The sequence below is a fragment of the Vigna unguiculata genome, chromosome 2 (assembly GCF_037176805.1).
Source record: "Vigna unguiculata cultivar grain cowpea cultivar isolate G323 ecotype 2 chromosome 2, ASM3717680v1, whole genome shotgun sequence".
In the NCBI taxonomy this organism is placed as follows: domain Eukaryota; kingdom Viridiplantae; phylum Streptophyta; class Magnoliopsida; order Fabales; family Fabaceae; genus Vigna; species Vigna unguiculata.
The window spans coordinates 33,708,538-33,945,654 of record NC_140793.1 but is presented as its reverse complement, the minus strand read 5'-3'; the positions used below and the strand labels follow the sequence as shown (position 1 = coordinate 33,945,654).

At 32.5% G+C, this 237,117-nt stretch overlaps 36 protein-coding genes, 3 long non-coding RNA genes and 4 other non-coding genes across 66 annotated transcripts; 27 read left to right on the top strand and 16 right to left on the bottom strand.

Moving 5' to 3' along the window:
* Positions 1–5,095: 5,095 nt before the first annotated feature.
* Positions 5,096–6,127, bottom strand: LOC114174208 (Cytochrome c oxidase, subunit Vib family protein). The gene is made up of 4 exons (XM_028058997.2): positions 5,877–6,127; positions 5,662–5,753; positions 5,466–5,547; positions 5,096–5,332 (listed from the first exon to the last, which is right to left on the bottom strand). Exons 1-4 carry the CDS (start codon positions 6,042–6,044, stop codon positions 5,294–5,296), a joined length of 381 nt encoding a protein of 126 aa, XP_027914798.1. The 5' UTR covers positions 6,045–6,127; the 3' UTR covers positions 5,096–5,293.
* A 3,510-nt stretch (positions 6,128–9,637) lies between these two features.
* LOC114170535 (ras-related protein RABH1b) lies at positions 9,638–13,917 on the top strand. Its single transcript, XM_028056033.2, has 6 exons — positions 9,638–9,940; positions 10,842–10,912; positions 11,684–11,772; positions 12,169–12,280; positions 13,115–13,205; positions 13,496–13,917. Exons 1-6 carry the CDS (start codon positions 9,824–9,826, stop codon positions 13,637–13,639), a joined length of 624 nt encoding a protein of 207 aa, XP_027911834.1. The 5' UTR covers positions 9,638–9,823; the 3' UTR covers positions 13,640–13,917.
* Positions 13,918–15,279: 1,362 nt separating this feature from the next.
* Positions 15,280–15,352, top strand: TRNAK-CUU (transfer RNA lysine (anticodon CUU)). Its single transcript has one exon. It is a non-coding gene; the product is annotated as a tRNA-Lys (tRNA).
* Positions 15,353–15,866: 514 nt separating this feature from the next.
* Positions 15,867–19,853, bottom strand: DRT101 (phosphoglucosamine mutase-like protein). Of its 2 annotated transcripts, none has more exons than XM_028056017.2 (9): positions 19,696–19,853; positions 19,335–19,597; positions 19,118–19,237; positions 18,618–18,760; positions 18,242–18,493; positions 17,312–17,724; positions 17,048–17,223; positions 16,472–16,568; positions 15,867–16,213 (listed from the first exon to the last, which is right to left on the bottom strand). In XM_028056017.2, exons 1-9 carry the CDS (start codon positions 19,754–19,756, stop codon positions 16,059–16,061), a joined length of 1,680 nt encoding a protein of 559 aa, XP_027911818.1. In that variant the 5' UTR covers positions 19,757–19,853; the 3' UTR covers positions 15,867–16,058. The 2 variants fall into 2 exon arrangements, with proteins under 2 accessions (XP_027911818.1, XP_027911824.1); XM_028056023.2 differs by having other exon boundaries at positions 17,048–17,217.
* A 1,973-nt stretch (positions 19,854–21,826) lies between these two features.
* LOC114174039 (uncharacterized) lies at positions 21,827–22,386 on the top strand. Its single transcript, XM_028058779.2, has one exon. The coding sequence runs from the start codon at positions 21,883–21,885 to the stop codon at positions 22,204–22,206; it is 324 nt and encodes a 107-aa protein (XP_027914580.2). The 5' UTR covers positions 21,827–21,882; the 3' UTR covers positions 22,207–22,386.
* A 1,967-nt stretch (positions 22,387–24,353) lies between these two features.
* On the top strand, positions 24,354–26,398 carry LOC114174250 (ras-related protein RABH1b-like). 2 transcript variants are annotated; one of them, XM_028059049.2, is made up of 6 exons: positions 24,354–24,736; positions 25,069–25,139; positions 25,329–25,417; positions 25,541–25,652; positions 25,771–25,861; positions 26,005–26,397. In XM_028059049.2, the coding sequence occupies exons 1-6, from the start codon at positions 24,620–24,622 to the stop codon at positions 26,143–26,145; spliced, it is 621 nt and encodes a 206-aa protein (XP_027914850.1). In that variant the 5' UTR covers positions 24,354–24,619; the 3' UTR covers positions 26,146–26,397. The 2 variants fall into 2 exon arrangements, with proteins under 2 accessions (XP_027914850.1, XP_085525715.1); XM_085669589.1 differs by lacking the exon at positions 24,354–24,736 and adding an exon at positions 24,775–24,954 and having other exon boundaries at positions 26,005–26,398.
* A 2,842-nt stretch (positions 26,399–29,240) lies between these two features.
* On the top strand, positions 29,241–31,885 carry LOC114172388 (GTP-binding protein Obg/CgtA). Of its 5 annotated transcripts, none has more exons than XM_028056878.2 (6): positions 29,241–29,392; positions 29,600–29,820; positions 29,915–30,005; positions 30,247–30,329; positions 30,421–30,483; positions 30,610–31,885. In XM_028056878.2, the coding sequence occupies exons 2-6, from the start codon at positions 29,683–29,685 to the stop codon at positions 31,750–31,752; spliced, it is 1,518 nt and encodes a 505-aa protein (XP_027912679.1). In that variant the 5' UTR covers positions 29,241–29,392; positions 29,600–29,682; the 3' UTR covers positions 31,753–31,885. The 5 variants fall into 5 exon arrangements, with proteins under 5 accessions (XP_027912679.1, XP_027912684.1, XP_027912689.1 ...); XM_028056883.2 differs by having other exon boundaries at positions 29,247–29,392; positions 29,610–29,820; XM_028056888.2 differs by having other exon boundaries at positions 29,265–29,397.
* Positions 31,886–34,163: 2,278 nt separating this feature from the next.
* On the top strand, positions 34,164–34,952 carry LOC114173189 (BON1-associated protein 2-like). The gene has a single exon (XM_028057445.2). It carries the CDS (start codon positions 34,271–34,273, stop codon positions 34,808–34,810), a length of 540 nt encoding a protein of 179 aa, XP_027913246.1. The 5' UTR covers positions 34,164–34,270; the 3' UTR covers positions 34,811–34,952.
* A 716-nt stretch (positions 34,953–35,668) lies between these two features.
* Positions 35,669–35,793, bottom strand: LOC114174774 (U6atac minor spliceosomal RNA). The gene has a single exon (XR_003602736.1). It is a non-coding gene; the product is annotated as a U6atac minor spliceosomal RNA (small nuclear RNA).
* Positions 35,794–36,814: 1,021 nt separating this feature from the next.
* LOC114166415 (expansin-like B1) lies at positions 36,815–38,384 on the bottom strand. The gene is made up of 5 exons (XM_028051151.2): positions 38,207–38,384; positions 38,018–38,124; positions 37,729–37,910; positions 37,519–37,651; positions 36,815–37,170 (listed from the first exon to the last, which is right to left on the bottom strand). The coding sequence occupies exons 1-5, from the start codon at positions 38,343–38,345 to the stop codon at positions 36,964–36,966; spliced, it is 768 nt and encodes a 255-aa protein (XP_027906952.1). The 5' UTR covers positions 38,346–38,384; the 3' UTR covers positions 36,815–36,963.
* Positions 38,385–40,544: 2,160 nt separating this feature from the next.
* LOC114172095 (haloacid dehalogenase-like hydrolase domain-containing protein Sgpp) lies at positions 40,545–43,229 on the top strand. Of its 2 annotated transcripts, none has more exons than XM_028056798.2 (5): positions 40,545–40,757; positions 42,005–42,119; positions 42,282–42,433; positions 42,539–42,800; positions 42,886–43,229. In XM_028056798.2, exons 1-5 carry the CDS (start codon positions 40,726–40,728, stop codon positions 43,069–43,071), a joined length of 747 nt encoding a protein of 248 aa, XP_027912599.1. In that variant the 5' UTR covers positions 40,545–40,725; the 3' UTR covers positions 43,072–43,229. The 2 variants fall into 2 exon arrangements, with proteins under 2 accessions (XP_027912599.1, XP_027912597.1); XM_028056796.2 differs by having other exon boundaries at positions 40,571–40,757; positions 42,002–42,119.
* Positions 43,230–43,948: 719 nt separating this feature from the next.
* On the top strand, positions 43,949–46,865 carry LOC114172651 (haloacid dehalogenase-like hydrolase domain-containing protein Sgpp). 5 transcript variants are annotated; one of them, XM_028056995.2, is made up of 5 exons: positions 43,949–44,053; positions 45,368–45,485; positions 45,650–45,801; positions 46,108–46,369; positions 46,450–46,865. In XM_028056995.2, exons 1-5 carry the CDS (start codon positions 44,037–44,039, stop codon positions 46,663–46,665), a joined length of 765 nt encoding a protein of 254 aa, XP_027912796.1. In that variant the 5' UTR covers positions 43,949–44,036; the 3' UTR covers positions 46,666–46,865. The 5 variants fall into 5 exon arrangements, with proteins under 5 accessions (XP_027912796.1, XP_027912790.1, XP_027912786.1 ...); XM_028056989.2 differs by having other exon boundaries at positions 44,033–44,260; XM_028056985.2 differs by lacking the exon at positions 43,949–44,053 and adding an exon at positions 44,071–44,260 and having other exon boundaries at positions 45,365–45,485.
* A 992-nt stretch (positions 46,866–47,857) lies between these two features.
* On the bottom strand, positions 47,858–50,304 carry LOC114173064 (pentatricopeptide (PPR) repeat-containing protein). The gene has a single exon (XM_028057281.2). The coding sequence runs from the start codon at positions 50,221–50,223 to the stop codon at positions 48,064–48,066; it is 2,160 nt and encodes a 719-aa protein (XP_027913082.1). The 5' UTR covers positions 50,224–50,304; the 3' UTR covers positions 47,858–48,063.
* Positions 50,305–50,705: 401 nt separating this feature from the next.
* Positions 50,706–54,906, top strand: LOC114173176 (uncharacterized). Its single transcript, XM_085669696.1, has 5 exons — positions 50,706–51,150; positions 51,374–53,195; positions 53,288–53,511; positions 53,580–53,837; positions 53,925–54,906. Exons 2-5 carry the CDS (start codon positions 51,381–51,383, stop codon positions 54,703–54,705), a joined length of 3,078 nt encoding a protein of 1,025 aa, XP_085525822.1. The 5' UTR covers positions 50,706–51,150; positions 51,374–51,380; the 3' UTR covers positions 54,706–54,906.
* Positions 54,907–56,701: 1,795 nt separating this feature from the next.
* LOC114173037 (uncharacterized) lies at positions 56,702–57,480 on the top strand. Its single transcript, XM_028057233.2, has one exon. It carries the CDS (start codon positions 56,786–56,788, stop codon positions 57,101–57,103), a length of 318 nt encoding a protein of 105 aa, XP_027913034.1. The 5' UTR covers positions 56,702–56,785; the 3' UTR covers positions 57,104–57,480.
* A 598-nt stretch (positions 57,481–58,078) lies between these two features.
* LOC114174146 (Vacuolar protein sorting 55 (VPS55) family protein) lies at positions 58,079–60,130 on the bottom strand. Of its 4 annotated transcripts, none has more exons than XM_028058918.2 (5): positions 59,998–60,130; positions 58,912–59,021; positions 58,772–58,811; positions 58,587–58,668; positions 58,079–58,436 (listed from the first exon to the last, which is right to left on the bottom strand). In XM_028058918.2, exons 2-5 carry the CDS (start codon positions 59,008–59,010, stop codon positions 58,244–58,246), a joined length of 414 nt encoding a protein of 137 aa, XP_027914719.1. In that variant the 5' UTR covers positions 59,011–59,021; positions 59,998–60,130; the 3' UTR covers positions 58,079–58,243. The 4 variants fall into 4 exon arrangements, with proteins under 4 accessions (XP_027914719.1, XP_027914721.1, XP_027914718.1 ...); XM_028058920.2 differs by having other exon boundaries at positions 58,912–59,024; positions 59,998–60,114; XM_028058917.2 differs by having other exon boundaries at positions 58,912–59,066; positions 59,998–60,102.
* A 2,469-nt stretch (positions 60,131–62,599) lies between these two features.
* Positions 62,600–66,819, top strand: LOC114169735 (Man1-Src1p-carboxy-terminal domain protein). The gene is made up of 10 exons (XM_028055009.2): positions 62,600–62,930; positions 63,690–63,817; positions 63,942–64,013; positions 64,152–64,291; positions 64,405–64,519; positions 64,603–64,683; positions 65,231–65,368; positions 65,834–65,921; positions 66,097–66,207; positions 66,283–66,819. The coding sequence occupies exons 1-10, from the start codon at positions 62,675–62,677 to the stop codon at positions 66,303–66,305; spliced, it is 1,152 nt and encodes a 383-aa protein (XP_027910810.1). The 5' UTR covers positions 62,600–62,674; the 3' UTR covers positions 66,306–66,819.
* An 823-nt stretch (positions 66,820–67,642) lies between these two features.
* TRNAK-CUU (transfer RNA lysine (anticodon CUU)) lies at positions 67,643–67,715 on the top strand. Its single transcript has one exon. It is a non-coding gene; the product is annotated as a tRNA-Lys (tRNA).
* Positions 67,716–73,066: 5,351 nt separating this feature from the next.
* Positions 73,067–79,207, top strand: LOC114173738 (two-component response regulator-like APRR2). 4 transcript variants are annotated; one of them, XM_028058318.2, is made up of 12 exons: positions 73,067–73,288; positions 73,958–74,161; positions 74,800–74,879; positions 75,231–75,297; positions 75,726–75,772; positions 75,894–75,971; positions 76,059–76,610; positions 77,260–77,400; positions 77,534–77,803; positions 77,911–77,979; positions 78,123–78,200; positions 78,378–79,207. In XM_028058318.2, the coding sequence occupies exons 2-12, from the start codon at positions 74,032–74,034 to the stop codon at positions 78,582–78,584; spliced, it is 1,719 nt and encodes a 572-aa protein (XP_027914119.2). In that variant the 5' UTR covers positions 73,067–73,288; positions 73,958–74,031; the 3' UTR covers positions 78,585–79,207. The 4 variants fall into 4 exon arrangements, with proteins under 4 accessions (XP_027914119.2, XP_027914116.2, XP_027914117.2 ...); XM_028058315.2 differs by lacking the exon at positions 73,067–73,288 and adding an exon at positions 73,409–73,648; XM_028058316.2 differs by lacking the exon at positions 73,067–73,288 and adding an exon at positions 73,412–73,648 and having other exon boundaries at positions 78,411–79,207.
* Positions 79,208–82,097: 2,890 nt separating this feature from the next.
* On the top strand, positions 82,098–86,932 carry LOC114173649 (tobamovirus multiplication protein 2A-like). 2 transcript variants are annotated; one of them, XM_028058151.2, is made up of 7 exons: positions 82,098–82,259; positions 82,800–83,088; positions 83,959–84,058; positions 84,249–84,329; positions 84,404–84,508; positions 85,582–85,794; positions 86,662–86,932. In XM_028058151.2, the coding sequence occupies exons 2-7, from the start codon at positions 82,847–82,849 to the stop codon at positions 86,767–86,769; spliced, it is 849 nt and encodes a 282-aa protein (XP_027913952.1). In that variant the 5' UTR covers positions 82,098–82,259; positions 82,800–82,846; the 3' UTR covers positions 86,770–86,932. The 2 variants fall into 2 exon arrangements, with proteins under 2 accessions (XP_027913952.1, XP_027913953.1); XM_028058152.2 differs by lacking the exon at positions 82,098–82,259 and having other exon boundaries at positions 82,781–83,088.
* Positions 86,933–88,369: 1,437 nt separating this feature from the next.
* On the top strand, positions 88,370–93,166 carry LOC114173650 (tobamovirus multiplication protein 2A-like). Of its 2 annotated transcripts, XM_028058153.2 has the most exons (7): positions 88,370–88,521; positions 89,200–89,516; positions 90,293–90,392; positions 90,561–90,641; positions 90,719–90,823; positions 91,716–91,928; positions 92,770–93,166. In XM_028058153.2, the coding sequence occupies exons 2-7, from the start codon at positions 89,275–89,277 to the stop codon at positions 92,875–92,877; spliced, it is 849 nt and encodes a 282-aa protein (XP_027913954.2). In that variant the 5' UTR covers positions 88,370–88,521; positions 89,200–89,274; the 3' UTR covers positions 92,878–93,166. The 2 variants fall into 2 exon arrangements, with proteins under 2 accessions (XP_027913954.2, XP_085525644.1); XM_085669518.1 differs by lacking the exon at positions 88,370–88,521 and having other exon boundaries at positions 89,188–89,516.
* A 1,298-nt stretch (positions 93,167–94,464) lies between these two features.
* LOC114173651 (tobamovirus multiplication protein 2A-like) lies at positions 94,465–98,675 on the top strand. Of its 3 annotated transcripts, XM_028058155.2 has the most exons (8): positions 94,556–94,643; positions 94,890–94,939; positions 95,175–95,510; positions 96,365–96,464; positions 96,648–96,728; positions 96,802–96,906; positions 97,776–97,976; positions 98,326–98,675. In XM_028058155.2, exons 3-8 carry the CDS (start codon positions 95,269–95,271, stop codon positions 98,431–98,433), a joined length of 837 nt encoding a protein of 278 aa, XP_027913956.1. In that variant the 5' UTR covers positions 94,556–94,643; positions 94,890–94,939; positions 95,175–95,268; the 3' UTR covers positions 98,434–98,675. The 3 variants fall into 3 exon arrangements, with proteins under 3 accessions (XP_027913955.1, XP_027913956.1, XP_027913957.1); XM_028058154.2 differs by lacking the exon at positions 94,890–94,939 and having other exon boundaries at positions 94,465–94,643; XM_028058156.2 differs by lacking the exon at positions 94,556–94,643 and having other exon boundaries at positions 94,883–94,939.
* Positions 98,676–105,066: 6,391 nt separating this feature from the next.
* Positions 105,067–110,056, top strand: LOC114169790 (type I inositol polyphosphate 5-phosphatase 2-like). Its single transcript, XM_028055098.2, is given in 13 exon segments — positions 105,067–105,431; positions 105,883–106,208; positions 106,296–106,401; positions 106,478–106,567; positions 106,986–107,073; positions 107,169–107,273; positions 107,453–108,251; positions 108,451–108,507; positions 108,509–108,636; positions 108,741–108,849; positions 108,951–109,099; positions 109,220–109,474; positions 109,711–110,056. Coding segments are annotated over 11 exon segments (1,869 nt in total). The 5' UTR covers positions 105,067–105,431; positions 105,883–106,178; the 3' UTR covers positions 109,428–109,474; positions 109,711–110,056.
* Positions 110,057–110,881: 825 nt separating this feature from the next.
* Positions 110,882–113,239, top strand: LOC114169807 (Peroxidase superfamily protein). Its single transcript, XM_028055134.2, has 4 exons — positions 110,882–111,710; positions 111,818–112,009; positions 112,093–112,258; positions 112,357–113,239. Exons 1-4 carry the CDS (start codon positions 111,498–111,500, stop codon positions 112,782–112,784), a joined length of 999 nt encoding a protein of 332 aa, XP_027910935.2. The 5' UTR covers positions 110,882–111,497; the 3' UTR covers positions 112,785–113,239.
* On the bottom strand, positions 113,079–113,174 carry LOC114174773 (small nucleolar RNA Z101). The gene has a single exon (XR_003602735.1). It is a non-coding gene; the product is annotated as a small nucleolar RNA Z101 (small nucleolar RNA).
* Positions 113,240–114,532: 1,293 nt separating the features above from the next.
* Positions 114,533–115,921, bottom strand: LOC114166972 (uncharacterized). The gene has a single exon (XM_028051855.2). The coding sequence runs from the start codon at positions 115,818–115,820 to the stop codon at positions 114,753–114,755; it is 1,068 nt and encodes a 355-aa protein (XP_027907656.1). The 5' UTR covers positions 115,821–115,921; the 3' UTR covers positions 114,533–114,752.
* An 8,476-nt stretch (positions 115,922–124,397) lies between these two features.
* On the top strand, positions 124,398–124,779 carry LOC146888522 (uncharacterized). The gene is made up of 2 exons (XR_014992427.1): positions 124,398–124,598; positions 124,710–124,779. It is a non-coding gene; the product is annotated as an uncharacterized LOC146888522 (long non-coding RNA).
* A 1,616-nt stretch (positions 124,780–126,395) lies between these two features.
* On the top strand, positions 126,396–136,352 carry PKP3 (plastidial pyruvate kinase 3). Its single transcript, XM_028057458.2, has 12 exons — positions 126,396–126,769; positions 126,849–127,130; positions 128,151–128,316; positions 128,571–128,705; positions 128,843–128,953; positions 129,841–129,929; positions 131,116–131,178; positions 133,923–134,098; positions 134,724–134,823; positions 134,957–135,105; positions 135,865–135,973; positions 136,061–136,352. The coding sequence occupies exons 1-12, from the start codon at positions 126,605–126,607 to the stop codon at positions 136,172–136,174; spliced, it is 1,659 nt and encodes a 552-aa protein (XP_027913259.1). The 5' UTR covers positions 126,396–126,604; the 3' UTR covers positions 136,175–136,352.
* An 894-nt stretch (positions 136,353–137,246) lies between these two features.
* On the bottom strand, positions 137,247–142,993 carry LOC114166398 (protein NRT1/ PTR FAMILY 7.3-like). The gene is made up of 5 exons (XM_028051129.2): positions 142,821–142,993; positions 142,464–142,578; positions 139,320–139,537; positions 138,648–139,210; positions 137,247–138,456 (listed from the first exon to the last, which is right to left on the bottom strand). The coding sequence occupies exons 1-5, from the start codon at positions 142,851–142,853 to the stop codon at positions 137,595–137,597; spliced, it is 1,791 nt and encodes a 596-aa protein (XP_027906930.2). The 5' UTR covers positions 142,854–142,993; the 3' UTR covers positions 137,247–137,594.
* Positions 142,994–152,566: 9,573 nt separating this feature from the next.
* LOC146888521 (uncharacterized) lies at positions 152,567–153,356 on the top strand. The gene is made up of 2 exons (XR_014987329.1): positions 152,567–152,657; positions 153,014–153,356. It is a non-coding gene; the product is annotated as an uncharacterized LOC146888521 (long non-coding RNA).
* Positions 153,357–159,899: 6,543 nt separating this feature from the next.
* On the top strand, positions 159,900–162,135 carry LOC114168370 (uncharacterized). Its single transcript, XR_003600666.2, has 2 exons — positions 159,900–160,036; positions 161,780–162,135. It is a non-coding gene; the product is annotated as an uncharacterized LOC114168370 (long non-coding RNA).
* Positions 162,136–164,415: 2,280 nt separating this feature from the next.
* On the top strand, positions 164,416–167,619 carry LOC114174667 (7,8-epoxymelianol synthase CYP88A154-like). The gene is made up of 8 exons (XM_028059494.2): positions 164,416–164,669; positions 164,832–165,315; positions 165,456–165,716; positions 165,834–165,923; positions 166,000–166,078; positions 166,178–166,284; positions 166,401–166,522; positions 166,659–167,619. The coding sequence occupies exons 1-8, from the start codon at positions 164,431–164,433 to the stop codon at positions 166,750–166,752; spliced, it is 1,476 nt and encodes a 491-aa protein (XP_027915295.1). The 5' UTR covers positions 164,416–164,430; the 3' UTR covers positions 166,753–167,619.
* A 917-nt stretch (positions 167,620–168,536) lies between these two features.
* Positions 168,537–169,751, bottom strand: LOC114173111 (Single hybrid motif superfamily protein). Its single transcript, XM_028057335.2, has 4 exons — positions 169,469–169,751; positions 169,297–169,385; positions 168,885–169,055; positions 168,537–168,762 (listed from the first exon to the last, which is right to left on the bottom strand). Exons 1-4 carry the CDS (start codon positions 169,575–169,577, stop codon positions 168,634–168,636), a joined length of 498 nt encoding a protein of 165 aa, XP_027913136.1. The 5' UTR covers positions 169,578–169,751; the 3' UTR covers positions 168,537–168,633.
* Positions 169,752–180,700: 10,949 nt separating this feature from the next.
* Positions 180,701–186,146, top strand: LOC114174702 (protein phosphatase 2C 29-like). Of its 2 annotated transcripts, none has more exons than XM_085667568.1 (4): positions 180,701–182,653; positions 183,221–183,330; positions 183,932–184,196; positions 185,520–186,146. In XM_085667568.1, the coding sequence occupies exons 1-4, from the start codon at positions 180,883–180,885 to the stop codon at positions 185,642–185,644; spliced, it is 2,271 nt and encodes a 756-aa protein (XP_085523694.1). In that variant the 5' UTR covers positions 180,701–180,882; the 3' UTR covers positions 185,645–186,146. The 2 variants fall into 2 exon arrangements, with proteins under 2 accessions (XP_085523694.1, XP_027915330.1); XM_028059529.2 differs by having other exon boundaries at positions 180,702–182,649; positions 183,217–183,330.
* Positions 186,147–187,701: 1,555 nt separating this feature from the next.
* Positions 187,702–189,669, bottom strand: ABCI7 (non-intrinsic ABC protein 6). The gene is made up of 3 exons (XM_028058998.2): positions 188,790–189,669; positions 188,436–188,695; positions 187,702–188,079 (listed from the first exon to the last, which is right to left on the bottom strand). The coding sequence occupies exons 1-3, from the start codon at positions 189,606–189,608 to the stop codon at positions 187,770–187,772; spliced, it is 1,389 nt and encodes a 462-aa protein (XP_027914799.1). The 5' UTR covers positions 189,609–189,669; the 3' UTR covers positions 187,702–187,769.
* A 1,096-nt stretch (positions 189,670–190,765) lies between these two features.
* LOC114173215 (aluminum-activated malate transporter 12-like) lies at positions 190,766–193,549 on the bottom strand. The gene is made up of 6 exons (XM_028057475.2): positions 193,042–193,549; positions 192,759–192,899; positions 192,309–192,581; positions 191,848–191,969; positions 191,604–191,747; positions 190,766–191,508 (listed from the first exon to the last, which is right to left on the bottom strand). The coding sequence occupies exons 1-6, from the start codon at positions 193,349–193,351 to the stop codon at positions 190,894–190,896; spliced, it is 1,605 nt and encodes a 534-aa protein (XP_027913276.1). The 5' UTR covers positions 193,352–193,549; the 3' UTR covers positions 190,766–190,893.
* Positions 193,550–195,207: 1,658 nt separating this feature from the next.
* On the bottom strand, positions 195,208–198,663 carry LOC114169258 (MND1-interacting protein 1-like). The gene is made up of 3 exons (XM_028054326.2): positions 198,509–198,663; positions 196,889–198,398; positions 195,208–195,915 (listed from the first exon to the last, which is right to left on the bottom strand). The coding sequence occupies exons 1-3, from the start codon at positions 198,544–198,546 to the stop codon at positions 195,412–195,414; spliced, it is 2,052 nt and encodes a 683-aa protein (XP_027910127.1). The 5' UTR covers positions 198,547–198,663; the 3' UTR covers positions 195,208–195,411.
* A 3,910-nt stretch (positions 198,664–202,573) lies between these two features.
* On the top strand, positions 202,574–204,540 carry LOC114174628 (protein LOL1-like). The gene is made up of 6 exons (XM_085669662.1): positions 202,574–202,805; positions 202,892–203,037; positions 203,437–203,550; positions 203,670–203,777; positions 203,894–204,003; positions 204,184–204,540. Exons 2-6 carry the CDS (start codon positions 202,980–202,982, stop codon positions 204,220–204,222), a joined length of 429 nt encoding a protein of 142 aa, XP_085525788.1. The 5' UTR covers positions 202,574–202,805; positions 202,892–202,979; the 3' UTR covers positions 204,223–204,540.
* A 1,576-nt stretch (positions 204,541–206,116) lies between these two features.
* LOC114166617 (uncharacterized) lies at positions 206,117–208,642 on the bottom strand. Its single transcript, XM_028051371.2, has 2 exons — positions 208,223–208,642; positions 206,117–206,574 (listed from the first exon to the last, which is right to left on the bottom strand). The coding sequence occupies exons 1-2, from the start codon at positions 208,451–208,453 to the stop codon at positions 206,344–206,346; spliced, it is 462 nt and encodes a 153-aa protein (XP_027907172.1). The 5' UTR covers positions 208,454–208,642; the 3' UTR covers positions 206,117–206,343.
* Positions 208,643–209,069: 427 nt separating this feature from the next.
* LOC114166596 (AP-2 complex subunit mu) lies at positions 209,070–215,504 on the bottom strand. Of its 2 annotated transcripts, none has more exons than XR_003599972.2 (13): positions 215,187–215,504; positions 214,549–214,726; positions 214,227–214,317; positions 212,768–212,862; positions 212,303–212,392; positions 212,178–212,226; positions 211,967–212,105; positions 211,625–211,741; positions 210,704–210,794; positions 210,393–210,617; positions 210,087–210,201; positions 209,608–209,652; positions 209,070–209,494 (listed from the first exon to the last, which is right to left on the bottom strand). XR_003599972.2 is itself a non-coding variant. In XM_028051346.2 (13 exons), exons 1-13 carry the CDS (start codon positions 215,267–215,269, stop codon positions 209,414–209,416), a joined length of 1,317 nt encoding a protein of 438 aa, XP_027907147.1. In that variant the 5' UTR covers positions 215,270–215,501; the 3' UTR covers positions 209,186–209,413. The 2 variants fall into 2 exon arrangements, 1 of the variants encoding a protein (XP_027907147.1); XM_028051346.2 differs by having other exon boundaries at positions 209,186–209,494; positions 210,475–210,617; positions 215,187–215,501.
* A 3,563-nt stretch (positions 215,505–219,067) lies between these two features.
* On the top strand, positions 219,068–223,073 carry LOC114166607 (AT-hook motif nuclear-localized protein 8-like). The gene is made up of 5 exons (XM_028051361.2): positions 219,068–219,700; positions 219,782–219,834; positions 219,946–220,089; positions 222,147–222,308; positions 222,447–223,073. Exons 1-5 carry the CDS (start codon positions 219,304–219,306, stop codon positions 222,738–222,740), a joined length of 1,050 nt encoding a protein of 349 aa, XP_027907162.1. The 5' UTR covers positions 219,068–219,303; the 3' UTR covers positions 222,741–223,073.
* Positions 223,074–226,405: 3,332 nt separating this feature from the next.
* LOC114174064 (uncharacterized) lies at positions 226,406–227,051 on the top strand. Its single transcript, XM_028058806.2, has one exon. It carries the CDS (start codon positions 226,521–226,523, stop codon positions 226,911–226,913), a length of 393 nt encoding a protein of 130 aa, XP_027914607.1. The 5' UTR covers positions 226,406–226,520; the 3' UTR covers positions 226,914–227,051.
* Positions 227,052–233,178: 6,127 nt separating this feature from the next.
* On the bottom strand, positions 233,179–234,720 carry LOC114171258 (AT-hook motif nuclear-localized protein 23-like). Its single transcript, XM_028056400.2, has one exon. The coding sequence runs from the start codon at positions 234,347–234,349 to the stop codon at positions 233,537–233,539; it is 813 nt and encodes a 270-aa protein (XP_027912201.1). The 5' UTR covers positions 234,350–234,720; the 3' UTR covers positions 233,179–233,536.
* Positions 234,721–237,117: the final 2,397 nt, after the last annotated feature.

Here is a 237,117-nt window from a genome sequence, read left to right as displayed (position 1 = left end):
ATATCAAATAAGAAATAAGAGAAATGAGATGTAAGACGTGAGACGTGAGACGTGAGATATGAGATAGGAGATAAGAGATAGGAGATAAGAGATATTAGATAAATGATAAGAGATAAGAGATAAGAGATAAGAGATAAGAGATAAGAGATAAGAGATAAGAGATAAGAGATAGGAGATAAGAAATAAGAAATAAGAAATAAGAGAGATAAGAGATAAGTTATAAGAGATAAGTTATAAAAGACAAGAGATATTAGATAAAGGATAAGAGATAAGAGATAAGAGAAAAGAGATAAGAGATAAGAGATAAAATATAATAGAATAAGAGATAAGAGATAAGAGATAAGAGATAAGAGATAAGAGATAAGAGATAAGAGATAAGAGATAAGAGATAAGAGATAAGAGATAAGAGATAAGAGATAAGAGATAAGAGATAAGAGATAAGAGATAAGAGATAAGAGATAAGAGATAAGAGATAAGAGATAAGAGATAAGAGATAAGAGATAAGAGATAAGAGAAAAGAGAAAAGAGAAAAGAGAAAAGAGAAAAGAGAAAAGAGAAAAGAGAAAAGAGAAAAGAGAAAAGAGAAAAGAGATAAGAGATAAAATATAAGAGAATAAAAGATAAGATATAAGAGATATGAGATAAATGATAAGAGATAAGAGATAAGAGGTAAAAAATTAAAAATAAGAGATAAGAGATAAGAGATAAGAGATAAGAGATAAGAGATAAGAGATAAGAGATAAGAGATAAAGGATGAGAGAATAAAAGATAATATATAGGAAAATAAAAGATAAGATACAAGAGATATGAGATATGGAATAAAAAATAAGAGAAATGAGATGTAAAACGTGAGACGTGAGACGTGAGATATGAGATATGAGATATGAGATAGGAGATAAGAGATAAAAGATAAGAGATATTAGATAAATGATAAGAGATAAAATATAAGAGATAAGAGATAAGAGATAAGAGATAGGAGTTAAAAAATAAGAAATAAGAGAGATAAGAGATAAGTTATAAGAGATAAGTTATAAAAGATAAGAGATATTAGATAAAGGATAAGAGATAAGAGATAAGAGATAAGAGATAAGAGATAAGAGATAAGAGATAAGAGATAAGAGATAAGAGATAAGAGATAAGAGATAAGAGATAAGAGATAAGAGATAAGAGAAAAGAGAAAAGAGATAAGAGATAAGAGATAAGAGATAAGAGATACGAGATAAAATATAAGAGAATAAAAGATAAGATATAAGAGATAAGAGATAAGAGATAAGAGATAAGAGATAAGAGATAAGAGATAAGAAATAAGAGATAAGAGATAAGACATAAGAGATAAGAGATAAGAGATAAGAGATAAGAGATAAGAGATAAGAGATAAGAGATAAGAGATAAGAGATAAGAGATAAGAGATAAGAGATAAGAGATAAGAGATAAGAGATAAGAGATAAGAGATAAGAGATAAGAGATAAGAGATAAGAGATAAGAGATAAGAGATAAGAAATAAGAGAAAAGAGAAAAGAGAAAAGAGAAAAGAGAAAAGAGATAAGAGATAAGAGATAAGAGATAAAATATAAGAGAATAAAAGATAAGATATAAGAGATATGAGATAAATGATAAGAGATAAGAGATAAGAGGTAAAAAATTAAAAATAAGAGATAAGAGATAAGAGATAAGAGATAAGAGATAAGAGATAAGAGATAAGAGATAAGAGATAAGAGATAAAGGATGAGAGAATAAAAGATAATATATAGGAAAATAAAAGATAAGATACAAGAGATATGAGATATCGAATAAAAAATAAGAGAAATGAGATGTAAAACGTGAGACGTGAGACGTGAGATATGAGATATGAGATAGGAGATAAGAGATAAAAGATAAGAGATATTAGATAAATGATAAGAGATAAGATATAAGAGATAAGAGATAAGAGATAAGAGATAGGAGTTAAAAAATAAGAAATAAGAGAGATAAGAGATAAGTTATAAGAGATAAGTTATAAAAGATAAGAGATATTAGATAAAGGATAAGAGATAAGAGATAAGAGATAAGAGATAAGAGATAAGAGATAAGAGATAAGAGATAAGAGATAAGAGATAAGAGAAAAGAGAAAAGAGAAAAGAGAAAAGAGAAAAGAGAAAAGAGATAAGAGATAAGAGATAAGAGATACGAGATAAAATATAAGAGAATAAAAGATAAGATATAAGAGATAAGAGATAAGAGATAAGAGATAAGAGATAAGAGATAAGAGATAAGAGATAAGAGATAAGAGATAAGAGATAAGACATAAGACATAAGAGATAAGAGATAAGAGATAAGAGATAAGAGATAAGAGATAAGAGATAAGAGATAAGAGATAAGAGATAAGAAATAAGAGATAAGAGATAAGAGATAAGACATAAGACATAAGACATAAGAGATAAGAGATAAGAGATAAGAGATAAGAGATAAGAGATAAGAGATAAGAGATAAGAGATAAGAGATAAGAGATAAGAGATAAGAAATAAGAGATAAGAGATAAGAGATAAGAGATAAGACATAAGACATAAGAGATAAGAGATAAGAGATAAGAGATAAGAGATAAGAGATAAGAGATAAGAGATAAAACATAAGAGATAAGAGATAAGAGATAAGAGATAAGAAAATAAGAGAATAAAAGATAAGATATAAGAGATATGAGATATGAGATATGAGATATGAAATAAGAAATATGAGAAATGAGATATAAGACGTGGAACATGAGACGTGAGACGTGAGATGTAAGATATGAGATATGAGATTAGAGATAAGAGATAAGAGATAAAGAAAAGAAAAGAGAAAAGAGATAAGAGATATTAGATAAATGATAAGAGATAAAAGATAAGAGATATTAGATAAATTATAAGAGATAAGATATAAGATATAAGATATAAGAGATAAGAGATGAGAGATAAGAAATAAGAGATAAGAGATAAGTTATAAGTTATAAGATATAAGTTATAAAAGATAAGATATATTAGATAAAGGATATGAGATAAGAGATAAGAGATAAGAGATAAGAATTAACAGATCATATATAAGAGATAAAAGATAAGAGATCAGAGATCAGAGATCAGAGATAAGATAAGAGGTAAAAAATAAGATATAAGAGATAAGAGATAAGAGATAAGAGATAAGAGATAAGAGATAAGAGATAAGAGATAAGAGATAAGAGATAAGAGATAAGAGATAAGAGATAAGAGATAAGAGATAAGAGATAAGAGATAAGAGATAAGAGATAAGAGATAAGAGATAAGAGATAAGAGATAAGAGATAAGAGATAAGAGATAAGAGATAAGAGATAAGAGATAAGAGATAAAAGATAAGAGATAAGAGATAAGAAATAAGAGATAAGAGATAAGAGATAAGAGATAAGAGATAAGAGACAAGAGATAGGAGATAACAGGTAAAAGGTAGACAAGAGACAAGAGATAAGAGATAAGAGATAAGAGATAAGAGATAAGAGATAAGAGATAAGAGATAAGAGATAAGAGATAAGAGATAAGAGATAAGAGATAAGAGATAATAGATAAGAGATAAGAGATAAGAGATAAGAGATAAGAGATAAGAGATAAGAGATAAGAGATAAGAGATAAGAGATAAGAGATAGGAGATAGGAGATAAGAGATAAGAGATAAGAGATGTGAGATAAGAGATGTGAGATAAGAAATAAAAGATAAGAAATAAGAGATAAGAAATAAGAGATAAGAGATAAGAGATAAGAAATAAGAGATAGGAGATGAGAAATGAATAAGTGAAAATTTGTAGTCACTCAATATTTTTAAGAATCTCTATCAAACATAAATATTAATATCAAAATAATAAATATATAATCAAATTTAAATTTAAATTTATTGTATAAATATTTTCAAGAGTTTAAATTAAAGACTAACAGACAACTTGTCAAAATTAAACTTAAACATAAAACATAAATATTTGATTCACGTGTAGAATAGTTCATTTAAATACTACTACTAGACAATATTATATTAAAATATATAACATAATATATATATATATATATATATATATAAAATTAAAAATTACAATAAGTTACAAAAATACTAAAGTATATGTTCTTATATGTATTAAAACTAAAATTTAAATAATGGTAAACTGTTTTAATCTGATCAATATTTTTATAATACAATACAGTTACGATTTGTTGCTCATATTCTTTTACATTTTGATAATAAATTCTAAAAATTGCAACTTACTCATCACAACACACAACAATACAAATCATTTTTGTACATTTTAATTTATATCTTCAATATATTGTGATTTTTATTTATTTGCACATTTGTATTATTATGTCTTACTAGCAAAAATACACATTTTAATTTATTTCTTCAATATATTATGATTTTTATTTGCACATTTGTATTATTATGTCTTACTAGCAAAAATACAGAAACTATCACGTATAAGTGTTTTGTATTTTTTAATTTTGTTTATGTTTTTTAATTTTTAATTTTGTTTATATTTTTAACTTTTAATTTCTATAAAAAATCGAATTAAAATAATAATATTTATGTCAAAAGTAAAATAATTATTAAAAGAAAAAATTTAAAAAATTTATAAAATAATTAATTTTTAAAATAATAATTAAAGATAAAATTAAAAAATATTGAAATATAGATACAAGAATGTATTGTTATAGATAAAGATAATCATGTTATCATTTTCTTTTATCTAATTAAAACTATTAAAACTATTAAACCACGTCATACCCTAATACTTTATATATAGAAGCGAAGTACATATATGATTGATTAAGTCGTCTTATATATCACATTGGGTTCAAGTAAATTAAATATTCATATTTAATGGTGATTTTATTTTGCATTTATGTAATTTGTTTTCTTAAATTATCATACTTTAATAATAGTCAAACACACCATTTAACAAGATGTAACAATTTCCCTATTGCACTTAAAAAGTATCAGATGATTTTCTACTACACTGTGGACACAGATTCTCAGATTCACCAACATTTTTTAGGAGGTCATATAAAATTAGAAAGGGTTAAAATTTCTGGGGTGACCCTAAACATTTGTAAGATATAAAGCCTAAGATATAAGATAATTTTATCTTAAATTTAAAAACATAAATTAGTGTAGTTTGGTATCAGTGTATTACTGTACTGACATATTATTCTGAGAGAAGAGAAACCAAAAACACATAATACAGAACGAAGATGCATTGTTATTTCACTTATTTGCCAAAGGTGAAGTAGCAACTTTTTCCCTAACAAAAGAGAGAGATATGTTCATGGCTAGTTTCCCTCTTCTCTCTCTTTATCCCATTCTGTTATCTGCAAAACAACAAAAAGAAAAAGTTGATGATCCACACCAGAGATTCTCACCACAACGATCATGATCAAACCAAAACTATTTCCATTAATCATTAAAGTTTTGGATTTCAAATTATTGCTCAGAAGAACTCACCCATTCAGTTGGACAGAAGGACCTAAAATACGTGCCTAGTTTCTGGCATTCGGGTGCCTTTTCGCCTTTTTGTTGAACGCATCTGATTAAACCACACAAACTGCTGAATTAGATATCTGAATATAGTTTGCATTTATGACAAAATGGTTCTTTCTGAATTATGATTCTATGGCCATACAAAAACATTTTGACTTACCTGTGATACTCCACATATTTTACATAACAAGTTTTATAATCATTGCTCTCTGTTAACTCGGCACCGTTTTCTGCTATCCCTGACTTTTCCCCCTGTTTTTGCACAGTAAAAGAACCCAACTCAAAAAATTGAAGAAAAAAATGTTTATATTGTCCGAGTTTTTGTTTTTCAAATTTTTGTGAAAAAGTTAAAGAAGAAATGCGCATAGGTTTTACCTTGTTCTTGTTCTTGGTATCGTCGATAGTGTGGGTTGAAGAAGGAGGTGGAGGAGGAGAAACGGTGCCGTATTCATGAGCGGGTCTTGGAGCTTGCTCTCCTCGCGCAACTTTGTTGACATCCCTCGCTCTCATCTTGTCGTGAGGATCAACCTGCGCTGCAGACATGGTAGCTTCTTCTCTGTGTAAGACTCGGTTTTGATCTTCTTCTTCGAAAAACGTAGCATACGCATATGTTGAATGCACGGAGTAGTGTTTGATTTCTATACATTACATTATGCTGTAATCTTGTAATGACACGTTGCGGTGTAATGACACGTAGCTTTTTGGTTGTCCACTCGTGTCAGCACTGTGAGGAATTTGGCACTAAACTTCTTATGGTAGCTTCTAGTATTAAGTGAGTGCTTTATAAATGGTTTAGGGAATAATTTGTGCTGATTTTCCTCTACAAAACACCGTGATAATTCCCATAAGGGTTAACTTTTCAACTTTGAGCTTATGTTGGGTGGGTTTGTTTAGGTTCGTTTTAAGGAAAAAATACTTGTTTTAAGTGGAAGAAAAAATTGCATTTAGTATATTTTTACTTTTTAAAAAGTTAGAAGTTAAAGAGATAAAAACAGTTTATTTTGAAATGTTATACCGTAAAAATGTTATCAAAATTAGTTGACATGTAAACGATGGGGAGAATACGAAATACAGTTATATGATGTTACTCGTAGATTATATTAATATATCCTTTAAAACATTATAATGTCATTCACATAATTCTTTTATGATGAAACACATGGGAATCTGAATCTTATATTATATAAAAATAAGAATAAAAATTTATAAATTTATTATTTTAAAATTTTGAATTAAAAGTAATATTAATTTTTTATACATAAATTAAATTCATATTCATAATGTTATATCTCTTCGTTGTTTTTCTAGCTAAAGACCCAAAACTTAGTGGTTGAGAAAACTTACACTTTTTTTGGGAAATATTCGTTGAGTAGATAGAGGGTGGATTGTTCTACCAACACATCATTAAAAATAATGTGGAAGAACTGTGAGAAAAGTTTTCTAAGAGGAAACATTTTGTGCTTGTGATAAGTTTTAAGAATTCATTGAAAACTATTTAAAGACAAATTCTGGTTGGAATCATTCGTGACAGCTGAAACATGATGGGTTGCAAGAATGATTACTATATTGTTTCACCCTGCAACTACTTTTGGAATTTTATTTTGTTTCATTCAGAATATATTTAATTTATTTATTATATGAAAATTCAGATTTCTTGAAATGAAAACGTGGCGACCTAAATTCTTAGATTTGATGGAAAAACATTTCTAAGGGCAAAATAGCTGATGAATAAAAATATATGGCGTGCAGGTATGATTGATTGATGTGACGCTAATTTTTTTTTCACTGCACGTAAAATGAAGATTTTTACTACGTTAACTGTTGGATCGAGCTGAAATTTTAACAGCTGATCCTTAACATATAATTATTGACTTTGACCGGTCGGATCTTGAATTGGAGCTCTGTAGTGAGAGCATATCGCAAGGTCACTAAATTTGTGTTGTTGACAGCACTGCACACTTTTCATAAAATGAAATTTACTACTTCGTTAACCGTTGGATCGAGCTGATATTTTAACACATAGCTTTTGACTTTGACCGATCCAATGTTGAATCAGAGCTCTGTAGTGAGAGCAGTTTTTATCGCAAGATTGTTGTAGTTTAGTTGTTTCTCTGATCTTGAATGGTTATTACTGGCTTGAATCTAATTGTTATATTAAAAGCATGCGATAAATGATTATGCATGAGTGATGTGATTCATGGATTGTGGATGATGTGTTTGATATGAACTTGGCATGTGATTTAAATGAGATGGTTGGTATCAAAGAGACATGGTATTGATGTGAAATACAAATATATATTCACTGTTTGGGAAGGATGAGTTGGTATGGATTCAACATTTGGTTATGAATGAGAATGGGTTGTAAAGCTTGGCATGAGATATTGTGTAGGGTAAACATTACTTGATTGACTGAACATGATTGGTCTGTGATCAATGCGTAATTCCTTGAAATTTCTAGGTGAGATTTCAAGGTCGTGCTTCAGTGGTCGGGACGTAATTCTATGGCCCCTGCTAGTGGATGTCCATAGTGGTGCCCCATCTACATAATTTGGTAAGGATTCAAGGTAAAGATTGCATCCTGACACTCTAAGGAGTCAGTTAGTCTCACTTAGAGCGGATTGACTTATGTGGTGAGAGTAGCAGATGTCTGAAATTCATTAAGGGTTAACTTTGTGTGAGGGAATTGATTCATTGTAACACTTGTAACACATAGCTCGGGGGTGAGCAGATGTATCCACACAAGTGCGAGCATCCGCTGAATCCGACCAAATTATATGTATCCGGATGAGTCGAGTCGAGTCTTAGTGTATTGATTGGGAGGTCATAACATGCCTGGATGATGTATGTATATTGGACTGTGAAAGTATATCTGATTGCATGATAAAATCTTTTTGGCTCTAAGTTACCCTTTTGCTTGTTTGATTGCCTTGTATGTTGTTCTTGTACCGTTGCGATGATCATCAATTTTATTGATGGGAGTAGATGTGAGAGGTGCTCGAGGTCAATAGAGAAGGGATGTTTCCGCTGCACAATCTACTCTATGCTGGACTTCATGTCTCTTTGGGTTTTTCTTTAGGGCGAATGCCCGTGTATTGTATTGTCCCTAAGGCTTTATTTCGAATACTGGCTATCTCTTACTCCTTTTGGGTCGTAGGCATTGTAGTGAGCTTTAGTATTTCCTTTAAAGTACCTTGAATGACTTTATACTCTGCAACTTACTCTCTATATTATTCGGTGTAAGATTTTATTTAATTATATTATTTTTAAATAATATGTTACACCGCAAGTCATGGAAAATGGCAAAAGTCAACTAAACATACATGGGAAAAAAAATAGTACATCAGATCAATTTGCTATAAAAGTGCACCATTAGTTTTTTGAATAACTTTGGAATTTTATTTTCTACAATTTGCTTCCATAAATAATTTCGGTGAAAAACAAATATTTTGATATTTGATTTTCTGAATTAGTAGAACAATTTAAAAGTGAACTTAAAACAATTTTAACAAAATGTTTTCCTTTCTCTTTAAAGAGAAGTAAAAATAAAAGGTTCTTTGTGATTCCAAACGAGAATTTGACCTAACCGTACATGTTTTTCCTTAACTTGTCAGAATGTTTAAATTTACTTTTGTTTTACCGACACATAATTTTAATTCATATAAAATTTAATTAAATATCAATTTATCAATTTTTTAATACTTAACAAATTTAGTTATCGTTCATATATCATTCAATTAATAAGAAGAAATGTTGACACATTATCAGTAACAGTAAAGTAAACGGAAACTCTGTTACGCGTCTGACCATTGTTTTTTGTATAAGTAGCTGAATATTTTACCATCAGCTGAAATTTCTTGAAAGAGAATTGAAATTTATAAATTTTGAAAAACTGAAAAATTAAATATATAGTTATTTTTTTTAAATAACTTTTCTTTCTATCGAGTTATCTTAATTCTGCAAAATATATAGTTATCTTATTTGTCAACAAAGGTGATCCAACTGAGTTTTCAAAACAAACAAGCGCATTATTTTTATTATTATTTAATCTAGGAGGCTAAAATTAATAAAGTAGATGCAATTTCTTTTATTTTATTTTAAAAAAATTGCCAAGCCGGGGTTGAAATTTATTTTATTTAAATTTTGGGGTTCCGTCCTTCATCTCATGCGATCCCATTAAATAACATTTTCACAGCAATAGCCAACTCTCTCCGCGTCTTATTGTTTGTTCCTTTTCCTCTAGTCCGAGATCAACCCCGACGAACCTCCGGGGTTTTTCTCGGCTTCTTCCGATTCTTCTTTTTGCTTTCGTTTTCGATTTTGCAATGGCGCCTGTTTCAGCTTTAGCTAAGTACAAGTTGGTGTTCTTGGGTGACCAATCCGTGGGCAAAACCAGCATCATCACTCGCTTCATGTACGATAAATTCGATAACACCTACCAGGTTTGTCTCTAAACCCTCAGATCCAATCCAAAACCGCATAAGAAACTCCTTACTTAGTTCGTCAAGGCTAAAACCACTTCTAAACCTTCGCTGTTTGCTGTTTCATTTGATTTGTTGTTTTTTATGTATACTAGTAAAACTAATCCTAGGCTCCTAACTTTGTTCGATTCAGATTTATCTTTGCTTTTGAATTTGATTTGCCTTTCCGTGCAGTTTAATTTATCTAGTAAACTGTTGTGCTGAACGATTATCATATTATTATTATTACTATTATTTTATTTAAAAGAACAAGGAAGAATTCAAATAAATGATCTAGATTTGATTATAAATCCTACTGTTGATTCAGCTTGTGCACTTTGACTTTTCGTATGTTCCCCTCTGCCTTTTAGATTTTGGACTACTTTTTGATAAATACGAGCTTGAACATGCTGAGAAATTATTCAAACCTAATGAGAATAAACAAACAACCTATTTACTAAGAATATCTCTGAATACAAATCTAGAAGAACTTTTGAGATCTCTTCTATCGAAGAAAGGTTTATATTTCCAGTAGAGGAACTATTAAAAACATTACCAACTTGTATCCAAATAGGCCTTGACTCACTAACTATGGCTGCTAAGTATATATTTGATTGCTTCATTTGATAATTATGGCTATATTATTGACTTGTGCCTAATTTTTTCTTGAGAATCACATTTTGCATCTTCATATAGTGTATGCATAGTTGTGTTTCAAATCAACTATATGTTTGATTAATAATCCGTTCACTTCAAGCTTTAGTTTCTTTCTAAACATGATAGCCATGCAGCTACTATCGTTGTGTGTACTTTCATTTCGTAGCTTGATCATACTATCATACTTTTGTTGAATTTTATTTTGAACTTTTTTTTCTTCGTGCAGGCTACAATTGGTATTGATTTTCTATCGAAAACAATGTATCTTGAAGATCGAACAGTTCGATTGCAGTTGTGGTAAGATTTGGAGTAGCATCTCATATATAAAATGGTCAGGAAATGAAAGGGTGTTTAGGAAAGGAAAGGATTGGAATAGGTTGGAAAGCCTGGGTGGGATAGTTTCCTACCATTTTATTCTAACGACATGCGATGATAGGACGAGAGAAAGTATATAATGACATTTTAATTGTATTTTGCCTGAATGTGAGGGTTCACTTTCTAGTCGGTCTCAATGATTGCATTTTGCTTGTGCTGACGTGAACTAAGTTTAATTTTGTTCAATCCCAAATAGGAGAAAAAGGATTTGTGTTTCAAATTTTTGGGTAGGTTAAATAGTCAGCCCGCAGTTTTTTCTTTCCCTGGAATTTATAAATGATTAATGCAGGGTTTACTTGTCTTTTTAGATTACTGGATTTATACAGGTGAAATCTTGATACTTTGACTTCAATGATTCATATCATGTGCTGAGTTTTAAACTTCGTATCTTATATCCTTTTGTATTTTACATTTTGTTTTTTTGAACCATTGTTGTTTTTAAGCTTTCACTATATTTATATTTACAGAAATAAATATTTTTTTAGCTGGATAAATTCTATTCTAAACTTTAAATTTCTATACATACTTCATGCTTCTAGCATTTGCACTATGTTAGTGTTTCCTCAGTATTCAAGTTTTTTATTGGTTGAAAATATATTTGTAATGGTATTGGACGTGTAGCGTTGGTTTTAGTTTATGTGAATTTGTTTTTGCTGTATTCCAAATGTTCATCTTTTTCATGTGTTCTGGCAGGGATACAGCTGGCCAGGAAAGGTTTAGAAGTCTTATTCCAAGCTACATTAGGGACTCATCCGTAGCTGTTATTGTATATGATGTTGCAAGTATGTTATCTGGGATTTCCTTTCTTTTCATCTTTTACTTTTGCCGCTATTTTATGCCATCTTACACAACTTTTGCCTCTTAAAAATATTTGGTATCATTGAAGTTGTTTTTTATTGTTAACACACTGAAGCACTTTGACTTTGATTGTAAACTTATTATGAGCTTCACATTATTTTAAATATTATGTGCTGTGATAGCAGGGTGCTATGCCTTTTCTCGTGGAACCACGAAAGTAGCATAATGATATAGTGATTATGCACTAGTCCCGTAACCTTCTATAGCAAACCATTGCATCCAAATCTCTTTACATGATTTGAATAAGGGGTTGACTTAAATTTCTGTTAAGAGCTTTGTCTGGAACATTTTCTAATAAATTTGATATTTTTGCTGTACAGGCCGACAGACTTTCCTAAATACAGCCAAGTGGATTGAAGAGGTGCGAACAGAGAGAGGCAGTGATGTCATTATTGTTCTTGTTGGGAACAAAACTGATCTTGTTGAAAAAAGGTAATGAGTAGTAAAGAAGAGAAGAATGTTGGAATGAGTCTAAGGATAGGAACTATTTGACAAATCACATATATTGACTTAAACCAACCACTTGTTACCAACTTTTCTTAGACTGAAAATCATTTTACCAAGAATTATTAAACAGTAAATATGTAATCAGAATCTCTCTGGGTATTATCAAACTGGTTACAGTGGTGTACTTTTGTCTCGGATCCTTCCTTTTATCCTTCATTTGCATCCAATATAATATTTTGTCACCCATCTGTTTCCATATCCTCTTTTCATCCAAAATATTATCTGTCACCCATTTTATATTCAAATTAAGTGTTTACCACTGCAAACATGAAGTTGTAGGAAGGAAATAAATTATTGGTATGGAACAGTAAGATCACATAATGTGGGAATTAGATGTAGGAATGGTTACAATTAGTCCCTTTGCTTTCTCTAGTAGTTTGTTGGAATTCTTACAACGTATATCCCAGTGTGTAGACAACCCATCTCTTGCTCTGCTCTTGGTTAAACACTTGTAGCAGTTGTTGGCCTATATTATAGATCACACCAAGGAATTAAGGGGTTGCTTATCAGTTAAAAGTCTTATGCATGCAAGTTAACCTACCATAGAAGATCACCCTTGACATTAGTGATCAGCTTTGTCTAGGTAGTTTTGGATGGACAGAAGAGTTCAATTTTCCAGACTTTAGCTGGCATGAGTTAAGTTGACCTTAAAGAGGTTTCATGGGAATTGCATGTTCTTGCTGTATAGTTCTGGATACTGGCTAGTGTTACACTCTGAAATTTACTTTGTTTTGTTTTACCAATTTTGTGAGTCTGCAGACAAGTCTCTATAGAGGAAGGGGAAGCAAAAGCACGCGAGCTCAATGTCATGTTCATTGAAACTAGCGCAAAGGCTGGGTTTAATATAAAAGTAACCTATCTAACACCCATCTTTTTTCTTTTGCATACATTCTTATTAAATGCTTTGTTTCTGGCCACAGTGAAATGAATCATGCTATATGATTGAACTTTAAATGCTTGTGTTTGAACACTATTTCTGAGAGATCTACTTTAACTTCCTTACATATCATGAACTTTTACTTGTTATTCTTCAGTCCTAAATCCTAATCATTTGCCTTAAGTTTCTTGCATTTGAAAGTTTTGTTTTAAATTGTGATTTTTCCTGTTTCTAACTTGCATTATGTTACGGGACATCTACAGGCCCTCTTTCGAAAAATTGCTGCAGCATTACCAGGAATGGAAACACTATCCTCTGCCAAGCAAGAAGACATGGTCGATGTAAACTTGAAGTCTACAACTGGCAACGCACAATCTCAACCCCAGTCAAGTGGATGTGCATGTTAATTGTAGTTTGTCATGTGTTGTCCACCTTTTGTTGTGTTTTTGATTTTATGCAGGTTTTTTCTCTAGTTTTCTACAGCATTATATGAAAAAAGATGAAAGAATATATATAAGCAGTGCAGGGTAGGGGTTGGATATAAGTTCTGTCCAAAAGAATTATTGTTGTTAATTGGATATGTTTGCTATAATGTATTAAAGTAGTTAAGCTCCCCAACCCAAAATTGGATTTTATTCGTTGTACTTTATAAATGGTGTGATAAGTTTAAAAATTAACTTTTTTATTTGGTTTGCCTTAAGTTTGTATTTAATTTTGGATTAACTTGAATACAATTTATAATTTTTTTTATCATGCAAGCAGCTTACAGTATAAATTTTTCTCTTGGTAAGATAAGGTTGTTTGGAAAGATTCTGTTGGCAATAAGATAGATGAAAGTTAAATTAACATAGTTTAAATATAAATTATGACTAGAAATTTCTGTTGATAGTTGGCGATGCTGTCAATAATATATTAAACTTTTAATGTCATAAGTTTAAAATTATAATTTTTTGATTTGGTTTGATACACTGGACCAACGTATTTGTTGATCATCATTCATTATTCAAACTTAGCTTACTAGTAATACATTGTTGCATATTTGTTGTTCATTATTCGTTATTCAAACTTGGCGGACTAATAACATAACATCGCGTTTCACATCAAACTTGATTAACTAATAGTAACACATTGTTGCATTTTACATAAATTAAAAGTGTAAGTTACTTGATGGACCATATGCTCTACAGATGACAATTGACTATTAGATAAAACTTTTATATTTTGTAAAAGATGATATAACATAATTTTTAATATTACTTTCTTAATTTTGTAACGGTTGAATGAAGGTGGTTTTTCATATTTAATGGTAGTTTTTTAGTATAATATATTTAGAAAATTGTTTTAATAAATCTAAATTTTAAAATTTATATTATATGTTATTTAAAAAATATCATTTTGTTGATGAATGAAAAAAAATCAATTCATAGTTATTCGTTCAAATATTGACAAATCGGTCTTTAATAAAATATTAAATACATCATCTAATTTTTTTCTTCTGTCGGTTCTAGTTTTATATGTAATCTTCATGCAATTTGTATTTTCATGCAATGTAAACCTTACAAAGTCTGAGCCAGTTACTTGAGATGATTTTGTTGTGGGCATGTATTAGTTCTTTTTTGTTATAAAACATTGTCATTGCCTTCACTCTTTTGTTATACATCACTAATAAGACAATTTTCTATTAACTACATTATTCTTCTACACTTTTTGTCATTTTTCAAAACAACAAAACAAAACTTAAAGTTTTATTATTGTTTTAAAGTAATATTAAAGAAGTACTGGATTGAGAATACGTATGTAATGAAACGTGTATTTTAAAGTAACTAAAATATAATTAATTTTAAGCTAAGCTTGTTTTTTCAGCATAAGAACTAGTGTGCTTCTTTACAACAATACTAATGGCAGATGCAAAATTCGCAAAGTAAAGAATTTAAGCAAACAATGGTTTTTGAGTATAACATTTCATTCAGATTTTTCACATTCCAGGAATTAATGCTTGACCAAGAGTTATAAATCTAAATCCAAAATATAGATAATAAAAATAAAAGCCCGTCTAGCTCAGTTGGTAGAGCGCAAGGCTCTTAACCTTGTGGTCGTGGGTTCGAGTCCCACGGTGGGCGAATTTTTTTACTAGCTCCACAAGTTACTTGGTGGTTTATTATACAGTGAATATTAAAGATAAAACTAATTTTAAACAAATTTGCCTTTTCTTTCCCCCCAAACTTAACAATTTTGTTACCTCTTGTTTTACTAAAGAATTTTTCATCTTCTTTATCGAACAACAACAAATAATGCCCTAATAATATTAAAGTGTAATGTACTTTTTCCTAAAATTATACCAATTTAATTATATTAAAAATAATTGAGCACAATTCTTATTCTTAGTTAAAAATACTATTTAATCAAATTTTATTTTCTTTCCCATTGAGTCAAATTAATTTAAAATGAAACTTTGAAAAGTATAAATCATGTCCCCAAACAGAAAAAAGAATTATTATATTATAAATTCTAAGTCATTACTTAGTAATTCATACATCTACACATTTAATCTGTTAACAAATTTTTCTACATTATTAAGGAATTGTTTGCAGAAACTTTATTAAAAGAAACTCAAGTCACGTATGGAATAAAAGATAGTCACCACATAATACATAACTTTATTAATTAGTTTTTCAATAAGATGTAAACCACCATGACAGAGATGTTAATATGCAGAAGTAACAGAAATCCATGGTTAGACAACCTTAAAAGCTAAAGGGTACATTTGATGTAATATGAAATGAAAAATAAAAGGAAGACATGGAAGGGAAAGGAGTTGCTGTGGTGTTAGGAGCTGCCGAGTCCCAAGAATTGGTCCACAAGCTTAGCCACAGAGTTGGATAGTGTATCAGCTGCTTCCTGCGTGGATGCCTCAGCATATACACGAACAACATCCTCAGTACCAGATGGTCGCACAAAGCATCGACCTTGGTGGTACTTCCCTGTAAACCCAGATAAGAAAAGAACCAATCTGCAATATTAGCATACTCAAATTCTACATCTTAATCTTCTCCCTGAAAGGCTTCAAGGGATGAAAGTGCAAATGTGAGGGTAGAGGAGCTTTATTTCAAACAAATATGTCATGACACATTTCTACATCTTTCTTTTCATCAATGTCAAAGTTGGTAAAACATATGTAATTCAAACACACATGTCATGTCAAGAAATTGAAAAGGAAAAAGAAAAGCCAAAAAAGATACCAGTTTCCGCATTGATGGCTTCTTGTAAACCAGGGGGGCTAACAACCACAGTTTCTGCATTTGCTGTAATCACAGCATTTCTGTCGGCAACTTTAACCTGAGAGATAACGGCCAAAGCAAGCATTCATTTCACAATTTCTATGCTAATATAGTGACAGTAGAGTGATAATCACATATAACATTACCAAAAATTAAACAGAAACTTCACAACCAAGGTGAAATGTGAAGTTTCGGGTTTAAAGCATAGTCACTGCATTGCAAATGTAAGCGATTGAGAAAGAAGATGGTAAATAGTGTGAATCGAACCTGATCCATGTTAAAACAAAGACTTTCAAGCAAACTGAGTTTGAACGTTTAAATTAACATAATTGAAATTATGATTAACATTTCAATTATATTAACTTCACTATGTAAAAATTATTATCCTAAATAGGAGAATATCAGGAGCATATATGTATGTGCGTGTGTGTGATCCAAATTAAACTTCTGATACTTTAAAAAAAGAAAAAAAGATTCAAGTTCTGATAGCAGTGCAAAAATCTCCAGCTTCAGAAAAGATAAATTATAAAGGTTAACCTTGAGCTGCCTGCTCGGTAAATCGTGATAAAGTTCATTCCATCTATGTATGGACCATCCCATGTGCTGTAAAATGACTTCGACCAAGAGCAATCCACTCAAAGCATCTCCAACAGCTTGGTTGATCAACTTACTGACTGCCAATAACCTCAAAGCAGCCTTTTCCCCTTCTGAACCTCAAATAAACAATCAAAAGATTTCTATTTCTTTCAGCACTTCAATCTTGCAAATAAAGTGAGAATAATCACAAACCACCGAACAAACCTTTGGATCCTGAAGAAATCTCCTTAGTTCTGGCCTCTAACCACCCCACGAAGGATTCTGAAAATAAGACAGTTCCATGGCCATTTGCCTCAAAGTAGATACCAATATCAAATTCAGCAGCTTTTTCATGTAGGTATTTAACTCCAGTTGGAGTAAAATTAACTTCTAGTCCTAACTGTTTAAGATAATTAGTAGATGCCCCATTTGCATAGGCAGTCTGTACAACACCAAGACGAGCCTGGTGGGAATTTTTTATGCCTTCATTCTCATTAAGAAAGCTCAGTTGCTCCCTAATAAATATGGCAAACAGGGATAGTATCTTGTCCCCATCAACAAGATCAATTCTACCACTGCTTTCAGGTGGTACAATAAAATAAACAAGCCGATCAGCATCTCCATCCAAACTAGCGCACCTACAAACTAGAACTAGCTCCATTAGTAAAGACCTTAATAAATAACACCAACATAGCAGCACTAGAAGAATGCATCTATTGAATCAAATGGTAGATCTATGTTATCCAGCATCAAATAAGAACTTCCTGCAACTTTCCTGAAAACATCCACATCACAGACACCCTCTATCACAAATTATATGAAAGAAAGATGACATGCAGGCCATAAACATAATCCTTTTAGGTTGAATGATTTTTGCTCATTATTTTTAAAAGTGAAATTATCTCAAGATTGTGCTAACAACTATCAATTCATGGTTACAGATTTCTAAGTTTCAATGGATGACAAATCCTCCATTTCTACTATTACCATTGGAATTACTTGCAGTAATTATGCAGAATGATTAAACATTTCAACTGCTTTTGCTATAAAGATAACCACAAACTATTGGAGAATTACTCGGACACATACTAGTAATTTCAAACAGCATGTTTTGCATGAACTTCATTTCTAGGACAAGATGATGAGCAGACTAACCTTATCCCTGCATCTTTAGAATCAAAGCCGTGAGGAACAACCTTCTCTTTCTGCACATAATCAGCACCCACTCCGTCATTCAGTACACCTCCATCTTCACTGCTGTTCCGAACCTCAACAACCAAAGCATTCAACAAACTCCTTAAAACTTTAAGTTTTACTCCACCGACTCCATTGGATCCATCCACAACCACTTTATTGTTCACCCCATCAAGCTTACTTTTTTCAGCTGGGATCAAATCCTCCAAGCACCTGATTCAATCACACGACAATCCTAGAAGGATGTGTTCAGCAATGACTTAAACATCAACAAAATAATGGAACAACATGAAGCAATGTCCATTTACTACCATAGCAATGTCTGCATTGGTCTGACCTGAATGAGCTTGAAAGCTGTTCAAAGTAATCCTGCTCTGAAGCTTGCACACCCTTATTTCGGGCCCGAACCATCCAGTGCAATTGTGGAGTTGTCAAGACCCCCATGTCCGTCGCAACAGCTCCGACAATTGAAGTGACCCCCTTCATTTTCATCCAAGTATATGCAAGTAAAATCAGCCAAATAAAATAAAATCTGGTACAAAATCCCATCATTTATGATTCTTGTACCCCCAATTGTGTTATTGACATAGTGGAAAATTGCAAACAAAATCCAGCCACGATGGCAATTGCAGGTAATTCAAAAACCTTAACATTGCGGCCGAAATCTCAGTTGCAGACAGTTTCTTAAAACCATGATGACTCTTGCACGCCCAAGGTTTTAAAAAACAATCTATGAGCATGCTTTCAGCAACATCGTCAAGGATTTTATCATGTCCACGAAAACTGCATCGGCCGCACTTGTCCCCGTGAAACTGCAATTTAAAACCTTGTACATACCTGTCTAGCTGCTTCAAGCAAAGCATCTCCACTAGGCCTAGTGTCTCTCCCCAAAAGCACTTCGGCATGGCTGACCCCATCCATCAAGATCCCTTCTTTCGCCACGAATTCATTTATCAACTGCAGGTGATACATACACACGAACATAACCACATTCACCGAACACAATTTATAAAAAATGGTAATGTGGGAATAAATAATTTGAGCCATTACTAACCACAAGAAGATGTTGGGGAGAAGGGGCATTGGCGAGAGCGTCGGCGAAGGGTTCCCAATGCTGCGAGAGCATTCCACCGTTAGGGTCAGCGATTTTGACTCCATTATCAGAAACTTTGTTGTGTGAGGCAGTGATCATGAGACCGATGATGGAACCGGTCTTGAGCGATCTAAGGGCTGCGAGGATTCCCACTCTGTAGACCGTCGATGGGAGAAGCGACGCATCGGCCCTGAAGCCGGCGGTGCCGTACGATAGCTTCACTCCTGACACGACCAAACGTAAGTGGGAAAAAACAACATAAAAGAAAAAGATTGTTCTGTCGCTATGAAGAGAAATGGAATACGTGAAAGAAATAACGAACCCTGAGGAGGCGAGAAGCGAGAAGAAGAGTTGAGAAGCAGAGACTGTTGTTCGTCGTTCATGGCGGAAGAGTTACAGATTGCTTCTCAGATTTGCCCGAAGTCATAAAAATTGTCAAAGTAAAGTGATATTCTTTTTTTATTTTTTTATATTCACGAATAAATAATATAGAATTTAATCTAGATCATAAGTACAATGTGTTCCATCAATGAGATAACTTTGGAACCACACATGTTATTAATTGTTGTTAGTTGTTTTTAATCATATTAAGCTATATTTAAATGAATAAATATGAATTCGTTTGAGCATTGAAATTTTCATAATTTAGAACAATAAATTTAAATTATAGAAATTTAAACAAATATTTTTCATTTATATTTTTCTCTTAAAATTTAATTGGGCTAAAATCAAAATACTATTAAATAAATCTCGATTTAGGCATTGTTGACTTACATAATTTTTTTTATTGTAATTTCTATCCTTCAATCTGGTAATTTTTTTTTAATAACCAAAGCTTATTTCTTAAGCTAAAATCAACCATTAACTTTTAGTTTTGATAGAAGAAACCTTTTGCACCATCTTATTTAAAATTGTTTTAAATAATTTTAGTGGAGAATTTTCTTTTATCGCATCAATAAAGAAAGTTAGACAAAAAAATTAATAGTAGCACTTAATAGTCCAATAAAAAAATGTTGATTAATACCGATTTATAGTCAATTTAAAATTTATAATCGAATGATCATTGTTAATTTCTTTTACGTTAAGTGATTAACATAATTATTATTTTGTCACTTTGTAATTATCATCACATATATTTTATTATTTTATAAATTATAATTTATGATTTTATAATTTTATAAATATAATAATACGATGATATGACAATATAACTAGACGTGATGACAATATAATAATATGACGATATAATGATAACACACTATAACAATAAAACAAGATGAAGATTTAACAATATGACAATATAATGATATTATCATACGATGATATAATAATGATATGAATATATGAGGATATAACAATATAACGACATAAGGATGTGATATAATAGTAAGAGAATATAAAATATGACGATATAAAAAAATGATGGTATAACAATACAATAATATGATGATAGGATGATATAAACGATATGACGATATGACAATATAACGATACAATTATATAACGTTATATCATAACAATATACATTATAACGATATAACATGTGATAATGTGACAATATAGAGATATGACAATATAAATACATAAGACGTGACGATATAATAATATAACCATATAAATATGATGATATAATAATAAAATTATAAATTATAATTAATAAAATTTTAAAAATAATAAATTAATATAAAAAGTTAATAATAAAAATTCAATTAAAAATTTTTAAATGGTTAAGTACTTGATAAAAGATAAAAATTTATTAAATACTCAATTAAAAAAGTTATCAAACTTATCGTAAACTTAAAATATAATTAAACATTTTTTTGTAGTTTTTTGTCAATAATGACCGAGAAAAAACTTTATTGAATCTAGCTAGAAAGAGTATAGCAATATTTGGTTAAAAATGATTGACATGGAGTAATATTTTCAATTATTAACTATTACTTACTATTATTATTTTTTTATGTATAGTAATTAAAATAGTTTATTTGATAAATAATTAAATATGAATAAATTTGAATTATCTTATCAGAATAATATTAATAAATATAAATTTATAAAAATAATTTTTTTACTTTTATTATATTTTAAATTAAATTAAATTTTATTTTTTATTTAATATTTAACAATTTTATATTTTTCTACCATTTCAGATTACGTTTTTATCGTTGAAGCGAATTATATATATATATATATATATATATATATATATATATTATAAATTTTCAATTAATATTATTTTGTGTTAATAACATAATTTCATAAATGATAAATGTAGGATATTTTATATTTTATATTAATCGTGAAATTTCATATTCTTAATAAAAATAAATAAAATATAAATATATAAAGTAAATAAAAATAACAAATACATCATCTAATAAAAATTAAACCGTTTCAATTAAAAAATAAAAAATATTTAATAAAAGAAAAAGGTTAGGTTCGGAGGAGGCATTACATTACACATAACACAGCACATAGAGAGAAGACAACTTTAGCCAAAAACAAAAGCATGGGTTTACTATGGTGGCGAAAGGGGAATAAACCCCAAATCCAAGAAAATTCCCAACCAAACCCATCCTCCTCGATTCCCAAATCCAATGCCGCAGATACAACAAAACTCCTCGCTGAGGCCACAGGCATGAACGGCGCCGTCGAAGTTCCCCGACCACCCAACGCCGCCGTGTCGATTTTCGAGTTCGGCTCCGTCGCCGCCTCCAACGACAAGGTCACGCTAGCCGGCTACTGCCCCGTATCAGAAGACTTCGAGCCCTGCCGCTGGGAGATCCTCCCAGCAACTCAGTCCAACGCGCCTCAGTTTCGCGTAGTTTTTTGATCTCATCTCTCTCTTCTACTTCTTCTGCTTATGCTTACGGGATTCAATTTTATCTACTTTTTTCTATAAAATCACCTAAATTCTCCTATCTCTTGTACCTTTTTCCATCTTTCTTTTCCTTTCGTCTTATTTGCTAACATTGATGGATGCATGAATGCCATATATTCTGAGATTCATGAATTCTCCCTTCTCATTTTGGGTTAACTGTTTGTAATAAAAAAATTCCAATGGAGTTAGGGTCCCATCATACATATGTCATAGGTTCAAATTACTCTTACCTACTCGTGAGAAAGAAATCACACAGAATAACATGCTTGTCTTGGTTCACTGCTAGTCCTGTGTGGGTTATACTAACTTTTTCCCAAATCTGGCTTTAGGATCATTAGGATCGATGATATTGGTAATTGTTTCTATGTGTAGAAAAAAAAAACGGATTAGGCTTTTAAATGATTTATCGAAGATGCTTTTTCTTTGGGAGGATATTGCAGTGACCATGTTCCTCTGATGGGTCATTCTTTCTTTCATAGACACCAGATTCATCAGAACTTATTATTATGTTGTCCTCGTAAGTCATAACTTATTCCGCCAGTAACTCATTCTCTAAATTTTAGTTTACTCATTTTCTGCTGTGTTTGGTTTGTTGAATATACCAAACTGCGGTGGCAAAATAAGAAAATAAGTTCTTTGTATTATTTGGTGCAGTAATCGATGCATAAGAAAATAATTTTATCTTTACTTCCAAATTCTCGAGGACAGAGATTAAGCATAATCAATTTTGTAAACTTTCATCAAACACACCTTCAAAAGTTTGTTTTCATGGCATTATTCACATTCAAACTCAAACTCAATAACAAGCAAGTCAAGCAGCGGTAAAAAAGATCATCCCCTATTTAGGAATCTAATGCTCCTTTTACATGTTCTTACAAGCCCAGCCATATCCCAAATTTAGAAACGATAAGTTGACCTAAAAGCCCTGCCACTGATAGAAGGATCTGGTTTCTCATATTTTCTTCCCTTTCTCGGTTATGTTTTACTTTTTTAATATGATAACAATACTTTGGAATTTTTAAAAAATGTATATTGAATTTATAAGAACTAAAATGTTTGTTAGTGCTAAAAGCATTTATACATGTTTTTTTAAAACTAAATAGTAAATTATGGTTTTTATCTAAAAAGTTAAATGTTTGTCTGAAAATATTATTATTATATTTCAAAATAATTAAAAGACACCCGCAAGACAGTCATTTGTTTTTGATAGTATGTTTTAATTAGTGATAAAGATAAAGTAAAATATAATAGAATGAGATGGATTGTAGGAAATATAGTAAATAATTCATTTGAAATAAAGATTAAACATAATTGAATATATTTTCTTTACTTTCATCTAACTTTTGTTCTTAATTATATAGAAGATTTGTTCTATAACACGCATATTCGTTAAGATGAAGACAAAATAGAATCGGTCACGCGTCATATTTTTTCCATTTTATTTTTCATTGTTAATGTTATAGATTGAATAAGTGGATAACTTTTATTTTGACTTCATTCTTCTCCACTCCACAACCTACCACCAATTCAAACGTAAAGCAGCATTGAAGTAATGAAATTTTATAAATTTTTCATGAAAGTTATTTACATAAAAAACAACATCTCAACAACTTCAAAGTTTTTTAATTTTTATTTTTAAAACTAATATTTTCGTTAATTTTTCTTCTTTAATAATCATTGGTGCAAATACTTTCTCTTTAATGAACAAGAGTTAGTTGTTAATAGAATTTTAACACAAAACCAACCTTATATAATATTATTAGATGTTTTTTCTTTCTTTCTGGCAAGCAGTGATTGTTTTATTTTTGGAGACTTTGACCAGATTGAATCTAAAGACACCATAACAATTCAGTTTAACTGAATTCAATCAGTATTTGTTTTTGGTGGATTTTTTTTTTTTTTCAAAACAAATGCACTGAAGTTAAACATCTGAACTTATATATGCTACTTACAAGTCCTATCTAAAAATGCTGGATTATCAAAAGTCTTAAAATTTCAAGGTGATATATAATTTCTCTTGTCATTATGGTAACAAATACTATACTATTGATAGTCTATTTTTCACAGCATTAATCCAAACAAAATTCGATATATATAGTTGCTTAACTACTAACTATTTAAAGTTTTGCAAAATTAACTATTTAAAGTAAAGTCTAAGTTTTTTTTTTATCTGTGGATGATTTATGTGAGAAAGCAATGAAATTATTATTATTATTATGAAGGCATTGAAAAAAAATTAGATTTGTGTTTAAATTACAGTAACACAAATATGTTGAGCATGGTTGAGAGAGAAAGGAGGAAATCTGAATGAGGAGAGACATATCGTTAAGGTGTGTTGTGTTGTGTTGTATGAGGGGCTGTGAAAATGGCGCCAGTATCAGCTCTTGCAAAGTACAAACTGGTGTTTTTGGGTGACCAGTCTGTGGGAAAAACCAGCATCATCACACGTTTCATGTATGACAAATTTGACAACACTTATCAGGTCATCAATCAGATCCACTTTCTCAGCCACTTTTAACTTTCCATGTCTTTTACCTTCAATTACCCTCTTCATCATCATCATCATTGATCTGAATATATCATATATGTTTTAGGTATTCAAATGTAGGTTTAATAGATCAGGTTGGGGGATCACGGGTTTCAATTTGTGATGGTTGATCATATAGGGCAATGCAAGTGTTAAAGGAATTTTGTGTTCTTGTACGTAAGGTTATCAGAAAGTTGTGTTATAACCATAATGCGCTTGAAAATTTGGCACAGTATAGATTTTATGATTTTCTTTTGCTTGTACTTATTATTATTTTTTCCAAACAGGCCACGATTGGTATTGATTTTTTATCAAAAACTATGTATCTTGAAGATCGAACTGTTCGACTGCAGCTGTGGTAAGATGTTGCATGTTGGAAATTCTATCAGGAACGAAAATAAGGGAAGTAGTGTAAAAAAAAATAAAAAATGCTAGTTATTGGTTAATCAGTGTGAGGTTCATGAAGCTTGCTTAAAGGATTCCTTCATTTAATATTCTGTTTTTAATTTTCTTCCCCACAAAGCCTTTCTTGTTTTTATGATGACAGGGATACAGCTGGTCAAGAAAGATTTAGAAGTCTTATTCCAAGCTACATTCGGGACTCATCTGTTGCTGTCATTGCTTATGATGTTGCAAGTATGCAATTTATTTAGGGTTTTTTCCCTTCACCTATTCCTTTCTCTTTTTTTTTTCTGATTTTTAACAACAACAATAATAATAAAAGCAGATACATTTTTATTCGATTTTGTTATGAAATAGGCCGTCAGACATTCCTAAACACATCAAAGTGGATTGAAGAGGTTCGCAGTGAGAGAGGCAATGATGTTATTATTGTACTTGTTGGGAACAAAACTGATCTTGTGGATAAGAGGTAAGAGATGTTGCATGTTTGATTTACGTTGTTGTTTTGATGTCTTGTAAAAGTGTTGTTTTAAATTTTCTGATGCCACCTTTTACTTATGAGCAATATAATTTGCACGAGTCTTTAGGCAAGTCTCTACAGAGGAAGGGGAAGCCAAGTCTCGTGAACTAAACGTGATGTTTATTGAAGCTAGTGCCAAAGCTGGTTTTAATATAAAGGTAATCCTCTTCTACTTTTGCAATATTTGTGTAAGATGAAATTAACCACATTTCATATTGTGGGTAGAGTGTTGCAGGCCAAGTGTTTGAGATTTTGCCTATTTACTGGTTTTGAGTTATTGACATGTGAAACCTATACTTAGGCCCTGTTCAGAAAAATTGCTGCTGCATTGCCTGGAATGGAAACACTATCTTCCACAAAACAAGATGACATGGTTGACGTGAACCTGAGATCTTCTGGTGGCCATGACTCTCAACCTGATTCAGGGGGATGTGCTTGCTGAATGTGCCTAATCTTGAAGTTCTGTAACTTTTTGCTCTGTTCTACTTCTTTTCAAATGTAAAGGTTCATTTGTGTTTTAGACTTTTTACACCATTTTATAACAGAAACTACAGATGACAGATAGAACAACTAATATTGTTACACTTGGTTGTTTAGTTGTTGGCTATTCATTGTTACTTTATCATTTTTGAAATCTGAAATGTAAACATTCACAATTCACTTTCTTCTTCATGATTGCTTAAAGAGATCCAGAGATGCCCACACATGCATTTGTAGATGCAACACAACGCAATCAATAGTGATTAAAGAAACCATCTGAGTTAAATAATCTTAAATGAGATAACTACTACAATGAAGTTTGGTAACATGCATATTACATAAACAAATATGTTAATTGTGTGACTTTTTACATTTTGAAAAGCTTTCCATCGTTGAAAGTATTAAAATATAAGGTTAATTTTGTAAGACCCTAGAAAATGGCGTTTTAAAAGTGATAGTGGTTTAAAAATAGTGAGACTCGATTATTTTAATATTAAAAGGTTTTAGTATAAATAGAATTGTTATAAACGAGTTTCATTATTTTAAAACACACTATCTCTCTAGAAACCACTTTTCTAGAGTTCTCTGACTTCTCTCTAGAGGTTCTGTCTCTCTGGTCATCTGATTGAAGAACCGAGACCGTAGGATTGATCCTCTCGGCAAGCTCTTCAAATTGGACCGATCAGTTTCTCCGTTCGCGTAAGTTGAATTTCCGCTCTCTTTTTAGTCTTTTTCTGTTTTCTGTTGCATGCAAGCCCTCTTCCGCTTGCATGCGACATTTTAATCATCAGTATGAGTCTCTGTTGATCAGTGATCATAACGGTATGTCTTGATCGTTCTTGTGATGTTTCTATGTGTAGATAGAGCATTCTGTGGAGTTAGAGGTGTTGACGTTTTTAAGGCGTTGACGTTTATAAAGCTGTCTAAACATGATAACAGGTAAGGGAAGCTAACCACTCTTCTTAATTTGAATAGAAAATTAGTAGATGAGCTTGAATTATGTGTTTGATAGATGAATTAGTGTTTGAATTGCATGATTTGGTGAATAATTGCTTTGTGCTTGAGGCAAACTGATCCACTGCATGTGGGAACAGGTTCGTGACCTGGTATTTTCGCCTAGGCGAGTGACGCTCGCCTGAGCGAAAACACCAGGAGACGCACTTTTGTTCCTGCGCGAAGTCTCGCCTAGGCGAGCTGGGGTCGCCTGAGCGAGAGACGGTCTCGCCTAGGCGAACCAGCCTAGCCTGAGCGAGAGTTCGCCCAGGTTTTCTCTTTTTGCCACTGTTAGTGTCTCGCCTAGGCGAGACTGGCTCGCCTGAGCGAGATGACCTATCGCCTAGGCTAGACTTTTTAGCCTGAGCGAGAGCTAATATAGTAGTAGTGCTCTAATTCTGTTTTCTTTGGTGGAAATGTATGTTTTTATGTATCCTTGTGCAACTTAGGCCTTGTATGGTTGGAATGCTACCATTGATGTATCGTATGATTAAATTGGACGAATACAAATTACGAGAAGATGTGGTTGAATTAGGATTTCAAGGGAAATTCTAAGAGGAATGTTTTAGCGTATGTAAGGACATAAGGACTCCGTATGGGTTGGTATTCTGAAACTCCAATAATCATTCAAGCTCATATAGAGCAGAATGGATTATGTCGTGAGGAGTAGCAGGAGGTCCTAGTCTTTGGACTTGATCAAGTCTTAGACGCGAAGGGGACTTACCCTGTGAGCGGTCGGGTGATAACTCCGTGTGTCCAACTCTGCAGAGTTTGGGAACCGTCACAGGTGCAAGCCACCCAGAGATCCAATGTCGCTTACATAATCCGGATATCGAGTCTAGAGTAATATATCTGCGTTGTGGTTGTGGTGGTCTATGTGATTCTAGTGAAAATGACAAAGATTGCATGATTTCTGTTTATAATTGAACTGTATGATTCTTTTAATCAGATTAGCTTACCCTTGCTTGTTGTGTGTCTGTCTCGTGTTGTATGTTTTCCCTTTTGCGATGATCACCTATTCGGTGGGAGTAGATGTGGTTGCAGTGTCAAAGGCACTTCTGGAGGATAAAGAGCCATCGTGTTAGTGTTGAAGAGGAGGTTTCCAGTGGGAGCTTTAGCAGTGGTCAGTAGTACAGAGTTTATTAGTTTAGTTTAAGTGTATAAGTGATATATTTTTATAGTCATACCTTTTGTAAGACTGTATTAATATATTGTGTATCCTGAATGATCTGTTTTGGAACTATGATGAAACTCTCTATTTTTATTAGTTGTAAGCTGCTAAAATTGGGATGTTACAAATTTACAGTATTTGACTTTATAATTTAATTTTGTGAAGTTAAATTAAATTTAAAATTCATTTGTTAACATCCTGGAGTTTATCATGTTTTTTACTTATGTATAATTAAAAATAAAATGTTTAGTTTTTGTTGTTCAAATCAAGTTTTTAAACTTTTAAAATTCATAAAACTTATTCCAATTCTTAATTTTCCCTTAAATTTGTAAGATTTAGTTTATATGAAACTAATATATTGTAGGACTAAAATCAAACTTTTAGTGACATATAAAGAAAAACTATCACGTAAAATATAAATAATTATTTCAACAACTAAAATATCAAAACGAAAAAACGATAAAGAAACAGCATAGCTTTACAAAAGGAAAAAGTTGTTTAATATAACGTCATAAATTATAATAAAAATATTATTAAAAGTATAATTTAGTATTTATTTGTTTTTAAAATATTATACTATTTATTTACTACTAGTTAATATATGTGCATTTCTTTGTTTTTCATACATCTAAATTATGTATAATATTATATATACACACACTATATTAATTAGTGTTCTGATGATGATACTGCACTTAATACTAAAGTGTGTTATTTTGGTTTGAAATCAGGGTTTCAAAAACCCCATTTATAAACTACAAGAAGTTTATGTTCTATCGAATAATTAAAACTGCAACTGGTTTTGCAATTTAAATTTGAGCCGTTCATTTCTGGATATCCACGTGTCAGTCTGAGGTGAAAGGAAATGGAGATGTACAGTAAGGTCCTGAGAGGATCCACACACCCCACTAATTTTCTCTCCTTCCCAGAATCTCATTTTCATTTTCGTGTCATTTCATTTACCCTTCTTTGCATGCCAACGTCTCGAGCAAAGTTTCAAATCGAAGGTTCTGCTTCTGCACTTCATCATGCTGAATTAACCAAGGTTAGGTGATACCTCTCACCTCAAATTTTACATTTCTAAAATAAAATCGTCATGTTGTTAGTAGTGGCACAAGATTGTATAACACTCTGTCATGCGCGAAATCTGTTTGAGAAAATTCCGCAACCAGAAATCCCATAAAGTTAATTAATTGAACTAATTTTCTTCACTGAAGACCACTGTCTCAGTCTAACATTAATCTTGCATTAGCTTTGCACAGTTTTTGAAGGTGCCAAACTTCCACACATAGAGGACCAACCTGGTTCGCTCTTGCAAGTTACTAGTTTGCGCATATGATGTTTCTCTTTCAAGCAAAATGCATTAAACAAATGGAAGCTTTGACTCGAAGGTGTATATCTAGATGGTCTATTACACCTTATGCTCGTTACTCCGATACTTCTCAGAAGAAGTCTAAGCTTGCTCCTTTGCAGGTTGATCCTCAACTTTTTTTTGCACATGAAAAGGACATGCTGTCATTTATTTTAAGTTTTTGACCACTTCTTTGGGGTATGGGTGGTTTTGTAGGAGAGACGAATGATAGACCAGTGTAAGATATTTGCAAAAGCAGGTGATGGAGGTAGTGGTTGCTCCAGCTTGCGCAAGGGAAGACCCGATGGTGTGTATGTCTCTTTATTATGATTTATAGCCAAGGTTTTGATTCACAGATTTAGTTGCGTTGTGATTGCAGAAATTGCGTTCCAATGCAACTGCAGTTGTGGTTGCAATTAGGTAGTAGATACCTTCAACAAAACTGTAATATTGTAGCTGTAATAGCAGTTGCAAACCGCAATTTAAGAAATGTGGATGGTGTGCAATGGAGCTGATGACAGTGCTACTTTGATTTCTTTTTGACGTAGGTGGCAATGGGGGGAGAGGCGGTGATGTGATTCTGGAATGCTCTCCCAGAGTTTGGGACTTCAGTGGTTTGCAGCGTCATCTGGTATGCGTTCGTATCTTCTGTCAAAATGTTTTTTGAAATGATGAAACTTTTCCTGTCTTAAAAGATTGGTGACATTAATTGTTTCTCATAGATAGCCGAGAAAGGAGGACCTGGGTCATCAAAAAAGTTGATAGGTAGCAGGGGTGCTGATAAGGTAATTGATGTTTTACCTGTCATTTTGGCTTTTAAAACAATTTCATAGTTTTATTTTCTCTTATTTAGCCTTGTTCGCAATACAGAACTTTAAGTTCATTCCAAAATCGTATGCTTTATTTAACAGGTTGCCCGAGTACCCATTGGCACTGTACTTCATCTTGTCAATGGCGATATTCCGTCCGTTGTCAAAACTCAATCCTCGACTGATGTAGACCCTTGGGATATTCCTGGGGCACTTGTTGATGATTCTCCTGACACTGGCTATGGTTCTACCTCCAGTGATACACTAGGGGAAGTAAAAGCAACACATTCTATTGGCTGTTCCTCAACACAAGCTGAAGAAACAAATGCTAAGAAATGTGACAAATCAAGAGATGTTGCATCAACAGATGCATTCTCTCAACTCTCCACCTCTAATGGAGCTCCTGAATTTTGTACAGAGGATATTGAAGAGAACCAAGAGATAATATACAATGTTGCTGAGTTAACAGAAGAAGGTCAACAAATTGTCATTGCTCGTGGTGGAGAGGGCGGTCTGGGCAATGTGTCTAGTTCCAAAGATTCAAGGAAATCTATGGTTATGAAGGCAGAGGCTTGTCAACACATAGCTAATCTTCGGGATCCTAACAGTATCCACTCCTATCTGCTTGCAGGTTCACCTGGTGTTGAGACGGTTCTTATATTAGAACTGAAGAGTATTGCTCATGTAAGCTTTGTTGGAATGCCTAATGCTGGTAAAAGCACTTTACTCGGGGCAATATCAAGGGCTAAGCCTGCTGTTGGTGACTATGCGTTTACTACTCTTAGGCCAAATTTGGGGAATCTAAACTACGATGATCTCTCAATAACCGTGGCTGATATTCCCGGGCTTATAAAAGGTGCACACCAAAATCGTGGACTCGGGCATGCATTTCTGCGCCACATAGAGCGCACAAAGGTTCTTGCTTATGTGGTAGACTTGGCTGCTGCTTTAAATGGAAGGAAGGGAATTCCGCCATGGGAACAGCTCAGAGAGTTAATTCTAGAGCTAGAGTACCATCAGGACGGTTTGTCCAATCGGCCATCCTTGATTGTTGCAAATAAGATTGACGAGGAGGGTGCAGATGAAGTATACAACGAGTTAAAGAAAAGGGTACAGGGTGTTCCCATCTTTCCTGTATGTGCTGTTTTGGGGGATGGCATACCAGATCTTAAAGCTGGCCTTAAAATGCTTGTCAATGCTGAAACGTCATATAAACTCTGCCTAGATCAAATATTGGTTGCTTAGATAACTATTGAAAACTACTCTTGCTTGTAATGGAAAGTCTTTCTTGTTTTTTTCAAGAATTCTTGAAATTGTAAGTCAAGAAGTTGGAAAATGTGATTCATACATGAAGTCAGAAAATGTGATTCATACATGATATGATGAGGCCCCTCGGTCCGAGCAATCGGACCCTTTCTCCTTTTTAGTTTTATACCCTTAGCAATGCAAAGTTAGGATTAATTATTGCATTTTAGGTATTATTTGCTTTGAAATTATGAGTTTCGTCTTAATATTTGTTCGTAGAAGGTGTTTAGGATGATTAAGAGACGAAGATACGTTTAAATTGTTTTTTATCTCGAGTCTCAAATGAGATTATTTGAGTATCAAAACAAGTCATCCAATCAAAATATAAGGAGAACTAGAAAATGTAAAAGTAGTTCTAAAGATGAATTTTCATTTTTTTAGAGATGACAAATAAATTTATTTTTGAGTATTTTTCGAATGTGTATTAATATTATCGAGAAGTTTCCGTTGACCGAATATGTATATACGTAATATTTGATTTTTTAAATTTATATGGAATGAGATAAATATGTATCCATGTGTATTGTTGTCTTCATATCCCGTTTTATATTATTGAAATGTATTTAATTTATTAGATAATTTAATAAGTTTATATTAACTTATTTTATTCTTAATTTTTAAACTTTAATACGTACATTTAATAATTTTTCATAATTATTTGACATTTATTCAATTGTTATTTGATATTTGTATAATTATAATTTATTTTTATAATTTTTTAATCCAACTTGAATGTTTAATAATATTATGTTCTTTTTATTATAATTTTTAGTTTTAGTAAAAGAAAATTATCTCATTAATATTTGGAGCACAAAATGGACAAATTCCTCAAATATGCACTTGCACAACTTTTTAAATTCCTGATTGGTGGATCCAATTTAAATAAATAATAAAATGAGAAAAATAGAATGAATTTAATAAAAAGAAAAATATAATGAATTTATGCTTTGAAGGAGAACTTGAGGTATCTCTTGACGGGGAAAACAACACAGTAATAAAAAAGAGAACATTAAAATTTTTAAGGTGAAAAGTGAAAATCTACAACATAAATCAATCAATTAAGCTCCAAAAGAGTAGGATAAAAATCATTTGCCGATACATTTAAAACAATAACGTTTTCAAATTTATAAATCAAAACTAAGAAAAATCTATAATAGAAGAGTAGTACAAAACTAATTGTTTTAACTTCAGATCTCCTATTCTAGATATCCTCTTCTGAAAATTATATTCTAGAAAGCATGTTCTAAAAAATTCCAAAATAGAGAGTCCAAAAATTACTTTTACGTAGGATAAATTATTATTTTGAAAATCGGAACCGGAAAAAAACCCAAATTTAATGACATTAATTCTCTTGTTCCAGCTGCGTTACTAAATGCCCAAACCCAGAACAATAAATTAAGGGAAAATATGTAATTTAAAATATATGAATAAAACATTTATTTTTAAAGTAATTGAATTTAATCTTTTTATATTTAAGCTTATCATTTATCATTTATGTTTAAAGAAAATACTAAATTTACATGTCTTGACTTTTAAATTTAAAGAACAACTCATCCATTTGAAAAATATAAAAAACAAAATACGGTTTAAAAGAGAAATTATAATAATAAAAAAACATTATTTTTTCCTAAGAAGAACACGTGCGGCAGCATTCTCCAAATTCCAAAATCTAGTAACCTTCCCGGTGTCTCTCCACTTGTTTCTTCCTCAATTTATTGTTGTCAACAAAGTCAGTAGTTGACTTGGTCTGCAGAAAACCCTTGTTTTAATCAAATCATAAAACTCTTGGAATTTACTCAACAAAGAGACAAATCAAACATTTCATTCTCAAGGGTGTTTTCGACTTTTCGCAAAAATATTCCAACTAAAAAAAAAATCACTAAAAACAAGTAGTATATGAGTACAACGAACTATACAAATTTTCTTCACTATAATACATAAAAAAAATGTTTTCTTTTATTTGAGAGTACCATAATCAATAAAAATCATAATACGGAAATTACATAATCATACACCCAGTTGTTTACATTAAAATATCAATTAATAGATTTCAATAAAGTCTTGGTCGTTATAATTTTTCTTTAATACACTTTTATTTATTCTTTATATAAATATGTTAAATACAGGGAATAAAGCAGTGTTGAACGTGTAATATTATAATTGTATAAAAGGATTGAAAATTCTTTCCAACAGGACTGAAACTTCCTCGTAACACACACGTTCCTTACTCCGTCAACTTTCAAAACCACGTATGTTGTAATAACGGCTCATATTCAAAGCCACAGGAAAGTGCTTCACCATTAAAAAGAAGCAACCTCTTTCTTTCTCTCTTCTTTCTCTCACGTTTCCCAAACCTCATAATATTTAACTCTTCTTCTTCCTTCTCTTCAGCCCAAAATTTCAGCGCATCACACACAAATCTTGTACATACATTCTTTTTTAATCGTCATAAATCACGATGTCAAGAACAGTGGAACTAACAGTTTTATCCGCAGAGAATCTCCAAATGAATAAAAAACCCGTAAGAGGAAACACATTTGTGACGGTTCACTCCGACGCAAGCAGCGATGGAGGTGCCGTCACGAAAGTGGATTCCGAGGGTGGAAGCTACCCTTCGTGGAATGAGAAGGTTGTGGTGAACGTGCCGTTGCATGCAAGGTTCATAACCGTCGAGGTGAGGTCCAAAACGTCGTCGTCGTCGTCGTTGACGGGGTCTAACAGTGTTGGTGTTGCACGAATACCGGTTTCTGATTTCATCGGAGGGTATGTGCCAGAAAATCAGCTGCATTTCTTGAGCTATAGGTTGTGGGACGGTAACGTTAGGAGAAACGGGGTTATAAATATTTCGGTGAGGGTGAAAGTGCCGGAACGTTCTTCTTGTAGTTCCAATTCTATGCCGTTTGCGGCGGTGACTGGGGTGCCGGTGGCCGGTAATGGCTCCACCGGAGTTGTCACAGGGATTCCAGCTCTTTGGTTAAACTACCAAAGAAATGTCTGAAAATGTAAATTTGATTATTTGATATTAAATTGCTCCAATTTAATACGCAAGTATATTAGTTGGAACAGAATTTTATAGTCCATAGTCACTTGTGTATCTTCGACTTGATTAAAAACAAATCTTTGAGGGGTTTAGTTTGTTATTCATTGTTTTTCATATTTAATTATAATAAAAACTCAACTATTAAATTGATGAATATATATGAACTTAATTTTATTAATATTTTAGATGTACACACAAAAAGGAAGACAAGTATGTCTTTTATGGTGCTTCCCTTCATTTATTAACTTTTATTTTGTGCTTCTGATCATAGTGATATGGGACCAAAACATCTTTATTTTGGACAAAAGAAAAATACTCATTTTCCACTTCCCAGGAAGCATAATTCCTCTTCTGGTTTTGTCTGAGTATATGATAAAGTGAGAGAATAAAAACACTCCTAAAACCTTTAGAACAGGACATGTTTAGAATCTGGAGTTAGCTGTGTCAATTAACAGAAACATTGTGAAGAGACAGAACTAAAATTAACCTTGTCTAACAGCTGCAGCATGTTGTCGGAAGTCACTTTGGTTTTGAATTTTGTTTATTGACATATAAAATCTCTGTTGGAGCCTTCTTTCAAAACATCACTGCTGCAGTACCTGCAATTGGAACACTATCTTCCACTGAAATAGAAACATGGTTGCCATGAATCTCAACATCAGGAGCTGAGGATGAAGTTATCAATTATTTGAACCATTAGTAATGCCAAGAGAGGTAAAGCCATAAAGAAAATGTCAATGTCAGTGGAAGGAAAAAAAAAAAAAAACTTCTTTCACTTGTACACTAATGAGAGTGGAACGAATCTATGAAGAAAAAAAAAAAATTGGGTTATAGATCCACCGAAAGGTGGGTAGCCTTAACCGGATGTGTATAGGAAAGCCCGAAGGCTGTTCCCGTCCCTGTCAGGGGAGATGCCAACCATCTCTCCTTTTAACGAACACAGTATTCAAAGGCCAGATATCCTATATAAAGCACGATAATCGTAAGTAACTATTCGATGTGGGACTTACAGATTGGCAGATTGATATATATATTTTTTTGAAAATTAACATAAGCTTAGGGACGGAAATAAAAATGAATTGTTAATTTTGTTAATTTCATGGCATTAATTCTCTTGTTGGAGCGTAACTTACTAATTTGTAGCTTGCTCCAGTAGTTAAGATCGTAGAGTAACAGAGAAAATGCCTCTGTCATTACCAATAACCCAAACCCAAAACAATAAATTTAAGGAAAAATGTGTTTTTAATTGCTGTAATTTCAAATATATGAATCAGACTTTTACTTACAAAAACAATTGAATTAATATTTAACGTTTAAACTTATGATTGAAAATTTTTCACTGCCATAATACTAAAGAAAAGACTAAACTTACATGTTTTTATTTTTAAATTTAAAAAATCAATCAATTAAAAAAATTAAAGAAAAGACTAACCTTTTTCCTCACAAAACCTTTGTGTTTTCTTCTGTCTGTTGCCTGTGGTGACAGGGATACACAGTTGTTTAGAATCTTATTTGTTGCTGTCGTTATTTACGAAGATGTAAAAGAAGATTTATAAATTTATTATTATTAGAAATAACGTCTATTTCTTAGAATAATTTGGGTCTTCTCTCATAGTCGTTTCTCCTTCCATAAACTACGTATAGCAACCTTCATTTTGCTATCATGATTTTACATATTTGTTCGGAAATCTAGGTTTGGTTGTTTGGTTAGCAATTCATAATTATTATTTTTATTTGAATTACAAACATTAGAAAATCCACTTTTGTTTTTCATCGTGAATTAAATAACCTAATATCTAATCAATTATAGCATATTACATATATTCACTCCACAATCATTATTTATTAAAGCATTGCTCTTGTTATTTACTTGAGCTTCCGATATTTGAAACTCTTGACGACTTAAGGTATTCAGATCAAAACCTTTATTTAATTGTTTCAATACAATGGAAAGGGGTGATTTGTATAGTATATGATACACAAAGTATGCCATCACTACTTATTAAGAGAAAAAACAACGTCAAAATTCATAAAGGAGGGGACAATAAATCATCTAAACATGATATGATATTTTTCTGATTACATAATATGAATTAGTTTTGTCAGATTCTCTATTGGTTCACTTGTACCCCTGAATCGTATGTTTCTCCAGCTTTCCAATCTCCGGGTATGTTATTTGCTGGAACAACCCAAGTTTCTTCTCCCTCTTCTTCATCACTAAACAACATTCTCAAAGACAAAGGTCCACTTGGTGGAGAGGTACTAGTCCACACAGCTCCATGGCTTCGGTCAAGTAATTTACACTCAAAGTTTTGAGTCTGCATGAGATATGATCGTTATTTACCTATCACAAACAATTATGATCCTACATAGTGTATTTAGAGAGAGGATTACGGAGAGATACAACACTAGTCAAATATACGTCCAACTCACAGGTAAGAAACGGACACTATTCTTAATTACAAACCTCAACTTTCTCATTTTTACTCAATATAAAACTTAGACTCATACTTAGATTTCTAAGAGACGTATGAATATCCTTCGCAGATGAGAAATATTATCTCTAGTATTCACACTTTACCTACTAACGAAAATTATCTGAAAAGAAAAATTAGTATTCACATTTCACATATCACAAATGGAGTTCATTGGGAGATAGATAGTACCTCACAGAGCTGCACAGCAGTTATGTCTCTCCTTCCTTGTTGATACCAAATAACAAAAGCCAAATAATAAGGGTTGTTGCTGCTCTCGTCTATCTTGATCGTTATATTTTTATCTGGGTAGCTGCATGAAACACTGCAGAGACAGAGAAAGATATATAGAATACCCAGTTAAGTAGAAAAATATTGAAAAAAGAGTTTTAGTCATGTTACCGTCTATATTCAATATCAACCACGCCAATGGCTAGTAGAGAAGCAGCTGCATCAGTGGTTTGAGCCATTCTGCTAAATGCATGTTTGCTGAGAATGAAATCTGTGTTATCACTTGAACCTTGGTCAGTTATGACTGCAGTCACACCATTGTTTGAGCAATAGCCACTGTTCGTACACCTCACCTGTTCATTATTTACACAACATATCAGTTTCACTTTTCAAGATCATGCGTACAAGTTTAAGGCATAGAAATCATAAACTAGACACACATTTTTTAATGGTAACTCACCTGGTAACAGGCGCCACAACCAACACCATTTCGGTAAAGAGAAGATGCAGCAGATACATCCCCGCCATTGATCGTGGCACCAAAGGAACCAAACCCGCATGCACCGGCTGCAATGAATTTCACAAGAACATTTTAGGTAACACTTTTAGTTTGATTTTTCAGCATTGTCACATCAGTTTCACTTCATACCATCTGTTCCTTGTTCTTCAGAATTTGGATAATATGCTGCTCGAGAATGAGTGAAACAATCGGTGCACGAAGTATCAGCCAGAGTTTGCATGAAAATCAAGTTGGTAACAAGAAAAGTACAGAAAAGATAAAGCGCCATGCGTGAAAGTGAAAGAAACAAGTTCACAAATGGAGATTAATTAAGAACACTCAGGTGATGCATGGAACAAACCACAATTCTACTATTTATACAGAATTTGGTCAATTTACCAACTTTGACTATACAGAATGCTAAGAAAAAAATTCACACTCTGAAATCTGAATGCGAAACGCAATTGTTTCTCAGCTACCTACTTAATTAGACTACAAGATACATATACTCGAGTATATGATGTTGAAAAACCACCTTGTGTTGTGACCTTTCAAAACTGCCATGCTTTATGTTTATTTATTTTTAGTTGACAAATAGAAATGCTTTCTTAAGGTGAAATCTTGGTATGGACACTAACAAAAGATGATGATTCTGATGGCTTATTTTAAAATTTGACAGGAAAATGCTTTTAAGCAACTCTGATGCTATATTCAAAGGTGTTAGCCAAAAAGGAAGAGACGTTTGACTATGAGAGGTGGTTGACCTTTGAGCACCTAACAGTTGGATATAACCAAAGACTCAATTGTTCATTCTGAATGTGCTATGTGAAGTAATATAGGAGAAAAAGTTAGGTTCTTCTGCACTTTGATACAATTAATGTAGGTATCTTCTTCAGTTCTCACTTGGGTTGGCGATGAACAATATTAAGTTTTGATAATATGTTTCAAGGTGTATTACCTTGGGTGTTAGGAACAAGGCATTGAAGAAAAGAATAAGATGTAATAGAGAGGGGTTTCACTGGACAGATACAGTATTAACGAGACCTGAATTCATTTACATAAAATATTAATATTACTGTTAATTCAAAATTTTAAGACATTGAATTTATGATTTTATCTTTATATAATGTTCTATTTTTTATTTTTAACGGGAGACTTAAATTCCTAATACAGGAAGCATCAATGCAGAAGAAGCAGTTGCAGGCTCACTTATAACAGAGAAGGTATGAAAGTAAATAGGTTGTGATGTGACGAAGAGAAACAGAAAATGTGAAGTAAAAAATAATAGTATTATTTATAAACTGTGGGCACACAAAGATTAGTGCCATAATATTGTTGACCCACCTCCATGACTATTATGATCAATTTTTGTCTTTTGTTAAGATATGCATCTTAATTTAGTAGTATAACATTTTAACTTAATAATACCATTTTAAATATTAAATAAATTATACTAAAAGGGAAATAATGTTAAAGTAATTATATGATAAATATTTAAATGAAAAAGAAATCGAGAGGATACTATGATTTAAAGTAAGTTCTCTAAAATTCAAGATGAATAAATTAACTTTGGTTAATTGAAATTTTTTTGTTAATATACGAAATATATTTATAGATCTTTATAGAAAACAAATATATATGTATATATATATATTATTAACATTAATTTGTATTATTCAAGTTTCATCAGTGGTTTTGTTTTGGGCCATTTGAGAACTTCTCCACTAATAAGAGTGGACATGGAATTTTGCAGAAATTTGTTCATTTCTTTTTACACCTACCCTCATAGATTTCATGTACACCCTATGGTAGCGGGATAAAAGACCATGCTACATTAAAAGTTATATTTCTTAGTTAAGCATAAAACACATTAAAAGTATATTTATTTATTACATAATAAAATATAAAACATAACAGGGGCATGTGACGCATGAAACTGACAGGCTATCATTGACCTCACAAAATTAGTTCCATGCCTAAATAAAAGCTTAGCCACTCACTTTTGACTCCAACAACAAGACGAAGCAAATTTTTTCTTCGCTTTCCCAGAAATTGGGGTTTTCATCAAATTTTTTTTCTTCAAAGCACTTATTATAAAAAATTATCTTCCTTCCTTCATTTTCTAAAAATTAGGCATAAAATATTTCTTATTATAAAATTATCTTCAAATTTATTTCATTAAAAATAATATTTTATGTAAATTTGATAAAATTTATATTTTATTACAATAATTTGAGAGAAAAAATAACGTATTTAACTCATTTATGTGTAAATATTATTTTAAAATGCATTTATTATGATTTTTAATTTATTGACATTAAGTGTGTAAATTTTTATATTGTTTACTAAATATTATTATCAACATACTTTTATTTAAGATAATTATTGTAAAAAGTAATAAGTTTATGGTCTGGAAGTCATTGTATAAAAAATTATGAAAAGTGATTAAGTGTATAAAAAATTATGAAAAGTGATTAAGTAAGTATTATCAGCTATTTTAAAAAGTACACTGTCAGGTATAGCATATGGCATATCCCATATTTACTATTTTTTTTATGCTTTTATGCAGATTCCATTGGACTCCATTAACATGCTATTGCCATTGAAATTGTTCACGTAACTCTTTCTGTTCTCTCTCTACTCCTCTTCTTTCTCTGCATTCAGTAACAATGACTGCTTCTTCAGAGAATTGCAATTCAAGGTAGGTATCCATTTTTTTTATAATACTGAGCAATTTCAATTCTCAGGGACACTAGGTTTTCTACCTTTTCTTTACACGTATCTGCAATATCTGCAATGGTTGATAAAATTTTTCCATTTTCTATGTTTCTGTATGCCAATGGCACGTTTCAGAAACCTAGCCTTTGGTTTTTGGGTCACTCATCATTCTGTCACAAGTATTTGTTATTCGAACTTCAGTGGTGTTTCACATGGATCAATCGTTTCTTACAAATAAAGAGTATTTTATGAATGGATGGGTGGATGGATTTGTTTTTTTTTTTTTTTTTTGGTTGAGATCAAGATTAATGGAGAAGGAAGGGGAGAGTAGGAGATTGAATTGCCTCCATATTAGATTTCCTGTTAGATTTACCTTTCTCAACTTGAAAGTTACAACAAGAGTCTTTTCTCCGATTAATTTTGAGCCTTTTGAGTGAAGAACATGAATCTTGGATTTATCATACACGTGCCAACTGCCCCAAGTAGTCTTCTGATATTAGGTGGTGCTAAGGTACCTCTGTCTGCGCTGAATTGGTGGCCTTGTTTGTTAGTTATTCATGTGACTGTGTGGATGGTGGATACCCATCTCAGGTGAAAAGGTCACAGGTTATTAAATTGACAAAGTCCAAGTTGTTTGATGCATATCCTATTGTATCTTAAGTTTGTTGTCAAAGAAATATCCAATTATCAGTTGCTGTATTGTCTATTGCATCGGTTTCAACATTGCCTTTACTGCTGCAGCTATGTGAATTAACATCCAAATCCAATACCCAAACCATTGAATGCATGGCGTGTGATTTGTCGATTTCTTAGTCATTACAATATTGTTTTCTTGTTTAACTGACCAGCTGTTGAGGGGCTTGGATACTTATAAATGAGATATATTTTGTATTGTTAAGACATAAAAAACGTTTAATATCTTGGCATTAAAGCCTCTATAATTGTGTCCTAGTTCCAAAACTCGAGTTTTGTTATCTTGATTCTTCTAAATAGAAGTTAAGTTTCTACAGAATGGAAGGACATCTGTGTATTATCTATATTTTAATTCAAAAGGACTCTTGCAGGAACACGTTAGATATATAAACCAGTTATACGCCACACCCAATAGCTTATGCTTTTGGTGTAGTTGGTTACTGGGTATTTGTCATACTTTACAGTAGAAATTTTAGTATATGATTATATTCTTGGCTGTACTTGTCACTGATTATTACTATCTTGTTGTGCCAGCAGCCAGAGTTCTCTCACCAAACTTGCTCCTCTTGAAGCAGTGCTCTTTGATATAGATGGAACTCTCTGTGATTCCGATCCTCTCCACTACCTTGCCTTCAGTGAAATGCTTCAACAGGTCGTGTGTCTTTTCTTAGTAGAAAAGTTTTTTAAGTTCAAAGTATTGAAAAAAGAGTTTTTTTTTTTTTTTCAATATTCCTTTCATTCTTTACAAATCAGCATAACTAAGCCCATGATCTATAGCTATTAGAAAACTAATAGAATCTTCTGTGGTTGTCAGATTGGTTTCAATGGTGGTGCTCCCATAACCGAGGAATTCTTTATTGAGATTGTTGCTGGCAAACACAATGATGATATAGCACGGTCTCTCTTTCCTGATGATCTGCCACGAGGTTTAAAGTTTGTGGATGATAAGGAAGCCATGTTCCGGAGGTAAGAAATGCTTACTTTCTGTTACATTCCTCTCTCCACCATTCCCCCATGTGGTCCATTTGAAGCTTTAGAAGATAATTCATGATTCTCTGATGGATTGTCCAGATTGGCAGCTGATCAACTGAAGCCTTTGAATGGCCTTGATAAAGTGAGGAAATGGATCGAAGCTCGTGGGTTGAAGAGAGCTGCAGTTACCAATGCTCCAAGAGCAAATGCAGAGCTCATGATATCCTTACTTGGCCTCTCAGATTTCTTTGATGCTGTTATTATCGGTAGTGAATGTGAACATGCCAAGCCTCATCCAGACCCCTACCTTAAAGGTCTTGAAGCTCTGAAGGCATCAAGGGATCACTCATTTGTATTTGAGGTCTGCACTTTTCTAATGCCTTGTTGAAGAATAAATTGTCTGGATATGCTCTTGACTCATTGTTTTATCTTATTTTTTCTGGTAGGATTCTTTTTCTGGGATCAAAGCTGGAGTTGCAGCTGGGATGCCTGTTGTTGGATTGGCTACTAGAAACCCAGAAAATCTTTTGATGGAAGCAAAACCTGCATTTCTGATTAAGGATTATGATGATCCAAAATTGTGGGCTGCTTTGGAAGAACTTGACAAGGCTAGCAGTGCTCCTTCAGTTTGAATTACTAGTGAAACTGGCAGAATTTATTTCTCTTTCTTAGCAATAATTTCATTGCTAGCTAGCTATGAACCCGTGGGTCAAGCCAAGGACATTGTAGTGCTAAAGTGTACCGTAGTTTTTGCTCAACATAATCAAATCCTTCAAATAATTCATAATTACAGTAAGATGAAGAATAAATATTAGTTTATTGTAAATTTAGATATTTTTATTAAAAAAATTATTCTTTTAAAAATTCAAAAAGTTTATATTTTTTAATTGAATTTTGTCATTATTGAATATTATCTTGCATCTGTCTTCATCTAAAAAAAACAGTGTAATTACATTATAAATCTATTGTGAATTTGGATATAAAACACTAGTTCATTTCGCGATTCTGATTTAAAAATTTCTTCAATTTTTATAAGAATTTCCATCTCACCCTTTATTTTTAATTTCGGATGGAAGGAGTTAAAAGAAATTAAAATATACAAATTATTTTCAAAAGCTAATTTAGAGATATTCTTTACCTTGACACAATCTTTCTTGAATCATAATAAATTGATAGATCTGATTCTTAACCTACGTTATCATAATAAACAAAATGATAGATATAAACATATAAGTTGAGATAAAAAAACAGTACAATCAACATTTACAATTAGACATCAATTTGTTATCTTATTATTTACTATCGAAATAAATTGATTGATAGTTTATAATATTAAGAAATACTTTTTATTTTATTTACTTTAGAACTGGACTTGATTGCTCATTCTTATTTGAAAGATTATATTTATTGATGAGAGATAAGCTGAAGATAAGTTCTGTTATTTAATTGATTCGAGAGAATAATTTCACCGACACAGTTTCATGACATATTGTAAGAAAAAAATAAATTAAGTGATCTATCTCTACCTTTTGAAAGACGTGAAACAACATACTACAGTGTTTACCTCTGACGGTCTTTGGCAGAGTCGACATGTACCATGCTTCTTATCGCGAAGTAACAATCTTTTCTTTTTCTGCATACCACACACCTTTGGATTTCGTTATCCATGACCTGTTTGTACTTGATAATCCCATGCTTCCCTAATTACGTTTCACCTTCGCTGGTAAAATTTTTTCCATCTACAAAACTTCACCTTGCCTGCACCAAAACAAGTCTCACACAAACCTTCACCAAGCCTTCTTCTTTGCATTGCCTCCCAAGGTGCTTCCTTCCATCACTTGCAACGTAGTTCGTGTTGTTCTAACAGCTAGGATTCATTTCGAATTCCAAGGACACCGTTGTTTTCTTCATGTGTGTTCGTTTTCATGCATGTTGTAGTACCACCCATTATTCACAAACCTTGTTTCAGTTTGAGAAGTTTGTTTCTGTTTGACGCGTTTTTGTTATTACTTAGTGTCTTTTTAAATTATAATAAATTGTTTCATGGTTTAGTACCTGTAATAGTTTAGTAACTATTGAATAAATGTGGGCACAAAAGCAAGTCTTGGTTCATTTTTTGTACTGGGTGAATTTTTGTGTGATAATACAATAGCTTCTCTAATTCAATCTTGTCCCATCAATTTATTCCGCATTTAATCTATTAATCTCTTCCATTGGTAACACTTTAACAAACCTTCATTGATGTGGTGTTCATTAGACATTGAACCTTTATCTACTTTTTCCAACACCTTGAGAACTGAGGTTATATGACCCTTTCTTATTCTGTGGACTCCACTATCCACACCCTTTTTGTTTTCAAGCAAAATTGTGGATTTTTATTATATTTTATTATATTTTCTGTTGAGATTAAAATCATGTAGGAGAAGGGAAGATGAAGTTGGATTTTGCACTCTAAAGATTTATGATATGTCAAATTCTTTGTCCTCATTTTCACATTGCTGTCATCTGGTTTAACCGGCCAGCTCTGCAGAGGAACCTGCATACATGTAAATGAGATGTGCTCTGCACTGTAAAATATAAAATCCATTATGTGCTTTCACTCATTAATTTAAGCTTTGAAATATCGGAGCTATTATAACCATTTGGTTTAATGTTGGATACTTGTTATCATTATTCTTCCAAATAGAAGCTAAATTTCAAAAAAAGGGGGGTCTGCAATATATTTTCTATGTTCTAAGTCAAAAGGGATCAAGCATGAGGGGGCATGTCAAATATATATAAGCCATTCAGGTGGCTGTATGCAAAAGTCCAAGCTTTGGAATAGTTAGTTTGTGGTTTGCTTTGTGATAGAAAAGAAAATTTAGCACACAGCCAATTTCTGATCATTTGCTGAACTTGTCTGTCATTATTACCTTCATGTTGTAGCAGCAGCATGAGTTCTCTCACTGGACTTGCTCCACTTGAAGCTGTGCTCTTCGATGTAGATGGAACACTCTGTGATTCTGATCCACTCCACTACGAAGCTTTGCGTGAAATGCTCCTGAAGGTACTGCTTCTTTTCTTAGTATAAAAGTCTCAATGGAAAACATTTAGAAAATAACTTTTAGTTATTTTGTTGCAATATTCCTTTTGTGGTATTTGCAAACCACCATCACCAAGCACAAGATCAATTGCTATTAGTGAACTAACACGAACCTTGGTGGCTGTCAGATTGGTTTTAATGGAGGTGTTCCTATAACGGAGGAATTTTTTGTTGAAAAATTTTCTGGCAAGAACAACATCGATGCTGCCTCAGTTCCCTTTCCTGATGATCCGGAACAAGGTTTGAAGTTTGTAGAAGATAAGGAAGCCATGTTCCAGAGGTAAACCCTGCTCTCTCTCTATATCTATCTAGCTATGTGTACACCCTTCAGGAGCTACAAAGTTAATTAGTGGTAAAGTTAGAAGAAAGGGTGAGAGAGGTCGTAGGTTTAACTCCTTCGCTAATTATTTGAAGATATAAAATTGGTTTTGTGAGTTTGAAAATGAAGGTGGGAGAGTTTTTGGATTCAACTTTTCCTACTAACAAATACTAACAATTAACATTGCCTATAAAAAAAATGTGTATACTCTTTCTCCATGTGATTCATTTGAAGCTTCAGAAGATAATTCTCTTATGGACTATCCAGATTGGCGAGAGAGCAACTGAAGCCTGTGAAAGGCCTTGAAAAAGTGACGGCATGGGTTGAAAAGCGTGGTCTGAAGAGAGCTGCAGTTACCAATTCTCCAAGAGTAAATGCAGAACTCATGATCTCAAAACTTGGTCTCTCGGACTTCTTTGATGTTCTTATTATTGGTGATGAATGTGAACGTGGTAAACCTCATCCCGACCCCTACTTGAAAGCTCTTGAAGTTCTGAAGGCATCGAAGGATCACACATTTGTATTTGAGGTCTGCATTTTTGTGTGTCTTACTAAAGAAGAACTTGTTCTAGACTTGCTTTTGACATGCTTTCTATTTTTCTGTAATAGGATTCGTTTTCAGGAATTACTGCTGGAGTGGCTGCTGGGATGCCTGTTATTGGCATAGCTATACGAAACCCAGAGGATTTACTGATGAAAGCAAAACCTGATTTTCTGATTAAGGATTATGAGGATCCAAAGTTGTGGGCAGCTTTAGAAGAACTTGACAAGCCTGGTGCCGAGAAATTGGAAATTCTGGATAAAAACATTCAGCAAGGAGCTTGATGGGCCAAATTCTGATGAGCCTTCATGTCAGAAAAAATAAAAGGCAATTATAATTTATGTGCGGGAAGGTTATGTTTTGTATGTGGCAATAAAATGTTGTTTCTACATGTATCAGTTATTATTTAATCTAGGAAGAATGTGGTTATGGTTGGCTAGACAGCCATGTTATTAGACAATAAAAGGTGTTTTATTGGGATTAATTCTGCTGTCCACTTTGGTTGTCCAGAATAACGAATCTCGGTAGGTCTTTAGATGAATACAAGAAGTTGATAATGTATTTTTTTAATGAATAATCTTTTTGTTATTAAAGTTATTGAAGTACTAGATAAACCATAAGTTGTTACAGTCAAGGGTAGTCTCAGTCCTTGAGTAATTCTGACTGGGAGTTGCTTAAAGATGGATAATTTGGATGTGGATATATTAAGTTATATGTTGTAATTAATAATTGGTTAAATTTTTCCGCATTCCTGTATAAAATTTTATCATGGAGCTGAGGACAATCTAACACTACGGTTTAGATCATATTATAATGTTGAGTCCAGTACATCATTTCTATATAACGTTTTTACATAGGACAATGATATTTTGACTACTAAATTTTGACAACTTTCTCTTACAACATAAAGTGTCATCTTCTAAGTGGTTTTGAAATATTGAGAATAAGAAAATGAAAAAATGGAAAACCACTTAGAAGATGTCACCTAAGACTATAAGAGTAAGTTGTCAAAATTTAGTAGTCAAAAAATCATTTTCCTTTTACATAATACCTGTCTTGAAATGCTTAGTATATTATAGGCACAGCTTTTACACTTTTATTTTCTGTCCTGATTGTGTTCCCTGCACTGCACTAATGTCATTTGAAAATTTGCAGACTGGTATGGAATGGTACAAATACAGGTTCCTGTAAAAAATTATGCTGCATTGAACCCTTTCTGTTTTTAATGTTTTAAATCCATTTCATTGATCTTTGCACTGTTTTAGAATAGATTTAATATATTCCCCCATTGTTTGTTTCATTTCTAAGGTGATAATCGGGCACATTTGAGCTACAAAATTAGACAGTTTCTTGGATTAGACAGTTTCTAGGTTGTTTCCTATATATAGGAAATTAGAGAAAGAACTGAGATTATTGCTAGAGTTCTATGCTACAATAGTCTCTAACAAGGATCCAAGGAAAATATTGGAAAGTGGGGACTCTGAAATAGGCTGTGGTGGCGTTTTACCTATCATAGCATAATTAAATAATAAGTCTTGAATGCCTAACTTTTTACGTTAAACTATCCTATCGCTGAATCCTATCATCCTCGACGAGGATAAGGCTACAAATATTTTACATTCTCAAAATTCTATGATAGTGGAAGCCAGGGGCACTATCCAGATAATAGCAAATAACATCTCTTAAAGACACGCATGCAATTTATCGTCCGAGAAGAAAATATGAACTGTCCCCTTCACCAGTATCCAACTACATCCGGGTGCCTTCCTCACACCCTTCAACCTCATTTCTTTTCTTAATCTCATCTCCTCGGTGTGCCTATCATTTGCGGCATATATGTTACAAAGGGCCACATGGCCAGGCGCATTTAAAGGATCCAATTCAAACAATCGTTTGGCTGCATGCGTAGCAACATCTGTATCAGTTTTATTCAACCCACACACTCCAATCAGAGCCCCCCAAACGGCATGATTTGGTTCAACAGGAAGCTTCAAAACAAACTCCTCTGCATCCTTCACCTTTCCTGCTCGACCCAGAAGATTGATAATACTGATGCAATGCTCTAAACTAGGTTGAATAGCAAAAGCATTGACCATGGCAATAAAAAACTCCCGCCCCTTGTCAACAAGACCCGCATGAGCACATGCTGTCAGGACACCCAGGAATGTAAGGCCATCTGGGTAAATTCCAAGTTCAAGCATAGTTTCATACACTTTTATAGCTTCACTGGCCCTGCCATGATCTGAAAGACCCATGATCATGGTGTTCCAAGAAATTTTGTCCCGGCAAGTCATGTTAGAGAATACCCTATATGCATCATCTATCTCCCCACATTTTGCATACATTGCAATTAGAGAGTTCTCAAGAATCAAATCATCTTCATTCACAGTCTTGAACTGCATACCATGTAATTGCCGCCCCTGATCTAGATATGCAACTGAACCCATAGCTCCGAATAGAACAGCATATGTAGAACTCATAGGAGAAACACCATGATCCATCATCTCAGAAAATAAGCAGAAGGCTTCAGCAATAAGCTCATTCTGCACATACCCGTAAATCATCTCAGTCCACGCAATGGAATCCCTATCAGGCATGTCATTAAACAAATTCCAAGCCTCCAGTACTCGCCCAACGCTAAGATAGCCAGCAATCATGCAAGTGGACGCAACCTTGTTCCGAGTGGGTACCATGTCAAACAACTCTTGAGCTCTTGCCAACTGACCGGCCCGAACATAACCATTTATCATGGAATTGAAACACTGATCATCAGAGTCTTTCAGATTACCTTCAAACACATTGCGAGCAGAATCCATCATACCAAGCCCAGAGTACATCCTAACAAGACCTCTATGCAACCTACCATCATAATCATCAATCCGCCAGCTGTTAACAATCAACTGAGCATGCACCTGCTTGCCAAGGCAACAGAAACCCAAACCACCACATGCATAAACAAGAGAAACAAAGGTCTCTCCGTTGGGTTGGGCATCAGAAACTCTCACCATCTCAATAAAAAGCAGCAATGCCTTTTCATACAAGCCATTCCAAGCAAACCCACCAATCATAGCAGTCCAAGAAACAATATTTTTCTCCGGCATAGCCCGGAACAAACACCAAGCACCTTCAACATCCCCCTCACGGCAATAACCAGATATCATGCTAGTCCAAGTAATCACATTCCTAAACTCCATCTTCTCAAACAATTCTCTAGCCTCGTCCATTCTACCACTCTCAACATACCCCGCAATCATAGCATTCCACGAAACCACATTCTTGCAAGGAGTCTCCTCAAAAACCATCCTCGCATCCTCCAAATCCCCACTCCTAAGCAACGCCACCACCATCGCGTTCCACGAAACAACATTCCTCTCAGGCATTACATCGAACACCTTCCTCGCATCGTCGATCCTCCCCGCGTCTGAAAACCCACACAGCATGGCAGTCCAAGAAACAACGTTCTTCTCCAGCATGGTCTCGAAGAACCGGGAAGCCTCCTCGAGCATGCCGGAGCGGATGTACGCAGTCAACATGGCATTGCTAGTGACGAGGTTTCTGTGAGGCATAATGTCGAACAGTGTGCGAGCTTCGGCCACGTAACCGTGGCGGGAGAAGTTGGAGAGTAGCTTGGTCCAGCGAACCACGCGCGCGTGAAGGTCACCGCCGGAGGAATTTTGAAGGAGGTTTCGCGCTTCGTGGTGGCAGCCATTGGATAGGTAGTGGAGGAGCAGAGGCTCGTCGCATTCGCATTGGGAATGGTTGGTGCCATCATAGACATAACGCACACTGCGAAATGAACATGTCAAAATCCGCACCAAGGTTGATGAATGGTGACGCAGCATGGCCCAGAAACCATTGGGTTTTCATGCTTACTTCACCACTGTCTAAAAACAAATCTCTCCTTTTTTTTTCAAACAAAGTAACAAAGCAGGATTTTCAAAATTCTCCACAAGCTTAGTAAATAAAAAATAAAAAATTTAGTATAAAATGCAAAGATAGAAAACAAATAATAATAACACTAATTGATCAACCGGTATAAAATTTGTTTCAACATAATCAATCATTTTAAATTTTAAATATGTCATTATGAAAAATAAATAAAATTTTATCATTAAAACTGCTATAAAAAAATAGAAATTGTTATATTCTACAAAAAACAAATATTAAAATAGTGTATTTGAAGCATGGTTTTAAAAGAAATTAAAAACCATTATTTCCAAATACATACTTTATTTTTATTAATATAAAGTCATGTTTAAAATATATTTAGGTTATAGAGATTACCTCTCATAACATATTAAAAAACAGGCTTAATTAGACTTTTCATCCTCTACTTTATATCCGAGGTTCATTTTGGTCCTCTTTTTTTTTCGGGGTTCAATTTAGTCCCTTAGTTTGTGTAGGAGGTTCAATTCAGTCCTGTGTGTTAACAACGTTAAAAAAATTAACGGCAGAGTGATCTGATGTGATACTGTGGCAATTTTACATGATGTGTCACGTAGGGAAATCAGCTTATGTGGACAGTTCAGAAAGAGAAATTAAAGTCAGTGGTAAATTGAAGAAGCGAAATTAGGGTTCGTGGAAGAGGCGAAAATCTGGTGCAAAGAGGAAAGTTATATATATATTCGAGGAAGAATTTGGGGATTAGTATTGAACAAATTAGGGTTCGAGGAGGAAGCGAAAATCATTGAATCAATGTATTAGGGTTCGCGGTCTCCTTCGGTGCGACAAAGGTTCGTCGCTGTGTTCGTAGTGGGACGAAATCGAAGGTAAGTTTTCTGGTTTTTTTATGGATTGAATGTCCTATTTTACTTATATAGTGTTGTCTTTGTCGGCGTTGGTATTATTTTGTGTTATTCTGTCTGTGTGTGTTTGTAATGGTGTGTGACTTGTGGTCCCGTTTTAACTTTTTTGGGGTATGGGATGTAATATGTATTGTATATGTGGGCATTGGTTGTGCGTCGAGTAACTTGGAATATGTATTTTTTATAGGTTTGGGATGTGTGACGATAGATTTGAGGTGGTGGTCCACCATGGGGGATACTTTGAAAGGAATGAAGGTAGGTGGAGTTATAGTAATGGGTTAACGTCCACGTTGGCGTGTGACCCAGATAGGTGGAGCTTTTTTGAAATAATGGGAATACTTAGGGAAATGGGTTATGTAAACATTAAAGATTTGTGGTATAATGTTAGTAGCTCAGAGGTATTGGAGAACAACTTGAAAATTTTGAATGATGACATGGGTGCAATGCAAATGGTTAGAATTGCTAGAAGGAATGGGCAGGTTCATATGTATGTTAATCACTCAATTTGTGAAGCTGAAATGCAACAGGATATGGAATATGAATTGGAAGATGACGCAGATAGTCACCATAACATTAGGGTGGAGCCACAAACTGAATTTGAGGAAACTGGAGTTGATGTAGTAGTTGAAGGTGATGAAACTGGAGCTGATGGACTAGGTGTAGATAAGGAAACGGGAGTTGATGCAGAAGTTGAAGGTGATGAAGCTGGAGATGATGGAGTAGGTGTAGATAAGGAAACTGGAGTTGGTGCAGAAGGTGATGAAGCTGGAGGTGATGGAGTAGGTGTAAATAACGAAACTGGAGTTGGTGCAGAAGGTGATGAAGCTGGAGGTGATGGAGTAGGTGTAAATAACGAAACTGGAGTTGGTGCAGAAGGTGATGAAGCTGGAGGTGATGGAGTAGGTGAAGGTGATGAAGCTGAAGGTGATGAAGATGAAACTGGATCTGATCTAGTTGATGTTAGTGTCCATTATGAGGACAATTTATGGGAAGGAAATGGGGAAGAAGATAGTGAGGATGATGATTTAGAATTTGATTGCAGTGACCATGTTGATATGCGAGATAGGGGGTTATTTGATGATGGGTGGGAATCAGATGAAATGTACAGCGATGATCCAAGCAGTGATGACTCATTGGCAAGTCGCACCCAATGTAAGGCAAACTTTGGGACCTTTAAAATGCCCAAAAGTATGGCCCAATACCAGTGGGAAGTTGGAACATATTTTCCAGATAAAGAGGCATTTATAGAGGCAATAAGGACATATGGAGTGCAATCTGGAAGAAGGCTTAAACTTCAAAAAAATGATAAACGTAGATGTAGAGTGATATGTTTGGGTGGGAAAGGGAAGTGTTCTTGGTTTGCATATTGTGCTTATATGGCTGAAACACACATATGGCAGTTAAGGAGAATTAATGACAAGCACAAGTGCAGCAGAGAATTCAATGTGAAAATGCTTAATGCTAAGTGGTTAAGTGGTAGGTTGGAAAACACATTAAGAGACAACCCAAGTTTGAGGGCCATTGATATTCGCAATAAAGTTACTAGGAAGTGGAATATTGCTGTGACAAAGTCCATGGCTCGTAGAGCAAAAACACTAGCTGTTGAGCAAGTTGATGGGTCATTTGTAGAACAGTTTAGTAGAATCTATGATTATGCACATGAGATTCTTCGTTCTAATCCTGGTTCTACAGCAAAGGTCAAAGTGGAAGGAAATGAAGGCGAAAAATATTTCAGCAGGTTCTACATGTGTTTAAAGGCTTGTAAAGATAGTATGATTTCATGTCGCCCTTTCATTGGTTTAGATGGATGTTTTCTGAAACATAAGTATGGGGGTGAACTTCTTACTGCTGTTGGAAGGGATGCCAATGACCAAATGCTACCAATTGCCTGTGCCGTGGTTGAAGTGGAAAATAAGGACACATGGACATGGTTTTTGGAGTTGTTAATTGATGATCTTGGGGGACCAGATATCTGTGCAGCCTACACATTCATGTCAGACCAGCAAAAGGTATGGATACTATTTTTGCACAGTTTTGTTATGTCCATTTACTGCTGATATAATTGGTGGTCTGCCTTAATTGATTTAATTGTATTATGCAGGGTTTGTTACCAGCCATTCAATCTCTTTTGCCTGGGGCTGACCAAAGGTTCTGCATGAGGCATTTATATGCAAACTTCAGGAAGAAATTCCCGGGAAAGAATCTGAAAGCTTTAATGTGGGAAGCAGCTCACAGCACATATCCACAACAATGGGAGAAAGTCATGAAGAGGATGAAAGAAGTTAACAACGATGCTTTCAAACATCTGTTAGGAATACCCCCTAGGTAACTTTACTCAACTATGCTGAAACTAATTGTGAAGCATTAATGATTTCTGTGTGGCACTTCTACAGGTATTGGTCAAAGTCAAGGTTCATCCCCAGACCTTTGTGTGACACACTCATCAATAACATGAGCGAGGCATTCAACAGCGTAATTGTACAAGCAAGGAGCAAGCCAATAGTGTCCATGATGGAGGAAATACGTCTTTATATGATGCAAAGATGGGCTGAGAATCGATCAAAGGCAAAATCATTCAAAAACTCAATATGTCCAAGAATCAAGACAAGATTGGACATTGAAACAAAAAATTCCACGAATTGGATTCCCAGGTACATTTAATTTGTTGCACACTCATTTTGATTTAGCCACCATTGCCTCATTTCTGATTTAAACCTGTATTGAATTGTCATACACAGCTGGTCAGCAAATCAGATGTTTGAGGTTAGGCACAAATCATTTACTGGGGAGAAATTTGTGGTGAACATAGACAGCAAGCACTGCACCTGCAGGAAGTGGAGTCTAACAGGGATACCTTGCTGTCATGCAGTGGCTGCAATTAAGTTTTTGAACTTAAGTGAAGAAGATTTTCTCCCTCATTGGTTCAGAATCTCAACCTATGAAGAGACCTACAATTCCATCATATACCCTTGTAATGGGCAGCAAATGTGGACTGAAACAGAATTTCCAGATGTATTGCCCCCTCCTAAACGAATTCTACCTGGAAGACCCAAAAAGAAAAGAAGACTTGAAGCTTGGGATATGAACAAGAATGGGAAGCAGATTACAAAACATGGCATGACTAAAAAATGTAGCATATGCAAAGAAGTTGGTCATAATCGAAAAATTTGTCCCCAACAACCTCAACCAGCACCACCAAGTCAGCCAACACCATCAACTCAGCCAACACCATCAACTGAAACAACACCACCAACTGCAACAGCAGCAGGAAGTCAGCCAACACCACCAACTGAACCAACACCACCAACTCAGCCACCACCACCAACACCTATGACTCAACCAACTCAGTCATCACAACAGCCACCACCAACACTTATGACTGAACCAACTCAGTCATCACAGCAGCCACCACAGTCATCACAGCACCCACACCCATGCCACCTTCCAATTCCTCGTCCAACCATACCTAATAGAAGGCAGAAACTGCAGCATAGGAGAGGACGTGTGTGGAAGCCATGAGGATTACTTATGCTTTTTTTTATGCTGCACGATTTGTTTTGGAGCTTTGATGTATTATGCAGCTTTTACATTTCTAAGTCAAGAATATTATGCAGCTTTTAGATTTCTAAGACAAGTATGTTTTGTCCACTTTTAATTTACATGTTTTACATTGTAAGTTCAAAAGTCCAAAACACTATTGGATGTCTTTTGTGTTGTAACAGCAAGTACAATTATGTGTTTCTATAATATTGGCTTATGATTGAAAAATTGTCGTTATTGAATTGTCGTTATTGAATGTTTGTAATGCTTGTAAGTAGGATACCAAACTCAGATTTCTTTAACAGCAATTTTTCATTAATTAACTAAGTCATACAACAATTGAGCTTTCCAATTACATATTTCAACACAGTAAAAAGAAAAACACTAACTGATACCCCCAATACACAAACTGATACACCCAATACAGATTTCAACACCACCGAATACAGATTTAATCACACACTTTTCATCAATCGTGACAACACAATGATGTTCACTACAACTAATAAACCCACTATCCCTAGTAAAACATTAACAAACATTCTGGATCCCTTAAGTTCTTTTTCCAGAATAAATATCTTCCTTCTTTGCCTTATAATAGTGTTATCCCTTTCATCAGCAGCATCTTCCGAACACCATTTAAAGTAATTACAACCAATGAAAGCTTCACTTCCCCTCTGTTATTGACAACATCCACAACACGAAACAACCTTCATGTTAGTTGCAAACAATTATTGATCATCGAATCACAGAAAAAGGGTGATGGATCTAACCTTGTAATTAGGACAACCCCAAAATTGCTTTCCACCATTTTTAGTAGTTCGAGCTGTTCGTAACACGGCAACTTCTCCACAGTTGCATATGGGCGCTCCACCGTGAGACAAAACACCACCACCATGATTAGATAACCTTGGATTTTGCATACCCCACGAGTTACAAGAGCAAGATGAAGAAGAATGGCCCCTAGACATCACTCGCAATTAGGGCAGATGCTTGCCAAATGAAGCTGAACTTCAGCACGACGAAGAAGACAACTAAATTAGGGCAAATGAACACTTCTATCTCCATAAATAACCTTCTTTGCCACCTCATTACACCACATTGATGACAAGGTTCTCAAAACTTGCCACGTCCCTGTTCCAAATAGACACAATGGCACTATTCTGACGCCGTTTAAGTAAAACTAACGGAAGGGGCCATTTTAAACTGTTTTAACAAATTAGGGGACTAAATTGAACCCCGAAAAAAAAAGAGGACCAAAATGAACCTCGCATATAAAGTAGAGGACGAAAAGTCTAATTAAGCCTAAAAAACACAAACAAAATCAAGAAAATAAATACACTTCAAATTGTGGTATAACATAAATATGTAGCAATAAATTCAACCCAAAAATTTGAATTAGTTTGTCCCTAGTTAGCCTTAGGTCCATGTTTCATATGAGCTTAACACAAAAGAACATCTTAAGAAAATATCTAATAATAATAAAGGATTAAATATGTTTTTAGTCCCTCAACTTTTAGTAAAAATTGAAATTAATTCATTTTTGAAACATTGGTCCAATTTAGTTTTCCAACTTTAAAACTGAATGAATTTTGTCATTTTAAGCAAATTTTATTAAGTTTGGTTAAGGTTTCAAATACATTTTAGGATAGCATTTGAGTTGTTTACACTGTTTGACATATTTTTGCTTAAATGTTAGTTAAAAAATTATAATAAAACACATTTGAAACGCCAAATAAACTTAACAAAATTCGTTTAAAATGACTAAATTCACACAATTTTAAAGTTAAGAAACTAAATTGGATCAAAATTTTAAACAGAGACTAATTCCAATTTTTACGGAACAAAAAATTATTTAACCCAAAAATAATTTATATTTTTAAGATTGCTCAGCAGAATGTTAATGAAAGGACAATTAAGTAATTTGAGTGAGGTAAAAGGAGACGTATGCGTTACATAATGAAACGGTGCAATCCCTAGTAAGGTTGCGAGAGCAAGAGAAGGCATAACATAAGACAGCAGAAGAGGAAAAGAAGACAACCTTAGCCAAAAACAAAGCATGGGTTTACTGTGGTGGCGGAAGGAGAATAAACCCCAAGACAATTCCCAACCAAAACCATCCTCCTCAATTTCCAAATCCAACGCCGCAGACACAACAAAACCCCTCGCTGAGGCCCCAGGCATGAACGGCGCCGTTGAGGTTCCCCGACCACCCAACGCCACCCTGTCGGTTTTCGAGTTCGGCTCCGTCGCCGCTTCCAACGACAAGGTCACACTCGCCGGCTACTGCCCCGTATCCGAAGACCTCGAGCCCTGCCGCTGGGAGATCCTCCCGGCGATTCAGTCCAACGCGCCTCAGTTTCGCGTAGTTTTCTGATTTCATCTCTATCTTCTACTTGTGCCATGGATTCAATTTTATCTATTTTTTGCTCTAAAAACACGTTCGAGTTACTTTAAGCGAAATTCTCCCCATTTTATCTCTCTTTTCTTTTCGTTTTGTCAATTTGGTAACATTGATGATGGATGCATGTTATGTTCTGAGGTTCGTGAATTATTCGTCCCCATTTTTGTAATCAAAAAGTCCCAATGGAGTTAGGTCGTGTTATGTGGAAGATGCTTTTTGTGGGAGGATATTGCAGTGACCACGTTCCTCTGATAGGTCATGGCGTTCATAGACACCAGTTTCCTCAGAACTTGTTATGCAGTGATTCATTCACTAAATTTTAATTTACTCATTTTCTGCTGCGTTTGAAACACTGCTTTTGTGCTTGTTGAATATTACCATTCGCCAACGACTTCTGGAGACTGACAGACTAAAATTATATGATAAGCAAACGTTAATACGAATGTCATCGACGTTGTATTTGTAATCACAAACACGATTTTGAATGATATTGCATATTTCGGTTTTGTTTAAGGTTACGAGAATTCGATGTAAATTGAAATGCGGATATTGTAAGCGCTGCGAATCTCTTTTCCTCTATATTTTGATGGAAATGACTAAGAATGTAAAGATAAGAACTTATTTACGTTCAGAAATGATTTTGAGAGTATCTTAGAAAAATAACTTTTACGAAGTAATATATCGAAAAAAAAATGATATTTGAACTCATCTTTTTTTACCTATTTTTTAACGTAGTATTATAATTACCGTTAGATCATTTATTTTGATTCTTTTTAGTGTTTTAACGTAGTATTATAATTACCGTTAGATCATTTATTTTGATTCTTTTTAGTGATGTGATGATTTAATAGTAATTGAAGTAGTAAATTAAAAGTGGGTCAAAAAAAAGTGGATTAAAGTATCACTGTTCTATAATGAAAACCACACATAGTTAACACAATAAGAAAATAGACCAAAGCAGTCTCATTTCTTAACAGACAATAAACACTCATTGGGGGAGTCAACAAATCATGGTTGAAAGCAAATATACTGTAGTGAAAGTCACAGATGCGAGAAAGCAATAGCGCATGAAAGGAACAAATTCATTTTTACAATGATGAAGCAAATCTGGTATCAGAGGATACTGTATTCATCTTCATCACTCATCCAAAGGTAACATATTACAGTCATTCCAAAGACGAAGTAGGAAGAAAGTTCCATTGCAAAGGCTCCCCAACCAATAACCCCTGCATGCTTCAATATGCTTGGAATGGCAATGCCTCCCACGGTTGAGGCTCCGGTCAAGAACTTGGTAAAATTCACCCAGCTGCTTCATCATTCACAAAACAAAAAATTAAATGATTAATCCACCATCTTGAGTTTCTTTTTGGATAAAAAATTCTAATCAACTTCAATCAGTTAACAAGTTGTACAATAAAAGTTTAATGATTAATTTTACTCAAACACAAGAGTTCACCTATTATCAGATTCCGAGAATATAGAGTCATTAGACCCCGCAAAGAACAGCAAAGGCATTGGTAGAAGCACATATGTTAACACTGCAAGAAAAAACAACCATGGTCACATAACAAATTCAATCAGTAAAAAGAATGAACATATACTACAGTGAAATCAAATTTCAAATTTGCTTTTTTATCTCACCACTTAGCATCGGCCACCAATTATTATACAAGACACATGCCTGACACAAAACACAAATCACAAACATAAGTAAAAGTGGCATTTTTATCAATAAGTCTATTTCTGCACGTATAAATAAAAATTGAAAAGGTAATACTAACCAAAATTTGCAAGACGATTCCCCCAGAGACCAATATTGCCAATGAAAGAAGCTTCCCTGTGTTCAAACAGGTACGCAAATATCCTGGTATGTCTGACATCTCCAAGTCACCTCCTCATGTTATAGGGAAAGAAAAAATAAATCATTAGCACCAGGCTACAAGAGCATTAGATCAAAACAAAGTATTAATGAATGAGCAACTTCAATCAATACATGATAAATGAGATGGAGTTAAACAAAAAGTGACAATCTATATTCAGCGCATGTATGAATTCGCTTTCAAACATTCAAAATCCATTGAAATACTACTAGCTTTTTGTGTTGACAGAGTTTTACTTCAAGCTGGTTTATAGAATAAAAGCATCCAAACATAAACTACTTCACATCAAAATCAGTTTTAACCGTAATCAATTTTTAAACTTTCACCAAACACACACTCAAGAGTTTGTCTTTACAGCATCACAATAAATTCACATGTTGCAATCCCAATTTGTATAAGAAACACAATTTATTCTACCACAATCTATATCCCAAGAGATCACCCCCTATTTAAAAATCCAATACCCTTTCGACATACTTTTACAATCCTAACCATATCTTAGAAATTCAGACCTAAAATAAAATGATCAATTGACCTAAAAGGCTCGAACTAAAGCGTACACAATATTGCATATGTTTCCAGTTGCCATCATGGCAGTGTTTCCATAATCAATTCAAAACAATTCAAAACACCACTATCCCCAATTTGATTAATCGGATGAAGTAAGGGAATAAATGTATTTACTACACATTCATACAATACTCCAGTAAACCACAGACATCAACAACTAAAAACCCAGCAGAAACTCTCGCCATGTCATAAAAAGAAATGATAAATTTAATCGAACGAGCAAATGAATTGGACAAAAATCAAGAACAAAAAGCTCGTCCCAAAGATTAAGTGTTAAAAAAATGGTAATTTTCCTGATAATATACGATATGAGATGGAAAAATTCGATTAGAGCAACGAATAGTGTGGGTAGATAGGGTCCGAAACAAACACGGACAAAGTTTAAATTGACGCAAGAATTGCAAAGAAAATTGGTACCTGTGATTTCGATTGTGTCCTGGAACGCTGTCGCTGAACCTCAATCTTAATCGGATTTTAATTTTGCATTTTGAAACTACCAGAAACCCACACCATCTCGGGTATGTAGGAATCAACGGTCCAATCATAATAGAAAAAAAATAATTAAAATAATTAAATTAAAGGCTTAAATATCTTTTTGTCCTCATTTTCATTTGGGGGTTTGTTGTGGATGATCCTCATTCTCACATAATGTTTAAAATGGTCCTCATCCTCATTCTTATATCGAATGTTTATAATGGTGTATTAGGATGTGTTATGTGTACTGTACAGGTGGCTTAATTAGATATTTGAGGATAAATAAGTGAGATAGGGTTTTGGTAGGAAATGTTTGGGCAGTTGGTGAGTTTTGACAATTTTGTTCCTCCATTCCCAATTGGTATTGCTGCAATCTTCTTCTTCCTGCAATCCCATTATATAGGTATGTAAGTCTGGAATAAGTTAAATTCATAATGGGATTGCAGGAAGAAGAAGATTGCAGCAATACCAATTAGAAATGGAGGAACAAGATCGCCAAAACTCATCAACTGTCCAAACATTCCCTACCAAAATCCTAACTCACTTATTTATCCCCAAATATCTAATTAAGCCACCTGTACCAGTACACGTAATACACCCTAATACAGATCGTGCTACATGTACAGTACTCCGTTAATGATTTAAACAGCGTTAAGAAAAGGACCAAATAAAACATGAATTGCAATTGCGAAAATGAAGACCATTTTAAACATTCGGTAGAAATGAAGAACATTTTAAACATTCTGTGAAAATAAAGATCATTCGCAACAAACACTACGAAAATGAGGACAAAAAGGTATTTAAGCCTAAATTAAAAAACAAAACAGCCACTAAAAGGTTAAATTGTTAAAATAATTATTTTGGTTTTAAAAAAAAAATGAAAAAAAAATGCACACTGAAACACTGAATTCTTTGTATATAATAGTATTTTTCATTAACAAAATTAATTGTTAAAAGTTTAATAAGCTTTTAAAGAGTTTGGTATAGTTATTGATATTTAAGAAAAATCAAAATATTTAACTAAACATGTTTTCTTACAAATTTCCAAGTATTATATTATTGTTGATGAAACCAAAATATTAATGTGGTAACATATATAGTTTTCTAAACTTTATTTACTTATACCAAATAATTTAGTAGTTTGTAAAATAGTTTGCCTTAACCTCTAACTAATTCTTGTAGTAGTTTTTCAAAGACCATCACACTTAAAAAAGAAAAAAACTTGACCCAAGTTATAATTTCAAATGAGATAATAATTCTACTCGAAAGTTTAATAGAAGAAAAGAAGAGAGAATCTACTTTTACATGTGATATGAATACTTTTTGTATTAATACAATTGAAAGTATTTTAAAATAAATTGTTACATTTCCTTTTTTCCCTAGGTATATAATAGATGCAAATAAATTTATAACAACTCATGTACCAATTCAACTAATTACGTTAGGCTCATTTACTTGGAAAATTTAAAGTAATATAGAATAACATGACCATAAACTTGAATTTTTGGATAATACAATTATGTAATAAAGATATATACTTTTATTTTCATAATAAATACAAATATATTTCAGACTCATCATCTGAATATTATAATCCATCACTTTTAAACTATTAATGAAATGTTATTTGGAACAATGTGAAAACATGACAACCCGTGATTTAACAACATAGAGTAGTAAATCTTACTAATCATATGTTTGTGAGAGAAAAAAAATGTCATGCTAATCATAAACTTGAAAAAGACAATAAAGTGAAGAAGACAATACATAAGAAAAAAATATATATGTTAATGATTTATGTATAATTTAACTAAAATCTTTAAAATACTTACATATAAGAAAACATAATAAAATTTAAAAAACAAAATAATCATTTCCAGCGTGCTATTGTAAGAAATTAGTCTCTCTTAATATAATTTAATTCACATTTAAGATCACGCAAGAAATATCAAACATTTAACCACTTGAATAAAAATATAATAAAATACATTTAACCTAACTAAAACAATAAATAAAGGGACATTCTCCTTAATTTTAAAACTTTTGTCCTGTATTTCTCATTTTTAGAGACTTACACACGAAAAAAAAAAATCTTATTATTTTAACAGCAATAAACTACATTAGGCTTACTTCTCTTAATTGTTTGAGATATATTTGTGTACAAGTAAATGTTATATAAAAATATTGAGTCGAAATGACTATTTTAATTTTAAAAAATATAATTTAGTAAATTTATTATATATATATATATATATATATATATATATATATATGTTTACGTTAAAGTTAAACAGTTTATAATTTTTAAGACAAAAATCTCATTTACTTTTTAAATAAGTAATTTTTAAAATTAGTCTTTTAGAACACTTATTAAGTTTGAACGAATTATTTTATTACTACCATTGTAATTATCGTAAATAACTATTTGAAATTTGATACTTTTGTTAATATGAGAACGAAAACATTTGTGTATACTAAAGTTTAGATTAAGACTAATACAGTATTTAAGGTTTAACACTCAATATTTTAGGAGTTTTTTTTTTTTTTTGTTTTCCTTGTGGAAAGAAAGAGTGAAGAAGGAGTAGAAAGTTTTCTTTTGAGTTATGATGTGTTTGAAAATATGAAGCAGAATCGGCGAAGGGAGTGTTTGTCTGATTCGATTCCAGATAGTTTAGGAATTGATGCGAAATCGTTGATGGGAAGAGACCCCCCTCAGAATTTGTTACCATCCAAACACGACTTACCGAGATTGGTTCTCGTGCTCGCACTCGCGTCGCTAGTTGCATGGACCTGCAATCTACTATTTACTTCTCTCCTTCATCCCCCTTCCAAACCCTTTTGCGACACAAATTTTGACTCCCCCGATTACTCTCCCGGTTTCTCCCTCTCTCTCTCTCTCTCTTTCATTTTTTTTTATGTGCCGTGGTTTTCATGCATTTCATATGATTCTGTTCTGTGTGTTGAGTTATTCATTTGGTGGTTAATTTAATGTTGGACCTTATGTTTTGTTCATCTTCTTCAACTAACGTTGCAATTCAACAAGCCACTGGTTTTTGGTGGTTGAATTTAACTCTGATTTTGTAGATTTCCTGTGCTACTGAATGATGAATTTACACATGCCTTGTCTTCGTGTATTTTCTGGATGATTTTATTTTATTTCTTTTTCCCTATTTTGTTTATTTGAATTGTGCGGTTTTTCTTTTCTCTGATAAAGAAGAATGCGTATTAGAGAGAGGGAATGAATGCCGCTAAAAAGGAAAAGGAAAATTAGAGTAGGACAGCCTTCTTCTCAGGGCTGAATACTATAAGGATAGTGCAGTTGATAGTTGTTGCTAACAATAATGAACATATTCGTCTGATTTCCGTTTTTCGCATGGGTGTTCAGTTGTTATGTGAATTTGATTCTTGTTGTTATACATTGTTTTGTTCTTTTATTTATTTTTGGTAGGATGCAGATTACTTTCTAATTCAAGCTTTCATCAATGTTTGTCTGCTTCATATTACCTCTAATTATTTTTTTGGGAGTTCATTCTCTGGGGCCTTGTATTATCAATCAAATTTTGTAGTCTCAATGTGTAGGATTTTGCAAGCTATATGGATCTCGTGAGGTTTCTACTAACCGGGAATTGTTTCAGATGTTTGTGAACCTTGTCCCAGTAATGGAGAATGCAACGATGGAAAGTTGGAATGTCTTCAGGGTTACCAAAGACATGGGAACTTGTGTCTAGAGGATGGAGATATTAGCGAATCGGCTCGAAAGATTGTATGTCTCTTTATTTTGATTTAAGTAGTGGCTTACTGTTTCATGGAACTATATACAGTCTATTATATTTTTCCTTGTTCTTTTGCATTTTGTTTATATCTTTCTGATTGGCCCTTGACCACAGGTGGAGAGAGTGGAACATCACCTGTGTGAGGGATATGCTCAATTTTTGTGCAGTGGAACCGGACCAATTTGGGTTTGTTATCTCATTTTTATTTTAACCTTTTGATTTTGCAGTTTACTTGTATTTATTTATGTTTGGCTGTATACATTACTGTTCGAGCTGTTCTTAATGCTTCTGATTTCAACTTCCCTTTTGTATTCCCCATCTCAGGTTCGTGAGGATGTTTTGTGGAATTATTTTGAGCCCGTGGAAAATGTCAAAGTGGACAACGCTCTTCATAATTATACAAAACAAAGGGCAGTTGAAACAATGGAGAAATTATTGGAGACGAGATTGAACAACTCTCATGGGTATATCATCTCCGTTCCATTTTAATCAAGTCAACAGTGGCTGTTAGTTGCGTATTTCCTTATATGTTAAAACTTCTGCTTAGGATGTCACATACGGGTTATGTCTCATACAGGATGAAGGAGTTTAAGTGTCCAGATCTGCAGGCAGTGCATTACAAGCCATATACTTGCTGTATTCGTCAGTGGATCTCCCAGCATATTTTAGTTGTTTTGCCCATTTGTGCCATGGTATCGATTTCCTAAAGACATACTTTAATGCATATATTTCTGCATGCATAAGTAAACATGTTGATTGTGTTGAGATTTAACAGCTTGTTGGATGCACAGCTTTGTTCTGGAGTGTTCAACGGAAACTATCCATGTCAAGAAGAGTTGAAGAGCTTTATGATAAGGTATAGTGGGACACACAAAAAAGGGATTATTACATGTTTCATTGATTATTTCACCCGTTAGTTCATCAAGTGTGATTTTAAGTAACGATTGGTGATGCCTTTGATTAAGAGTGAGTATACATATACATTCATACACACACAGCTCACAAATATATGTGATAGAATGCTTATGTTAGTTGAGTTCATAAAATAATACATATGTTTAGAAGGTAGTTCTGTGTACAGCGATCATAAGGTTCAAATGCCCCAATTTGATATATTATAGTTCTGTAGGTAAAGATGAGTGCCGAAATATTCATACTCCCTAGTTTTTGTAGAGGAGTTTGGATAAACTGAGGTTCTGATCAATGCAGTAGACTGATACTCAGATGGTTAAATCAATTGAATGTGTTTTTCAAATAAATATATAAAAAATGTGACTCTTGGCTCCCGTTAACTACAATTACATCTATATCTGTTGTGCACAGGTTTTTTTGACTGAATGACTAATTGCATCATTATTCTAATTCTATATCAGTTTAAAATTTCTTTGTTACTGATGTTTTAGGTCTGCGAAATACTTGAAGAGAATGCATTGACGTCAAAGAATGCAAATGGTGAATGTGAACCCTGGTTTGTTGCTTCTAGGTTACGTGATCACCTGCTTTTGCCAAGAGAACGGAAGAACCCTTTATTATGGAGAAAGGTAGTTCGGAGCTATCTTGAAAGCCATTCCACTTGATTACCCTATTTTAAAGTAATACCCAAGCAGAACAAGCTAATCCATTTTGTCTGGATTAGCTGACTGCATCATAATTTATTAGAATCTTATTACTCACGATTCAAACCTTACGATTTGATACAATTCAGATGCCTATTGATTTGTAACATAAGATGAATTTTAAATGACTTTGTATATATGCCATTCTTGAAGATTTCATAAAAACAAATCATACTTTCTTAGGACATGTCCTTGTAAATCAGCAAAATTTGTTATCCTTTCTTTTTTTCTTTCATCCGACTTACTGATTGATGAATCTTTCACCCCAACTATTTTTGAGAGTGCTGTTGATGAAATCACTTTTGTCCTGTAATTAAAGTTAAATGTCAATGGGTTTTTAAATTAACTAAACGAATGATTGATCTTGTAATAACTTTGTTGGGATCACAGGTAGAAGAATTGGTTCAAGAAGATTCGCGAATAGATTGCTATCCAAAGTTGGTGAAGGGTGAATCAAAAGTGGTATGGGAATGGCAAGGTACACGGGTGTGCTGGCAATATCATGAAATATATTCCGTTCAGTAACGCAAACAATTTATAAACTGATAAAATTCTGATGAATTGCTGCCAGTCAAGCTTTTCAGCCAACATTCTTGTTCCTTGTATCAAGTATTTCAAGTGGTTTATACTTTTTTTTACCTCATATTCTACAGTTGAAGGCTCTTTGAGCGTCTCAAAGATGAAAAGAAGAAGAGACGCAAGCAAAACAAGGGTCAACGAAAGCATGGATCTGAATCACCAGCAACACTCTGAAGTGAAAACAGGTCAGTGGTTGTCTTACTAATATCTGACTCAGAATCATGCTTGTTTCCTGATGAAGTAAAATTGATTTGTTGTAGAGCCTGTGGAACCACTCTTTTGATTTGAAGACACCTCGTAACAGTGACTAGTACTTTCCCTTGTAGTAAATTATGATGGCCTAAACTCGAGTTTTCCCTGAAGTCTTGTGTTACCTTCTTCATACAAAGAAAGCTGGGTAAAGCTTATCTTGTCTATGTTTACAGCAGCAGAGGGCAATATATGCCGCATCGGTTGTTAGTGTGACCTGCATTTCTTATCAAGCATTTACCAAAACAAGTGTTGATTCATGCATGCTTATTATGAAACGTGCTTATAGCTTAGGTAGGAACATGGAGTCCTTCAAACTCCTTTATATATCCAGTTGACGGCTAACAAACTACTAATGTAGCTATGCTAACTAGATTTTAGAACGCATTTTTGTTTTTTTTTTTTGGAAAGACAATTCAATATATTAAAGCATATAACTAGAGGGATGATATGATATTGTTGTAGGGTTAAGGCATATGAATCTGCTACTATGTGACTAGAGATTGCATATACCATCTGCGTCTTAATTTTGAATTTGGCTTCTTTAATGGTTTTTCTGTCATTCAAGTTACTCTGATTTTGATATTTTAAAGTATTTTTTTTTATGTATCTTAAAACATTAAAATTAGTGTAACTTAGATGTACATCACGGACTCATTAAATTTATATAAGCCCAATCATTCATTTTATTATCTACATATATTTTTTTTATTTAACTTATTACAGAAATACAATCAATACTATTTAAGATGTTTTGTTATTATACTTTTAACAAATTTTGCACTCCTTTCAGGCTACTCTAACTTAATAATTTTAAGTCTTCTATCATTAAAAATGAGATAACCTTGGAATATTTGTACCCTCCTTTCCACTCTTATTCTTATATTTGTTTCTCTGTAATCAACTAGTAATTCAAAGAGGTTTTCTCTCTTAATTTTTAACCACGGTTAGTTTCAAAAAAGAGATTAAAAATACTATAATATTTGTACAACACCAATAAAACAGTCTACTATTAACTACATTATTCTTCTACACGTTTTACTATTCTACCAAAAAATGTTAACTGGGTATTTTAAACACCTTTCACTTTTCTTTCGTTTGTTATTGTTTAAATATTATAGAGTAATATTAAAGAAGTGTTGCATTAAGTATACTTATGTAATGAAACGTGTATATTAAATTAAATAAAGTATAATTTTTTTTAAGCCAAGCCTATTTTTTCAACAAAGAATTGGTATGCTTCTTTACAATACTAATGACTGACGCAAAAGTTTCTTAAAGAATTTAAGCAAACGGTTTTTGAGTATAATATAATAAATTGTGAAAGGTTAAGCTAGAACGAATAAAAGACTACAAATAAAATAAACATAAGTCCGTCTAGCTCAGTTGGTAGAGCGCAAGGCTCTTAACCTTGTGGTCGTGGGTTCGAGCCCCACGGTGGGCGATTTTTTTTTCTTTTGCTTTTCCTTTTTGTGTTTATTAATTTTGCCACGCACCTCAACCTTTTGATTCATTAAGTCCATTCACACTACTACCACTCTCCGGTCACGTTTTTTCTTTGAGCTCTTTATTACTGTCACTCTCAAATTTAACTATTTTGAATAGTCCCAAAATTAAGGTGTCTTTCAACATTATACATAAAAATATGTTCTGCAAATTAAATCAGCAACAAAAATCATTAATGCCATATATAGCAACTAAGAGATAAGATAATAAAATATAAAGCAAACAACTCATGAAAATCCCACATTAAATAAAAAATAAAAATGTTCAATAGTAATAAAAACTTCACAAGTTCTAATGCTAAAGTGTAATTTGGCTAGTTATTATTTATTATTAGATTAGATACAAGTGATCATGTATTGACTTTTGGCACTTCTTTCATCATTTTATCAGTGCCGTGGATGAAAGTAAATTAATTAAATGAAATTTTTATTTTGGTATTTCTTTCTCTTGATAAAAAATGATTTACTATTATTTCTAAAAAAACTGTAATAAAAAGTTAAAAATGTTTTATGTCGTGACCATTTCATTTCCACTGGATATTGAATCTAACTTTAAGGGTTCAAAATCATACTATGCATATTATGTGTTATACTTGTATCACTTCCATTCACAGAAACATCTTAATTGTATCTGTTATGAATCATCAATTCAATACCCAAACTAGACTGATTTTATATGATTTTTCTAACATCATCGACATGATGAGTATTGTGCCAATAATGAAAGGTTTGATCCGTGCGATTATTTCCTAATAGAAACAAACAAATTTGGAACCAAACACAAGATTAAAAAAAATCTGAGGTTGGAAATGACAAATGAAATGAGGTTCTCAAGCAAAGTGGCAAAAAGAAGATGGAAATTATGAGCACAATGAAAAGCAGGAAGGTAATGATGTGACAGTAAAATCAACCAAACAAAAAAGGTTCTTTTACTCAATTACACAAGTTGAATATGTGATTAAGCATAACACGTTCACACACGGTATAATTCACTCATCGACTAAGACTCATAAATTTATTATCTTAAAATTATAAGTTAAAAATGATATTAATATCTTATGTGATTATATTTTTTATTCCTCAACATATTGTCCTACTAATTTAGAGTCTTCAATCCGCGTCACTGATAACACCGACAGACCTACGTGTATATTGTTAGGAATTTACATGTGTGACAGAATCCCACATTAGATAAAAATAAAAAAGAAAAACATTATAAAGATTAAGACACATAAACTGATTGTTTTAAATTTTTAAATTGAAAATAATGTCAATGTCTAATGTCTTATATGATTGTATTTTGACTCCTAAGTATATCGTTTCCACTGACTTAGAGTCTTAAATCCGTCATTGTTGACATCGAACCAAATATATGTGATAGGACAAGTACCTTAATTAGGCATTATTTTGAATTGTGGGTGTCTTGCAAATGCTCCTTGAACATCTGGGATTTGAAAACAGTGAAAATGATTGAGGCATTGACAATGTTGAAGAGTGAGAAGAGGATGTGGAGACAAAGATCTAAGGTATGATTTAGTTTTGTAGGACTTCCACTACCTACAAGATAAAAAGAAAACCAACGACTACAGAACAATCCAAGCACTTTGTTTTCATGCACCCTTACAAACTGTGGGCGATGGTTTTGTTTGCTGAATAAAACACTTTCTAACAAAGTGTTTTTGCTGTCATGGTATTGTCTTCAAAAGTATATATTTTGAGAATTCAGAAAACTGTTCACCAGAAGTAACATATTTTGAAATACCCTAAGTAATTTTTCACCATTTATGAATCTTTTTTCTTCTGGTTTTCTTGTAGGTAGTTGTGACACTGACAAGTGCATGTGACTAAATTGTCATGACTTTGTAACATGAATCATGAACACGTTGCAACTTTTCTCAACTCTCACCAAAAAATTATCGTACAATCAAATGTTACTTCACACAACGAAAAAAAAAATGACAATATTTGTCATGATATAATAATTCACACACAAAGTTAAAAAAAATTGTTAATGATAGAAGAAGGCTTTAAGCCCAATTCAATTCCATAAAATCGACTTATAAGGTGAGATTTGTATTAGAGCTGTCAAAACGGGTAATTCGGTCCCATCTGGCTCGACCACTACGAGTTGATCACTTAGTGAGTCAACCTAACCCGACTCATTTATTAGTGAGCCAAAAAACTTCCAACCCGACTCACCGCAGGTTGGTGGGTTAAACGGGTTGGCTCATGGGCTCACTTAATTAAAAAAATACAATTTTTTTTTGAGTCAAAACTAAATTATAATTCTAATTAAAATCTAAATAAACTTTAATACAATCCAAATAGAAACCAACTCACAAAAATACAAAATATCTATGTTTTGGCTAAAAAAAGACAACCTAACATGATTCAAATTCAAAGTCCAACTTAACAAAAAATACTTGTGTGACCCTTTATCTGCGGGTTGGTGAGTCAATCCGACTCACCATGTGTTCAACCCGGTTGAACCGAGTTCTTGATGAGCCGGGTCAAAAATCAACCCGTATTAAAATTTGTAAAAAAATTTCAACCCAACCCGAACTCGTGATGAGCCTGGTTGGATTGCGGATTTCCACCTATTTTGACAGCTCTAGTTTGCACCTCACTTATATATTATAAAATTGTTTTATCTCTAGTCAATGTGAGACTTCCAAGAATTCAAACCAGTTTTGAACATTGATTTTGAGTTAGAGATATTAAAAAATGTTAAATGGGATTTCAGTTAATTTAATTAAACGAGTTTAATATTAAAATATTTAAACTAACATTGCTACAATATTTTGTTTTATAAAACTTGATTTACAATACAATTAAAAAGTTGTGAGTGGTTGCTATAATAATAAGTGGAGTGGAATCCAGTGCATTTGATTACTACCTACAACTACCTTACAATGTAATTAACAATCTAACTTCATACACATGTTTAAGCAACTTAGCAAGTACCAATTATTCAATTACTAAAATGTCCTTTTTCTAAAATTTCATTACCAAGATTGTAAACACAGCAATTTACATAAAATATTCCATAAAAGAAGATTTTATATTTACTTACCCCACTTCTTAATTATTGAAAAAGATGGATAGATATATACCCTAAATACTAAATAATACTCAAACCATATCTAACTAAAGATTTTACCAATGTTATGATATAATGGTATGAAAAGAAATATACAAAAGGACACAAATTGATTCGATGACTAGAAATAATCGATTTGGATGTATCATTTTTTATAGCATGAATTATATATATATTTGTATTGTTCAAACATCCAATTTCCAATTTAAATATATGCATGCATCTTTATTCTTTATAATTGCTTATTTACTTTTGGTTCTCCTAAATTTAAGTTGCTTTATTTTCTTACTATTTTTTAATCTTTTAATGGTGCATTTCTTTTTTCTTAAACACTAGCAATTTTGTTTTATTTAGTCAAATTGAGAAAACACATTCAGTTTTCTTACCTTAACTGGTTAGAACAATTTAAATTGTTATATTCTTAGAGAAAAAAAAGACACAATTACAAATTTTAAAAATGATAAATATACCCTAGAAAAATAAGTTATCAAACTTTATTATTTAAAATATTATATGAATTATTAATCCAAAAAACTTATCTTATTGTACCAACTTCAAAATTTCTTACATGTTTGGTGGTATTTTTGCAAAGGAAACTCACTCTAAAATTGTACATCATGCATGAATCACATGGACAAAAATGATAGCAAAACACTATTAAGGAAGGTCAAAAGTCATGTCAATTTTGTTTTTGCAATTATTGTTTCATTGATTTAGTAAAAAGTAATTAGCTATTATTGTCTTTTAGGAGACACTTTGCGCAGGCAAAAATATTCTCTTTTGCACCTTTTTGGAGTTGGTAATCAACACACTTTAGATCAATGTGATTGCAAATTAAATGTTGTGTAATCCTCATAATTAATAGTACCCTTTTGGACTTTTAACCCAAAAAATAAAAAAATCAAATCAAATGATCTTACATCCAACATAATTATCTTTCAACTAATATATATATATATATATATATATTATGTGAACAAAAATATATAATTTTGAATTTGTTCAAAAGTTCTTCATCGATATTACCTGAAACGGTGTACATTATAGATGTTGTACTTCAATTGAAAATAAAAAGCCTTCAATATTTTATTTGAATTAATATTTTTTACAACTAAATGCCATTTCCATATATGGACTAGAAAACATTTTACTTAAATATTATTGAGTTAACTTATTTTCGTAATAATTGTGGATTAGTTTTGCATAAAAATTTGGAAAAAAATGTCAAATAAAAGAAAATGAAAAACATATCTTTAATGCAAATCAATAACTTAATAAGAAACTTGCATACTAAATTCACCTAACTTTGAAGTTTCACAAAGGAAGATGATAGATTCAGAATTAAACAACAACAAATTTTTATGGACAAAACTTGACTTCTACATTTTGCATTTTTGAGTTTTTTTTTTTTCTTTCTATCCATAACCTATGAAATTTGACATTTTACCGTATTGTCATTTGGTTAACATATCTACCAAGATTTTTAACTTAGAGTAATCTATGTGTTGTTTTTCTCTATGCAATAAATTTTGATACCATTTGACTTAAAAGCTCTTTTGTCAGTGCCAGAAAAATTAACATTCTTATCCACCTCCCTGTTTAGCATTGTTACCAGATAAGGAACATTGCCCTTTCGTATATTTTTCAGCAATTTCTAATTGTAGGTGCACATTAATAATGATAAACTGTGGTACATACCAATTGCAGTGTATCCTGAAAGTGCTTTATTTATCGATTTATGAACTTATACCATAGTTTGGTATTTCTTTTTATGTTTTAAGGTAAATATGTATTGAAACCGCAAGAAAAAAAATGATCATTCAATTTAAGTAGAATTTTCAACGATTTTTATCTGTCAGTAAAATCTGTTGCACCAATAGCTGAAACAAGAAAATGAAGAAATGTATGATTATGATTATGTCATAATGGTTCAAGACAGAAAGAAAGAAGTAAACAGACAAAAAATCATGGTACAGGAACACAGTGTTTTTGCTTCTGAGATAAATAAAAACACTGAGATCCATGGTAAAGTAAAAAAAGTTTCAAACTTTACACAGTGGAAGACAATGTATTTATTTGGAACTCAAATTATAGAAAATTGAAGGTAAGATTTTGACGTAAGAAGTGGCAAAAAAATTGAGGGTAGATTTGGAATACGAGCCTTGAAATTGTGGCAGAATAGTTGATGGACTTTTTTTCTGCATATTATGTGGTTGTTAAGGATCGATGGCAACTGTTCAGTATTCACACAGACACCCTTCAACGACCGTAGTTAAACCTCCTTACTCACTTCTCTTCTCTTCCCTCAACTTGTCCTCTTTCTATTTGCTTTCTTTGTCTTCGATGAAATAGGAGGAGAAAGAACACAACTTTGGATAGAGGAGTTGGTGGGGCATTTTCCTTTCAGCCAAGGTAGTAGAAAAAAAAGGAAAAGCCTTGGAAAAGAACCACTTTCACTGTGCATGTTGATTCTCCCTTGGTTCATGTGTTCATTATTGGAGAATTCAGCTGTTTTGGTTTGGTTTGGTTTGGTTTTGTTTTTCTTTCTCTTTGCCTTTTTAGATTATAATATGTGCATGGCATGGCATGTTTTCCACTTTAGGTTGTTTTGTTTACTTCTTTTCTGGGTTGGTTCACGGTTTTGTGTTGCTGTCTGGCCCGGTTTCTTGTCATGTTCTGCTATGATAGTTGGAGATCTTGCCTGTGTCTTTGTCCGTTTGCTGTTCTGTGAAGGTTTCATTTCATTTGCAAATGAGATCTTTACAGTTTATGGTATGAAGTAAATCTTTTTATTTTCTTTCTTTTCTGGAGGAAATGTGCTGGAGAATGAGTACGAATCTTCTGTTTTTTTAATTAAGAGTTGTTTCACGAGCGATCAGAGCTTGTGATTCTCAAACTGAACTCTCTGATATGGTTTTACTTCTGACTTTAGTTTAGATGTGTTGTTAGCATTCCACATTTTGAAAGCTTTTTACCATTTGAGCAAATTCAAGCTTGTGTGGAGTTTTTGCTTCTCTTTTTTCTTTGCTTCTCTGTGCTCTGTGAAACAAATTCAAGCTTGTGATCTCATGGATCTTGCAGAAGGGATTCTATGTTCGAAGTCAACATTGATCTATTACATCAGTAGGGAGCCGAGTGATGGTGCCAAACCAGCTATGGTTTGCACTGCCAATGATTTACAAGGATGGAAAGATTTTCCAAAGGGACTCAGGGTTCTTGTACTTGACGGAGATAGAAGTTCTGCTGCTGAGATAGGAGAACAACTTGAGGCCATGGAGTATAATGGTGAGACTTTTTGGATCCCTTTATTTTTTATTTTTTGGTATGTTTCACTTCTCATCTTCTTGAAACTTTGGCATAGCTAATCTCACTTTCCTTAATTAGTGGGTAAAGTTGGTCCCCCATTTTGTATAGAATGGCATCTTGTAAAGTGGCACTGCTTTAGAGATAACCCTTATTTGGTTCTTTGGGAAATTGTGGAATGGGATTTTATTTCATTGAAGGTTTGAAATGTGTCTAGATTTTGCCCTTCTTTTTTTATGCTTGCTGTTAGCATATGTGGTACTGCTCTAGATGGTTTATTAAGGTGCAAAAGTTTTCATTTGCGCTTTAGGCTATATGCTCCTAAGCGTTTTGAAAGCTGGAAGTGGTCCAAATTCTAAAGGTATTTTGGATAAAGGAATGCTCTGTTATCTGACTTTATGGACTAATGAATCTATTCTATTTTTGGTGGTGCATTTGGATTTTGATGGGCTTCTAATTTCTGAGAATATGAATCAGTTGACACCAACCTAATTATACTTTGACTGGCATATAATTAAATTCAAACCATTCTTTTCATCCACTACCACACCCTTCCTTGTCTCCTGTACATTATTGTTATTCCTTCAATTTGTTAAGTAAACCTCAGAATTTCTGTGCAGTTTCTACCTTCTATGACGAGAATGAAGCTTTGTCAGCAATCTCAACTAGTCCTCAAGGCTTCCATGTTGCCATAGTGGAGGTAATAAACTTTTAGTTTCAGTATAAGCGATAAATCACTATGCTATAGTTTTGAAATTTGAACAAAAAGTAAACAAAAGAAGGATGCTGTCTAGTGTGCTAGTTTATAATGAGGTGAATATGGAAAAGTTGGTAGTTCTCTTGCATAAGGTTAGGTGATTCAAAACATAATTTATCACCTTGTGAAATGCAGATAATAGATGAACATTTTATCACCTTGTACATTTTTCTCTAATAATATCTTGGCACTGTTTATCTCACTTTTGCAATGTCTACATCTTAAACTTGTAATTGATCTTTTTTACATTGTTATGTGGTGACCTGTAACCACCGGCATCAATTTGAATTGTAGGTGAGTACAAGCAGCAGCCTTGGAGGTTTCAAATTTCTTGAAAATGCAAAGGACTTGCCTACCATTAGTAAGCACAAATACAAGCCTGAATTAATTTCTTGTATTTTTTATCATCAACAATTTCATTATCATGGTGTTTACAGTCAACTGTCTAGTCTGCAGGTCAACTCAAATTTAATTCCTAAAAGAACGAAAATTATTGTTTCTTGCAAAACCTATTTTAATTGTCACTTATTAGAGTAATAGAAATTAGTAGTACTTGTATTTTCTTTTTATGTAATCTCTATTTCCTCTTTTGTTTGTGTTGTGATTGTTGCTTGCTTTGGTTTTATAAAATGACTACTTTTTTTCATGCTTTTAACAATTTAATGGATGAAGGATCTACAAGGAAGCATGACATGGGAAATATGAGAACAAAGTTTTCTTTAGGGCTATCTTGTGCTTGTTATAAATTTTCTAACCAGTGATACTTATTACTTACAATTTTCAATGCAGTGGTTTCAAAGAACCAGTGCCTGAACACCACGATGAAGTGCATTGCGGTAAGATTTTGGTTTATTTATCCTTAGTAAAGTATATGTGGATTAATATTTGATTATATTGTACACTCATGATTGTTGATGCGTACCGCTTTGATCTGTGATATATTTTCTTCTTTTGAAGCTTGGTGCCGTTGAGTTTCTCAATAAACCACTCTCTGAGGACAAGCTCAAAAATATTTGGCAGCATGTTGTTCACAAGGTTTGTCGGTATTGGCAACATTACGATGACATCTTTGTGACAATAAAATGAATGATGTAGTTTTTAATGCAGTTGAATTTCATGCAGGCCTTTAATTCTGGGGCGAATGGTCTGTCTGAATCACTAAAACCTGTGAAAGAATCTGTAGAATCAGTGCTGCAGCTTCAAACAGGCAATGATGAACAAGATAAAACTCATAAAAGGACAATGTCGATTGATTTAGAGAATGTGTCCAGGTTTGATGATGATAACAATGAGCAATCTGTTTGTGATAAATATCCGGCTCCTTCAACCCCACAATTGAAACATGGAACACGGTCATTGGATGATGGAGATTGCCATGAGCAGACTAATTTTTCAACAGAAAAAGAAAGTGGAGAACATGATGGGGAATGCAAATCAGTCGAAACTTCATGTGAAAATTTGAATGCTGAAAGTTCTCCTCAACCAACTGAACCTGAGGAGACTCTGATTAAGGAGGAAGAGGATTTTGCCAATGGTTCCAAGGGCGAGAGAGCTGTTTCACTGAATCTACATAATGAAAAGTTTCTCAGCAATGCAGATGGTCATACATCTCCAAAAAAGATGGAAGTTCTTAATGATTCATGTGAGATTAAAGCTAACAGGAAGAAGATGAAAGTAAGCTGAATCATTAACATTAACACCAATAATACTCTGCTCTTCATTCTTGCCCTTTAACATTTTCTTACACTTGCTCATGTAGTTTATATCAATGGCACTAGCTTGGCACATGTAACTACAAATTATTTCAAAATTTTGTTTAACCTGTCTATGTTTTTAGCTGCATGCTTTAAATTATTAAAGAAAACATTATACCAGACATTGTCAAATATTAACTGCTCCATGGCTGTCAATCTTAGAAGGTACACTTCCAATGAGATTTCCTACTGAAATAGCTTGATAGAATTGCATGGCGTGGCTCTTATCATCACCTCTATTCCTTGTGTACTGTTTTAAGTAGAATGTGTTGGCCTGTTTAGCACAAAATTGTGGAGCTTGGATTTGTAACTGCTGATCTACATATCAATAGTAATTATTGAACTCGAAAATACCAGTTATTGAACTTGTTAAATATTTCAACTACATCTTGTCCATGAACGGATATTTCACTTGAAACACTTGGATTTGTTGTCGGAGAGAGTCTTAGTAAATCTTGTGTTGTTTGTTGCTTAACCTTATTTTTCTTCGTAACACTTTTTAAGGTTGTGCAAATGATATCCTTGTATGATTATCTGAAAACAGTTATTGTACATGATTTTGGATTCAGGTAGACTGGACGCCCGAGCTGCATAAAAAATTTGTAAAGGCTGTTGAACAACTAGGTATTGATCAAGCCATTCCATCTAGAATATTGGAGATAATGAAAGTGGAAGGTTTGACAAGGCACAATGTGGCAAGCCATCTTCAGGTTCTTATTTTACTTCTGGCAATGGTTTCTATCCCAATGCTGCAACAAAAAATGACTATTTTACATTCAAAATCTTTCTGGTAGTAAAGAAAAAGCATGTGGTAAGATCAAGTAACAACTTTATGTTGAACAGAAATATAGAATGCACAAGAGACAGAGTGCACCTGGGGAAGAAGATCGAAAATGGCATAATCAAAGAGATGCAATGCAGAGGAGCTTTTATCTGCAAAGACCAATCATGGCCTACCCTCCCTATCATTCTACTCAAACCCTTTCTCCAGCTCCTATATATCCTATGTGGGGACAACCAGGAAGTCAAACAGCTGGTGTGCAGATTTGGGGGCCTCCTGCATACCCCTTGTGGCATCCTACAGAAAGTTGGAACTGGAAGCCTTATCCAGGGGTAATCTTTTTATTTGGAATAAAAGCAGAATATATGTTATTTCATATCATCAAATATGCTTTTGTGGTATGTTATGCAGTGTGATATTTGGTGACTTGATGTTTCAGATGCATGTGGATGCTTGGGGATGCCCATTGTTTCCACCTCCTCAAGCTCCTGGTTTTCACTTCAATCAAGTAAGCTTCAATCACTTAATTTGACTCCATTTCAGTGCTACTTGTTTATGTAATATAGCCACATGTGCTTAATATTTTACCCTTTATAGTAGTTAAATTATCTGTCAAAGTGATGCTAATGAGATATTCTCATGAAACTGCAGAATATACCTGGATTGCAGACTCCTAAACCAGTGGATTATAGATTCATCATGCCACGTAGTTCCTTTGAGCATCATCCGGTAATGCAATACTTTCCTCCCACAAAGTCATCTCTAGTTGAAAAAAAAACTGTGTCTGATCATGCATGTATTGGATTTGATTTGGACCAATGTTGTTCTAGTGCTCAATGACATGGTTGCTGCTCACTTGTCTGATGTTTTGAGTTGTGAACGTACAATGAAATGTTCCTGATACAGTGTGTTGTTCCATGCATGCATGCATGCATGCAGGCAGAGGAGGTGGTAGACAAGGTTGTGAAAGAAGCAATTAACAAGCCATGGCTACCATTGCCCTTAGGACTCAAAGCACCTTCCACAGATAGTGTGTTGGCTGAGCTCTCCAAACAAGGCATATCTAGCATCCCTCTTGGCAACAAGGGTTCTTCTGCTCCAAAACCCTGCTGACGTGTACCATTGACCCCACCACTGGGTCCCACAGAGTAGTGGCTTTGATGATGATGATGATGATGGGGCTGCCCAACCACTCACATATCAACTCCCTGTTGAGTCTTGTAGTTATTTTGTTTCTCAAAATTCCCTTCAGGTTGCAACCACAGTGGTAGATATGGCTGGAAGTTGGGACCACAAGGACCACCTGTGGTCCCCACCGTACACATGCTGTCTCTTATTAAGCTGCTGATATGGTGTGTGATGTCAGGTCTGGTCATACAACACCATAATGCAGCTCAAATGGACAATGCATTGATCCTATTCATCCCACTTGCCAAAACACAAAAACTAAAATATTCAAAAACAGCACTCAGCAGTTTATGGCTCCATTTGTTGAAGCTTTGCACAAAATGCTGAGGCTCAAAATAGTTGATGATGATTTTGGGGGGTTGAAAGTGACCATTTTGGGGTCCATGTAGAATTTCATATCAGGATTTGGGGTGTCTTGGTGCTGTTGAGATGGGCCTAGTTGAGGTGTATAATAATAATAGTAATAATAATGGAAAACGGTAGTTAGGATAATGTTGTGAATAAAGATGAGTCCAGGCTTTGGTGGATGCTAACTTGTTCTTTCCCAATTCAATTTGTTCAGTCAGCTATTTCAGCTTTTAGTTCATAGAATTCAGTTTGTGCAGCTCAATTTTGGCTGGGGCCATCCTTCTGGTTTTTTGCTCAGTTTTTCATTTTAACCTTTCGGAAACAATTCCAAATTAAGCTGCATAAACTCATCACTTTCTTTAAAAGAGGTTTATTTTGATATAACCAATAATACATAAATGTTTTAAATATGACATGAAATTTTATTTTCTGAGTAATTTTAGAGGACTTGAACCAAACTTTATAAGTTATAATACACGAATACGATATCTATATTGGACAGGACACGCATATGTGTTGGGTTTATTTTTTTTATATGTGGTTATAATTATTGAGAGATTATGATTTTATATTATATATATATATATATATATATATATATATATATATATAACATTGGTACATTTCACATCATTTTTATCTCAAAATCTTAATATAAGGTATTTGATACCACTTGTACCTAAAAACCTTAAGTCAATGGTGTTATGGGTTTTTATTTTTATATAGTGTTTAACTTTGTTTATTATGTGGTTAGCCACTCTGCTGGTGGCCTTTTTATACAATCAATCATATGGATTATAGTTATTTGAGAGATTGTGGTTATATATATATATATATATATATATATATATATATATATATATATATATATATATAACATTGATCTAACACATATAATGTTTTGACATTACTTTTATCCAAAAACCTTAAGGCAATGATGTTATAGGTTTTTATTCTTATATAATGATTAACTTTGTTATTATATTCAAAGTGAGACTTTTGACTCACACTTGAAATATTTCCAATAATAAGATATGTTTATTTTGAAAATAATCGAAAATAATATAATATGATATGTGAAATAATATGATATGATATGTGAGATATGTATGTTAAAAATATACAATAATTTTTAAAAATAAATTAAATATATTATTGTTATTGTTTATATCTAAATTAAAATCATATATATATATATATATATATATTAACATAAAAATTATAAATTATAATTATTATAAAAATACGATTTATTTATAAATTAGATATTTTATTCCTTCACGATCATAAATACCTGTACATCTAAATTGAAGTTTTATGCGTCATAAATTATAAGTTAAGGTCTCATTGGAGAATTCTTTGTCTTTTTTTACGAGAAACAATAATAACTTACAATATCTCAATATCTTACTGACTTATGCATGTTCGTTTAAGTGGATGTTAACGATCTATTGATTTGCACAGACGGATAACAAAATTGGTTGCGTTTCTTTTTAATGATTTAAGAGCGAATAAGCAGACGGATTTGCGGAATCAGATCAAATTTTCATCTTCATAAAATGCAAAGATTTGCAATAGTATAAGAATTTTTTACAAATTTAACCTTGCTCTCTCATCATCTTATATTTTCTATTTTTTTCATAATACATCAAATATTTATAATAATAAATATTCTTTTCTTAAAGTACTTCATATATTTATATAAATATACTATTTAATAATTATATATTATTATTATTATTATATATATATATATATATATAAAATAATATATATATATATATATAATAATTATTAAAATTAATAATATATATTTATAATAATTACTAATATATGTATAATAATAATAGTTATTATCAATATATATATATATATATATATATATATATATATATATATATAAAATAAATGATATATAGTAATTAAATATAATAATAAATAATAAAATTAATATATATAATAATTAATAGTAATAATATAAATTATTAATTAAACTTTTAAATAATTATTATTATTATAAAAATAATAATTTAATGTAATATAATCTTTTATAATTTGTAATTAAAATTTATTAAATAATTATTTTTAAAATTTAGTAATTTTATCTAATTTATTTCATAATATATTATATATATATATATATATATATAGTAATAATTAATATATATATATATATATATATAATAATTAATAATATTTTTAAATTTCATATAATTTTATTTTTTTTAATTCATATTAATTATTTCAAATTATTTTTATAACATCAAATTATAAAATCATTTTTTTTTTCATTAAGGGTATTTTGGTAACTTTCTAATTTTATCTATTTTTATAAATTATTTTATCTATCACATCGTTAAAATCTCTTACTAACTTTCATACAATTTATTTCCAAATCCACTCATTTTATCCTCTAAATCCATTAAAAGAAACACATATTTATCCACTCAAATTCATACAAATTCATCTTCACACTCTTTCTCAAATCTATCTTTAGACCCTTAAACTGGACTTTAAACTATAAAAGAAATGAATATTTTATTTTAATAACGATGAAACTAAACCTATAAAAGAACTGTGAGGAGTGAAAAGGAATGGTGGAACACGTGCTGGTTTCAGCATTAAAAGAATGTGCTTATTCAAATTAAAATAATGTTTCTAATAGAATGTGCTTATTCAAATTAAAATAATATTTTTAAAAATAGACCACGTGCATCCTTTTTTTGTCATAGACAATAGTGTAAATCGGAAAAGATCGTTATGAAGAGTTCCATAAAATATAAGAAACATATAATTATTATTTTTCTTTTAAACGAAATTCTTAAAATTATGAAAGACAGGCTTTTTCTATGTTTACAAAAGACTTTTATTTTTAATTATTTTGATTATAAAATTAAAACTCTGTTTATAGTGATCCATCCATAGTGTAGAAGTAGAAGGGCAAACATGTCATTTAAATAGATGTCCACACCCGCAATTTCGGGTGTTGGTTGCATAATAACGAAACCCAAAGCGAATCAAAAGGATCCAACGGTTAATATCTTTACAGGAATTTCTTAATTATTGTCTACGTAAAATTAAAGGCAGAGATCTTCTACAATTTTATGGACGCTGCAGAGGATCCAGCCAATGCCAGAGTGGCATTTTGTGTTCTGTGATTTTTTTTCCGTCTTCTTTTCTCATCTCTTCTCTTCCCTGTGAATAACTTAATTTGAATTCGGATTTCGCAATTCATAATCGTCCATTTCTTCTGTAAGTTCTCGCAGCTTATACCCTCTCATCTCTTCTCGTAGTTTATTTCTCGTTTAAGCAATCGCAGAAGTTCTCCCTTGTTAATTTTTGTAGTTGTACTTTGATGCGAATAGGGTTCGATTGCAACCTGAGCAAAATATCACCATTTTTATAGCAAAGGGAATTAGGGATAAAATTGCGTTTCTTCTTTATATAATTGGGGCATATCGCTTCCTTTTTCGTTTTGGAAATGTTTTTCTGTCTTTTGCAAATTAACTATTAAGACTATGTTTTGGATGAAGGTTGAAAAAATAATTTTGCGAATTTCAGTTGATAATTCTGAATTTCAATACTCTGAACGAAGAAGGTAGAAATTATACCTTCGGAAGTAAAAGTACTTTTAACCTCTCCTTACTGAAATTCAAACATGCATTAAGTTGTGAATATCAGTTTAAGTTAGCTCTTAAAATTTTAATTGAACTGCAGGCGTTATAATTGATGTGGTAGTTTTATTTTATTTCTTATCTGATACTATCGGGAAGTGGCTATATGTTTCTGCAGAAAATATATATAGGGCACAGGTCCTGAAGTACCGTTATAGGTAGAGGATGGCATGTAGGGGATGCTGGGAGTGCCTTTTGAAGCTTTTGAACTTCATATTGAGCCTCACTGGTCTTGCCATAGTGGGCTATGGAATCTATCTTTTTGTTGAATTCTCTAAAGCTTCAGATGATAACAGTCCAGATATTTCTCCTGTCAGTGATGATTCTGCTCTGATTCAACTAGGCCGCCCCATGCTTATGGCCGTGTCTCTATCAGACAGCTTTCTTGATAACTTGCCTAGGGCTTGGTATGTGTGCTACCCTCTTCTCGCCACTTTTGGGGCATATACATTGACTTACGTTTATTCTTGACATGCTGAAGGTTTTGTTTTGGATACAACTTGCTGCATCAATCTGCTATCTGTTATGTAGTTTGGCCATAGATTACATTCATGATGATGGGTTTTTTTTTTCCAGGGTGGGAGTTTGATTTAATGATCGTAACCATGTAATAATAAGTATTGAATGAATTGCAGTGTTGAGTTAAAAACCCATTTGCTATGGAAAAACATTGGATCAAATGCATTCAGCACTATGCCAGAGATGACAGGGCTTCCAAGTTAGGACCAACCTCTCAATTTCATTCTAGTGCAGCCCCTAGTTTTAGTTGTGTACTGCTATATCATTATGTTTTATTTTGAGTACGTTTAGATTGATTTTCAAGGTGAACTTTTGTGGCCGATAAATCATGGCCTCATGGTTAAAACATTGTTGGACCTTCATCCAATTATGTAATTAGTCCATAATTGATTATTCTCGTCACTGATCAAGAAAAAAAACTTATAATCAACTTTATGCACTTTCTAGAATGGTGCACAGAATGCAAATTTGAATTGACTAATATTTTTTCTGGTGTAGTGTTTTTTTACTGAACAATGTATTTATGTGAGAAAAAGAAAATGACCAATAAAATACCAAAGGTATTTTGTCCTGTTGTTCTCTTATTTTATTCATTCTTGAGTAATCACTGATATTTTACATTTTACATTTATTTATATTATAAACTGCTCCATTTTTTGTTTCGTAGTACAGTTAGTATACACACAACAAATATGTTTTTTTTTTTTGAAATTGACAAAGAACAATCTCACACTAATTCTTTATTTGATATTCTGCAGGTTTATTTTCTTATTTATTGGTGTGGGAGTAGTTCTCTTTCTTATTTCTTGTTTTGGATGTATTGGAGCTGCAACAAGGAATGGATGCTGCCTGAGCTGTGTATCCTATTAGAATGTCTTATGCTACGGTTAAAAATATTTCATGATATAATAGATTTCCACTAATATACAAAGAAAACACGATTTTAAGCTTTTGCTCTTCTCTCCTAGTGTATTTGTGTGTACATATGTACATGCATTAGCCTGTACCAATCAAAGGATTTGTTATTAATTTCCTTAAGTGAACAAAGTATTCAATTTTGGTGGCATTGTTGATCTTGATAGAGCTGGGATGTGCAGCCTTTATATTCTTTGACAAAAACTGGAAAGAAGTAAGTAAAATTGTCGGGTAACTTCTAATCTGAAATTAAAGATGCATTTCTCATTTATAATATGTTCTATTCAGGAAATTCCGAAAGATAAAACAGGAGATTTTGATGAAATATATGGATTTCTTAGTGACAATTGGAATATTGTGAGATGGGTTGCCCTCGGAATTGGCATCTTTCAGGTAAGCAAGAAGTTGTATGATTGACATTCCTCTATTGTTTTGCCGTCTTGTATCTTTGTGCTTGTCCTAATGGGCCACAGATAATAGTTTCTAGGATTATAAGCAAGTTATCCATTGTATGATTGAGCCAATAACAGATTGAGAATGATTGAATTCTTGATAAGGAGAATACACTGCTTTTTATTGATAGAAACATCTAGATACATAGAAGCAAGGAAGATGAATCAATTATTACCACCATCCTGCTAATAGATTCATGGTAGTAAAATGCGAGACATCACCGAGATTAGGATTGCCCTGCCCCTACCTCCCCTTGCTTGGATACTAGATTTTAAGATCCAGCGACTTGTTAGCCAACTTTTTTGTGATGCTTCTTGATTGTTAAGAAATGACATTATAGGGGTATACCAGTGGACTTCATTTCTTGAACCAAGATAATAAAAGTACCGTTTAATAATAATTGGTATTAAATATTTAGTTTAGAAAGTGAAGCCCAAAAGAGACAAATTGAGAAAAGGTCAAGGACAAAGAAGTTTGAAATATGCTAGCTTAGTAACAATCAAGTTTGAAATTTAGGAATTTCGGAAACAATGTTCTTGTGTGGTGAGAAGCCTTACTTTGTCTTGAGATATAATATAATATTAGTTCTATTTCTCAAATGTATTTGAGTACCTTATGGAAAAAGTCTTATCATATCCCCACTTACCTAGCACCAAAAGAAGAGGGATGTGCCTATACTAGTGAAAGTTTTATACATGTCTATGATGTAATGTATCCATTGTTATGCTACACCTTTGGTGGACCTTACCATTAATGCCTGAATAGGCAGTTGTGAGTGATGCTCGTGGAGGAAGAAGAGAGAGATTGCAGTGATACCAATATGGTCACCTTAATGGTCTATGATGATGCAAAGGAGGAGAATACAGTAATACTATATATATATATATATATATATATATATATATCATTTTCCCTGTTTATTCTTATACCTTTTGGGTCTCTAACATTGTCGACATAAAAAATTGGATAAGATTCATCATATATTTATCTAAGAAATGTGTATGACATTTCAGGTCCTTCTTTTCCTGTTAGCCCTCATTGTTAGGGCTGCAAATCGGCCAGCAGATTATGATAGTGATGAGGAATTTATTAATCCAAGACAGCAAGTGCGGCAGCCATTGCTCAACAGACCAACAGCGGGCCCAACAACAGGGGTACCAGTTACTGGGACAATTGACCCGCGTTCAAGCAGAAGTGATGCATGGAGCGCACGGATGAGGGAGAAGGTGCAATCTTTTTCTCCTAAATTGAATTTATCTAATACTGTTAAGCAGTTTTTGGAGGCCTTTTGTCCTGACAGTTATGTGTACAAACTTGAGTGCTCCTGGATTGGTGCACAGTACGACACCTGTGCTGTGTGTGTCCGGTGCTATGCAGCTTTTTTAGCCTTGTGGTTATTTAATGTTTTCGAGATACAAACACATATATTTGGCTTTGACTTATGCCTTCCTTGGTTAAGGTCTAAACTAAGCCAATAGATAGAATCTTTACAAAGAATGTTTATTTATACATACAGGCACACACACATAAAGGAGTAGTTAGGTGAGAATAGTTGATTATTGTAAGAAATTATAGAGCATTCTGGACACATAGAAAGTGAGCCTTGTGGCACTGATTAACCGGTGACTGGACAGTATTTTTTATGATAGATGAAGGCAATGTGTGATTGGACAGTATTTACATAAGTGGTTACGTGGTCATCACCTAACTTCTGGTCTACGTATTTGTTGATCGTTTTAAATTTAATGACTTTACTGATTATTATTCCATTTTCGGAAGAATATTGAATTGGATTTGTTATAGAAGTTCATTATAGACTCTAAAGTTTTCAATCTGGATCATTCTGTTGAATTCATTGTCTTGAAGGATTGGCTAAACCTAAATTACATCTAATATTCTTTCTAATGTCACACAAAACAGGACACCTTTTTTGCATTGGGCATAATTCAATAAACTCTGTCCGTTAGCAATCAGTGTTTTTAGATTTATTATTCAGTTAGTCTTTCCGTTTCTAACTTTCTTGTTAGCTCTGTCAGGTGATTAGGTGCTGTGTGTGGTTTTACTGTCCTAACATTATTACTGTTGTTTTTCAGTATGGACTCGATACTTCGGAATTTACGTACAACCCATCTGAGTCGAGCAGGTTCCAGCAAGTAAACCCACAGCCAACTGAAGAAAAGAGCCGTTGCACCATAATGTGATTTCTTTTGAGTTTATGTTCAGAACTCGTGCTGTGCTGGATCATACCATGACATGACCAACATCATATATTCATGTTTTTTTTATACGTAGTCTTCATGTTAGTGTGGAATATTGTGCTGAGACATCAAAATTTACAGTGGTGTTACTTGTGTTCATGGATTAGGTGGCTCTGTTGTCTCACCAAAATATTTCTCCCTTCTTTCTTCAAGTAGTGGGAACACTCCGCACTTCTCGTTGATTAAGCAACAGAGACACACAAAAATAAAAACTATTTGCTCACTCTTTTGGTTGGAGAATGACCAACGAGACTAAAATCATCTCAAATAAAAGAAAAAACATGAATACTTTTTAGCAACTTTAATGGTGATGTATGTGGACTTTATGAAGGTAAATTCAGTACACATTAAGTCCCAGGAGAACAATGAAGTATTCTACACACAAGTTACTCCGTTACTGTGTATCTCTACAAATCCAAATAACTCCTATTGTCCACAACATACCCTCAACTCTATGTGCTTGGTTGCTCCACATATATGTATGCTAATTTTTTGAGTATTATTATCCACCAAAATTTCATCTTCACAATATGTTTAAAGACCAGAGATATGGATTATAAAAAAAATAATCTCGCTCAAATCAAATGGAATTATTATAAATATGAAATATTTTCCTCTAAATGTTGAAGATAATTGATGGGTGTTGCATATGGAGTAGTCAAAATATTGTAATTAAGATAATTACATACAAAATCCAAGCTTAAATATATATTTATTCTTTCTTTAGTTTTTTAACCACTTCATTTTATAAAAATGCCAAGCTTTTAGTCCTTTGATAGAGGCTAAAAAAGCACATAATTTGTTAGGTCATAATGAAATCAGGTTTGAGTTTCTAAAAGCACAATCAAGTTGTAAGAATACACACAATTATGGCATTTAATGTATTATGTTCTTACACGTGTGTTAAAGGCTTTTCAACACTATCCCCACTTTTAAAGGGTTTTAATACTAAAGAACCCCAATAGTGTAAAAAGGTAGGTAAAAACTACCAGCAAAAAGCTCAACTTAAACCCTTAAAATTAACAAAACATACATAATTGATTTAAATGATGAATAACTTTAAGTTTAGGAGTTGATAGGCTTCTATAGTATGCAAAAGTGACTTTCAAATCCAGCTAAAACAAAAATAATCATAAATGCTGACTAAGTCACTATTAATTGAATCATTGTTAGTATTCATTACAGGCCATGGGAAATACTAGAAATATTATTTAGTAAAAATGAACGATTTTAAGTGCACGTGAATTAATAGTCATCTAAAAATGATTATCCAAAATAAAATAAGTAATTTAAAAACGTTAAAATGTTAAATTTGGAATTGTTGCAACAGTGTACTAGAGAGTAGGACTTGGAGGACGAACAGAAGGGCAAACATGTCATTTAACGCACCGCAATTTGGGGTATGGTTGAACAACCACCAGGTGAAGCGAATCCGCCGTTTAAACGAATCCAATGGTCTGAATTTTTTCACACTATTTATTAATTATTTTTGTTCATAAATTAAAGGTAGGGATCGTGTACAATTTTATGGATGCTGTAGATGATTATCTGCCATTGCCAGAGTGGCATTTTGTGCTTTGTCACTTTTTCTGTCTTTTTTTTTTTTCTCTTTTCTTCTCTGTGGCTGATGATTTCAATTTCAATTTTGGAAAGCTAACCTGCGGAATTTGCAATTCAAAATCGTCGGTTTCCTCCGTAAGTTCTTGTAGCTTAGACCCTCTCATCTCTTCTCGTCGTTTCTTTCTTTGTTTATTTCTCGTTTAATGAATCGCTGAAGTTCTTATTAATTTCATTAGTTGCAAATTAATGCGAATGGGGCTCAATTACATTCTAAGCAACATCACCTTTTTTTTTAAAACGGAATTTGGAATATAATTTTGCATTTATTATCGCTTCCCTTATTTAGAAATGCTTTTATGTTTTTGGGAATCAATCGATTAGGTCTATGTTTGGATAAAACTGAAAAAATATTTGTGCAGAATTCGTTGCGTCTCTGAATTCCAATGCACATAATGAAAAGGGGAGAAAGTATTGCTTTGCAACACAAAATTTAGTTTTAAGCTCTTAGTAATTGAAGTTGTGAACATCAGCTCGGGAGCTCAAATATACTTTTACCTTCAAAGTAACAGTTTCTTCCTGCTCTGGAATTCAGGAACGTGTATTAGAATTCCCAAAATCATGTTCACAATTTTATCCTAACATAGCTTAAGTTATTGTTGTTAGTTTCTGTCTTTTTGAGAGAGCAAGTATAATGGACAAGGTGAAGTTCGCGTATCTCTTAAAATTCTAATTGAACTGCTGCTGTTATAGTTTGTGCAATAATTATATTTATTTCTTAACTGATACTGTAGAGAAATGTCTGTGTTTCTGCAGAAAATTTATATAGGGCATTGATTCCCTTTTTGAATTGTGGTTGAGGAGGGACTAAAGTACAGTTATAGGTAGAGAATGGCATGTAGGGGATGCTGGGAGTGCCTTTTGAAGCTATTGAACTTCATATTGAGCCTCACTGGTCTGGCCATAGTGGGCTATGGAATCTATCTTTTTGTTGAATTCTCTAAAGCTTCAAATGATGACACTCCGGAAATTTCTCCTGTCAGTGATGATTCTGCTCTGCTTCAACTTGGCCGGCCCATAATCATGGCTGTGTCATTATCTAACAGCTTTTTTGATAACTTGCCCAGGGCTTGGTATGTGTGTTTGTTGCTCTCTTCTTGCTACTTTTTCGGCCAAATACCTTTATTTATGTTTGTTCTCGACTCAATAAAGTTATTGTTTTTTGTTATACTTTGTTGCCTCAATTTGTTATCTGTTATCTAGTTTTGCTACAGATTTCATTCATGTCAGGGGTTGGGGGGAAACTTCTTTAGTGACATTTGACCATGTAATAACCAGTATTGAATGAATTGCATCGTTAAGTTAAAAAACAATTCTAAATTGCTTTAAAAAAATTATGCGTCAAATGCTTTTGGTACGACATGCCATAGATGATAGGGCTTTAGAGTTGGAATCAACTTCTGAATTAGATTTCTAGGGCGTCACCTCTAGTTTTAGGTGTGTACTGCTATATCATTATATTTGATTTTGAGCACATTTAGTGAGATTTACGAGGTGGACTTTTGAATCTGAAATTGTTGAAGCTTCATTCTGTGGTGTAATTGGTCCACCATTGATTATTCTTTATGCGCTTTCTAGATTGGTGAACAGAATATGAATTTGAATTAACTTTTTTTTTTGTAGTGTTTTTTTACCAACTTACGTATTTGTGTTAGAAAAAGAAAATCACCAATAAAATATCGCATTTAATTTTTCCTTTTTCTTCTGTAAGGATATTTAAATATTTTACATATATATAATAAAATATCTCTTTCTGGTCATAATACAGTTAGTACACACATACATAACACATAAAACTAATTTTGAAGTTGAAGAGATATCTCACTAATTCTTTATATCATGTTTGCAGGTTTATTTACTTATTTATTGGTACTGGAGTAGTTCTCTTTCTTATTTCTTGTTTTGGATGTATTGGAGCTGCAACACGGAATGGGTGCTGCCTGAGCTGTGTATCCTATTCCAATGTCTCATGCTACTGTAAAAATTATGTCATGGTCTCATAAATTTTCTCTATATACAAAAAACAAAATCATGACTTTATGTTTCTGCTCTTCTCTCCGAGGGTGTTTGATTTCCTAATCAAAGGATTTGTTATTGATTTACTTAACCGAACAAAGTATTCCATTTTGGTGGTATTATTGATCTTGATAGAGCTGGGATGCGCAGGCTTTATGTTCTTTGACAAAAACTGGAAAGAAGTAAGTTAAATTGTCTCTGGTAATTTGTAATCTGAAGTTAAAAATGTATTTGTCATCTTATAATATATTTTATTCAGGAAATTCCGACAGACAAAACTGGAGATTTTGATGCGATATATGAATTTCTGAGTGAGAATTGGCATATTGTGAAATGGGTTGCTCTTGGAATTGTTATCTTTGAGGTAAGCAAGTAATAATATGGTTATCTTTTAGGTAAGCAAGAAGTTGTGTGATTGACATTTGAGGGAAAACCATATTGTTTTGCTGTCATGTGATTCTGTGCTTGTACCCACAGACCACAGATAATAGTCTCCAGGATTATAATCAAGCTATCCATTTTGTACAGCACCTATTTTTGATTGGGAAAATAACAGTTTGAGAATGCTTGAAAAGTTGATGCAGAAAAACACTTTTTTTTTTTATATAGAAACATCTAGATACCAGAAGATATGGGAAATGAATTGATTATTGCCACGTTGCTGCTAATAATTTCATGGTAATCACACGTCTATCATCATCAACAATAGGATTCGCCTGCCCCCTATTTCCCATTTCTTGGAAAACTGGGCTTTTAAGGTCTGGCCCAGTACTCATTAGCCAACTTTTTTGTCATGCTTCTTTATTGATGAGAAATAGAATTAGAGAAGTATACTTGGGGACTTAATTTCTTGACCCAAAAGAAACGAAAAGTAGTTGTAGTTGTGCTATATTAGATGTTTCAATGAAAAAGAGAAACCTGGAAGAGATAACGTGAGAAAATATCAAGGACTGAGAACGTTGAAATGCAAGGTAGCGATCAACTTTGAAATTCAGGAGTTTTTTTAAATGATGTGCCACTGAGACACCTGCATTTTTCTGTTGTGATATAATGTAATATTACTTTTATATCTCAAATTTACTTGAGTACCTTATTGAAAATGTTTCATCGAATGCCCACTTATCTACCACCAGAAGCGGAGGGGGTAGCTTATAGTAATGTAAGCTTTATATATATGTGTGTTTGATGTAATGTGCCCATTACTATTTTTCTGGAAGATAAATTTCGGTTAGGGTTCTTATCCTAAAATTTTGCAGGCCTTTCTTTTCCTGTTAGCCCTTATTGTCAGGGCTGCAAATAGACCAGCAGATTATGACAGTGATGAGGAGTTCATTAATCCAAGGCAGCAAGTGCGGCAGCCATTGCTCAATAGACAAGCACCAAGCCCGGCAATAGGAGTACCAGCTTCTGGGACAATTGACCAACGTTCGAGCAGAAATGATGCATGGAGTGCGAGGATGAGGGAGAAGGTGCAATCTCTTTTCTTTTTGCTAATATTGTTATGCATTTTATTGTCTTTATGTTTTAAATGGTATTCGTATACACTTGAGTGCTCATGGTCTGTGCTGGATAGTAACATACTTGAGATTTGTCTGGTGCAAACCGGGATTTTTACCGTCATGGTTACCAAACATTTTCTCATACAATCACGCATATTTGGCTCTTGTTCTAGGTCCTCGTTTGAGATCTTAACTAAGCCAATAGATATGATCTTTGCACAGGATGTTTTTACATACATATATGGGCACACACGTGCAAACACGGTCCCATATATAAAGAAGTTATTTAGGTTGGAATACTTGATTATAAGGTCTAATTAGACTCATCAAGATTAAAAGATAAATGCACAATTTTATTTAAACGATGACGTGAACTTCAGCTAACTTCTAGTTTTGACTGTCCATATATGTGATAGTCTCCTCTGCAATACGAATTTGCTGAGCATTTTAAGTAGAATGAATTTCTAGATTAAAATGTCATTCAATTTTCAGTATAATATTTAATCATTGAATAACATTGTTATAAGATTTCATGAGACACTTTATGGAGTTTCTAATGTAGGTCATTCTGTCTAATTCTTGTCTTGAAGGTTTAGCTATAGGTGAAATCATCTAATTTTTTTCCGATGTCACACATGGTTCAAAACAGGACACCTTCTAGCATAGAACATGTTTCAAAAAAGATCAGTGTAGAATTACTATTATTATTATTATTATTATTATTATTATTATTCATAACGCAGAGTAGCACCCACTCTATTATCACTGCATGTGTTATTTAATGTCTAACATCGTTACTGTTGTGATTCAGTATGGGCTTGATACTTCGGAATTTACATACAATCCATCTGAGTCGGGCAGGTTCCAGCAAGTAAACCCACAGACAACTGAAGAAAAGAGCCGCTGCACTATAATGTGATCTTTTTTTGCTGAGTTTTTTGTTCACATCACTCCATGACATGGCCAAGATCATTTTCATGTTAGTGTGTTATGTTGTGCTGAGACATCGAAATTTACAGTGGCATTGCTTGTGTTCATAAAGATTAGGTGGAGTAGTGAAGCCATTAGATGCTCATATTAGTGGTCTCTGCTCATCACTTGCCCTAACCCCATCTTTGTTTTGATTTATTTGGGAGGAAAAAAATTAAGAGTGGTTTTCAGTATTTTCTGATTGTTTTGATGGAAATTTATGAAGGAGCGTTGGTGGATGGATAATGCTTATGAATGTTGGTTAAAAATTAATAATATTTTTTGCAGTGTAAAAAATTAAATAATGATAATAATGAATAATATTTTGTAGAAAAGAATAAAGAAAATAATTTTAATTAATATAAAAATAGTTTTATATAATTTACTTGTATTTTTTCTATTCATTCATATAAGTGGAGACAAATTCTTGTGAGTATTTTATTTCTCATTTCTTTTCATCCATATAAAGCATTTTCTTTCTTTCTTATTTATCTTTTATTTCCCTTCTTTCTATTTGATTTTTTTTTTCTTTATTTCATTCTGAAACCAAACAGAGAAAACGTTCTTATTGACTTAATTTGATTCCTACAACCTAATTAACACGGCTTGTTTTTCTATAAAAGCTATTGTTAATGATGATATGTTTATTTTAAATTTAAAATTGTATAACTTATATAAATTTATTTATTAAATATCTAAGATCTACGGTGTCTTGTAAAAAACTATTAACTTTGCGTGTTTAAAGATGTATAAACAATTTAATATAATTAAATGAGTAAAGTAACATGTTTAAAATAAAAAATATTTCATAAATGTATTTATCATCATAACTTAAATAATTTTCAAGTAAATATAATCACACATTTGGCAAATTGTGAGTACAATTAAGAAGCGCATTAATAAAATGTATGGTGTATTTTTATATACAAATGAACAATTAAAATGACATTGTCGGTTTGGTAATTGTGAAAAGATAAAAGCCAATAGTTGAAATACCTTAAACATTTTTAGAATTTTTTAAGAGATTAAATGCAATTTAGAATTAAAACGTGCATAATTTTAATCTGTAAAGTTTTATTTTCCTGTAATTTTTTAAAATCCACTAAGTCAAATACTAATATCATTTATTTATGAGAATCGGCGTCACAGGTTCGCACAAAGTGAAAACTAACACTCTTCCCTGATTGGCCTAACCACCACCACACCAACCTGTCAGGTTTAATATTTTAGTTTAAAGTCAAATTTGCTAAATATATTTTTTTACATATTCTGTGAATATTTGAAAGTTAGGCAAAATTTAAAATTTAAACTTTAATTTTCTTAACCAACTTCTAGAATTTCAATAATTAATACAATTATAATACAAAGTTCTAGAAATTATTTTGTCGCTTTATTAATTTTAGAAAACAGAGTTTTAATCTTCTTATTTTATCCCAAATAACAAACAAGTACCAAGGGAGACTGGTGGTTCATAGTGATCTAATGGTTCATAATTTTTAACGACTATTTATTAATTATTTTGCTGTAAAATGAAAGGTGGAGATCGTGTACATTTTTATGGACGCTGTAGACGATCCTGCCTATGCCAGAGTGGCAATTTGTGATTTGTCGCCTTTTTCTGTGTCTTTATCACTGTTTTCTTCTCTGAGTCTCCTTCTAACTTCAATTTGGAAAGCACGCTTCGCAACTTGCAACTCGAAATCGTCGATTTATTCTGTAAGTTCTTGCACCTTAGACTCATTCTTCACTTCTCCTAATTTGTGTAGTTTTAGTTACTGAATTGCCGAAGCTCTTGTTAATTTTCTCAGTTACACTTCACTGCGAATAGGGCTGAACACAGCAACACTTTTTTTTTTTTTACATATAAAAGGAATTAGGGATAGAAATTTGCATTTATTATTTGTATAATTTACGTATACGGCTTCTCTTTTTGTTTGAGAGATTATGTCTTTTGTACATCAGAGGATTGTGAACATCGGTTCGGGACTTCCAGAAGTACTTTTAACTCCAAAGTAACAAATTCTTCCTTCATTTTGTGCTTTTAAATTCAGGAACGTGAATCAGAATTCCAGAAAACTCGTTCTCAACTTTTTTCCAAACAGAGCTTAAATCATTGTTGTTATTAGTTTTTGACAGTAAAGAGTAAACAGACAAGTTGAAGCTATCATATTTCTTAAAATTGTAATTGAACTGAAGGTGGTATAGTTGATGTGATAGTTTTTATTTATTTGTTACTTGATACTGTAGGGAAGTGCCTGTCTGCTGAAAATATATATAGGGCATTGTTGTTCTCTTTTTGTGAACTGCGGTGGAGGGATTGAAGTACCGTTATAGGTAGAGGATGGCATGTAGGGGATGCTGGGAGTGCCTTTTGAAGCTTTTGAACTTCATATTGAGCCTCACTGGTCTTGCCATAGTGGGCTATGGAATCTATCTTTTTGTTGAATTCTCTAAAGCTTCAGATGGCGACACTCTGACGACTTCTCCTGTCAGTGATGATTCTGCCCTGATTCAACTTGGTCGGCCCGTGCTTATGACTGTCTCTCTATCCGACGATTTTTTTGATAACCTGCCCAGTGCTTGGTATGAGTTCTGCACTCTCGCCACTTTTTTTGTTTTGGGGCATATCCAAATATGTTGATTCTTGACTTGCTAAAGGTTTCACTTTTGGTTGCATTTTTGCTATCTGTTTTCTAATTTGCCGTGGGTTCTGACAAAGCTTTTTCCCCCGTGTTGGGGGAAATTTACTTTAATGGCTCGTAACAATGTAGTAATCAGTATTGTATGAAATGCATAGTCATGTTAAGAAACAATTCTGAGTTGCTCTGAAAAATTATGGGTCAAATGCATTCAGTACTTTACGCTGAAGATAACAGCGCTTTGGAGTTAGAATCAACCTCATAATTATATTCCTGGGTACAGCCTCTAGTTTTAGGTTTGTGCTGCTATATAGTTATGTTTGATTTTGGTCATGTTTAGTGAGATGCAAGGTGGAACTTTTGGAATGTTTGGTCAATCGGAGTTGTGGTTATGAAATAATTAGAGTTTAAGAAAGTAAAATTTAAGGCTAAGCATCTTCATTTGTTGGTGTGATTGGTCCACCGTTGATTATTCTTGCCATTGATTAAGAAAGAATGTTTACTGACTAATTGTTTTTGTTCGATAAAAAGAAAATCAACCATAGAATACCACATATAGTATTTGTTCATTGGTTTTCTTCAACCATTATTATTATTGTATGTTTATGGAGCTCTGTGATCCCAATGCTTTACTTTTTGTTCATTCTTCAGTCGTGACTGATATGATATGTTACATCTATATAAGAAACTGTTCCATTTTAAGCTTATAGTACAGTTAGTACACTCACACAACACATAATTACTTTTGAAGTTGACAAAGACGAATCTCACTCTAATTCTTCATTTCATGTTCGGCAGGTTTATTCTTTTATTTATTGGTACTGGAGTAGTTCTCTTTCTCATTTCTTGTTTTGGTTGTATTGGAGCTGCAACACGGAATGGATGCTGCCTGAGCTGTGTATCCTTTTACAGCATCTCATGCTATATTATAAAAATATTCCATGATCTCTTAAATTTCCACTCATGCAAAGAAAACATTACTTTAAGTGTCTGCTCCTCTCTCCCGGTGTATATGTACAGTTAAATGCATTGGTCTGTGCTAATCTAAGGATCTGTTGTTGAGTTTCTTAATTCAACACAGTATTCAATTCTGGTGGTATTATTGATCTTGGTAGAGCTGGGATGTGCAGCCTTTATATTCTTCGACAAAAACTGGAAAGAAGTAAGTAAATAGTCAGGTAATTTGTGACAGATATTAAAGTTGTATTTGTCATTTATAATTATATTTCATTCAGGAAATCCCAACAGACAAAACTGGAGATTTTGATGCGATATATGAATTTCTGAGTGAGAATTGGAATATTGTGAGATGGGTTGCTCTTGGAATTGTTATCTTTGAGGTAAGCAAGAAGTTGTATGATTGGCATTTGAAAGAAAGCCGTATTGTTTGCAGTCTTTTGTCTTTATGCCTGTACCCACGGAAGGCAGATAATTGTTTCTAGGATTCCAAGCCATCCATTTTATACAGGATTTTATTTAGCTTGGGCCCATAATCGATGGAGAATAATTTAACTCTTGATGAGGATGCTGAATGTGAGATGTTGAATATGATCCATCATGTAAAGCCCATTTGATGAATCAAATTCAGCCTCTCACGTTATATTTTATGATGAAATTTGAAGAAAATTGTAGAAAAAGAAAAGTTAAAAAGTGGAATGAAATCTAGAAATGGAGATCAATGCTATTATCCATAGTGATTGATTAGTTCAGGAAAACTAGTCCCTTCGAACTAGAAAATTCAAAGATAAGAATTAAGTGTTGTTCTTAAAACCAGAGAGAATTTTTCTCACAATTGTAAAACTTTGTTCACAAATGAGTTAAAACTTCTTACGCAAGTCAACAATTGACGACTTAGGTTATGAACTTAAGACTACTAGGTACATCTAACTAACTAGTCTATGGTCCAACAAGCTATCTAATAAGTCAGCTAACAAATTTGTAACTCAGATAAAGGCCTTTGAGAAACCATACATTGTTTGTATAGATATAATATAATATTAGTTTTACTTTCCAAGTGTACTTGAGTACCTGATTGAATATCTCATCGAATCCCCATTTACATAGCACTAGAAGGAAAAGGAGGGGTCCATAGTAATGAAAGCTTTATACATGTGTGTGGGGCAATGTGCCCGTTGTTATGTTTGCGGGACATAAAGTTGGGTAGGAATTTCTTTATGTATTATCTAAAGGAATGTGTATTAAATTACAGGCCCTACTTTTCTTGTTAGCCCTTATTGTTAGGGCTGTAAATAAGCCTGCAAGTTATGATAGTGATGAGGAGTTCATTAATCCAAGGCAGCCATTACTCAACAGACCAGCACCAGCCCCAGTAACAGGGTTACCAGTTGCTGGGACTATTGACCAACGTCCAAGCAGAAATGATGCATGGAGTACACGGATGCGGGAGAAGGTGAAATCTTTATCTCTGACTTTGACTTTATCTAACACACACACACACACTCACATATATATAGATGTAGATGATAGCTTGTTCTTGTTTATGAATGTGATTGCCATTTTAGTTTTATTGAGTTTCCTGTTTGTATTATTATTCCATTTTCATAAGAATATTGAAACATTGAAATAGCATCGTCCTGTCGAGTTATGTTTTTAGATTCTCAACTGTCTATTATCGTTTGTTCTTGGAATATATAATTGAAAAATACATATTCTCGCGCACACATTATTATTAGATCTGTTAGATGATTATGGTGATGTATTTGGTTTTTCTGTCTAACACTAGTACTGTGGTTATTCAGTATGGACTTGATACTTCGGAATTCACATACAACCCATCTGAGTCCAGCAGGTTCCAGCAAGTGAACTCACAGCCAACTGAAGAAAAGAGCCGTTGCACCATAATGTGATCTCTTTTTCTGAGTTTGTGTTCACAACTCAAGCTGTTACTGGTTCACTCCATGACGTGTGACCAACATCATCTTCATGTTTGTGTGTAATATTGTGCTGAGACGTCAAAATTTACAGTGGCGTTGCTGTAAATAAAACCCTTAAAAATGGTTTCATTCGCATGTTTGTTGTATGTGGATTTTCTGCTCTGTGACAGTTCAATTTGGAGTAAATTAAACCACGGCATTTCTCCGTTGATGAACTTTTCTTGAACTACATTACAGTGCAATATGATCGACCAATGGAGAAACTAGGGAAACTTCTGGACTCCAAAAACTTATCGAGGATTTTTTGCTGCTCCTCAAAAACTTGACCTAACACTCCTCTTTCATTCCGTAATCGGCAAGCACGAATCTAAAACTACGTTTCAGTTAATCTTTTCCGAATGAAAAAGGGGCGTTTGAAATTTTTGGCATGCAAGAAGTTATAGCCAAGGCACATTTACACGGCGTTCGGTATCGGTTATTCTCTTATACGGAAGTTATAATTCTGAAAACTTAGATTTTTTGGAAGTACCTACTTTAGTTTCATCATTTAAAAGTACTTTAAGGAATATTTATGAAGTTTTCTATAATTCAAAGATTAATGTTTGTCCTTCTTTGTAATGTTTTTATGACAAATTATAAACATATATTCTCTAGAAACATTTCTGAAAGTATTATATTTTAAAAGATAAACCAGAAACAAAACTTACAATTTCAAATTTTGGGAAGCTAAATATTTCTTGTGAATTAGTTTTCTGAAGAGGAGTGATTGTTAAAGACCTTGAATGTGTTGTCTTGTCTCACTAAATTACTTCCCGGGTCTTTCTCTTGAAATTACGGGAACTAAAATAGTAATATTCCTATTACTATTATTATTATTATTATTATTATTATTATTATTATTATTATTATTATTATTATTATTATGAGGTGGAAAATGAATATCTAGAAAGAGAACCAGATTGGTTTTAGAGTTTAGACGTTCCCCTCTGCCAGGTCAAATTAATGTTTTGATTAAGAGTTAATTATATATGTTTTAGAAGGCTCTGGAACGTTTTTAGCCCATTATTCTAAACCTCTCTTCTCCTGTGACGTGCGTGTAATGCACAAAACAGACAATTGATGTTCCTATATTATTATCCTCAATCAATCAATCATGCTGAATGTTTACGTTATCGGATTTTAAATTAAATTTTGCACTAAACATGCATCATAATAGGTCGATGCCATGCACAATACAATATTTATTACGCATCAAATGAAAATTCACTCACGTAACTGAAGCTACCAATCACATGGCAGCAATATTTTTATTTTGTATTGGGTCTACCCATTTTCTCTCTGTGCTTCTTTAATCATGTTCTTGGATTCTTGCATGTAAGAAGAGAACATATGCTCCATTTTCATTAGCTCTGTAACCCTCAAGATGTTGACTTTCTTATTAATTTCATCTGCTTTTTAATCAGTGCTCATGAGTTGTCTCAATAACCCTTCCAACATCCCTTCAAACCTATCCAAATATTCTTTATGTCTATGTTGCTAGCTACTATTCAAATCTTAAACAAGTTAAGACGATATGAACTCATGATGACTAGAGTTTAATACTGCTGTTAATGATGGTTTATTAATTTGTTAAGTTTGAATTGAGTGGGTTCAAAGATTGTGATTCTTAAATAAATTGTTTTAATCTCTTATTCTAAAGTGATTACTAATTGTTCGGATTTTTTATTCAGTGTTGTTGTTCTTATCAGGTTTAGAATTTGTATATGCCAGATACGTGACCTGCTTAATCTTGAAAAAAAAAATTATATTAGTATATTAATTTTTTTAATATATTCTAGAAAATCAGTATCTATAAATATATTTTGAAGACTCTAAAGAGAAAAAACACTCAAAATAAAACAAAAGAAAAAAAATCCAAATTTCTAATTATGTTTAGTCTTGCTTTAATTGTTGAGTATTGAAGGGATTTAATTAACCTTGGTCGGTTATGAGTTTGTATATACATCAAAGTTGAATTAAATTTGTTTTTTTCTTCTTTTTTCTATTTTGGGTGCAGGTCAATATATATGTTGCTAATGGAAGCCAGCACTATAAGAATGACTTGTAGAAAATTACAATCACTGAATAATACACTAATATTTTAAAAAGAAAAAAAAAAAGGAAGGTGCAATAACCACCATATTTTTGACAATGAAGATCTTTGACAAGTCCTTATATATACATGACAATGCCATGTTGCTTATTGCCTAATATGCCACACATCATAACCCACTAAATAATGTGTTCTCATAAGAGGAAACTTATTGCCTTCATTTTCTAACACAGTGGCAACACTAAGGATATAGAGTATGAAAACATGAAAAGTGTTACTCATATTTCTAACCTAATTCTTTTAATACTTGAAATTTTGTGGAGTTTTTAATGACTACCTATTAGATAGTGTGTTTACTAACACTTGTTAAAATGAAATACCTGGTATACACTCTTTCCTAAAAGTCTCAATGTAATCCCTATATTTGTTATTTTATTTCAATTTGGTCCCAATTTTGTTAAAACGAAATCAACTTTATCTTGTATCAAATCTAAATTTTATATAAATTTTACAATGGTATTTTTATTATAGTTGATATTTTTAACAAAATTAAATTTATTTAAATATATATTTTGCACTAATATTTATTTAAATTTTATTTTAAATATTTATATATCCATAATTTATAGATAAATGTTAGAGTTGCTTTAAAAATAAAAATTTTATAAATTCAAATATAAAATTAAAAAAAAATTATAACAATTCTAACATTTGTACAAAATATACATTTAAATAAATTTAATTTTGTTAAAAATATCAACTATAATAAAAATACCATTGTAAAATTTATATAAAATTTAAATTTGATACAAGATGAAATTGATTCAGTTTTAACAAAATTGGGACCAAATTGAGACAAAATAACAAATATAGGACTACATTGAGACTTTTCACATCTAATAGTGACACGTGGCACTGTCACTGTCACATCACACTGTCTCTGCCACGTGGCACAATGTCAGATTGACACGTGGCAATTTTAATTTTTTTTAAAAAAAATTATAAAAAAAATTAAAAATTAAAAAAAATTAAAAAAAAAAGTCAAAAAAACCACGTGCTGACACGTGGCACATAATTAGCACCGTTATTGGTCAACTAACGGAAAGGAACTAATTATAACGAATTTTCTAAAGTAGGGACTCAATTGAGTCAAATAAAAATGGGAGACCTACTTGATATTTCGCTAAAAAATGGAGATTTATGGAATGATTTAACCAATTTTAAAATAATAGCTAAGAAGGTATTGCATTATTTTAAAATAATAAGTCTAAAAATTCAAATCTTGCATGAAATAATGTTTAAAAGAGTTATTAAAATGTTCGGAATTACACAAAGAAAACATTTTATTAAACAAAGGAAAAGTATCGTGAAAGACAAAGAGAACAGAAGATCGATCTGTAGGATTCTGAAGGTTGGATTGTGTGAGTTTTGAAGAAAAAAAGCATAAAGAAGATTTTTGAGAATGTGATGAAGATGGTGTCACAGACAGATTCAGATTCTGCAGCAATGGCATATCAACACACATGCATGTGCTGCTTTATCATAAATTATTTTATAAAAAAAATCCTAACTTTGATATAAGTTGGTTGATGTTTCGAATTTACCTTTCTTATTAAAAATAATTAGTTAATTTACTAATGAGTATTTTCAATCAGTTTTTTATTTATTTATTATGTTTTTAATTTATTAAGTACTGTATTTGGATTTTTTACATTTGTATAGATTTTTTATTATTTAATTTTTTTAAATGTAGTTGTTATTTAATTTGTCATCTTAAAGAAAAATATGAAAATTTAAGAATTAATATAAAAAATATTACTGTCATAACCAAATTATAATACGTTCAATTATAATAAATATATATTTAAAAGGTAAGAAAAAAAGTTCTGCAGATGAAAATGGTATATTTTTCACAATATATGGTTGGATTAAGTTGACAATCAAATAAGGTGAGAGCAAGTTTACCGTATCATATCCATTTTTAAGTAAAAATTTATTTTTCAAAATTAAAGGACACAAGAAAAGATATCACATAAGAGTTGTATAAAATATAATTTGTTTTAAACTTAGATAAGAATTTGTGGTGCACTGTAAAATTTTAATCCCATGCATACAAAGTTATATTCTACAGTATTTTTATAAACTTCTTCCGTTATAAAATACAAATTTATACTTCTTCAGCATTATGAAAAAGATTTCAAAATTTCATTTAACTTAAACAAAGTGGAAATTCAATAAGATATTATTATTTTTTTCAATAGAAATAATGAGCATTTTAACAAATATAATATTTAAATATAAAAGTAATACTAATTCAAAATGATTTTGATCACAAGTCAATTATTATTATTTTTTTTTTTGGCCATGGCAAAAAGTGGAAGCGGAAGAAATGACGTGATTTGTCTGGCAAAAGTCCTAATCCTAAAGATTTATTAAAGAATACCAACGTTTTACATCTTCAAATCCCTCTTAAGGTGTCAATTTGTATCAATGATAAAAAGTTCTGCTTTTTCAAACAATCAATTTATTAATTTATTAAAAATTAAATATGATTTTGACTAAATTAATCTAAAATTATAAAAATCTAATTTTTACTATAAAAATTAAGGATCAAAATTTATTATTTTATTCATTTAAAAGATATTCATGCTAGGAACGGAACTAATTATAATATTTCTAAAAATTTATTAATCAGTAATTATAATTAAGAAAATTCATAGTATAAAAGGTAATATATATATATATATATATATATATATATATATATATATATATATATATATATATATATATATATATATGCTTACAGCCGTTATATGTTTGTCCGATCGTTTACTTTAAAAAAAATCATGTTTTATTTTTGGAATAAATAAAATATTTACTTTTAAAATAAAAGATAAGGGATTAAATATATTTTTATTTCTCAAGTTTTAGTAAATTTTGAAATTAATCTCTTTTTGAAATTTTAAATCAATTTAGTCATTTATTTATAAAAATGCGTGAATTTAATTATTTTTATCAAATTTTGTTAAGTTTATTTAACATTTTAAACCTATTTTATGATAATATTTTAATTAACATTAAAGTTAAAATGTGTCAAACAGTGTAAATAATTCAAATACTATCATGAAATGCGCTTGATACATTAAATCAACTCAACAAAATTTAGTTAAAATGACTAGATTTACGTATTTTAGAAATGAATAACTAAATTAATTAAAATTTTTAAAAATGAACTAATTCTAAATTTTATTAGAGAAAAATATATTTAATCCAAATTTAAAAAACCTTAAATTTAGTCTTCAATAATATATAAAGTAAAAGAAAGAGAAACACAATATAACTTGCCGACAAGGTCATATAGTCCAAGAGCGTGAGGGTGCATGCTCATACATTTATTTTATTTTGTCAGACATTGCAAATTGCGACCCAACCTTCTTATATTAACTGTAACACTCAACATATCCTTTCCTTTCACACTATCTTCCTAACAAAACTCGGTTTGTCGCATATATTTCGTGTTTTTTTAATTAAAATATCACAAATATTACTATTGATACGTAATTAAAAATTTATATTGAATAAAATTTCACAATACTCAAACATTTCCTTACCTGATAACATTTACGTTCTTTTCTATTTTAACGAGATAAAAAAATAGAAATTAAACTCAAATCATACCAGAAATGAACTAAAAAATATATTATAGTAATAAGAAAAAACCTTAATATAAATTAGAATCGTAAAATTTCTTACACCGTCCTTCTTTGATAAGATTAGAACGGTGTTCCATTTCGAGGGACATTTGATAAGATTATAACAGCAATTTGTGATAGAAAAAGAAGAGGAGTAAAGGTGACGGTGATTGATGTTAATCATAACATAGTAAACTAACTACTTGCGTTAAAGTCATTAATATTAAATTGTCAACGCTAATGAGATTTAATTAAGAAGTTGTTGTATTTAATTGAATTTGGGTTCAATCTACGATGGTTATACACTGAAAAGAGTATCAGTGTCTGGTTATGCAACGCATCTTTCAATATTCTTTTGTTATAAATTAACATTTCAAATCTCTTAATCGTTACGTTTGCCATGTTCAAGAAATTTTATTACATTTGTGACACAGATCAAACTCAGGTTTGAATCTTCTGTGCTGAATAATCTTTTCTCACAGCATTTTTATTTTTTTTCATTTTTCAGTTGTTGTGGAGTCATTGTCGTCAATGTAATTTTATGCAAATTATACAGTATAATTCGAAAATTTCATGATAAGCTTTTTAATCTTAATTTCAATCTCTTCTGGAAGGTGTCCCCAACGCCTTTCAAATCTGAATTGCGATGAAGTACTGTTGACGTTACCATGTGAGCATGAATGAATAAAAAGGAAAATTTTCTTCCTTTTTTCTTGTTCTATGACACATTTCCACTTGTGCCTGGTTGTACTTTTCCCATCACTGAAAAAAAGTTTTTAATATTATTTTCTGTTAAGTAAACCATAGTCAAAGGCATGAGTTATGAGAAGTTTTACTATTCTCTCTTCTCTTGTCCGTTTCCCACAACGCGTTTGATTCTTCATATCAACACTTGAAACTCTGAATTCGTTATCTTCACACATAGTGCTGGTGTTTCTGGGTCTCTCTCTTCCTCGTCCTCACATTTCCTTCACTTTTTGGGACAATTTCTTTCGCTTCTTCTTCTTCATTCTTTTCTTATTAATTACAGAGTTTGTCAGCTTCTAAATCAGATGAGAGAGATAGAGAGAATATAAATATAAGGTGGATCACCCAACCAATGGGTCTACAGCTGTCCCAGACAGACATGATGAAATCTTAGTTTACTTTAGTTGTCCATTTGAGCTAAGCATCATCCATTTAATGTAAGTGTCAATTTTTGTTTTGTTTAATGATAATGTTGTTCCTTGTAACTGACACCTTCTCATCGTGTGGGGCCACTGCCACATCTTGGTTATGATTCTGAGCTTTGTTTTTATCCATAATTGCGTTCTCTCATGCTAAACTAGGGTGTATTTATTAGCTTCTGCATTTGGGGTATGGTAAATGATTTGTTATGTTATTCCATTTTTTTGCTGTTTTTGTTGTTGACCATTTACTTCGTTGGTTGGTTAAATTGAACGTGATGATTTTCTGTCAGTTAAGATGTAACATTTGTGTCCTATGTTTGATGATGCGCTCTCGTCATTTACATTTTCATAAATTGCAACGTAAGTGTTTGATGAAAATGACACGGTTTTATTGGACTTGCCTTTTGGTTTGTGACGAAATTTCAACTAAGGGTGTTGTGTTTTATACTTTAATTATTATTTTCAGAAAATTGCGACGTGGTGTGAGGACCAGCAGTATAATTTTCCTTCTGCAAGTTGCGGTTGTGGATGAGTTGCTGAGATGTTCACACATTTTCTGTCCTTTTCTGTTTGGTTCCAATAAGGATCTTTCTCCTCCTCTTTCCGTATTCTTACCATAGCCTCATATTTAAATATTAACTGCCAATAGGGGCCAAATTTATGTTAGTGACTGATTCCATATTTAAGAGCTTGTGCTTCTAAAGTCCAGCATAACACGCTAGTGTCTTTCTGGGTTCTGTTGTGATCTTTTGACCTCAAACAATGAAGGCAAGGAGAGGAAAACGCTCTGAGGTAAGGCTTAACATTACCATGCTATGAAACTTGCTTTTTGGCTGGTACCTTGTTCTTAACAGAATTCCTCATTTCGTTTTATTGCAGGCATTCTGGCCTTCCATTGTGATGAAGAAATGGTTAAACATCAAGCCCAAGGTGAATGACTTCAGTGAAGATGAAGTGGACACTGAAACCGAGAGTGAAGATGATGGTATGTTTGAGTTTTACCTTATTCTTTTTTCTGTTTAGTTTGATAGTTTCCAATTTTTCCCATTTGCTTCTTTCAGCTTGCTCTCTTAGAGGCTCAAGAATGCGTGAAGATAAACCACCCCTTAGAACACAAGAGATTCCTTCCAAATTCTCAAGTCAAAGATCAGGCAATTCTCCGTTCCTTTTCAGCAATCTGGTTCTCTTTTGAAGATAAATGGAAAACGAAGAATGATTCCATTATAACTGGTTTTAACATTTTCTTTTCTCTTTTTAGACCTTTTGCCACGCTTGATAGAAATTTTTAACTGTAGCTTATTATGAAATTAAGAATATGAAATAACAACTTGGCTTGGCTTTCACAACTTTGCTTTTAACTGGACTCAAACTCGGTCAATGCCACACAACTTTTTGATGTTTCGGATGCAACTACGATTTGAAAAGAATTCCCTGGCAGAAGCAAAAGGTCGTCCAAAGCATATCAATGTGTTCAAAGAGAATTTTAAGTGAACCATCTTGTTTTATGAATTCAAATGATTGTTCTTATCACCTGACACCATTAGCCGTGATTTGATATTTGTAATTCAGATGCATCTAGTAAGGGCCAGAAGGCAAGACACAGAAGAGGAAAATCTGAAACTCTGCGAGCTCAGTACATAAACACAAAGGAAGTGAGGTGTGGAGCTAACCTGGTTATGCAGCATGACATTTAGACTTAAATTAAATTGAAGCACATCAATGAAAGGGATCTTAATTTTGATTACTGTTCAGGGTAACAATTGGTACATGGAATGTTGCTGGAAGACATCCCTCTCAGGATCTTGAAATTGATGACTGGCTCTGTACTGAAGACCCAGCTGATATTTACATTCTTGGGTGAGTACTGTGAGTTTCTGAAGTTGCCCGTGATTTATTATTATCTCTATTGAAAATCTTGTTTTGTTTACCAAATCTGCAGAAAACATCCTTGTACCTTCTGTTTGTACTTTTCAGAAAACATCCTTGTACCTTCTGCATGGTTTTCTGATAACTAAAGTCTTTGTGGGCTTTAACAGTTTTCAGGAGGTAGTTCCACTGAATGCCGGAAATGTGCTAGGAGCAGAAGATAATACACCCATTCAAAAATGGGAGGCAATCATTAGAAGATCTTTAAACAAATCTTCTGAGCCTGACAGTAAACACAAAAGCTACAGTGCCCCTCCTTCTCCAGTGTTAAGAACTTCTTCTGCAGCTGATCTCCTAGCAGATACTATAGACGTTGATAATCCAATTCCAATAGATATGATGATTGAGGAATTGGTAGGAACAGTAGAACATGACGAGGTGAAACAGCAAGAAGTGAAGAGCATAATTGAAATAGAGAATAACTTACAGTTGAGGAGAATATATGGCATTGATATTGACTGGCCTGAACGCTCATTAGATGCGATCCCCCAAATTGTTGATTCCAACTCAAAGTTGCGGAGAGTACTAAGCAGTTCAGCCAGAATTGGCTTTAACAGGACTGAAAGTACTTTGAAATATACTGTTGGATTGAAACGTTCACACCACAGTTCTGGAAACTTGGGCCTGCTGTGGGAAGAACAGCAAGTGATACCTGAAGTGGTTGATTCTGTCTCTGATTTGTTATCAGCTGAGGGTGATGATGCTTTCATTGAAATGGTGAACACGGAAGATGATAATGAACTAGGTACCATGAAATCTTGTGGAAATCCAAGGTATGTCAGGATTGTGAGCAAGCAAATGGTAGGGATATATGTATCTGTTTGGGTTCAGAGAAGGTTGAGAAGGCACATTAATAATTTGAAAGTTTCCCCAGTTGGAGTTGGTCTTATGGGCTACATGGGAAACAAGGTAAGACATGTTTCACACTGAATGTGACATCATTATGCAGACATATTTCAAAGCATTCTTAGCAATGAGGGGTAGCATTTCAAGTGTTACCTAGCAAAGTTTTATTTTTGTGATCACTAACCATCAGTGATTGTATTGTACCTACCTACACATTTGGACATGAGTGATGTGATGTGATGACACATTGTCACTGATGCAGGGATCAGTTTCGATTAGTATGTCTCTCTTCCAGTCACGTCTGTGCTTTGTTTGTTCCCCATTTGACTTCTGGTCAGAAGGAAGGAGCTGAACATAGGAGAAACTCTGATGTTCATGAAATTCTGAGACGCACTTGCTTCTCACCTGCCTTTGATGCAGATCAACCACAAACAATCCCATCTCACGAGTAAGCTTCACTGTGTGATGATGAAACCTTTTTTCTTCTTTACAATTTCAGCAAAGTTTTCCTTAGAGATACTATGTTCATCGAGTGCTGTTGGTTGCTAACAGCCAGATTTTCTGGTTCGGGGATTTGAACTATCGTATCAATATGTTGGATGCTGAGGTTAGAAAATTGGTGGCTCTAAAGAAGTGGAATGAATTGATGAATTATGACCAGGTGAGACTTGTGCCTACAAAATATGCTTATTCTTAGTTTTAGCTTTTTATTTGAGCTTGAATGCCTTAGATAAATAGTAATTGGTTAAACTAATTTTGCAGCTAAGCAAAGAATTGCGTATTGGGCGTGTGTTTGATGGATGGAAAGAGGGGTCGATAAACTTCCCACCCACTTACAAGTATGAAATTAACTCTGATAGATATGTTGGTCAGAGCCCAAAAGAAGGTGAAAAAAGAAGATCTCCAGCATGGTAAGTGCAACACTGGATTATCAACCTAAGAATATTTTGTTGCTACATCACATATGTTATAAAAACCATTCAATAGGCAAAGTAGGGGGCAATATTTTAATCTGGGGTAAGATTATGCAGGTGTGATCGTATATTATGGCTAGGAAAAGGAATAAAACAACTACAATATGGCCGTGCAGAAATTAACCTCTCAGATCATAGACCAGTTAGTTCAGCCTTCTTGGTTGAAGTTGAAGTGTTTGATCATCGCAAGCTAAAAAGAGCTCTAAATTTCACTAGCGCAGCAGTGCACCCAGAGATCTTCCTTGATGAAGATGGAGAAATATAATCATATTAGAAATTCATTGAATTCAACTACAGTCGTATTAAATTCTGGTAAAATATAGTGTTTTACATTTTTTCCTTGCAACAATCCAATTTCTGACATGCTGTGTGGGATATTCTTTTGGATAGATATAGATTATACAGAAGAAAAAAAAAATACTTATACATGATTGTGCATTCAAAACAAATTTTGGGGTTTGCTTAATGCTATCAGGGTGTTGGAGTTTTGTGTTTGTATCATGATTTGGCTTGCATGTATGTGTTAACATGGATTTATTCTACTGCAGTGTGTTAGGAGCACTCTTCTCAAGTTAGCTCAGAAAGAAGAATCCATTGAGATTAACTGTGATATCAATCATTTTGCCAATCTAAATTGCATAGGAAGCCATTGAGATAGCTATAACAGTAAACTGTATATACTGATACAAAAAGATGATTTTGGAACCTTTTTTTCATCCCTAGTAAACAGTCATTATTTGATTTTAGCCTCATCAGTTGTGTTGTGTTCCATTATTTTATATTTTTGGACAATAAACATGGGATGGTGATTTTTTAACAGTGCACAAGTTCTGTATAACCTAGCATTGAACTTCAAGCATTAACGGGAAAGAGCCTTGGATGGTTTTGGTGTGATTGTTGCTAATTAAATTTTACCACTTTGCTTTTGTTCTTGTTGGCATTTTTGTTCCCCAATCACAAAAGTTGTCTCTTAAAATCCTCTTATGCTCTTACCTGCGCACTGCATCAAGTATGAAATAGTGAAAGTTCATTTGGTTAAAATCCATCAATGTCACACAACATATAAATTCGGAGAGAATTAATTCCAAGCTATTCCATAAGTTTCATAGCAACATATTAAAAATAGGGAAAATGTTCCTTTTAATTTCAATTCACATTTCAAAACATTTACTACACTATTCAATCAACACAAAAATATTTACCAATTATTTCTACTTTTTATTTCTTAAGTAAAAGAATTGTCACCAAATACATTTAAAGAGTACTTAAGATTACTAGAGGAAGAGGTGAAAAGATTAGATTGTTGAAACATGAAGTAAATGAAATTCTTTATCACATATTTATATAGTTATAAGTTGTCAATAAATTCATCAAATGAATTTTTTTAATTGATAAACAAAGGAGTGAAAAAGAATTGAAAAGTTGAAATATATTAATATACTAGAAAATTCTTATTAGATATTTATGTCAACATAATTTAAGTTGATAATGTATAAATTAAATTTTATAAAATGGAAGCAGTAGGTAATTTGTTGAAAAATCATTACATTCTTATAAAATATGCATAACATTTTTTACCTAAAAAGTCATTTAAAATCAATTAACTAGACTCTACAATATTTGTGTTTTACTGTTTTTTCCTTTCCTTTGTATTAAGCTTTAAAATTTTCAATTATGTTTTTAAACACTTTGTTCCTTTGTAATACAAATGTTAAATAGATGAACAGAGTTTTGAAGCTTTTAAAAATTAAGATACCAAACACTAAAAATATCAAAACTTAAAAAAGGACTAGAACTAACATTTAGAAGATAAGAAAGTGTAACTATTGTTTTGCTCAGAAAATGATTCTGACTTCTTGTACAGACCATGAATATTGACTCTGCATACAAGTTAACTAAGAAAACTACATGCACCAGCATAAACTCTCCTAACACTCAATAATACAATATACAATTTGAATAGCTTCATGGAAAATTACCATCAAAACAAATAATATACAATTTCGTCCTTGTTCTTTTCCACATTTTCAAACCAACTTAGGGTGGATAATTCTCCCATGACAACACCTTCTGCTACCCAGTTAATATATACAATGCTCATAAAACAGAACAGAATTAAAAACAATAAACAGAAAGTCAAGTTGGTTGTATCAACTCTTGGTGGAACCAAAGCACCTGGCAAAATTCTCTTCCCTAATGTTGGTTTGAAAACGTAGAAGAAAACACCAACAAATTGTACAAGAAAACATTTTTATCAGAAGCTTCAGTTTAAGCACATACAGCAGCAACATACAGCACCAGCATTTCCCATTCCCATTTTTCATCATTTCCTTCGATGGAGAGTATGAAGATCGCACTCTTGTTGATGGGTATTTTGTTAAATGCTACAACTCTAAGTGGAGTGGAACTTCTTGCTCATGACTACTACAAGGAGAAGTGTCCCATAGCCGAAGACATCGTGAGACATAACGTGGAGGTGGCACTTTTGAAAGATCCTCGTTTGGCAGCTTCTCTACTTCGCTTACACTTCCATGATTGCTTTGTCATGGTAAGTAACCATCTTCCATTTCTCTCTTCTTTTGCTTGAGCTTTTCATCTCCACGATCAATGATTCTTTTTTTGTTGTCCATTTGTTGGATGTTGAATTGAAACAAGGGTTGTGATGCATCGGTGCTTCTGGACAGCGTGGAGGGCATGACAAGCGAAAAACTGGCAGGGCCAAATGTGAACTCTTTACGTGGGTTTGAGTTGATAGACAACATAAAGTATTTGCTGGAAGAGGAATGTCCCATCACTGTTTCATGTGCAGACATCCTTGCCATGGCTGCACGTGATGCAGTTCAACTGGTACATAAAAAGGAATGTCATTACTTATCAGACATGTATTGTTCTTTCTGATTCACCATAGTTTCTGTTGTTGGCTTTTGCAGAGAGGAGGACCAAGATGGGAGGTGTTGCTAGGGAGAAAGGATTCTCTGGAGTCAAGTTTCACTGGAGCTAACCTTTTCATTCCTGCTCCAAATTCTTCTCTAGAGGTTCTCATAGATAACTTCAAGCAACAAGGCCTTGACACAGAAGACTTGGTAACTCTATCAGGTATATATATTATTTTGACAAACGGTAACTAAATTCAAACAATGAAATCAACTGAAAAATTAAGAGATTATGCAACTAATCAGGTGAACAAAAACCAGGTAGCCATACTATAGGAAGAGCAAGATGTTTAAACTTCAGGCAGAGGATATATGAAGAAGAAGATGAATATCACCATGGCAATGATCGGTACAAACGGTACACAACCTTCAGGAGAATCCTGCGGTCTATTTGCCCTGTTGAGGGAAGGGACAACAAATTTGCACCCCTTGATTTGCAGACCCCAAAAAGGTTTGACAACCAGTATTTTATAAACATTCTTGGAGGGAATGGATTGTTAGGTTCTGATAATGTTCTTATCAGCCAGGATTTGGATGGACAGATTACAGAGCATGTGTGGGCTTATGCATCCAATGAAAAACTTTTCTTTGCTTCATTTGCTAAATCTATGATTAAGATGGGAAATATCAATGTTCTTACAGGTGATGAAGGAGAAATTAGGAGGAATTGTAGATTTGTCAATGCCTAGTAGTAATGTATACTTGCTTATGATCTGTTATACACTAATTGAACTCAATCTCATTGCAGTTCCAATTCAGAATAGATTATAAATGAACTTCATCAAATAACAAATGAAGGAAACAAAATTTTGGTAATCACGCATGTCTTTTAAGATCAGAGTTGCAAGTGGGAAAATATTTCACTTTAATACACAAAAAGAATGATAATGATGAATTATTACAATAGTTGTATATCGTTTCATCAGACTCAAATTATGTTAATGCTGGTAAACATAAAGAAAAGTTAGAACAAAGAAATAAAAATAGGGCATCAGTTCTCCAAGGTGATAAAACATCAATGAATTTAATTCAGACGCAAATTACCCATTTTTTAAGATGAGATTCATCACATGCCCATTTCAAACAGCGGAAAAATCGTTTGATAAATTATTTAAAAATATGAATTAATATAAAAATAAAGAAAGAGAGAAAATAGAACGTGGCAATGACCGAGAGCCCACCGGAGACTCGCTTCCGACACCTGCATTTTGAACCTTTACTGAACCGTATACATACATGGCGATGCTATAACTTCGACAGGGAAGAAGGGTTGTGACATTTTATAGATACATATTAGGGTTTCGTAAGAGGAAGTTAGAATTTTGGTTGGGTTTTGAATGGGCCGTTGAGTATTACAGGCCCAATTCTATCTACCCAATAAAATAAAAGGATAATGTTTTTTAATATATTAATATCTTTGATTGATACCAAATTTTGCAAAGTAAATTACCATTCGATGCATTTTAATCCTTTTGATTATTATGAATACGTTATGAACAAGTATTTAAAAGAATTGACAAAAAATATTTTAACATAATTTTTTATACATTTAGTATATCGGGTGTTTTGTTTATTTTTATTCGCCATTTTACCTTTTTTCTTAAAGAGAGTTTAATTCCGTTGTTTGAAGGGGGTGAGCCAGTGATTGAAGTAATTCTGAAGTTATAAATATTAATGGACTTAATTATTATTATGAAAATATCATTTTAGTATTTAAAATTATTAAAGATAATACTATATCCCTCGAGTTTGATTCACTTTAATTACGATTTTAAATTTGAAACATGACCAAACAATTATATCAAATATTCAGAAAGAGAATTTTAAAGACAATACTTACATATTAATGTTTTTTTTATAATTTGAAAGACTAAATTAACTGATATCCAGAATTAAGTCAACGTAAGACAAAATTTAAGTTCAGCTTCTTAAGTATTTTTGTATAAATAATTTTACCAAACACTAAATTACGATATCAATAATTGCCAACCAATCCTTTCAGTAGTTTTCCCGGTGTTCATCACCATTGGCTTGGTTCAGTTATCACTGTCAAGCGTGGGAGTTCAATAAAATTGGCATGAACTGAGAAGGAAAAGCTGGGTCCAATGTAAGGTAGACACTGATTGATCAAATTAACAACTCATTATTGCAAACTACTGCTAACATAACTATCATCATGAACTACGGGAAATAGTTCTTATATCAGAAACTGGAATGGTGTGTGTAGTAATCACCTAATGAAATAAGCCACCATACAACATTTCAGTTGCAGGAGAACTGTGATTTATACCCAGAAAACTAAACAATCACTTAGTAACAGTTCATAGCATTTTTTTGTCAAAATCAATTCAGATTTTCCTTGTTGAAGGACTACAACAACACACAGTTACTTTCAATTTTTCATGACGCCGCCGTAATCTTGAATCCACACCATGAATTATGAAGTGAAGGTCTCTTTCTCTCTATATATTACTAAATATAGCTTGGTCATAGACAGTTGCAAAAAAGATTACAAAGTATAGTTACACTGAACATTAATCAGTAATTGTTAAGAACAAACAAGAAAGAAAAGCTTGAGGTCGTATACAACATTGCAAGACAGGCAAACATTGAAAGCATAATAAAAAAAGTGGTAACAGCCAACAACCTTGACCTTGCTAAGAGGTAGCAGCCTTAATGGCTTTCTGCAACTCAGATTCCACGTCAGTGGCCACACTCTGCGATTTATTTGGCTGCACTTTTTTCTCATCCTCTTGTCTTCCACTCTTGTAGCTTCTTCTACGCTGCGACTCCTCAGAAGAGGTTTTACTCACTCTGTTTGGTTGCAGCACCACTTCTTTTCTGGCGGTGGAAATTCCCATTTTCATCTCATCCAGAGCATTTTTCATCTCCCTATTTTCCCTCTCCACGTTCTCCAAATCTCTCCCCATCCAAAAACACATTTCCTTCAACACCTGCAAATCAACTTCAGAACCGACCCTTTTCTTCTGACTATTATCATTGTTATTATTCTCTTTCCCATCCTCAACCCTCTCTAACCCTATCTTATTCACGGTTAAGCTCGGCATTTTGGAACCGAAATTCCGGGGAAAATTCACCCCCCATCGGAAGTTCAAGAAGAAACCTTTCGTAACAGGCACCACCGTCCGAGCCATAACCCTAATTCCAGGAGAGAGAGCGTGTTTCCCATCGTTGTTAGAGTTTTCCAAGACGTTAGGGTGTGATTGGTCTCTGTTATCGCACGGTTCCAATTTCAGATTCTGCCAACCCGAGGAAGACTCGTCGGACACAATTTGAGGTGTGGGAGGGAGAGGAGAAGGGGGTGGTGGGGTGTCGGAGAAAACGGTTTTGTGGAGAGAGAAGTGGCCGAATTGGGGTTTGAATTGGAGAGAGAAAAAAGGGGTTGGGGTTGGGGAGAGGGAGAAGTTAGCGGAGAAGACGAGAGGGGAGTGGGCCGGGGAGCCCAACAGGCCCAGGCCCGACTTGAGGGAGAGGGAGAAGGGTTGAGAGGCGGTGGGCGTGTAAGAGACTCTGAGGGACGGGCCTGATGTGAAGTTTGAGGAGAGTGAGAAGGAAAACTCGGAAACGGAGTTGGTGGCGGTGGTGGCGGTGACGGCGGAAAGAAAGGGGTTGTTGAGTATAGTAATGGGTACCTTGGCCGTCATGATTTGTGCGCTGTGTTGGTGGTGGTTTTCATCACCCTGGAACTTCAAGGACAGCTTCATGTGAGTGCTGGGGTGTGTTGCTGCAACCACCGTGCTATGAAAGATACAGAAGATGACGACGACCAACGAACTCGTCTTTGGGCCAAACACTAATCTTTGGCTTTCTTTTATCAACAATTTAATTACTGTTTTTTTCTTTCGAGGAATCAATAACTGAAATTTACTCTGTTTCACTTCAAAATAATCTACTATGATACATCATGTTACTAAAAATTCGAATTTCGGGCTTACAATTATGCAATTGTGATATATATTTTAGTAAATTTGTATACATTTTATTCATTCTACTGGATAAACTCTTCATTACACGTTCTCATATTTTTCGGATGGTGTTCAAATATATCTAAAACTTTATTTTTTTTATATTACAGAAACCTTCAGATATTTTTATATATATTTTTTTAAAATTTTAAATAAAATTATTTAAAAATAAATTCTTAAAAAGAAAAATTTTGATCAAAATAATAATTTTTAAAAACATTTAAAATTAATTATTCATTAAATATAATGTAAATAAATTTGATGTTCTAAAATGTAAATTTAAAAAGTTTCATCAAAATATAAATTTTGAAAAATTAGTATTTTGAAAAGTAAATTTAATTTCATAAATCTAAATAAAAAACAAAAATTATATAAAGTTAAATTTTAAACAAATTTTTAATAATTAATATTTTTTAAAATATTTTATTTTAATGACTTAAATATTTTTAAAAAAAGTTAGGCTCAATTAATTTTGAGTCTTTCAAATATTTAGAGTTCTCGGCCGAGTTACTATTAAATTTTTGTTCAATTAAGTATTTGCGGTTTGATTTTTTTATCAACTATATAATATGACACTAATATTGCATGTCAAGATTTTCAAGGTTTGTTATATACCGGTTAGTTAAGCAACATGGTGATGTTGTTAATGTCAATCTTGTTAGTATTTGTTTAAATAATGATATCAACATAAACAACAAGGTACTAACAATGTGATATTTTTGATGTTTAAGAAAAAGGGAAGGATTATATTAGATATGTTAGAAATATGGAAGGAAGGAAGAAAGTTATTCGTACCATGTTCTCCAAAAGGTGTATAAAGAGCATAGTAGCTTGTAAATTTTGCTGGACTAATGATAGATAAATCAAGTGAAGGTTATATGTAAACTTCTTCATCAAGATCATCATGAGAAAGAGCGTTCTTAACATCAAGTTCTTTAAGAATCCATTGGTTTGAAGCATCAACAAATAATAAATGAATGACGATAAATTTTGTTACTAGGACAAACGTGTTCAGGTAATCCAAATCTTTCGGTCTATACGAGCTTTGAAACAATCAACTGCGTCCAAACACTTTGTTTTATTTTGTAGATTCATTTGTAATCTATAATTATTTTGTCAAGAAAAAGAAAAAGGTATATGAAGATCCAAAAATGATTAGTATTTAAGGATTGTAGCTCATCATCTATGGCTTGTATCCATTTGGGATATTTGGAAGCCTCAAAGTAGTTGCGTGACTAGGTAAAAATAGAAATCCATAGGATAGTGTATTTAAAATTTGAAGATAAATTATCATGTAAAATGTTTTTGCAAATGATATTTTACCGCAATGTTTTGTGTAAAAGTCTCGTAAGTACGTGGGTGTTTGTTTTCTACAGGTAGACCTTCTAAGAGAAGTTTGAATAGTTTCAATAATATCACGATGACGAAAATTTCCTCAAAGATTTAACCTACATAATCGTTTTTAAATTTGTAATTGTTTTTCTTTTAAATTTTTATGAAATTTAAAAATAATTTCCATTAAATAAAACAAATCCTTGAAAGAAAAAGTTTGTCATAATCACAATATAAGATAATTCAATATAGGATAGTTGTCTTATAACACCCCTCTTAATCAAGAGGGCCGTGTCAAGTCAGCAGCCCAATACACCTCAACCCCTCACCCCTCAGGCCACACAAGGACCACCAGGTAGGTTGTTGCCAGTCAGGGTCGAACCCCAGACCTGACCTTTAACACCCTCTCAACAAGAGAGATGTCACCAGTTGTGCTAAAATGTGAGAACCCTCTTTTATTTTTTCCCCCTTTCTAAGAACATTCTCTGCCAACACACAAGGAGATTATACTCCACTCACCTACACCTCTCTACTTCACAATTCTCCTCCTTCTCTCTAACCACCAAAGAAGTTCAGATTCCTAAATTCAATCCCTAAATCTGTTTTCATTCTTTCAGCAACAGCAACACAACCTGAGATCACCACAGAACCTCCTCCCCAAGCTGTTCAATCCATCCTTACGCGTAAGTCGAATTTCAATTTCCTCAGTTCACCTTCCTTCTTTCTGATTTTAGGGTCTTTAAGTGGTTGGGTCGAAATTTGGGAATAAACTCATGTCTAGAATTCCCTTTCAGCTCCTTAAGTGTTGAAGTGGTACCATTCTTCTGTTGAGAGCTGATCTTGCTTGGGCTTTGTTGTGGGAAGGTAAGGGAAGCTAACCCTTTCTTTAAGGTTTCTAGAAAATCCGTGAAAAAAAGCTTGAATTGCATGTTTGATTTATGGATTTGGTGTTTGAAATTGTGTGAATTGATGAGTATTTGATTGGTGCTAAAGGGAAACTGGCTTGCTGCATGAAGGAACAGGTTCGTGACCTGATATTTTCGCCTAGGCGAGTACCGCTCGCCTGAGCGAAAATACCAGGAAAACGCACCTCTGTTCATGTGCGAAGCCTCGCCTAGGCGAGCTGGGGTCGCCTGAGCGAGATCACGATCTCACCTGAGCGAACCAGCCTAGCCTGAGCGAGGGTTCGCCCAGTTTTCTATTTTTGCCACTGTTGGTGTCTCGCCTAGGCGAGACTGACTCGCCTGAGCGAGATAACCTCTCGCCTAGGCTAGACTTTCTAGCCTAAGCGAGGGGCACTGCAGTAGTAGTGTTTCAAAATCTGTTTCCTTGGTACAAATATATATTTTAAAGCATCGTTGTGCAATTTAGACTCCGTATGATTGGAATGTTACCATTGATGTATAGAATGATTTAATTGGATGAATGTAAGTATGAAGAGATGAAGTTTGGATGGAATTTCAAGGGAAATTCGAGTAGGAATTTTAAGTGTGTGTAAGGATGTAAGGAATCTATAATGGTTGGTATCCTGAAACTCCAATAATCATTCAAGCTCAGGTAGAGTAGAATGGATTATGTCGTGAGGAGTAGCAGGAGGTCCTCGTCGTCGGACTCGATCAAGTCTTAGACGTGGAGGGGACTTACCCTAGGAACGGTCGGGTGAATACCCCATGTGTCCAGACTCTGCAGAGTCTGGGAACCGTTACAGGTGCAAGCCACCAAGAGCTCTAACGTCACTTACACAATCTGGATATCGAGTCTAGGATTTTTGGTTGAATTACATGCTATAAATGACAATTTAAGTTGTGAAGTGCATTGATATTTGTTCTCTTTCAGTTAGCTTACCCTTCCTGTTATGTGTTTGCTTTTGCATATTACCCCTTTGCAATGATCACCTATGTTTGGTGGGAGCAGAGCGGAAACCAGATGGAGACGCTTCCTCTTGAGCAGAAGTTGGAGTTTGGCAAGGAGTGCCACTATAGTTAGACTCTCACTGTATATTTTTGAGGATCTTGGGGGTAGTCTAGCATCCCTTACATCCACTCTTACCTGATGTATATGTGTTCATAGATGTATCCGTGTGGAGGACTGTACTGGATATGTTTATTCTACGTTTGCGTGTTTGCTCCTACTATCTGCTATGTTTGATCATAAATCTAATGTTTTGTTTGATAGTATGGAAAAACTATTAAATGGGATGTTACATTTTTGGTATCAGAGCAGTAGTTCCTTTAGGGTCTGTAGGTGTGAGCTTGCCTAGTTTCTGTTGCGTGTTTCTTATAGTGTTTTGGTACTTTTGTGGCGCTTGTTAGATAAACTGATGACTCTCTCTCTCTCTCTCTCTTTGTGTCGTCAGAACTATGGCACCTAGACCTCCTCCTCCTCCTATTCCTAACCCGGATAGCTCTCACTTGGTGGGGACTATTGAGGCGATGTTGGCAGCCATGTAACAACATAATGCTAACATGGTGAACCAACACAACTTGGCCTTGCAGCAGATGGAGTCTGCTAGACTCGCAGCAGAGACCACCCAACAGAGGCACTTGGAAGCCTTACATCAGCTAGGGGAGAATAGATCTGCGGCTGGATCTTCCCAAGCTCCACCACCACGAGTGCAAGAGTGGAGTTTGGAGGACTTTCTCAAGCATCATCCTTCCCGCTTTGACGGCAAGACCACTCCCGACGAGGCAAATCAGTGGATGCGAGATATGGAGAGGATTTTTGAGGCCAAAAGATGCCCATCAGAGAGTAGACTGGCCTATTCTGAGTACTTGCTAGCCGGGGAGGCTGTTCATTGGTGGTCTAGCATGAAGATGATGTTAGAAGACAGTAGGGAGACCATCACTTGGGAGCTATTCAAGAAGAAGTTCTATGCTGAGTACTTCCCAGACAGTGTGAGGTATGCCAAGGAAGTGGAGTTTTTACAGTTGATGCAAGGGGAGATGTCCGTATCCGAGTACGCAGAAAGGTTCAAGCACTTGGGCAGATTCCACACCTTGAGGATGGCAGAAGACTGGCAGTGTAGGAAGTTTGAGAATGGGTTGAGAGGTGATCTCAAACTCATGGTGGCTCCACTCTCTATAAAGGAGTTCCCCGCTTTGGTAGAAAAAGCAAGAGTAATGGAGAAGCTGAAAGCGGAAGTCGAGGCTCAGCAGCGGTCTCAACAGAAGGTGGGAGGACCATCTGGGTCCACGAGCCGACAGGATGATAGGAGAAAACCCTACTCTAGACCTCCGCCTCAGGGGCCCAGGAGATTCTCACCACAGCCACATCATTCTCCTCAGCATCAGTCCCCTCAGCACCTTTCTCCCCGACCTCGGTGTTTTCAGTGCGGAGGGCCCCACATGAGGAGCGCTTGTCCTCAGCTTGGTAGTAGGCGGACGTGTTATAAATGTGGCCAGGAAGGTCACATTATCAGGGATTGTCCCACTGGCAGGAGCACAATGCCAAGACTTTCGACACAGTCACAGCCACAACAGACACGAGGAAGTACTAGACCTCAGGCAGCTGGCCGAGTGTATGCCATGACGGGCACAGAGGCGAACCGAGCAGGTAACCTCGTCTTTGGGTCTTGCATGATTGATGGTAGGAGCCTATGTGTACTATACGATTCAGGAGCGACACACTCTTTTGTGTCGGAGTCTATAGTGTTGGAGTTGAGTCTTCCGGCGAAGGAGCTCCAGTTTGACTTGGTGGTATCCACACCTGCTTCTGGGTTGATCAGAACCTCAATCGTGTGTGCTAGGTGCAGGGTTGAGGTTGAGGGACGCCAATACCGGGTAAATCTGATTTGTTTACCTTTGGAGGGCTTAGATGTGATCTTGGGAATGGATTGGCTATCTGCTAATCACATTCTTATCGATTGCAAGGAGAAGAGGGTGATGTTTCCCAGCTCAGAGGATGAGGTTGTGTTGATGTCCTCACAGCAGGTGGATCAAGCCATCCAAGAGGGATCTCAGTGTTTCTTGATTCTAACTCAACTATCTGTTGAGAAGGAGGGCGGACACCTTGAGACGGCAGTGGTGAGGGAATTCTCTGATGTTTTCCCTGATGAGGTACCCGGCTTGCCCCCATCCAGAGAAATCGAGTTCTCTATTGATCTGGTACCTGGGGCAGGGTCAGTATCAATATCACCTTACAGGATGGCTCTTGCTGAACTGGCAGAGTTGAAAAAGCAGATTGAGGAACTGCTAGAGAAACAATTCATCAGGCCCAGTGTATCACCTTGGGGAGCGCCGATGTTGCTAGTTAAGAAAAAGGATGGCAGCTCCAGGCTTTGTGTGGATTACCGGCAACTCAATAAGCTAACCATCAAGAACAAATATCCTCTGCCAAGGATAAATGACTTAATGGATCAGTTGCACGGCGCTGCGGTGTTTTCGAAGATCGACTTGAGATCAGGATACCATCAGATTAGAGTTAAGTCTGGTGATGTGCAGAAGACTGCTTTCAGGTCTAGATATGGGCACTACGAGTATGTAGTGATGCCCTTCAGTGTGACCAACGCCCCTGCCTTGTTCATGGACTATATGAACCGCATCTTCAGGCCTTTCCTAGACAAGTTCGTAGTGGTTTTCATCGACGACATCTTGATATACTCTCGAACTCACGAAGAACATGCGGAGCATCTGAGAACAGTTCTGAGCATCTTGAGGGAGAAGCAGCTTTATGCAAAGCTGTCTAAGTGCGAGTTTTGGATGACTACGGTCCAATTCTTGGGGCATGTGATCTCGGCCCAGGGCGTATCAGTAGACCCATCCAAAGTTGAGGCTGTTTTAAAATGGGAGCGTCCTAGATCAGCGACTGAGATTAGAAGCTTTGTGGGACTGGCAGGATACTACCGGAGGTTCATTGAAGGGTTTTCTAAGATTGTGGCGCCTTTAACTCAGCTGACCCGTAAGGATCAGCCTTTTGCTTGGACTGACCGATGCGAAAATAACTTTCAAGAGTTGAAGCAAAAGCTGACCAACGCTCCTGTATTGGTGATTCCTGATACCAGTAGACCCTTTGTGGTATACTGTGATGCCTCCCAGCAGGGGTTAGGGTGTGTTCTGATGCAAGAAAGGAGAGTGGTTGCCTACGCCTCCAGGCAACTTAAGAGTCATGAGAAGAACTACCCCACACACGATCTCGAGTTAGCGGCGGTGGTTTTCGCATTGAAAATCTGGAGACATTATCTGTACGGTGCTCAGTTCCAAGTTTTCAGTGACCACATTGAAGTACCTGTTCGACCAGAAAGAATTGAATATGAGGCAAAGACGTTGGATGGAGTTTTTAAAAGACTTTGATTTCGAACTCTTGTATCACCCGGGGAAAGCAAATGTGGTGGCGGACGCTCTAAGCAGAAAAACAGTTCACGCCTCTTATATGATGGCCAGAGAGTTGGAATTGGTGGAACAGTTCAGAGACATGCAGTTACAGGTGACTTTGGGAGAGGGCGTCATTAGATGCAACCGCCTAATCGTATCTAGTGATTTCCTCGTCCTGATAAAGGAGAGACAGTTATCTGACCCCAAATTACGGGAGACAGCGGAATGTCTTGGTACAGAGAAGGCCAAGGACTTTGAGATGGGAGGTGATGGAGTATTGAGATTCAGGGGCAGGGTCTGCATACCTGAGGATTTGGAGGTGAAGGGCATGATTCTTAAAGAGGGCCACAAGAGTCGTTTTAGCATGCACCCAGGCATGACTAAAATGTATCACGATCTGAGGGAATCGTTCTGGTGGACGGGCATGAAGTCGGACATTGCTCGGTATGTATCATCCTGTTTGACCTGTCAAAAGGCTAAGACAGAACATCAGAGGCCTGGAGGGATGCTGCAACAGTTGGAGATTCCAGAGTGGAAGTGGGATAACATTGCTATGGATTTTGTTACCCATTTACCACGGACGGTGACGAACCATGATGCTATATGGGTTATAGTAGACCGCCTGACCAAGAGTGCCCATTTCCTCGCAGTGAACCTAAGAATGTCCATGACGAAGTTGGCACAGATGTATATCAATGAGATTGTGAGACTGCATGGAGTGCCGTTGAGCATAGTCTCTGATAGGGATCCTCGTTTCACCTCCCGTTTTTGGCAGACGTTGCAGAATGCCATGGGTAGCAGACTAACCATGAGCTCAGCTTACCACCCTCAGACGGATGGCCAGTCCGAGAGGACAATACAGTCTCTTGAGGACCTCTTGCGGACGTGTGTGCTAGATCACCTTGGCACGTGGGATGAAATTCTGCCCCTGGTGGAGTTTACATATAATAACAGTTTCCATGCGAGCATTGGCATGGCGCCATATGAAGCTCTTTATGGCAGGAGATGCAGGACCCCCTTGTGTTGGTACCAAGACGGAGAGTCGGTTGTTGTAGGACCATAATATCTGAGGCAAACTACAGAAAAGGTCAAGCAGATACAAGGAAGAATGAAGGCATCTCAGAGCAGACAGAAATCCTATGCTGATTAGAGGAGAAGACCTTTAGAGTTTGCAGTGGGAGATCACGTTTTCTTGAGGATTACCCCAACCACTGGTGTGGGGAGGGCTATTCGCTCAAGAAAGCTATCTCCTAAGTTCATCGGTCCATATCAGATCCTGAGAAAGATTGGGCCAGTGGCTTATGAGATCACTCTACCTCCTCAGCTGTCTAACCTTGACTCTGTATTCCATGTCTCTCAGCTCAGAAAATATGTATCTGATCCCTCTCATGTGCTAGAGTCTGAAAATCTACAAATTAGAGGAGATCTCTCAGTGGAGGTTCAACCGGTTAGTATTGGTGATAGACAGACTAGACAACGCAAGGGAAAGTCGGTCAGCCTAGTTCAGGTCATCTGGGATAGGAGAACAGGGGATTCTACATGGGAACTTGAAAAGGAAGTGAGGGAATCGTATCCACACCTGTTTTCCGGTAAGTCTTAATTTTCGGGACGAAAATTCTTGTTGTTGGGGAGAATGTGAGAACCCTCTTTTATTTTTCCCCCTTTCTAAGAACACTCTCTGCCAACACACAAGGAGATTATACTCCACTCACCTACACCTCTCTACTTCACAATTCTCCTCCTTCTCTCTAACCACCAAAGAAGTTCAGATTCCTAAATTCAATCCCTAAATCTGTTTTCATTCTTTCAGCAACAGCAACACAACCTGAGATCACCACAGAACCTCCTCCCCAAGTTGTTCGATCCATCCTTACGCGTAAGTCAAATTTCAATTTCCTCAGTTCACCTTCCTTCTTTCTGATTTTAGGGTCTTTAAGTGGTTGGGTCGAAATTTGGGAATAAACTCATGTCTAGAATTCCCTTTCAGCTCCTTAAGTGTTGAAGTGGTACCATTCTTCTGTTGAGAGCTGATCTTGCTTGGGCTTTGTTGTGGGAAGGTAAGGGAAGCTAACCCTTTCTTTAAAGTTTCTAGAAAGTCCGTGAAAAAAAGCTTGAATTGCATGTTTGATTTATGGATTTGGTGTTTGAAATTGTGTGAATTGATAAGTATTTGATTGGTGCTAAAGGGAAACTGGCTTGCTGCATGAAGGAACAGGTTCGTGACCTGATATTTTCGCCTAGGCGAGTACCGCTCGCCTGAGCGAAAATACCAGGAAAACGCACCTCTGTTCATGTGCGAAGCCTCGCCTAGGCGAGCTGGGGTCGCCTGAGCGAGATCACGATCTCGCCTGAGCGAACTAGCCTAGCCTGAGCGAGGGTTCGCCCAATTTTCTATTTTTGCCACTGTTGGTGTCTCGCCTAGGCGAGACTGACTCGCCTGAGCGAGATAACCTCTCGCCTAGGCTAGACTTTCTAGCCTAAGCGAGGGGCACTACAGTAGTAGTGTTTCAAAATCTGTTTCCTTGGTACAAATATATATTTTAAAGCATCGTTGTGCAATTTAGACTCCGTATGATTGGAATGTTACCATTGATGTATAGAATGATTTAATTGGATGAATGTAAGTATGAAGAGATGAAGTTTGGATGGAATTTCAAGGGAAATTCGAGTAGGAATTTTAAGTGTGTGTAAGGATGTAAGGAATCTATAATGGTTGGTATCCTGAAACTCCAATAATCATTCAAGCTCAGGTAGAGTAGAATGGATTATGTCGTGAGGAGTAGCAGGAGGTCCTCGTCGTCGGACTCGATCAAGTCTTAGACGTGGAGGGGACTTACCTTGGGAACAGTCGGATGAATACCCCATGTGTCCAGACTCTGCAGAGTCTGGGAACCGTTACAGGTGCAAGCCACCAAGAGCTCTAACGTCACTTACACAATCCGGATATCGAGTCTAGGATTTTTGGTTGAATTACATGCTATAAATGACAATTTAAGTTGTGAAGTGCATTGATATTTGTTCTTTTTCAGTTAGCTTACCCTTCCTGTTATGTGTTTGCTTTTGCATATTACCCCTTTGCAATGATCACCTATGTTTGGTGGGAGCAGAGCGGAAACCAGATGGAGACGCTTCCTCTTGAGCAGAAGTTGGAGTTTGGCAAGGAGTGCCATTATAGTTAGACTCTCACTGTATATTTTTGAGGATCTTGGGGGTAGTCTAGCATCCCTTACATCCACTCTTACCTGATGTATATGTGTTCATAGATGTATCCGTGTGGAGGACTGTACTGGATATGTTTATTCTACGTTTGCGTGTTTGCTCCTACTATCTGCTATGTTTGATCATAAATCTAATGTTTTGTTGTTTGATAGTATGGAAAAACTATTAAATGGGATGTTACATGTCTCGTCCCAGAAAAATACAACTTCACTAATTCAATTTTAAAATTTTGAGAAATTAATAACCTAAAAGAAATCAATAAATCGTGAATTGAAATTTTCTAAATTCATTGTGAATTCAAAACTTAATTAAATATAAAATTCATTAATACTTATTATGAAGTAACAAATATTCGTACGTTGAATTTCGTAACATATGTACCGTCGCATTAACCTCATTCATTATCGATAAATATCTGTTAAAGATATGACCAGATATTTTAACCGCAAACATATGAGGTGAGAGAACTTTTTGCCATCCCTGCTACTCGCTCTGTGAGGTAAAGGTAACACTGAAATATAATACAGATAGTGGCCATTTCCCTAACACCACGCCAATGGAACCTGGTTGGTTGGTACTGCAACAAACAAAATAAAGGAGAGACTTGTTTATTTGGCTGCAACCAAAAGCTGTTCATCTTCATCTTCGTTTCAATCAACAAACATGGCAACCATTAATTTTTCTTCTGCAACTTCCTCGCTCTTCCAATCCGAACTCTCTCCCTCCAAACACCGAACCCAACGCATCCCACGCATCCCTAAAATCACCATTGTAGCAAACCACGCCCAATCAACCCAAATCAGCTCCTCCAACGGTTCTCCGTCCGTCGTATGTTACTCGTAATTTCCGCAAACTGATCTCACTTTGCTGTCTCTAACCTCTCTGTGTTGTTCAATCCATTGCGTAGGGCAACGCAAGCTCTTCGGTCGAGGTTCAGGTGAGTGATCATGGCGTGGGACACGCAGGGGAGAATTCCGAGGCGCGTAAGAAAACTAAGATCGTGTGCACGATAGGTCCATCCACGAGCTCACGTGACATGATATGGAGCCTGGCTGAAGCCGGAATGAACGTGGCGCGTTTGAACATGTCGCACGGGGACCACGCCTCGCACCTGCGGACTATTGAGTTGGTGAGAGAGTACAATGCTCAGTTTCAGGATAAGGTCGTAGCTATCATGCTCGACACCAAGGTCAACTCCTTCGTATATAACTTCCGTTTTCCTCGTTTTAGCTTGTCACGATTAATTTGAATCTGGTGAGCTTAACTCCCTCACAACGGAGTTATGTTCTCACCACACAGACTCAAAACATACAAGATAAGTAAAAAAGAGTTATAGCAAATGTTCCTCCCATCAAACTTAGGACTTGACTACAAGGCCTATAACTAGCCATTCCAATCAAAGTCTGGAAATTGAAGCTGCATTTGATGTAGTTCTCTCCGTACAGCATCCTCAGGATTATTGCCCTTCCACTGTATTAACTACTCAGTCTTAGGTTTTTATATTTCTCCTTCATTCTCCTTGCCAAAACAGCCAGAGGTTGAGGCACAAATTCTCCTTCATCATTCAATAAAGGTACTTGCCCAGAAGCGGGCTTATCACCATGGTATTTCTTCAATAATGACAGATGGAGTTATGAATCTTTGTGCCATGTGGTAAGTCCAATTTGTAAGCAACAGTCCCAATTCTGTGTAATATTTTATAAGGACCGTAACACCTTGCACTTCATCCTGGTTTGTGCATTGGTCAAATTTACTTGTAGCAGCTGGGCGAGAGATTTCTTCCCTAGTCTTGATTGTGTAATTAACTGCTTCCACCATCTAATCATTATCATTATCATAGTTGGGGGAGCAGGCGGGTACCCATAGATAGCTTCAAATGAAGTTAACTGAGTGGATGTGTGAAACTTGGTATTGTACCACAATTCTGCAAACGATGAAAAGTAGCCCATTTGTGAGGCATATCCCCTGAAACACATATGACCCCTCTAAACGGAGTTCTGTACTGAATGCCTTTGTTACTGAATAACATAGCTCTATAAAAAGAGTTATCACATAGCTCGACCTAATTTTGTCTGCTAACACTTTCAATTTCATTGCAAGCTTCAAAGTTAAAACTCAATGCTTTTGTTACTGAATTTCAATTTCCATATGTAAACTTATATTTTGGATTTGAAGACAGAACGGTCGTGTCATATGACTTGCTTCACAGGGTCCTGAAGTTAGAAGCGGGGATGTGCCTCAACCAATTTCACTTAAAGAGGGGCAAGAGTTCTATTTCACCACCAGGAGAGGAGTCAGCATGGAAAACACAGTTAGCGTGAATTACGATGATTTTGTGAATGATGTGGAGGTAGGAGATGTGTTGCTGGTTGATGGTAAGAACGATGATTTCTTATTTGTAAATATTGTTGTTTCTGTCATCTTGCTGGATTAGCTGCAAGTTTTGTGACTTATACTCGTGGTTGATTGTTAACTATGTATGAGCTACCAGTAAGATGTTCCTCCTATTTTAGTAATTTATTTTTTATAATCTCAGTATATTTAGAAGAGGGGTTTATTGAATTGTTTGATAACCGCCAATTTGATTATCTCAAAAGAAGATTCTAATTTGGTCTGGTTATTGTTGTAGGAGGAATGATGTCTCTTGCTGTAAAATCAAAGACAAAAGACTTGGTTAAATGTGAGGTAATTGATGGTGGTGAACTGAAATCTAGGCGTCATTTAAATGTCCGTGGAAAAAGTGCTACACTTCCTTCCATAACTGGTATAGTTCTGTTCTATTTATTGTTGACACTGTGCATGGGCAATAAGATTCAGTGATTCACTTGTAGCTGGTTACTTTTAGAATGCAAATGCACTTGACAATTTTACACTTTGTTTCCTTATGTTTCAACTTCACAGACAAGGACTGGGAAGATATCAAGTTTGGGGTGGACAATCAAGTAGACTTCTATGCTGTCTCATTTGTCAAGGATGCTAGAGTGGTGCACGAGTTAAAAGAGTATCTCAAAAGTAATATTTTAGATGTCTAATTTCCTTTTTATGCTCTTGTATCTAGGTGTGTGGCTTTGTGCATCTGTGTGGAAGTTTCTTCTTTCTCGGTGTTTATTGCTTCTCTAATGTGACAACCATGTATTATTAGATATTAGTGTAGTCATAACCATTGTCGGAAACCCCCTTTAACTACTGTCACCCACCTGAACTGTGGTCACCCTTATCCCACCTTAGTTGTAGCTCTTATGGGAGTTGTCTTAATTGTTGCCTAGGGTAGTGTTTAGTCCCTTTTCTACTACATATATGACTTAAAGTTTATAAAGCTTTGGTAGTTGATAGAGACTTGGGTATTATGGGGTTTCTAAGTATCATATTGGATCGTATGTGTTGCTTGGTAGAGTATGTAAGTGTTTTTGTACCCGATGTGTTTGAGTACTTAGTATCATTAGTATACTGACACAGGATTCTAACTAATGAGAAAGTTGAGTGAAATATTATAGGGTGTCTATGTGCCTTAAAAGCTGGTTTGAGTTAGGTCCTAATGAGTCATAAGGTGTTGTTATTTGCTGTTGTGGACAGAGCATACTATCTGTAGAAAGTGGATGTATTGTATGTGAGTTCTGTTTCAGCATTAAATTACATTTCAAAACAACTGTCAGAGAGGCAATTTCTAATTTTAATACGGAACAACTAACGCAGGACAAGTTATTCTGTAACACTACCACATGATCTAATAGAAAATACTACTACGTTATTGCTCCTAGCTTCTATCCATAGCTGCCAACATGACCATTATTATTAGAGTTATTCAATATTTAATAATACGTGAGTTCTCATGACAGTGATTATGTATGGGCCCCATCATTCTCATTATCAACTAAATTATTGTAAACCTTTTTCTATAGGTCATAATGCTGATATACACGTGATTGTAAAAATTGAAAGTGCAGATTCCATACCAAATCTTCATTCCATACTTTCTGCTTCAGATGGGGTTAGTTTCATAACGTTCAGATCATGTATTTGTAGATATTTCATACCTTCAATAACTTTCAGTTAAAAGGGATTGGAATTTTGATTATGTTGGTGATCAATATTGTTTTGGTCTACATGTTTTTATTTATTTATTTTGGTCTAGTTAGTATTCAACATACGAGAACTGGAATTGATTACATGGAGGAATGGATAAATATAATGTATAGAAGTTCTGTGCTTCATGCGAACATAATACCCGAAAAAAGAAACTGGAAAATGGAACATTTAAAGTTAATTATCTCACTATTTCTACGAGAGGACTTGAAAATTCTAGTAATCCTTGTATAATGCACAAATGGAACATTTAAAGTTAATTATCTCACTATTTCTACGAGAGGACTTGAAAATTCTAGTAATCCTTGTATAATGCACAAATTTAAGTAACGACTTTGCTGTTTTGTGGTTGTAAGTTGATTAGGCTGTCAATTGTACTCTTCAAAATCTAAGGAATATGCGTTCACATTCAATGTTTGATATAAGAGGAACCTAATTTCATCTTGAGCTGATTATGGATTGATTAGATGTTACTTTAGTTTCCCCGTCTTAGTATTGCACTCACATGATATCTGTTCTGAAACCTATGGCGGTACAATCATGTCATGGTGGGGATTCTTTCGTTTTAAGATATTCAATGCTTGCCTAATTCCAGCGGAAAAGGTGGTTTTGGGGTGCTTGCTTGTTTGTGCACTATTGGTTGATAACTATTTTTCTTGATTTACATATCAAAATATCAAATAACTTGGTTTAGTGGAGATTGTTCTATTAAGTTTTTGTAAGCATACTGATGATCTCTCTCCTTTAATGTTCATAATTAACGTTACAAATACCTTATAGACAATATCATTTTCAAGGCATACATTTATAGTAGATTCCTTCAGACTTAATAACAAATAGAAATGAATTTATTTGAGAAATGCCTAATTAAGAAAGTGTACTGCATATCTTTTGACCTAGAGGAGAAACCTTAACATAGAACTGATTTAACCATTACTTTGAGCTGCTCTGAATCTGCTGTAGGTTTTTCAACACCTTCACAGTTTATATTTTGGAGAATGTTTTAGTGTTATTCAATATCATAGATCAAATCAAGATCTTTATCTACATTGGCGTCCAGTTTCATTTTGAGAGTTCTATTTATTTTGCAGGCCATGGTTGCTCGTGGGGATCTTGGAGCTGAACTTCCAATAGAGGAAGTTCCTTTATTGCAGGTAATGCGGTGCTCAGAGTAACATGATACAGGTGTCATTTTGTTCACAATTGGTGAGATGTATGCAAATTCTTTCATCAGATGATCTAGGTTTATAATCATTGCTATGGTACATTTAAGTCAGGATGCAATGTTTAGTATCACTGAAAAATCTAACAAAATAAGTGGAGCTTCATTAACTATTGTGAATTTCAATTCGTAAGATCATACTGATAGTCATGTCATGTGCATTAATTTTATGGAAAACCCTTATTTTGCTGCTTGTTCAGTGAATTCCCAATGATGTTCTTTCTCATGTGTAATCTTACCTTTTCGTAAAGGATGCTATGGAGCTGTTAAGCACAATTCAACCATAGATACATGTTCATGTGTAGTATTGTATCTTTTTAAATTTCAAGATCAAAGTTTTGTTTATGAAGGAGGCCATTAGATGTCAAAGGATATCTTATCCACCATATGGTATGAAGAACCCTTGTAGACACATGAAGCTGTAAAATTCATGTTGGGAAAATAAATCCAAATTTCCAAACATTAATGAAATTAGGTGGAAAGCCAAAAGGTGCATGTTTCTTGACCATTGGAGAATCTACTACCGTAATGAAAGTTAGTGGAGTTGTCTACTTGGTCTCATTTATGATGATGTAGTTATAAATTTATTTATATATAAAACGAGTGTGTATAGAGAGAAGACACACCTGACCTAGAGAGAGGGAATAACCACCCTATGTGAGAGAGGGTGGTCTGGTATATGGAAGAGTTTCTCAAATTTGTCCTGAAGACATGTAATGTGCTATGGTGAATGAAATACTTTTGAGATGGTTCTAGGGATGTGAGCAAGAGGTGTTGAATGTCACGAAATAGGGCTCTTATTTTTCGTTCCCCTTCACTTCTCTATTCATCTCCTTAAATAATACATAGCATCTACCTAAATTAGGAATTAGGATCAATTATCTATAACTATATATATAGAGGATTCCCTCTTTTGTGTTCACATTTTATAATTCCAACTTTACCCTTTACAATTTAATTATTTATTAAATTTTTAAAAATTAATGGTTACTTTTATAAGTTTTTATAAAATTATTTTTCTCATATTTTCTCCATACATTTCACTTTAATTTTTATAAATATACTTTTATTTTGTTCATTAACTTAATAACATTACAATATCATCAATTATTAATATAATTCAAAAAATGCGTATACACAGGCGCGATAGCGCCTGTGTTTATGCTAGTCATTAATAGTGGTAGATGTTATGTATTATTTAAGGAGATGAATAGAAAAGTGAAGGGGAACGAAAAATAAGAACCCTATTACGTGACATGGTATCATAGCAGCAGACTTTTAGAAAAATAACATTAATGGTCCAACGGACTCATTGCCTAACATTGAACCACATAAATCCATGTATTTCGTTATTTTTTATTTTTGGTGTTGCTTTGTGTGTGGTTCGTACCTTTGATACTCATTATGTAATGGAATGTTTTCCCCAACAAATTGTTGGCACCACTTAAGAACAAAAACATAAGTCTTTTCCCAGTAGATAACTTCAACAGCATGAGTCACACTACATCATTGGACTTGGTTATGGAGCAAATCTTTTGAAATATTATTCATCATATGAGATATTTGTTAAGAACTTCCTCTAACGTCCATGGTCTCTCTCTCTCTCTCTCTCTCTCTCTCTCTCTCCCTCTTTTCATAGGACTTCGTGTCATCTAGTCTCCTTATTGGTGCTTCCAGTGACCTTTATTTGTACATGTCTAAACCGCTTTAATTGATTTTTATCCCCTTTTCATCAATTGGTGTCACTGCAATGCCTTCTCATATACAACGATTTCATATATTACCCTTTCTTGTGTATAATCTATCTTAACATTCTCATTCATGCTACAGTGTTACTCATTTATTCTTTGTTGTCCCTTTGAAGTCTAACACTTATTACATAGATTTTAGTCAGATGTCTAGCAATATGATAAACTTTCCTTTGTGCTTGACAGGTCCTTTTCAATTCAAACAACCCTCAACGCCTTTCTCCATTTTAATTATCTAATTTGTATCTTGTGTATGACCTCCTCATTAATTTCCCTATAATTTTTTAAAATGGATTCCAAATATTTAAACTTATAAACCTGTGGTATGATATCTTATCTCAATTTTACTTCCAAGTCATTTTCCTCTTGTTTTTTGCTATGTCTTGCTCCTACTTTGGCTAAGCACTTCCTAAAATTGATGGTGCCTACACTGCAAGCTGCAATACCTACTGCACAAGGCTTACTGTAATCACATTTTAGTGAGACAAATTGCAATGTGAAAGTCTGGTAACTTGAGATTAGAGAAAAGCAGATCATTTTCTGCTGCACCTCAAGCTTCTGGGAGCATGTAATGCTACTTTGGCTATAACATTTGTTGTTTTAATACTTCTATATTTAATTTTTTTTTACCTATAAAAGAAAGTGCTTATTTGTGGCTATTGCAACAAAGCAATAACCTGAAATAGAATTTCAGAAGAGAAAATCTCTTCCTTTCCTCTGATGCTTCCTTGCGCACAGGAGAATAAAATTCCTTGAAGATTATATTCTTGTTCGACCCACTTATCTCAGCTCCTGTTATAACTTTCACAAACTAGATTATGGGATACTAGTTTCAAACTGATGCTTTTGTTCTCTATTTTATTAGTTTTCTCTTACTATGCTTAATTCTGTGTTCGATGTAGTTCATTACCTTTTTTTAATCAAGCAGGAGGACATCATAAGGAGATGTCAAAGCATGCAAAAGCCGGTTATTGTGGCAACAAATATGCTTGAAAGCATGATTAATCATCCCACGCCCACAAGGGCAGAAGTCTCGGACATTGCAATTGCAGTAAGACAAGGTGCTGATGCTATCATGCTTTCAGGAGAAACTGCACATGGAAAGTGAGTTTGCTATTACTTGGTGAACTTGTTTCCTATTTTTTTAAGTTGTTCAAACTTCTTTTCAGTATTCATATTTTAGTATTTTCATTTTCAAATAAAAGAAGCATCATTACTATTAGAGAAGAGAATGAAAGATATACAAAAAGGAGGATACGCTTAGGAGAAACCTAAAAATAATAACAAATAGGAATGAATCTAAACTAAACAAAGCCTATGAATCCCTATGCATGTTCAACAAAGGGGAATTAGTTACCTTGATTCTCTATAATTGGAATCTTCCTAAAATCCATTACTGTTTAATAATTTGCATTATTAAATGATTTTCAGCTGTTTATGATTCGGAGACTTATCTTTTTTATTTTATGGAGTGCAATGTTTTTCAAGAAGGAAAACATCATTCATTATAAAAGATACTCCTAAATTGGCTACAAATCCTTACTTTTCCATCCTGTGGATTATTGTAGTAATTACTATAGAACTGCTTTTCATTTGAAAATGTATTTCATTCCTTTTCTTTATTACATAAGAACGTCTGACCTTTTCTGTCTTGTGCTTATGAATTTATGCATTTAATATACCTTTTTTTAATATTTTAAATAAATAAATATAACTTAAATTGCTTCAGATTTCCATTGAAAGCTGTTAAAGTTATGCACACGGTGGCTCTTAGGAATGAATCCAGTGTTCAAAGTGGTCCTGCTTGTCCAAGTCTGAGTTCTCATGAAGTACGTGCTCGATTAAAAATTAGGCACTTTTGGAATTTTGTTTCATTTGTCGTAGAGGGTTTATTATTGATATATTTTATTGTAAATTGATGATATACTAAAATCTAATTAATTTGTGTTTACTTGTTGACAGAGCCACATGGGAGAAATGTTTGCTTTCCATGCGACAACAATGTCTAACACTCTTAATACCCCCATTATTGTTTTCACCAGAACAGGATCCATGGCTATTCTATTGAGCCATTATAGGCCTTACTCAACAATCTTTGCATTCACAAATGAGTAAGCATTGGCAGGATGTGTTATATATACATGTGTGTGTGTGTGTGTTGTCTTTTAGCCTTATATGCTTTACTCAGTTATGTTTGCATTCGCACATGCGTATGTATTTTCTGTGTTAATGTGCTATTAATTTTGTTCAACTAACCTGAAAATAAAAACTTTTCTTGATGAAATTCCCCTCTACCATGGTTTGCCCTAACTACTTTTTCAGGAGTAGTACTTTTTTATATTTGAAAATTAAATTGCTAATTTCATGGGCTTTGAGCTTATGTTATCTTGATAGAAGCTAGCTTCTCTCTTGCCAACTCAAGTATTTTACAGATTATCCAATTAATTAAATTTACCGTGCTTGAGGTTTTGTATGTGAACTAAGGATGATCGTTTTGACAAGTATTTTTCTCTTTATCAAAATTAATCTCCTATAATATTTTTTCTTTATCACATTTGACCATTCTTCGGTTTTGTCGGAATCCTGCTAGATGAATTTTTCTCCTATCCTAGATGGAAACCCCTCAACCTCTCCGTTTTTTTTTAATGATGTTATTAAGCTTACATGTAAGGGGCTATTTTTCTATTACATACCCCTCCACCCTAAAAGTAAAGCTATACATTACGAAGAAGAAGAAATGAAACTAGGAATCCGAAGGTCAACATAGGCAGTGCTTTTTTTCTTTTTTCGCTTTCTTATTTTTGGAGGGTAGTATTGCTGCTTAAGTATGTACTATTGCACCCAGAAATTTATGATTTCTCTATTCGCAGAACAAGGATTAAGCAGAGGTTGGCACTTTATCATGGTGTTGTGCCTATATATATGCAATTTTCAAATGATGCAGAGGAGACCTTCTCTAGAGCCCTCAAGCTACTATTGGTTAGTAATATCTCCATCAAGTGCTCAGACATTATTTTTCTTGGTATTTTTTCTTTCAAACGTTTATGAAAAGTCTCCATATTTCAGAGTAAGGGTCATTTACACGAGGGACAGCATGTTACTCTTGTTCAAAGTGGAGCACAACCAATATGGCGTGAGGAATCCACTCACCACATACAAGTTCGTAAGGTTCATGAATAAAATTCTATGAAGGGTCTTTGTTACTCGTAACTGTACAGTTTTTTTTTCTTCTTCAGTATCTTAGTTATTCTTACTTCATAGCTATGGCTATTATGCACCTGAAACACCAGGGTTGGATTGTAAAGGAATTTTCAAAAGGCAAATATTTATTGATCAGGAATTTCATATTCTCCGTAAAGTTCTTTTGTAACTGTCTATTTTGTTAATATGTCGTGTTGATATTTTTATCTTGGCTGAAAGAAATCACATTGACCTTTCGCTGTTTGCGCAACCATGGTGGGATATATTTATTTGATTTTATATGATAAGTGGGCATAGAGTTCCTCTTGGCTCACGAGGGTAAGGCTATGTAATGCTGTCTTCTGACCCTTATTATGCCCATATCGCTATGACTTGGGAACTCGTGCACTGGCTCGCCCTTATAATTTACTTGTATATTTTGTTTCTTTCAACCGTTTTACCTTTCCTATTTTTTGCTCTATAATGAAAGATGACATTAGATACACACACATAAATAAATAAAACAAAAGAATAAAGAAGAGAAATTATTTGTTATGTCCTACTTTTCACCTTTCATTTCACCTTGTCCCATTTCGATTATGCAAAATTTGATTATGTGGACTGTAAGTATTGTCTGTCAATTCCTCTGATTGCTACGACTAATCTTCCTAATAATGATTCACTGCTGGGGGAGTTGTTGGCATCCTTAAGTGCATTTTGTAAATTTCTTTTATCACGTGTTAGTGTTCTCTCTTTTTTAAGTGATATTGTAAAAAAATATATATTCTGACAAATAATTGCCAGCAATAAGTTATCGCTTTATGCTGTTCTTTTGATCTTATTCATAATTCTTTGTTTGTCCGCGTGGCATTTGGTCTGCCACTGCCAGTTCGCAAATTCTTTGGTTGATTAATTCGATCAGCTAAATCTAAATATATTAGGAAGTGTTTTGTAAAATTTTCTCTTTCTGTTTCGAAACTATTGCCTTAATTGGTGTTTTCGTTGTTTGTTCATGAATAACAGACATTAAGGACAGAAAGTTTTGTGTTAGCTCTGGGATGGGAAGCTAAGCTAAATTCCCTAAATACAAGGAAATCCACATAGCAGACGTAACTTCGTCTTTAAAATGGCACTTACAAATGAGAGAAAGGAAATGTCTTAAGTACCCTAAAACAGTCATTGTCTCATCAAATTTGTTTTACACAACTTGGCTTCAAGAACATATTTAAGCCTTAACAATACAGAGTCCAGTTGTAAGAGAGTCAGAAACTCATGTAAGAAGGGCTTCTCTTTCTGCAAACCTGCAAACTATTTCTTCCAACAGCAACTATAGAACCTAGTTTATTTTTGACTAGTTGCCCTTTCTTTCTCTTATTAATATATGCGGTACCCATGACCTTTGATTGATATCCCCTGCAACTTATACTTTTGACTCATTATTTTCTTCACTTTTCTCCTCTAGCTGTATGCACTTGTACCATTTTGCACATGCAATATAGGCAATCAAATCTATGGACGTCAAGGCAGCTAAGAGGAAGTAAAACCTATCCAAGTGACCTTTATTGAGGTTTCCAGGGATCCACCCTGGCATGTGATCTTCGGTGGATATCTTCATAACCACACTAACTAGTAAACTACTCACATAGTTCCCAAGAGAAATGGATGTCATGCAAAGTGCACTTCCGAAGCTCTTCAAGCCGTCTGGTGTCTGAGCGTTGAAGAATTCCAACTGGCCTACATACATAAAAACCTCAGAAGCTCCTATAAATGCGTACTGAGGGATCTGCCAGAAGATGCTTAAAGTGCTTGTGTCATTGCAGTGGAGGCATCCTTGTTTTGCATACTTAAGTCTATAGCATTCAACTAATCCAGCTGAAACCATTGCCAGTACTGCTATAACAAGTCCAACTCCCATTCTCTGAAGCTCTGTAAGTCCCTTGGAATCTGTCTTTTTTAGTTTTCCCACAAACGGATCAAGAACTCGACGGTAGAAGAAAATGAAAACCGCCACACTTAGTATATCAAAGCTGGACATGCTAGCTGGTGGTATTCTGAAATTGGAGACAGTGGTTTTCATGGCAGCGCCTTGCTCCACAAAAAGTGAAGCCATCTGTGTGAAAACCACAGAGTATATTATGGTGCAGAGCCAAATTGGAAGAAGTCTCAGTATGCACTTCACCTCTTCAACTTGACTTACTGGACAGATGCGCCAAGGGTTGTAACCGGTCCCTTTCTGGTCATCTAGATCTCTTGAAGATATAAATGCTGCCCTGTCCAAGAACCTGCAATACAGTAACAAATGGCAAATTGATTAAACTGTTATTGCTCACTGCAAACAAGATTGGAAAACAGTACTGGAATGGAAATCAAATGTGTGTTAATTAAAATACAGGAAAAGCATTCCATACAGCCTCAGCTACACATGAATACATTCACTGTGTAGTTTCAGCTGAAAGGAACCTCCACTACTTACTTGAACCCGTGAGTGTGGAGAATCTTTCTGTTGCCATTCGTGGAAGTGTCCTTTGCATCCATGTGAAGCAAGTTCTCTCCGTTTGATGACATTTGAACTTTGGATTTCCTTGATGCAGCCACTACGACTTGGCTGAACCTGGAAAGAGGGTTGCCACTGGGCTTGAAGTGTCTGTACCTGGAGGTGCATGCAAGAAACAAGACCAGTGCAGCAAAGGCAGAACCTGCAGACAGCCAGAAACCAAGAGCCCACATTCCTTCATCCTCGAAATAGACCAGAATGGTGTTTGAGAAAAGTTGGCCGATATTAAAAGCTAGGTAGAAGTAGCTAAAGAAGGCCACCTTAGAGTGACCCTCCTTTGAGTGTTCCTCGTCAAACTGATCAGCTCCAAATGTGGCAATATTTGGTTGATAACCTCCATTTCCCAAGGCAACTAGATATATTGAGAGGTAAAACATTCCCATCTCCAATCTTGAATGTTTTCCACAATGAATTTTTTCATTCCCACAACCTTTAGGCTTAAGTAAGAATAGGTATGATGACAGAGATAAGGACATTAGACCCTGTTATTTTCAGCCAAACAGATTTGTTGATTAGTAAAGTAGCTAATGTAAAAGTTAGGAATTAAAGAGAAAGATTATGAATGAGAGGAGAAAATGGAGCGCTACTTACTATAACAAAGATGACCTGAAAGACAGCGCAAGTCTTATATCTTCCCCAATAAGAATCACTGAGGAAAGCACCCACAAGAGAGAAGATGTAAACTGTTCCGGTCCACTTGCTCACATTGTTAGCTGCATCAGCATTATTCTGTCCTACCACCCTTGTCAGAAACAGCACTAGGTTCACTCCCATCCCAAAGAATGCAAGGGTTGCCAGAGCTTGATTCACTGATACATGCAATCAACAAATCATTGCCACTGTGATCTCAATACTTTGAACCATGCATGGGTAAGTTCATCCTCATTACTCCTATATCTATATTAGTCTTCACTAAGGTTTATTTAAATTATGTTTTATTTTGCTATTTGATATATAAAAATTACCAATGATTAAGATTTCATGCATTCACATAATCCACTGGCTACTACTGTACACGAAGGGTACTTGATATTATAACTTCTATTCCTGCTTTCTATAGTAGAAGACTACATTAAATTTGAAAGGGAAGAGATAAAATAAAGTACTGCGAATAATATTTTAATAAATATAAAAATTTAGAATTAAAAACAATATAGTCTAAAATAATATTTCCTATTAACAGGGTCCTATTTTAACAAGTCTGTTCATGGTATAGGGTTAGGTACGTTTAGGATTTCTCTTTATATGGCACACCATGAAATTAGTATTGGCTTCTTTTGTTAAAATTAAATATTATCGGTTTCATAGGTGTGATAACACTTTGGAAGACCAAGCTTATTAAAAAATTATACTTCTATTTCCTAAACAGAATATGGTGATTTGCATGATTCTGAATCCACTTTTTGAACTCTTTCGGTCTTTGTCGTGGTTCAGCGGGAAAAAGACACTTGTGTTTTGCATGGCATCTTTTGTTTTACTATTCCAAAATTTAATTTTTAATACAACGGTGCATTATTTATTTACAGCAGGGCTTTGCACAAATGCATTTAAAACTTGTAACTCTATACACTCTTGTTTTAACCCTAGCTTTATCCGAACAATACATCTGTATGTACCGAAAAAACATATCATTATAATATCTTTATTCTAAATTTAAGTAATAGATAACTCAAGCTATAATGATATAATGATAAAAATATTCTAACATAGTTATTTGAGTGTATTTTAAATTTAAAACTCATTACACTTATAAACATTTAATATTTACTTATTTTAATCTAACCTTACATTCATGGAAAGAAAACCTTTATTATTCTTTCGTGTTTATACGTGGAAAATTTTGACAACTGTTAAGCATCTAGAGTAAAAGGAAGGTAAAGTAAAATTGAAGAAACATTTTTCATCTTTTTTAGGAGGTGGAGGACGAGCCCTTTTATATCCATATACAGACAACAACTTTACACAATCACAATACCAAATAGTGTACGTAACTTTCTTATATAGTTCTAATAAAATCTAAAGATACCTAACACTCAAAGAGGACTGAAAAGATTGAATCTTTATTAATTGTTGGAAAATTAAACATAAAAAATCATCTGAACTAATTACATTTCTTTGTATGATAATCACAGGTTTATAATCTAAATAAATGGTTGATGGTACAATTTTTTTTTGCGTGATAACATGGAAAACCCTTAAAAAGAAATAAAAAAGATAATGTATCACTAACATTTCTAACGATCAATCACACCAAGCAGCTATGTGTAATAAAATAACTTAAGAATAAGAGGTTCTAAATAATTATATGATTGTGACTTATATCAGTTTTTGTTATTCAGAATGAAATATAGGGGAACAGCTGGTTTCTTAAACATCATGCTTCTTTTCTTTTCTGAGTAAATAGTAGTGACCAAATACTAATTAATTATTGAATTAATAAATTAATAAATAAATTTACACTTCTACTTGGTTGTTGTCAAATGCTAATGGTTACAAATTTGCATGCATATCTGTCTATGTTGGTGACACGTGGCAGCAACCCACGTCATGCAAATTTCCACAGCGGTTACGTCTCTGAAAGGTATTTTTCTCACTTTAATTTGTCTGTATTTCTTTTGAAGGACAAAGCCAAAAAACTACTTCAGGCATCATTCAGAAATCTCTATCCTCTGTCCCATCACATTTAGGAATTTTTTTGAGTTCAAATTAGAGTTTTCATATTTTAGAGAAGTGTTAATATAAAGAGTTATTTTATAGTACAATTGTTTTCTTATCAATAATAAACTCAAGCAAATAAGTAGTTAATAATACTAAAAACTCCAAAAGTTTTCCAAAAACATCACATAGTTTCTCTCAACAATCTACCTTCATTTTTAACATTCAGATACTGCTATTTTTAACATACAAAGAACTTCATCATCCAAAAACTATGGTAATTAAATTTAATCTAATCTAATTTTCTTCTAGAAGGGTATTTTTGCATGGTGGATGAATAAGTAGTTACTAGCCAGCCAAGACATAGCTGTAAGTGTCTGCCAAACACACACACTACACAGGAAAACAGTGCAACAAAACTGACAGAAATGTCTGGTTTGGATTTTGCACACCAAATGAAACACGTTCCTGTATTTAAAGTGTTGTCTTCTCCTTCTTTTCTGATGTAATATTAAGAAGGAGACTAAAAGCTTAGTTGCTTGCAGTAGCACATATTCCACCATAAAGTAACCTCACCATGTGCTCCTTCTATGATAAGCTATATCAAATATATGCACACAATTCCATAAGTCATAACAAAACTTCTGCACACAACACTCCTCATCTCAAACTATTAAGTTACGTGTGTTCTACTCATATTATATTTTTGTAGTAATCTATTTGTATCATTAATCTCCATTTATTTTATTTTCTTTAATCAAAACTCCAGAGATTAATAGATTCAAAGAATATAAGATCTGTTAATATTTATAATGTTTTGTATATTTATAGTACACCCTATAACCTTTCACTTCATAGAAATAACAACTCATTGGGGAGAATAAGAGAGATGTTGTTATTGTCCTTTTCTATTTTCATATCACCTACATACTCAAAACAAATAATTTTTTATAGGGTAATAATACATGCATATGATGTGATAATATCATATATATTACTTTTCACCAAGATCCAAAAGTAATAAAAAGATAGGATATTAGAGAAAATGATGTGCAGTTAATGTTTTTGGAAGTAGCTTACAGAGTATGATAATTCCAGCAACCCATCTTCCAGATTTGGCTCTTATAGCAGGACCACCATGCAAATCAACACTTCCATCAAGAGTAACCTCTTCTGATTCTTCCTCAAACTTTCTCTGTGCAGAGTTTTGAACACAAAAACAAATTATATATAGGCTTTTCAGTTTTTGTCACATTCAGTGCTAATAAAATTAAAGAACAGAAATGATGAAATACACACATTCATTTTTCTAGTATCTGACATAAAATATATGAACACTCTGATGCTACAGAATAAGAAACACTTCAAAAGAATCATGAATAAAGAAGAAGAATAACAAGAATATGTAATGTATGTGTAGAAACTCTTAACACTGACCTCTTTGCAGAGCTCAGACTCTAAGCAAGACATGAGTGATATGAAAAGAAGAAGGCAAGTTGAAAATATAAGGTAGAGGAAGGTGTTGTTGCAGACTGAGACTGAGGTGAAGGAGAAGAGAGAAAGCAATGTTACACAAGAGAGAAGAGTAGTGTGAGAGTTGAATATATAGATGAATGAAGGTTGGCCTGAACGGTGGAGTGATGAAGTAAACCAATAAGTTGGTATCCACATGTTACAAACATACAAAAACTGTGTATGACATGCACTTTTATAAAAGATTAAATTGAATGTTATGAAATAAAAAGATAATACAAACATTATAAAGTTGTTATGGAAAATAGTACATAATTCTTGTAATCACTGTTTCATGTACAAATCCAACTGCTACATGTAACAAAGAAAACATGAGATTTTTTGACACGTACAATTTTACACTTTACTTTTATTGTATTCAAGTGTTTTGTATATAATAAAAGGAAACACAAACTCAAACGCATTCACTCTTTCTTTCCATACACAACAAATGCATTGAATGAGGATTGAAGTTAGGATAAAGATGTGTTAGACACCAGTGTTTTGTTTCTATATCCTTATAACATCTGCAAATAATAATAATATAAGGAATTAAACTATTTAATTAAAATATAAATTAAATTAATGAATATAAAAGTAATGAAATGAAAATTGTTATTCCTTATACTATTTTCCAAACGAAGGAGTTAATGCTTATGGTTGAAAATAAATTTAAGAAGCATATGAGTAATATTATGTTTATGATTTTTAAATGTTGAAAATTTTCAATATTTAAACTAAGGAAAAAATGGTGATTTTATTTATGAAAGTAATATGACAAATTCAATCTACCAATTGATTTAAGGTGAATAGTGATGGTGCAACTAGGGATTGGACTAGTACTTTTATAGGAAGTCAGAGTAAATATGTAGGTAGTTTTTTAACTTTTTTAGGGTTACAGACTTCTATTTATGTGTGCCATTTGTGGTTGGAGCATATTTTGGAGAGAGGCAAAGACTTGTTAAAAAATGATTATTTTTAGTGTTAGACTTTTTTGGATCCATGAGTGATTTTTTGAAATCTTAATGTTTGTATTTTTGTAAGTACTTGCAGTCCAAAGTTTCAATTATTTTTCATTGTGTGGATAAATTAAATAGTTTAGCTTTAATATAGAGCAATATAAGTAGTTTAGTTACAATGTGTAACCAAATTAGAGTCTTTAAAGTTATTGAAGGTGACAGATTCAACAAGGAATTGTCAAGTTTATTAATTTTCTTTAACTTTAGTAAATTAAATTAAAATTAAAAGTAAAATAACATAAATATTTGTTGAACTTATAAATAAGCTCATTCAAAAATTTTCTTTTACCTTTTAAGCAATTATTCTTTTTTTAGGATAAAGGAGAGGGTGGAGTATCATGGCACCCCAGATGTTCCAATCTTTCAAACTTTTTAAATCTTTTGTATTATAATAAAAATTTCTGATAATTAAATTAAGTGAAACTTTATTTTTTTTTATAAAATATGTTATTTAATGTTATTAAATTATAAAGCATAAAATTAAATATAATAAGAAATGAAATTATTAAACTTTTTTATTTTCTCTTATTGCCTTATGAGTTATTTACTGTTTGCATACGTCTTCGATGGAAAAAAAATTAAATATAAATTTATTAATTTAATTTTATTATTTTAAAAAAATAATGTTACTTTATATCGTCCTCTTTTAGAGTAAAATATTATTTTCATAGTACATTATTTTCTTTATCTCAACAATTTTGCTTAGTAATTTTGTTATGAACATAAGAAAAAAATTAATTGTTATACGTTCTTTTATAACTAAAATTATATTTGAAGATGAAAATAATACAAATTCAACCTTTTTATTTATTATGAAACATGATACCAATAATTCAATTGTTCTCGATAGATGAATCCTTTTTAATATTTAAAAAAATAATAAGTGAAGAAATTCATATTAATTATTTAAAATATGATATAAATATTTTTTCTCAAATATGAAAATATTTAATGAATTGACGAGACAAAATTAAAAAAAAATATTTAAAATGAGATTAATGTGAAATAAAACCTCAAAAATCATTTTTCCAAAAATAAATATCCACAAAAATTCTAATATTAAATTATAAATTTTTGTTGCATTAACACTCAAATTGAATATATAAATTTTAAATATTATTTCAACTCCTTAAAAATTGATGATTAAAATCACCACCAAAACATACTACTGTTCAGAAGGATATGTATCTTGTAAAGTAATGCTATTCTATTATCAAATTGTATCTAATTACCTAAATTCTTAATAATTTAATTTGTACGCAACCAAGTATGATATTAGTAGAAGTGTACATGGATTTCTATTATGGAACATCTAGAATATAACTCATCCACATGAACAAATTTTTTATATTTTATTATTTTGGGTAACAGAAGAAAAAGGACAACACATTGATGTACTAATCCCACGTTAGTTTGGTCATCACAGTTTTCAACTCCACTTCTTTAGATGCATTCCAGATAGACACGCATACTTTTAGCTCTTCCAAATCACCATGACATAAATACTTTTTTCTTTTTTTCCTAAAATATAAGTTGTGTAATTAACTCCTGCTAAATATAGTTATTAAGTCTGATCTAGTTATTAAGTAGATAAAAAAATGTGACAATTATGTTCTAATTAAAGTTTCCTTACAAATATGATTATTACATCACTTCATCCATTTTTTTTATGTTTTTTTCTTAGGATTTTGTCTCAGTTATACAGGGATAAGTTTCCATTAATAATTCAAAGGTGTGTTTCTCATAGTGGAGAGCAACTCCTATTTAACCTCTTATAAGAGACATATTTATTTATTGACCTTTTTTTTTTTTACAAGTTGTTTGATGTATAATTTATTTTTTCATAGGTTATTTTAGAACACAAATAAATAACCTTTTCATGAACTAAAACTAATTTGTATAAGTTTTGCAAATAAATAAACTATATAGCATTTTTTTTATACATTAATTTATTAAAAATTTATCATTTTTTTTCCCTGGAAAAGTTTGTGCAATATATCTTAATAATCTTATATCTAGTATAATAAACTTAAGAGAAAACAGTAAAGGTTTTGATAGGTAGGAAATGTAAAGTGAAGTTTTTTTTTAGAAGTGTAAAATAACATAAATATGATAATAAAAATAAAATTTTGATTATTTAAATTAGACAAAAGAGAGTAAATAAATAAAAAACTTGATTGTTTTACATGTTATTCATAGCTTTTATTTATTATTTTCAGTATTATTTTTATAAATTATTATTATTACTAAATAATGATAAAAAATTGTTATTTCAGAAATTATATGAAAAACTTACTATTATATGGACGTATGAAAAACTTAATTATGTTGTGCGAAATATTCTTGTTACTGGATAAACCCTTAAACAAATAAGAGAACTTTTTCAAAACCTTGTTTTTTTTTTCTTTAATGAAAGTTAGTGTAATATTTAGGATATTTTGCTTGTAATATCAACGGAAAATAGGAGATACCACATGTTAACAGATTAAACTAAAAATCAATAAAAAAAAGTGACTGAAAACTTACATTTCCTTCTCTCCACAACAACATTAGAGTGGAGACTAAATTAAAATATTGCAAGATCAATAAGCTATATAAAAACATACATCATCTCATTAATATGAGTTAGAAATATCAAAATATCAAGTTTTAAAAATACTTTTTTTTAACTCATAAATGAAAATTGAGATATAAGAAAAGTTAAATGAATTAATGTATATTTGGTTTAATTTGTTAACTTAAATATCAAAATCAAAATCAGTAATTTAATTAAATTATTTCAAGTTCTAAGTAAAACGTTAATTTATCAGTTTAATCTTTTCTTAAATTACATGATATATTTAGCGTGCTTATTTGGTTACTGCATAAACTTCCTAATTTTGGGTCTCCTTTTAATACAGAACACATAACTAATAATTAGCTTTTTCAATTTCATAGACATGAAAATATAAATTATAACAAAGTTACACAATAAAGGTGGGGTATTCTTAGAAGAATTAGAAGACGTGCATCCAAAATGAATGCATGTAATATATATATATATATATATATATATATATATATATATATAATCAAATATTTATTTGAATATGTTTATATCAATTAAATTATTAATTGTATTACTCTAATACTTATAAATGTTAAAATAATTAATCTGTTTCACACAAATTGATTTATCAAAAATTGAGCTAAAAATTAGCAAAATTTATCTGATTGTTTGATGAACTAAAATTTTAGTTTTATCACGAACTATACATTAATATTTTAATTTAATTACAAATAATTAATTCTTTTAATTTATTTTATATATTTATTATAATATAATCAAAACAATTTGACTTGAATTATAATTTTACAAAAATACAATTAAAATATAAACTTAACTTTACTAAATATTATTATCAAAATAATAGTGTCTTGTATTATTTTTTTTTAGATAAAATTTGGTATATCTCTAAGAAGACGGAACTGTAATACTTAATTAATGTATCTTTTTAGATTGAATTAGATAGGACCAAATTTTATATTATAAGACTATGCTCTTTAATATGACATGAATGAAAAGAGGAGATTGATTCATTTTGGACATAACACAATATTTTATTATTTTATTGAGTCATTATGTAATTCAACCTACCCCTGAATTATAAGAGCCACAAGCAATTCCTATAAATAACTTAGATTGGTTATATTAATTTAGTGATTAAATATACACATATTATTATATTAGTTTATTTTTTCTGTAATTTTTTTTTAAATATATGTCCTAATCATAAAGCACTTATCCACAAGATGTCAAAATTAGAAAGTAAAAGAAAGTGATTAATAAGGAATACACCTGTTAGGCACGAGTCCACCACCTCACATCATATATCATATATGTTTCAATCTCCTTATATATCACAATCACAAGCCAATTTCAATATTTATTTATTTTATTTATTCTTTTATTTACTTTTGAATTTTAAATTAACTTAATTACATGTGTGAACAAAATTTGCAAGAAAGTGAGAAACTATCATTTGCATTGTGTTGTGTTGACAAAAAAATTACACTTGTGAATAAAAATAAGTAATTATTTACATATACATATTGTAATGCTAATTAGCTAAAAATCAGTGGAAAAATATATGATGACATTTAAAAAATAATAAAAATTAATTTTTTACGTCAATTATAATTAGAAATAATAGTATAAAAAGTCAATTGGATATCTAACTTTATTTAATCCCGAGGTAGAAAATTTATTTATTGCAAAACTCAACATTCCCGCTCTCACTTCTTTATTTCGTAGCACATTTTTTCAATCCATAGAAAAATAAATAGGCAATTAGGATAATGCTAACACAAAAACATATATGCATATTTTATCACTAAAATTGCAGATAGTTATATTAGAACAAATTTCGAATATTATTTGTATTTTATTGAGTTGTACTCTTTAGTAACTACTAAACTAAACACTCTAACTTAGAAAATCATATTCTCAAAAAATGAATTAAAATTTACATTTTCTCTATTTGAAAGCATTTGCACAAATTATCTTATTATATCACTTTGTTTTCTAATTTGTTTGATTAAAAATTATTTTATTAATTTATAGCGGTGATCTTTTGTCCTCTTGTCCATAGATTTATTAAGAAAAATCTATCAAACATTTGTGTGGAAGAAAAAAAAGTGTTTTGCATTATAGCATGGGTGTACATGGCTTATTATTTATAAATTTTTATGTTCATAAAAAAAATAATAATTTAACTTTAATAAAATATGTAGAAATGAAAAAATTCCATGAAAAAATAAAATTATTATTTTTTTAATGAGGTTATGGGGTGGAAAGAAGACGAAATAGTTTAAAAATAAGAAAGTGCTAATGACAATAAATGAAGTTGATATTGATATTGCATATAAAATTTGTTGGTTATGCCTAATTGAGTTTTTTTTTTTCTAATATACCAATGTCTTATTTTTCTATTTTATTACACGACAACCAACTTGTTCGGTGTTCACCGCAAAAATTTATTTCGACAGACTCATTTTATAATACTTTTTAATAACTTTCTTACTTATTTTCTATATTTATAAATATTAAGTTTCATTTCATTTACTTATTTTTATATACATTTGTGTGTTAGTTTATTGCAAAAGAAAAATACGTGTTTAAGTTTTTCGTTTTTAATGCATCTAAATTTTCCAATCAAAAGGGAGAATTTTTCTCTCTATTTTTTAAAATAAGTTTATCCTAACATATTAAAAATATTTATTTCATCAAAAAATATATTTTAGAAAATGAAACAAACTCAATATAATAAATAATTGATGAATTTCATAAAATTTATATCAAACATTAAATTTGTTTGTTTTTCTTATTTGTCTCTATAAAATATTATAGAAGTGTATTTTTCTTTAATAAATATTAATAAGAAAATAATTATAAGACGTTATTAATATTTAAGATCAATTTAATGTTAATAACATTTTTTTAAAAGTTGAATAGAATCAATCAAATAGATTATTTCATTATTGTTGTCATTATACTAGAAATATATCGTGCTGTATTAGATAACTTGGAGGAAATAATGGTGATGAGAGATAGCTAATCATATCTCTTGTTGTTTTAAAGTTTGGAGACAAATTTGTTTTAAATAACTAGGAAATTTGTTTTAAGTTTGTGTTAATCTTAGCATTGGTAAAAAGACCTTATAAATAATTTTGTGATATATAAATAAATAAATAAGTGTAATATTTTTCCAATTATAATAAATACAATTTTATTTTGGACCTAAGTTAGTATATAAGTAACTTTTCATTTATACCAAACATTATTTCTTTTATTAATTACGTATATATCATGAAATATAATCATTATTTAAATTTTTACGTTATTAGTTAAAATTAAATAAATTATTTTCATTTATTTTGAAATGATTGGAGGTACCATTATATATATTATAAATAAATTTGTATTAATATTTGTGAACAAATAAAGAGTATGGTGGTCCTTTTGTTGGTCCAACACTTCAATTACTCAGTAGTGGGGCTGACACATTCAAATGGATTTACTTGGCGGCTTCTCTTTTAATATAGATTATTTTTGAAAAAAATAATATAATTTAGCTAAAATTTTAAATTATTAGCCCATCAAATAAAAATTATTTGGTGTAAATAGTCATTAAAATAATTTATAGATTATATATATATATATATATATATATATATATATATATATATATACTTGATTTTTCTTCTTTTGAAAGACTACACTAATACTTGTTAGATACTTATACATTTAAATTACTATTAAATCAAAGCTTTTGTTACTTTTTAAAGATTGAATTATAGGATAAGAATAAAAGATCACAATCTCAAAAAAGTATTAATAATCTAGTGTATCAAAATATGAATGATTAAAAAAATTCGATCATAATAAGATTGAGTTAGGATTAGATAGTGTCTACTAAAATATTTAGAGATTGTAATCCAAAAGAGATTTCAAAAAAGGCGAGAATGAAGATTAAACATGCTAAAATAATAAAGATATTCCTTAGGAAAAGTTACAAAAACATGTTTTCAACCACAGTTTATTTTTTATTTCTTAAATATTGACGAAAAATTATAAAATTTTGTGAGCCCAATTTTTTTTATCTAACTAGATTTCCTTTTTAATTTTTATAAATTTTAATCAATAATAGATGCAACATTGGATAGTGTGTAATCAATTAATACACTCTTGGATTATATATAAGTTCTAACGTTTTGGTTAGAACATATAGCATACTTAGCTTAATAAAGCTATTAATCAAATAAGTTAAGAGATAACCTCATGAATAGGTGAAATACTCCCTCATAATTCAATTTAAAGAAAAAAAATATTAGTTAAAGTTCTTAATTTCGTTACACTTTTATCTTTAAAAGACATTATTATGTTTTTTTTTTTAATTTGATCAGCATCTGGATTTTAAAACAACTGATTGATTGAATTCTGGTATTGTGTGATTAACCAATATTAACTTTGACAGTGAAATGGAATTGCTCGTATTGCATGTATCTAACTCACTTATCACCAATAACACCATAAAGCACATTTTCTTACTTACTACACTCTCACAAACATTCCCATAGCTAAATCACCCATTTTAACATACAGAAAATAATATTTTTCATTACTAAAAAATATTTGAGAATATTTATTTTGTCGTTATCAAAATTTAATATCTGGCAAGTTCATCTAAAAATGTTCATTTTTAGTATCTTGGAAGATTAAAACCACTGTCACTTCTGACAGACACAGAAAGTAGAGTATTAGTATAAATTTTAAAATGGTTCTCTTTTAACGTGGACTACCATGTTTCAGTGTGATGTTTTCTCTCCTAAATTCTATGACAATATATATTATTCTGTGTCAGATGGCACCCATGATCATTCATAGAAAACATCAACGTCGTGACCGAACCGAATCCTAAAATAAAAGAATCAATTTCACGGAACAACGTTGATGATGTCATTGATTGATGTGTTGGTATGGTGAAGAGAGGTGAGTGACTGATTCACACACACATGCACATTCATTGGTTCCTTCTTTTTCTCTGCATATTTCCTTACCAACACAATAAACTACTATTTTTATTGTCTTTCAAATTTTCAATCTCTCAATTCACTTATCACCGATATGTATCTTCATTATATAATATAATTTTATAATATATAAATAGGTATAAATCTTATATTATAAATCGATTTTGTAGAATTATGTTGGAAGTTCCACGTTGAGATAAGGTCATTTACAATATATAAGTGGGTGCAATCCTCACACCTTACAAGCTAATTTTGTGGAGTTGAGTTAGGCTTAAAAACTCACTTCTAACATAGTATCAGAGCCAAGTTAGAGTCTATCCTAACGAATTTTTTTGGACATGGTGATTCACTTGCTATCTCGGGTCACTAACGGATCATCCAACCTAATAATGATACCAGTAGTGTTAATTTCTTATATTTGATTATATCTCTCGGTAATCCTCTCTCGAAAGATTCATATATAAATAGATATCCATTACTATCATTGTTAATTAGCATTAGTGTTATAGGAGCTTAAATAGTCGCATATCAGAAAAATTTGATGTGAGGGCACTGCTTTTTTGGTTTTCTTTCTGATTCTGCAGATTCCATCACACAAACTTTCTCTGCCATGTGTATGAGAGTTGGATAATTAAGTAGTTAGTGCACTAAACATCAGCGCATGCTTGCCCAATCATGTAAACTTGTATTTGATGTACAACACATAATCATATCTTATTCCTGTAATTAGATGTATAATCAACAATGGTTGGGTATTAATTAATTGTGGAAACATACCTTCCCATAGCCACTCCTCTTTAAAATCTCATATTCTTTAACATTTTTGCTTCACTTATCTTCACTTTTCATATGTACTTTAAAAACGTCTTTCGTCTTAATTTATCTTCAAATGCCATTCCATATGTATTTAATTATTACACAAATTTTCAAAACTCATAACAGCAATGCAAGATTTCTTAAATAGTTTAAACTTTAATCTTCAAGTTGGTTTAAGATATGAGGATATACCAACAATGGGATGCAGATAAAAATTTAAAATTTAAAAGGAACTTATTTATATATATTTTTGCAAATTGAGAACGCTAGTTTTCACCTTCTTCTTCATTTCTTTCCCTTCCTTAATTGGTTTTCTAAGAGTACAACCCAGGTACGAAGTAGAGTGGAGCAAAGGGTAAGTGTTCTTTATCGTACGTCTCCCTTCAAAACTTTAAATTGTTCATCAAAGAAAAACATTTGAGAAAAACTAATGCATCAGTTTTGTTCTTTTCCGAAATTAGGTTAAGGGTGTTGTTTTGTTTAGATTTTTAAACTTTAATCGATTACGGAAAATTGGTGGTTTACCTCCAACATTTCATTTTCAACCATTCAGTTCTTACCTCTTCAAATCATTTCAATATAAGGGAATTTAGAGTATGTCTCATTAGAACTTTAGAAGCTAGAACTATATTATTTTTCTCCTAAAAATTGTTTTTTTTTTTCGTATGAGAAATTGTGGATGAAGTGAATTAACTTGTTCTGAATATGCAGTGTTTTGTACTTGAAATTGTGGGCGGTTTGATTCAGTGTAAGTATTTGGTGCAAGCTAATTGGATAAGTTGATCTAGGTGAACATATTTTGATGTTTGGGTGCGAAGGAATTGAGCACCAAAAATTTAAAAACTTTGAGGTAAATTAATCATGTAAGGTCTTGAGAGTTTTTTAATGTTAGTGTTAAAATGATGTGTGAATTGCAAAACTTTGTACGAAAATTTGAATACAATTTAAGCTAATTATTGAATTGACTAAGTTGGAATTGGATTGAATTGAAAATTTACTGAAAACTTGTATTCAAATCAAATTTGTTGAGACTATTGAAATTTTGGGTTATGTTTGAATTATGGGTCAATAGTGATTTTAATTGTTAGAAATGAAAATTTGACTTGCTTCCTCTTCTTCGGTGTACATCTAAAATACCACAATGTTATACCCTCCTCGATGATATAATATGTTTGTAATATATAAATAATGTCAAACTCCATAATTCTAAAAAAACATTAGAGAAAATAAAATTTAAAAAAATAAAATTGATCATAAAATAAAAAATAAATACGTATAACTTATTTATGCACTTTGCATCTTTTATTTGTTTTCAGATTTATGTCTTGAATTAACTCTTAGGTCTTAGAACTACCCTAAAATTATATTATTCAACAATTTTACTAGTGCAATCCATGAGAAATTAATTAACTAAAACTATATTAAAAATGGACTATTGATGATGAATTTGGATTCTCTCAATTAAGAAAGGAATTGCAATAACGACAGTAACACCAAATGTCACACTTTAAGTTGCTTTCACCTTCTCCCATTACTTGAAAAAGGAAAAGTAATAATGCGCGATTTAGATAAAAAGTAATTTCACTTCACTAAATATTTGATTTTTCTTTTTTCTTGAGAAATATTTTATAAAATTCCCATCGTTTCAATTTTTCAAAATTGTAGTAATTAAATAAGTTATTTTAGTGAATAATACATTAAATTTATTTAAAAGTTGAACTCCCTAAAAAATTTCCATCTTAAAAAACAATAAGCGAATTTTAAACAAGTGATAATTATGTCGTAATTGAAGACCTAAATTTAGGCACTAGCATAGATGATAGATAACCCACAAACTACTTATCAATTATGTTACTTTATCAATTGACAATAATCGCACTTTTTTTTTTTTTACACTTGTATCTAAAACGTGATATATGTCTTATTTGTGTTACTTATTTCTAAGAAACTTTGTTTAATTACTTCGATAGATACAAATAGATTTTTCTTCCTCTTATACTCTATATATTTAGAAATTATATTTTTCTATTTTTTTATTGTTTGTGTATATAATTAGAGATGGATAAGAAAGAGAATAAAGAATTTTTTTTCCTATTCAAAGGATAAATATTTGGTATTAATTAATATTATCAGATTAATATTAAAATAATAGATTTAAGCTTAAGTCATTTTTATAAAATATGTTCTCACTTATATACACAAAAGCTGTGACTGATGAATGAAGAGGAAAATTTAAGATCTAAAACTTGTATCCAAAAGAGGAAGAAGGAGTATCTCAAACGCTTCAAATTTAGCTAAATGCAAGTAAGCAAAACTTTCTTTAGTCTTATTTTTGCTAGTGTTTTATTTTTATTTTCTCTAGATTTAAGAATATAAATACTTTTATTTTTATTCACAATTGAAATTTGAGAAACATGGGAATTATAATCTCTTTGTTTTCTTACATCATTTAACGTTTGTGCAAGGAACCTGTCCTAAATAATGTACTCTTTTAGAATTATTAGTTATTGTGAATCATCTATTATTTATTAATTAAATTTGCGAAAAATAATAATAAAGCTGATACAAGAACAAATATTTCCCATCCAATCCCATATTATTAAAGCCATATGATTTTGAATTCCTCTGAACAGCAAAAGAAGTTATTGCGTACAAGGTTGAACCACTATTCGGTCATGGTGCCACCATTTATGAAATAACATCTTTATAAGCAATTTCAGAAAAACAAATATAATCTTTTGCCTTTTCTAGTTCCAAACATTTCTTATCTGTCCAGACAATTTTTTCAGTAAAACTTTCTGAACAAAAAGCAATAGAAAAAATACACAAAATGAAAACTAATTTAGCACAAGCTAATTCGTTGAAACTTTAATATAATTTATCTAAATTTTTAGTTTTAATCTTTATAAATTTAAGAAGAAACTTATTCACTTTTTTTTTAACTTGTTGGAAGGTCCAAGTCAATTAGAGATAAGATCAATTCACAATATATATATAAGTAGGTATAATTCTCATATTACAAGTCGATTTTATGGTGTCGAGTTGAATTTAAAGTTCATTTTTTAACATGATATCAGAGAGTCACGTTAAAGTCTATTCTAACGATATTGCTTGGTTGGACATTATGTTCCACCCAATATCGAATTGCTAACGAATTATCCATTAATTTCTAGTCTCACGCACGACTTAAAACTCACTTCTTAATATAAATTCTTAAACAGAATTTAAATAGGTTTATATATATATATATATATATATATATATATATATATATATAATGTGGAAAGGATACGTAAAAACCTTACATGGAGTTAGAAAGAACCTACCCAGTGATTTTGGTTTAAATTAAGAGTGATTGAATGGAAATGACCCTTAATAAAAAGGAAAGGACAAAATTAATGAATAAGCAAAGCACTACATTTTGCTTTCTCTCAATAATCCTCTGTTTTCCAATATTCATTATCCTCACTTAGGATTTTCCACTATATTAGGTTGCCTAATAAATCTGTTTCGTAAATAGATGCTTCAATTATGAAAAAATAAATAAATAAAAAGCACTAAAACTGCACTTTCACGTTCTTTTTTTAATCTTAAAATCTTAATGCATATATAGTAACGATGTTGGCAATGAAACCTAAATGTAGCAGTTTCTTTTTAGACCTTTCTGTCAAACACATAACACTTTTGAGAGAGTCTCAAAAAAAAAACAAAAAAGAAAACAAAAATGGACACTTGGATTTCCAACACCATTACCTCATCTCAACATTACCTTCAATTATTTATGTCTTCAATAAATTATTAGTCACCAAAATAAGAGATGTTTAGGTTGGAATTATTACATACTTTCCATATTATTTTCTCCAACCCTAAAATAATTTCATGCTATTAACGTTAATATTCTATTAACTCTTTACATTACAACCTTAACAAACATGCATGTTACATGTGCATAATTGATATAACATATCTCTAAATTCACTTTCATAGAATGAAGCTAAATCATAAAGAGAGGACTCCTTAAGTTTTAATGTGGATATATATTTATTTTTTCTTTCCATATGCACTTCATGGGAAAGGTTCAGAGATTAATCTATCCCAATGTCAATTACAAGTTTGTTTATGATTGTGTTATGGATAGATTTAAGAAAGAAAATTTTCAGATTACATAGTTTTTTATGTATTTTTTAGATTGCACAATTCAAAAATTAAAATAATTTTCGTATTATACAATTTAAAAATTATTTTTTAATAACAAGGTTAGAATTTTGATATTTATGAAAGTACAAAAAGATAAATCCTTTTACTGTTCAGTTTTCCATTATGCGAACATTGAACCCAATAAGCCCATGAAAATATGGGCTTTTGTAAGAGCCCTTGAACATTCTACATTATTGCTTAATATAGAAATTATATATATATATATATATATATATATATATATATATATATATAACTTAAAATCAATGTCAATACTAAATTTTAACTTAGTTAAGAAAAAGTATAATAAACAAATTGAGAGACACTATTAATGTCTCAATAGTTAAACATATGTAATTTTAACTAAAAAATAGTATTATTAAATAAATTAACCATTATTTTTAATAGTAATAAGTTAAGTAATTAAAATTTTTATAAATGATAACATTATTGTGAAAATGGTTTTAACTCACACTAACTACTATAAAATTTTATTTTCTTGTATAAATATATGGTGAAATAAATAAATAGTTGGAAATGCTAATTCATGAAGTCATTAAATCTAATTATATTAGAGTTTTATTGTTGTCAATTAATGAAAAGTTTAGTATATTTTTTTTCATTTGCCTGAGTTCATTGTAAATGATTCATGCGAGTTTAGTTTATAAAAGGTGATAGATAAGCAAAATAATGATTACAATTAATACTTAAATAATTTATCTTCTCAATATAAATTTATTATGAATAGAGTAAATAATTAGTAACATAATATATAAATAAATTATATAAGGTTCAACAAATATTAATATATATATATATATATATATTAATATTTATCTAGTCATAATTAATTTATTTATATATATTAAAAGAGGAGGGTTGTCATATTTTTGTGTTCTTGTTTCTTATTTTACTCTTTAAATGACATTTTTTAAAAATCAATTATACTAATTTTACATTATAAGTCCATTTTTTTCTAAATTTACTTTTTTTTTTAAATTTAACTATTTTTTCAAATTTAATTATATTTTATTATAAAAAATATTTATGATAAAATTGTAACATTTAATTATGTTTCATTATATAAAAGGTGTACATTTCTGGTGTTTTACCAACAATTTATTTAGTTTACAATAAAAAATAAATTTAAATATTACTTAATTAATATATATATATATATATTAATTAAGTAATATATATATAATATTAAAGTAATATTAATTTTTTTTTCATAAAGTGATTGCAAACTAATAAAGAGTTAGTAACATAATTAGAAACCATTAAATTTGGTTATATACAATATTTTATTGTAATGAGTTAAAAAATTATACGTTTTTCTATATTTTATGAGATCATTAATTTAAATTAATTTAAATGTATATGATCATAAATTAATTTTGTTTAATTTAAATAAGTGAATGATGTATTATATGTTCTATTCTATTAATAGTAAAGGATGGACCGCGCAGTTTTGTTTCATGAAAAACATCAGATAAATACACACTATTTTTCTTTTCTAAGACGTGGTTTTGTTTCATATAAAGTAATGGATACATATCATATAATAATTATTATAAGTAATGTTTAAATTTATTTTCTTTATATAAAGTTATTGTGAAATAAATAAACAGTCAGTATCTTAGTACATAAATCATTAATAAAGGTTCAACTTTAAGTATGTTTCTCAGTTTGAGGAGGACCATTCATTTGAATATGACTAAAAATTGATTGTTGAATTGGACAATTTTGTTTTAAAGTAAGTGAATGATAAATGCAATTTTGTTTATTCTAAAGTAACGGATGGACTACACAGTTTTGTTTTATGGAAAGTAACTGACTGATCACACTGTTCTCTTTCCTGGTAAGTGTCTGATAGAGCACACAGTTTTGTTTTGTGAGAAGTAATTAATCAGACAGTTTTATCTCATACAAAATATCAGATAAATCACGCAATTTAGTTTAATAATAAATGACTGATGGACTACACAATTTTGTTTTATGAAAAATTACCTATTGTCCACATAATCTTTGTATCTTCAATATTAAAACAACTTACAATATTCCTTTGAATAAATGTTTGTTTTTCAAGTATAAAGAAAAAAAAGTGTGTGAGATTATTTATTAAGAACTTTTTCACCTACAAAGTAAAAAATATCAAATAAAACTGATGTTAATGATTCATCATCTTCTTATTTTATAAAAGATCGAGAGAATAAACGTAATGTAACAAAAAAGATGTAATTGGCCTTTGCTGAATCACTTTCTCAAGTGTATCATTTGTTTGAAAAATTTTGATAAAATAATAAAATGTCAAATTTCAATATACAATTCTAATTTGATTCCTTATGCAGATAAATATGCACGATGACTGTCGGTTATACTTATTTAGTTTGGAAAAAGTAAGATAATATGCATAGTAAAAAATAGTGATATAATTCAAGGTCTTGGAAAAAAATTATGTGAAATGAATTGGATAAATATAAAACTGAATTAAATTTTAAAAGCAGTTTGGAAAAAATAAACTAAATCATTAAGAGGTTTAAAAGAAATTAAATTCAAATAATTGTAGAAAAAAAATTAATAAACACAATGAATTTAATCTTTTAAGTTATAGTGAAACACATAAACTTCATAAAATTGTGTTCCTCTTCAATATCACACACAGCATGAGAAGATTGAAAGATCCAGAATATTATTATATCTTAATCCATTCACAAATAAACTTTATATTATCGTGTTCCTCTTGATTTTTTTTTAATTTCTTAATTTAATTAAAATTTATTGTTTATGGACTCATCCCAAGAAAAAAAAAACATTTTTAAGATGCAAGTGATGTCTCATTCCATGTTTTATAATTTAATGTCAAATAGAAATAATTTCGTAGAAATTATTTTCAATAACTTTATATTAAAATGAGAATTTCAAGTTTTGAAAAAAAAATATATATATATATATATATATATAAAAGATTTTCTCTTTTGTATCCGTATTTAAAATATTAATTTTATTTTTTAAAATATAATTATTTAATATATTTTTAAAAATTAATTGTTATTTTTATAATTTTACTTTTTATATTTATCAACAATTATTCTTTCATCTTTTTTTATATATTTTATTTTATTTTTAATAAATATAATTTTATTTTATATTAACTTAATAATATTATATTATCATCATTTATTAATATAATATAATGTATATTTAAAAAATCATATACGTAAACATGACAGTGCTGTGTACACTAATATATATATATATATATATATATATATATATATATATATTTGTAAAACTTGAAAATTCTAATGTCCATTTTTGTTTTAATTTAGAGTAATCCAATCAAGAGTTTGTCTTTTGTTTTATACATATACCTAATTTTAGAAATATAAAGCGCCAACTTTTATTGAAAAAATAGAAACATTATCATCTTAATTCTTAACGGACGGGAAATTAGGAAAGAGTAAAGAAAAGATTGGGGTGGAGAAGGCGAAGAAAGGGTCAAGACGATTTCATCTTTGAAGCGCTGAAAATAAGGTAGCCTTGTCCATTTTTCGATCCCTAATCTCTATAGTGCTTTTCGTTATTATGGAATGTTCTGTGTCGCTCTTTTTTTTTCACGTGAATATAGGTTCATCTTGTAATCAGCAACTCTTTTCGAGATGTTGATCGCCAACTGCAACAAACGAATTGCAAGAAAATTAGATTCGTTGCAAGATTATATGATACTGAATTTATTCTTTATTGATATTGATCCCGTGGAATCGAACCAGTTCATTACACTTTTAGTTTCAAGAGATAAAAAGGCCACTAAGAATAGTAATTGTAATAATTAATCATGGTTGATTGAATAATCCTTCTGGTGTTTCGGGTTTATGAATTCTTTGGTAGTTGACAGGAAGAATCAGAATGGGTATTTTCTGTTTTGGGTGTGTGAGTATCAAGTGAATCCTTCTTCAAGAAATCAGATCTATGTTGGCTTAGAAGATCGAAGATAGACATAAAACCGAGAATACAAAAATGAAGTTAGAATGCACACCTAGTGTTCTGTAAGCATCCACCCAGTGTTTGGTTGTGTTAGACAATCTTTTGGCTAACCCTTCTGACTGAATTAGCAATTACCGTTCATTTGCCTTTATAGATAATTAGTGCAATGGAAGAAGACTTTGAATGCCAACTGAAAATGTTGAAAGGAATCTGACTTGTTGTTTCTTGTCATCTCATTCGGCCTCCTAGAGGTTGTCTCCCCTAGTTAGGCCAGAGTTTCTTAGTTGTAGGATATTCAAGGTACCCTTCCGAGTCAAGGACCACTTGGAATGTAGGCTCCAAGAGCCCATCCTTGCCTTATGCAAGAACTCTCTGTGTGTTTCATTATTCTATCTTCAACACCCGTCTACCAAACTTTAGGTAAGCCTTGGTTCCCTGTGTTGAACATGCTATCTGATCATCTGTATTGTCAAACCACTCAAAGTACTCCATGAAATGGAAACTAGCCAATCAGAGAAAATTGAATAATCAAGTAACACAGAATGTGGAACCTATCTTCACCTTCTTGATAACTCACCGGTTTTATGGATGTCTCTAAACTATTCAAATTAGACAGCTTCGTCATTTGTCACTATTCTTAGCCTTAACCTACCCTCATTTGTTGCTAATTCACGCCATTACTTACTTTGTCAGTGGCGTGACTGTCACTAAATTCTCTTTATTGGTAGTTCTATATCTGCTGCATGTACTTCCTTGGTTACGTTCGTAACTGTTCAATGTGTTGGGGGTTTATCATACTAGGGGAATGGCCCTGAAAGTAGTATCTGAACGTTGCATTCACTTTCAATATGCTGCTGTAATGTTTTTTCTTGTGGCTCTTCTGGAAATATTTCAAGGAAAAGGGTGATATTGATCATATGTCATTCAAAATTACTAGCATTTTTTTACATTTGTGTGTTGTATTAATTTCATTGGATGCCATGTTTTAGTTCTGATGATACTTATCTAAATGATTTTCATTTACTCCATAAACTCATTTTTAATACTTATTTACCATATGATTCGTGTATGAGAATGAGATTAAGATATAATAGAAAACTGGGTTTCTCCAGCAATGCACACAAAGACAATAAACACATGCAATGGTTTCAATCCCCTTATTAGTATCACTGACAAAAGAAAAAGAAAAGTGGTAATAATAATGATTGTAATTGATTAGGCAGAATGAAACAAGCGGTATTATGTTGGGAATATCCGATTTTTTGGATCCTCAAAACAAATTTGGACTTGTAGGAAATATCAGAAAGTTATATGGATTGCAAATCACCGAGCAAGAAGGCATCTGAGGAGCTGGCACGTGAGTTACTCATTGCTATCTCTGATTCTTTACCTGATAAAATTCTGGATTCAGATATTGTGCCTGAAAGCGAGGAAGCAGATGGCTTTGCAAGACCAAATGTTGATTGGGATGACAAATTTAGGTCTGAATTGATTTCAATCTCCTATGTTGAATCTCCCGATGTCAAAATCTGAAAAAACTTAAGAGGAGTATAGACTGTAATATATGCTACACTATTATGTTTTGAATTTCTGCTGTACCGAATGTTATAAATTGGTTAAGGCTATACTATGTGGACTATCTTCAATCACCTGTTTTTACCAGTCACACATGCCTGGTTCTGTAGTCTGTTATGTTTATGTTAATGGAAAATTCAATCTGGAGAAGTGACACTAAAATCTTGGGTTCTGCTACGGTTGGGGGATGTGGATGACAATTTTGAGTATGCGTTAAGAATTTTTCTTTTTTTGGCTAAGTAATGGTAAAATGGGGAGACATCTCTATTTGTAAATTTGAAAACAAAATTTGCCAAGATAAAATGAGATCGAATTGAGTTTTTATTCCATTTGAGACCTTTTACGTAATTTTGGAAACAATAAAAACTTCAATGTATTTTTGGTTCTTCACTTAATGTGCATGAGTTCAATTTTTTTTTCCCTTCAGTGAAAAATATAAGCAAATGTAGCTTATAATTTGTTTAGACAAGGAATTTAAGAGGGTGATTTATCTTTCAAAGAATTTAAAATGTTATAATTAAACACATTGTTTAGATAAAGACTTTTAAACATTGAAATTTTAAAATTTAATGAAAGTAATCGAGTTATTTACAATTAGAAATTTTTAATTTTACAAAAAAACAAGAATCTAAAAGGTGTCATGTTTTCATATTTATTATCATTATTATTGTAAGAGTTATTTGTTACTTAAATTGTTAAAAAAAATGTTTTTTTATTGTAATATTGCTATTTACTGCTTAATATTAGTCAGGTTTTATTAATTAATGATGAGACCTTAACTGAATAATTTCTATTAATAGGAATAAGTAAGAAAATAGACGATTGATTAAATTTTATTTTTGATAACTCAACTGATTTATCAAAGAAACTGAGTTACAAAATTTTGTAGTTATATTGCAAATATCGCGATAATTACACCTCGTCTTCAATTGTATAATCGTCAACTCTGTAACACTTTTGCAAATTATTCTGAGAAATTGAATTCAGAGCACATCTCCTTAATTCAATTTAATAAAATTTTAAAAATATATTAGTACTTTGAACGAGTACTTTAATTTGGTTTCTTCGTATGAATGAACCAATCAAGTAAGGTAACCCAAAGCATTGAACTGACACCGTCCCGCGACTTCCTGCAAGAGTTTATCAGTAAAAAAATTATGAATAAAATATTTTTAATATACCTCATTTTTCAACATTATTAGTCAATTCTGTAATATTATTTAACCAGCTGCTTCCGAATCGTATGCAAATTAAACACATAAATTTAAGGATGTCATAGTTTCACACTCTTATTATTTTTACTAATTTATGTTTTAATTCAATATTTATTATTATTTATAGAATGTGTATTGTCAAAATAGTTTTTTCCATTATTAAGTTAATAACACAACTCCCCCATCTCCATTTCATTTCCAACACTATATAGTTAAGTGGCACAAATAACTTCTCAAGAAATCACGGATACGTATACGAGTAGAAAATGAAAAATTTGTTCCAAGAGAAAGAAATTCATACTTTGGTATAAATTTTGAAGAAAGAAACTTATGAGAATAAATAAACTTAAAATGTACAATTATATATAAATGGTTATACGCGTGGAGCATTGAACTAAACTTGTTGTTCACTTCAAATTGAGTAATATTGGAGCATTTTAGTGAAAATACAACGTCATATCAACCAACCTGTTGCCACCTTGCAGACACAAGGGCGTTATTCAATCAAACATAAACAAAAACATGGTAAGAAAGTTTATGCGAATCATAGAATCTGTCAAACTTCACAGGTTTACGAACTACAATTTCTTCCCTGATTTTGATATGTTCCTACATTTTGAACTCAAACACAATAGTATCATTTAACTATATATTCTATAAGGTGACACCTAATTCACCATATAAAGTAGGCAAGTCGTTTCTTTATACATTGGAGTATAACACAATTAATGCTAATTAACCAATTAAGTAAATAATTAATTCTAGAGTTGGGTCCCAAAGATCTTTGCTTAAATTTTCACTCAAATAACTAGCCTTCATTAGTCAAATATTAATCCCATCACACCACGAACATATCAATCACCAATACCTAGTTTTTCAACAAAGAGAGGGAGTACGGAAAGGTGATCTGTTCACACATATAAGCCCTTTTTTCACTTATAAAAGTACCTTATCAAATTTATATAACCAGTATAACTTGTCAAAGAGGTATTTATGAAAGAGTAAAAAGTTTATGTATTAGATGTGTAAAACCTTTTAATAATCAGTATATAAACGGATTAATAGTTGACAATACATATATAAATGAGTTGATTTCTCTCAAAATCTTTATAAATACCGCTCAACAATTTTGGACTTTGCATGTGACTAACCAGCATGGTGTTTCTGCATTCTTTGTGGTTCATCCTAATTGCAGCTTTGTTGGGTGGATATGCATTTGTCTTTGGATTTCTTTGGAGAGTGAATGAATGGTACTATGTTTCAAGGGTGGAAAGAAACATTCAACACCGTCTTCCACCTGGTCATCTGGGTTGGCCTTTTTTGGGGAACATGTTCACCTTCTTCAAAGCTTTCAAATCTGATCCTGATTCCTTTATCTATGATCTTGTTTTCAGGTATATCTTTTCTCTTCACTCCACACTTTACTTAAAGAATGAATCCACAGTGAAAATGTTCGTTGCGAATCTAAATGTGAATATAAGTCTTGTAATGAAACATTATATAAAAATTATAAGGATGTTTACTCATGAATTCATTCCCATAATGTTTTGGATCAGATATGGCAGGACTGGTATGTACAGAACATTCTTATTTGGAAGCCCTAGCATCATCGTTTGCACGCCAGAGACATGTCGTAGGATTCTCACAGACGATGAACAACTGAAGCTTGGATACCCTGCTTCCACCACCACCCTCTTTGGAAAGAGATCGTTCCATGGCATCTCAAACGAGGAACACAAGCGTCTTCGTCGCTTAACCACCTCTCCCATAACTGGCCACGAGGCATTGTCCATGTACGTAGCTCTCATAGAAGATGCTTCTGTCAAAGTGCTGGAAGAGTTGTCTTCCAAGAGCACCCCTTCTGAGTTCCTCACAGAGCTGAGAAAGTTCGCTTTTAATATCATCACCACCATTTTCATGGGCTCCGATGTTCACCATGTGGATCTTGGCTTCATCGAAAACTTGTACAGAGATTTTAGTCGTGGAATTAAGTCACTGCCTATCAATGTCCCAGGCTTTGCTTTCTATAAAGCAGTCAAGGTTAGTTATTATTTTAAACCTAGACCACATCCTTAATTAATGAAAGTCAGGAACAACGTTAGTTAATTAAGTAATTTCTTGTGAAACTTGTAATTCTATGATGTTGTGTCGGTTTTAATATTTAATGTATGCGTGTTCAGGCACGAAAGAAGTTGACGAAGTTGCTGCAAGGTGTGGTGGAGTTAAAGAGAAGGAGCAATGGTAGAAAAAGAAAGACGAAAAGGGATATGATGGATTCATTGATGGAAGTGAAAGATGAAGAGGGTAAGCAGCTGGGGGATGAAGACATTATCGACTTGCTTCTGGTGTTCTTGTTAGCTGGTCACGAAAGTTCTGCTCATGGAATATTGTGGACCATCATCTACCTCACACAACACTCGAATTTCTTCGAAAGGGCTAAGGTATCAGTGTCTGCATAAAATTTTCTCTCTCAATCTACCTTTTCTTAGCTTCATTTTTGTATACTGTTTATGAGGGTTCTTTTTTTTTTTTTACTAACAAAACTTTGCACCTTCCAGAAAGAACAAGAAGAGATCATGCAAGCAAGACCCTCCACCCAGAAAGGGCTGAACCTGAAGGAAATTAAGCAAATGGAATATCTTTCAAAGGTATATAGATTTATGAGGGTCTTGAACCATTAAGATGAAAAAATGAAGCTGTTTTGAGAAAACTGTGTTCTGATAGGTTATCGATGAGATGCTGCGAAAAACATCTATCTCGTTTGCGAACTTCAGACAGGCAAAGGTGGACCTCAGCATCAATGGTTAGTTTACAGTTATTTGATCAGTGCTTCTTACAACATTTGATAATTTTTGTTCATTACAATACCTTAGCATTTACGAAAAAATGAAAAATTTTGCAGGTTTTACCATACCCAAAGGTTGGAAAGTTCTGGTTTGGAACCGAGGGGTGCACATGGACCCTGGAACTTACAACAATCCAAAGGATTTCGATCCTTCCAGATGGGAAGTATGTGTAATTAACTTTGCAAAAAATGTTCTTTCACTCGTTCTTGAACATTGAGTTTGATTTGAAGAACAGAAGATGATGATATGTTACTTGTGGTAAAATTATGTATTGTGCAGAATCACACAGCAAGAGCAGGTTCTTTTGTTCCATTTGGATTAGGAAGCAGATTTTGTCCTGGGAGTGACTTGGCCAAACTTGAGATCACCATTTTCCTCCATCATTTTCTTCTTAACTACAGGTTTCATCTACTTTTGAATTTTTTTTGAATTTTTTTGGTCTTAGAAGGTTAATTAGTCAAAGGAAGCATTGTTTTTATATTATTTTGTGAAGAAAGGTTTTCAATCTGATTGGTCTTAAACATTTGAATGTTGCAGGATGGAGAGAGTGAACCCAGATTGTCCAATCACTTATCTACCATTGCCAAGACCCTTAGATAACTGCTCTGCCAGAATTATAAAACTCACATAAATCATAGGATACATAAAAGTAAAAAAATTTAGAGAGTCATTTGATCAAATCAAAGTTTAAGATGCGACACTTGCAGAAGTTGCAAATAGTTTTGCAGAGCTTATACGCGAAAAGAATGTAATAGTTATGATAATTTTAGAAAATAAAATGAGTAACTTATTTATTTTTTTATTGGAGATTCCTTTGGTTTGAAAAAAGAAAAAGTTGTGTAATTTTCGCTTTGGGCAGTGGAAAAATAGGGAGAGAAAAAGAAGAAAAAGGCTTTGGTTTTTCTTTTTGGAACAAATTTCGGTAATTACAATTTCTGTAGTTTTTATAATTATAATTTAATATGTTCATATCATCCTTCTTTATATTTCCAAGTGTACTATAGTATTCCATTTTAGCAAATTTATGCTATCTGATCCTTATACCATAACCATGTAATTTAATTTTACAAAAAATAATAAATCACTGATCGTGCAGGAAAATAGTCATAACTTAAATCCTTAAAATTTCTCTGATATATTTATCTGTATCGGTCTTTATTTTATACCAATATTTAAAGCCAGTCTACTTTCTTTTGTCATTGTTTTACACCTGGGCACGAAGATAATTTTAAATATTTTACCTGGTTTTGTAAAATAAAAAGAAGGTCTAGTTTGTAATTTCCTGCGTAAATTTGGGATAATATTAATAATGGATATTTAAAAAAGATCTTTAAAAAATAAGTTGATTTCAAGGATCTAAAAGTTTATAATTTATGATTATTGCCCTCTTTCACCTTGTTTACTCTTTTTCTCCAACTATTTAAAATATTAATTATCATAAAATTATTTTCAACCAAATTGACCATTCAAAAACTAATAATGATTTTTATCCATAATTAAAATTTTACAAATCCTTTAGTAGATAATAACATTTTATTAAGAGCTTGATAAAAATAATTGTTTTGATCTCTTTCACAAAAGGAAAATCATAATAAGGACGTGTCAAATCAAATACAGTTGAAAGAAAAACACCTTATAAAAGACATAAAGAAAAATATCAATTATTTTATATTAATTCTTCTCTTTGATAGATAAGATTTAAATTATGTTATATTATCAAAGATCTCACAAACAAAATTATTTTATTATTATAGCTTATTTTAGAACTTTTCGAATTTTAGCTGTGATTATCTTTTATTTGTTTCATCAACCAAGACACCAATCACTCTTTTGATACAATTTTTTTCTCACAAATTCTATATATTCAATTTTTAAGAGTTTAGCATAATTCAATTCTTTCATATATATATATATATATATATATATATATATATATATATATATATATAATAAGGTATAAGAATCAATCAATATCTGGAATTCAATATTACTGTGCTTAATTTGATGGAGTAAGAAAGTTTGTTGGAACTATTTTTTTCTGAAATCAATTTTACATCATTTTAATAAAGTTAGTCTATAAAGTTATGTAAAACTTAAAATCAACTTTTTCTAATATGATATTATAGAACTTTAGTAAATTTAGTCGAGTTAAGGTGTAACTTGTAAGGTTACATTACATCATACCCGCAAATGTCAAACATAAAAATATTTGGCCACAAGAAAACATAAACATACAGCCACAGCTCTTTTTGCTTCAAACAGAACGTGTTCTTTCAAATGATGCATCAATGTTAATTACTTTTCTATTAAAGTAATACCTATTTCTTTAAAAAACAGGTTTATTATTATGACAAGATCATAACGCAGACACAGTGAAGTGTCGGAGGCAGAAGAGAATAGCAGAGAAAGGAAAACTGAAAAGAAACAGTTCTATTGCAGATTGAAAAAATTGTTCAGAAGACAATAAGATGATAAAAACATGAACATACAAGTGCAGGAGCCAAATCAAACTTCAATGACTACCACCTTCTTCCTCACAATGTTTTGTGTATTCCTTTGGACCCAACAACGAATCCAACTCCGAAGGATCACTTGGCTTTACTTTGATTATCCATCCATCTTCGTACGGGCTTGAGTTCACCTTAATTAAGTGCCAAAAATGCAAAAAGTAAGTATAATTAAGCTTCTCATTACAACAAAAACCCAAAATCATCACTGCAATTCAAATCACACAACAATGGTAGAAAGAAAGAGGGTTATCACCAGGCCAGGCTTTTCTTTGAGCTTTTTGTTGACCTCGACAATCTCCCCGGAGATTGGTGAATTTATATCACTTGATGCTTTCACACTTTCAACAGCTCCAAACCCAGAATTCTTTGACACTGAAACACCTGGTTCTGGCAGCTCCAAATACACAACCTCTCCAAGATGGTCCTGCAATTAATTATTACACAGCTTCAGCCTTCACTTCACTTTCAGTTCTAGTTATAGTTTAATTCAACACCCTTGCACAAACAACTGCTCAAGTTTTCTGTTAAATTGTAAGAAACAGAGTTTTCTAAACACAAGCAAATTGTAAGATAACACTATCCTACAAACCTCGATGTTTGCAAGCAGAAAACAAATAAAAAACGATAATTTAGTGTTATCTGATTAAGGGGTGGAAGGAACGAACCTGGGCATGGTCAGTGATACCAATGGTGGCGACTGAGCCTTCATGCTTGACCCACTCGTGTGATTCCGCGTACTTAAATCCATCCAAGACTGTGAAAGAAGGAAAAAGAAGTTGTGAAATGAGGTGAATGGAGATATGAATGTGGAGAAAGAAGTGTAAATAAAAAAAATACCAGTAGATAAGCATCTGGAGAAAGAAAAAGGAGGAAGAAGATGGGGTCTGGAGGCAGAAGAGAGTTTGAGTGCATTGGCAGTAGAAGAAGCCCACATCCTTAGCGCCATTAGAGACAGAGATTGAGGTTGTGTTGTTGTCTCTGTTTCTGTTTATGTTGTAGGAGATATTATAATATTATGACTCAAACAGTGCATGCAACTCTTCATATATTATCTTCGATGAATGGTGGGCAACGAAAGCCTCATCCTCTTTATGCATCAACCATTCTCTTTCCACTACTCTTATTAACCTTCAAATTAAATCAAACCTAACCCAGATTCATACTCTATTCTTTATTTTTAGGGTTTTTTTTATGTTACTTATAATTATATTATTTTACTTTTTTATTTTATTTTTCAAATAATATTGTTATGTAATAAGACAATTAGGGGGAACATGTGGAAATTTTGTAAAACATAATATCTTTTAAGAAAATATATTTATTTTACTATATTAAGGCATGTGTGCCATTATCGGATTAAAAAGCCTAACTGAATCCTTCTATATTTGCAACCACTGAAAAATTAAAGAACTGTACAAAGCTGAAAGTCTTGTAGATAAAAGTAAAGTTAGCCTCACACTTTCTTGGTCTTTCTGAGTCGGCTCACTTGGCCCAAACCATCTTGGGCCTTTTCTTTTTTGCACGCTCCTACTTTTCATGTGCAGCCCAATGAAGTTGGTTAAAAGATTAATCTTCCTCGTAGCCTCCAGGCCTGAGATGTATGTCTTCCTGCACCCCAATATTTTCTTCCTGCACCGATAGTCTTATAACTGGCTCAGTTATCCCTTCTAAAAAATTTGAACTTCTATGTTGATTTTCAAAATCAAAATATGAATTTACTTTACTGATTATAACTCGAGATGTAATTATATTCCGAATGTATTCTAAATTTTAATTACAAATTGTAGAATTCCAGATGTAATCTACATTTCAGATTTTACAAAATGTGTGGAATTGATATTTTTGAATTTTGGGATTGTGTAATCCGAAATATTTATGAATTTTACGATTTGAAATTATAATTAAAACACAAAAAATCTTAAACTATCCTTTTTTATTAAATGTAGCAAAGGTATAATTGAAATTTTAGAAAGTATGGGGTGGAGGAAGAAAACATGAGGCTGCAAGTAGAAAACCCCCTCCTTGCCTCGTTATTATCCTTATCAATGTGTTGGGTCATAAATGGATTCAAGGAAGGAATGAAGTGTTATAAATAGCACAATTCAAAAATTATTTTTTATTTTCAGACTCTATAAATTAACAAAGTTAATTTTTTTATAAAAAAACTTTCAAATTATTTTTCTTTATTTTCAGATTGTGTAATTATAAAGATACTTCCAAATTACATAATTCCAATCCTTCTCTTATAAAGAATTATTTTTGAATTGTGAAATTCAGAAAAAAAAAAATTCTGGAAAAGAAAAAATTCCGAACTGCACAATCTAAAAGTAAAATAAGTTTTCAAATTACACAATTCATTAGTTAAAAATATTTCCAAATTGTATAGTCCCACTTTTTAATAATAAAATGGAAATTTTCACATTTATGAGAGTGCTAAAAGGAAATATGAGGGTGCTCAAAGAAATCCCCAAAAGTTTATGCTCCACTCTATCACAGGCCTACAGGACTCTTAAAGAACTCAAAAATATAAATTTTTCTTCATGTCTATTATTTGTCAACTCTACTTATTTATTGGATATTTCGAATCCTTCGGATTTTTTCTATTTATTTTTCTCTATTATGTTTTCAAACGACATTTATATTGATACTATAAGTACTTTAAAAATCCTTTTAATATATTTTAAAATATTGACCATAAGTATTTATCCAAAGACATAACATAAGAATAATACAGAAAAACATAAGAGATAATTCAAATTCAGATACTTTCTACAATCCGCTTAGTCAATAAAGACATTTTATAGTTTTTACAAACTATTAAGTTTTTATTGATCTCTGTTAAATATTAGGAATATGTATAGCTTTTAGTAAGATAAGTTTGGTATATAAATATAGATTTAAAATTATTATAATGAAAATAAATCTGATATATATATAATCTTATTTTAAAAATGTAATTACATTAATTCTTTTATTGATATATAAAAGATTACAGTAATACTTTTTATATTACACACAAACCCGACAAGGATGACGTCAAAGTCGGAAATGGTGGACCTAAGTTTCAGCAACTCTGTCAAAGGTCGTTGACCAACTGATACATGTCCTGGACCCATGTCTCCAAATAAATTCGCCTATTCACAATTTTTTAATTTCTGCACTTTAACTCTAATTTTTAAATGTTTAGAAATGAAATAAATTTATTAGAAAATGTTACATAATAAAATAATCATATTATTTTTAAACACTCAAAAAATTTAAATTTTGATGTCAAAAATATTTGGTATTAAAATTTATTATTTTTACAATAATTTCGTGAGACATGTGTATAAATTTAAGAAGATAATTTATTAAATTATTTAATTTGTATGAACTATTTTATTGGCTAAAGCAGAATCACGCTCAGAGTAGTTGACATCATTGTCCACGAGTTCTTAACTTCATTGAAAGTTTTCACAAACAATGAGAAATGATACGAATTTTGCAACGTGTCAATCGCTCACATCCTCAACCATTCTTAAGTCGAGAACCAAATGTAAGAGAAAGTGCTCTGTTAGAAATCTCACACGTATTGTGTTGCGATAACACCAAAATATTAAATGTTAAATAATAGACTATTACTAATTATGACAAAATAATGAAAATATAATTATAATATACATAGTGTGGGTACTGTAGCGAGCGAGGATCAAGAATTTTCAACGGAACATGGCATAGGATATCATATTCGGTATCACGTTGACATATGGTTTCTTCCCACTAAACTTGGATTTAGAAATTTGGCCACCAAATTTTTAAAATTAGTTATTATATTTCTATTTTTATTATAGATTTTATTTCAATATTTAAAAAAAAAGTAAAAGTTCATAGCAGTGGCGTGACTTTGAATCATGCTTCTCGTCGTTTAGCTTCATGCGTCCGTCCAACCAACAAACTCTTTGACTTGCAGAGATGAGAAAGAGACAGATCTTGATATTATTATATGACAACATGTTTATTTTAGAAGTGTAGAAAATATATTTTTAATATTTATATGTACTAATTTGTACATAAATTTACAACTGTTGTTTATTCATATTTGAAAACATATTATCCAGAAAAATAAATTTAATAAATGTAAACAAATATTTAAAAGGCTTGTGACATAAATGGCATTTTACTTGGGACTGAATCTTACACTTTTTTGTGTGAATCTTGGTTATAAAAGCAGAAGGTAGAGTAGTAAAATGAGACCATATAGGAGTTTGATTGAGACTTTAGAATTTGAGGTGAGGCATTGAGGTAGATTCTGGAATTCAAACTTGAAAGTACCTATTCTGTCATGCATAGTTACTAACTGCTCCCAATACGATCACACATGCTACTAAAAAAGTGTATTCAATGTTCCAGTACAAAAAAAAAATATATATATATATATATATATATATATATATATATATATATATATATATATATATATAGTCTTCTTATGGTGTGCGAGATTCCTATGCATATTAATGTGATTAAGGTATTTGATTAAATATAGAAGTGAACAGTGAAAATTATATAAGTACTCTTATAAAATATATACTAATATATAATCCAATACTCTCATTTTATATATAAATTTCATAGTTGTGTTTCGTTTAATTATATTTTAAATTTTGAAATTATCATATGCGTACACAATTTTTTTTCTTTTATAGAACTGACACACAGTTCATACAGTTTTATTTTATGAAAAATACCATATGAGTATACAATTATTTTCTTTTCTAGAATTGGTGCACAACTTGTTTTCTTTGCTAGAACGTGGTTTTGTTTCATAGAAAATAATAAATACAAACCATATAATAATTATTATAAGTAATGTTTAAATTTATTTTCTTTATATAAAGTTATTGTGAAATAAATAAACAGTCAATATCAAGATACATTAATCATTAATTTTGGTTAAACTTTAAGTATGTTTATCTAGTTTGACAAGAATCATTTATATATGATCAAAAATTGATTGTTGAATTAAATAATTTTGTTTTAAAGTAAGTGAATGATGAAAATTATTTGTTTGAAGTTGATGTGAATATTTCAATGTAAATGAAAACTTTGTATAACATCATACTAATATCTTAAAGATCTTGGTAAAAAATTTATTAAATTAACTTTCTAAACTTTTTATATTATTTAACTGTTTAATTTGTATAAAAAAATCAATATCTAGATCATCGTTTTAACTACACTAACTAGTATAAAATTTTATTATATCTAGATTATGGTTTTAACTACACTAACTATTATAAAATTTTGTTTTCTTATATAAATATATGGTGAAATAAATATATAGTTAGGATTGGGAAGTCATTAAATCTAATTATATTAGAGTTTTATTGTTTTGAATTAATCAAAAATTTAGTAGTTTTTTTTTTCATTTGATTAAGTTCATGTTTTATGATATTAAAAGCAAAATATCGATTACAAGTAATATTTAAATAATTTAACTTCTCAATATAAATTTAACATGAATCAGTAAATAATTAATAACACGATACATAAATAAATTGGTTATGACTTAGTAAATCTTTATATATATATATATATATATATATATATATATATATATATATATATATATATATATATATATTATTTATTTAAATAAAGAGGAGTATTGTTATATTTTGTGTTCTTCCTTCTTATTTTGCTTTTTAAGTAACATTTTTAAAAATCAATTATACTAATCTTACATTCTAAGACCATTTTTTTTTAATTTACACCTTTTCTTAATTTCAAATATAACTATTTTTTAAAACTTTATTATATTTTATTATAAAAAACTATTTATAATAAAATTGTAACATTTGATTTTACTTCATATTTTATATATATATATATATATATAAAGTAATACTTAAATTTATTTTTTTGATAAAGTTATTGTAAACTAAATAAATAGTGGGTAACATTATTAAACAAACATTAAATTTGGTTATATCTAACATTTTATTGTAATGAATTATAAAAATTATGTTTTTATTATTTTAAGAGATCATTAATTTAAATGTATATGATCAAAAATGAATCATATGTCTTATTATACTGTTAGTAACGCATGGACTACACAATTTGGTTTCATAAAAAATACCAAGTGGGTACACAGTTTTTTCTTTTCTAGAATTGGTAGACAGTTCGCACATATTTGTTTCATGAAAAATATCATATGTGTGCACAGTTTTTTCTTTTCTAAAACTGGTACACATTTTTTTTTTCTAGAACGTGGTTTTGTTTCATAAAAAAGTAATGGATACAGACCATATAATAATTACTATAAGAACTGTTTAAATTTATTTTCTTTATATAAAGTTATTGTGAAATAAATAAACTGTCAGTATCATGATACATAAATCATTAATTTTGGTTATATCTGACATTTTATTGATATGAATTAATAAAAGGTTAAACTTTAGGTATGTTTATATAGTTTGACCAGGATCATCCATCTAAGACCAAAAATTGATTGCTCAATTAGACGATTTTTTTTTTAAAGTAAATGAATGATGAAAATTATTTGTTTGAGGTTAATGTGAATATTAATAATATTTAAACATTAAAGAAAATGTTTTAAGGCAAATGAAAACTTTGTATAATATTATACTAATATCTTGTTATATTTAAATATAGAGGAGTATTGTTATATCTTTTGTATTTTTTTTTTCTTATTTTGCTCTTTTAAGTAACATTTTTTTTGAAATCAATTATACTAATCTTACATTCTAAGTGCCATTATGTTTTAAATTTATACGTTTTTTTCAAATATAACTACTTTTTAAAATTTTATTATAAAAAACTATTTATAATAAAATTGTACGATTAGATTATACATTCATGATATATATATATATATATATATATATATATATATATATATATATATATATATATATATATATATATATATTAAGTAATACTTAAATTTATTTTTTTATAGTTATTTTAAACTAAATAAATAGTGAGTAACATTATTAAAAAAACATTAATTTTCGTTATTTCAAACATTTTATTTTAATGAATTAAAAATGTATGTTTTAATTATGTTATGAGATTATTAATTTAAATGTATATGATCAAAAATTAGTTGTTTAACTTGACGGATTTATTTGAATAAGTGAAGGATGGACCATATGTCATATTATACTGACATTAATGGATGGACCACACAATTTTCTTTCATAAAAAATATTAAATGGGTACACATTTTTATTTCTTTTGTAGAACTGGCACACATTTCACAGAGTTTTGTTTCATAAAAAATACCAAATTGTTACACAGTTTTTTTTTTCTTTTTTTTTAGATTTGGTACACAGTTTTTTTTCTTTTCTAGAAGGTGGTTTTGTTTCATAGGAAGTAATTGTTGCATACCACATAATAATAATTATAAGTAATTTTTATATTTATTTTCTTTATATAAAGTTATTATGAAAAAAATAAACAATTAGTATCATAATATATAAATCATTAATTTTGATTACATCTGACATTTTATTGATATGAATTAATAAAAGGTTAAACTTTAGGTATGTTTATATAATTTGACCAGAATCATTCATCTAAATATGATTAAAAATTGATTGCTGAATTAGACAGTTTTGTTTTAAATTAAACGAATGATGAAAATTATTTGTTTGAAGTTGATGTGAATATTAATAATATTTAAATACTAAAGAAAATATTTTAAGGCAAATGAAAACTTTGTATAATATCATACTAATATCTTGTTATATTTATATGAATATGAGTATTGTTATATTTGTATTCTTTTTTATTTTTCTCTTTAAGTAACATTTTCTTAAAATCAATTATACTAATTATACATTCTAAGTCCCATTTTTTTAAAAATTTATACTTTTTCTTTTCAAATATAACTATTTTTTAAAATTTTATTATATCATATTATTTATAATAAAATCCTAACATTTGATTATACTATTGTATGTACATCGTCTCTCTTTCTCTCTCTCTCTCTCTATATATATATATATATATATATATATATATATATATATATATATATATATATATATTTTAAGTAATACTAAAATTTATTTTTTGATAAAGTTATTGTAAATTAAATAAATAGTGGATAACATTATTAAAAAAATATAATTTTTTTTATATCTAACATTTTATTGTAATTAAATAAAAAATTTATGTTTTTATTATTTTATGATATCATTAATTTAAGGGTTAAATATGTTTTTGGTCCTTTAACTTTTAGTAAATTTTGGAATTAGTCCATTTTGAAACTTTGGACCAATTTAGTCCTTGATCTTTCGAAATACGTGGATTTAGTCCTTTTAATCAAATTTTGGTTGGTTTATTGGATGTTTCGTACGCATTTCAGGATTGTATTTGAGTTGTTTATACTGTTTGACACATTTTTGCTTTAATGTTAAGTCTCAAATACTATTATGAAACGCGCTTGAAATGTCAAATAAACTTAACAAAATTTGATTAAAAGGACTAAATCCACGCATTTCAAAAGATGGAGGACTAAATTGGTCCAAAGTTTCAAAATGGACTAATTCCAAAATTCACTGAAAGTGAAGGGACCAAAAACATATTTAACCCTTAATTTAAATCTATATGATCAGAAATTAGTTGTTTAGTTTAACGGTTTTACTTGATTAAGTGAAGGATGGACCATATCACCTATTATACTCGTAATAAAGCGTGATCACACATTTTTGTTTCATGAAAAATTTCATATGTGTGCAGAGAGTTTTTTTATTTTTTAGAACTGGCACACAGTTCACACATATTTGTTTCATTACAAATACTAGATTGAGTACACAATTTTTTTTTTTCTAAAACTGGTACACAGTTTTCTTTTTTTAGAACATGATTTTGTTTCATAAGAAGTAATGGATACAGACTATATAATAATTTTCATAAGTAATATTTAAATTTATTTTCTTTATATAAAGCTATTGTGAAGAAAATAAACCGTAAGTATCATGATACATAAATCACTAATTTTGGTTATATCTAGCATTTTATTAATATGAATTAATGAAAGGATACACTTTAGGTATGTATATTTCGTTTGACTGGATCATTCATCAATTAGACAGTTTTGTTTTAAAGTAAGGGAACCTGAATATTATTTGTTTGAAGTTGATGTGAATATTATTAATATTTAAATACTAGGGAAAATATTTTATTGTAAATAAAAAATTTGTATAACATCGAAAATATATATATATATATATATATATATATATATATATATATATATATATATATATATATATATATAGAGAGAGAGAGAGAGAGAGGAGGATTGTTATATTTTGTGTTCTTCTTTTTTATTTTTCTCTTTTAAGTAACATTTTTTAAAATCAATTATACTAATTTTACATTCTAAGTCCCATTTTTTTTTTATATTTTTACTTTTTTTTCAAGTATAAATATTTTTTTAAAATTTATTATATTTTATTATAAAAAACTATTTATAATAAAATTGTAACATTTGATTATACTTCATATATATATATATATTTTATTTTTTAATAAAGTCATACTTAAATTTATCTTTTTTCATAAAATTGTTGTAAACTAAATAAATAGTGGACAATATTATTAAAATTAAGCTTAAATTTTGTTATATCTGACATTCTATTATAATGAATTAAAAAAATGTATGTTTTTATTATTTTATGAGATCATTAATTTAAATGTATATGATTATAAATTAAGTGTTTAATTGGACGGTTTTATTTGAGTAAGTAAAGGATTAACTATACGTCTTATTCTATTGAGAGTAACGAATGGATCATGCAATTTTGTATCATGAAAAATATTAGATGGGTATACAGTTTTATTCTTTCCTAAACTAAAAGGCACACAATTCATGCATTTTTGTTCCATGAAAAATATCAAATAACTACACAGTTTTTTTTTTTTTCTAGGACTGGTAAACATTTTTTTTCTTTTTTAAAACTGGTACGCAACTGATATACTGCTTTTTTTTTTCTTTTCTGGACCACAGTTTTGTTTCATAAAAAGTAATACATACAGACCATACAATAATTATTATGAGTAATGTTTAAATTAATTTTATTTATATAAAGTTATTGCGAAATAAATAATGAATTAATGAAATGTTTAACTTTAAGTATGTTTATCAGGTCTGAGGAGGATCGCTCATTTAAATATAACAAAAAAATAATTGTTGAATTGGACGGTTTTGTTTAAAGTAACTGAAGGATGAATGCTGTTTTGTTTTCTTTGAAGGAAGGGATAAACTGGACAGTTTTGTTTCATGAAAAAATAACGGATGACTCACAGGGTTTTCTTTCTTGATAAGTATCTGATGGAGCACACAGTTTTGTTTTGTGAAAAGTAACATATTAATTACACATTTTTATCTCATGAAAAGTATCATATCAGATGAATCATGCAATTTTGTTTAATGATAAGTGACCAATGGACCACAAATTTTTTTTTTTCATGAAAAATAGCCAATAAAACACATAACCTTTGTATCTTCAAGACTAGAACAACTCACAATATCCTTTTCACAATATCCTTTGGTGAATAAATGTTTGTTTTTCAAGTAAAAAAAAAAACTTGTGAGATTATTTTCATAAGAACTTTTATCACCTAAAAGATAAAAAAAATCAAAATAAAATTGATCTTAATGATTCATCATCTCCTCATTTTATAAAAGATTGAGAGAATTCAAAATTTTAACCTAAACTTAAAAAAATACTTAAATACTTATAAAGCACAAATAAACCTAATGTAACAAAAAAAAATGTAATTGACTTTTGTTGAATCACTTCCTCAAGTATATCATTTGTTTGAAAAAAAACCTTTAAAATCTTCTTATCACTTCTGATTGTTATAAAATAATAAAATGTTTAAATTTCAATATATTTTTCCAATTTTATTTTTATGGAAATAAATATGTAAGAACGCTTATTTAAAAATTAATAAGATATGATATATAATATATGTATTAAAAAATTTACAATAATTTTAAAAAATATGGTTTATGTTTAACTCATGTAAGTTTCTTATATGAAAAAAAAAATGGTAATATAATAAATAAATAATAAAAAAATTTGAAATGTATTAATTTTTTTATTGGTAAAGTTATCTAATGTATTATATTTTTAACCTCTTTTTATTTGATTTAATTTAAACTTTTACTCCAGGCCAATTGTTCTTTTTTTTTCTTTCCATATTTTTGAAAACGACCTAAATCCCAACTACAAAATTATAACTTTATTATGAAAAACTGGAGAAAAGTGAAACTCTTGGTTGATGTAAAACTATTTTAGGAATTTAGACAATATGCGTGTTACTTATGATGTTATATTACTTAATTTTTTTCGGATTTTAAAAAGTCAACATTTACTAAGTTATTATATGAAGTTTTAAAAATGCCTTTTGTTTTTCTTCTTTTTCTTTATACAATATTGCACACTTTATTCTGCTCTGACACTTCTAAAAAATGTCAAAGGACAAATACCTGTTTTAAAATAAAGTTTCATACTGTCTTCTTAAACCGCGTATGTCCGCTGAATAAAACAGAAAATATTGTTATCATCCAAAAATTTAAAAAAAAATTATACTTATTTATTTTAATCGGTGCAAGATATAAACTGAGAAATGATACTCATGAATTAAGAAAATAAAAATGTAAAAAATTATACAATACAGTTCATGTATTTTGATGGTGTGGTATTGTAAAACTTTATGTAGATGATAAATAATTAAATGTGTAATTAATATTTAGAATTAAATTTAATGAAAGTATAATTAATAACAGAAAAAACAATAAATATGAGATAAAAGTATTAATTAAGGGTGAGCTGTGCAAGAGGCGTTTGAAGAAAGAAAAATAGAAAAACAAAACTGGAAGGAGAAGAGAGATGCCAGCTCACATAACCGTCAAACTCGGACAGGGCACAGAAGACAACAAATATTTTGATTTGAAAAAAAAAAAAACCGCAAAAATGATATAATATTATATATTATAATAAGTAATAATTTGATTATTTAAGTGGGTGTATTATTTTGGTGTCTGTAAGTAAGAGAGTGAGAGTAGTTTCTTTTGTTTTTCCCTTTTCTCTACTTTGTTTTGTTTTGGGTTGCTGCTTCTGACCTTACTTGTTCTTTCTCTCTTCCTTTTGAATTTATTTTATTGTGTGGAGAGAAGGTGAATTTGTAGAGTGAGTGTTGAAGTTGGGTGGGGGAACTCAAATGTGATGGGAAGCAATGGACTCTGCAATCTCTTTTCTTGTTTCAAAGGCGCTTCAAACCATGGCCATGGCCATGCTCATGGGAACGGCCATGGCCATAACCAGAACCAGTTGGTTTTTGCGGAGACAGAGCCATTGGACGAAACCCTAGGCCACTCTTTCTGCTATGTCAGATCCTCTGCGCGCTTTCTCTCTCCCTCTCATTCCGATCGCATCCTCTCGCCCTCCAACTCTCTCCGCTACTCTCCTTCTCATCGCTCCGATTTCCCCGAAACCGCATTCAAGGCCATTTCCGGCGCTTCAGTCAGCGCCAACAGCTCGGTGCCCAAAGCCGTGCTCCAGTCCGAGGATGACGACACCACCGTCAATGGCTTCATAGGAACAGCGTCCTTCAGCGCTCTCCCTCTGCAGCCCGCGCCGAGAGGGGGAGAAACTGCGGCCTCGGAGAGGGAGCGGAAAGCGTTCTTTCTCTCGGGGCCAATTGAGAGCGGCGCGCTCTCGGGACCCCTCGACGACGCCGTTTCGAGTTCTGGGCCAGTGCCCTTCTCTGCCCCGCTCGGGAGTGGAGTGTACGTGAAGAAGAAGCGGAAGAAGAGCATTGCCGGGCTGCGAAAAGCCTTCCAGCGGAGTCTCTCGGAGAAGAAGCGGCCTTGGGTGGTGCCGGTGGGGCGGAAGGGGAAGACGGAAGCGACGAGCGAGACGGAGAACGAGAGCAATGTGCAGTGGGCGCTGGGAAAAGCGGGGGAGGATCGTGTGCATGTCGTTGTATCGGAAGAACAGGGCTGGTTGTTCGTAGGGATATACGACGGTTTCAATGGCCCTGACGCGCCGGAGTTTCTCATGGGTAATCTTTACCGTGCCCTTCACAAAGAGCTCCAGGGTTTGTTTTGGGAACTTGAAGAACCGCAGTCGCAGGTGCAGGGAACTAACCCTGCACCTGAGGTGGAGAATAATGACGCTGAACCCCAGAATGAGGTGGCGGTGGAAGAAGACTCCAATTCTCTCCGAGGATCGGTTAAGAGAGTGACGTTTCAAGCGGAGGGGACTGAAAGTAGGAGGAGAAGGCTGTGGGAGTTTCTGGCTGAGGAGGATGATGCGGAGAACGGGCTCGATCTTTCCGGGTCTGATAGGTTTGCGTTTTCGGTTGATGATGCGCTCAGTGCTAGCAAAGAGGCTTCGGGAGGTAGTAGACGGTGGTTGATTTTGTCTAAGTTGAAGCATGGGTTATCGAGGCATAAAGAGGGTCATGGGAGGAGATTTTTGCCGTGGAACTTGGGCGTGGGGGAGGAGAAGGAGAAGGTTGAGGTGGAAAATCCAACGACGGCAGAGGAGCAGGGGGAGAAGGGTCACGGTGGGAGGAAGCGAAAAGTGGGGCCTGTGGATCATGAGTTGGTTTTGGGAGCGTTGTCTAGGGCGCTTGAGATAACTGAGCTTGCTTATTTGGATATGACGGATAAGCTGATTGATACCAATCCGGAGCTTGCTCTGATGGGGTCGTGTCTGTTGGCTGTGTTGATGAGGGATGAGGATGTTTATGTTATGAACGTGGGGGATAGCCGCGCCATTGTGGCACATTATGAGTGTGGGGAGGTTCACGCTACTAGTAAGGAAACGGGAAGTGGTGGAGGCACTGGGTCAAGCGGGGAGTGCATAGTGGAGGAGTCTTCGGCTCCGGACGAACGTGGTGTCGTGTTGGGGAATGAGGGTCCTGCTAGGGAACGGAGGTTGGTTGCATTGCAGCTGTCCACTGATCACAGCACCAGCATTGAAGAGGCAAGTTTGTAATTGGGCCACACTCCTTGTTTTCATTCAGACTGTCACATTGCAATACTTGTCTTGTTTTTGTCTGTACTTATTCATCCTTCGTCTGATGATATATTGCTAATGATAAGGCTTCAGTGTCCTTCAACTGTTCTGTATTTCCTTTGGTCCTTTGGTAGCTTTCTGCAATATCATACTCTATTCATATATTGCTAATGATGCTGCGTTTTCCCTTTAGGTTTTACTACTCCTCTCCTCGTGTGATGTGTGTTCTTGTATGTTTGTGTCTGCTTGTCTTATCATATCCCAAAGACCAGGGATGAGATTGTGTCTTGAAAATTTGATCCAAATTCAGCATTCTGTTTTTTTATAATGTGGCATGTTGTTTTTCACTTTGTAGCTTTCATTGATGAGTCATGTGATTGTTATACTGAATTTAGATTTTTTTCTTTGTGCTTATTTGCGGTGTCCTTAATTATAGAAGTTCTGCCACTATTAGTTTCATTTCCTTTTCCTTCAATCATGTTCTGATCAATTCACATATTGCATGTCTGAAATTTGAAGCTTATGTTTTTGCAGGAAGTTATTAGAATTAAGAATGAGCATCCTGATGATAGCCATTGTATCGTGAATGATAGAGTGAAAGGCCGTCTTAAGGTTACTAGAGCTTTTGGTGCTGGATTTTTGAAACAGGTCTGGTGCCTCTTAATATTTAAATACTTTCTTGTACTAATGTTTCATTCTTGTGTACTTTTGACTGTCAGATATGAGAAGATTAGTGACTTTGATATCCACTATTATGCAATAGGAGCATTGATTGCCATTTTTAGGCACTGTATAATCTATTTTACAACGTATTCGGTCTCTATAAAAAATTTTCTTTGCATAGAACAGGTTAGGACGTAAGTGTCAACAAGAAAAGCTTACACGAAGTTTAAATTATTTTGAATAACCTGCAGAAAATTGTTTTTAATTTTGGACTTGGAGAACTAGTGCATAACTTTTATGTGTATTCTGTTTTTGTGATGGTGTTTCGATGTGTGGTTGGGTCATCCTAGCTTTAAGACTTGGTCTTAGGGTAAACCAAACTTCCTACGCTGGCTATGGACATTTCATTTCATGCTACCTGACTTTTTTTTAGTGCCTACGGCACTGCTGCACATGCCCATTCTCATTCACACAAAATGGAAATCCTGCTTGTTCATCATCCCTCTTGTTCAAGGAAGCAATTCTTAGATTTCTTAAATATTGTAAGAAAATGTATGCTGACTTGATAATTTCCGTGTTTCTGCAGCCAAAGTGGAATGATGTGGTGCTAGAAATGTTTCGTAATGAATATATTGGCACTGCTCCATATATATCATGCTGCCCTTCATTACGTCACCATAGATTATGCTCTAGAGATCAGTTCTTGATCCTCTCATCTGATGGTTTGTATCAATACCTAAGCAATCAAGAAGTTGTTTCTCAGGTCGAGAGCTTCATGGAAAAGTTTCCGGATGGAGATCCTGCCCAGCATTTAATAGAGGAGCTGCTCCTACGTGCTGCCAAGAAGGCTGGTAAAAAGATCTTCTTCTCACATGAATCTTTCTTATATCTTTGCATATGCTCATGTGAACATGTTAAATTTGTCTTATGACAGAAATAGAGGAAATGACAATTAATTTATAAATTTGAATTGATACTTCATTTATATAATTAGTAAAAGTATTTGTCTTCTCCCAATGTTTGTTCAAAAATAGTCAAACATTAAAACTTCTTGGTTAAAGTGTAACTTTGGTCCCCTTTTAATTTGTACTGTCATTTTGGCTGGTTCCCTTTTTTCTCCCGTGATTTTAGTCAAGATTTGCAATTTTGGTTTATTTCTAAATTGTGCACACGTGTTTTTTTTTCTTTTATTTTGGTTTAATTGAATCTTAGATCTAACATTTATTTAATGTAATGTACAGAAATAATTGAATTGATTAAAATTAAAATTAAAATCCAAAATAAAAAACGGTTCAAAAGTGAAAATTGGATCAAAATTATGATTTTTGTCAAAATGTAGGAACTAAAATTGCTGAAGATCTCGAGGACCAATATGACATATCAAGAATTAACAACCAACTAAAATAGCAATTTAGTCAAACTTTTTTATTGGTTGACTCGGTGACCTATACTTATACTATTTTTATGGCCAAAACCAGTCATTACATATGTGATGTGACTCTTCCTTTTGACATTGAGGATATATTTATTTTAACTGGATTTTGCCTGAAGAACAAAGTAATGGACATTTTATGTTGTTTACACAAAAGTTGCAGTGTATATATTTTGGAAACTTGAATGAAATGTATCCCCCCTTATATCTCGAGCATGTGATTTAATATATGGTTCTCTTTTGTCTTTAACTGCTGTTTTGCCTCGTATTTTTGAGCCATTTTTATTTTTGAAAATTTTGTTCCAATAATGTTTTGTCTTAGTAGTAGTATTGTGTTATTCATTGGGTGCTGCTATAATAGTATGCTTAATATCTTGACTTTCTGGGATACTGCTTTACTTGTTTGTGAGCACTGGGCACCTACCTTACAGTTTTTTATTCTTTAGAAGTTATCTGACTTTACATATTCACATTTTTTTATATCTATATTATCCCTCTTATGGACGGATCCTAGAGGGTTGTCTTTTCTATGTGCATAGGATTGGTTGGTTCTAGTGTTCAGTTTATATTTTACAACCGCAGCCTATGGTGGGGGTTAAGTTGGCTAACACAAGAAGATATGATATGATAGAAAAAGAAAATTATTCATGCAATATTGGAATTAAGTTTTTGCTTAAATGATTGGACTTGTGAACCACTGCTTATAGATTTAGAGTGGTGATTTGAAACTGAATGGTTGCAGGAATGGATTTCCATGAGTTGCTGGATATCCCTCAAGGAGACCGGAGGAAGTATCATGATGATGTGACTGTTATGGTGATATCACTTGAAGGAAGAATCTGGAAATCATCAGGGAAGTATCCGTGAGACCTTGCTCAACTCAAAATCGACCCATTTTTCGATGTTCATTCTGGTCTTGCAACATAAGTTGTGAATAGAAGAACCGTACATGTCAATGGCAAGAAGGTATTCAGAATTGGGAGATGCGAAATGCAATTGAAATGAGCTTAGGAATGGACATTGTGGAGCGGTTTTGGGAAGTCTCTTTAGGAGAAAGAAGCATGTAAAGCCTTTTTAAACTGTTTTCTTTTTTGTTCCGTCATCGTAGTCTATTTCTTTTCCCATCTATTGTCCAGGTTTATAGAGATGAAAAATGATAGAAATTTTTAGTAGCGAAGGCCCTTTCCATTCTTTCTTCTTTTTGCTCTTTTTCTTTCTCTGGTTCGAGCCAAGAGATGTGGGTGTATATTGGTGGGGATACAAATGTACTGACTGAGCTTAGAGCAGTCATTAGTCAGAGAAGAAAATATGTAAGTGAAGGTGGATTTCAACCATTGCGGATTAACATGATTCTGAATTACAGCCTCAATCTAATCATTGCATTTAAGTTGTAGAATCAAATATTCCCTGCCCAAAACTAATATCCTGTTTGGTTTTGAGGATAGGATTAAAGAAGAAAGAAATAAAATTTAATTTTTAATTTATGAAAAAAATCAAATGAAGGTATTTTAAAAAGTTGTATAATTTTATTGACTTGATAGAAATTAAAGAGAGATACAAAGAGAAATAGAAATAGAAATAAAACAGTGAGTTTCAATCAGTAACGCCAGAGTTTTGTTTGAATGTTTAGTATACTCATCTTTTTGGGTTAAAGAATATGAATTTTCCAGGAACGTGTCACAGTGCCATTTACCACAATGCAACGGATTCAAAGTATGTAGGTAACCTAACCTTAATAATTAAATGAAAGTTTAAATGTATTACTAATAACAAAGGTTTTTAATTTCAATTTTTTAACAAAATAATTTTGGTGTCAAAAAGTTTAATTTTATTTGTACTCTTTAAAACACTGATATTTAAAGTCAATTAAAAATGCAAGGTATCAATCAAGAAGGTATATAAAAACGTTTTATAACAAACCAAGGGCAGGAAAAACCAATAAAATGCTAGCACATTTTCTTAGTAATGGATAATTGATCCATCTCATATTGGGTGTGTATAGCTTTTACCTGCAATATTTGCCAGACCCTCATACATGACATGTTTTGACCCAGTAATATGGCTTCATTTATGGGAATCGCATATATATACTTGCAAATGTTAATTCTTAAAAGAAAATTCTCTGGGTATAATATAACCGTCATTGTGGATGTGCTGATAACCACAAACTTAACTTCAAGCCAAATTGTTAGATTTAGTTAACGCTATGTATGAACTCCATGTAATTTTTGGATAAGAGTTGTTAGAACCAAAATGGCTTTGCAGAAGTGATTATTTCGATTTTGTTGTTTGAAGCGGGAAAATTGTGTTTGAAACAGAGTATATCAAATAAGGCAGCCGAAAGCACCAAAACTTGCCAAACCAGAGGCCATCACAACAAACCATGAATACATAAGTCTATTTACATCTTAGGATTTGAGTAAAGGAGAAATGACAGCAACATACTCTACTAAGATTCTTCTTTTGACACACCTATTAAGTGAATTTTACATGAATCCTATTAAATACCAGATCTCACTCATGTGGTGGTCTAATGTTCAAACTAAGGAGACTCATTGGAATTTTAACTCAATAAAATGTGCTGAAACACAAAATAAGTGTCAAAAGAATATATCACCAACATTCTATGTGACCTGAATGCGAAACCCTGGCCATGGATTGCTAGCTGAATGCACTATAACAGCAATACAAAGTATTGGATGGATGAATCAGATTCAAAGTCCAAACTCTGAATTTCACCGATAATCTCATGGTTCTCAATAAATTTCAGCTAATTAGAGAAGTTTTACTTTGAGTACTCCATGTAGTAAAATACCATAAGGATTGTAATTCCTACAAACAAATACATTTTCCCTAAAAAGCATCAAGCACCAATTATTTCACTCATCAGCTACATCAAGCACCAATGTTGTCGAAGAAATGAATTCTGATGAAAAGAATTTCATTTAGATTTGAATTTGTCATTTCATCGGATAGCTTAAGATGTTTACATTTAATTAGAAGATGGATCCAACAAATTTTTAATATGACTTCGTACTCTGTCTCTAATGGAAGAAGAAGGAAACTTATCTATGACCTCTCCTCCAAAGGCAAAAATTAGAACTCTTCTAGCAGTGTTTTGGTCGATGCCGCGTGCCTGAAAATACAGAAGCTGACTTTCTTCCAGATCACTTATTGCAGCGCCATGGGAGCACTTCACATCATCCGCAACAATTTGGAGATTTGGTTTAACATTCACAGTCGCACGAGGTTCAAGCAGAAGACTTCTTGTTAACTGACCTGCATCAGTCTGCTGAGCATACCTGCACCAAAATATTGAAAACACATGCCTCTGCTTTATCTACCACGATCAATGCATGGAACCAACTTTTTTCAGTTTCAGAAACCATTTTGTAAAACAATTTCACACTATTTACTAATCAATTTCTCATCTAAAACTGGGAGATACTTTCTCGTTTCTTTTTCCATTGTAGAAATCAACCAGAACCTTAGTCTCTCATTAGATTATACGGAGTGCATTTCATTCACATATTGCAGCACAAGTGTATATACATATACCTATACCTATACATATACATATACATATACATATACATATACATATACATATACATATACATATACATATACATATACATATACATATACATATACATACCTGTTAACCTTAACGTTTCCGTCAAAAACTGCCTGTCCCTGTGAATGAGCAACAATGCACTTGTGAAGTTGTCGAGAATAGCCTCGTGGATGGTCCAATACAAGAGTACTATGCAGGTCCTGCGTTTGATCACCAACAGACAAGTGCAGAGAGGATAACTCGGTGACAGTATCAGGACCCAGTTGCTGAATACGAAGATTGTGCCTCCCCAGTTTTCCTCCGGCGCTTACCTCTGTAAGTTCATAAGCACTAGACGATTCCTGCAAGAAAACAATTGACACAGAAGCCAGAATCTCACAACCCGATCTAGCAAAGTATATAAAGGCAACGGCTTGAGGAATGGAAGGTTGTGACCTGGCGAACGGAGGTCCATTTGATGTGAGCGGCGCGGAGAGACTGTGTCTGGATGTAAGAGTGAGAAAGCTTGGCACCTTCTCCGATGACCGCCTCAAAAGCAGCGTTGCTCCAGTACCGGTCGTTGTCGTTCCCCGGCGCGGAGGAGAAGTCTTCAGTTATGTGGGCACGTGCGCCTTTCTCGAGCACGACGAGGACCCTGGGATTGGAAAGGTACATGGTGTCGGAAGGGTGGGGGGTGGGGGGCTGCGGCGGAGTGTAGTGGAAGTGGATGGGGTCTTGTAGGTGGCAGTTCTCCGGGACGTAGACGAGGGTTAAATCGGGAGCGGCGATTCCGTTGATGGACCAGAAGAGGTCGGCGTCGGGGAAGGTGTGGGGGAGGAATTGGGAGACTTTGTGGAGGAGGGGGGAGGAGGAGAGGGCGGAGAGGGGGCCGACGTAGACGGCGGGAGGGAGGTGGGAAGTGAGGATTTTGACGGCGGAGGGATGGGAGAGGGGGAGGATGCGGGATTGACGGATGAAGGTGAGGTCGGTGAAGCGGAAGGGCTCGTCCCGGCGGGAAGGCCATGCGGTGGAGAGGAGCGATTGGGAGGCGACGTTTCGGAGGTTGTGGAGAGGAAGAGGGGTGGAGGGTGTGGAGGGGATGCTCTCTTCAAGGGTTTCGGCCAGTTCCAGAACGTAGGGGTCTGAGGTGAAGGCCCTGGTAAGGGCTTTGGGTCTCACCAATTTCTTCTGAGAAATCCATGATGATGAAGAAGAAGAAGATGAAAAAGGGATCAAAGAACTCATTGCCGCCGGAGAGAATCCTACACCGTTCATCGTTTCTTCCTCTTACTATCCTCTGCTGAAGCTTTCAACTCAGATAGATACTAACTACAAACTATATATATATTTTTTACCTTATGAATCAACCAGTATATTTCGAAGTAACTCACTCCACCCAACTTCATTTTTCAACTCATGATGGATAATAATAGATAGAAGAAAATTTTTAACATTTGTTAAATATTTTTAATTTAACGTGGAATTGATGAACTTTTTCGTGGATTTGAAGCTGAGAAGTGAAAAATGAGAAGGGAGATTTCAATTTTCAAGCATAGGGAAGAAAACAAAAGGTGAAAAGGATGCAAAAATACACCAACCTTTGTATAATCAAATGATAGGAGCATTGTTAGTGTTATTTGTGTGATTCACTTATGATAATAACCTGAATTAAATTTAACCATACAACTGAGAAGTATTTTGTTTATAGGATGAGAAGACATCTTCAATTTTCTTTTCTAGAAAACTCAAGAGAAATAAATAAAAAAAACTAGAAAAAAAACTAGAATTAAAGGAGAGAAACCTATGATAGCCCAAAATAACTCATGGCACACCTGAAAAATAAATTATAACTCCTCTGATTAAAATAATTAGGAATTTTTTTAAATCTTGTTTTCTTTCATCTTATTCATGTCCTTTTAAATAAGTAAATATCCATATTAAAATCAGATAATATCTAAATATTTAACTACTAAATTATTAAAGTTGAATATATATATATATATATATATATATATATATATATATATATATATATATATATATATATATATATATATATCATTGCTACACACATGAACCAGACCTAGTCTGTCCTAGAAAATCAGTTTTAATAATAAACAATATTTATATACTCAAAAAAGTAAAATAAGATGTATTTATGAGATAAAAAAAAACCAAGTAATGTGTAGTTCACTTGCAACATGTAGAAATTAAAAGCTAAACAATTTTGGTTGTATGGATTGGATGCTTAAGTTGAAAAGAGAGATGCGTAAAAACTAAAGAAGAAGTGAATTTAATTAGACTGTTAACATTTTTAGAATCATTAAAAGGTTTTCAATAATCACCGAATGCATTACCTTTATGACCTGAAATATATCATCTTCCTGAGAAATATTCGTGTGTATATATATATATATGAGAAGTTTAAAACATACTAAAATATATTATTATTTATATTAATATTCATCATCATCATCATCGTCATCATTGATCAAACAACAGATTATCGAAATCCGTAAAATAATTAATGCATCATGAAAGGGGTCTCTCTAATTCTCAGTTAGTCCACACCATGAGATGGTAAATGGTTCTGAAACACGTCGATTCGAGGTTCATCACAAGTCACAACAAACTCATCACCAGGAATGAACTCTTTGAAGCATGCGAGTCTCCCCAGTTCCTCAACTTCCTCAATCACAAGATCCAGTTTTGCAACTGTTTCCACAAGCAAAGATGCAAAGGCAGCAAAAGGAAGAGCCTCAGAGAACTCAAGGCTAGTGATTGCAATTTTACTCAGTTGGGGCCTCAGAGATTTTCGTTCTGATTCCTTTGTCTGTTCAGTGGTAACCCTTTTGTTCTTCCACTCCAGCAATGCCGAAGAGTCCGTTTTAACACTTGAAAGTGAGGTCTTTCCATGTCCAACTTGTTCAGCAGCTATTTTGAACATGTTGCTCGCTTGGTTGTGCCTGTGTTTCGGGCCCAAGAAGAGACGAGGTTGAGATTTTATGGCAGTGTTCAGATCCTGCAGGGCCTCGTGCAGATGATCAGAGAGTATTTCTGGAGAACAATGGCGCCGATTCCTTATGCTGTTCGAAAGTTCTATCAGTACTTTCGATACCTCTGCTGCAAGTCGAATGCAAGGGTCCTTGAACATGGCTCTCACCGATCGTGGTGTCTGAAAACATTTTCAAATGCAAAATTTCAATTGTCTTTTTCAATAAGAGATTTAGAATATAATATAATGTTGATTGAACTTTTTATCAAATGCACCTGAATTTCTGTTCTCAAACAGCCATGCAGGGCCACCACAGTATAACCAAATTGACGCAGAACAGCTCCAACTTTCACATATTGCTGCCATGGAAATCTGTGACAGTACCTAGAGTGCCTTGGCTCCCAACTTGCATGCAGTGCCTGCACAATTCAAAAAAGAACTGAGTGATTCTCTGCATTCAAAGAAAATGAATGTGTTTGAATGAACTGATTTTAATACATGACTCACTCACTGTCTTACCAGTGTTTCATCAATGGATTTTGAATCCAAAACAGCCTTATAACCTTTGTATATTGGATCCTCAGACAATTTTATATCTCCAGATCCTTCTAGCTCTCCATAGAAGTATTCATTCACACAAGCTGCAACGTTTTAATTACCTTCAATGTGTTAATTTCACGAGAAATGAATGGTAAAGAAAATACGTATCACTAACTTTTACCTTTGATTTGATCATATAGCTGAGTAAACTTTTTACTATATGATAAGAAGTAAAATAGAGAACTAAAACTGGTATGTATATGATTTCAAGAATCTCTATATAGCAGGTTATTAACTGTTTTTTCACACATTCAAACATACTTAATCAGAGTAATAATCTTAAACTATGAAACAGAAGATGTGTGCAGATACAGTAAAAATGATCAAATCCAGATACTATTTCTCTTAAGTCTGATGAGTAGTATTAGAAATTTGTGTACCTTCTATAGATTTGGCAAGGCCTTCAAGCTTGTAAACAGTGGAATTATGGAGGTCTTCTCCAGACCAATTTGGAAATACCAGTAGACTCATGAGAAGGCAAACAGCACAGCCTATGGCAATGGTGTATACACGCTCATGTGCAATCTTCAACACATTATCAACCCGGTAACTTGACACAGCAATAAGGTTGAAAGTCAAGAGAAATATAACTATACCATAGTCATAATTCTTCTTGATATACGGAATAAACCTGATATAAGTAGCTAGAGCTCCTGCAATAACAGTATTAACTTTTAGTCATCATCACAGGCTCATTTTATGCTAATGATCATTTTTCTCACTCCATTAAAAAAACCCAAGAATGAAGTGAATTAACCAGAATGTTAACACTGGTAGAATCATTAAAATAACCCTTTTGATCAGGAACATCAATTTCAAGTTCTATGCACCTATAAGAAAAACTGCAGCTCCGATGATGATAGCTTGAGAGGCTCTGGCACATGCATTTGCAATATACCCAACAATAAATGCCAATAATCCTGCTAACAGTGTTCCCAATCCTCTGTTGAGTCCTTTGCACAAAGTTGCCCCTGGAACCAGACAAAGATGTTAAGGTCATCCAAAACATTTCATGCAGCAAGCAAGGGCCTTTTATTGTACATAAGAAAGTACCAAGTAATGAGAGTAGTTAATTTTGGTCACAAAAATCTGATATTTAAGAGAATTACTTGCCTGCTGTGAATTCCAACACAACCACCACAGTCATGACAGCCCAAATAGCACTCTGTCCAATGGTCTTGTAAAATGGCTCCAACAAGTACAACAGAGAAACCAGAGTGAGGGACAAGCCAACTTTGAATGCATGGATCAACCTTCTTGGATCTTCACGCCCCACCCTCCATGTAGTTTGCCATGCCTTAGTGGGAATTCTCGTTACCCTCTCACCAAAAACATGCACACGTTTCTTCCAGTTACCATTCATTATGCAACTATCATTTTCAACCATTTGCATTTCCTGGCCAGCATAAACTTTGGGAACCATTATCAAGTTATAGCGTGAGACGACACTATAGTAGAGACCGTGACAACGTAGAAATGCAACAAGTTTGGCTTCTGAGGAGGTGTTTCATATTGCAGTAGCCATAACACAAGAAATAGTTTTATAAAAGGGAAAAAGAACTGATATTTTTGTCATTTTGTGGGTTAATGGGGAGTCTAGATGCATGAAAGAGAAACCCCAAGTTTGTCCATGAAGCAAGTGTGAACTTTATAAGGAGGGTGAAAGGTGGAAGCTGGCAATGTCATTTCTACCTTCACGTGTAATCCATTAAAGTGGCAATGCTTTAAACTGAGTATCTCTCTCAAGTCTTAAAAAGTTGAAAAAGAGAAGAGAACTCCAATTACACAGGTACTATTTTTTGTGGTGACTGGTTCCCTGTTACCTTGATGATTATATTTTTATGGTGGTCAATATTGTGAGGGAACATGTAAGCCATTAAAATTCGGCAGAGAATGCTTCGAATTTTCTCCACCACAACATGTAAATTATATGTAGAAATACTTGAATTTGATGCTGAATATGGTGAAGGTGACAAGTTGCACCGACCAAGTTACGTACATAAAAGTACTATGCAGAAATTAAGTGCCGGTGCAATATTTGTTTGCAAATCCCAGTTTAAACTGTCTGCTTCTTCTGGTTGACCTAACTCTAACTCATTGAGGTTGTAACTGAGTCACATTTGCAAAGCAAGAAGCTGCTAGTGCATGTAATTCTTCATTGAATCATTTAACATCACGTAGTTAGATGTTGTTAATTTGAAATCAGAACTCAGGTATAGATTGATCAAGAATCTAAGCACGTTACAGATCTTGAATTACCTAATAATTTTTGGTTGATAGTTTAATTTCATTGGCATTAAAGAGTGCTGCTGCCAGCTGCAATATGGCACTGTGCAAATGATAGAGTGATTGTGGCATTCAAAGGTGTTGTTGACTCCTTGAGCTTCACGGGAATGCAACCAATAATAGCCATAACATGGTATGAATATATTTGATATTTAAGGTAGCTTTTTTGAATGTAAATGTAGTCCTCAAACAGCTGGGGTAACTTGATTTTGTTTCTTTTTCTTTTGTTTTGTTATATTAGTAAGCGGTTCTCTCGTGCATTTCCAACTTCTTCATGACTCCATCCGTTGGAAGCTTGAGATTTCAACATCTGCCTCCATAAACCAATTGCCATCTGTATTCTTCAATTTTCTCCAACATGTTAGGAGAGGGATAGGTCCGATTCTTTCATTTTGGTGTGGAAATTTTTTTTATCCAAAATGAGATCATCCTTGCGTACTATTACATAAGTCAACAAAAGTTTAAGCCTCACACAAACCTATCTCGTTTATATTGTCAGGCCTTGTATAAGAATAAAAACTCAAACTCTTTGTTTTGAAAAAAATGTTAAAAATAACTGAGTGTAAATCTATATTTCATGAATTTGATAAAATTAAATATCATATAAAAAGAAGAAAAAATAGATTAGTAACGGTATAGAATACATTTGACTTAATTATCCTATAATCAAACATTTCCGATTCATTTAATTTTTAAACCTCTTAAACGTTTAAGTAAAACATCAAATTCCATTAGTTTGTACTATTTTGTTTTAGGCTTATCAACCAGTTTTAGGCTTATTAACCACAAATATGCCATTTTATTGAATTTTGCACAAATTTTAAAAAGATTTAGGATACAGCAAATCACAGAGCGTGGCCTGAGAAAAATAAACGAGAGGTAAAATACCGTGCACCCTTGGTGTGTTTTCTAAATACTGCTTATTTCTTAGTCTCGTGCCCAGTAACCATGCAATACAGAATACGTATCAAGGAATCGAAAGACCGAACAGTATTTGATGGCAAATTAACATTTGTTGCGTTAATTCAAAAGTCTTTACTCATATTCAATTATTTATGTTATAATCCTTGATTAGTAGTGCCTTCAAAACACTTCTTTTCCTATTTTCCTATTTCTTATTTTCTAGCTAATAACAGATACTCAGAACAAAGCTTTTAATAAACTATTCTTGATCATGTTCACGCCCCACCGCAAAGACTACGAACTTCCCCCAAATGTACGAATTCTCTGTTCGATTGGAACCCAGCAGCATGGACAAACAGCTTTGCCATTTCTCCCATACTCTTCACTGCAACTGGCACACATAACTTGGTGTGCACATGGCAAGAAAACTACGGAAACCTGATCTTTTCCACATATAACGCATTCTCTATCAGTATTACCGGCGGCTTCTTTTCCAGAAAAATCCGGCACGTTATCTAATTCTTGCAGAAGCTTAGCAATTATCTCTGTGTGGGGCTCTGCATCCTCAGACTCGCTTGTAGGCAAAATAGCCGACTGTGCAGATGCTTTAAGACACGAAATCTCCTGCTCCAGTCTTAAAAGATCGTCCTTGCGACGCTGGAAATCTATCTCCATCTTCAGGCTTAAAGCCTTAAGGTTTCTTTTTCTATTAGCCTCAGCTGCTTCCATAGAACGGCGTTCCTCTTCAATCAGTGCTAAGGCTTCCTCCTTAGCCTTTAACTCTTCACCCCTCATGACCTGTCATAAGGAATTATTACGCAGAATAAAGGATTGAAGACAAGCATATGTTCTGATACACAAATAGTTTAATTATAAAGTAAGTTCGGGAAAAGAGGACTACCGAGCAGAAAATTAAGAAAGCACTAGAGAAAAACTGCCATTTTCATGGAAAAGAGGTTGAATGGTTAGAAAGTTGCATTGAGTGCATTCAATGCGGACAAAACTGTATCAATACTAATCGGTCAGAATGCAAAGAACTGAAGAAAATTTAGGCATATCCATGACAAATATTCATATGATTCACTTTCTAGATTACGAATAAGAAGACACAACGCGTGTGTGATCATCATAGACTAAAAGACATTAATTCTTCACACATCCGTCAACAGGCATATATACACATATACACACGGCTATACCTGATAATTTGGAGCCCTTTTCTTAATTAACGTGAGCAAATCAAGAATATTAGTATAATTGATAAATTCATTCAAGAGAAATCACTTCAATTTTGGCTGATTTAAAATAAAAATAACAGACAAAGCATATAATCCAAAAAACACCATGCATGTGTATATACATTTATACACATCCCAAGAAGCATATGCACACGCAATGTACGAGAGGAATTCAAAGCACCCTGTTGAGATTGTAGGTGCCGTTCTGTGCCTTGCCCAAATATCCAAGTCAGATACGTGTCTCATTGAACAAAGCTCCTCTTTTTTGCTTTTGATGATTCAATGTACATACACTGTTCTGTTACAAGCACAGACATCCTAATGTAATGGACAAAAAAAAAAAACCACGACAATTTTATGGTAAATACTACACCAAACCAGTAATATACAAACGCAAACTCAATCAACATTAGACAAGTGTCAAAATCACTTAACAAACTCCAAATTCAGGTTAGATACATTCAATGGTTCATCTGAAAATAGTTCAAAGCCATTATGCAGAAAATGTAGATTTCAAAATCGTATGAGCAAACCTCAGCTTCTTTTGCACGTTGTTTAATCTGAGCCAACTCTTCCTGTATCTCCAAAATCTTCTGCTTTTCATCTGAAATATCCTGTTTTATCTTCGCTTCCTGTTTTTCCCAAGCCAGAAGCTTCTTTAAGCACTTCTTCTCCCTTTTTGCAATTTGCAAGCAGCTTGCGACATACTCTGATGCACTTAGTTTACATGCTTCTAACTCTGCTTTGATTTCAGCTTTTTCCGTCTCAAGTTTCCCAACTCCTGCAGTTGCTAGATCCATTTGACCACAAGCCTTTCTCAAGGCCTCCTCCATTTCTAAGAGTCTCACCATGGTAGGGTCCTCAAGCTCCTCATCTGCCTCTTTCCCCTTCTTCAGTCTTTGATTCTCCTCTCTTTCTATCCTGAATGTTTTCAGCTCAATTAGGTAGCTGTTTAGCTTTCTTGCGGCTTGGATTGCCTTCTCATGTGCCCAATCTTTCCGCTCCTTGACCTGTTTCTCAAGATCCTTTATCTGATGCACTAGAGTGACTATCACCGAATGCTTCTCATCTTCTGCCACAAACTCCAAGTTCTCATCAATATTTAGATCATGAAATTTACTCAGCACCGACTTCAAGTCATCATGGCCATTCATATTGAGAGAATCACCAGGCAGATCACCAAGGACTGCAGACACAGAAGCAGATGAAGAGTCCAATTTCGTAACAGTCTTAACGGCAGGAAATTTTCCTTCATTTGACTGCACATGTTTTGAGTTGGCCCTGTATCCATCAGCAAACGCTACAACATTGCTTTTCAACGAACAAATCATGGCAGGAGTAAGATCAAATTTTTTCGGGAATTCAATGTCTCTCTGTAAACGTAAAGTCATCTCCTTACCACAAAAGAACCCTTTCAAAGGAATATCTGAGCCTCCCTCTTTTCTAAATCCCCCTTCCTCGTTCTCAAGCTCGGTTAACGGAGGAGGACACATGCTTACAAAAGGAACATGGATGGTAATTGCCTTTAACACATTGTAATCGCTCATGAGGAGACACCACATAGCATCACCCTTGCCTAACTCGAGTCTCACTTCTTGCAACAAAGACACAAGATTCATCAGAGTGTGCTCCTCTAGCTTCTTCAAATCAGAGAACGCAGGCTTCAACTCATACATGTCCAAGCTCCCCTTTTCTAAACAAGACAAGGTGTTGTGCAGAAGGTCTGTCGCCAAATCGTTGGCGCCATAACAATAAACATTGTACAGAATCGCTTTCACTGCAATATCCTCGTTGTGCCCCAAAGCAACAAGCTTTGACACAGTATCGTTGTATATAATTTCCATGCGTTTTAATGAAATGTCTTTCAATTGAACCTCATTGCACAAAAACCAATTGGATGAGTCAACATTAGGGTTTGAATCAGAAATGGGACCCTTGACGTCATAGTATTTATAGGGCACCATCCATCCATTGTCCGAATTGGAAGATGAGTCTTTCATCCAAATTGCTTTCCAATTATCTTGATTGTTTGTGTTCTTCACACTGAAACCCATATTATTATCATAATTTTGTGAATGTGAAGTAATTCAACACAACGAGATAAAGACGAAATGAAAATAAAAATGAAAAGGAATAAGAATAGTAACACTCACACGGGACTATCGGAGAGAATATTATCACTGTAATTCATTGCCCTCTTCTATATGTCCCGTTGAAGATAGAAGAGAGCAATGAAAATCTGAGTGCCGAGTTCAGCTTGTATCAGTTCTATCACTCAAGTTCAGTGAAGTTCAGTGAAGCTCAATGCCACCGCAAATTTTCGTTTCGGGTTTGGTCAATTTATAGCTTTCTCTATGTGGGCCCTCACCTTCAAAAATATTTGGGCCAGCCTTGACTATTGCTTTTAGCACCTCCGGAATTATTTTCCACACTTCCCTATCCCACTGAATGCCGAAAATATTATTACACTTTTCTTTTCTTCTAAAAAGGCTATTAATGTATTTTGGGAAATATTGGCAAATATATATTACAGTATTAATTTCTGAAATACATTATATAATATTTGATCGTTTACTCTCTGCTCATTATGATATTATCAAAATTGTATTATTAAATAACAATCCCATTTTTTAATTTTAAAATGTCTTTTTTTATATATTTTATTGACAAATTTTAATACATAAAGGTACCTATAAATCGTGATCTAAAACACAAAATCGGAGAGTAAAATGAATAAAAATAGGCAAAATCATTAAACAAGTCAAAACTCCATGCACCAAAATGAAAGAACCAGGATCTTCAAATCCTTGCAAGCTTCATTGATAACACTTTACACAAAAGGATAAACATGAGGTAACAATGATGCTAAGAGATATAATACAATTGATGAATAAAGAATATTAGCACAGAAGGATAAATATATTTCACCTACTTGATGAAAGATAAATCAAATGAAATTTAACATAGAGAGAGTAAATTTCTAAAAAATTGTACAATTGTTCCAATTTATAGAAAATTTGTTTATTCCTTTCTAAATTCTCAGTTTTAATTTTAAATTTAGTTCATTTCATTTAATAAGTAGTTTAAAAATTATTTTTCACTTATCTCAATTGACTTTTATCTTTATTTATATGTCTCACTTTCTTAACAATTTATCTCTTAATAGATTTTATACTTAAAATTCAAATTGGATGTGGAAAGATAACAAGGTAATGTAAAGTCATTACTACGTGTCTACATAGTTTCAGTTTGAAACTGAAAAATTAGTTTTTTAAGTAATTTTTCATTTATGTTTCAAATCTGTACGATAATATTTACATTTAAACATATTATATTTTCTAATATTAGGATGTGGTTAGTGTTTGCATTATGTGTTACATTTTACTTGTTTAAATCATTTCTAAAATATATTTTTAAAAGGGCTAAATATATTTATAATTTATTGATTTGCATAATTAAAATTTGTCTTTGTCATAAATTTTAATATATTTTAATTTTTAAATTTTAAAAATAAATAAATATAATTCTTTTATGTGTTAATCAACATTTTGAACTGATATTTGAGTTAGGATACGTAAATAGTGTAAATAATTTATATGCAAGTTCAAAATATTATTTAACATGTCAATAAAATTTGAGGTATTTAAATAAAGTGCATCAAAACTTAACACATAAATTTCAATTTTATGTCAAAATTTAAAAAGTAAGAATATATTTATATTAAACCATAAAATGAGTTTAGAAAATAATTTTGGGAGAAAATCGAAGAAAACTATATTTACTTCTTCCCCATTCAAGTCCAATAGTTTAGTTCCCAAAGTATATATGCATTTTTGTTAATACTTTATTCTATTCCTTCATACTCCGGAACCCATAACTTTTTCCTTTCTATCACTTATTCTTTCATAACTTTTCTTCCGTAGATAGTTATTATTCTATTAGGATAAGAACTACTCAATTTATTTAGGTATATAAAAAATGTATTACGTGTGGGACGAAATTATTACTAAAAATAACATAAAGAAGGAAGATGAACAGGGACTACCGGGCTAAAAAGTGTTTAAGTTAAAAATATTTGTGTAATATGTTTTTTTTTGGTTGGAATTGATTTTTTTATTTCGTTATTTATTATTCCATTGTTAAGGTATTATTTTGATATCATGTAGTGTCAACTTTCATGAAAATAACTCAGTATCTTCAAATATCACACGTATAATTCAAAAGTAAAAATAAATTTTGGTGATTGAAAGTGGTATTATTAATGGTACATTCGATTGTTCCCGAGTAGAAGATAGGATAAAGAGAATATAATGGATTTGACCAATCCACCAAATCTTTCGTCAAATTTAGCAAAACAACAATGCTTTTATAGGAAACATGAGAGGAAATTAATGATTAATTCTTTCATCTTACTCAGACAATTTTTCTAAATTATTGAGTTTCGATTAAGTTGAGTAAAATAAATAGTAAAATATATCGTACTTTTTGAAGAAGTTAAATTCCCTTTTCATTTTGGAAATATATCTTTCTAAAATATTTTGAAAAAGAAAATAATATTTTTCTAAGAGGCTAACACTTGTTATAACTAAACGTGTTACATATAATATATTTCAACAGAAACGAGTCTCTTATTCATTTAAATTTAGAATAAATCCATTTAAATGGATTCAAAACAACATAGATTTGAATTAGTACGGATATAATTTCAAATTTTGAATCTTTTGCCTGTCTTGTATAATTCTAAAGAAGTGAGTGAACAAGATGAAAACACAAGACATCTTCAAAAAAATTTCAAGACCACAACATTTTCGTTATACTAGTGCAATGTTAATTGTTAAAATCAACATACATAAACAACTTTTCCAGATGAATTTTTATTTCTCTATCATCGTTTTATACCAGTTGTAGCAGCCCTTACTTTTGCCAAATAATTTCGAATTCAAATTGTTTATTGTAACAAAGAATTTATATGAATATCACTATTAAAAAAATTATTAATGTTATGAATAGTTGTATTATTCAAAAGCTTAGCCATGTTTATCTCCAAAGTGAAGAGTGTACATTCAAAAACCGATAATGTTAAGGGTGGGAAGAAAATGAAATAGAAAAGAATGTAATTTTTTTTTGGGAAAAGGGAGAGATTGGAATTTTGGTAAAAGAAGTGAGACAGAGAGGACCACAATTTTAGATTAAGAGCCATCATCCTTATCTCTCATCTTGTATCTTAGTAATAATAATTCCGTAGGAAAATGTTAAAGGTGGTCCTTTACTGCTTCACTACATCATACATACTCATGGACTTTTCTGAGTTATTAGAAACAGGTATATAAAGAATTAGTATTTTTTTAACTTCAAAATCTCGAAACAAGTAATTTCTTTTTATATAATGGTAAACTTTATCACATTTATCTCATACTTCAATTATTTCATGTACAAAACAATTAAAACTTTAAAGAATTAAATATATATTTTTCCTTTAATTTTAAATTTTTAGTAAAAATCAAAAATAATATTTTTTTTTAAATTTCAGACTAATTTAGTCTCTCAATTTTAGAAATACATGAATTTAGTCTTTTTAACTCAATTTTGTTACATAAGTTTAGTTGAGATTTCAAACATATGTCATAATAACATCTCAACCAACAAATGTAACAAACAGTAAATAGTATAAACAATTTAAATATCATCATGAAACGTGTTTAAAATTTTAAATAAATTTAACAAAATTGAGTTAAATTGACTAAATTCATGTTTTGTACTTTTAAAATTGTTTAGAATAATCTAAGTATGAATCAAAGTCCTACATTAGATAAAATAAATAAAATTAAACATCATATAAGAATAAAGACGCATAATATCATTATTTTAAGATTTGATATTAAAAATTAAATATTTTATATATGTAAGACTATAATATATATATATATAATTCATTAAAAATTGAAATATTAAATTAAATCAAAATTAAAAAAAAATACTAAATCTAATTTATCATATTTAACTTTAGAATATGATAAAATATGACAAAGTGCGTTCTACAGCGCTGAAATCTTAGAAGAGGAATCTAAAGAGTGTTGGTAATTATCTTAGGTGGACTCGAGAGTAGGACCAAAACAACTGAATACCCTTTAAATTAATATCTGTCGTATCTAACATATTTTCTTGGCCATTATTTTTCTCGAAATGTCCTCGTACATATGCTATAACTCTCTCTATCTCTCTCCACTTCAGCAGTAACAGTTGACAAAGGCGTGTGCTTGCCCCCACCTGGGACTACACCATTCTATTTAATCTCATTTCTTTTTTGCTTCTCTTCCATCTTCTTCTTCTTTATTCCTCCCTTTTCATTTCTTTCATGCATGGCTTCCTAAGGGAAACAAAACTTGTCGTTTGACTGTTACGTTAACCCGTCTGCAAATTTAGTTCCTTTCACAATCTGCTTCATAAAAGGTTTCTCTCTTGCCCTGATTCTGCTGCTATTAATGCCAAGTTATAGTTCATTTTCCATGCTTTCTTATGCCATCGTCATGTTTCAGGTTTCAGTTTTTTCCAGGAATTGTTCAATGGGAGGAGAAAGAGTTTTATTCTCTACGTAGAGTTTGGTAAAGATAGTATCTTGAGATAATGCCGGTTCCACTTGCCCCCTACCCCCCGCCACCTCCATATACGCCTCCACCAAGTGGTATCTTTTCTTTCTCTTCTCTTTCTTTCTTTCTTTCTTTGCTCATTCATGTTGGTGGTAGAATGATAACACAATTATTATTTCCATAAAAATCAAAAGTCCAATTTTTGCTTGTTTTGAAGACCAAGTCCCTTAGAACGATTCCCAGATATAAAACAGAAATGCTCAATTCACCCAAAGGAGGGAGCGGAGAATGAAATTTCGTTTCCCAGATGGAATATTGAACAAGAAGATGTGTTTAGTACAGTTCTGTGTTTTCCATTTTGAAAAATTGGACCTTTATTAATGACACGATGAATGCTAGAACATTCATTGCCATGGCATCAAAGAGAAGGGAAAAAAAAATGGTCATTTATTTAATACTTGCGAATAACTTATGTCAAAAGATTCCTTAACTAGGTCCGCAGAGTCAACTTGTCTGTTCTGGGTGTAGAAACCTTCTGCTTTATCCAGTTGGAGCCACCTCTGTGTGTTGTGCTGTTTGCAATGCAGTCACAACCGTGCCACCACCTGGTACGGTGCACTTTCTCTCTGTAATTCTTGTTATTTAGGAAGTTCAACTTGTTACCTATTCAAATTTTTTGAATCAACCGAGTAAGATGAAATCATAAGCATTTGTTGCATATGCACAGAAATGGCCCAGTTAGTGTGTGGAGGCTGTCACACTTTACTCATGTACATCCGTGGAGCCACAAGTGTGCAATGCTCTTGCTGTCACACAGTCAATCTAGCTTTGGAAGGTATTAAACCATAAACAGCTTGATGAAATTTGGATTCTCTACTGAATTCTGAATTTTCTGTGTTGTTCTGTGTTATTATTTGAGTCATTACTTTGTATGTATCAACATTGTAACAGCAAATCAGGTGGCACATGTCAACTGTGGGAACTGTAAGATGCTACTGAGGTACCAATATGGAGCAAGATCCGTGAAATGTGCCGTTTGCAGTTTTGTAACATTAGTTGGGGTCAGTACAATCTCTTCTTTGGTTAATACTTTACAGTGTCAGATTCAAAAGTACTTTTTTTTTATTAGAGCAACCGTGTAATTTTGTTATGCATTCTTCCTTTCTTAGCAACTTAGTGCGATAATTTGACCTGCATTCTTATATGCATCTTGCTTACACTGTTGTTACCGAATGATGCAGGCCTCAACAAGTACTGCTGAGCAGAAATTCAGTACTTAAATGGTTGAATCGTTCTTTAAAATGGGTTGCAGGCACCACTACCTTGGTTTTAATTGTTACAACTCATCACTCTTGAGGAGTAACGAGTGCATATGTGATATCAGAGAAAATTTTCCCCTCAAATGTATGAACTGTTTTTCCCTTTACTGAAATAATTAAATAATTTTGGTATATTGGTGTACCATGTACTGCTTTATTTGTAAGCAGTGTAAGCCTCTTAAGGAATCGATGTCGCCCCAACAGTGTCAATGTCAGTGCAGTTTTATATAGTTCTCCAATATCGAAGGTAGTGTCTTCCTAAAAGATACTTTGGAATAACTATTTGTGATAAGATTATTGATTCTGAGTGCTTTAGAAAATTGGCATATCTTTAGATAAGGTTTATCTTCCCTTGCTGATACTTGGTTTATGAAGCTTGAAGCAGAATCAAACACATCATTTGTTTCTTTCATGTAGCATTTTAGTTCCTCTTGAATCAACCAAAGATCCTCAAGAAAAAGAGTAAAATTTCTAACAGAACTTATCCTTCATCAGGATGGGGTTGTAAAGAACACAAAGATGCCAACAAATTTATATAAAAAGAGAGGTTAAAAAGGAAACGAAAAAACCAATCTTATCTCTGAATCGCAACATGGTCACCCTTTTTGGTAGATTAACTCAAGAAACGTGTTTTTCGGCATTCAACTTGAAGCGTTATGAGGTAGAAAAAACCGATGAATGTGAATACTGATATGGACATCTCTTCTTACGTTAGTGGTTTCTTTGATATTGCCCCGTGTTCTCCAACAGCCTTGAATATGTCACTGCTCACTCGGTTTAATAGTCGTGTTCCACTCGTTTTAAAATGTCGCATTCAATGAAAATTAGTCTTTGGTAAGTATAAGACGTGCATCATGAGGTTAAGACTTAAGGTAGTCGTCTCTTCACTATTTCTCGTGTGTTGCTACATACTATTATAGTCATATAACAAGTGCTTGTGACTGTGGCTGCAACGCAGTATCTTCTCAATCAGATATGAGAGTTCGCTCAGTTCTATTATCATTGATGAAAAAAAAATCAGCATTATCATTGAATTCTAGACTTTTTAAGTAAGAAATTCAAATGATAAATCACTTGCAGCAACAATTTTTTCAATTACCATACTTTATGGTAGCAATATCAAAACATTTTCTCGCAAATTTCGTCTAATTTCCTATTTTCCACTATCGCAATTTAACTCCATATGAAATACCACCTTGAACGACCTTCATCTATCATCCTTCAGGTATACATATTCGTGTAGCAGAAACTAACATCCCCTTACCTATAGGGTTATGTTAGTTGACATCATTTCCTATTCTTACCAATTTTTCAGATATCCCTTACACACAGTAAACAAAATATATAATTCTAATCATTAGGCCAATTGTTCTAACTAGGCCAACCACCTTGGAATTACACACCAATCCAGAAGATTAGTAAAGGTCGAGAATCTTGCATTCAAACAAGATTTTCAACCTTGAGCAGAAGTGCTGAACAACAAACAGATAACTCCGTATTCTTTAAACATTCAGATGGTACGCCGATATCGATGGCAACTTTTCTCAGATTAAATTTCATTTAATTAATTTAATAAGTATAGCAACAGTTTAAGCATTAGCTAATAGTAGCCAGAAAGGAATTAGCAAGTACAAACTGTCACAATTAGTTTGAAGAATAGCACGTCCAGGATTTCAGTACTTAATGGAGACTACCATAATTCACAAGATTTCATAGCTTCTTTGTGGATCTCACACGTGGTCCTCTCAGCCAAGATACCCATCTATGTTACTCAATGTCTAGCAAAAACAATCGCCAGACCTACAAATCTGACAGCCACCGTAATGTAGCTTGGACATGAGATTTGGAAGTTAAATTTGTTGGGAACCATTACCTTCTTTAAATTGTACATTTAACTCCCACAAGCTTTCATCAAGTGTAGCAATTCCCAAACATACTCATAGCTAGTAAAAAGACAGCTAAATTGCAAAAAGGAACCATGAAGTAAAGCCCAGTTAAAATGTTAGTGTTTAACTACAGATTCCACAGTATGCACAACTAAACAGAAAAAGCCGAATGAACCAATATCCGAACCAATGTTTACTACAATCTGCCTTGGTGTTCCACACAATGAAGAATAATTTTCCCATCTAATAGGATTTGTTTGTTCACTCTGACTTCCTTGGTCCCCTTCTTCGATTTAAACCTTGCCTGTGTTTTATGATGATCTTCTCCAAGTACTTCTGGCGTCACTGACAATACCTCTTCAAGGAATTCATCTGCCAAATCTCCATCTTCGTCCATCCTAAGACGCTTAGCATACCAACCCAGACCCTGATGAAGAGAAACACAACAGCCCAAAAATATTAAACACCTGCTGGCAGTAAATTACTAGACAAGGGAAAATTTATCTGAACATGATACTCCCAGACTTAATTACTAGGCAATGGAGACAAAAGAAAATGTAAGAGGCACAAGCATAAGGTCATGAATGCCCCAAAATCCCTAGTTTGCAACTATATTTCCCCTCCCCTCTTTCATCTATCATTGATTGGAGTCGTGTGTTAACTTAAAGCTGTTTATTTTTTCCTAACTCGTACATAGTACGTCCAAATGTTGTGACTGTAATAATAGAAGCTATCCGCCAAATAGGCTGGGCATAAAAAAAGCTGTAATGACAACTCCCAATCATGAAACAAGGATAAGATTCACTGATCATGAGCAGAACAGACCTGATAGCTACTTTTGAAACAAAATATGGTACAAAGCGAACTGTCTAAGAATTTGCCATTACCGATTCAAGTTTTAAATAATCCCCTCCCCATACTCGTCTTTGAGTTTGGGTTAAGGAATGTTAAGTACATCCATTCATGCAATCAAGTGAGGGACATTGACGGCAGATTTAAACTCTAATATTATACGTAGATGAACTAATTCCAGTGGAATATGATAAGAATCACCCCTCCGCCAATGGTAGGACACCTCCAACCTAATTTTGCTATGTTAAAGTACAAATAAAAGCCAAATGCTGTCAATTTTTACAAAAGTGTTCAGCTTCCCCTAGCAGCTAGAAAAAAGAGTGATCCTCATTAACAGCACAAAGTAAGAAAATAAAGACAAAAGCAGTTATCCACATTGGCACTGCAACATTACAAAGTCATACCAATCTACTATTTTCCTGAAGAAATCAGATATCATAACATCCTCTCAAGATAACTGAAATAATAGATCTTGAATTTCAGCTTCGGAGGTAGGAAGTCCAAGAGAAAACAAAGGGCTGGATTATCTTTCCCAAACACAAACATTATAAGATACTTCTTTTAATCTCAAATATAAGAGAAAAAAAAGGTTGAGAGATGGATTTAAGTATAAGCAAATTTCAACTAACTTTACCTATCTGTCTTCCGTCTAATTGAGATTTTATTCCAATGATTCTCTTATTTTTATGTAGTTTAGGAAAAATGTCTGTGTTTCAAATGAAGAACAATTAAACTAAACTGACTAATTTATTTATTTTTTGTATTCAAGACCCGAGGAAGTACCATTTTAAAAAAAATGTTCATTGGAGTTCCAATCGTAAAAAGGGTTCCATTTGTCGCGTACGAACATACAAAAGTACTCAACACAGGAACTATAGACTCGGGTTATTTACAATCCTAACAATACAATTTGAAACCAGGATTAAAAGATATTACTAGCCTCTGCACAGTCCCAAGAATTCACAAGGGCCTTGATATCCCAAATACACAAAAGTAAGCACACGAGTTTGCTATTTTCCTTTATCATATCCATGCACTCGTGCTAGACTTAATCCATTTTCTGTAAAATTAAATTATGTAGAAAAAAGGTCAACAATTACAAATGAGGTATAAGATCCAAGCAATAATTGTGCCGCTAACATGACATGAATTTTTAGGTTTCCCAAATTTTAAATGCATGGTTATAAAACCCAACAGAATTGGAATGATGAGAAAGAAAGGACCTGAAGTCCGCCGTCGCCAGACGTAGAGGGAGTGAGAACAGGTGGGAGGTGGTGGCGATCGACGACGACCTGGGCAGGGACGCTAAAGCCTTTACGAGGACGACCGGTTTCTCTGACTCGATACGGTGTCGTACTAGGATGGCCATCGTGTTCATCGGCGGCGGAATCCTTGGAATCGTGATCGTGGTTTCCAATCCCTAGAAATCCAGCAATCCTTCTGAACAGTCCCATGAATCAAAGAGGGTATAGAGAAAAGGCGTGGTGTTTGTTGCAGCGAGCCAAGATCCCTCTGCACTGCACGCGTTTGCTTGCACTTTGCAGCTGCAGTCGTTGCACGAAAGATGAGATACCATGGGACACTATATACACCCAACCAAACCAATCCTTCACCTTCACTTTCTATACGCTCTGCATCCCTCCATCTTCCTTTTCATTTTTTATTATTCTATTTTTCAGTTAAATTTTATTTTTTCTTAAATAATATGTGATATCTTTTTATGATATAAATTATTAAATTAAAACGCTAACACATCATTGTATCTAAACTTTGACTTCATTAGATATTAATTTTACATTTTAATAAATTTCTTATGATTATATTTTTTTCATTATTTTTGCAAATTTTTATTATTATCGTCCCGAGATTATTTGTACCTTTTTATTATCTAAAATGATTTAACCATTATATTATATTCGAATACTACTTGAATATATATAATTGTGAATGGAAATTGTGAGAAGAATTCCTCGTACAAACGAAACTAAGAATATACTAACCCTGCCCCTTGCTTGTTATGTCATAACCTTGATTTTCTTATCTCAAAGATGATTTCTTCCCTAACCTTGATTTTCTTATCTCAAATATGATTTCTTCCCTTGAAGCAACGAATCATCACATACTTACAAGTAGTGTCTCCACATATTTATCTTTTCAATGCCTACATTTAGCGCGAAAAAAACAACTACTGAACGCGCCACTATCATTAAAATAAAATACAATGTGTACAAGGGAGATGGGATCAATTAAGAGTTTACATGAACAACCTGGCCTTTGACTCATTTTTCACAACCACAATCATTTGACGGCACTCTATGTGATGATGCTAAGAAGAAACTCAAGCTATAACTGGTAACTGCATTTGGATTTGCTTCCATCTCCACCCATTAATCTGATGTTTTTCCATGTGACGACTAGCACCTTACCTCGTACGATCCTGCCTTTGTTATATACCGAACCCACTCAACAGTGTTGTATCCACTCTTTTCCCACACCTTCAGAGAGTAAATTACAAAAACCACTGAGTTCTAAGAAAAACATGAGGCGTCCACATATCAATGTTAAAAACAGAAAAGAAAAGCCTCTTAAATCAAGTTGGATACCTTACCTTTAGAAAACGGACACGTAAACCAGATGCCGTGAACATGGGAACCTGCATTATGAAATATAAGACTTATACGTCAAGCTACTATATAGGAAGCAAGTGTTTCGAGACTGATTCTCAACAAGAGAATGTGAAATATTAGATCAGATGTCATCCCCGCAGCAGAGGGCCAATGTCCACCAAGCTTACCCAAAAAGAAAAAAGGAAAGTTTAAAAAAATATATATTTTGTCCGGAGAGAGAAAAGGAAAGACCATTTCACTTCTCCTAGATCGACGAATGAACTGAATATATATTTATATAGTAATGAATTTACAGGTCCCAAGCCCTGATTACTAATTTCCGTAATTGACATGTATATAATAAAACCTGATTAATTACACGTCCAACCATTTTCATGAATAAGCTTTCACTGATACTTCTAAGGCAATCAGGATGTTCCAGCCATTTTCATGGAATTTGTAAAAACAACAGAAAACAAACCTGAAACTCCATCTGAATTGGCGGTCTAGTCCAAGATTTCTTTTCTGTCATCGTGGAAATAAGTTCAACTTCTGCACTCAAGGTCGGCTCAGTTTGCCCAGGAAATTTTCTTAGTCTACAAATTAAGAATAGAATAGGATGTTAATACCGAAAGCCACATTAAATAGTGCCCATGACAAGTTAAACTAGAAAATAAATCTGGGAATCCTATCCTATCGTACTATGTAAAACAACATATTTCAAGCATGAATAGTAACACATTTAAACATGATTACTAAAACATAAAATTAGCAAGTAACAGCATACATTTAGGTTACTCAAGATGCTGAATTAGGGTCGGAAAACCACTTTGTTTCACATAGTAATCATAACAAAGTGAGACTCTTACTTCCAAACCAAACAATCAATAGCTGCATTATATTTTGCTCGACCAGATGTGACTGTGAAACTCGTTTTTGCTGTTTGTTTCGGCACAGGAATTTTGACAACAACCCCTAGTGCAAACATCTTTGCGCCAAAGACACTCTTTACCTGAAAAGCATGTTAATAACTAGTAAAACGAATGAGGGGTAGATGACATTCAATATGTTTGACCTTCAAAGTTTAAATTTTCAAACCTTAACATTTACTTCCATCCTTGTTCGACCAAGTTCCTTGATAGTGGGCAATACTTTGAAGGGAAGATTAACACCCTCGGTGATACGATATCTATCAATATAAAATAATCTTATATCAGACAAGACCAATGCCACTTCTGGCACCGTTAAGAATTCACCTGGTCCTAAATCACTTGTGATTTTATATACCAAGTGGTGCAAAATGGTAAAATATACTTCTTGGAGCTACTAAATATCATTTGAATTCATGATGAACCTAATGCTGTGCAGAAAATGAGAATCACTTCAATGCTACAAACGTTATGAAAGGAAGAAAGTAATCTAACAACAGGGAGCATAACCATCTTTCTAAATAAGTGAACCTACGATGATAATAGACTGTGAACGGTATGAGCACCCGATACATTTCCATTGCAAAATTAGGTAATAGCAAACAAGCTAAATTGTAGAAAAGGCAAGGAAAACCTAACAAACTAAAGAAATGGATGTTTGTAAGGCAGATTTCTGATGCACCCCTTGACTTAGCTCCTTGGTATTAAAGAGAACTGGATTCCAATATGAACCAAAGAAAAAATAGTTTTCAATGTTGCGTTTGATGGTCTTTTGAGGTGTCATAGAAGGAATAGAACTCTTCCTTAGAAGCTTAAATCATATCATAGATATGTCAGTAATCCATTGTCCCATTTTAAGTTTGGTGATGAAGATCTACCAAGAAATACATTTCTTCTACCGAGAAATACATTTCCAAGTGCCTTGTAGAAAAACCAACAAAGAGTTATTTTGAAATAGTTAATCAAGAAGAATAACAGCAAGGAAAGAAATCATAAATCCATTTATCCACCTGCCCCCTTTTCCCACCAAAGCATGTTTGCAAGAAGTTTGCTGTAGGTTCACAAAATTCAAGAGAAGGTAAGAGCTTACTTCATTAGTTCAAATTCACCATCAGGTGGCACAAAACTAACTGTCTTCTCTGAGTTGAACCTTGTCAGATTTACACATTGATGGAAAGTTACATCATCAAGCTCAATAGTTTTACCACTGCAAAATGGATTTTGTTGACAGCAGAAAACAATATTACTATTATAGTAGAGCAAATAAAACATAAGGATGAATTGTCCTCCCAGTACGACACACAAGATGGACTACGCTTTAGAAGAGAAAAAGTAAACACACAATTCCCTACAGTAATATAACAGGACAAACACGTGTTTCAAATGATAATGTAAAAAGAAAATGTGGGAATCATGTTCAAATGAAAACTACCTTTTAGTAGGACGAGATTTAATTTCTGACTCTTTCTCGAGGCCAATCTTGTCATTCAGACCCAACTTCAAATCAGGCATTCCAGAAAGAAAGCACTTCATAAGAATCTTCCCCGTAACATCACAGCGTAGAACAACACCTAAAATCATCACAATTAACACATAATCAAGCAAGCATCAATGTTGTGGAGACAGGAAAATTCATGACCTACCCTTTGAAGACATAAGAAGATTCACGCTCTCCACAATATCCAAGAAGACCTGCAATGGATAAAAGATGTAAATTTGCAATAGTAAGGCACTAATGACAAAGAATGGAAGATACTACACAGCTTGCCTCGTTCTTTTTGTATACAAGGCCTTCTCTCCGCCAACCAACAGCACCAGTAACTTGTAAAGTTGCATTTGGAACAGGTCTATCTAAAGGCTGTATCACCCCAGGATTGCGCACAGTACAGGATGAATTATAGGATTTAGTTAGTTATTTAAACAGTACATCACATTAAGAAATGTAAACTCAAACAACAAACAAGTGGACAGACAGATAACATATGCACACACAGAGCCAGTAACATGTGAAATCACATTTTGCATAGGTATGTCTGTGGTGAGGTGTTTCCCTCTGTTTCCTCCAACAAAATGATATTTAGTATTTTCATATACTCATGCAAGTATAGATATTCTATTCTCTAAGGTTCCTTTTTCCTAATTTTGTTCATCTCAATGTAATTCATGCCAGTTCTATCAAGTAAACACCCGTGTAATTCAATGTATTTGTTTACAGTAGCATGTGCAGACTAACCTTGGATGAAAATGGGGAACGCACTCCTTCCTGAGTGATATAAAGCTTTAAGATTTCTGGAGAAAGATTTTGAGGATAACCAAAATCCATGATTTCTGCAAATATTAGTAAAATATTTATCATAAACTCATTCGAATTCAAATGATAAATATTTTTTTCGTGAGAACACTATTTAGTCTTTTATTATTACACAAAGTTTGAATTAGAAAAATATTTTATCCTGGTGTTTGAAATCCTGGATAACATGTAGCAATTAGCCCCAATAACATTACAGCAAGATAACCACTATTTTAAAAAAAAAAATGTATAAAATATACAAGGAATTCTCAAAAGTGACAAAAAAAATTACTCAATTAGTGGCATTCAGAATCAATAAAAAAAATTCATAGGTGTGTCACTAAACAAAACATGCAGTAAATAACAACTAAATTCAAATATAAGTTTCCTCGAGAGGAATCATCGTAAATCACAATCTCTTAAATTCAAGTCTTCTTTATCATCTTCACTACTATAACAGCTGTAGATTTGAGCATTGGAAATGGAAATCCCAAAAAAGACTTAATGTCATTTTTCAAAGAAATTTCAGGAATCAACACATAGAATAGTGCTGCAACAGCCACTAATGAGTATGAGCCTGTAATTTGATTTTGCTGAGGCAGCCCCTATAGCAGGCAGGGGCTGCTCCACACTGCTACACTGCTATAGCAAAACTATAGCGCACTATTCACAAATGCAATCATATGAAACTAGCCACTTCTGTTACATTTCACTAGTAAAGCCCTAGTTCACACAGTGCCCCTGTGGCTACTGTTTGGTCTGCTTTATCCACTACGGAAGCCCCTGGCGGGGCCACTGTGCTGCTATAGGGCAGCTATTTAAACCTCTGTTTCTGTTTCAATCTGTTGACAAAACAGATAGATGCACAACAGTTGCCAAGCAACTGCACGGTTGCAGTTTCACATATGCATGCATATGAGACTAGCCGCTTCTGTTACAATTTACTCGTAAAGTCCTATTTCACTACCAATTATAAATATGGAAATTCTTTCAAATTCTGAAGAGCATATGAAATTACAAAATGTATTATTACCCTTGCTGCTAGCCTGAGGTTTTGTCACCATATATAAATGAATCAGTTTAGCAAAACATTCTTCATGTTTTGTCCCAGTGAAAACCCAGTTACATTAACTAGTGTATCTGTATGAAATATTTCCAGAAAATTCAAATCATATAACTATTTAGTAATGTACAAGTAATGTTCCTGCATCTACCTCTTCAGTTAAACCACTCACTTAAAGTTTGAACAGAAAAATAAAAACTTATCCAGAAAATATTCTTCAAACAAATGACAGATTTTGAAATTATAGGAAACTAAAACCCTTGAACTGACTTTCAGCATAAGCATGCATTGCAACATAAAATTTCAACGAATTTAATTCATCACCACATGATTACATACCATCTAGGAGCTCATAAATAAGTACAAAATTATTGCGAATTGCATCTTCATCAAAGGCACCGCCAAAATATGATTTAAATAGTGCAACTGCCTGCAACGAGGATATATATGTGATCATTTACACAACTATAAGTTAATGATGATCAAATATCTAGATTGAAAGACAGAATTCCATCTCCGAGCAACATAGACAGCAAAACCTTCATCCCAAAGTCGAGGAAGGATGTAATGAAAAAGACCCATGTCATGAATCCTAATTTAACTGATCAAGCTGCATCATCGGATAAGTTACAAGTTACAGAGGTAGCAAGAGGTTAAATACCTCAACAACAAACTTGAAAGCGCAAGCTACATTAGCATTGCTGCTGACAACAATCACGACGTAAACATTGCTGATCCTCATGTAAAAGAAAGAGCAGCCACCAATCTGCCTCACAGGACAAGTACCAAGTTCTTTTGTTTGCATTATATGTGTCCGAAAAGCATCAACCATATTTCCCCTGCAATGTAATACAATAAGTTAGAAGATGTGATATTGTTCCCCACGAAAATAAAAAATAAACTTCCGATAAGCGCAATCACCAAGTTCCAGGGTTCCAATAAGAGCATTCCAAAAGCAAAAGTTCCTTAATCCTTAACGCTATTCACTGGTTCTAGCTACATTATAGCAAAACTTCGTTCAAAATTGACACTGTTAAGTCCCTAAAGGTAGGTTTCGATTCTAACGTGCGGCGTAATTGTTTTCCTACAAGGAATTAGGACGAACCTAAGAGGAAGAGACAAGCAATTACAGTACGACTTACTTTCCAGAATTCTCCAAACACAAAAAAAAAAAAAGAATGTTGAAAACTGAGTCCTATAACGTTTAAGAGAGCAAACAGCAGAAATAATTCGCTTTGACGCTTTGACTTCACTGAGCGATGAGTAGGCGAAAGAAGGAGAAAAAAGAATAGATATTACCCAACATCGTCTCGGTAGAGGCGATTGATGAGAACGTCGCCGCGGAGGTTCAAGAAGTATATAGCGGAAGCAGCCACCGGCATCTCCAATCCGGTGTATCAGCTTCCAAATTCTCTGACGAAAAACTTTCGAAGAAGAGTAACAATCAGATGCAGATCTGAAGCTAGCAGCAGCAGCAGAAAAAACAATACCAACAACAACAGAAAGTGGTGGACGGAGAGAACCAAAGAAGGAAAGCAACAAAATGTGAAAAGTTACGAGTCAGCGTTTCTTAGCACAGCAACACTTCAACTCTGTTCCAATGTTCTTCTACAACACGTGGACTCTCCCCCAATGAGTTAATGAGTTTATTTAGTGAACTGATTTCTTTTTTATTTAATTATAAACAAAATACAACATGATATAAATTTTGCTTGAATGCTGTTCTTGAAAAATCTATGTAGTTCACTTAAAAGAAAAAATGTACCACTCATGTTCTATTTGGTAAAAACTTAATTCAATTATTTAATTTTGTTTGTTTAATTTAAGTTCTTTGTTATTAAAATTTTGAAATTAGTCTTGAATTTTTTTAATTCCTCCCTGTTATCTTTTTTTTTATACCGACAAAATTAACATTGTTAATAAATAAAGATTGATGATTTTAATTTATATGCAACGAGCAAAAAATTGTTGTGTTTGTGGCTTTCTAGTTAAAAAATTAGTTATTGGTAATATTATGATTAAATAATTATAAAACGAGTAATATTTTCTTAAAACATATTTTCATGATATGTTAAAAAATAAAAATGAAATGGTACTACACAAAAGCTGGTAGTTGTGATGTAGGACATATTAAAAAATAAATAAACATATTTGTAAAAAAAGAAGGTTCGCATGTTTTCAGTTATTATGTTTTAAAAAATAAAAATTAAATAAAGAGGTAGCAGGAAAGTTAATTTATAAATATTTGACATCAGTTTTCAATATTTTTAGTATAGTCCTTCTTTCCTATTTAAATATTTGACATCAGTAAAATCTGTAGGCTTTATTGTAAAATCAGTGTTCTTTTGTTTAGTTTTTTTCTAATGAGAAAAAAAATCATTGTAGATATTTATAGGTAAAATTCGTAATAGATATTTAATATTTATGAATATTTATTATTTGTAGATAATAGGTAATAAATCAAGTATAGATATTATATTATTTTTATACGTAGATATTTGTTATAAAAAATTAAAAAATTTATATTTATATAACTGTAAATACATAGTATATGTTTATGTGATTGTATTATTTATTATTTAATATCTAATAGTAGTATCTTAAATAGAAGTGTAACCATAATAAAGTGAGAAATAGATGTGAAAGGGAGTTGATCTTGATAAATGTAGATTTGTGTATTACAATGGACTACATGATAAAAAAACAACACTACTTATCTTTTACATATGAAGATCATTTATCACATTTTTTAATCAATTTTATCATTGAATTAGGTAAAGTTTAAAAAATATATAAAAGTAGACAAATTATATTTTAAAATATAATTAAAAAAAATGGTATTTTTCAAACACGGTTATGCTGCTAAAAGATATCATGGTGTCAGATCATGACTTTCAACTTGTTATATTACTAAAAAAGAATTGTATATATAATACTTTATATAATGTTAAAATATATATTTTAAGTTTAATTTAATTTTATAAAACAAGTATGTAAGTTGAAATATGTATAATTTATACTAACTTATATGCTATAAGTAGATTTAACGTGAGACTTCAAACATTTTACATTTTTAAAATTTCTTACATACACATATTTTTATTTCAAATTGATTTTTAATAATTTAATTATTTGGCTTTCTAAATTTTTCTTATTTTAAAATTATATATATGGAGTTATTTATTTACATAATTTGAAATATTTGGTAATATTTTATATTTTAAACTTTTATTTGAATAATTATTTTTAAATTTTTTTCAATTTTTGTGCAAACAATTTAGGATTTTTTTAATAATTTGATTAATAAATTAAAACAAAAAATTATATTTGTTTACTATTTAACGTTTTCTGTTTTCTTAACTCTCTATATAGATATTTTTTAAAATTTTTAATAATTTTATTATTGAATTTTATACATGATTTTTATTTTGTCATTGTTATTTATATATACATATATATATATATATATTATATTTTAAAACATGGTAATATTTTAATATTTAAATTATAATTTATTAATAAATAAATTCACAATATAAAAAATTGAAGTTGTAAAAATTTGAAAATATCTTTAATCAAATTATTCAAAAAATAAATAATTTAAGATATAGAAGAGTACCAAAAACTTATTAAAATAAATATCTTAAAATTTAAAAATATATGATTATACGAAAATGTACAAAGTTTTAAATTTTTTTAAAATCAATTAATCAAATTATGAAAAACTAATTTAGATATATAAATCTTTTAAAAACCGTAAAAAAAATGTTAATTCGCATGCATTACTTCCAACTATAAAAGAAAACAACGGAAACAGAAAAAGAAAATAAAGAAATTATTTATAATGATATAAAAAGTTTAAAATCATAATTTGAAAGTACAATTTCATTTTCTAATTGTATAAAGTTGTGTTTAAAAGATACTATTAGTTTATAGTGTCTTTTGTAAACACAATTTATCTATTTTCTTATATTTTCAAAAATCCATCTTTAAAAAATCGCCCAGTTTAGTAAATGATACTGGGTGGTATTAACCATTATTTAAACTTCACAGATATATGGGATATATATCTCTGAACCAGTGTTACCATAACCGACTTTCAACGCATTATGGATAAAATTAAAAAACGGCTGACAATTAGAATAATAGTTTGTTAAATAAAACTCCAATGCTATATTTAATCAAATTTATTCTTTCAAATTCTCTTTTCCCAAAGTAGTTTGTGATCGTAGTGACTGGTAGTTCATCCATGACTCGGTCTTCTACAGTTACTATATAAAAATATATATATTTTTTATATATTTATATAAATAATTACTAGCATTGAATGCTATACTAATGTGTCAGGTATAATAAGTTTATATATGTATATAAAAGAATATTCATCCACAACATTAAAGATTGTATTGATGTTTATCATCTATATATTTAGTATGATGAGAACCGCGTGCTTTCACCATTTATTTATAATTACCTAGATACAACATAGATTAAAACAACTAGTTTAAATATAAATTATAAATACGGGTTTGTTATATTTATTATCTACAATTCTGATTACTTTAATCATAATAATGTTTCAACATGAGATTTATTATATATATATAAAGTAAGTATGCACTTTGTAATTTTTTACAGATTCTTTAATATATTGTTTATTGTAGCATAAAAAGATAAAAGATGAAACATAAATATAAAGAATATCCTGAAACTAAAACTTGAGAAAGTAACGAGATGGGTACGATAATAATCCATGCATAGTCATACACAAGTATTAACACATAATATGCCCCAAGTATATGGAGTAATTTTTCATCATGAACTTGTGTTCAATGCATTGTCTGTGATGTAATTAGTAACATTTATGAACATGATTAATTAAATAAAAATGAAGATGAGTATGAGTATGATAATATATTATAATTATGAATTTAAAAATAATAAAAAAATGAAAAAAAGTGAAAAAATGGATGTTAGGGGTAATTGGAGGAGGATGGAAAGCGAAGGATGAAGTTGACAGGAAGCGGCAAATGGGTAACTATCAGATCATATCCAAATGGAAATCTTGTGAAAGTGTGAGGAAAGTAAGAATAATAAATTGAGAAAAGGGAGGGAATAAAAACCAAATCTAAAAGTAAAACCCTAAATTAATACTATCAGCCCAAAGCCCGCTTCGGGTGTTCCCTCTCTACCCCTCTTATTCTCTTCCTTATATATATATTCTTCTCCCCTTTCGTTTTCTTTCTTCGTCTTCTTCTCCTTCTTCTTCTCCTTCCTGCACTCCCACGCATCTTCTTCGCCAATCACCGTCTTCTTTTTCGATCAAATCAAATCCCTGTTTCCCCCACGCATTCGCTCCCACCACCGCTCTGCGATCCGCATTTTGCTTTTCTATTCTCTTCTCCGTTCACCAGTCATGGATTCTCGGGAACCGCACCACCAACCACAATTGCCAAACATGATGATGGGACCCACCTCCTACCCTTCCATGTTGGCCCCCGCCACCGCCCGATTTCCTTTCATCAGCAACAACCACATCCCCCACCACAACCCTCCTCCCCCACCACCACCTCCTCCCGAGCCTCTCAACGACAACCACCACGAGGCTGCGCTGAAGCAGTGCGCGCTCGGAATGGGTTCCTCGGAGTCCTCGAAGAAGAAAAGGGGCCGGCCCAGGAAATATTCCTCCGACGGGGGCAACATTGCCCTGGGCCTGGTTCCTAATCATCCCGCCGCTTCCTCCGCCGAATCTCCCGCCAAGAAACACCGCGGACGTCCCCCTGGTTCCGGCAAAAAACAAATGGACGCACTTGGTATCTATCTCTCTATCTTCTTCGCTTTTCTCGCTACCTTTGCTTTTTACGTGGTTTGATCCTGTCTTGTTTTTTTCTCAGGAATCACTGGAACTGGCTTTACTCCGCATGTAATATCAGCTGAAGCTGGCGAGGTAGAACTACGATCCCTCGTTCACTCATCACAATCATAATGTTTGGTTTTGTTGTAAATTATTCTCGCTGTTGTATATTTGTTTATTTGTTTAATGTCTTTTGTTTTGTAGGACATTGCTGCAAAGATTATGGCTTTCTGTGAACAAGGGCCACGGACAGTTTGCATCCTCTCCGCCGTCGGTCCTATTCGGAATGTAACCATTCGACAACCGCCTTCCGCCTCTTCTCTGGCTTGTCCTGACGTATCCTATGAGGTAATCTTCTTAACATCCTTTAAACAACCCTCCTCAACTGTCAAGGTTTTAAATTATGTTGATTTTGGAAGTTCTGACCAATGAGGCCATAATTATTGTTGTGGTGGTGCAGTTTCAGTGAGCCCCAAAACCATGTCAACCTTTTTTGTTATTCTATATTGATTGGCAATGATCTGAAGTACTATATATGTAAATGTCTGTTTGGTGTGCTTGTGTGCATGTTAACCGTAGAATTTGAAGAAACACCCTCACCTATTATCTTCCTGTCCATGTGCTTAATTACATTTTTTAATTTTTGAAGACAGAGTTTATTTAGGTTTTAAACATAAAATCTATCAGAAACATTCACCCGGGGTTTCTTTTTATTTCTCGTATCTCTAATTTAATTTCATGTGATATTTTTTGGGATAGAACAATTTTGAATCTGTCAGTTGAACTACTACGGTTTAAGAATTGTTATGGAAAGAAATATCAACCGAATTGTTCTTACTCAGTTAAGTTCACTTAAATTCTTCCACACAATTCTGATTCAACTGCGTGAATGAACAGATGTAAAGTTATAAATTACACAATTGGAATCTATCTGATTTGTGAAACGAGTAAATTCTGCAATGTTTCCTTTTCGTTTTAAAATACTTCATTTGTTCAGAAAAAATGTTCCATGGAAATTATATTTCTATTGTTTTGGGTGGTACTCAATGGTTTAATAGCATGCTATGGCTCTCTGGGGGTTCTGCTTTTAATGTTGAATCTGTTAACCAAATGATTCATCTGCTGTATTGTTGACTTATATCTGTATTGAATGCATTGTAAAGACAGAAGTTTAATAAGCAAGACAAATGAGTTACATTTTATCTGTATGCATCGTGTAGAATAATATAATCTTATAGGCATTGAAAGTACATGAAATATATAGCTATTTATGCCGTCTGATTACTAGAAGCTGCAATCATGGAAATCAGCTGGGAATTTTCGATGTGGAGTTTGGTGCTAGTAAATATAGGTTTTATCTAGTCTAATATGTATTGTCAAGGTAACAGTTGAAATTGGATTAATTTGGGGATGGTGAAGATGGGTTAAGTACATTTCTAGAGTCAGGTCTTCAGTCTTGATCTGTTGGTTATAAGAATTAGTATTTATTTATATTTAGATGTTCCATAAGTTATTGTAGGTGTTATTGATCTTCCTCAAACCAATTTCTTCTTTGAGACGCAGAAACTGAGCTGACATTTTGCATTAGCTTACAAACTTTAAGCTAAGAAAGCTTTGACGCATCATATCTTTAATTGATTGAACATTTACGTAAAACTGTGTAACATAATTACCATGTTAAAAATGGCAATGTGAATAATTTATCAGCTCAGTTTATATAACTTATATTAACTATGTACAAAAGTTTTCAGACTGCTTGTCTTTCCTATGAAATGAAAAGAATGTTTAGAGCTATCTTTTTGTATTTTATAATTTTAATACAGTATTTTTTCTGATTTGATATGCAACATTACTTTTTCCCTTTTTTATTTGGACCACACCCTTAGTAAAATATCTCTTTAATTATCTTGATGTTATCCAAAACATGAATATATGAAGTTGTTGCATGTGATGTAATAATCTTGTGCACTAATTTATTAGCTAAATGTGTTCCTATAGAATCCAGGGTTTCCCTTTTTGTGAAGGGTGTATCTTATTACTAGTCCTAGTTGTACCTTCTCCAAATACAATGTTCAAATTTGTGATTTATGTGTTAATGCCGTCTGTTAAACCTACAGTTTCTTTTATCTGCTTTTATTTGAGGCTTCTTCCCATCTTCCATGCACTGTCCCTATTAGTAAAGGTATACTATGTAGTGATTTAATTTAGTAATGGGGTTCAAACAGGTAATGTTTTTATTTTTCTGGGAATGAACCAAATTTATCTGCATCTTTAGTTCTCCTTAATTTTACATAATTTCATTGTCACAATGTCATTATTTTTACACGGTCGGTTGTGTCATTATGTTTACTCTGATATTAGACGTTTGTAATTAAAGTTTAATTCACATGTCTTTTACATTACAGGGTGAATTTGAGATCATATCCCTTTCCGGATTTACTGAACAATCTGAAAATAACAATGGTCATAACGGAATGCGTTCCTTAAATGTGAGTTTAGCAGGTCCTGATGGACGAGTATTGGGTGGCGAAGTTTCTGGAGCTCTTACTGCAGCTTCGGCAGTGCAGGTATCTCTCTCAAAGGGTGGAAAATATGTTGGAATTTTTCTTCTGCTTTTATAAAAAACGTTGTGTATATAAGTTAATGGCTATTGGATTTTTTTTCTGCAAAAGGGTTGATCTAACTTCGATGCATGTCAACAACAGGTCGTTGTGGGTAGCTTTATTGCAGATGGAAAAAAGTCTAGCTCAAATAACGTAAAATCTGGACGTTCTACGACGCCATCATCGCAATTGTTAACTTTTGGTGCTCCTACGACTCCAACCACTCCTACTTCTCAGGGGCCTTCAACCGAGTCATCTGAGGATAATGAAAATAATAATTTTATTAAGGGCCCGGGAGGCCTGGGAGGCCCGGGACTCTCTAACAATGCTAGTCAGCCTATTCATCATAATCTGCAGATGTACCATCATCTATGGGCTGGCCATACTCAGCAGTGATGATGCTTTTTAGTTTCAACACTGCAGAAGCAGGGCATTGGCATAATGATTCTTCCTGGTAGTGGCTAGAGGTCAAATTCCAAAATCTAACATGCATTATTGGTTTTGGGACTGGTTTTAGGAGAGTCTATCTTAAGGTCTAAATCTATTTATCTTCATTTTTATGTTCACTAGGAATTTTATCATATTTGAAAATGTTAGCAATGATAGCTTTTAATTATTTGAGCTTGTTACAGGGTTGGATCTGTGCGTTCACTAGATATACTATATGCGGGCTGTTTTTCTTGCACCCCTATAATTTTAAAAAAGACCAGTGTCCTTCTCTTTTGCGTGTTAGTTTTTGAATTAGACCTTTTTGGAAGGGTTAAATCAACCTTTGGGATGGGATGGGATGATCTGGAGAGAAAAATTGTGGTCTGTATAATACAATTTATAATTGTAAGATCGACAACTCTATGTTAGACTTTTGGGAAAAAGTGCATTTTTGTCGTAGATTTTGGATGGAGATGATCTGGATTTTTTTTATTTCGAAAGACTTCATCTGATTTTTTTTTTTCTTGTTTGAAACAGTTGGTCTGGATTTTTAAATAGTGTTCTGGAAGAGTTTGTGTGTTTTGTTGTATGTTTTACTAATTGAATGACTACGTCTCGTGTGTTGATGCTGTCTATGAATATGATTGCATCACTGCATCTCAAACTATTCTGCATGAACTCTTTAGGAATAAAAATAAATTCTGGATGAAGTATTATAAATTGAAAAGAAAAATTGGGATAATTATTCAAAACTTATGACATTGGTACCCTTCATTGGAGTAATTTTATAGTTCTTTAAATTATGGGGGTGCCACTAAGACTTAGGAAGATGGAAGAAGAAAGAGAGAGCCTGGTATGAGTTCTGCCCTCTTTATCCGAGAAGCTCTTTCCTTTTTATTTTTTAATTATTGTCTTTTTTCTAATAAGTACCTCCATCGTGATTGCTTTCGTTATAACTAATACTGAGAGATTGTGTACCTTTATAGGAAATAAATTTACTTATATGTGGATCAATAGTTTATGAAGACTCCAATATTTTCATTTTGTTTGAACCATTATTAGACAAATTGTGACATGAGACAAACTCATAATAAGTCAAACTATGTGAATGTTGACACCCAATAGCGTATAATACAAGTCCTACCAACGAAGAAACAACTAACTTTAATTTTTGCCATATATATAAATAGATGATAATTGAATTAATTATAAATATTATGGTTAGAATCCCTTGAAAATTTTTTGGGTAAAACAAACACTATTTATCATCTTATATCATTTGAGATATGAGTATTATATAGTTTTACAAATATAAATAAAGTTAGTTATATAATGTTTAATATAACCAATCTAATAATAATGTTCTCATAATAAAGAGGAGAAATTAAAGTTTAACTTTAATTTTTAATAATCATTTAAGTTAAGAATGTTTGGTATGACAAAATTCAATCATCATCTATATCTTATTAATAATTAATAATGAGAGATACAATTATATAGGAGATACTATTTCAAACTTAAACTTTTAGAATCATTATTTATTGAAAACTAACTTCTCCGAAAACAAAATAATAATTTAACTTTTTTTTATATGTTTATGAAGTTTATTCACCCACCACTTAAAATTGCATGTGAGATTCCGATAAAAATGTAGTCAAATTAATTTTGTTATTAACAAAATATTAGATAATAAGATATTTAAATTTTGTTATCGTATATAATCTATAAGTTGAGAGATAAATAATAAAATATTTACGGTTACATTTTTTTTTTGAAGGATGATGATGATTCTATTATACAGATAATATGTCACGTTATGGAATAATCGTATCTTCTAAGAATACATCAAGGATTGATAATATAGAAAACAAAGAGAAAATATTAATAAATAGGCATCTCTTTGTAGAGAAGGAATATATAAAATAGATAAATAACCTATGTAGAATAGTAAATACTTATTATGTTTTATTTTTAATATAATAAAAAAGAACTTAGTATCTATGTGTGTTTATTAAAAAAAAAATTAACATTAATATGTAATTAATTTTAAAAGAGTTACGGAGAATTTTAAATTTGTAAATTAAAAAGTAAAAGGTAAATTTTCTCTCTAGATTAATTTTTCTAATAAATAAGCATGACAAAAAAATTATTAAACATCAAACATATTCAATTTTATCGTTGAGAAATTAAAACAGAAGTAATCAAACTAAAATTCTGTACTAAAGTTGTATGTTTTTTCTTAATATACTATAAAGGAAATATATAAATAATGAAACTACTATTTAGCCCAAAAAATTACTCTAATAAGCTAATATAAAAAACTAATAAAAAACACACCAAGAGATTAAAAAAAAAAGTTAAAACACAATTCTCCATTTTTAATTTTAATAATCATGGATTATCATTTTAGTAAAACTCATAACAAGCATTTTAGTTTAAGAATCCCAAAAGAAGGTATTCAATAATTTAAAATTCTTAAAACTATTATTTTATTTTTGTTTTAATAAAAGTAAAAGTAAAGAGAGCATTATTCCAATGTAAACGGGTCAAAATTCAAACAAAACATACCCATTGAGCAGGCATTTGTGCACGTTAATACGCGGAATTTGACATTTCCAAATTTTTAGCACCGACAACCTAAATGTAACTGCACTCTAAAACGCGTTTACCTAATTTCATAACTGTTCCAACTAAAATCACTTCAAATATTCGTGTTCATCCATTAGTTAATAACTAGAACACTATCATGTAACAAAAAAAGCACATTATGTTTTGTAACTTCAAATCTAGTATAGTATGGTAATATTAATATTACTCATACCTTTAACCATAACACCATTGATTAGCCTACCCTGCATTTTTGTTTCGGTTCTAAATACATAACTTGTCAATTAATTGTTACAATAAATGTGTCTAATAATCACTTAATTATTCTGTGCGCAGAGAATTAGATTTATTCATACATCAGTGAGACTAATTACGTTATGATTAAGAGTTGTGTGAGATTATATGATAAAGAGCTCCAATTAACTTTTTATTACTTTGGATTAAATAATAGTAAAAGAAAATGAATATTATTTCTCATAAATAACACACGTCACAGTGCAAAAGAAAAGCCGCCTACTACCGATGCTAACATCTCACTTCAGATGTTTAATCCAATGTCATGTCTTGTTCACCAAAGTCGGCAATCCAAACTTCACCCACGCGTCAAGAAAATTTGATTTATTCAAATACTAGTAAATTTTAAATAAATTAATAAAGATATTAACATATTTTATTTTTAATATGAGTAAAATACTTTTTTTTTTTGTTTTCATTATATTAAAAGTAAAATAGGTCTTATAAGCGGAAGTGAAATTCTTAGTAAAATTAAATTAAATGTTAACGCGCCCACGCGCTTGCTGACGAGCCTAGGGTAGCCGTGTCCTCTTGCAGTCCAAGGGATCCTTTCTCCAACGGCTATTTCCCATTTGCAGAAGTCATCACCCAAAGTATACATCCAAAGTAACCCTTTCTTTTCTCTCTGGTCACCTAAATATTAATTTAATAATAGTTATTAAAATCCCAAACCTATTATTTAATATATAACGTGATGTAATTATTATTATTATTAATATATTTATTATATAAACTCGTTGGCAGGTTCTAGAGTCACAAGAGATATCATCCACTTTCTTCGTCGTCTTCTTCTTCTTCTTCTTTTCTTTTTCAGCTGGAACATCGTACCTTGCTTCTGCTGCATCCATGGATTGTTTGGTGATGCCGGTTTCATTGATCCGGCGTCGTTCCACTGGTTCTCGTTTGCGTTACATGGCGCTTCCTAAAGAGGGGTTGTTGGAGGAAGAATCGGAGAAGAGCGTGACGGTGGTGGTCGGAAAAGAGAAGAGGGTGTTTATGGTGGAGCCTTTCATATTGCAAGAGAGCCCCTTTCGCGTTTTGATGGATATATCCATGAAGAAGGACCCTGCGGCGGAGAAGAAGCACTTCCATTTCACGTCTTCTCAAAGAAGAGTAATCTTTGTCGATGTGGATGACATTTTGTTCGAGCACATGTTGTGGCTCATGCACAATGATGCTTCTTCGTTGTTCCAGCTCAATCTGAAGGAGATTATTGACTTCTATACTCACGATCTCTGAATCTCTGTAATCAATCACTCATCATCTTAATCACACACTGCCTTTATCTTTCATCGCACCACAGCTACTATACTATGTTTGTAAATTTCAGATACGGGAAAAATACAGTTTCTAATGCATACTATGTGGTTGATACGCGATCCATGGTTAATTGTTCCACACCCCACCTTGTTATTTTGTGTTGATTGAGACAAAAGAAATTCCTTTTACAGAAGATTTTCTTTTAAGTTTCTTGGCTTCTGATCTTTGTTGGTTGAGGTGTGTCTGTCGACAACATCCTGAACTTGCTTAGATGTTTAATTTAAGCCTAATTAATGTATTTATTAATTAATTTCGATTTTAATTGCTGACTTTCGAAGGCTTTTTTTTCTCAAATGCAAACAAGCAACGGATTAGGATGCTGTTTTTTGTTTACGTGATTATTACATGTGTTCTGCACTCATGTTACATCTCTGATGAAAGGTGCATTTTCTCTGAATTTACGACCTATAAGAAAGAAAAACAAAACCTTCATTATTACAATTTCTCTGCCGAAAGATGTTTCAACTGGTGTCTGCAAATGCATCATAGTAGCTAATGTTTTTGTCGTGTTCAGAGACACTCGAAAAGCATCTAAAAATGTTGGTCAGAAGTCAATAGCAATCAACTGGCTTCTACTTGCCTTCAAAAGAACCTGTGTTTTTCTATCTTTTACTTTTTCCTACAAACGCTACAATTTATTATTATTATATATTTTTTTTTTGTGATGTTGCGGTGGTTTTTTACATAGCTACCATTAAAAAAGGAAAGAAAAGGAGTCTACTTTCTATACACACTTTTGAATGATTTTTTAAATAATTTATATGTGAGAGAATAATTAAATAAGATGTATGCTTCACATTTTTTTTTGTGATTTCAAAAAAAAATTAAACTAATAAGAGAGTATATAGAAAAGGAATGTGCTTCTCAGCATTCCTCAAATTCTCAATAAAAAAATATAATATATAACTTTTATCGTAGACATGTTGAATTCTATCCGTATTCCACGAAGTTACTGAAATAAACTATAGTGGTGCAGAAAGAAAGAATCCTGAAAGTAAGGTGGACAAGATATAGTCCCATTTTATAACACTTTAGTTCATTTTTAATATGATCTACGATAAAATTTGATATGATCCATGTGAAATAAAAAAAGGGCTTCGCTGTTGGTCCACCGGAGTATGGATCAGGTTGGTCAAATATTACTTGAAAGTTGGGTCACTGGACTCTTCAGGTTGGTCAGTTGCTTTCTGCACGTCCATAACTTTCTTTCAGCATTCCTATAAGTATTTTCCTAATTTGTCCTTTCTGAAATTTGGATATTATTTTTAATTAAAAGCTATTTTTTCCCTTAAAAAATCCTTAACTTTCTTTCAGCATTCCTATAAGCATTTTCCTATTTTGTCCTTTCTGAAATTTGGATATTATTTTTAATTAAAAGCTACTTTTTCCTTAAAAAATTGTTTTAGATTATATAATTTGAAAACTTAAAAATGATTTAGATTATATAATACTAGCGAAAATACATATGTGATAGCACCACCTGTGTATTTGATTTTTTTTTTTATTTTCATAAAAAATTGAGTTAAGATAAATAAAAAATAAAAAATTAATTTTTAAAATAGTTGTTAAATATAAAGTTAAAAAAATAAAATATGTATATAAAAGAAGTTTTTAAAATAACGGTTAAAAATAAAAAATATTTTGAGAATAACGGTTAAAGATAAACTATTTATAAAATAATTTTTAAAATAATAATGAAGGGTAAAACTGAAATATTGAAATGTTGATATAAAAAAGGGTATTTATTTATATATTGTTAATGAAATTTATTTTTTGAGAAATAAAATATATTTCATTACAAAATCTGAAAATTATTTTTAACTTTTAAATTATATAATTAAAGTTCATTTTTAACTTCTAAACTGTATTATTAGAAAATCATTGACTTTGAAATTATGTACTGCCAAAGGTATTCTTTTATAGTAAAATAACTTTTAAATTATATAATTAAAAAAGGATAAATAAAAAAATAAATTTATGAGGAATGAGGAAGAAATTACAAGAAGAAACTGCATTTCTTTCCTTTTTCTCTTACCCACAACCTTTTAACGGAAAAAAAAATTATAAGGTACCATAATGTAATTGTTTTTTGTTGGCTAAATGACTCCTTTATCTAAATCCCAATATATTTTGTCTGTTTTAATGGAGTATTTAAAAATTTATTTTTATAATTTTATTTTTAAGCAACGCCCACTCCTTTCTTATATAATAAATGATTTGTTCATAAGTATCTTCTATGGGTTTTTTTTTTCTGAAAAGGGCTTGAGGCCCAACACTAACATAAAAGCTAACGCATATAGAGTATTACATACAAATATACTTTATTAAATAGTATTTATTTTAAAGAACTATCCTTGTTAACATTTGACTATAATAAATTACAGCTTTAATTTTTCAAAGTAAAATGATATCTTTATTCTTTTCACAGTCCTTTTGTTTTAGTCAAACACGTTTTTTGCTGAAAAAGCCATAAAATTTTTAAAATCAGCTTTTAATATTTTCTCATTTATTCGTATTATTTACAACCCAAATATGCTTACACAATTTTCATATTTGTATAACCAATTTATTACTTACTTATTTATTATTTACTTGTAACATTTTATGAAATAAAATTTTATAACAATAATAGTCAGGTTTACGTCTTTTGAAACAATCATATTTATATATCGTTTTATTAAAATTAACACAATACTCTCTTTTCTTTGTAGAAAAAAAAATTCTTAAATTTTAATAAGTTATACATTTTTATATAATATCCCAATATGTATACTAATTCTATTAAAGTTTATACGTTGCCAAATAATATAAAATAAAAAATTTAAACAGTATTATTATAATGTATATGAAACTACTCGTAAAATTAATCATATATACACTTAAAACAACTATCTATCTACTAGGTCCAAGATAAAATATGAAATCCTAAGTCCTAACAAACGATTTATTAAAGAATCACATAAACAAATCAACAGTATCAGGAATCACACGATTTCTTTTAAATAATTTCATTTTTTTACAGATCGATCTTCCTAAAACTTTGGGTTACTATATTATATATTATTCAGTATCTACTTATTACAACCATGTTTTTGTGGATACTATAAACAGGTAAATAAACTCAACATCATTACCAAAGTATCATAACATATCATGAAGTTTCAAGCTCTAGTTGCTACACATATATAGCAATGAACATAAATATTCATCATAGCTTAAATTAAATATTAGGCTCAAAGCCTTTATAATTTCACATTTGATTAAAAGACTCTCAAAGCTACTTCGCGATACTTTGACATATCATTATCATTTTGGCCTCATCCAAGGGCCACTATGCCACAACACTAAATATTTTTATATAAACAATACTCAAAACGTGGCTATGTTTAATTACTATATATATAATTAAATTTCAAACACAAAAGTAATATAATATTGAATTGCTATAAAGTATTATTTTATGGAAATATATAAAAGAAGTTGACAGCTTAGAAACAAATGGGTAGAAACATTAGATGAAATATTATATTGCACCTTACGACTTAGTCAACCTGATTCCTTTATCTAAACCTTATTATATGTTTTATTTACTTAATAATTAACCACACTTGCACCAATTTGTTTATGTTAATTGACAGGAAACAGGAATCTTTCTTCCCAACTACCCTTCAGGTGTCGTATATATACCTCTTCTTTGTATTTATGGATTCGTTGTTAAGCTTTATCATAGTATTATAATTCAAATTTTCATAAAATTCGAATATGTTCTCTTTAGATAAGGCCATTAGTTTTTGTTGGATTATTTCTGGATACTTATGCGATTTAATATAACTTTCTCATATAAATACAAGTACGAATAGCCGCCACTGAAATAACTTACAAATCTTATGATTATATATAAGATGGAGTTCTGACATGGATTTAACTCATAATTCGTAAGATTATGTATTTTCCTTATCTATGGATAATCTTTTTATATGGGTTGGAAAATTTCAAGCACATTATGTATATATCACTTTTATTTGCGGATTAAAATAACATGTTCTGAAAAATAAGAAAAGTTTGACTTTTAAGAATTCCAGATCATATGATAGCTTTGCATAAAGTCAATAAGGAGGCACGGTCAAATGTCTGAATTGCAAATTGTTATGTTTTTCTGGAAAGTTGTTAAAAACGACAAGGTAAAATATTAATTTTCATAATTTTTCAGAACCTAATTGGAAGTGGTCTCCACGGGATGGAGTTGAATTCCGCAGTAAAATTTGAACACCAGACGCACTTCCTCTCCACAGCCTCAAATTTGGAATATTTATAGACTCATAATTTGGTCACTAAGTGTAAAATCAGTCTTTCACATGTATAATTTATCTCATACTTAGAGAAAATCGATGAAAAAATATAACTTTTTTAAATAATTATACCTTATTTATGTTGGATTAATGTAATATTATTTAAATTAGAGCTCTCAGTTTCTTTCTCGTAATTATATTCCTTCACAATAATAATGGTGTTGTTGATGTTTGTCGACGTTTTTAAAATCATTTGTTTTGTTTGAATCGGTGGTTGTAATTGTTTTGTGGTGGTAGATGTTTTTTTTTTTTTCTTTTCGAATTGTATTGGAGATTTATGTGTCTAAATGTGTTATTAAGGTGGTTATATATATATATATATATATATATATATATATATATATATATATATATATATATATATATATATATATATATATATATATATATATATATATATGCTATCTAGGTAACCACAAGGTTTAAAATGGGTCTGAAATCAATAATCTCAAGTAGCCAAAACTTCGTCCTTAATATTTAGATTTTATGATGTGAGTTTTGAAATGGAAGAAGAATTAATTAACAGCGATATCTTATTTGTTTGATAAATATCAACGTGGAAGACAAATTTCTTCATTCAACACTCGAATTTCTTTAATTGCAAATTGGGTCTAACGAATTTTTCCACATGGTATCCAGTGATTTCAATGGAGACCACCCTCATGAAAAAAAAAATCTGGAAATAATTCACACAACACATCAATTTGAATTATTTAAGTCTTCAGCGCCGAAAACCTAGCTACCTTATCCAACCATCACTAATGATTTGCAGATCTATATGGATAAATAAATATATAATTAATTAGGTCCGATTTGTAATTAACCCCTTCAAGCTACTCAATAAACGAGCTCATATATGAGTGATTCCGGCCGGGAAAAAGGGCTTAGAATGCAATCAATCACACAGTTTATAATATCTTCATAACTATAGCATATGCCTACCCCTTCCTAACCATTTAAGATTATCATTAATCAAATATGTATTAACCAAAATTAATCAAGTGGTGGGTATAATATATATGTTAAAAGCACTTCTTTATGAAAAGCTTTTTGGTTAGAGTTTGATTTCATCACCATGAATTTATATATTTTTTAAGCTCATTTATATGTATGTGCTTAACAGAACTGCATAACATTAAGGTTTAATAATTGAAAGTTCTTGTAAAGCTATAAGTTAATCAAATGAAATCACATTGATATTATTTAAATGACAGAGATATGTATGCATGCATAATAGTTATGAATTTGAGATTTCTAGCCACGATAAACATACGTCATAATTCAAATTTAAGCTTTTATCATTAAGAGTGATCGATGCAGAGTAAAACTTTCAAGAATGATTTCACCCTTAATCAAGCATGGAGAAGTAGTCACAAGTATGGACTCGTTGAAGAAAACTGTTTAAATTCATGTTTAAATAGCTAGAAATTCTTCTACACTGAGGGAGAAAAAAAAAACTTTCTCTTATATATTCTTGCCCCCAGTACCCATTATTAATTTTTTAATCAATAAATTCTATGCCGAAAATGTCTTTGCTTTAACATTTTTAAGGTATTAAACAAAGCTCACAAGACACTGATAATTATAACTTGGTCAATTCCTATATTTAACGAGACCCTAATCTTCATAAAATCCTAACTAAGTATATACAATGTTATGGTAACTAGTTAAACCAACGACTCGTGTTTGAGAGATGAAATTGAAAGTAGAGGGCAACTAAGAAGTTGGTGATGGAATGAAAATAGAAAGGAAAAATGTGTGGTTAACAAGCTGGAAATTACTGCTTCGTGTTAAACATTAAGTCATCTGAAACACGAGGCTATAACAAGTGCATATGTTTGTTTGAAATCTGAATCCCTCAAATTAATTAAAAGAAGAAAACAACGGAACAACTCAAGACATTATACATCAGTCATATATCATATACATGGCTCCACAAAAGAGAAGGATCTCAGAGAAAAAAATGAAAAACCAGTGAGACTTACACTAAGAAAAACACACATCCTTGGCAGCAGGAAAAAAACAGCAACATATAAATTTGTGTGAAGTACATGAAATGGCTGACCTGAATTCAACAACGCGTACATCTTCATCGATTGGCAACATCTAATGATATATCAATTAATCTCACATTAGATTAAGATGTAAGAGACAGTAACAAAGGTCGAAAACGACTCCGTTTTGGAGCGATGATCAAAATGGTGAACGTGAAGCTGAGTTTCCCGCCCAACCATCCACCGGGAACTGAACATTCATGGGCAAACTGAAGAAAGGGAGTCCCGAAGAAGGATCAGGAAAAGGGTTATTGTTAATAATATTATTATTACTATTATTTCCCACACCGCCACCACCAGATATCTGAACCTGTTCCTCTTCTTCTTCTAACGGTAAACGTTCATAAGCCACGTTCGTGAACGACGCCGCGATCACAATCACCGGTCCCGCCGCGGTCAACTCTCCCACCACACTCCCGCCCACCACCTGCCCCTGTCCTCCGGCCAGGTATACGCTCAGACTTGTCGCTCCCGGTGGCGCCGGCGGAGGAAGGAACGATCCCGCCAGCGACAGTATTTCGAACCTCCCGTGAAGAGTCACCACCGCCCCCGACGCCGCCGGCTGCCGCAGGGTCACATTCGTCACGGTGCCGCTGCCGCTCAAAATACAGATCCCGCGCTGCCGCCGCCGCGCGTAACTAGCGACGCTGTCGAACACGTCGCAGCCGCTGCCCACCTCGAGGATGTGCGCGCGGAGCGTGTTGGCGCTCTCCCTGGTGATGATCACCGGCGGCTTCGGCTTGTTCTTCGACCCTGGCGGCCGCCCTCTCGGCCGCCGCCCGACCAGGTCGCCGGGGCTGGCTTGTTGCGCCCCATCTTCGGTGGAAAAAGGGTCTGACTGTTTGTCGTCTTCCTCGGGTTCGTGGTGGTGGTGGTGTTGGTTGAAGTCTGGTCTTTGGAGACTTTGAACGAAGCGCGAAGCCGTGCCTAAATCCAAACCAGCCATAGACATAGACACATGAAAGGAAGAGAGAGGTATTGAATTTTTATTGAAAGAAAACGAACAAAAATAAAAAATGGTAGTTTATTGTTTTGAGGTGTTGATGTTAATAAATAGTAATACTAGGAGCGTGTGTTCTTTTTCACTTGCTTTTGGTTATTGTTATTTTAAGGAAAAGAGGTGTTATGTAAAGAAATAAGATAATGAAGAAGAGGACAGAGGTAGCTTGTGTTGTGAAGAGAAAGAGAGTGAAGGAGGATGAAGTGCAGGGAAAGAAAAGGAAGAGAGGAGGAAGAAGAAGAAGAATGAAGGAAGAGAGAGAGGAGACAGAGACCTAAAACGCAGTCATTTGTTTGGACAACAAAAAGTTTAAGGAATGGACGTAAAATAATACTAATAATTGGGTGGCAAATTCAATCTTCCTTATTCGAAAGGACGATGGTGGCATGGGAGAATAGGTTGCGAGTGATCGTCACTCCAATCCCCGGAGCGTGCGTGCTACGCGATCCTAAATTCATTATTGGATAAATTAGTGTACTCAACCTTAATTACAAATAATTATTCAACTAATAATAGATTTGGATACATAGATAGATAGATACCCCTTACCCAAATATTCAACCCCGAACTTGCTGTGTGAGTTCTGAAGCTTGAATTTGGAGTTTTCTTTGTGGCAAACTATTTTGTGTAACCTTTGGTTTTTTCAGAAAATGGAACCTAAATTGTAAGAGGCACTAGACATCGACAACAGTGGTGTTATTTCATTTGTTCGGCCATCTAACAACAACAACTTTGCCTCATGTTCAATCCTTGGACCAACAAACCTAATGAAAACATTAATCAAAGGTGGAATAATCCACTTCTCTGCAGGGACTATCATGCAACATCATAGTCGTGGATGCGACTTTAATAAAAATTTATGGTTGTGTGTACTAAATATGCTGAAGCAAAATATATTATTGTCTACTACATGATTTATCAATTATTGCACTTTCCATATCAAACATAAACTGTGACGGTTTAAGAAACTCCACATGAAATGCCCCTGAACTCGATTAACCTCACTATCAAAATGAATTTTAATGTCTTGTAAAAAGTTGCAAGGGAATTAATTAGGAGACATGAAAATCACATTAAAGTTTTATAACTACATTTTTCTTCTTATGTTAAATTGTTCATCCATCCAATTCAATTATCTTAACTCCATTTCATAACCATAAGATTTGTTACGAACTTTGTATTTGGATGGTAGCATGTTTTATAAAGTACACAAAATGAAAATTATTGCAGTAACATTTCTGACGATTTTATCTTACTTCAAAATATATCATAAAACATTCATTTCTCTAAAATTCAAAATTGTTTAGTCATCCACATTTTACATATTATATACGTCATTTTTAATTTTAAACCGGGTAAGTGTTATTCCAAATATAACAACAAATAATGTTGTCAAAGATTTATCATTTTTAATATCTTTGTTTTCTAATGCTTTTGTGATAATTATCTAATATTCACAACTAGTGTTCGGCAAAAGATTTCCATCTCATAGAATAAAAATAAAAATAAGCATTAGTGTCATTTACCGATGCTAATAAGTAAAAATTAACATTAGTTACCCAATGGCTTTAACATAGACTTTTGAAGGTAGAATCTAAATAACATTAGTTTAACTGATGCTAATTTATCATTGATTGTTAAATTGATGTTTTTAATTAAAGCAATTTAACATCGGTTAAATTGTTGTTAATGTTTTTTTTAATTTACTTAATTTAGTATCAGCAACACTCACTATAATCTATTTTTAATCTTAATTTAATTGTGTCGGTTTGAACGATACTAATGAAACTAATTAAAAAAAGAAAAATCTTGTACAAATTTGAGTGAAATGAAGAGATAAATATGAATGTAGGAGACCATAGAGAAGAGTCTGAATGAAAAAGATGTGTACGAATGAAGGTGATAAGAGTAGATAAAAGAGATGAGTGTGGAGAGATTTATATAAAATTAAAATAGATAAATTCTAACTCAAGATTTTTCATCTTTAACTCTAGTTCTGTAAATTAAAAATATTGGATTACTCTTATTCATTGTCACAATAACTCACCAATCCAAAAATATATATAGGTCTTGATTTAGTCTATGATAAATAAATATAAATACAACAATAAATAGTTAGTGCCGCAACAAAATTAACTAAACTAACTTTATTAGTGTTCCACATTAAATGGACTCTTTAATGTAAGCTAAATTGACACTAATATACAATAACACAAATATTTATTTACTAAAGAAATTTAAAAATTTAAAAACTTTTAAGCTTTTTATATTTTTTCTTTTTTGAAAATAACTTTTTACATCTTGTTAGAGTTGGCTTAGCCGGTTCGAATATTAAGCAAATTTTATAAGCATTCTAAGATAACACCAGCACAAATATTTATTTGTTAAAAAAAATTAAAATATATTTTACCTTTCCTTAAGACATTAACTTTTTTACATTATTTTAGAGTTGACTATGATAAATTATAATTTAACTAATACTTTGGAAGTTAATTTTATGTAATGTAAAAACATATGTGAAGTTTTTCTAAATTAGCAAGAGTTACTCAATAGGGTTATAAAAAATCTTGAAACCACAACAACGCCTACATTGGTTAAAACACTCTGAATTCGTTGTTGACATTTCACTACATCAAGTATTTAAACTCAAAAGTATATTTTACCTTTTTTTTTTTCAGGAAACAAAATGGCACACGATTATAATCACAATTCAAATGTCA

Bases quoted from the DNA above. Each gene is read 5' to 3' on its own strand.
- LOC114173111 (XM_028057335.2), bottom strand. From the start codon at position 169,577: ATGGCGCTAAGGATGTGGGCTTCTTCTACTGCCAATGCACTCAAACTC. The intron at 169,056-169,296 runs GTTCGTTCCTTC...AATTAATTGCAG, and splicing joins GTATCACTGACCATGCCCAG to GACCATCTTGGAGAGGTTGT. The intron at 168,763-168,884 runs GTGATAACCCTC...CACTTAATTAAG, and splicing joins TCAAAGAAAAGCCTGGCCTG to GTGAACTCAAGCCCGTACGA.
- ABCI7 (XM_028058998.2), bottom strand. From the start codon at position 189,608: ATGAACGGTGTAGGATTCTCTCCGGCGGCAATGAGTTCTTTGATCCCT. The intron at 188,696-188,789 runs GTCACAACCTTC...GTTTTCTTGCAG, and splicing joins AATGGACCTCCGTTCGCCAG to GAATCGTCTAGTGCTTATGA. The intron at 188,080-188,435 runs GTATGTATATGT...ATTTTGGTGCAG, and splicing joins GGAAACGTTAAGGTTAACAG to GTATGCTCAGCAGACTGATG.
- LOC114173064 (XM_028057281.2), bottom strand. From the start codon at position 50,223: ATGCTGCGTCACCATTCATCAACCTTGGTGCGGATTTTGACATGTTCA.
- LOC114174250 (XM_028059049.2), top strand. From the start codon at position 24,620: ATGGCGCCAGTATCAGCTCTTGCAAAGTACAAACTGGTGTTTTTGGGT. The intron at 25,418-25,540 runs GTATGCAATTTA...GTTATGAAATAG, and splicing joins CATTGCTTATGATGTTGCAA to GCCGTCAGACATTCCTAAAC. The intron at 25,653-25,770 runs GTAAGAGATGTT...ACGAGTCTTTAG, and splicing joins ACTGATCTTGTGGATAAGAG to GCAAGTCTCTACAGAGGAAG.
- LOC114174628 (XM_085669662.1), top strand. From the start codon at position 202,980: ATGCCGGTTCCACTTGCCCCCTACCCCCCGCCACCTCCATATACGCCT. The intron at 203,038-203,436 runs GTATCTTTTCTT...TTCCTTAACTAG, and splicing joins ATATACGCCTCCACCAAGTG to GTCCGCAGAGTCAACTTGTC. The intron at 203,778-203,893 runs GTATTAAACCAT...ACATTGTAACAG, and splicing joins AGTCAATCTAGCTTTGGAAG to CAAATCAGGTGGCACATGTC.
- LOC114171258 (XM_028056400.2), bottom strand. From the start codon at position 234,349: ATGTCTATGGCTGGTTTGGATTTAGGCACGGCTTCGCGCTTCGTTCAA.
- LOC114166398 (XM_028051129.2), bottom strand. From the start codon at position 142,853: ATGTCTTGCTTAGAGTCTGAGCTCTGCAAAGAG. The intron at 142,579-142,820 runs GTCAGTGTTAAG...AACTCTGCACAG, and splicing joins AGTCTGAGCTCTGCAAAGAG to AGAAAGTTTGAGGAAGAATC. The intron at 139,538-142,463 runs GTAAGCTACTTC...TGCATGTATCAG, and splicing joins TGCTGGAATTATCATACTCT to TGAATCAAGCTCTGGCAACC.
- LOC114172651 (XM_028056985.2), top strand. From the start codon at position 44,106: ATGACCTGTTTGTACTTGATAATCCCATGCTTCCCTAATTACGTTTCA. The intron at 44,261-45,364 runs GTGCTTCCTTCC...TTCATGTTGTAG, and splicing joins TCTTTGCATTGCCTCCCAAG to CAGCAGCATGAGTTCTCTCA. The intron at 45,486-45,649 runs GTACTGCTTCTT...GGTGGCTGTCAG, and splicing joins TGCGTGAAATGCTCCTGAAG to ATTGGTTTTAATGGAGGTGT.
- LOC114173176 (XM_085669696.1), top strand. From the start codon at position 51,381: ATGTGTGACGATAGATTTGAGGTGGTGGTCCACCATGGGGGATACTTT. The intron at 53,196-53,287 runs GTATGGATACTA...TGTATTATGCAG, and splicing joins TCATGTCAGACCAGCAAAAG to GGTTTGTTACCAGCCATTCA. The intron at 53,512-53,579 runs GTAACTTTACTC...GCACTTCTACAG, and splicing joins CTGTTAGGAATACCCCCTAG to GTATTGGTCAAAGTCAAGGT.
- LOC114174146 (XM_028058918.2), bottom strand. From the start codon at position 59,010: ATGTCAGACATACCAGGATATTTGCGTACCTGTTTGAACACAGGGAAG. The intron at 58,812-58,911 runs GTTAGTATTACC...GTTTTGTGTCAG, and splicing joins GAATCGTCTTGCAAATTTTG to GCATGTGTCTTGTATAATAA. The intron at 58,669-58,771 runs GTGAGATAAAAA...TTTTTCTTGCAG, and splicing joins TTGGTGGCCGATGCTAAGTG to TGTTAACATATGTGCTTCTA.
- LOC114174039 (XM_028058779.2), top strand. From the start codon at position 21,883: ATGGGTTTACTATGGTGGCGAAAGGGGAATAAACCCCAAATCCAAGAA.
- DRT101 (XM_028056017.2), bottom strand. From the start codon at position 19,756: ATGAACGACGAACAACAGTCTCTGCTTCTCAACTCTTCTTCTCGCTTC. The intron at 17,725-18,241 runs GTTAGTCTGCTC...TCTAGTTTGTAG, and splicing joins TCTAAAGATGCAGGGATAAG to GTGCGCTAGTTTGGATGGAG. The intron at 16,569-17,047 runs GTTAACCTTTAT...GTTATCTCTCAG, and splicing joins TACCGAGCAGGCAGCTCAAG to GTTAAAGTTGCCGACAGAAA.
- LOC114169735 (XM_028055009.2), top strand. From the start codon at position 62,675: ATGAAGCAGAATCGGCGAAGGGAGTGTTTGTCTGATTCGATTCCAGAT. The intron at 62,931-63,689 runs GTTTCTCCCTCT...GAATTGTTTCAG, and splicing joins CTCCCCCGATTACTCTCCCG to ATGTTTGTGAACCTTGTCCC. The intron at 65,922-66,096 runs GTACACGGGTGT...CATATTCTACAG, and splicing joins AGTGGTATGGGAATGGCAAG to TTGAAGGCTCTTTGAGCGTC.
- LOC114174702 (XM_085667568.1), top strand. From the start codon at position 180,883: ATGGGAAGCAATGGACTCTGCAATCTCTTTTCTTGTTTCAAAGGCGCT. The intron at 182,654-183,220 runs GTTTGTAATTGG...TTTTGCAGGAAG, and splicing joins CACCAGCATTGAAGAGGCAA to TTATTAGAATTAAGAATGAG. The intron at 184,197-185,519 runs GTAAAAAGATCT...GAATGGTTGCAG, and splicing joins ACGTGCTGCCAAGAAGGCTG to GAATGGATTTCCATGAGTTG.
- LOC114166972 (XM_028051855.2), bottom strand. From the start codon at position 115,820: ATGAAGCTGTCCTTGAAGTTCCAGGGTGATGAAAACCACCACCAACAC.
- LOC114170535 (XM_028056033.2), top strand. From the start codon at position 9,824: ATGGCGCCTGTTTCAGCTTTAGCTAAGTACAAGTTGGTGTTCTTGGGT. The intron at 12,281-13,114 runs GTAATGAGTAGT...GTGAGTCTGCAG, and splicing joins ACTGATCTTGTTGAAAAAAG to ACAAGTCTCTATAGAGGAAG. The intron at 13,206-13,495 runs GTAACCTATCTA...GGACATCTACAG, and splicing joins AGGCTGGGTTTAATATAAAA to GCCCTCTTTCGAAAAATTGC.
- LOC114173651 (XM_028058154.2), top strand. From the start codon at position 95,269: ATGGCATGTAGGGGATGCTGGGAGTGCCTTTTGAAGCTTTTGAACTTC. The intron at 96,907-97,775 runs GTAAGCAAGAAG...ATTAAATTACAG, and splicing joins TTGGAATTGTTATCTTTGAG to GCCCTACTTTTCTTGTTAGC. The intron at 97,977-98,325 runs GTGAAATCTTTA...GTGGTTATTCAG, and splicing joins GTACACGGATGCGGGAGAAG to TATGGACTTGATACTTCGGA.
- LOC114173215 (XM_028057475.2), bottom strand. From the start codon at position 193,351: ATGGTTCCCAAAGTTTATGCTGGCCAGGAAATGCAAATGGTTGAAAAT. The intron at 192,900-193,041 runs GCAAGTAATTCT...GTCTGGTTCCAG, and splicing joins TGTGTTGGAATTCACAGCAG to GGGCAACTTTGTGCAAAGGA. The intron at 191,748-191,847 runs GTAAGACAGTGA...TGAATTGTGCAG, and splicing joins AATCCATTGATGAAACACTG to GCACTGCATGCAAGTTGGGA.
- LOC114174667 (XM_028059494.2), top strand. From the start codon at position 164,431: ATGGTGTTTCTGCATTCTTTGTGGTTCATCCTAATTGCAGCTTTGTTG. The intron at 165,717-165,833 runs GTATCAGTGTCT...TGCACCTTCCAG, and splicing joins ATTTCTTCGAAAGGGCTAAG to AAAGAACAAGAAGAGATCAT. The intron at 166,285-166,400 runs GTATGTGTAATT...TGTATTGTGCAG, and splicing joins TCGATCCTTCCAGATGGGAA to AATCACACAGCAAGAGCAGG.
- LOC114174208 (XM_028058997.2), bottom strand. From the start codon at position 6,044: ATGTCTGCAGCGCAGGTTGATCCTCACGACAAGATGAGAGCGAGGGAT. The intron at 5,754-5,876 runs GTAAAACCTATG...GTGCAAAAACAG, and splicing joins ATACCAAGAACAAGAACAAG to GGGGAAAAGTCAGGGATAGC. The intron at 5,333-5,465 runs GTGAGTTCTTCT...GTTGTTTTGCAG, and splicing joins CCTTCTGTCCAACTGAATGG to ATAACAGAATGGGATAAAGA.
- LOC114169807 (XM_028055134.2), top strand. From the start codon at position 111,498: ATGGAGAGTATGAAGATCGCACTCTTGTTGATGGGTATTTTGTTAAAT. The intron at 111,711-111,817 runs GTAAGTAACCAT...AATTGAAACAAG, and splicing joins TCCATGATTGCTTTGTCATG to GGTTGTGATGCATCGGTGCT. The intron at 112,010-112,092 runs GTACATAAAAAG...TGGCTTTTGCAG, and splicing joins CACGTGATGCAGTTCAACTG to AGAGGAGGACCAAGATGGGA.
- LOC114166617 (XM_028051371.2), bottom strand. From the start codon at position 208,453: ATGGGACTGTTCAGAAGGATTGCTGGATTTCTAGGGATTGGAAACCAC. The intron at 206,575-208,222 runs GTCCTTTCTTTC...TCTCTTCATCAG, and splicing joins CTGGCGACGGCGGACTTCAG to GGTCTGGGTTGGTATGCTAA.
- LOC114174064 (XM_028058806.2), top strand. From the start codon at position 226,521: ATGGATTGTTTGGTGATGCCGGTTTCATTGATCCGGCGTCGTTCCACT.
- LOC114166596 (XM_028051346.2), bottom strand. From the start codon at position 215,269: ATGCCGGTGGCTGCTTCCGCTATATACTTCTTGAACCTCCGCGGCGAC. The intron at 214,318-214,548 runs GTATTTAACCTC...TCCTCGTTGCAG, and splicing joins CTTTCAAGTTTGTTGTTGAG to GCAGTTGCACTATTTAAATC. The intron at 212,393-212,767 runs GTTAGTCTGCAC...GGGGTGATACAG, and splicing joins GTTCCCCATTTTCATCCAAG to CCTTTAGATAGACCTGTTCC.
- LOC114166607 (XM_028051361.2), top strand. From the start codon at position 219,304: ATGGATTCTCGGGAACCGCACCACCAACCACAATTGCCAAACATGATG. The intron at 219,701-219,781 runs GTATCTATCTCT...TTTTTTTCTCAG, and splicing joins AAAACAAATGGACGCACTTG to GAATCACTGGAACTGGCTTT. The intron at 219,835-219,945 runs GTAGAACTACGA...TTTGTTTTGTAG, and splicing joins TATCAGCTGAAGCTGGCGAG to GACATTGCTGCAAAGATTAT.
- LOC114166415 (XM_028051151.2), bottom strand. From the start codon at position 38,345: ATGGCGCTTTATCTTTTCTGTACTTTTCTTGTTACCAACTTGATTTTC. The intron at 38,125-38,206 runs GTATGAAGTGAA...AATTCATTGCAG, and splicing joins TGAAGAACAAGGAACAGATG to CCGGTGCATGCGGGTTTGGT. The intron at 37,911-38,017 runs GTGAGTTACCAT...AATAATGAACAG, and splicing joins GTTGTGGCGCCTGTTACCAG to GTGAGGTGTACGAACAGTGG.
- LOC114172388 (XM_028056878.2), top strand. From the start codon at position 29,683: ATGATGTTTCTCTTTCAAGCAAAATGCATTAAACAAATGGAAGCTTTG. The intron at 29,821-29,914 runs GTTGATCCTCAA...GTGGTTTTGTAG, and splicing joins CTAAGCTTGCTCCTTTGCAG to GAGAGACGAATGATAGACCA. The intron at 30,484-30,609 runs GTAATTGATGTT...TTTATTTAACAG, and splicing joins GTAGCAGGGGTGCTGATAAG to GTTGCCCGAGTACCCATTGG.
- LOC114173037 (XM_028057233.2), top strand. From the start codon at position 56,786: ATGGGTTTACTGTGGTGGCGGAAGGAGAATAAACCCCAAGACAATTCC.
- LOC114169258 (XM_028054326.2), bottom strand. From the start codon at position 198,546: ATGAATTACAGTGATAATATTCTCTCCGATAGTCCCGT. The intron at 198,399-198,508 runs GTGAGTGTTACT...TATGGGTTTCAG, and splicing joins ATTCTCTCCGATAGTCCCGT to TGTGAAGAACACAAACAATC. The intron at 195,916-196,888 runs GTTTGCTCATAC...TCCTTATGACAG, and splicing joins AACGTGCAAAAGAAGCTGAG to GTCATGAGGGGTGAAGAGTT.
- LOC114173649 (XM_028058151.2), top strand. From the start codon at position 82,847: ATGGCATGTAGGGGATGCTGGGAGTGCCTTTTGAAGCTTTTGAACTTC. The intron at 84,059-84,248 runs GTATCCTATTAG...AAGTGAACAAAG, and splicing joins ATGGATGCTGCCTGAGCTGT to TATTCAATTTTGGTGGCATT. The intron at 84,330-84,403 runs GTAAGTAAAATT...TGTTCTATTCAG, and splicing joins TTGACAAAAACTGGAAAGAA to GAAATTCCGAAAGATAAAAC.
- LOC114172095 (XM_028056796.2), top strand. From the start codon at position 40,726: ATGACTGCTTCTTCAGAGAATTGCAATTCAAG. The intron at 40,758-42,001 runs GTAGGTATCCAT...TTGTTGTGCCAG, and splicing joins TCAGAGAATTGCAATTCAAG to CAGCCAGAGTTCTCTCACCA. The intron at 42,120-42,281 runs GTCGTGTGTCTT...TGTGGTTGTCAG, and splicing joins TCAGTGAAATGCTTCAACAG to ATTGGTTTCAATGGTGGTGC.
- PKP3 (XM_028057458.2), top strand. From the start codon at position 126,605: ATGGCAACCATTAATTTTTCTTCTGCAACTTCCTCGCTCTTCCAATCC. The intron at 128,706-128,842 runs GTATAGTTCTGT...TCAACTTCACAG, and splicing joins TACACTTCCTTCCATAACTG to ACAAGGACTGGGAAGATATC. The intron at 135,974-136,060 runs GTTAGTAATATC...TCCATATTTCAG, and splicing joins GAGCCCTCAAGCTACTATTG to AGTAAGGGTCATTTACACGA.
- LOC114173738 (XM_028058315.2), top strand. From the start codon at position 73,447: ATGTGCATGGCATGGCATGTTTTCCACTTTAGGTTGTTTTGTTTACTT. The intron at 76,611-77,259 runs GTAAGCTGAATC...TTTTGGATTCAG, and splicing joins CTAACAGGAAGAAGATGAAA to GTAGACTGGACGCCCGAGCT. The intron at 77,401-77,533 runs GTTCTTATTTTA...TATGTTGAACAG, and splicing joins ATGTGGCAAGCCATCTTCAG to AAATATAGAATGCACAAGAG.
- LOC114173189 (XM_028057445.2), top strand. From the start codon at position 34,271: ATGTCAAGAACAGTGGAACTAACAGTTTTATCCGCAGAGAATCTCCAA.
- LOC114173650 (XM_028058153.2), top strand. From the start codon at position 89,275: ATGGCATGTAGGGGATGCTGGGAGTGCCTTTTGAAGCTATTGAACTTC. The intron at 90,642-90,718 runs GTAAGTTAAATT...TATTTTATTCAG, and splicing joins TTGACAAAAACTGGAAAGAA to GAAATTCCGACAGACAAAAC. The intron at 90,824-91,715 runs GTAAGCAAGTAA...AAAATTTTGCAG, and splicing joins TTGGAATTGTTATCTTTGAG to GCCTTTCTTTTCCTGTTAGC.